This window comes from Eupeodes corollae, chromosome 2 (assembly GCF_945859685.1).
Source record: "Eupeodes corollae chromosome 2, idEupCoro1.1, whole genome shotgun sequence".
NCBI lineage: Eukaryota > Metazoa > Arthropoda > Insecta > Diptera > Syrphidae > Eupeodes > Eupeodes corollae.
In genome coordinates this window covers 152,406,051-152,694,408 of record NC_079148.1, presented here as the reverse complement: position 1 = coordinate 152,694,408, position 288,358 = coordinate 152,406,051, and the positions used below count along the sequence as shown (strand labels likewise).

At 33.2% G+C, this 288,358-nt stretch overlaps 4 protein-coding genes and 1 long non-coding RNA gene across 14 annotated transcripts; 3 read left to right on the top strand and 2 right to left on the bottom strand.

The window, feature by feature from the left end:
• The first annotated feature begins 49,162 nt into the window (after positions 1-49,162).
• On the top strand, positions 49,163-222,161 carry LOC129947560 (trichohyalin). 3 transcript variants are annotated; one of them, XM_056058171.1, is made up of 8 exons: positions 49,163-49,711; positions 171,702-171,741; positions 214,524-214,775; positions 215,158-215,385; positions 215,451-215,562; positions 215,662-215,712; positions 216,438-216,614; positions 219,886-222,161. In XM_056058171.1, the coding sequence occupies exons 3-8, from the start codon at positions 214,730-214,732 to the stop codon at positions 221,423-221,425; spliced, it is 2,154 nt and encodes a 717-aa protein (XP_055914146.1). In that variant the 5' UTR covers positions 49,163-49,711; positions 171,702-171,741; positions 214,524-214,729; the 3' UTR covers positions 221,426-222,161. The 3 variants fall into 3 exon arrangements, with proteins under 3 accessions (XP_055914146.1, XP_055914143.1, XP_055914144.1); XM_056058168.1 differs by having other exon boundaries at positions 215,656-215,712; XM_056058169.1 differs by lacking the exon at positions 49,163-49,711 and adding an exon at positions 129,842-129,858 and having other exon boundaries at positions 215,656-215,712.
• On the bottom strand, positions 218,919-267,929 carry LOC129947559 (uncharacterized). 5 transcript variants are annotated; one of them, XM_056058163.1, is made up of 7 exons: positions 267,793-267,929; positions 230,287-231,611; positions 230,000-230,202; positions 219,668-219,834; positions 219,421-219,607; positions 219,222-219,358; positions 218,919-219,167 (listed from the first exon to the last, which is right to left on the bottom strand). In XM_056058163.1, the coding sequence occupies exons 2-7, from the start codon at positions 231,593-231,595 to the stop codon at positions 218,981-218,983; spliced, it is 2,190 nt and encodes a 729-aa protein (XP_055914138.1). In that variant the 5' UTR covers positions 231,596-231,611; positions 267,793-267,929; the 3' UTR covers positions 218,919-218,980. The 5 variants fall into 5 exon arrangements, with proteins under 5 accessions (XP_055914138.1, XP_055914137.1, XP_055914142.1 ...); XM_056058162.1 differs by lacking the exon at positions 267,793-267,929 and adding an exon at positions 245,899-246,085; XM_056058167.1 differs by lacking the exon at positions 267,793-267,929 and adding an exon at positions 245,661-245,892.
• Positions 246,192-267,787, top strand: LOC129947558 (X-linked retinitis pigmentosa GTPase regulator). Its single transcript, XM_056058161.1, has 6 exons — positions 246,192-246,737; positions 259,854-260,030; positions 260,092-260,307; positions 265,131-266,417; positions 266,475-267,542; positions 267,610-267,787. The coding sequence occupies exons 1-6, from the start codon at positions 246,599-246,601 to the stop codon at positions 267,687-267,689; spliced, it is 2,967 nt and encodes a 988-aa protein (XP_055914136.1). The 5' UTR covers positions 246,192-246,598; the 3' UTR covers positions 267,690-267,787.
• A 3,875-nt stretch (positions 267,930-271,804) lies between the features above and the next one.
• Positions 271,805-284,740, top strand: LOC129944485 (adult enhancer factor 1). 4 transcript variants are annotated; one of them, XM_056053939.1, is made up of 3 exons: positions 271,805-272,106; positions 277,120-278,241; positions 284,058-284,740. In XM_056053939.1, exon 2 carries the CDS (start codon positions 277,365-277,367, stop codon positions 278,007-278,009), a length of 645 nt encoding a protein of 214 aa, XP_055909914.1. In that variant the 5' UTR covers positions 271,805-272,106; positions 277,120-277,364; the 3' UTR covers positions 278,010-278,241; positions 284,058-284,740. The 4 variants fall into 4 exon arrangements, with proteins under 4 accessions (XP_055909914.1, XP_055909916.1, XP_055909915.1 ...); XM_056053941.1 differs by lacking the exon at positions 271,805-272,106 and adding an exon at positions 272,497-272,689; XM_056053940.1 differs by lacking the exon at positions 271,805-272,106 and adding an exon at positions 272,497-272,746.
• LOC129944486 (uncharacterized) lies at positions 272,969-273,412 on the bottom strand. Its single transcript, XR_008781453.1, has 2 exons — positions 273,305-273,412; positions 272,969-273,238 (listed from the first exon to the last, which is right to left on the bottom strand). It is a non-coding gene; the product is annotated as an uncharacterized LOC129944486 (long non-coding RNA).
• Positions 284,741-288,358: the final 3,618 nt, after the last annotated feature.

Here is a 288,358-nt window from a genome sequence, read left to right as displayed (position 1 = left end):
TCTTTGTTCAACGAATTTTAATAAAGGTTCTTCTGCATCATTTTCCGTGAAATGAAGAACATATTTCCTGGTATTTGTTGTTGTTTTTGGATAAAACTTTTAAGATTAAGTGACATTGTTTTATTTTACTTATCTATGTACTTTCATCTTTAGATTTTGTTGACACAATTGAGTGATGCATTAAAAATAAAATTGAAAAGATTAAAGAGAAAGGTTGATTTTTCATCAAGATGCTGGTTGAAGTATAGTTTTAAAAGGTACACCATGAAATTAATTCTGCATCATTACAAATGACACCCAGTCACGAATTTTTACACCGATAATTGACACATTAATGACTTATTTAAGAGGCAAACTTTGTGACTTGATAATCATCCTTTCACCTTTCAGGTCTGATTTTATTGGAAAGATAAACAGGGAACAACAATTTTGAGGTCTTTTAATAAAATTAAAAATAAATGGAGAAAAAACTTTATGAAGAATACTTTGTGTAGTAACTTCTATGTCAGAAACAGTTCTTCAGAACTCTATCCTGATAAAATGAATTTTTGGATAACTTATGGAAGAAGTTTCATATCTTAAAAATAAGAACGTCTTTTAGTTCACAAAGGGAAATATTTGGAGTTTAAGGTCCAAAATAATTGTTTAAATAGACTGGGATGGGACCCGCATTAATAACTTCCTATTGAAGTACATTTTGTACTCAAAAGAGTTGAAAGAATTAACCCCAACCCAAACGGAATAAGAAAGACACAAACCATTAATCTTCAATGGGATGAGTTTTTGTTTCCGGTATGAGGTGCCCCTAAAGTATGGGCTACAAAAACACTCCGCATGGTTCATCCCCAGGTTTACCTGAGACAACTCATAATGTAAGAAAAGAACTCATCCCACAAAATGTAAAATATTTGGGAAATTAACTTATCGAAAGAAATGGTTTGTGCATTCGATTAGTTTTATCAAATACACAAACCATTTCTTTGATATATTATTATTTTACCAGTATTTCATATTTTTTTAATATAATGAAAAGTTGAAGTTTTTCAACAAATTATACCTTCAATAAAAACACAATTCCCAGTGTACAGAGAATTCTCTTTCTTTTGACATTTTATTTGTTAAAAGTGGTTAAGTGTAGGTTAGGTTAGGTTAAAGTGGCTGCAGATTCAGAATCCACGCACTTAGGCCAAAATAAAAGCCCTATTGTGATACCACATGAATCTAGAGAATTACTTCTTACTAGTCGAACCATTTTGAGCTTTTAATAAAGCAAAGAAGATATTTGATATCCGTTTTAGCTAGTTCACTAGGATTATCAAAAAAAAAGTCTCCCAGATTAAGTTTGCGTCTTAGTGAAAGAGCAGGGCAAGTGCAGAGAAAGTGAGAGATTGTTTCCTCTTCTTCCTCGTCCTCCAGAAGTTATTTGAGGCTACACCATGTCGTATTGCGTGTTTGTCTATAAGACAGTGTCCCGTAAGGACACCTATTAAGGAGCTAATATGAAGTCTGCTTTGAGATAACAAGTCTTTAAAGCGCTTTCTTGCAAAGAAAAGAGCTATTGTATAGTAGGGAGTATTCGATAGTTCTTACCAGAGTTTGGAAGGCTGTTTCTACCGATTTCCCTTTGCAGTAAGCTTGCTGAGACATTGATAGTCTCTTATTAATGCTATTACGTACATGGATATCTATCAATCGTTCCAGACTTTTGAGAATGAATGATGATAGGCTAATAGATCTTAGATCTTTATGGTTGACATGCGAGCATTTGCCCGCCTTGAGAATAAGAACTACCATTACTTCTCTCCATCGCTGAGGTATATAGACCAGATCTAGACAACTTTTGTAGATCATCTTAATGATGGCAAAAGTTATATCAATGGTAAGTTGTAGCTCAGCTGGTACGATTTGATCTGCACCTGGAGATTTATAAGGATCGAAACTATACTACTACTACTACTACTACTACTATGGTTAAGTGTAACGAAATAATATACTATTTATATGATTTTTGGTTTGATATTTGTAAGAAAGACTGACCTTAAATTCAAAAGTTAATACTTTTCCGATTTAGATTTGTGTTTTACAGTCAATAGGATATTTCTAAAAGTCTTAAGGTCTCTTGCAAACTCCTTCCACTTGTTGAGTTGAGACCTACTGCTCTTAGATTATAAACAACCTGGTCCCTGTAGCGGAGCTTCGATCTTGTGTCTTGCCAGAGCTTTGATCTTGATGTAGCCATTGTAGTGTGTCATATATTCACACCTTAATACATTTCGGACAATTCGCGATTAAGTAGAATATCTTACTTATCGTTAAGAACTCGGTGCCGTAGAGTAAAACAAGTAAAATAAAAGTTTTGTATAACATGCCCTTTGTTTTTCGAAAAAAGAGTTTTGAACTCATTTGTTTGACCAAACCGCAATAGCAACTGTTAACTAGGGTAATTCTTCGTCTGATTTTTACTAAGGTCTCGTTTGTGAATTGGTATTTGTTCTGAAATAGAAGAACTCTTTCACTACCTCGTCATTACAGCTACCAAAAGTATCATTTTGTCTAAGACTTTTTTTGTATCCTCATTCACTTCAAGACCAACGTGTTTCGCCTTGTTATTCTGTAGCTGTAACTACTCGTTTAGACCAAACGATGATGTCAATTTCGACCGCATAGCCAAGCAGTTGTTAAGACTTCTTAAAGATATTGCTTCCAATGTTATCATCAATTTTGCTCACTATCTGCTTTAGGATTATGTTGAAGAAATCACATGATAGCGCATCTCTTTGCCTGATCCCTGCTCATGTCTGGAAAAGATCGAAGAAGCTGAGCTGGAGAGGAGCTAATAGAAGCCCTTGGGACCTTATGTTTTAGTATCTTCGAACTAGATGAAAAGTTGGTGGGTCACGACTTAATATTCTTTAGTCTTTTTTCTAAAACTTTCTTAAAATAAATATTTGTTCTACCGTTGATTTGCCTGGTTTGAAGCCAATCTGGTTTAACCCTAAAAAGATAACCATATTTCATAGGCCATAAGAGATACACATGATTTGTACGTCCAATAGACGTAGGTTATCTTTCTAGGGTTAAGACACTCACATAGTACGTTTAAAATCATTTCGAAGACAATATTTAGACGGGATATGCCTTGTTTCATGAGCTGGTTCATGCACCCTACCCGGGCATCACCTGGATATTTAAATAGTTCCACAGGTAGGCCATCTAAGTCGGAAGTTGTACTGTTCTTAAGCTTAGGGATGGCTTTTTTTAACCTACTTAATACTGGATAACAGCAATATTTAGCATTAGATAAAATGAGTTTGATATTGATCTTTTATTTCCCAAAAAATTTTAGTTTAAAACCAATTGTTTTGATGGATGATGATAGATGGATAAGTTTATAATAAGTTTTCATTACCAAAAAGTTATCCGGATACCATATTTTTGTGAGATTGAACGCAGTCAATGATATGCCTTAAACAATGACATCTGACAGTTCCAACTGTTATCCTGGCAGTGCCAGAAAATGACGTTCCTGACAATGTTGTCACAAAAAATTGTAAGTTCACTCGACATTTTGTGACAGTTATCTTACCAACAAATTTGACAACTGTCAATAAAATAAAAGTAAACAAATCAACGTATAAATTGCAATAACTGTTACATTAAAAAGCTTTGATAGTTTCAGATAATGATTATTATTATTATAATTTCTTAATTTTTTCAATTTAATTTTGTATAAAGTTCATTAAAGAAAACAGTCTTGGCTATTCTGCCATCTGGTGGAGTTATCAAAAAAATACTAGCTGGTTCCATTCCCTAAAAACCAATATAAATTTATGAAGACTGGTATCACTTCTTCTCATCAGTCTCGCATAGTAGTCTTAAGTAGCCTTTCGGTTTCTTATATAGATTGGTGGTAATCCTGTTTCGATATGAATCGCGTAGGTCGGCGTGGAGTGGAGCAACTCAAACTCTTCGAACGGAGTAATCCCAAATGCTTGTATCCCATAGCACATACAGGTGTTAACTGCAGCATTAAAAACCTTGAATTTTGACGAATGGTCAATATCTGGATTTGCAAAAAAAGTCGGCCACATTGAATTCAATGCTAACTTAGCTTTACTGCTTTTTTCTTGGGGTGCTTGGAAAAGTTTAAGTTATACGTAAACAGAACTCCCAAATACTTAAATTCACGTACACATTCAATCCGTTCACTACCAAGTCTCCAGGCTTCTTCAGGAGCTCTTCTACATTGTTGGTTTTCAAATATCATTGCTATTGTTTTTTGAACGTTAATTATCAGATCCCATGTTTGACAGTACGACTTTTTATTAATTTGAAGTTGTAGTGAAAAAGGATTGTCGGCTAGTAATATCAAATCGTCACCATAGAGCAAAACTGTGATGAGAGTTCCCGCAAAGATTACACCACGCGATAGAATATCAGGAATATCATTAATAAACAGAGCGAATATCAGAGAGCTCAAAATGCGTCATTGTGGAACGCTTAGCGTTGTTTTGAACCACTCTGACAGTTTAGATACATCCCATACAGTTGCGTTTGAAGGTTTCAGAAATTGAAAATACATCATCAAAAACTTTCGTGAAAATCCCATATTTGTGAGCTTATAAAGCAAAGCCTGTCTGTTAACTGTGTCGAATGCAGCTTTGAAATCAAAGAAACAGGCTTAAGGTTTTTTATTTTGTTTTAACCTGATTTCTAGCTAAGCTAGTCAATGCAAATATGTGATCCATAGTGGTACACACAGAGCGGAGGCCAGCTTGAAATATGCTGAGAAGATTAGTTCTTTCAGTCCAGCTAGATAATCTTTCATAAAGAATTCTAGTAAATATCTTTCTAAGCGAGTTGAGAATGGATATTCCCCTGTAGTTCTTCTTTCTTAAATATTGTGAAAATGAGGGCTCTAGTAAAATTTAAAGAAACACAAGCATTGTCGTAGAGGCGGTTGAAGAAATCCAGAAGGTACGTCTTTAAGCTGTTGTTCGAATTTTTGAAAAAAACTCTACTGGTATTCCATCGCTTTCAGGTGCTTTGTTGTTCTTTATTTTCGTGAGAGTTATTTCCAATTCACTTAACGATACTGAGCAGTCCAGGTTGGAAACACACGTGTTCTGTAACGCAAAGCTGAAAGGAGATTCACTTCAGCCGACAACAGAGTTTTAAAATGAGCTAGAGTCTGAGCTTCGAGAGTTATATTCATACTTTGCCGCCACCCCCTAACTTTACGAACGTTTTGCCAAAATTCCTTTGAATTTGTACTGAGCTGTAGCTGATGTGCAAGGTTTTTGTTGTAGCTTATTAACTTCAAATAGGAAGTTATTGTAATGGGTCCGATTTGTCAAATTGAAAATGTTGACATTTCTCAACGTTTCAAGGTCCCTAGAGTCGAAATAAAAGATTTCTAGACAGATGTCTCTGCGTGCGTGTGTACGTACGTTCGCGACGTTTTTTTCGTAGTCCATAGCTTAAGAACCAGAAGAGATATCGATTTCAAATAACTTTTGTTATACAGATAATAAGGCAGAAAGATGCGGAAAGGGCTCTCAAGAAAATTGCGTGAGTGGATTTTTACCAGCAGCAGTTTGAAAAAAATGTGAAAATTTTGGTTAACCCTAAATATCTTACGAACCAAAAATGCTAGAGACTTGAATTAAATTGTATATAATATTTTGTAACGTGATATCAAAGAAGTATATTTTTTGAAAAAATCCATTCAACGGTTTTTTTATAAATCAAAAAAAAACTGAAAAAAAAATTTGTCACCTCCAAAATTTTACGACTACAATATGATTTTATCACCAAAACAGTTTTGTGCAACGAAAAATTATGTTTTTGACATCTGATAAAATTTTGAGAAAAATCGAATTGACAGTTTGTTTATAAAAAATAAAAAACTAATAAAAAATGTATAAAAGTTGGTAAAAATTGAATATCGACTCAAATATCTTTTCAAGACTTTGAGATATTGGCTTTAATTTACTTTTATCTTTCAAAACATATTGTTGTTAACATTCAGTAAAATTTTGAAAAAAATCAAATTGACAGTTTTTTTTCGAAACATTAAAAACCGAAAAAAATAACAAAAGTTAGTAGAAAATGATTTTCGACTCAAATATCTTTTTAAAAATTGTAGACATTGGCCTTAAACTACTTTTATCTTTCAAAAAATACTGTTGTTAACATTAAATACAATTTTGAGAAAAATCGAATTGACAGTTTTTGTACAAAATTTTAAAAACCTAAAGAAAATTTAACAAAAGTTGGTAAAAATTGATTTTCGACTCTAATATCTTTTCAAAAATTGTAGATATTGGCTTTAGACTACTTTTATCTTTCAAAAAATATTGTTGTTAACATTCAGTAAAATTTTGAAAAAAATCGAATTGACAATTTTTGTACACAAAATTAAAAACCTAAAAAAAATTTAACAAAAGTTGGTAAAAATTGATTTTCGACTCAAATATCTTACTTCACAGAAAATATTGTTTTCGGTATTCAGTAATTTTTATATAAAAATCCAACAATCCGTATTTTCATAAAAAAATATAATCTACAAAAAATAGTACGCAAATTTGGTAAAAATTTATAAGAGTACATATGACAAACTTTTAAGCAAAACAAATCGACAGACGAGATGGGAAGTTATCAGTGTGGGCCGCATTCCAGCCTCTTTTTATTATTTTCATTTTCTTCTATATTGGCTGTTGACTGTTGTGGAAGATGATTGAAGCTGTGATTAAGAAGAGCTTTGTACTGATCAGCTTTGTTCTGCATCCATTTCTGTTTCAGGAAAGTGTCTGAAATACTTTGTTTTTCTCGTTCTTTGAAGTCTGTTTCAAGAATAATTGGCAAGCTAGCCGAGAAAATGGCCAGTAGCACCTTAAAATCTCTTATTACACTGCCCCATTCTCCAAACGTTGCACATAGATCAATAACTGATTTTCTTTGGCCGCTGATAAATGTAAATTCACTATATTCAACACCTTCTGCCACCCCATTCAGCACGAATAGTGCAAAGTTTTCGAAAAATTCAGATAGTAGTTTGCCGTTCCTATTAAGCGTTTCATCTTTAGAATTTCTGGTACTTTCGAAAATAAGTTGATTTTGTAAGAAGTGCACAGATGAATTCCGATAGTAACCAATTCGAGCATTAAAATCAGATAAGAGTACAAACTGATATTTCTTTAATCTAAAAATTAGCAGAAATAAAATATCCACTTCTATACACACGTAACCATATTTAGTTTTTTAATTATGTTGTTAATATTCATGTTTATTTTTATTGTTTGTTTGATGCCATCAGAATAACAATAAAATTTAATATTTCAAGGACTACAAGACCTAAAATATTTTCAAAGCAAATCATCCAAACTTAAGATTATTAAGTTTCTTTTTATTTTTCCTAGTCTGAGCTAGAATACAAAAATATATTTTTTTAGGAACACGACAGATCAAATCTTTTTATTGTTTTTACACGAAGATCACGGAGACACAAAAAATGACATCACTTTTATAAAAAAATATTTATGAATTTTACAAATTAATGAACCGCTATTCAGTCATATAAACATACATTTTGTCATTCATAAATTGACATTTTTATTTCACAGAAAAAAATAAAACCAAAAAATAAGCAACAAAGTTGCTCTAAAATTTTGCTATACTCGTACACTTCTTACCAATCAAATGATCTCTGTCATTGATCAATAAAATAACAATTAATCTATTCACATGTGTCTTGAAGCTTGATGTCTCTAAACTCTTCACAATATATTTAATTTTATCTATATGTAGAATGTGAATATAGATATAATTAAGCAATAACAATATTAAATGACGTCTGTCTTTTTCTATTATAGCACAACTTTCATTGACTGCATCATATGTTGTATAGAATATACGACTAAATGTCAAACAAAAAACCTTGAGTCGTTTGTGACAGCTAATTGTCATAGTGACCTACTGTCACCGCAAATAATTTTCCTCTTCAAAAAAGACAACAGTAATTAAAAAATCATGTATGAATTTCTAATTCTCAAATATTTTATTGTAAGGGTGGGTGGATGGATATGATTGACCCTTTCACTCATTGTGTTGCCCCCTTAAACAAAAATATATTATTTTCAAAAACATAACAATAAAAATGATTGTAATATTAAATTTAACGACCCTATATTATGATGGAGTTGGAAATCCTTGAAGATAAATAATATTTTATTAATCCAGAGTCAATGTCAACGCTCGATGTTCCAATCAGTTCCGTAATGGGCCCATTGTGTGTGAAAAACTACATTTTTGTCGCATGCCACAGAAAAATAAATCAATCATCTTTAGGGTAGACATACATACGTAGTATAAAAAATTAATTTTGTAATGATGGGACTTGGTTGGTTGTTGGAGAAATGTGTTGATGCCACCAACCGTCGTCAGGGCGGGCGTCTGAGTCGTAGTTGTCGTTGACAGCATTTCCTATATCACTGGATGAACATAACAGATCGTTTTTAGCAGACCCATAGCGTCATCGGGCTTTTAATCGCTGAGCGGAATTTTAACAAATTTAACCTTCGTTTGGAAAATGTCTGTATCTTATTAATTGCTTTATCGATTGATAGAAAATTTTATACAAAACCGTAGATTCTATCAGTTGAGAACCAAGCGAAGGTTTTTTCGTTGGCGATTTATGAATGTTGTTTCTCTTACCGTCTGACCAGATGCGATCTAAAAAATTGCGACTGTTAATTTGTTAAACAAATCAAAAGCAAATATATTCTTCTAATAGTGTGATGATGAATCAGAAGCACGATTGGCTTATATGAGGAGAACAATACGATATAAACACAGTTTGATTTGTGGGTGTAAACGCAGCGACTGCGCTAGGTATGAATGAGTAGTTCTACTCATGGCCGCATATCGAAGTGCTAACGTAACCCAAGCCAAATAACTGTTATGACTGTCATTGAAAAAAGTCCAACGTCATTTATTGAAAGGTATAAAGTTACACAAAATAAGAAGATATCACGAGAAAAACATGTATGAAGTTGTAATAAGCTTTTTTGATTATTTGTTCGTAATATGTAACTCTACATGTTAGCTGTCAGATTTCACCTGTAACTTGTTAAAATCATGGTTGGATATTCTACTGACATATGTTTTTTTACATTTTTTTCTTGTAAATCATCATGTCGAGCTTTGACTTTTATGTCACTTTTTATCATATTTGACAGATTCATCAAAATTGTTTCAGTTCTTCAACCTTAAATTCCTCAATCAAGGTAATGCGCCATCTATCCTTAAAATCGTTAATTTTCTGGATTACAAAAATTCACAAATTATATTATATTATATGTTTTCGTTTTCACCCGGAAATATTTACTCGTGTTTCATTTTTCATATCAATAAAATCAATTTCTAAATTCATATTTGCACGCAAATATACTCGGATTGAAATGTCATCGGATTATGTCACGTTCAGATGTTGCACTCCCTTTTTTGACAGCTCATCCTCAACTACGTATACATATGTCATAACGTGAACTTATGCTTTCTTTTGTATAATAATATGTATCATGTTGAAGTAGCAAGCAACAACAATATTTTTGTTGCATAAAGGTGCAAACATATTGCCCTGACAAGTGACGACGTTTAAGTATGACATTCAATTTGATAACTAAACTATACACTGTTATTATTTGCATTTGTTTTTATTTTTGTAAAATTATGTACGTTCACACCATGAATGGAAGTGCAATTTGTTGCGAAAGTCTTTAACACATTGTGTGTGTTGCTGCTGCGCCAGCAGTGTATAGTTGATATATTGTCATGGTTAAAAGGAGCGGCGATTTATTATTTTGTAGATGACATTCAATGTCTATATATAACGTATTTTGATTGTTATTGCAAGTATTATTTGCATACTGAATTTTGTTATGCAATAATAATAATAATTATTTTTGAAACTTATTTGGAATTTAAACATGATTATGGTGTTAATAAAAACCGTCCATTTAATCTGTGAACTGAATTTGGCACTTGATTGACCTTGGATTTTGTATTTCGGTTGAAAATATGACATTTATAAACTGTTTATATGACTTAAGGTGTCAATTGAGAATTTAATTTTGGAAGATATAAATATGAAAACATTCTCATCATTAATATTAAAACAAAGTTAAAGGAGTTCTCAAAAACGTGGTTCTGTGTTTCATGTTTGTACGTTGCTATGCTTTTTAAAACATTACGTGTTAGCGTTACGTAATTTTTTGAATTCCATCACAACCAAAAACACAAAAAGTTGACAATAAATTTAGTAGTTAAAAATCAATAAAACAAAAGAATCGCATAAACGTCAGGTAAACGTCAGATTTACCATTGTGGTTGTGACTTTTTTTATTTGTTTGTAAAATATTTAAATCACACAAAAAACTGTGCACATATGAAACTTGCATTTAATGTTAAATGCTTAAGAAACTCTCATAAATTCCGAACTGTCAATTTTGTGGTATGGATGATTGATTGAACGAATCATCCGTAATGATTGACACCAATAAGGATTGACAGTTGTTGTCAGATGGTCTTTATTTTTTTTTTTCGTAGAGTTGTAAGTGGTGTAAATAACACGACTTTATTTTATATACAACGCTTTAGAATTTTGTACCCGTGATGGCTAGTGCATTAAAAGAACGGTCATGGGTACAGCCCCTTTCGAGAAATTGACATATCCTTTAAGACTTGTCAAATTAGTCGTTCGGATTCGGCATATAAACAATATTTTCTCTCCATTGCTGATATGACTGGCACATAGAAATGGTTGAGAGTTGTAAGTCACTAGGCTCTGGATTTCTATGACCTGTTCCGCCACCGAGATGTTCAAATGGTATACATGTGCATTCAAGAGGACACAAGCGTTCACAGGTTTTTCTCAAAACCAACCTCTGTCTATCAACTCCTACTCTCACCTCCCCGTGGTGAACATCGGGTGCCTAGTATCTCAACTGGAGATTGGGTTCCAACCCCAGTGGAAAGTTGTTGGGTGCAGCAAACGAGAGAGGTGGGGAGAGGTGTTTCCACTAAGGCACATCTCCGAATTCCCGAGATAGAATCAACGGTGGCGTCTACAGTTCCAGTAAGGTTGAACTACTTAGTTAACACCTTATAGGGCTTCTTCGACTTATTAGGAGCCCAGGCCTATAAGAAGCGGTTTTATCCGGCTCCGCATCCTTGGAGTTATACCTAGGATCTGCCCCTCCAGGTTGGGCTTTGTGCCGTCGGGGTGACTTCCTAGCCACGTAAAAGCTTTCATAGTTGCGAAGCACCAACAAGCCTCGGATACGGACGGATTTACTGTTGATAACCAACGCAACCAAATTAAGGACAACGAACTTCGGATATGCACGTGGAATGTTAGGTCCCTTAACAGACCACGTGCGGCCGAAGAATATGCGGAGGCCCTTGACTGCTATAAAGCAGACATAACCGCCATCCAGATAACACGATAGGATGGGCCGGGCAAAAAGAGGATTAAAAACTGCGATATTAACTATGGTGACTGTGACAATGGATTCAGGCTCATAGATTTTGCTGCGGGGCGAAACGTCATGGTAGCCAGTACGCGTTTTCCATACTGGCTGGAACTTGGACTTTTCCTGATCAATCTACCGTCAACCAGATTGACCATATTGCGATCGACGCCAGACACGCTTCCAGCATTATGGATGTACGAACTTTCCGAGGCGCTAACATCGACTCGGACCACTACCTCGTTATAGCCAAGGTAGCACTTCGGATTTCCAGACCCAAGGCAAAACAGGGAGTGGCTGGGAGAAGGTACAACGTCGAACGACTACAATCGCCAAATCCTTTTCGACCGAGTTACAAGTAACCTCTCTCGAAGTTCTCTGCAGCCAACAGAATGTATCGAAAACCAGTGGCAACATTGCCAAGATGCAATCAGAGAAGCCGCCTCTGATGTGCTGGGTTTCATGCAGCCACCAACAAGGAAGCCATGGTTTGATGAGGAATGTCGGCAGGCAAATGCAGCCAAATAACAGGCACGCAAAGCGGCGCTGCATAAAAGGACGTGAGCTGCTCATGAGCTCTATGAGCAGAAGAGACGAGAGGAACGCCGACTTCTCAGAAGGAAAAAGAAAGGGGCATTAGAAGCTTGCTGTCGAAGATGTTGAGAGCTTTAAAAGCAGGAATGAAGTTCGAAAGTTTTATGAACGTTTTATGAAAGTTGTATGACACGACATTCACAGGTATATAAGCCTTGAACTGAAGGCTTCAAAGACGAAAGCGGAAACATCACAGTAGAACAGCAGTCAATGCTGAGGATATGGAAGGACCACTTCTGCAGACTGTATAACGGCGACGACGTACTGAATTCCGCTGTCAGGCAGGATGATCCATTCAACATAGACGATGAAAGCCAACAATCCCGTCCTCCCCACTTAGACGAAGTTAAGATTGCCATATCTAAGCTGAAGTCTAATAAAGGCCCTGGAGCGGATGGCTTGAATGTCGAACTCTTTAAAGCAGCTAGGGATAAGTTGATAAGGATCGCGACAGATCCTGGAAAAAACCCAAGAAAACCAAATCGACACCATCTTTTCATCGATTTCATGGCCGCATATGACAGCATCTACAGGAACGAGCTGTATAGAGCCATGTCTAGTTTTGACATCCCAGCCAAATTCGTCCGTTTGTGCAGGATGACATGGCCATAAAGAATTCACGCTGCTCCATAAAGGTTGGAAATAACTTAACAGGTTCTGTTTTGTCAATGTCAAAAAAGGTTTTAGACAAGGTGATGCACTGTCATGTGATTTTTTTAACATCGTGCTTGAAAGAATAGTGCAGAGCTCACAAGTAAACACTAGAGGCACTATCTTTCAAAAGTCTGTCCAATTACTGCCATATGCTGATGACATTGACATAATCGGAAGAACTCATCGTGATGTCAATGGGGCTTTTGTGAGTATTGAGGCAGAGGCGGCAAAAATGGGTTTAACGGTTAATGAGGGCAAAACAAAGTACATGCTGTCGTCAAGAAAGGACTTACAACACCGACGTCTTGGTCAAAACGTCACAATCGACAGGCGTAACTTGAGGTAGTCAAGGACTTCGTCTACCTAGGCTCCCCTGTAAACGTAGAAAACAACACCAGCGCTACGGTCAAACGCAAAATAACTCTTGCTAACCACTGTTTCTTTGGACTAAGAAAGCAATTAAGCGGTAAAGTCCTCTCTCAAGGGACCAAAGTGTTGCTATATAAGACCCTTATCATCCCCGTCCTGCCAAACGGTGCAGAAGCATGGACTATGACAAAAGCGGATGAAAGCACCAAAGTTCTTCGTGTGATCTACAGTCCCGTATACATCCAAGGGGAGTGGGGGAGAAGATGGAACGTCGAGCTGTACGGGCTGTACAGCGACGTAGACTAAGCCAGAAGTGTAAAAGTCCAAGGACTAAGATGGCTGGGTCACGTAGAGCGCATAGAAACCAATGCTCCGGCCCGGAAAGTCTTCGAATCCACACCCACAGAACAGCGCAGTAGAGGAAGACCGCGGATCAGGTGGCGACCTCAACCAACTTGGTGCGCGAAACTGGAGACATCTAGCTAGGAATCGAGCTAGATGGAGAAGTTTGTTGGGTGAGGCCCTAGTTCACACAGGACTGTAGCGTCACCTTAAGTCAGTTAATAAGTAAGATACAACGTACAATTTTGACGTTTGCTCGAGTATTTTCGTAGAGTAAGAGTAGTTTGTTGTCGAAATCATTTTTATAACACAAACGCTGCATTTTGTATCGTGTTGGTGTTTTTGTAAGTTGACTCGACTAAGTTAGTTAAATAGACGGCAAAATGATTGTCTCAACAAATATAGCGCCATCTGTTGCACGCAAAGATTTCTACATGGTAGACCATAATCTACGAACGAACTACTTTTGATCAGTTCTTATTTCATTGAGCTTCAATATACAAAATGAACATTATTGAAAAAAAATGTATTTCACTATTTTTTTACGATTTTGTTATAAATTATTCTGACGTTTGTTTAATTGTATCAATTTTTAATTATATAAACTGTTTCTACGGCGAAATAAAAAAAAAAAACAAAAAATCAATTCACAATTGTGTTCCATTTGCCATAAAAATAATCAATTTTGTTTAGTAGCAATCAGAATCAACCAATTATAACCCCAAAGGAAAGCAGAAGTTATTTTAGTTGGCCATTAAATTTATCTGTTGACAGTTCCACAAAGAAAATCTTTTTGACAGCTTCAAATTTTCATTGAACACCACAACCGCATATTGTGTCAAAATAATTTCCCCTCAAAACACAAATACCACTTTTATAAATGCACAAGTCACAAACATTTAAAATTGATTATCATACTTCTGGGTTAAGTAGTTGGAAATTGCGGTTTGTAGAATTCAACCAAATGCATTCACGAATTTCAACTTAGCAAAACGAACAAACCAGTTCTGTTTCATAAAACCCAAACCAAAAAAATCAATCTTACCACATCAATTGCACTCACGACTTCAATTGATAAATATTCCATTCATGTATTTTTTGAAAATATGTGCATATGAATGCCAGAATTCAAAACCGAATTCCCAATTCCCACGGGCATCTCTGGAATGAATGGAACAAAATAAGATATTGATTGAAACGCTCTTTGATGTGCATATTTCATATTTTTGTTTTGCAAACGAGTCCCAAGTTTCAAGTATGGTTGAAGTTGATATAGAAATAGAAAGTACTGCATACAGTTATGACAGAACCGGAAACTATCACTCATCTTTTCAATTTACAAACAAGATGTGTTGTACTAACTTCTCCCGCTAGTCTTTTTTTTCGCTAATTTTTCTTTTTGCCACAAAAGTGCATTCATCATATAAAGAAGAAACATAACATAACCACACGAGTGTAGAGGTTGGCCTTACCCCTATCTGTCAACTGTCATATTGTTGGCACTTTTCTTTTCTTCTTTTCAATTGGATGCCTTCAGTTATGATTAACCAGCCTATATGACGACGATGAGCCTTGGGCGTGATGCATACAAAAACAAAATGTCGTTGAATTTAAATGACTTTAACGCGTAAGCTGTCACACTCATACTCATGCCCTTAATATTTATGAATTGACAGCTTTGACATTAAGTGTGACATGCTGTTGACATTTCAAGTAGCCCAATGAATCACTTTTTTTTTTTTCGGTGGTGTATTAAAATATTTGACTTCCAGGGATAAGATTTTTGCATGCTTTAAGTCAAGTTCAAGTTTTAAAGTTTCATAAATCAGTGCAGTGCCAACATAAGTAAAAATCAAATCTGTCAAATGCATTTAAAGTGAATTCTTAATTTAAATATTTTTAATGACTCACATAAAAAAACAGTGCAGATAAGAAGCTTATCTTAAAAAGAGTCCTGCACGCAATACTTTTTTCTTCATTTGTCAACAGGGCAGCCGTCATCGTTGCGTCATCGTCGTCGTGTGTATGACATTCGAGTTTTCTAGGTCATGGACATAAATAACTCGTTTACACGATGCAATTCTGTCATTTTCACAAATAATATCGAAATTTCCTTCGAATTGGCATTCAAAACTGTTTTTATTTATTTTTAAAGCCTGCAGTAATTGAAATGTTGTAATTTCTAGTTTAAGTAAGATGGAATTCGAAGAAATATTATTCATTAATTTTATATCTCTAAACTGATGTGCACACAACCTCAATTCCGACAAAAGCTCATCGTCAATACATAATAAAAGATTCAAAATGAATAGAGATTTATTTGTAAGGTCTGATGCATTTCAGAAAATAGAGTTGGCACATGTCACATCTTTCAGTACTTTCAATTTTAGCTGCTTCGTTCGCTTCGTTCAATTTTCGAATATCGGTCCGGAGCGAACCAGACCGGACGTTGCAATGTCATAAAAATGATTGTTTATTTCAATCAGTTGTTGCTCGGAAAATCGCAACAATATAATGATAATGTTGTGATGACTCAAAAAGATTCAACGCCATCATAATAAACTTTATCGCTTGTAGTAGCTTAAACAAAAAATTGTATATTTTTACTGATGATGTGGGTTTATACGAGGACTCATCGTTTTATGTTTTATGTGTGTTTTTTTTTTTGGTTGTGTTGAATCTATTTTGTTTATGGGCTATTTGCTAACGATTGATTTGGTGAAGAACGATTTTATTGATCACTTTGGGGAATTGATTATATGAGGATTATGGTGTGACTTTAGCGATGATGGCTTTCAGCAATGAAATCATCTTACATACAACATTTTCTTTTAGATCTGAACCCATTGGGAGGGAGGTTAATGTTAGACAAGATGATATGTAGTTTTCATCGGATTGACCTTGAGATGTGGCCGACCAGGAAAATGCTTACAAGTATGCTTTTGTTTGTTTTATAAATTTTTCCTATTTTTTAAATTATTATTTTTTGTTTGTTCTAGGGAAAGAGCACATAGTTTTTGAAGTAAGCATATGTTATTTGTTTTCCACTGTTGATGGAGTAGTTCAGCACTATGTAAATATAACTTCTCGATGAAAAACTTGGTTTCCAATATTATTCACATGTAAAAGAAAAAATAGCAAAATATCTTTGAAAATATCAAATGACTAACAGTGATTAATTTGGATTGCTTTAAATATATGACATAACGAATTAAGTGAAAGACATTTGGTGTCAAACAGTTTACACTGATGGACATATTTATCTGTCATTTCGGTGAATGTCCAATGAGTTGTTTAATATTCAATCACACTATATCAATTACAAATGGATTTAAGTTTCAATTTCTTTGCTTGTCAATTTGACATTGACAAGAATGGAAAGAACATTTTTGACATATTGTGTCTAAAATCAGTTCAAATTACAGCATTGCGAATTCCTTTAATTTCTGTCTTGGAATTTTTGTTAATTTATTGGAAGGCGAAATTCTTAAGTTTGCTGTCAGATTCTATACAAAATCGAAGGTTGTGTAAAAATGTTACGTTATGCCTGATAATAGGATCTGTCCGAAGAAATTATTTAAAAATTATAATTAAGATGAAACTTCACCAATTTAAATGCGCACAGTTTGATGAATTCTGAAGCTTGTATCCTAATGTATTTTTATTTGGTACATCTACAATTTATTTTTTGACAGGAGGAAATCTTCAAAAGATACTTGGCAGTATTCGACACGAAGTAGTGTGGGACTCTTAACCACTAAAACCACCTCTTCATCAGGACCAATTTTGAAGGATCTACTTTAGATTTTTCTTTCTAAACTTTGTACAATCACTTTGGGGGAAGTTTCAACTTTTAATACTTTCGCATGTTTTTTAGACCATAATCTCCGAACATGGTTTCTTATATTCAAGACGGACTCCATTTCAAAATTAGTATGACTTTGCAGTCTCTGGTTGTGCTCTGAAACCATTTCTATTTGTAAGGTGCATTAGCTATTCCACGAAGGACTTTGTTTTTCGGTGATTTCGGTGATGATTTCGGTATTTAGTTGTTCTCTTTTCTTTTTGATGTGCTCTTTCCACTTAAGCTTTGCATCCAAAGTCATTCCAAGGTATTTGGCCGTATTGGCGTAAGGTACAGCTTGATTATTAATACATATTTTAATATTGTTTATCTTTTTATTTGTAAAGTTTATATGTGAAGATTTTGTTTCATTGAGTTTGATACGCCATTTTTCGGTCCAAGCTCTTACTGTGTCGACGCCATTTTGTAGTTTTACTGCTGCCTTAGAGACACATTTGTCGGGTACCAAAATTGCGGTATCATCTGCAAAAATAGCCATTGCGTTGTGATTACCAACTAGAATATCCCTTGTGTATAGTAAAAACAGTGCAGGACCTAGGACACTTCCTTGTGGTACACCGGCTTATTTTTTCTTTAATTTCGAATATTCTTGATCGTACCTTACTTTAAACAATCGGTCTGAGATGTACGATTTTAATATTTCAAAGTACTGCCTGGGAAGATCTCTTTGCAGTTTGTACTCAAGTCCCTCATGCCAAACCTTGTCAAAAGCTTGAACAACATCTAAGAAAATAGCTGAACATACTTGTTTTTCTTCTAATGCTTTTTCTATTACATCCGATATTCTATGAACTTGGTCTATCGTAAAATGTTTATTTCTAAAGCCAAACTAATGGTTTGGGATTAACCTTCTTTCTTCTACGATTTTGCTAAGTCTCTTCAGAAGCAGTTTTTCAAAAACTTATGCCATAATTGGTATAAGGGATATTGGTATGCAAGCCGTCACTTCTGTAGGTGGTTTACCTTGCTTTGGTATGATAATTACTTTCAATTTTCCAATGGTGAGGGACATACCGGTGCTTAAGGCATGCATTTATTATACGAGTACATTGGAGTTTTACGAAGGCTTTTAATAGCATTTCTTTCATAACATGATCAGTAATTGAATCGTAACCTGGTGATTTTTTATTTAATAGTTGACTTAAACACATACTTTTTATTTCTTTAAGTCTTACAATTGGTATTTCACTTATTTATCAATAAACTGTAAGTTATTTTTAGCCGCGTTTGATGAATATGGCTTAAAAACATTCGCAAGATGTTCAGCGAAAAGGTTAGCTTTTTCTTTCGGGTTACCGATCCATTTCAAATCTTGAGATTTTAAGGGCGAGTTTTTTAACTGCGTTCTTTTCATTCGGTTGGCTGCTTTCCATAGCGATCGAAATCGGTTGAAGCATCAGTCGTTAAATTCCTTAGGAATGTACTGAGTGAATCATTTTTGAATTTGTAAATTTGTTTTTTGAGATTGTTGCTTATACGGTCAAACGTTGTTTTATCATCTGGAAATCTAGTATTTTTCCATTTTCTTCGAGCTCTTCTTTTCTCTATTATCAACCATCTTATCTCTAAGGGATATTTTTTTTTTCATTTTGTCTTCTTTTAGAAAATTTTGGAGTACTTTCTTCAGCGGCATTTTGCTCGATTGTATCCAGGAAAATCTTAAATTTATAAAACTTAAGAGCCTTTCTCTAAAATAACTCCAGTTTTTTTCTAATTTACAAGCTTTGGATTACTTTTTTCTAATACTTCCGATTCACTTAGTGATAGAATCACTGGAGTATGATCTGATGACAGGTCATAATTACCTTCGACACTAATGTGATTGCGTTTGATTCCTTTAGCTATGAAAAAGTCAATAAGGTCTGGTATTTTGTTAGTATCGGAAGGCTAGTAAGTTGGCGAATTGGAGGAATAGAATTCGCAATTGTATTTACGGCTGCTTGGAAAAGTCTTATGCCTTTTGTTGATATAAGTCTTGAACCCTAATGGGTGTGTTTCGTATTGAAGTCGCCATCAACAAAGAAGTTATGGCCAAGAAGATTAAATAGATCCAATACTAATAGTTGTTACTTGCATATTTTCACTGGTAAACTTGGTTACTTCATAATGTTTTAAGCTTTCTTTTATAAGAATCGCCAATCCACCTCTTGACTTGTCAGCTGGATGTGGAGCGTGGTAACATGAATAGTTTTGTATTACGTTATCTAGACTTTGCCCATTGGAGAAATGAGTTTCGGAAACCAGGCAAATATCGATATGTTTTATATCTAAGAAGATTTTTAATTCGGATGAATGTTGTATAAGACCGTTTGCATTCCATGTAGCGATTTTAAGTGTTCTATCCATCATTGTTTTTTAAGAGTGCCTCTTTCGCTTAGCTGTTGATATTCGAATCCTGTTTATATTCAAATCCTGTTTATCTACAAAATGAATGACAAGTTTTACGTGCCTTAAAACATTTCAAACATGACAAAACGATGGTAGAGAAGTCGAAAAAAGTAATTCGGCGATTCCATCCATTTATTTTTTAACCATTGGGGAACTTGGTTCAAACTTAGAAATTAAGGTTCGAAGCTGATTTGAGTTGGGGAAATTCATATTTTAGTATTTTCTATACGAGCTCTTCGTTTTTTTTTATTTTTAGAAAAGGTATCATTTTTTTCATAATTTGATATCAGTGCTTCTCACTAGCCGAACACAATTCACTTAAAGAAGTGCTTGAGCAGGCCACAGCTAAATTCTTCAGCTTCACGTTTAAAAACGAGAAATTAAATAAGGCCCTACTGAAGGGCAAAAGTTCCTGCACGGAACCGGAGGCGCTCTAAACTGAGATCCGTGAAAAAGCCACTGATGATCTCGATTTTATCGGGGTCAAGCCTTTCACTACGGTGAAGTCCAGGCGAGGGGGTTATAGGTTGCCAATGTTTCTCGTAGCATTATCGCCCCAAAGTAGTTTTGAGAGTTTTGAGAGCCTGAAGGAAATCAAATCCCTCGACTATCAATCCGTACACTGGGATACATTAAAAAGACACGACGACATTTAACAATGTACGAAGTGCCAGAGGTTTGGCCATGCCAGAGCCAACTTCAATATGCAGTTGCGCTGTGTGAGGTGGTCCGAAACCCACATCAAGAGAGAATGCAAGCTGAAGAATGAGCGGGTTGAGGATTTAACCCAGTTCAAGTGTGTCCTTTGTGGAAACCAAGTGCACCCGGCTTAGGGGTTGCCCTTGGGTTCAACAAATGATACAAAAACAGGCCAGTCAAAAAGCCGAAGGAAGTCGTTCGACAGGCTCCAACACAAAAATTCGTGGATCCCAAATTCCATTACTCCCGAATAATGTCAGGGAATGGAAACACGAGACAGGCTCTACCAACCAACGGTTGTTCCAAAAGCACCCGTGCTTAAGGCACCAGAGGTACAGCCTAACATTGTAGTCTTGCTGTTGAGCATTCAAGGTCAACTAGCATGCCTGCAAAGTCATATAAAGGAGAAAGGCAAAAAGGTAGATCATCTCTATTCTTTGTTGCCTGTCCTGGCGCAATTTAGACCGCCGGAGACGGGCCTAAAAGTCCTAGCTATTGAATTTAAATTCACTGATTAGGAGTGAACGATGAGCCAATATGTTCCAATTGTGGAAAGACAACAGTCCCGATGTGTTTACAGCTAGCGAAACGCTCTCTTTATACGGAAAGGCATTAATTATAAAGTCGTATACAACAATGAATTGCGAAAGCTCAAGACGCTAGAAGTTTGCGTTGTATGCATCTCTCTCACTCAAGGGAATCGGATGCAAATGATTGCGGCTTATGTGGCTGGAGCTCTGAGGTTACTTACTTTGCATCAGAGCTCGAGGTTCTTTTAAGGGAAATTAAATTGAGCTTGGAAGAAAACTATTTCATCTTGGCCGGAGATTTGAAAGCCAAACATGAACAATATAGTAATCGCAGAGGTAACCATTTTTTTAATTTGATGAATTTTTACAGCGTTGAATATGGCGTTGACATGCTGGCTGACAGTTACAGACAAAGTGGGTTATCACCCGCGAAAATGCTTACAGACATTCAGTGTTGCTTCAGACCAGGAAAGTCCACTATCGACCGAATATTCACACTACGGCAGATCTTGGAAAAAACCCAGGAGCTTCAAATCGATACCCTCCATATCTTAAACGATTCTAAAGCCGCGTATGACAGCATCCATACGGAAGAGCTATACAGAGCAATGTCTAGTTTTGGCATCCCTGCCAAACTTATCCGTTTGCGCAGAATGTCGAAGGTGAATTTACGCCGCCGCTCTATCAGGGTCGGAAAAGATCTTACCGATGCATTTGATGTCAAAAAAGTTTTCAAACAAGTCGACGCAGTGTCATGCGACTTCTTCAACATAGTTCTGGAAAGAATTGTGCAAAACTCAACCGTCAACACTAGAGGCACAATCTTCCAAAAGACATAATTAGAAGATCAAAGCATCGTTTTTGAACAATGCGACGGAAGCAAAGAAGATGGGTTTAGTGGTCAATGAGGGCAAGACCAAGTATATGCTGTCATCAGAAAAGGACATTGAACAAGAACGTCTTGGACAAAACGTCACCATGGACACCAATAACTTTAAGGAAGTTAAGGACTTCGTCTACCTAGGCACCGCTTTAAACACAGACAACGACACTAGCGCTGAAATCAAACGAAGCATAAGTATTGCAAATCGCTGCTTCTTTGGACTTAGAAGGCAATTGAGAAGGCAATTGAGAAGTAAAGTCCTCTCTCGAGCATCTTAAATCACCATCTATAAGACACTCATCATCATCATTCTTATTTATGGCGCTGAGGCCTGGACTCTGTCAAAAGAGATGAGAGGGCCTTAGGATGCTTCGAGAGAAAAATTCTTCGGGAGATTTTTGGTCCCGTATGATAGATGAAGTATGGAGGAGAAGATATAACGACGAACTGTACGGGCTGTACAGCGACACTGAGCTAGTTAGCAGAATTAAAGTCCAACGGATTAGATAGCTAGGTCATGTAGAGCGAATGGACATCAACGCTCCAGCTCGGAAGGTCTTCGAAGCCACACGGATCAGGTGCCCGTGGCGCGCACAAGTGGAAAGTGACCTCACCCAACTTGGAGCGCAAAACTGGAGACATCTAGCTAGGGACCGAGCTAGATGCAGAAGTTTGTTGAGTGAGGCCCTAGTTCACACAGGACTGTAACGCCACCTTAAGTAAGTAATTAGACATCTAAAAATATAAGCACTATTTTATAACAGACTATTTGGATACATGTGCAAGTTTGGTAGGACCCTGACTTGGGATTAATTTAACTTACAATTTTTCATTTGATTGTGTTAGTTCGATTGTAATTTTAAGTTCAAATCGGAAATTAAGTCCTGCTGAAACATTCTCATTTCAATATAGGAACTGTCACTTTGAAAGAACATTTGACAGTTTGAGAGAAGAACTGTCATTTCGAAAAAAGAACTGTCACGGGAACAGAAGTTGTATTTTTGAAAAAAAATAATTGTTTTATGTCAGCAAAAATTTTAAATCATGAATTTTTTCCCACCGTAAATCTTCAAAAATGATGAATAAGTTATTAATATTAAAATAAATTATTTAAGTGTCATGGGTAAGAAAATTTGTTTAAATATTATCCAATTGATGGTGAAAAACTGCATCATTTTTTATTTAGAACAATTTGTTCAATAATCTATAATAAATTTCTATTGCCGAAGAAAAATTTGATCACATCATTTTTCAAATAAGTGCAGCTGGGCCAAAAACCCCACTCGAATAAAATTTCTTAGTGATTCAAATTGCCACCAAACAACTGCCATCAAGGTTTGTTTGTTTTTAAATTAGTAAGCTCTTTTGAAAAATTTAAATTCGCTTGAAATATGTTTTGTCATCATCTCCTAGTTTCTTTAATAACTACTATTAGTTTATTCTTGTTGTCATAGATGGTATGAAAATGACAGATTATTTAAACAATTGTGAATGAATCATTTCATTTATACGTATGAAATAACTCATTGCTGGTTGCATGATGTGCTATCCTTAATAATTCAGTCTATATTTACACAAATTGTGAGTATGAAACATTTGAATTTATTATCTTTTATTTGAATTGAAATGCAATTAATGTTTTCTTCGGTTGTCACTGACAGCACCTTCATAAATCAAGAACAATTCACAGTACGTTTACACAACAGTATATGTACACATGTAAGTCTTGCAAGTTTTAAGGGATTATAAATAAATAAGTAATTTTGAATTTGGTCACGTAAAAATGCAATAAATGCATCAACTGTCACATTTAAAGAATTTGATAAGATCATACAGTTTTTCTTATAAGACAGTTTTATGATTTCATATTGAACAATTTTATTGATTATCATAACGTATGGTGCTTTGAATCAACTCCGTTCTTAGTACTTAACGGTTTAAAAAACTTAAGAAGGCACAACTAACCCAAATATACCTCAGAATCAGAACTGAAACATTGGTAATACTAAAATAATTTCATAATAAAATCCTCAACTGGTCGCCATTTCATTTCTATTTGAGACCTTTCAACTTTTAAAAAACCGTTCATAACGTGATGGGCTTACAAGCAGGTTTATAAGTAAATCGGATGGTAACTATCCTTTAGAATATGTTTTTGTCAATATTATTTGTTACACTGAGAGTATTTTGGTTGGATCTGTTTACCGACCTTACAACTACATCAGCACCATACCTTTAATAACATCTTTGGAGTCTTTTTCTTGTTTGTTTTCCTATAGCATAGTATGTGGTGATTTTAATTGTAACCTGTTGAATTCCCGTTTAGCCGAAAACTTTCTCAGTGGATTTAGGGCACTCAATTCAAGTCCCGTAAACCATTCCAGCCCTACCCTTTTTACTAAAGAATCTAGTACATTACTGGATCTTTATCTTGCTAGTGACGTTGGTAAGATAATTCTCTACACCCAACTTTTTTCACCTGGTTTCTCTAACCATGATTTGATTTTCGTGTGTTTGGGTGTAGCGTGTCAAGTTAAACAACAAAGGTTTCAAGACTACAAAAATATTAACGCAGCTCAATTCGTGCATGACTTTGAGTGCATAGACTGGGACACGTTGTACCTCATTCAAAACGTAGGTCAATGATTATATGACACTACTTTTCAAAGGTCTTTGACACTGTTAGCCATCCAATTCCGTGTAAAAAGCTGCGACGAAGTTTTGGTTTTTCCTTAGAATCCTGTAAGCTTGTTCATTCGTATCTTAGCGGAGACAACAATGCGTGGTGACAAGTGACGTTCCTCCTCCTTTCTCAATATCTTAGGTGGAGTGCCTTAAGGAACTATCCTCGGACCAATTCTCTTTTCACTATATGTAAAGAGCTTCCACATGTTCTTAAAAATTGTCTGATTCATCTTTCTGCTGATGATGTACAGCTCATTATAAGTCGACCGTTTGTAGCATAAAATAATGCCGTAGATTTAATGAATGTGGACCTGGTCCTCATTCTCCAATGGTTCAAAAAGAACTATATTTGCTTAAATCCTCTAAAACCAACATCTCTTTCGATCTATCGCAAAATTTTTGATTTTTCGATCCTAAATACCTTAAAGCTTGAAGGTGAAGTCATTGACTATGTCAGTACTGCCAGAAATTTAGCGATAATTTTCAATCTTACCCTTATATGGAACGAACACCTTAAAAGTGCCTTTGGCAAAACATTACCCGCTACGTCTATAATCTGCGACGGTATGACCACATATCGAACTTTGCACAACGTATATCTGGCTGTAGTCTTGACAGTTTACTAAACTTCCGATTGGTGAGCTGTCTGCATGAAATTATTCAAACTCAGCAACCGGATTATCTACATAACAGACTGAACTTCCTTAGTTCATCAAGGTCTTTTCTCCTTATACAACCTCGACTTAAATATCTTATTACTGAGCGTCAATTTTGTCCATGTTACACGCCTTTGGAACTCTCTGCCCACCGCGATGAGAAGTATAACAAGCGCGTATAGGTTTAAATCTTTAGTTTTCAATTATTTGGTAAATCGTTGATAATATTTTGTTGGTAAGTCCTCATCTTTCTCCTTTTTTTATTTATATGTGTAGATAAAACCTCTCTTTGTTCTTTTTTTTTATATAAAAATCAAATTCCTAAATTAATTTAAAGCCTGCAAGACTTTGTAAGACTTATGTCCTACTTTGTAAGCGATTTTGAAATAAATAAATACAAATACAGATATCCGAATGTGGGATTTAAAAAAACAACCACCTAAATATTGGAATGATTGCGTAATTTTTCATCAAAAGAATCCCCAATTGTTCGCCACTTTATTTGAACTTAGTTCCATAGTGGCGGCATTGTGTATGTAATTAAACAGAAATCAGTCATTCACGTTAGGTTTTTATAAAATAACTGACAAATTATTCTGATTGTTTCGTGAAAAGAACAGCAAAATTGGGCGCCACTTAATTTTTACTAAGGTCCAGCGTCTTATTTCTGTGTTGTAATGACGTCATACATTTTTGTAAGAAATAACTACTAAGCAATTAACGTACATGCTATAGTGACCATCAATTTCTTTATATTAAATAATAATTCCATAAAAAAAGTCCCCCGTTGGGCGCCACTTTAGATTCAACTTCGTTCCTTAATATTACCAGCGTCTTACTTTGGTGTTTACATGCTAAATTAACTTTCAAAAACTGAGTCATTTGAAATATTAAGCATAGATGCGCTTTCAATTAAACATAAAACAACACCGTTATTCACGTATGGGATTTATAAAGTAACTGCCAAATTATTCTAATGATTTCGTATACACGAAAACTAAACTAAACCAAAAATGCATTCAAAGAGAAAGTAATCATAAAAAATCTAATATGCAGTCAGTATAGACAGTAGCATGGATCTCTAACATGGATATTAATTTAATTCCAATGCTAATCTAATCTTAATATAAAGTTTCAAACAAGAAGACTCGCACAGTCATAACCGTTACGTATAAAATATATACGATCCGCGGTATGGCGGTTTTTGTCAATGAGATAATCTTTAGGTATAGCTTTGGTACGTACCTAACCTATAGTCTCTTGAAAATTCAAATAATGCAACATCTATTGACAGGTGCATTTGAGTACCTCTGCGAAACAAATCTGACAGAGAGTGGTGCTTGTATGCAAATTTGACGTACGTCAGTTGTTAGCAATGCACGGCCGGAGGCGCAATACACTGCACTATGATGCTGACTTCATATTGAAACAAGGTATAATCTCTACAAACTACAGTATACGGTACACCGCATAAAATGAGTTTTAGTGGAGACGCAGAGCACACAATCACTGCTTCACTGTTGTGTTACTGTATGTTCATGTTCGTGATGATGTCATTTTGGGATGTAATTTGTGGTTTTATAGCGCCTAGTTTACACGTCATTGCAGTGGCCAGACTCTGTAAGTGCGTCGTTCGTTGTCGTCCGTCCACCGACCGTTCTTCGTCGTGTTTAAATAAAATGTGAATGCATTGAGTTAGCTTTTTGTAAACAATATTTGGTTTTGGCTTTTGGTTAGCTCTTTTTATACCTAGAAAATATGGGTATAATTTAATACAGCAGCCAACTCAGAACTGTGGTCATTATTATAATTTTACGACCTTAACTCATGTAGTATAAATTATTAATTACAGATTTAGTGTCATGTTGAATCTGCGGTTAAAAGCGATGTGTTTTCCACAAAAACCAATCGAGCGAGCAAGAAGATCAAATGAGTGCCAAATTCCATTGTTAATTTATAAATATGGGATAGTAGCATTTATTCCCCTCAATTAAATTTTATATGAATACTAAAAGAAAATGAGTAAAATAAAATTTAAATTCATGCCTAGTTTGGTCAAGTAACTTATAAGGCTTCTCACTTTAATGAAGTCACTAAAATGGATCTGTCATATTGACAGTTGACATTTGACAGGAAAAATTCTTCTTGAAATAAGACAACAGAGATGTGTAAATACAAAAGAAGGAATGAATAAGCAACCCATGTTTGTGTCAAGGAAACTTATTTTCTTGTCTGAAAATAAGAAAGAGAACTTGTCAAAAAAAGTATTAAATGACAAGTCAAAGTAATTTTGAGTGCTAAGACACAGTAACTGTGAAATTAAAAAGAAGTAGTTTCTGTATTGATTTTGTTTGAAAACATTTAGGGTGTGATATACATATTGGACGTTTCGTAGTTTGTTGAAATATTCGCTAACATTTCTTAAAAAAAGTATTTTTGACGTTTCGTATTTCTTAATTTGTTTGTGACATTTGTGTTAACATATTAGATTTACATATATGGACATTAAAATAGAAACACCAACGGTGTTTTAAAAATTCAATTTTTATTGACTTTTTTATTGGTCTTCATTTTTTATTTTTTTTTGCTTTCTACTTAAAACTACCAATTATTTATGGTTAAATTTTAACGTAAAATATTTTAAATTCATAAATGTTAAAAATGGAACAAATTTCGTGGACATTAAAATAAATACAAAGATTTAATAAAAATTAAATTAAATGCAAACCTTTTCTGGATTTAAAAATTATTTCAATATCTGGTAGCTTTTGAATTATCTGAAATCAATATCAAACTAATCAAATTTCCGAATAAAAAGATTTTACGTTTATAAAATTGAACAAAACTGAGCTTTGCTCAAAAACAAACTTGATTCGAAACTTAAAGTAACAAGTGCAAAAAGAAACAAGTATCAAATTAACATTAACAGAAAACTTGGTTTAAATACTTTCCCTTGTTAATTGATACTTAACATCCTCTAAAAAGTCCCATTTGATTGCATAATAGTTTTAGTTTTGGCAAAGGAATTGGTTTAGTCATTATATCTGCTACTTAATTCTCGGTAGATATTTGCTTGGTTTCGATTTGGCCTTCATTTACTTTTTCTCGGATGAAGAAATATTCGTTGCAATATGCTTTCTTCTACGATGAAACTCTGGGGTTTGAGCAAGATTTACTGCCGCAGAATAATCCATTGAATAATCTGCACAGCCAAATTATTTCCTTTGTTGTTTCGTTCGCCGCTACGATTTCGGCTTCTGTTGTGGATGTTGCAACCATTGCTTGTCTTTGACTAAGCCAGGAAATAGCTCCACCTGCATATTTGATTACAACTCCAGAAGTTGATCTTCCAGTACTTTTGCATCCACCAAAATCTGCATCACTAAAGCATTCTAGAATTCCTTTCTTAAAATCTTTTTGATATTCAATACCTAAGTCCAAAGTTCTAGATATGTAACGAAAAACTCTTTTAACTCTTATTATATCCTCTCTTGTGGGATTTTCTAAGGATCTTGAAAGGAAATCAGGTCTTGTGCCTACCGTAAGATACATCAGAGCACCAACTGCTTGCCTGTTTGGAAATTTACTGGGTTCTTCTTTCCCAGATTGCGAAGTTTCTGAATTCTTCACCATTGGAGTTGAAGTTGATCTACACTGACTGAACTGGAAACGTTCCAAAATTTTTCTTGCGTGCGCTTTTTGGTCTATTTTTAATCCATTTTCTGTTTGCTTTATTTCGAGTCCAAGAAAGTACGATGCATTCTTTGAAGTAATTTTGAACTCGGTTTTCAGTTCTTCAATGAAAATCTTCAACTCTTGTTGACCAGTCGATGCAATAAGTCCATCATCTACGTAGAGAACAAGTACTATTTTCTTTTCAATTCTCTCCCTCATATACAAACAAGGATCAGCATCACTTGCCTGAAACCCTAGTTTGGATATGAAACTTCCAAAACGTATAATCCATCTTCGTATTTTGCTGTTTTATTGTGATCTTCTATTTCACTATTTGGGTGTAGCTAGAATTACTTTCTGTCCCTGTTTCGTACTCATCCGAATATATGCTACTCTCTAAATTAATAGTTCTTTCTTCATCTCTTATTTCTTCAACGTTTTCGGGATCTGAAAGAATTTCTTAACGTTCTGCCTGTTTCGAACTTGTTGGACCGATATTTCGAAAGGGAAGTTTAACTGCATTTTCACATATAATTGGGTTTTCCTGAAACTGCACATCTCTTAAAAGAACTAACTTGTTCTGATCTTGAATAAAGATTCGGTATCTTTCATCACCGTCATATCCCACAAGAAATGCTTTGACTGCTTTCTTGTCCAATTTCTGTCTCTTCTGAATGGGAATGTGGGTGTAACATGTGGATCCAATTATTCTCAAATGCTTTATCCTCGGCTTCTTCCCCATCCACAATTCGTACGGGCTTTTACCATCAACTGAAGACAATAGCAGTGTTTGTCAGCTGCGCCCAAATTGCGTCTGGAAAATTAGCTTCACTGTTCGAATACTTAAAGGTTCTTGTCATTTTAACTATAGTTTGGTTTTCACGTTCACAACTACCGATTTGCTCTGGCGTATATGTTGCTGTAAGTCTCTGTGTGATACCATTTGATCATAGGATTTGCTTAAATTCAGAGTTTCCTTCTTCCCAAATGAGTCACTGAAAGGTCCACAAACGTCTGTAGACATCAGCTCACCAGGTGTTGTCGCTTTTCTTCTTGTTCCGAATAGAAGTCTATGAGCTTTACCGTAGATACAAGGCTCGCAAATCTTTTCGTCAAGCATGACTTTAATTCCAAATTCTTTCTCAATCATTTGTTTGACGTGTCTTTTGTCTTGGTGGCCCCATCGCTCATGGTAAAGTTGAAGTGGTGAGTCTTCTCCAACGGCTACGTTCAACTGCAAATTCTTTTTCGATACTATTGGTTTGATTGCTGCCTTATAAAGAGAACCATTCACTTGACGGTTTCCATATAAAACAATCTCTACATCGATATCAAGCCAACACTCCTTAGTGGTCGACTTGAAAACACTTCTCTGATTTCTGTCTTGAGCAGCTAATATGGAAAGTAAATTACGAGAAATAGAAGGTACATAACAAACATCAGTTAATGTCACTTCTTTGTTATTGTGAGATGAAATAGCTCGGATGGTCACTTTCCCAATAGCACTAAGCATTTCCTTTCCAGCGGCTTAAATTTTGTGTGGAATGTCGACATTTTCAAAATCAACGAACCAGTCTGAACAGTTGGTAACATGCCTTGTTGCACCGTTATCAATCCACCAATCCGTCGTCTTGAAATCAGTAGCAAAAACATCGTTACGTATGGACATGAGAGATGTGTTGGTGTCAGCAAAATTGTGTGTACTTCTGTTAAACATCTTATCTTTGCTTGGTCTTCCTTCAGATATCCCTCGCTTACAATCTCGCACCCAATGTCCTTTTTTCTTACAAAAATTACAAATATCTTTTTTTTTTATTTCTTGATGTTCTTAGTCTTGGTAAATTTTCTTGTTTCCTTGAATCATATTTAACAACTTACGCCTCTTGAGCTTTCGTACATGCACAGCTGTACTGTTAACTCATCGAAAGTCTTTTGTTCATTTGGTAAGAAGCAACCAACTTGATTTGAATGTCTCAAATGAACTTGGCAATATATGTAAAACCTTACATACCAACATCATATCTGGGAGCATATTTTCACTCGTGGCTTTGAGTCCACTATTAAGTTCATTCCAAAAAATGTATCCAATATGCGTGGAAACATCATTGCTTGTGTTCCAGTTAAATGCAAAAAGGTCGGTACATATTTGGAACAGTCGATCCTTGGAAGTTGCTTCGAAATGCAAACGCAACGCTTCCCAAGTATCACGAGCTGTTTCTTGATTCATAATCTTCTGATAGACCTCATCAGTTACTGAGCTTGTGATCATGGACTTTGCATAGCTATTTGCCTTCCAAAAAAAATTGTTGATTTCGCTGTGCTTCTTAACTCCTGCTTCTGAAGCGCCTGCTTCTAAGGCTTCGGGTTTCGTCAATATCCCGTCAATAACGTCTATTACTCCTTCATGGTAATCGAGTAAATCCCTTATCTTCCGTTTCCATATTGGCCAATCTGCTTCACCAGCCAAAGGTTTTATATGTTTCGAAAAATCTATGTTCTCAAACTAAATAAAATGTTCAATTTTAAATAAAATAAATTCAATTCAGAAACCAACTAATTTATGTTGGGGACGGGGCCCATAATCTTTTGAATTATCTGAAATCAATATCAAACTAATCAAATTTCCAAATAAAAAGATTTTACGTTTATAAATTTGAACAATTATCTTTGAGTTTATTTTTCAGACTTTAAAAAATGAAAAAACATAAAAACTGAGCTTTGCTCAAAGTAAACTTGATTTGAAACTTAAAGTAACAAGTGCAAAACGAAACAAATATCAAATTAACATTAACAGAAAACTTGGTTTCAATAGTAGCCTGGCCTTAAACTTCATTTAAAGTGATACAACTGTTGGACATTGAGTCAAATAATCAGCGGCATCTATCAATTTAAATATTGTAACACTCCTATTGAACACACATAGTTCGGCTTTATTTTTTGTTAAGTGTTTCCCAACCGCGCATTTTAAATCTCTCTTCTATGGGATTTAATTCAGGCAATTGGGATTGCCACTCTTGTCTTAAAAGTACTTTCAAGTAGATTTGGATGTGTGTTTAGGGTCGTGGTCCTGCTGTAGGAAACATTTAAGAGGCATGTTCTCGTCCGTATAAGGCAGCATCGTATCCTTCACGATATTCACCTTCATATTTTGATCCATTTTACCCTTAATCAACTGTATTGGTCCATCGCCATACCAAGAAAATTTACCCCAAAGTATGATACTGCCGACAACATTCTTGACCGTTTTCTGGATGTATTTGGGATTTACTTTTTTGAAAGGAAGCCTTCTTACGGTTTCTCTCCCATCACTTCCGAAAAAAATGATCTTTGTTTCTTCCATCCACAAAAAATTCCTCCACTTTTTGCCTCCTTTTGGCCCACTCCAATCAAAATGAAAGTGGTAGAATTTAAACCTCGTTGTTATATATTTTTTCATTAGAAAGGGCGTCATTCTTGCAATTTTCTGAACAAATTAGCTTTAACAAGTCTTCTACGGACAGTTCTGGAAGTTATTGGAAGCTTTAGTTCGTTTTTTAACTCCCTTTTTTGTGACCCAAATATGGTCTTTCAGTCTTATCTTGGGGTTGTTTTGCTTCGTTTTCCCAGCTGATTTTTGGCTCACAGCGTCAAATTGCTCATTATTCTGGCTATTTCCCTCAAAAATTTTTCCTCACTTCGTGGAACTTAAATTATAGCCTAGAAGATAAAGCTAGCGACCCATGTTTTCCTTAGAATTAATTGTAATATGATTAAAATAATTTGAATTTACTTTCTAAATTGAACTTATTGCATTTTAAAAGTAAAACAAAATATTAAATACTAATTTTTTTGATACTAGTTAAATATTAAGGTCAGTTTCCAATGTGTTTCTATTTTAATGTTCACCAAAAACACAGTCTTACCTAAGAAACCGTTTATCTCCAAAGAACCAACAATCAAAAACAAAATAAAACCCATCTTATTTTGCATAAGAAAGTTTAACTTTTCTTTTTAAAAACGGTCAAAACTTTTTCTAATGCATGTTGTTGTTTTAATTTGGTTATAAAGGGTGATTTTTTTGAGGTTAGGATTTTCATGCATTAGTATTTGACAGATCACGCGGGATTTCAGACATGGTGTCAAAAAGAAAGATGCTCAGTATGCTTTGACATTTCATCATGAATAGACTTACTAACGAGCAACGCTTGCAAATCATTGAATTTTATTACCAAAATCAGTGTTCGGTTCGAAATGTGTTTCGCGCTTTACGTCCGATTTATGGTCTACATAATCGACCAAGTGAGCAAACAATTAATGCGATTGTGACCAAGTTTCGCACTCAGTTTACTTTATTGGACATTAAACCAACCACACGAATGCGTACAGTGCGTACAGAAGAGAATATTGCGTCTGTTTCTGAGAGTGTTGCTGAAGACCGTGAAATGTCGATTCGTCGCCGTTCGCAGCAATTGGGTTTGTGTTATTCGACCACATGGAAGATTTTACGCAAAGATCTTGGTGTAAAACCGTATAAAATACAGCTCGTGCAAGAACTAAAGCCGAACGATCTGACACAACGTCGAATTTTCAGTGAATGGGCCCTAGAAAAGTTGGCGGAAAATCCGCTTTTTTATCGACAAATTTTGGCCAGCGATGAGGCTCATTTCTGGTTGAATGGCTACGTAAATAAGCAAAATTGCCGCATTTGGAGTGAAGAGCAACCAGAAGCCGTTCAAGAACTGCCCATGCATCCCGAAAAATGCACTGTTTGGTGTGGTTTGTACGCTGGTGGAATCATTGGACCGTATTTTTTCAAAGATGCTGTTGGACGCAACGTTACGGTGAATGGCGATCGCTATCGTTCAATGCTAACAAACTTTTTGTTGCCAAAAATGGAAGAACTGAACTTGGTTGACATGTGGTTTCAACAAGATGGCGCTACATGCCACACAGCTCGCGATTCTATGGCCATTTTGAGGGAAAACTTCGGAGAACAATTCATCTCAAGGAATGGACCGGTAAGTTGGCCACCAAGATCATGCGATTTGACGCCTTTAGACTATTTTTTGTGGGGCTACGTCAAGTCTAAAGTCTACACAAATAAACCAGCAACTATTCCAGCTTTGGAAGACAACATTTCCGAAGAAATTCGGGCTATTCCGGCCGAAATGCTCGAAAAAGTTACCCAAAATTGGACTTTCCGAATGGACCACCTAAGACGCAGCCGCGGTCAACATTTAAATGAAATTATCTTCAAAAAGTAAATGTCATGGACCAATCTAACGTTTCAAGTAAAGAATCGATGAGTTTTTGCAAATTTTATGCGTTTTTTTTTTTTTTAAAAGTTCTCAAGCTCTTAAAAAATCACCGTTTACATTTAGCAACTGTCTGTGTGTATTTTAATGTCCATGACTGTACATACGTCAAAGTTCAGAATATTTATGAACTTTTTAAATGGCAGCATATGTATCAGCATCCCCGTCAAGAGTGAGGGCTAAAGGGGGGAAAACCCCCGGGTCCGCGCTTTTTTAGGGGCTCGTAAAATTGGAAGCAATGAGGAGAGTGTTTTTTTCAATATACTCTATATTCATCATCAACCTACCATATCAGTAAGGATGAACTTTAAAAAAAATGGTAAATACGCGACGCCCAAGATTTTTCCATCCCGGGCCCAGAATTCCTCTCGACAGCGCTGTGTATGAGGATCTTAATTTTTAAGTTTTTTGAAGATTTTTTTAAGTTTCCATTAAAAATCAGATAAGTTTTAACTAACTGTCAAAACTGTAGACTCTGCAAAATAACAAACTAAAACTGGTTTGTTTTCTTATAAGAAATTGGAAAAATCGAACAAAGTGTCATTTTCCTTCAATATATTTGACAGAACTTTTGACTTTATATCACGATAACAGAAATCTTAAGTAAACCAACAGTTCTAATTTTTCTAACTGACATTTCTCTGTCATTTTTGATTTATTATAAGATTTTAAAGTTACTAATTTTTATACGCCCTATATTTCGCATAGGTACTGTCAAATTCCATCATTTTGTACACACAGTTCAACTTCGTCTTAAAAATAAGATATTTAATAATTTTGTCAAAATAAAATTACACCCAAAAGTCTCTTAATGAGTTCACCACTCCTTGTTAAAATAAACGAATCGTGACCACACGATATTCGAGTAAAATGCGAATTATTTATCTTTTCAACTTTATAAAGGAATGCGTTGAGTTTTTAACGGTAATTGAGAGTAGCTGCGTTATTTTTTTTTCATTTTTTGAACTAAAAGAACAGAATAATTGGCCCAACGCCCAGGGCATGTCCGTCCAGTCCAGTGCAGGGCTAAGATAAAAATAACTAAATTAAATCAGAAGTATCCGCTCTGTTTGTGGGTTTGCAGTTTGTGGACAATTTTAAAGTATACCCATAAGAACATTTGGGCTTGAGTCGAGTCTATATGGTTCTTGCAATTTTAATAAAATTTATTTTTAAAAAACAAAAATAAACGAAGGGGAGAAAAAAATTAACACATAAAGCCTTAAGGGTGATTTACTTGATTGGATTCGAAAGCACGACACTGCAGAAGTATGTAAATCTTCATAAATGATAAGATTTTTAGTTTTCTTAGTTCTCAAAATTAAATTCGAAATTAGCTTCTAGAACTTTTAACATATAATTTGATTAATTATTATTATTGACCATGAGAAGTTTTTTTTGTTTTTGAACAAGATAATTACGTGTTGTTGCTCACGTTATGAACTTTATGCGATTTTTGTTTGCATTAAATAATAAGATTTTTTTGATAAGAAACTAAAAAAAGGTGATAACGCAGTCAGTCAACGGCAAGCTTAGTTTTAAACTTAAAAAATCATTCGTGCATGAGGGTGTTTAATTGCACAGTACAATAATCTTCATACATGGAATCGTTAGTTCAACAAATGTCATGTTTAGAATAATGATTAATTTGACAGTAGTTAAACTTTTTTGCACAGCACTAGATTCTAGGTATTCATCCGGTTTTAAACTTGACGATTTGTCATCCAATAATTCGTTGAGCGTGCAAGTATACCATAAACTATACTCGGATATTCGTGTGTGGTGTTTGACAGCTTTTAACTTTTTATGGTAATCATCTGAATTATTATCAATTAATAATTTTGATATGTCACTGATTTATTTTAGTGACATTTGTATTCGATAATCTTATCTGGGTACTACGTTAGTTTTTTACTCATTCTTGACGATAAGGTTTGTGTTGCACTTGAACTTCAAATAACCAAAAAATTCAATTTTTCAAGTATTGAGTATCCAAGGTATTTCAAGAGATAAATTGAAAGTGCTTGAATTACGTATGCATTCCAAATCCTCTAAAGTGCGATAGTCTAAAAACGCTTAGGGTAAAGGGTGCTTTTTTTAGAGAAATGGAATATTCAATAATTTAAAATCATGGCTGGCTAGTAGACGTATTCTAATTCGGAGATCCAATTGTCTATGACTTTTTCGAGCATTTAGAAATTTAAATCGGCGATAATACGGAAAATGTTGTCCTCTAGATTTTCAATCGTTTCAGGCTTATCAGAGAAGATTAGCGACTTCACATAAATCACCAGGTCTTGAAGGCAAATTTACGAATCCGTAACGTAAAACTATGCGGTTACCAAACGCTTCCTTCTTTAAATGAATTGTGGCACGATCTCTGTGACATGTTTTGCCACAGCCGCTATCTTGTTGAAAGCAGAGTTCCTGTCCATTATGGTTGTTCAATTGATGGACGAAATAGTCAGTAATCATGGCTATATAGCGGTAACATCTATTGTGAACGAAATATTCTGGCCAACATTTATTTGTTGTTCAGACGTGAACCTATCCATTTTTAGCATTGTTTTCTTTTTCGTAGCCAAAACTTTGAAAGAGCTTTGACTGATGCTCTGTCTGACTCTATCCAAAGAATTGTCTCCCTGTATCCTCACACTGAAATCATTATAACGGGCAATTTAAATGTTCACAATTCTTCGTGGCTTTTCCATTCGGGCCAGACAACACCTGATGAAATGTGTGCTGAGATTTTTGCTGAGTTTAACCATCTTACTCAGCTTGTCAATGAGCCTACTCGAATATCAGACGTTAACGGCAGGGCAGAAAATACACTTGACTTGTTTCTTACTTCTTATCCTGATAAGTACACAATCAGTGTATTGACACATCTAGGTACATGGGAACACAGTGTCATATCTACTGATTTCTCGTGTCAAATAAATCCAGTTAAAGAAAGAGCTCCAAAGAGAACCGTTTGGCAGTAAGACAAAAGCCAAATGGGACGGTCTCAATAATTTCTTCAGGATTTGTAACTGGTGTAAGAAATATTTTGCTTCCTCGGTAGTAACGTAGACTCCAGAGCAGATGAGAACTTTTATCCCGAATAGGGTTAAAAGCATCAGACCTAAGGAAAACGCATGGTTCGATTCAAGCTGCAAAGAGGTTATCAAGGAGAAAGAAGTGTGTTTCTGGTGTTTTAGAGCCAACCCAACTAATGAAAACCGGAAAAGGTTTAAACAAGCCAAAGAAGGCCTGCAACGCCCACATTCGAAGGACCAAATGTTTGCATGACCAAAAATTAGGGCAAAAAAAACTGCAATGTCCCAAAGGCAGTAAGAATTTTTGGTCAATTGTAAAAAAGTGAGGAATTCTTCCTCTTTCTCGGTTCCTACGCTTGTTGTCAATGACACTCCTCTATTTAGCTCTATTGATAAAGCTAACTTGTTTGCAAGGCAGTTCGCCGAAAATTCCAGCTTACCAGATAGTGTCATGACTCCCCCAGTTCTTAAACGAGGAAATGATTTTATGGGACCAATATATATATTTCCGTACTGGTACTGTGGCAAGAGTTCTTAAAGATTTTAGAACTCAACATAATCTCATCTCATAAATCCGCTGGTCCGGATGGTATCCCCGCTATTATTCTGATGAGGTGTTCTTTCACGCTAGCAAAACCACTGTGTAAGCTTTTCCATCTATCAGATTTTTCTGGGCTTGTTCCGAGTAGTTGGGAAACTGCATTTTTGCAGCCAGCCAATACCAAAAAAAGGTGAATCTTCTTCCCCCGAAAATTATCGACTGATAGCACTAACGTCCCTTCTTTCTTAGATCATGAACACGCTGATTAATTATCAGCTTAAAAAAAAATCTTGAGGAACAGGAGCTCTTAATGACCGGCAATACGGCTTTCGTAGCAATGGATCCACTGGTGATCTCCTGGTTCATCTCATCGAACAGTGGATTACATCTTTACATCGTTTTGGAGAAAGTAAAATTATTGCACTTGATATTTCAAAGGCATTTGATAAAGTCTGGCATCTTGCTCTTTTATCGAAAATGCGTGTTTTTGGTATTGACGAATCTATTCTTTAGAAATTTTCTTTCGAACCGCTTAATTCAAGTTGTTTTGGGCGGATTCAAGTCTAAAACCCATAAAATAAATGCTGGTGTTCCTTAGGGCTCCATTTTGTTTCCGACCCTAATCCAATACATTGTTTCGTTGACGATAGCACTCTTAGCTTTTCATATTCGTATATTCTTCGGATGTAAAACTGTAACGGCAAAATATGATAAGTCCATTAAATTCCGACCTACACAGCATTGTACAATTGTGAATTTACGTGTGGAATTTAATGCCTGGAAAACACAATGCTGTCTTGTATCGTTAAAGCGAGATTTATCCTTTTTTGCCACTTTCTATGAGTGGCTCTTGCATCCATAAAACGGAAAATCTCAACATCTTTGGAATGGGCATCAGCGACCACCTTTTGTGGAGCGATGTCGCCAAAAACACCGCAATTTGTCTAGGTTTTTTGAGAGGTGGCAAGAAATGTTTTTCTCCGTCTAATCTAGCTACAATCTTCAAAATCTATGTACGCCCGAAACTTGATTATAACTTTTTTATCTGGGCTAGTGCTCCAGTAACTTATTTAAACCTTTTGGCCAGTATTCAAAGAAGAGCTTTTAAATTGATTAGTGACATAAACATCATCAACTCGATTATGTCACTCAAACATCGTCGTAAAGTTTCTTGTCTCACACTTTTTTAACGTTATTTTAACGGACTATGCTCTAGTGAAATAGCCAGTTGATTTCCTTCCCTTAAACAATTTAACTGTAATATCCGCGCTTCTAGGAATGCCCATTAGTTTACTATTAGAGCCCAACTTCGGCCGTATTATGAAGTACAGAGATTCATTTTTTAGCCGCACTCCGCGAATGTGGAATGCCTTGCCACGCTCTATCTTTCTCTATCATTGCAATTTTCAGGAATTTAAAATGTACACCAACACTTCCTATCAAACCCTTCCCTCTTTTTCTAATGCTGACACTGTGTCTTTGGCATATTAAAGGTATACAAAACCCTTTAAGTGTTTGGTAATTAATACAAAAAGCTGCAAAGAACCAAATGTCATCGATGTTTAGCTGACTAATTTTTGGAAACAATAAATCATTCAGCACGTTGCGATAGAACTTGCCAATCTCTATAAAAACAACTTCTTCTGCATTTCGAAAGAAACAAGGACCCATGACACCGCCAGGTGGTAGTCCGCACCAAAAATTAAATTTTAATTGATGTAATGGTAATTCGGTAATAGCTTTAGGTTCATATTCTCTACAGTTACTTAAATTTTGCTAATTAACGTACCCTTTTAACCAAAATTGAGCTTCATCACTGAACATCCAAAAATTGACGAAATGCTCTATAAACTTTGCTGCCATTTTTTCGAAGTAAATTTACACAATTTTTAAGACTTGTTCTTTTATTAAACGATTCATGATGAATTATTAAACCTTTCTGAAATGAAATATCTATTTGACTATGTAAACTGTTAACCCTTGACAACAACCGTTGCAAAATTTCTCAAGAAACAAAAATAAACATCCTTTACTTAAAGTGGCGCTTTTAAGTCTTACTTGGACCTGGACTGTGCCTCGATCAACAGACTTTCGTACAAAAGTGGCTTGACGTCATCATGTACTAGTGTACTACACCTTATTTACGGTCTTCCTCTACTTTAATTTTTTGGAACTACGATAAATCGAAGATTCTCCAGACTGAAATTTTTAGGTCAATTCGGTCTATACAAAAAGTAAAAAATAGTAAGTTTCGAATTATTTCTCACATTCTTTTTTTTTACAAAAAGTTCTAAAAAGCACTTGACCAAATTTCTTAAATATTTAAATCAAAATTACTCCAATTCTTCAATAAATGTTCTAAATTTTCCCTCCATAACAAAAACTTTCCCTTATAAAACTAAAATATATCCCCAACAGGTATTCACGTCATACTTTCAAAGTCCCTCAAAAAGTACTCACATAGCCCCTTTGAGCTACAAACATACATATATATATACATTCCAATTGCTTTTGCAACTTTGCTACGACCTAGATACCAATCGAGAACGCGCAATCAAATCATAATATCTCGTAAGTATTTTATCTACTTATCATGTACTGTACCCAATACCCATTAACTGCACTCTGTTTATTTTGCCCGCCAAGCCCCACTTAAGTCTTTGCTCTTCTAAAGTAAGAAGTATGTAAGTAAGTAGTCAGAACACTCTTATCTTGTTCTCAAATCAGTGGTCCTTAAGCTTACTTGTTATAAGACCAAAAAAAGACTCTGATTCTCGTTCAGACTTTAACATAAGTAACATGTGACTTATCTATCTCTAGTAAAGATAACAACACGCATATCTCGAACTAGGGGCGAAATAATAATTATTATCTCTCTCCAAGAATTGCATAAGCGATAAAATTTATAACTTATTTCTGTTCCCGGCAGCGACAAGTTGTGAGCCATCGCATGCATACCCATTACCCTAACCTACCTCCAGAGGCTTGCTGTTACCACATAATAAATTGATAGTAACAAAAGAACTGTCATAAATGACAATCTTCAAGTGCAACATGTGACTTTAATAGGTCAATCAAATTTGCTCTGGTAACACTCTTCTCAATGAAATATTTGTAACAGGTAAAAGACAATAAGTTCGGCCTCAAGGCATTTTACCTTGGAGGTCTTCCGAGAAAAACATAGATTCGAATTGAAGCCGTCATACTACCGGTAGTAGGTCTAGAGATACCTTTTTTTAAATGAGATATCTTGGAAGCAGGCATAAGCAAAGAAACAACACAAAACAGCTGATTAAATTTATTCAATAAAATTGGGATAGTTACTCTTTTGTTTTGGGAACTCAGAGCAGAGTAGAGAGGAGAGTAAACACGAAGATTACAGCGCGAGAACAATGGAGACTAAACATTAAAGCTTTCCACATTTTCATTGAGAAAACCTAAGCATTGTCAACATATTCAAGAAAAGTCCGATACAAGAATGTTGCTAGCTTTTTACTTGACACACGTACAATTCTTTTCGCAACATTATTTTTGTGTCACGTCAAGTACGTTCATACGTCGCGTCGTACATAATGTAGCTACATGAGACATGACGTGTGATTCTGATGCAAAGTGATGTAATAAAATTTATTTTTGGTGACGATTACAAATCGAAAAGCGGAATAAATTGTGTACATTAAATGAATTGCAAGGAGGGTGGATGTGGTTTTGAGTTTGGGTTTGGTTTAGGTTGATTTGAGGAATCATAGAGAATTTCTAAGAAACTTTGACACGTAATATTATTTGTTTGTATTATTTATAATATGTACTCGTAGTGTTGTCAAACAGAATTATTAATTAGCATTATATTTTCTGGAAGCCCACGTTCTACTCATTTAAATTCCGTTTTTATTCGCGTAAAGCTGAGAAATTAGCATGACACATCTTAGGAGTGAGGGTGAGAATATAATACTAATTTAACTTTTATCATCTAATAATATGTAAATGATATTTTTGTCATAGAGGTCTTACATATTTAAACAGTTAATTAAAGAAAGGGTGGGAAATAAAACAACTTGAAAATCACTTATTTTCTTTATTTAATTACAAAATAATAAAAATGGATATTTCTTTTGGAGGCTGAATGCTTATCTTTATTTTTGAATGCTCTGAATTAGAAAATTTCGTTAATAATGGAATCTGAAAGAGTTCCTATTTTTTTGTTGGTGTTGAAGATTTGTAATGAAATGTACAGGAAAATTCTATTTTTGGACACTAGGGCGTATGCTTAACAAAAGTGATAGCGTTCAAAATAATTCGTGATAGTAAGATCGTTGATTTATTTATTCTGTGATGTCTCATCCATTTTTGACCGATCTAGAGAAAAACCCAGATGCATTTCGTCCTTCAAACATAATACTGCATCTCATTCAATATGCTTGTAACAAGTATACAGAGATGCTTTCTTAAACCGTACTACACGAATCAAAAATAAAATTTGCAACACTTTTTTTTTTAACTAGCCACACTAAAGGGGTTTTATATAACTTTGTTATGCCAAAGACACAGTGTGAGCATTAGGAAAAGAGGGAAGGGTTGGATAGGAAGTTTCGGTGTACATTGATTTTGAATTCCTGAACAATGCAATGACAGGGAAAGATAGAGCGTGGCAATGCATTCCAAATTCGCGGAGTACGGCTCAAAAATTAATCTCTGTACTTCATAGTACGGCCGAAGTTGGGCTCAAGGGTAAACTGATGGGCATTCTTAGAAGCGCGGGTATTACGGTTAAATTGTTTAAGGGAAGAAATGCAACTGGCTATTTCACTAGAGCATAGTCCATTAAAATAACGGTAAAAAAGTGTGAGACAAGAAACTTTAAGACGATGTTTGAGTGACATAATCGAGTTGATGATGTTAATGTTACCAATCATTTTAAAAGCTCTTCTTTGAATACTGTCCAAGAGGATTAAATAAGTTACTGGAGCAACGGCCCAGAGATGAGATTGTAGCCAGATTAGAAAATTGCGGCGTTTTTGGCGACATCGCATATGTGATCGCTCCACAAAAGGTGGTTGCCGATGCACATTACTAGGATTCGAGATTTTCCATTTCGTAGATTCAAGTACCACTCATAGATAGTGGCAAAGAGGGTTTATCTCGCTTTAACGATACACGGTTTTTTATTCCCCATTGTAAATGTACAATGCTGTGTAGGTCGGAATTTAATGAACTCTTCATATTTTTCTGTGCATTTCCACGTCCGAAGAGGAGGGTTGTGAGTTTGGAACTGAATACGAAAAGCTAAGAGTTCTATCGTCAGCGAAACAATGTATCGGATTATACGTTGCAGACAGGAGATCATTAAAAAAAATGAGGAAAATGGTCGGAGAGAAAACGGAGCCTTGGGGCACACCAGAATTTATTTTATGGATTTCAGAATTGAATCCGTCCAAAACAACTTGATTTGATCGGTTTGAAAGGACAAAAAAGAACAGGCTGAACAAATGGAGTTTTCCATCCATTTGGAAAGAGACCAGTAGAATAGGACAGATGGAAGAGCTTATGCAGTGGTTTCGGCAGCGGCAATATCTCAAGAACCACTGGAGATTTTACTACTTAATAAATAAATTAAATTTGTTTTACAGATAATAATATAGAAATATAAAAAAAGAGGCTTCAAAAATATATGATTTTATTCCTTCTATTACTGAGTGAAATGCAGCGATTATTAGCAGTGATTTCAATTAAATGTTGACGTGGTACCAAGTTTGTGTTAATCAAAAAAATGTACAACAAATTTCATGTAGAAAATGATGTTCTTAGGAAATAAAAACTTTCAAATAATTGCTCCTAAAATTTATAAAAAAATGGTCTTAGAACCAAGTTTCATGAGAACAAAGAAAAATGTTATTTTTAAACTTCTTTGTATCTAACAAAAAATGTTGTGTCAGTATTTTTTAAAACTTTAGAAAAACTTGACACATCAACACCAAGAGGAAGTTACAAGTGTAACTCGTGTACCAGTTTAACTTGTTAATATTTATTGTGTAAAAATGTCATTTCCATTATAAGCGTTTAACATTCCCATAAATAGGTAAGCATTTGTATGTTATTAGTCTCTTTTTCCTCTATGGCGTTTCAATACTGTTAGATTAATGGTCACAGAAAGGTTTCTTATAATGTTACCACATGAAAAACGAAATTTGTTCTTATTGAAGTCATTAAAGGCCTTAGGTCATTCTAGAATCTTAGAATATTCCATTTGTTTACTATCTGTGCCAAAAAATATATTTTTTAAAAATTTTCTTAGCACTTGGATTTCTAATTTTAGTATCAAAGGTATTGCAATATATTTAATAATTCTATATTTTTTAAAACACAAAAGGCCTTTATTTCAACACTGCATTTTCAAATTTGCCAAAGTTACTGCTAAGACAATTTTCAACCGACCGACTTTAAATGTTGATTGTATCTTCGAAAATACACTCTCTTTTATTAATTTTTTCTTTCATTTTTTATTTTATAAAGGATGCCGTGACTATTTTTAAGGCAAGTTTTTTACTTTCCTTTTAAGAATTGCGCTATTTTCTCCAAAATCTAACATAGCGTATAAAGTCATACGTACTTTAAAATTGATTGGTTATGGAAAAACAGTAGCTTTAGGTCGGACCGAGGACTGCATTTTAATAATATTATAATTAGCAGTCACTGATATGTATATTAAAGGGTGATTTTTTAGCTAATAACTTTTTGGCAACACTGGTTTAAACAGCTGACACACGTTTCGTGTTTTGTTTCACTGCCAAACATCTTCAGTTTGGTCTAAAATTTAACCATGAGCCATCTTACAAACGAACAACGCTTGCAAATTATTAAATTTTCTTATTATTTATTATACATCCAGAAAAAGTCAAAGTTTGGTGCGGTTTATGGGCTGGTGGCATTATTGGACCGTTTAGTTTACAAAAAAGGGAAACATTTAGATTTTGAGGTCCTAAATAATGGTAATTGATACAAATTTCAAATGGTATGTCTTTAAGGGAATTGCAAAAATATAACTCAAAACCCAAACAAATAAAGTATGTGCTGCGTTCAAACCGCCCACAGAAACATTTCGCATGGTTCATCCCTAGGCTAAGCTCATCTTGAGACAACTCACAATGTAAGAAAAGAACTCATCCCAAAAAAAGGAAATATTGGGAAATCAACTTATCTAAAGAAATGGTTTGTGCATTCGATTAATTCTTTCAAGTGCACTAACCATTTCTTTTGATATATGATTTTCCAGTTTTTCATATCATTAATATAATGAAACGTTAAGTTTTACAGAAGATTCGAATAATCGTGGTATGATGTTTAGTGCGTTGGACTGTCATGCAAGGGGTCTTGGGTTCAATCCCTGCCTGTACCACCTTAATTTAAAAAAAAAAAAATAATTTCCGCGGGTACTGCCTCTTGCGAGGAATTGACAAATTCTCCAAGAGTAATTCTTGTCATGAAAAAAGTGCTTTCTCAAAAACTAGCCGTTCGGATTCAGCCTAAATTGAATTTTATTACCAAAATGTGTGCTCTGTTAAGAAAGTTCATCGCGGGATTCTTTTTTTTATGATTAGTTTACTCGACCCACTGAAGCGGCTACTAGGGCAATTGTGAATAAATGTCGCACCAAATTTACATTGTTGGACATTGAACCTCCAACAAGCTTACGTAGAGTGCGATCTGAAGAAAATATCGCAGCTGAATCGGCCAGTGTTTATGATGACCATCAATTATCGATTCGTTGCCGTTCCCAGCAATTGGAACTCTGTTACGCAACAACGTGGAGGATTTAGGTGTGATGCCTTTTAAAATACAGCTGGTGCAAGAATTGAAGCCGAACCACCTACTGCAACGTACAATTTTTGGTGAATGGGCTCTTGGAAAGTTGACCGAAGATCCACTTTTTTACAGAAAAATTGTGCTCAGCGACGAAGCTCGTTTTTTTCTCAATAAGTACTTAAACAAGCCGAATTGTTGATATTACAGTAAATATCAGTCAGAAGCATTGCAAGAGCTACCAATGCATCCAGAAAAAGTCATAGTTTGGTGCTATTTATACGCTGTTGGCATCATTAGACCGTACTTCTTCGAAGATGATGCTAATCGTAATGTAAGTTGTGAGTGCTACCCATCCTTTTTTTGCCCAAAATCCAAGCGCTTGACTTGCATTACATGTGCTTTCAACAAGATGGTGCCACATGCCACACAGCACGGCAACAAAGGACTTATTGAGAGGCAAGTTCGGTGAACATTTCACGTTCGGGAACTGTCAACTGGCCACCTAGATCGTAAGGTTTAACGCCTTTAGACTATTTTTGTTTGGGTCTATGTTTAAGCTCATGTCTATACAGATAACCCCGCTTCACTTGACGCATTGGAAAACAACATTGCAGCATTTATTCGTGAGATACCGGCCGCAATGTTGGAAACAGTATAATTAAATTTAAATAAGCGGATGGGCCATTTGAGGAGCAGTCAAGGTCAAAATTTGCATTAAGTAATCTCCAAACGTTAAATAATCTGGACCGTACTATCGATTCAAATAAAGATTTAATGCATTTTTCTGGATTGTATGTGTTTTTTTGAAAGACTTTCCTATAGCTTTTAAAAAATCACCTTTTATAATTCCGTTTCTGTAACTCCGACCAAATATTCACACTACGGCAGATCTTGGAAAAAACCAAGGAGCTTCAAATCGATACCCACCATCTCTTTATCGATTTTAAAGCCGCGTATGACTGCATCTATAGGGAAGAGCTCTACCGAGCAATGTCTAGTTTTGGCATCCCTGTCAAACTTATCCGTTTGGGCAGAATGACGATGGAGAATGCACGCTGCTCTATCAAGGTCGGGAAAGATCTCACCGAGGCATATGATGTGAAAAAAGGTATTAGAGAAGGCGATGCACTGTCATGCGACTTCTTCAACATCGTTCTGGAAAGAATTGTGCAAACTCAACCGTCAACACTAGAGGCACAATCTTCCAAAGGTCCATCCAATTACTCGGATACGCAGATGATTTTGACATAGTTGGAAGATCAAAGCGTGATGTCAGGGGAGCGGTTTTGAGCATTGCGACGGAAGCGAAGAAGATGGGTTTAGTGGTCAATGAGGGCAAGACCAAGTATATGTTGTCATCAAAAAAGGACGAACAACGGCGTGTTGGACAAAACGTCACCATGGACAGCTATAACTTTGAGTTGGTTAAGGACTTTTTCTACCTAGGCACCGCTATTAACACAGACATCGACTCCAGCGCTGAAATCAAACGAAGAATAACTTTTGCAAATCGCTGCTTCTTTGGACTTAGAAGGCAATTGAGAAGTAAAGTCCTCTCTCGAGCATCTAAAATCACCATCTATAAGACACTCATCATCCCGGTTCTCATTTATGGCGCTGAGGCTTGGACCCTGTCAAAGAAAGATGAGAGCGTCTTAGGATGCTTCGAGAGAAAAATTCTTCGGGTGATTTTTGGCCACGTATGCATAGATGGAGAATGGAGGAGAAGATATAACGACGAACTGTATGGGCTGTACAGCGACACTGACCTAGTTAGCAGAATCAAAGTCCAACGGCTTAGATGGCTAGGTCATGTAGAGCGGATGGACATCAACGCTCCAGCCCGGAAGGTCTTCGAATCCAATCCCGAGGGACGGCGCAGTAGAGGAAGACCGCGACTCAGGTGGCGCACCCAGGTGGGAGAGGACCTCAACCAACTTGGCGTGCGAAACTGGAGACAGCTAGCTAGGGACCGAGCTGGCTGGAGACGCATGTTGGTTGAGGCCCAGGTCCGCCCCGGACTGTAGCGCCACCTTAAGTAAGTAAGTAACTCCGATGTTTTTTTTGTAGCATTTCCAGAAAATAAATTCCTCAGAAAGCTATTTTCTTTTCATTTTCTAGTGTAAAATAAAGCCTTATATTTATGAACTAAATACACAATTTAAATATATCCAGTTTTGTAAAATTTATTCCATTATCATTCTTCATCAAAATTACCTTAACCAAACAAAAAATGTACCATAACTAACTAAATGAATGAAACAATGTTTTTCATGTGTTTTTGTTACGTATACGCCAGAGAGTCTAATTCAAATATTTTGCAAAAACTTTAAACTTTAAATTTAAGACTTATTTAAGCATTTAAATTTTGTATAGTGCTACTATTCATCTGAAAAATAGTAATTCTACTATTAATACAAAATCAACACATTCGAGAAGTTTTGAACACCTAAGCGATCAAAAAATTGTGATTCGGGTTTAAAATTCGTTAAGAATATTCGGATACATAGATATTAAAAGTAATTATGAGTTTCTATTTTGACCTGATCATAAATCTAATCAATTGGAACTTCGAATTTCAGAAAAACATAAAATAAAGAGCTTTAAAAAAAAAACCTTTTGAAAATCGGTTTTTTACTTCAATACTCAACAAAAAAAGAAAAAAAAATTGAAAAATTCATCCCGACATTTAATTATGTGTGTAGGTATACTTAAACACAATCATCTTAATAATATTTCTGACCCGTTTTTCTAAATTAACTAAATGTTTCATCTGCGAGAATAAAAATTAAATTTTATCCCCCACATAAATTCACTATTGAGTTCTTTATTATCTTTAAAATTGTATATTTTTGTTGTTGTTGTTTTTGCATCATAGCATTTTTATAAGCTATAATAATCTTTTTTAGATTCGACTGTGCATCTAATAAATCCTCGCTATAAACAACAACAACCCACCGACGAAATGGACAAAAACAAATAAACTACATGAATTTGCCAAAAGGAATCACAATCGAAATCGAGAACTCAACCAAACCGACAGAACCGAAAAACTCATCCATGATGAGCTGGCTTTGCAATAAAACGTCCGCGCATCCATAGTCGCAGTTCGCTATCTACAGTCCGCGATCCGCTCATCATCATGAGCGTTTCACACATATCCAGACAGTGATCTCATCAAGTTTGCCCAAAAAATACAAAAAGCTTCCCCCATGATCCCTCCTGCCCCAACGTATCCCATTGTCGCACGTTTTATTTGCAAAACCGGTACAATATTATTTTCTGCAACATCAAAAATGTATCTGTATCTAGACTAACAATGTATCTGTATCTGCAATGTTGCCAACTCTTTGTCACATAAAATAACCCTCTCAATTTATATCTCACATCTCTCTTTTTCAATTGCGATGTTTTGTTGGTGTACGAGTATGTTGCGCGAACTTTTGATATCTTTTAGCTCTTGTGGATGTATTTCAGAGATTTTTCGCAGCAACCATCAGCAGCGTTAGCAGCAGCAGCAGCAACAACAATAACAACAACCGGCACGCGTCCGTTAAGTTTAGCCAGCCCGTATCCAAATCCATATCTATGTCGTTTTTCGTCTAGTTAGTTATTAGAGATACATTTTGGATTGGTGTAGCTGTTGAGCTTGACGCTTGTGACTTGCGACTCTGCAATCAGTTTAGTTTTTAGTTGCGATTTTACCCTCGTTGCGAGTGAACGTGTATGTTTTTGAATGTCTTATTGGTACGAAAAAAAGCCAAAGCCTTTTAAGTAAATTATATCGTCGATATACTACAGTTTAAAGTATCTCAGAGTCTAAACGAAAAAGTATCTTTTAGACTTTATCGCAGTAACTTCTGGTATTGTGTTGTATTGTGCGGGAGTTTAAGAAAATAAATTCATCAAATCATCATCGATAACTTATCTACTAATTCGTCAGTGAGAGTGAATGGTGTGAAGTTATTCGTCCGTCAAAAAGAAAAATTGAAAAATAAAAGTGGGAGTTCAAAGTAGAAAATAAAAGATAAATTAAGTTAAATCTTGGGATACATTTAAATTTCCATCAACTTTTCTTCATCTTTCTTTACTTTTTTGTGTGCTGTGCGCTGAAAGGTCCTTCAAGTTCTTGAACCACGAGGGATAAATCACAAGAAAAAAAATAAGGTGCGTGTTTTTGATACCTAGAGTTTTATTTTTCGTCTATCAAGGGCCATGAAAAGAGTCAGTTTGATGATGTGAACTTTTGAAGCAAAAACAAAGTACAGCTTCATCCCTTGAGAAATTAATTTTTACAAAGGATACTTTAGAATAAAAAAAAATATCTTTTAAAAAAAGGAAGCTTGAAGTAACTTTTACAAAGTTAAATTTTGAAATTTCATTGTCATTCGATTCGCATTCGCCAATGCCGCGCCACGGCCACCTCGTAGGTACCACTTTGGATATCCAGACACGTTCGAGAGAAGGACTTCGTTAGAAAACGGAGGACTTTGTTGAAAGTTTTTTTTTTTTTCTTTTTTGAAACTGCCGCTTGGCTAAATCGCCTAACTGCCTCAAAAGAATATATTCTATGTTGTTTTGCTAACTGCTCCTTGCTCAGTTTATATTCGGAAAAGATGCCGGGGGAAAGGGGAGTGAAGCTTCCTTCTTTCTGCATTATTTTGATGCTCTTTTTTGGATTTTTTTTGGATCTTGTTTTGTGCTGGAAAGGAAGTGTATTTTGGGAATCGCAGACGATGCGATGATGATTTGGAACAACAATAAAAGAACCGAATCACATTCACGTCGTTCGTCGTTCGTCGTCGTCGTCATCGTCGTCGCATTCCCAGTTGGTAGCCAAACCTTGAAGTTATTCGGAAGAAAAGGGAATCTGGCATTCTGTGTGGCTGGCTCCGGCTGTGGCTCGTTCTCTGGCTGGATTTTGGTGTTTTTTTTGGGTCTTCTAGAAAAACAAAACAAAAACAAGAAGAAGTCTATACTTGTGAATTTGGTCGGACGTCGAATGGGTTTGGATTTTTATAGCTTTTTGTTTTCTTGGTCCTTTATTTTGTAAAGTGTTTTGTTTTCCTTCTTTTTTTTTGGATTTAACCTTGGTTTGAATGTTTTGGCGGCATGCAAAAGTTACGAGTGCTCTATACACTCTTTAGGCATATACCTGAGTGAGCTAAAGAACAACTTACATATATCATGGGGCGAACCACCAAAGACAGGGCAGTAGAGAGGCGTGTTGATGATTTTTTGTTTTTTGAATCAGTTAAGCAAATTACGATGGCTTGGTTTTGAGAAGCATTTTTTTCCTGAAAGTAAAAGATATGTTTTTTCTTATGCTTTTTTGTAGATACTTTTTTTTTATTTTAAGCAAGTGGAGGTTTTTATGACGTGCTCTCTCGGCATTTGGTTTAATTAAATTTCAAGTTGAAATTTTAAGCTCTTTCGTTTTTTGTTTGTTTTCTATTCTAATTTAGTTAAGGCGGGAAGAGTTGTTGTTTTTTTTTTTTAAGCAAGCTGAGTTAATGTTATTTAAGTTTTACGATATAGCAACCTATCTTATCTTGTTTTGATGTTTTATTCATAAAAATCTATCATAGGTTCGGATAATGGGTATGTTAAATAAGTAGTCTTCTTCTCCCTTATGTGAATCTTGTTTATCGGTGTTTCTGGTAGGTTAATCTTAGATGAATAGATAGGTTTATCCTTTGGGAGGATGATTTCGAGGAAGGTATATCTCGTTGTAGGGAAGTTCCGTGCTTATAAAAGAAAGAAAATTTAGGAATAAGTTTGATGGTTATGATGATCTAAGAAAGAATACGAGGAATACTTTCAAAAACTAGACTTTTGGACATTTGCCCTTAAAAATAATCACTTTAAGCGTAAAAGGGCCGAAGGTAATTTAAAATGGCAAATAGGGAATTTTTATAGTAAGATAAAATAGAAGTTCAATTTGAAACCTAAAGACATAAAAACAGCATAAAATCAGAACCAAACATTTATAAGAAAATGGAAGCGGAAAAGTTCTGATAACAATAATAATTAATCACGTTTCGCTAAATTTGTTGCTCCTTAAAAGTTGCTGCAAAATTCTGTAGTTAAATATCTTACCTTAAAGTGGAAAGTTTTATAAATAAAAAGTAAGTTTTTTTTTTAAATGAAATTCATACCACGTCAACAAAAAGTTCTTACTTTTCTGGAAGACAAAATTTGTTAGTTTTATAATCAATGGTTGTGTTTTTTTGAGATTTTATATGCAGCACAGTGAAAAATTGACACAAAAATTATCCGCAGTGGTCCAGTTTTAATATTTCAAAGTTGATACTGTTGAATATTTGTCTGAATAATTTATTACAAAATGGTTAAAATTACTTATCAAACTCTGCGAACATTTTTTCGAGATACACAAGAGTTGTCAATTGTACCAACATTAAGTCTCGAAAACATCAAAATTCTATCCGCAGTAGGATCCTACTTCGACTCTATCCGCAGTAGGAACCTACTTCGACTTTTGTTTCAATTATAATATGGTTTTTGTATTTGTAACAAGTGGAAAATATTCTTTAATAACAGATATTTTTGCCAAAGAAACGCTTCTAAAATCTTAAGAAACAAAGAACTGATTTTAAAGTTATTAATATTGGTAATACTGTTTTAATTAACAACCAGCTGTCAAGTGATTGAATTTTAGTTTGGTAAGACATTTAGAGTAGTACCCGTGGCGTGACAGTTTGTGCGTTGGACTGTCATGTCAGAGGTCTTGGGTTCTGTTAGTGCCATATAAAGTTTTCTTCACAGGTACTGCTTCTTGCGAAGAATTGACAAATCCTCCAAGAGTAATTCTTGTCATGAAAAGTGCTTTCTGAATGTTCCGATTTGTCTTAAAACTGAAGGTCCCCTCCATTCCTGACAACATTACTCGCACACAGGAATGGTTGAGAGTTGTAAGTCATTAGGTTCTAGTTCTTAACGGACTGTTATGCCACCAAATTTATTTAAGACATTTAGGCATAAAAAGACTGACATCTGAACAAAGCTGTTTGACTGTCCAAATTTATATAGAAATCTCTGTTCAAGATACGTATCGCCCGAATTTTGTTTAGCGACGAAAGCCAATTTTGATTGAATGGTTAATAAACAAAACTGACATATTTAATGATATGATAGTGCTAGTAAAACACCCTTTATTTTTAATTTTTAGCTTTGGAGCAATTTATATGTTCTTATCGATATAAAATTCATCTCAATTTTGTGTTTAAGTCTGTTTCCTTATTATTTGAAGTTTTTTTTTTTTGAAGGCAAAACTTTTATAAAACTGTACAGATTATAAATCGTGACAAGCAGATATTCCAATTTATCATCAAAACTTATTTGAATAACATCTAAACTTACAGCTACTTCATTTCGGTATAAAAAAGCAATCAGGAATTAAAATACACATGTTAAAATTTAATCTGATACGCGTCTTAAAAAAAGTTCCGCTATCGTTGTCATCTCATTGTGAGAGATAAACATTAACTTGAGGTTTAATCATACAAAATATTATTATAGTACGAGTATATTTTCTTGTTGATAACCTTCAGCTTTATCTGACAAAAATAAGGTGATATATAATAAGATTAACATTATTAGTATACCTACGTAAGTTTTTAAACTTTGCAATAATTGATCTCATGCACATTTAGCATTCTTTAAAAATAAACAAATTGATATTTGCAATAAGACACTCGGATTTGTTGAATAAGAGTATTTATTTATATTCCCTGTATCATATGAATTAGCTCATTAATTAAAATTATAAATGACATTGATAAGGATGTTTTTCTTACAACTCATGTTTGCAATCTATAATTATTTTTAATTCAGAACAAAGTTTAAGGAAAACCAAATGCAACCCTTACACTTTACTAACAAGAAATTTTCTTAATAGTAAGAAATTTCGTAGTTAAATATATTACATTTTGATTCTCCCAAAATTAAAATACTAATCCTTTTTTTAAATTGTGCGTATGAACACGTCCAGCAAGTGACACTCCACAAAAAAAAATAAACAAAACAAACACACCTAAATCTAGGAAACGGAGATATTGTTTTGAAATGTCAGAAGCTCATAAGACTTTAATTTACCAAATTATTAAAAGTTAAAACCTTCTAGTGACACTGAACTCTTATTTTTTGACTTTAACATAACTTATCTTCGACTGAAAACTAGAAAATGTCAGAAAATTTATTTTTAGTTTTATTTCTGTTTGAAACCTCAAACAGTCAAAAATGCGTAAGGAAATTCAGCTTATCACACTTCAAACTTATAATTTTAGCTAAATTTTATATTTTTTCGTTAGGCCACCTCAGAATGTCGGAATTTTTTTTAAATATGCCCTAGAAAAACGTTTGATTGTTGGGTTTAGATTCTTAAACGGTAAGCTTCTTTGTTTAACTACTGCAATTCTTAAGCTGGGAAGACTAAGACAATTTCTCTTTCGAAGTACATATGTACATACATACGTGGAAATTTTGTTTACATTGCATACCTTGTTCATTTGTTATTTACAATGATCTGACAGTTTATATGCAAATTTTTCAATTTTCACTTTATTTATTTAAAACTAATCAACGATTAAAGAAAAATACAGTCGATTCTCTCTAATTCGAAACTCCCTAATTTGAGAATGTTGTATCACCCCCTTTAAAATTGCACAAAATAATCGTTTTAAAAGAGGAAACAAAATTGCATCTCTATAACTCTAATGTACCCAAAACTCTCTCTAACTCGGACAATTTTTGGTTTTTCTTGAAAATTTGATCAAGGGGGAGTCGACTGTATACCAACAAAAATACTAGCTACCACAATTAAAGCTACGTTTCTTATGTTGTTTTCAAGCTCGACCAGATTTTACCACACAAATTACAACTTAATTTTTGGTAATATGTAGGTAACTCCAAATGATGAATACAACTGCCTTTTCTAACATTTTCTATTCACGGTTTTTGGGTCTCATAGTTTCCCAGACGAAAAATTGGGTTTAATAGATAGGAACTGTTAAATGTTCGCTTTTTTAAACAAAATTGCTAATTTAGATTCTCTTGGACAGTACTGAACGAAAAGTATTCAAATTGATTGGTGATGATATCATCATTGACACGTCGTTTAGATTCTTGTCTCAACCTCTTTTACCAATATTTTAACGGATTATAATCTGTTGGATTTTCTACCTCCTCCCCCCTTTAACATTATAATCCAAACATTTGTGTCTCAAGGAAGCTCGAGCTCAACTTCAAACCTACTTTCAAGTACAGAGCTTCGTTCCTTAGCCGTACTTTGCGAATATGGAATACTTAACCACACTTTCCTCTTTTTAACTTCCGATGTGAAGTTATTGTAATGGGCCCGATTTGTTAAATTGAAAATAATGACATTTCTCGACGTTTAAATGTCCCTAGAGTCGAAATATTTTTTTTTTAGAAAGATGTCAAGTTGAAAGAAGAAAGTTGGTAAAAATTGAATTTCGACTCAAATATCTTTTCAAAACTTCTTAATATCTCTCAAATTAATTTTATTCATGTAATTAGTACTCAATTAAATTGTTAAAAATTTGTTTTCGACTAAAAATTTAACAAAACCAGATTTTTAAACTAAACTATTTCTTTATATGAAAAATATTGTTAGTAATTTTAAAACTTGTAAGAATAATTTAATTGACAACTTTTTTAACCCAACACGAAAACCTAAAAACTTTTAAGCAAGACAAATCGACAGACGGGGTGTGAAGTTATCAGTATGGGTTGCATCCCAGACTCTTTTTTGTTTTATTTTCAACTGCTATAGAAATTTAAACGGTTTAAACCGATTATGGATTAACACGCTTATCTGAAACATTTTTCTCATCCCCCAATATATGAGCCGTTTATTTTAAAAGTGGCATAAGGCACTTTTTCAAAAAAATCGAGTTAATGGCAACACTGAATTCAATTGAACGGTATCTTTTCACTTTTAAAAAATTTGCACTCAATAAGTTGAGAACTATTAAAATTTCTTCTAGAGAAGTGTTGGTAATTAACGGTATAACAAATATCTTAAATATCTCGACTTAAAACAAAAGTGACTTATGCCACTTTCAAAATAAACGGCTCATATATCGATCGATTTATTATCTTAAGCGAAACTTGCTAAAGTGAGAATTTTTGCATTTAAGCATATTTTTAATTAAATCTTATATTTTTTCCTTGAAAAAAATCTCTAAGGGTTTAGACTACCCTAGAAGGCCTTAGAAAAGATTGCCCCAAAATACGCCCAAAGAAAATCCCTCAATTACCCGGTGTTAATTCTTAAACGTTAGACTTGTTTGTTTCAGAAGTACCCTTTTTTTTACGGTACTGATTCTTGTGAGGAATTGATATTTTTTCCAAGAGTAATTCTTGTTATGAAAAGTGCTTTCTAAAGCCGTTCGGATCCGGCCTAAAACTGTAGGTCCCCTCCATTCCTGACAATAGTACTCGCACACGGACTGTTGAGCCATCCAATTTATTTTTACACTTGTTAATTTAGCCGGAGTTAGCAACTCTTAATGGATTGAATAAACTTTCAAATGTATCTTTAAAAATACAGTCTCTTTAGAATTACGTCTATTTTTTTTTTAAATATTGCACTTTTTATTTGTTATTCACTCTACTTGATTTATTTGAAAATAATTAACAATTTAAGAAAAACACAGTCAGCTCTCTCTAATTCGAAACTTCTTAATTTGAGTATTTTTATCATTCCCTTTAGTTTTCCGTAAGAAAAAAAACCATTCACTTTGTGGTTCTTTCTCTATGTCCAATATCTATTTAACTCAGAACATTTTATTTCACTTCTGCACCAAATAAACACTTAAAAAATGGAAACAAAAATGCATTTCAATAAACTCTATAAGTCGAACAATTTCTCGTTTCTCCCTGAGAACTTGATATACAATCAACCCCGTTTATCGACATAAATACTAAGTACCGTACTTAAGACCTGTAATATTTCTTAAAAAATCCCCTAAAAGACTATTCACAACAATTTGATGAACGCTTTCATTTCTTCTGTTTTTTCAAACTTCAACTCCAAAAGATAAATACAATCATCTTAAGTAACGATTTCTGTTTACTTCTTTGATTTCCGGGTTTTACTGTAAGTATATCATCGTTGATACTTTTACGTGCCACGCTTAAACACAGTCGTAATGTATTTTGTATCTCACCCTCTTTTACTATTATTTTAACGGATTACGCCAGCTCCAATCCACTCCCCTTGAGCAATCCGTAAACCGTAAAATATGAGAAATTGAAATGCTTATCCGAATACCTTTAAGACTAACTTCGGATGTATTGTCAAGTAAAGAGATTTGTTCTTTAGCCGCACCTCGTGAATGTGGAATACTTTGCCACACTATATCGTTCTCAGTAATTGTAATATTCAAAACCAATGTGCACCGAAACCTACTTCAAACTCTCTCTCAGTTTCCTAATGCTCACATTTTATCTTTGGCATAAAAAGGGTACTAAGAACCCCTTGGCATAGCTCAGAAGAAAAATTTTTCAACTAAGTTGAACTTAGGTTTGCATTTTAAACGAAAGTGTATCACATGCAAGAAACGTAAAGAAAAGTATTGTAAAATGAGCCCTGGTGCTATGTTTGAGCTTCGTAAAATTGCAAGTCAAAGTTTTTAAATGCTTGTTCTAATTTACTTCCTTTTAAAAAGTTGGTTTGGTGAGCTAATAAGTTCAGCATTTCAACTCACGATAAACCATCAAAACACGCTATTTTTCTTTTATTGCAACCAATTGCATAAGTTCCACCGTATCAAAACACATAAATTATAAATTCTGCTAATTTTACCTTCGATTTCGATCGAATCTATACCAGAAATCATAAATATCATGCGAGTGCGTTATCAAAACCTCTTATCAATCACTTAACACACTCATTTTGACTAAAAATAAAAAACGAACAAAAACACTTACCTATCGCAAATATTTCATCACTAATCTAAGGTACTTATAATTTTATCAAGACTTATTTTCTATACACGATTACAGAACAATATACTCCTAATTACCATCAGAACTGACCAATCCTCAATTTTTCGCAAAATCTAATACATAACTACAAACATACCTCCACGTGCCATCATATCTGTTCTCTTTTAAGTCTCATTTGAACTTTTTTATATACATAGGTATACAAAGCCTTTTCGAGTTGCAACAAAGTATCTATAAATATATCAACTTAATTTATAAATTTATAAACAGCTAAATATATATTTATAAGTGTATGGAAGTATCTCAAGACTATACAAGGTGACGGTAAATATATTCAGGGGTATATTGTGCTAAAAAAAAAACAACTGCAGATACAATATTTTTCCTAACAAACCCATTTTCCCATTTATCTCATAAGACGATTGTGATTTTTCTCTCAAGTGCGCGCAGCGCCCAACTCCCCCTTAAGTGCAGATTAGGTAACCTGGTTTTGTTTTCGTTGTTTTTCTTTTCCTACGTTTTTGAAGACTTCCCACTTTTGTTGAGTCACTTTGCTGCCAATGTTATTCTCTTCATTGGCTCTGGGCGAATTTTTGTTGCTTTACGAGTAGGTATGTATAGATACATTGCGATATGGAGCTCTGGTTAAATTGAACTTGAGGTTTAATAACCCTGAAATTGGATATTTGAGCTCGATGAGGCGCACAAACCCGCCTACACGTACAACAAAAACCACCTTCATAATATAACGTAATGTCTGTACCACAGTCTCCCCCACAGGGTGTGTGGTTGTGGTACAAAAATGTTCTGTCGTTCAAGTTGTGGATGTGGATTTTGTCCCAAGTTCAAAGCTAGAAATGACCTTTCCACTTTTCCCCCATCTCAACTCAACCGGGGCAACGGACAACGGATACGTCGACGCTAACATTTTCTTCGTTCTGATTTCGAATTTGTTTGTGATTTTGAAATCGAAACGAACCGAAATGCCGGTTCAACAATTTTTGGTTTTTTATGTTTTACAAATCAATCAATTGCTTTGCTGTATGAGCGATTTATTATAACTTTGGACATTCCTAGAGAGTGCATATATCTATCCACAAGTCGTCGTTGTCGGTTGATACGTACGTCCATATTTGGGCGGGATTAAAGTCCAAACAAAGTTGATTAAGTGAATGACTTTAGGGTCAGAATTGTTATTTCTCATGTTGTATTCGACTGTGGGGAAGTTTTGTGAACGTAATCAGATTTCTTCTTATTTTTTTGATAGGGTTTTGATATGGATAATTTATTCATAGAAATTCTCTCTTTTTTTATTTGTTGTTGTGTTGTTGGTTTTGATGCTTGGTTAGTTTGATTTGATGGATCTTTGTCGATTTCTTTGATCTTTTGCTCTTTTGGTCAAATGGAAAAAAAACCAACGACAAAAATAAGAAAAATAAATTGAAATTTTGGGGACATAAACATGACGTGTAGATCTATGTTCTGGAGGACGATAAAAAGAATATGTATGCAAATGTACCGTTTACAGCTCGGTTATGCTTTATTGACTTATTGATTTTCACTTTTGTTTGATGTTTCGGTAGCAGATTGTATTTTTATGACTACACATAGCTACGGTTCGATGATATGTTGATTTGATTTGACGATGATTGCCGTGGAAAATTTGATATCAAATAAAAAGTGTGAGCTGAATCTGTTGGAATTGAATTCTTCTGGATGTTGATAAGTTGCAAAGGGGTTGAATTTTAGAGCTTTTAGGGGCTTAAATGCTGATTCGAAATAGGTTAAAATGCATAGTTTGGTCAATTGATTTATAATTTTGTATCTTTTATCGTGATTGGTATTGGAGCATTGAACTTCACAGCTTCCTTTAGACCTAAGTGGTTCAGTCCTTTGTTCAATATTCATGATATAAAGCTTGATACCACACCAAGTCGTGGTACCCCTATTTTCAAGAAAAAAGGAAGTAGCGAAGGCTACAAATTACTTACAGAAAACTGCATTGAATCCTTTAAAAACAGAGTACTTCATTATTACTGACTATCAAGAAGGCTTAGAGCAAACTCTTACATCGGGTTTTACTTACTAAATTAAGAATGCTTGGTTTTAATGAACATTTCGTATAATAGCTTCAATCTCATTCATTCGGTAGATCATGTAGATGTGTGTATTTTTCAATAATGGTTGCGAATCAAATTAGTTCAAAGTAAACTATGGCGTTCCACAAGGTAGTCATTTATGTCCTATTCTCTTCATTTTATTTATAAACAATTTATTCTCTGCGTTGAAGTATTCGAAGTACTTTATTTATACTGATGGCTTCGGAAGCAGACGGTTATGTTAATTGTTACAAAAATGAAGGTTGGATTCTGACTCCCACTGATAACCTCCTATCTGTGGTCGCGTATGTTGATTTTTCCAAAGCTTTTATAAAATATCCATAACAATATTTTGTGTGAGATAGACATTTTGAATGAATGTCTTTAATCTCCTTATAATTGAGTCGAAAACCATTTCTTATCAACGTTTTGTTTTTGTTTGTAAGTTTTCGTGTTTTTTGTAAAAAAAAGTTGTCTGTTGGATTTAAAAAAAAGCTATATTTTGAATATGATATTTAAAAAAACGTATATATATGCCGCATAATTAACGTACCTTATAGATAATTGTGCTGTCTTTGTATTGTTCTAAGATTATTTTGATGGTAGACAGACACAATTCCGAAATTTTGAATTCAGAAAACTCAGAGTTCTGAAATGCAGAATGCTGAAAACTCAGAATCTCAAAAACTCAACATCTAGAAAGGCCAAAATCCCAAAAATAAAATAGAATATTTCCTTAAGGTAAAAATTCTTGAATTTCTAGAAATTATAAAATTTATAAATTGAAAATTGAAATTTGTGCAAATTTTTGATTTGTGCAAATTTTTGATTTGCTGGATTTTGGGTTAAAAAAGTTGGGCAAAAAATAAACACACAACCTAAAATTACTACTCAAAGATTATGCACAACACCCCAATACTTTTAAATGTTTTTCTTTTAATCTATCAACTATACGAAAAAAGTCTCATGATCTTTTTAGTGTAGAATAACATAAAATCCAAAGTCTGCTAACAATTTTTTTCAATATTATTAAATTTTGATATTTTTACCCCCCTTAGATTTACTCCAGACGAAAGTAAGAGGAATTTTTTTTTAGAAGCTATCCACTAAAATTCAGCTTTATCAGAATTTTTCGAAGTCAAAATTGTCTGTACCATTTTTTTAAAGTTGCCTCATTGCACCCGAAGTATTTTTCTTATCCAAGCTCATAATATGTCATAACAGCTGATGTAAGATTTTATCTTCTAAGTTTTTGTTTTCCAAACCGTGTCTCAATTCAATAAAATGCTTTTTTTCTGCCTTGTTCTCTCTCTTCCCTTATTTCTTTGAATGATTTTCAAATTATGTCAGAAAGAAAAGAATTTTTCACTCTAAGATTCTGATTAAAAATACTCATTTTTCCAGTTTTCAGTCTCAACTTAGTGTTTCTACCTTACAAATATCCAGTTCGAAGGACCAAATTTATATAAAATAACTAAAATAGCCACCTGTCAAACTATTCTTATTATGTTCCAGTTATTGAATTTAATACTTATCTTACTTACATATTGGATGGAATTTAATGCTTAATGTTCAAGACTTTATTTTAGCTTGGTCCTTACCTCTCATCTTATTTCCTTAAATGATTTTTTAATCAGTTGTAAATTTTTGTGCATAGGTAAATCTACATATTTCCCTAACACTGAAAAAGATTTTCTTTATTATGTGATTCTTAATTTAATTACTCAGTTTTCCACGCGAAGTCTTAAACCAATTTTTACCTAATAAACATCCAGCTCGAAGGACCAAATTCATACCAAATAAGTAAAGAATCTAAAAGAGTTCTATTGTGCCTAAGACACCACCTGTCACATCATTCTTCTATTGCGCCATCTGTTGAATTTTGTTCTTTCCCCCTACAATCACTAAGAAATACTTATTACACACCAATTGACCTATTTTTACACTTTCGTGATAGAATTTCAACAATGCTTAATGTTCAACCACTTATTCTGTCACCATTTTGACATATAAATTTATAACTCAACTGTCATCTGTCAATAACAATATTTAAATATCTGTCAACATTTTACAAACAAACAGATTTACATCATACCATATTAAAAGTTTTGAATTATTCTTCATGCAAATTACTTTCCAAATAAGCGTCTCATCGCGTCGTCAAGAGCTTAGGTATGCAAAAACCAAAAAAAAGTCAACAAGTTGTTGCTATTTCTGTTGATTCTATAAAACTACCGTATTCAAAGAACAACTTAAATCCAACTAATACTATGGACATGGACAATCCCAATTTAACGCATCATTTGACATAAGCTTAATGAATTCATGCTTTGGTGAGGGCATTTATGTGGTTTGACAATAACAACAAAAGACCAACCACTATGTGTCTCTTTTATTCTTCCTTTATAAAGTTAAGGCAAGAGTGAGTGGACAAAATCCACACATAATCTTTGCAACTTTAAGCTGACAAAGACTATTTAGACATAATTAACTCAAGAACTCACAGCATGCCGCCGTTAAATTAATTCAACCACCCTCTCTCTTAAATCGCTCTGTTCTGTCATATCTTTCAAGATGTCCGAAATATAAGCAAGAAATTATAGCTCTTCGAACAATAATAATTCATTCATCCACATTAAGCAGATACCCCTGGGCTCATAAAATGGTCACTTTCAGTTCCAACGAAAACAAATCAAAATGACAACAAAAGCAAAAGCAAAGGCAAAATCAAACTGAACTAAAAAAAAAACAAAATGGCAAACTCCATTATCCGATTGAATAAGCTAAAGCTGGTGCGGCATCAGGCATAACCATGACGGGCTCGACCTACGGGTGAGGTAGGTATTAACTTTCAAAAGAAAAGAAAAGATAACCTAACAGAGCAACCATAAAAACAACAACAACAACAACAACACCAACAAGAGGCAATTTTGCTTGGCCTTGGTTTTGGGATTGAATCTGAAGCCAATGACCGATGTCACCATCATCATCATCAATGGCTACGTAAATACATATTTATGCGAGAACGAAAAGTATATGAGCAGCATAGAAACAAGTTTTTGTGTTTGGTTTCCACCCACGATATCCAGAGGGAGCCTCAAACTCGAACTCCAACAACGGATTTCTGTGGATTTAATTGGAAAATGTTATCACCCACTCCCACAAGCAGAGGGCGACAAAAACGAAAACGATATAAAGAAGTCAGTCTAAACAACGATATCAGCCCTTGGTTATAATAATTCATTTGTGCTCACTTGCTCACCTTAACCCTATGGTCCTTTGTTAAAAAATGACAGCAGGCGTCAGATATACGAATATATCTCTCTATGGATACATAACGTCATATCCATCATATCAGTGTAAGTTTTGAGGTTAGGTATTGAGTCTTTTGTGGTTTTGTTTATTTTGTCAGCGTTGTTTTTTGTTTTTTTGTTATGTGCGGTTGACATTTTTGTTGTGTTTAATATTCTGCCTGTTTGGGCGAAGTGTAAACACTGCATAAGGAGTCAACACATTTTCAATACAAACAGATCCAAGAGCTTATCCATTTGTTATTGGTTCCAACTTTTTCTTTTTTCTTTTGTTTTGTACCCTTGTCATGTGTTTTTTGAAGTACCGTGACAAAATAATAGGGAACCGTTACAGTTTAGTGAAATATGATTCCGACGACGATTCATCCTGAAACAGGACGATACTTTTTTCCTTTTTTGTGGTTCTGTTTGTTTTTCTAAGGTTTATCCATGCTGTTGACAGGAGAGAGTGTTATATATGCTCAAGACCAGTCCAATTGATTTCATTTCAAATCTCAGTGTCAAGAACTCTTTATCTCTCTCTCTCTTTCTCTTTGCGATGATGATGGTCCTGATGCTGATGGATGGTTTTGAACTCATTTAAATTTTTAATTTTTCAATTTGAAGATGTTTTCTTTTTGTTTTTGTTTTGTTGTTGTTTTTTGTTTACTTAAGATAAGAAAATAATGTTGACTCTTTAGGTATTAATTATATGGGCTTAAGAGGAATTGTTGTTTGTTTAGAATATGATATGTATTTAAATTTTCAGAAATGTTGATGTGGTTTTTGTATCAAAAAATAAAATAAAAGAATTTTAGAGGAAGAGTAAAATAATATGGAATTTAAATCAGACAACCGGCTTTTTTTTATTAGAAAAGTGATAAGATTGTGAGACATCATATTTTGAAATTTCAATATTTAACCTGAAGAATACGAGTATTCAGTGGTTATTAAATAAGAATGAATTTTATTTATTTATTTGTTAAAATTTTGCGTCAAACACGTGCGTTTTTATTAAGCGGCTAAACAAGATTTTAAATAACTTGAATGGCAAAAATTGAGGAAGGTCGAATAGATAACTGTTGTTGTGTATGTTTTCGTATTTCTAGGAATGGTAAATGTTCTCTAAAATTTAAGAAGTACAAATTTAAGACCTCAAATTTGTAGATGATTTGTATTTAGACTCCCGTAAAAATTAAAGTGGGTTATGGCTGAATCACAAACACTCTTTAGCTTCGGCTTCGTCTGCGTTACGGTGGGCTTGCTTAGAGGTTGCTTTGAATGACATTTCCATTATTTCATCCCTCTAAAGAGCAAATATTTTGTTTGTTGACATTTTTTACAGCTGTTGAGCTGTCAGACAAATCAAATGTTCAGTTAATTGAACTAGAGCTTCCGTTTGGTGTCACATTACGTTACATTACGTTCTTTTCCTTACGATTGTCAAACAAAACGTGAGGTCGAAGGTCCATTGTGATAGCATGCAATTCCTATGGCTGAACTCGTAAACGTCAGGTGAAGGCGAAGCTGAAGGGTGTTTGTGATTCAGCCATTAAGTTGTGTTCTGTGATCAGACGTTTCTGTTTTTTTTTTTTTTAATAAGGCGTGTTCATGTTCATATTTCCGGTTATTATCGAATGGAGAAGTTGTCTAAAATATAAAATTTTAGATGTCAATTAACTTTGATGCGATATTTTCAGAATTTTTGTTTTGAACGAGTGATTTCTTAAAAGTTATTAACAATTTAAAAAACAGATGCATTAAAAAAAAGGACTTTATAGTTATTCGTTCGGCTTCATGAGCAATGAATTTTCTTAACAGAACATAAATTTTGAATATAAGATTAAATTAGTTGTTCGTTTTTAAAAATGTTTGACAGTGACATAAAACGAAACGTATGTTAGCTGTCAAAACCAATATTGCTAAAAATAAAATTAAGAGAAATATCCTATTAGTTCTCTGAGATATCATTTAATGTATACAAAATATTTAATACTCTCATGAATCGAAACGACTGACGTATAATCTGAGCAGCTGTCAAGAAACTAATTCTGCTTGAGTTGATAATAGGGTAAATCACCAGCGCCTCCTGTACATCAGTCAATGTATTAACATTTCATGTTCAATGAAGGTTTATATTATAGATTTTATACACAATGTATCATATGCACATTTCTGAACATGCCCCATTTTAAATGTCACAATGACGTTTGGATCAGTTCAATTAAATAAATTTGTCAATTTTCCACATCACAAATTTAGATATTTTTTTACAATTTGAACTTTTTTCCATATCTGGTATTTTAGTACATTGTATGACGAATGAACACATTTAATAAAATTCTAATATCTTGTATTCCATCAGCTGTCAAATTTGTTGTCACTAGAAACAATATTGTAAATTTTAATTTATATCTAAAATAAGGTTTATTAATTACTGACATTTAGTTTGACAGTTCATTAATTGGACAACAATAATTAAGGTTGATTTTCTTCAACTGACCGTCAACTGTCAAATTGGGCAAATGACAAACCCAGAATGAGATACCAAATCAAATCAACTGATGCTTTGTTTTTGGCTCAACTGTCAAACCATGCTCTAAGGATTGTTCGTTTGCTTAGCTTATTCAGTCTTATTTTTAATAATTGTTTAAACAAATTGCTATTAAGTCATTATTATTTCACCTGATGATGATCTCAATCAAACAAGACACCACAATAAGAACAAATACCAGAACGTATAGAAAAGCAAAGGAAAAAACAATGCCAAGTGCATTAAAGAATTCTTATAAATTCCCCAGATGCTATAAGCGATAGCAATTTAATTAAGTACTCATACTTCAAGTGACATCATTTTGTCTAAACTAAGCAAAACACAGAATAATTTGCCCTGTTTACACGTTACCTTTATTATAAAGTACATAGCGTTGCATGAGTTAATATAAAAATGTTTCACCTCTAAACAATTTCCTTTATGGCTATTTTATGGTGAAAAAAATGCATTATTCATGCGCCTACACCTGTACCAACATTAAAAAAAGAAAAAAAGAAATTGCCATTTGTTTAAACAAATGTCAGACATTGTAAACATTTTTGCAAACATTTGTGGGTTTTTCAATTCTTAATATGATGTATTTTGAATGTAATTTTTTCTGTGGCGAAAATTTGACGCGCATATGAATTAGGATTTAATTCCAACTAACCTCGAATCTGTTTTATTTAAAACTTTCAACGTAAACGTCAGACACAAAAAAAAGATGGCGATGAGATGACATTTGTTGTTAGTTCTCTTTGATTTGCAAAAGTATCAACATCACGTACACCGCAAAGTTAATTTAAGCAAATCCACACAAATGCATTAAGTAAATTATTTCTGTTATCATTCTACTCGTAAATTATAGATTCTGGAACTTTCCTAACCTCTATCATTAGCAAAATTTATATAGAGCTATCTAATATGTGCATTGTGATGCATCTGCTGTTCATCAACACGCTCCAATTAGAGTGAAAATAGAATTAAAAGAAACACACCTACTCGCTTGGCTTCTATCGTCGACGAGGTACTCTGTACAAAATGCAAGCCTTCAAGTTTGTAGATCGAGAACTAGACAAAATGTTCAAGCTGATAGACTATTCATCTTTTGTGAACATAATAATTAGCACTAGACAACAACAACTGACAGGACAGTTTGGCAGACATGGATATGGAGTGAAGAATCGATTCTGGCTGACATCGAGTCACATTATAAACAAACAAACCTGTCAAAGTGTTCCGAAATGCCCGACCAACTGACTAACTAACTATCTGGGACTGGGATGGGAAGTAAAAATGGACATGGGTTGAGCTGTGAATGGCTTTGGCTTTCTTGAAAAAGGTTTTTATTCATTTTGCAACACTGTTCGTATTTGCACTACGCGATGAAGATGATGATGGAGAGATAAGATGCCGGAGATGGGATGAGTGAGAAATATTTTTAAATTTCCATTGGGGTTACTCTGGGGTTATTTTTAGAGAATCAGATATAATTTTCTATATAGCGGTATCAACATCAACAACAGACAAACTAAACTATCGTAGTCGTCGTGTCGCTGTCGTCGTAAAGAAGAATGTTTCTGGATCGAGGATGAATCGGTGTCTTCATAGTCGCCGCGTGTTTATGCCACACCGCATCGCTGCTGCCGGTGGTAATTCTACATCTACTCTATATAGTTGTTGTTGTCATTCCTTAGGATGATGCTATTTTGCGAAAGTATTTTCATCTTCGTCGACGGAGAGTATAACTTTTATAGAAAAACACATAATTCCTCGTTGCCGCATAGACGTGACGGACTCGACCGGCACAGACACTGGGGAATCAGTGCAATCTTGTTAAACTGGTTGTCTGCAGGTTCGTAGCTAGGAATTTTTCTTAAGGGAAGGAATTGTTTTTTTTTTTTTTTAATTCAGGCAAAATCGGTTTATTTGTAGAATTGCAACACATATTTAAACGACTTCATTGAACAAGTTGTAGATTAGACAAAGGTTCGATTTTTGATGAAATCAGTCGGTGGCGTTAAATCGCATAACATAGAAGGCCAGTTAATAAACTTGAAACTATGCCATTACCTAACGTTTATTTAAATAAATCCAACGTCCTGTTGAATTTAAAATATATGTGAGGGCAAAACCCCAATGTATTCAGCTCGATTCAAGCTTAAAAGTTAATTTAAAACGAAGCAACATGTAGCAAAGTATGAGGCTGGTAATAAGGACAGTAATTAGGACAGTTAATAGAGCAAGAAAGCAGAAAATGGTTTTCCAAAATGTCGGATATCTGTCTTATTTCTTCCAGCGTCTTAAGATAAATTAATTAAAGCGGAGCTTGATATAGAGGAATGGTCAGGGAATCATGCCAAGGAAGGCCTCGATTTCAATTTTTGAAATATGTACGTCTTAGTAAAGGGACCATACTTATTGAAAGCGTATTTAAGGAGCGGACGGACAAAGGTTATGTAGACAAATCGAGTAACCTAGTGGTTGGAAAATTGCTTTAACGCACGTTTTACAAACCCGAGTGCTGAGTTGGCTTTGAGTCAAAAACTCTCGAAGGTTAAGTTGCGAATCATACATTGTCGTCATGGAATTGAAATATTCTGTTTCATCAACGTAAAAGGAGTTTTGAGAATATTTATAAATCAATGTTTGTATTATTAATGGTGAAGATAAAAAGAAGAGGACCTAAGTGGCAACCTTGTGGTAAGCCAGAGGTAGCAAGAAATAGGGTAGAAAAGAGCGCATCCAAAGTGAAAATTGTATATGTGGAAGAAATGCATTTCTTAAAAAAACGGTTCTATGTCTAGAGTAGGAAGCTTAAAGAGAAGTAAAAGTAGTCGTCTCTTTTTTCAAGCGCTGAAAGAGTACAAAAGTCACAGTTTGGTGCGGTTTATGGGCTGGTGGAATCATTGGACCATTAAGTTTACAAAAAAGGGAAACATTTAGATTTTGAGGTCCAAAATAATGATAATTGATACAAATTTCAAATGGTATGTCTTTAAAGGAATTGCAAAAATTAAACTCAAAACCCAAACAAATGAAGTCTAAGCTGCGTTCATACCGCCCACAAAAACATGTCGCATGGCTCATCCCTAGGCTAAGCTCATCCTGAGACAACTCACAATGTAAGAAAAGAACTCATCCCAAAAAATTAAATACTGGGAATTCAACTTATCCAAAGAAATGGTTTGTGCATTCGATTAGTTCTTTCAAATACACTAACCTTTCTTTTGATATATTATTTTCCCAGTTTTTCATATTTTTAATATAATGAAACGTTAAGTTTTAAAGTAAATAACGAAATAATATGAAGGGTAATTACCTTTTTGAAAACACTGGTTTAAACAGCTGACGCACGTTTCGTGTTTTGCTGTTCAGAAAGTTTATCGCGCGCTTCTTCCATTTTATGGTTAGTTTAATCGACCCACTGATGCGGCTATTCGGGCTGTAGTGACTAAATTTCGCACCAAATTTACATAGTTTGACATTAAAGCATCAACACGCTTACGTAGAGTACAAACTGAAGAAAATATCACAGCTGAATCGGCCAGTGTTAATGATGACCATGAGCAGGGGAAAATTTTACAGAAGGATTTAGGTGTGATGCCTTTTAAAATACAGCAGGTGTAAGAATTGAAGCCGAACAACCTACTGCAACTCAAAATTGTTGGTGATAAGATCTTGGAAGAACTACCAAAAATTTTGTTCAGCGACGAAGCTCATTTTTGGCTCAATGGTACGTAAATAAGAGGAATTGTCGATTTAGGAGTGAATATCAGTCAGAAGCATTACAAGAGCTACTAATGCATCCAGAAAAAGTCAAATTTTGGGGTGGTTTATGGGCTGGTGGCATCATTGGAGAGTACTTCTTCAAAGATGATGCGAATCGCAACATAACTGTGAATGGTGAGCGCTACCGTGAGATGATATGATCGTTCAATTGGCGACCTAGATCGTGCGGTGTAACGCCTTCACACCTTTGTTTTGTGGGGCTATGTTAAATCTCATGCTTTTGAAAAATCACCCTTCATAATTGATCTTCATTACGAATCATATAAATATTGGTGAAAAGAAATTTACAGAAAACTGGTACGACAATTAAAATAGATAAGAAAATATAGAAAATTAAATAATTACAGAAACTGTCAAAGTCAAAGATCTCTATTACTCGTATTCCAAATCAGTCATCCGTTTTATTCAAAGATTGACAACACGGAAAAATGTACGATAAACTGTCAAAACATAATAGTGGCGCTACCTGTCTTTACTCTGTATTAACCATGAGTCATGAAAGTCGCTTTTAAAAAATATAAAAATCATCTCCCAATTAACTTCACAACAGAAATACGATAACATAAAAATGACACACTGGGCGTATACGCATTTTTTTTTATTCATTGAAATTTAAAGAAAATATCCTTATTTCGTGATGTTTTGTGTTTTTTTTTTGAACCGAAATGAATTGAATAAATTAGTTCATAAGCAAATTATCACAGAGTCAAGTTGGAAATCAGGTGCAACGTAAACAAACACCCTCAATTCTCATCTAAATGAATTTTAAACCTTTTTTTTTAATATTGCAACATTGTGTCGATTACCGACAAATTGAAAAAATAGATAAGCAGTCAATTAAAACTAACAAATCTTAAAGTAAACATCCATCTCTTTGATGTTTGAAATACTCGCTATCCCATTTCGACTTTATGAAAACTTTAATAAAATGTTAGTATCACGAGGGATTTTAGCACTCTAGTGGACTTCTAAATAAAAACGTACGTTCCTGTGGCGATCTCTGGTCTAGCTAGAGCTTGTATGAAATATTAGACATTTGTTTATTTGCATCTCAATTTTATTTTTTTGAATTTTTGTTATTTTTGTTGTTGTTTCAAAGAATATAATCTTCGCGAATCTCATAACTTTTGATTGGCGTGGGTGTGCAGTAAAAAAGATACAATAAAAATGATACGCGGCGACGACGACTGATGCAGTCTTTGGTGTAGTTATAGTTACGTTTATAATGCAGATGTATCTATAAAATGTACCTGAGCTTGATATAGATTCTAGCAGTTAAATTTACTTATAAAAGCAACCCGCTGTGTGGCTTGCTGCTGCCACTACCGCCGCCGCTCGCTGCTGCTGCTGCTGCTACTCTCTGCACCACATGTGGTGAGATTTTCAAATTGATGTCGTTAATTTATTTTGACATTAGAACTTATTTTCGCATATGTACTGTACTCTATGAACACACGTACAGTACAGTGAGTGAGTTTATTTTTGATAGGAGAGCAGAGTAAAATCTAGATAAAAATTTGGTATTTATAAAAATAAAATAGAAAATACTTGGAAATTGATGATGATGACAACATGCGTAAAATGGGGTGTGGCAGAATATAAAAATTCGTATTTTGAATTGAAAACAAAAATGTTGTGTTTTTTGTTTGTTTTATTTTTAAAATTTTCAGTCTGTTTTTTAAAGATATGTATGTTTGTATAAAAACCATCAGTAGACTGTATTATTGTCATGGTGATTAATTTTGTATTATAAATAATGTAGAACTTCTTATGATTAATCATCATTTATCGATGGAAGAATAAGTAACATCACTTTATTATTTTAAGTTTTATATTTTTGTCTTTTGTGTCGACATGTGCGTTATCTGGTTTAAAAAAATTGTTTATCTATCTGTTATGTTTATTATTATTTTATATATATATATATTTTTTTAATATACTAAAAAGCTAGTTCTGAGTTATAGTGAGATCATCGTTATTTTGATTTTGATACATGGTCATATAGAATGTGATAAAGTTTTTGCTTTTTTTATTTTTAAGAACTTGTTACCTTGATGATAGTCAAATAGGTATAGCTTAAGTTCGGAATATCTATCCCCATAGATTTTGTTAGGTAGGTATACTTTTATAGCTTAATTTATGATTGTGGCATGGGATAGCTCTTTTGTAGGTATAATGCGGTCGAAGAGTTTTTCTTGGATTAAATACAACGTGATGGAAGGCTACTTTTTTGGTTTAGTTTTGATATTTTTATTGGTTAAAAAGTTCATTCTAAAATCCATTTAATCAAAACTTTAGATCATTGTTTGTTTCTAATAAACACATCTGTATTTAACATGCAAGCAATGGGGTGAAGGTTATTGACGTATCGTAAACTATTAACCCGAAAATAAATGACGAATAGTTTTTACCAGAATATTGATTTTTTTTCAAAATTCTATATCTCAAAAACGGTTCAACTTTTTTATGAAATTCAAATGTAGAGCGTTTATTTACAATCACTAAAAAACTGCATACAAACAATATTTTAAGAACAAAATTAAATTGTGCATGAGCCCGAAAGAGCGCATTATTTTGAAAACATTTTGATTACATTCCTATCTTTTATCCAAATTAATGCATTTGGTGCATATTAATTTATTTTTATAACTAAAACTATTGTAAATACCAACGATGGCTATGTAGCACCACTGCATCGGATTAACGAATATGATATGATTAATCAGCAATCTATTTTAAAGTTTCTATCAAGAAGTAATATCTTGGTACCTTTGTATATATAATATTAAAATATTATTCTTTTTCTTGAATTTGCCTTAATAAAAGAATAAATACTTAGTACAAGTTAAAGAAACGGGCCAGAAAAAATATGTTATTTTCTATTAGAATCAATTTTTCAATGTATACACATTATACCTTTAAGTACAACCTCTACAACTATTGCTTACGTGTCACTTCATAACTAAAATCTAAAGCGCACAAGAGCCTGACTGTAAAAAACACATGAATAGCAATTTCTTGTACCTGTTCGTATGCCTTTTTTTAAACTTTAACAAAACAAATAATCTGAATGTAATAACTCCATGTTTACGCTAGAAACTTGTTGGAAAGAAGGAATTTGATTGTATAGTAGTAAGTACCTTCTACCTATAAATAACATTTCTTCATTATCATCATAAACATGGCTGAGCACGCCAATGAACTATTCTTTATTCTTTTTACACACCTACTTAACTACAGAACCAATAGGCGATCGCTTTACAATTTAAAAATACATGTTCTGCCTCTTTCTAATCTTCAGATAATTTATTTTCCATCCTGGTTCTTCTAATATAAAATTAAAATAAAGCTATCAACGGGAAAAAGCTTTGAACGAACTTGTTGAATAAACAAACAATTGTTTTCGTTAAGTATGCTTACAAGTATTTTTCATTTCGGGATGAGTTGTGCCTTGGGATGAAACTAGCTTACCGACAAAAATAGTGTGTATTGGATAAGTTCATTTAAATACACAAACCATTTCTATTAATATAATATTTTCCCAGTATTTCATATTTTTTTATAATAAAAAGTTAAGTTTTGTTCAACAAATTATAAATTGATATTCAATAAAATGCATTTCAAATAGTTTAGGGGAATGTCTGTTTGTTTCGACACCTTATTTGTTGAAATGTGTTCCGTATGAGAGTCGAAAAAGGGAGACAGGCTAACGAAATTATATATATGATGATGATTGGTCCTGAATAAATTTCTATTCAATCGCTAAACAACTGCAAAGCAAAAATATTGTGAAGAAAAAATAGAAAATTTGTATATATAAAAAAATGAAACCAGTCTAACGGTTTTCAAACAACAAAATGGAAAAATTGAGGCTTTTTTGACAAATGAAATGGCATTTATATCTTTGAAGACAAACTTATTTTACAAGTATATTTTTAAATCTTATGTAGGTAGGTACTTTTTTAAAAAGACTCTTTATATACAGGAGCAAGTTCGTGCAACCCAGTCGTGCATTTTATACTTAACGGCATGCTATTCATGATTTTGATTCTGAAAGGTTTGTCGTCCTTCAATTAGACAAGACTTTTATTTTTCTTGTTTTAAATAATTTCCTTTTGTCGGGCGCCATTTAAGGAAATTCATATATATTAATCGAATTCAATGTAATTCTTAAAATTCCTAATTCCCAACCAAGTTGAAACCTTTTTAAAGTTTTTTTGTTTCTTAGCTTTGATAAAAAAAATTCTATCGTTGGGCGCCATTTAATAAAATTTATAATTTCGCCACTTGAGTATTCTTTTAATCCAAATCAACGCTTCAAAGTTGGAATCATTAAGTTTAAAAATACAATCACTTTGTCCATTTGACAGTGTTTTTAATGACGAACCTCATTTCTGATAAAATGGCTTCGTCACAAATTCCTTTCCAACCCTGTAAAATCAAAAAATATCTTGTAATAAAAATGTGTACCTTCTCAATGTACTTATTTCTTTCAATGCACTTTGAAACTTAAGCCCTCTTTTGGTGTTCGCTTTCTTGACATAACTTAACACAACTTACACACGAAAAGGTATAATGTTTCTTATTTGTTCTCTCGTTTCAAGCACAAGTCATAACTGTCTTAAAAATTTTAGAATGCACTTTTTAACATGCCATTGGCAGTGAATGCATTTTTTAAACACCAACGGTATCAAGTGTCATTGAAAATTAAAAATCAATTCTTAAATGACATTGTTTATTGAACTTGTTCCTAAAGATACAAAAAAAAACACACTTAAGACCTTTTTCGAAACGAGTGGAGCTTGTTTCAATTTCTTTCTACCTTCCATTTAGATTAATGTTAAACGATTTATTTTATATATTTGTCATTCTCATTTCAAAATCTATTTATTTTCTTACCCTTTTATCAATGATAAATGAAAGAAAGAATTATTTCTCATGACATCGTTTATCCTTCAATATAGAAATCAATAAACTTAATGAATTTATATAAATTTAAAAAAAAAAACTAAAACTGTACAGATACACATGTGTAAATTTCAATTAGACCTTTAATTTGTAATTCCTCTTTCCCATCAGTAGCAAAGTTAAATAGAATACAATAATATAAAATCGTAAAATTAACAATCAAAATAAATACACTGTCTAATTAATTACAACAAAGTCAAATAAGCATATATTTTTTTGGTATTTGGTATTTTAATTCAAATAGCAGTCGATTTGCATAATCTAGGCGCCTTACATTGGGATGTTTGATAGGAAAAGATGGCAAAAAAAAACAAGTTGGTGTTTTAATGAGACCATATACAAATTTGTCTGTTTCTCTTTTTAAAGTCGAGTGAGTAAATATATTTTGCAACAAATTTCGGGAGCTGTCAAAACTTAAAGTTTTTTTTTTTTTTTTTGAAAATTTCAATTCAATTTGTTTTGTATTTCAAAGCTTTTACATTATTTTGGTCTCTGCAAAGCCTTATGGACTTGTCTGCAGAAGACAGGTAAGTTGAGGCGCCCTTCCCCACGCAAGTATACCATATCTAAGGTGAGATCCAAAGTAGATTTGCCGCAAGACCTTTGGTGGGCAATGATAACTAATCTGATAACGCTCTGATGTGGGAACTCCATTTAAGATTGTTGTCGACTATAACCACAAGGTATTTATAAGTCGAAACATTTTCTATCAAAGCCAGGCAGCTGTCTTCCTTTAGTAGATCAAGGTGATTCATTGTTCTATGCAAACATTGAAATTCGTGTAGTTTTATTTTTATTTTATGTTTTAAAATGTGTGGTGGATGAATATTGAATATGCATGACTTTAGTTTTTGGTGCATTAATTATCAACCCATGATCATGGCACCATGTAGTGACAGCATCAAATTCCTTTTGCATTATTTCCTCTGCCATTTCAACGTTTCGGTGGCTGACTACAATCGCAGTATCATCGGCGTATGCCTATCCCGTACCATGTGTTTAAACTGAGCGCAAGTCATTTATGTATGTTATAAATATCAGTGACCCTAACTTTGATCCTTGTGGGACTCCATACGCAATTTCTTCTTCTGTGCTATATTTTCCCATGATTTTAACTTTGAACTTTCTTTCTTCAAGATAGTTTTCGAACCAATTCAGCAAGGAACTTAATATATCGAAAGCTTTTTTAAAGTCAATAAATACCACTATTGAGTTCTGGTTTTATCCAGACTTGTATATAACTTATTTGTAAAGTCCCCAAGCAGTCTGTTGATACTCTTGTTTTTTCGGAATCCAAACTGGTTCTTTTCTAGAAGCTTATACTTCTCTAATTAATTGTATAATCTTTTCAAAACCACTTCTTCAAGAACCTTATCTTTCGATGAAAGATATTTTATTCATGAGACGTCAAAACGGGTTGTCTGTAAAGAGTCCACCGTCCATTTAAAAATGACAGCTGTATACTAAATAGAAATTAACATTTTACAGGTCCTCTATTTTGTTTTGGTTATAAGAGAGATAAGTATATAAAAACCAATCCCTTACAGTACAATTTCTATATGAGTGCTCTAGTACAATTAGCCCCTTAATTTTTGGACTTCAGTTTAGTTTATTCATCAAACAGATATTACATTAATCATCTTAGAGACCACTAAAAATTAAAATTAAATTAATATTTAAGCAAAGCAAAAAATAAATAAATTTCAATTAATATTTAGGAATTGGAACACAAGTTTATTTTTTAAGTGACTCTATTAAAATGGAAGTCATAGTTTATTACATTAGAGACTGAATTGGTTTCCTCAACACAGCGAGTTATAGGTTCATAAACTGCGTAGTTAACCCTATGGTAACTTACGTGGAAACGATCATAATCTCTAAGTTGACGAGAAGGTATATTTAACTCAATTAAAGATAGAAGGTATGTGGAGTTGATATGATGCGACAGAATATCACGAATTAATAAAACAGAGAAGATTTTTGTCGATTTTCAAGTGATTCTAAACCGATAAGTTTGCATCTCGTAGCATATGAAGGAATTTCCATATCCATCCAAGTTTCCATATAACGAACCTAGTGAAATTCTTTTCCACTCTTTCAATGCTCAATGAATGAATTCTATAGTATAAGTTCCAAACCACACAACAATATTCTAAAATAGATCTTACGTATGCACAACAAAGAGATTTAATAGTAAAAGGGTCTAAAAAGTCTGGTGAAATTCTTTTAATAAAACCAAGCATGGAGTTAGCTTTGGCAGCAATATATTCAACGTGTTTGATAAAATTGAGTTTAAGGCCAAAAACAACACTAAGATCTTTCTTTTCATTGACTCTTTCAAGAACACTAATTCCAATTTTATATTCCAATAAAATAGGATAGTAAGAACGATAGAATGAAAAACATTGACATTTTGAAACGTTTAAAGATAATTGATTTTTCGTGCACCATTCGATAAACATGTAAAGGTCATCTTACAAGCAAAAGCAGTCATCTGTTTGTTTTATGCATCTATAAAATTTAAGATCGTCAGCAAATAAAAGCCTAAAAGAATTATGAAAAATATCTGGCATGTCATTAATAAAAATAAGAAAAAGTAAGGGTCCCAGGTGACTGCCTTGAGGGACTCCTGATGACACAAGTACAGCTGTACTGAGAGAACATTAGTAATGGAAACAAATTGAATGCGTCCTATAACATAAGATTTCAACCATTGCAAAATATTTGAATGAAAACCAATTCTTGATAGTTTGTTCAGTAGAATAGTGTGGCTGTCTCTATCCTAGGTCTTTGCATAGTCAGTATAGACGACGTCAACCTGATACCCTTCCTCAAATTTATTGAGAACGTAGTTTGTGAGAATAGAAAGGTTAGTAGTTGTCGACCTGCCCGATACAAAGCCATGCTGGAAAGGCGATATTACTTCCTTAAGCAAAAACGAAAACTTATCACACACAAGTTTTACAAAAAGTTTTGGAATGGTGGACAGTTTGCAAATTAGACGGTAGTTAGATATTTCCTGTTTGGATCCTGCTTTATGAGTAGGAATTATGAAAGATTTTTTGCATTAACAAGGAAATTCACTTTAAGAAAAAGTTTTAAGAAGGGTATTGCAACACATATTTTTAAGACAACTGGAGCCACTGCATCTGGACCCGATCGATTGACATTACCACATTTAAAAGTGCTTCTTCAACTTTAGACTTGCTTCTAACATTAATCACGGTCACCGGATTGTCGTTTCCATAATCAGATTGGTGGTACTTGTATAGTTTGATTGATTTGTCAAACAATTTGAAAGCTGCTGTCAATTTCTTACATCAAAAAACTTATTATAAACATTGTATAATGTTGATAGCCAAATATTTCGAAGGTGAATTTAAATCAGAAAACTTAGAAATAAATTCTGTGTCAAATTCCTGTACCAAATGCCCCAATGTTAATTTCTACCTACAATTTGTTTAAATTCACTGCATATTGATTAAGAGTTTATTTCAGCCTTTTAATTAATGCTTTCAGCATTGGTTTTTAGTTCAGTATTGATTCAACAATCCAAACACACATGAACACATTCTACTATACAGTTTTTGGGCGTCCGTCGCTCGTCGTCATTTGCCGTGTCGTCATCACCGCCCGCCGCCGCCGTGTGAAATTATTTTAATTACACTTTGTGTGAATCCGTATTTCGTTTAAGCGTACTCATTCATTTATTGTTGGAATGAATTAGTCAACGCTAAGATGAGTTTGTAATTGCTTTTGCTTTTTTGAATCAATCCAAAAGTCTCGAGATATACACATTCCTCCCTGACAAATCAAAATCCCCTGAGGGAATTCCATACCATTTATAAGTCTGTTATTTAACTTTAATGAATTTTAGCAACAATATAAAGACTATTAGAAAAACGTGACTTTTCGACTTGCGTCGTCGTCATCGTCGGCGGGCGTAACCGTTACCGTCACTGCCATCGTCATCGTCGTCATAGTGGAGGTGTCAAAAACAATTTTAGCCGGCAAAACATCATTAAGTTTATAGGTAGGTAGGTATAGCCGCTCGACAATGTGCGCTACCGCCATCCACAGCCACCGGTACTATGCCAGTCGTTCCATACTTGGCTACAAACAGTATAAGTTTATTGAGATCAAGGTTTTTGGATATTTGTTTATGTTTATTTATATTTTTCGTGGTGTATATTGTTTTTGGCTGATTTCTTTCTAAACTTTGAACTGAGAGGTGTAAAATTGATTTTTAATGTAAATTTGTTGTAATTCAGCTCCGACCAAAAAGTCGTGAATTAATTTGAAATATTTTTGTATCTAAGTTTTTTCTTGTCTTTCTTTTTTTGAATTGTTCTTAAAGAATTCAAAGCTTGAAAAGCTATGATCTAAGTTCTTTGGAATTAAAAGTGTGGTGTTAAAATAAACACCAAACCTATATGGAAGTTAGGTATAAAAGATAAATGACTTGCTAATAAGCCCTTGAGCTGTAGTGCTACTGTTTAATTTAACGTTTATATAAAAGTTTATAATTGAACGTTTGTGTAATAAAATAGCATAGAATTTTATATGTAATGTTGATTAAAGTTTAATAGACATTGTGGAAGCTTGGAAGTTTTTCTGTTGTTTCTTTGGAGAATTTTTTAATTGGTTTTAATAAAGTTGTTGTAAAATTGAGTCACCAATTTTGCCTGCGCTGCTGATATTATAGAAAAGGTGATGTAATAAGGGTGACAGATCATTTGGGATTGTGTCATTTTATTATTTAGTAGCAATTTAACGTCAATCTTAGTTGATACAATGTAAGGTCTCCTTATATTCATAAAAATGTTTTTTAATAAAAATATTTGTAAAAAACTTTAATTTAAAGTGAAACTTAACAATTTCTTTGTAATTTCCAAAAAAAAGAGTTTATTTATAAGGATTGACATTAGAATGACACTTGTTAATCTTATTCCGTGTGTCAAATATCAAGTGATAGTTAATAAATATCAAAGTTAAATATAGTGCCAAGACATTGATAGTGGTTTTAAGAATAGAGAATGCCGGTTACAAGAAAATGTACAATTATCAATTAGAAGCCAAGTTATTTTGTAGTAAATTAAGTTTTAAAAGGTAAGGAATGTAAATTGTTATCAACTATCAATTGATATTTGACACTCGAAATACGATTGTCAGTGTAATGTAAATTTAATGAAACATTCATGTGAAATATTCGATAGAATCGGATAACAGAGAGAATCTGGCAATTTAATTTCAGAGTTGGTCTTTTTGACAGCTGTCACTTGATTAATGCTTAATTTGGTTTGCGATTTCCTGGAAAATTTTTACAAACCGTGCACATTTATTACCAAAATAATGGCTCGGTTCAAGTGACGTATCGAAACAATCAATTTATTGAAAACAAAACTTTTGATGAGCGCATCATCTCGTGTGGACAGAAGAACGTGTCATCCAACATCATACCATTTAATACCGCTTAGCTATTTGAATTCTCTTATCTATGCAGATAAGTCCAAGACGATTGACGCTTTGAAAGAGAATATTTGGGGTGTTATTGCTGACGTACCAATAAAGGTATTGCTATAAAAAGGTGCTATAATGGTGAACCTTAATCTTTATAATGAAGCTAAATTATTGACAGTGACATTGAATTACACATGTTTAAATTTATTCAAAAAAAAATATTCCTTAAAAAAACTACACTTTTTTTTAAAATATTTATTTCTCTCGTTATAAATACATTCTTCTCGTTGGGCGTCATTTAAGTAATATTTTTTTTTTCATAAAAAACTTAAGACAGTTCTTAAAATTCATAATTTTCCAAATATTTCTGACTTTTGTGGACCCTCATTTTAAGCAACTTTTTAACTTGAGTGCTATTTAAGGATACTCATATTTTGCATGGAATGCCTATATAAGTTATTATAAGGCTTATAGAATCAGGCATTATTGAAGTTGTTTTGTTTACTTCCTAGAAGAAGAATTCTTTTGTTGGGAGCCATTTATTTAAATTAATATTTTTACAGTATGGAACATATAATTATATTTTTTAAATTGATTCTCAAAATTGATTTGAGTTTTTTGAAGTTTTTTGGCCTAACTTTTGTTTTTAAAAAATGTCTTTCGTTAAGATTAATTTATGAAGATTTTTTTTTTTTTTTCATTGAACACCTTTTGTTGGGCGCCATTTACGAAAATTCATTTTTATTTATAGATTATTATGATTTTTAATTCTCTAAATATATGAAACGTTATGAAGCTTTTTTCTTAACATCTTTCAATAAAATTCTTTCATGGGGTGCCATTCAGATACATTCCTTTTTGTTTCATTTAAAATTTGCACTTATGAGTCAATTAAGAAAAAATCAACTTTTATTATTTTTTTAATATTATATGAAAATTGGTGAGTTTGAATATTTTTTGTTTTCCTTTCGTTGTAAATAAACTCCTTTTTTTGGAATACATTTTTTTAATATTGTGCCATTTAGAAACAATTTAAAATGCTCACTCTTTTAATTTGATTCAACAAAACCTTTTAGAATTATTTTGTTTACTCTAGTTTAAAAAATATATTTCGTTGGGCGCCATTTACTGAAATTCATATTTTTGTCATTTAATATTTTACCTTTTTTATGAAAAATTAAGGAGAGAAAATTGTATTATTTAATCTAATATTAAATATATTCCATTACATTTAGGTATAAATAAATTCTTTCTATTGGGCGCCATTTAACAAAAATTCATAGATGCGTTTACTCTAGCTATACAAAAATTCCTTCCATTAGGGGCTATTTAAAGAAATTCATATTTTTTCATAAAAATGCATTCCTATTCTTAAGACTCCGTATTTTTCAAACACATAAGACTTTTTTTAAGTTTATTTTTTATAAACCTCGTTTTAACAAATTTTCTTTCGTTGGGCGCCATTTAAGAACATTTCATATGACTAGTCTTAACCTGCAGAGACACTGTTTATAGTTCATAAAACGTATAATACCCCTTATAGATAAAATTGATTCTAAAATATATTAGGAACCCTTTTTAATTTCTTAAAATTTTCCGTTGGGCGCCACTTAAAAAAGTGCTTTCTTTGGGTGCCATTTAATTTTACGCAAATGAATTTTTTTTATCCATTATTATTCAAGTTGTTCGTAGATTTGTTCCACTTAAAACATCTTAATCCAGTCCAAATCCAGCTTGGTTTAATAAGAGACTTATTTATTCAAAAAATAGAAAAAATAAAGTATTTAAACTTTTAAAAAAGAATCACGAAAGTATTGAACTTCGGTAGAGATATTTAAATTGCCAAAAGAAATTTAATACACTCAATAAATTTTTGTATCGATCTCATATGTTTGCTATAGAATCTAATATAAAAAATAATAGTAAAAGCTTTTGGAATTTTATTAACTCTAAACGTAAATCAAACGGTTATCCAAGCTGTATGAAGTTCTTAAATACATTAACAAGTGACTTGAATGAGATTTTCAATCTTTTAGCTGTCTCCTTTTAGTCCGTATATTCGCCAAACTCACCTTCCAATCTCGAATTTTCACAGATCCCACTATCTCTTTATATTAGTTCAATAATATTACAGGTTTTAGAAGTTATGACAGCCCTGCTTAACTTAGGTACAACCAAAAAAGGAGGTGCTGAAGGGATTCCACCCATTTATCATTTAAATGCGCATCTTTCTTAGCCAGGCCTTTGACGACCATCTTTAATTTGTCTCTTTCTCAGAGTCAGTGCTTAGAGTGTTGGAAATTGTCTTACATAACACCTGTATTCAAGTCAGGATCTAAACAGGATGTTACTAATTATAGATCAATCTGTAAAATTTCAGCTTTGCCAAAGTTATTTGAAAAGATAGTCTTTGATTACCTATCATTTCAAACAAAAGACATTGTTTCAGTACATCAACATGGTTTTATATCTGGAAGATCTACGGTAACTAATCTATCATTAATGGGTAGTAACACTTTTGAATCAAATTTCCAAACGGATATTATATTTACTGATTTCGCCAAAGCTTTCGATGGCGCAAATCACCAGGTTTTTTTGAATAAACTTTTGCAGTTTGGTTTTCACTCTAACCTTTTCGATTGGTTAAATCCCATTTAACTCGGAGGGTTCAAATTATTTAAATTGATGATAATTTTTCGGAACGGATCTTAGTGCCATCTGGTGTCCCTCAGGGCAGTCATTTGGGACCACTATTATTCCTATTATTTATCAATGACATTCCTGATATATTAAAAAATTCATCATGTCTCCTATTTACGGATGATCTTTGTTGAATGATGATTTAAATAGATTGGCTGATTGGTGTGACAAAAATGTTTTACACTTAAATGTCTCCAAGTGTCAAGTTATGTTCTGTTTTCGTATCAGTTCACCTATATACTTCAACTACACTATTAACGATTCAGAACTAGAACGGGTGGTTCAGAAAAAAGATCTAGGAGTTTTACTAGATACAAAACTTTCCTTCTTACCTTGATTACATAATCAATAAATCCAATCAAATGCTAGTTTTCATTAATAGAAACACTAAAGAATTTAATGACCAATACACACTTAATTCTCTTTTTAATTCTTTGGTTAGATCAGCGCTTGAGTACTTGAGTACGGTTTGGAAACCAACTTATAATAACTCGTGTGAGCGAATCGAAAAAGTACAAAGTAAATTTATAAAACCAGGTGGAAGTTATTTGGAATACAAAGTCTGGAGAGTCGTCGTACATATTTTGGAATTATGTTTATCAGGGACATAGCCTCACACCATATTAAATGTCCTCCATTACTTTCTTCAATATGTATACGCGTTCCTAGAAGTAATTCTCATGATTTCATTTTGTTTCATGAGCGTTTACATAGAACGAACTATGGTCATAATGAACCAATCTCGTTGCATCAGGGAAGCTTATTTGGTTTGAAACAGATTAGACTTTTTTGGTAGTTGCAATAGAGATACTTTTAAGCTATATGTATCTAACTTATTAAATCTTCCTTAATTTAAATAATGAAATTTTATAATTATTTATATGTAACATAAAATGATAACTTTATTTTATTACTAGTTTAGTTGTTAAGAACTAATGTATTAGTCTATGAGGGAAAATGTTCTCTGATTGATGAAATAAATAAATAGAGTTTATTTTTCAAAAAATGCCTTACATGATTCTTAAAAGTCCTAATTCTCCAAAAATAGATTATTTTAAGTTTCTTTTTACCTTTGTTTTATTAAAAAAACACTCTTCCGTTGGGCGCCATTTAAGGAAAATGTTTGTTTTTTCATAGAATACCTAATTTACTTCCAAAAATCCACAGAAAAACCCCAATCCACAACAAATTAGACGTCAAAGAAAATACACTCAGTATTATGAGACATTTTATTTGCCATTCATTGAAGGAAAACCAAATTTTATCACATTCAAAATGATGTTCGACTCCCGTGAGAAATTGAATTATGAAACAACATCCAACCTTATAGTGATTTAATCAAGCTCTCTACGAGTGTTTACTTAAGTATTTTAAAAATTCATATAAGTCTTTTCTTATTCCTCCTTCTTTCGTGATTCACTTAGGCCAATAAAATAAAAATCATATACAAAACAATACACAATTTCCTAAGGCTGCAGAAGAAACCTCTCTGCGTTGCGTTTTACGTGTAACAACAACGAAACAAAAATTACATAAACAATTTACACAAACCACAATCGAGAAATTGACATTCAAGAAACGAATCCCAGAGAATAATTCTGTGAATTTCATTTTATATTATTATTACCGATGTACAAAAGCTGCAACCGTATTCGTCCCCTTTCCAGATTCTTACGCAAGTACAAGTATACCCATAACTTGACCCACTTGAACACGTTGAATAATCCAAATCCCATTCCGAAATCATTCATTGGAAATCACTAACGTAAACCAGTGCCATTCAGGAAAAATAAGGAAAATTATTTTCGAGGTGTATCTGATTTTATATCTACGAGTAGCTATGTACGTTACGAATAAATATGTATGAATAAAAAAGGACTCGAAGTCATCTTCTTGTTATATATTTAGTTTAGTGAGATATCGATTTCACATCTCAATAACGAAATTGAAGGAAATCCCAGATAAGCGGAACGAAAAACCACTAAATCTATAAACAGCACTACCGTATCGACACCAGTGACGAAAACAACAACAACAACAATAAATGAATAACCAAAAATGTCCTCGTCGTCGGTCGTCGTCATTCTTCCTTCAAGAAAATAAGGTACTATAAAAGTAATACCTTTTTTCGAAGATATGGAAATATATACAAAACTGAAACATCCAACCAAAGCCAAAGGCAGTAGAGGAAGCAGCAGTAGTACCAGCAGTTGTGTAACTGTCACTAAGGGACTGGAAACACTGAGGGTTTGATGATTGCGGATGCGTATATTTCCTGAAATAAACGAAGCAAATATCAATTTTATCATCGTTTCTGTCTCGTCCTGCAGATATATAAGCTTCTGGTGAAATAGATGGCAATCTTTTATCCTTTAGTCAAATTAAATTGAACTCCAAATCGTGGGTTGGTGGGTGGTTGGTTGTTTTATATTCATTCGATTTTTTTTTCTTGTTGAACGAAAAGGTGTGTATAAGAACTTCCCGGACAGACGTTGTCTTTCCAAAGGACAAACCTTATAGATATATTAATAAGTGGATTATAGGTTTGCGATAATAATTCTGTGGTATAGAATTATCAATGTATATCTCGAATATTTGGATGAAGTCTAAGTTTAATCATTGTTCCGGTTCTGAATTTTGTGAATTACTTTAACTAATTTTGAAGTCTTTTCTTGTGGAAAGATTATTTTTGTCTTGATCATTTAAGGGCAAAGTTATTGAAATTTTATGGTTTTTTAAACTGGAAGCAGAAGAAGTGACATTTTTAGAGATTAAGAACTGATAAATTCTCCAGCTGTTCTTTGTGGAAAAGTCTTCTAAAAGTTGACTTTGCAATTCTTGTACCAAACGTAAAAGCTAAGGAAAGACCTTTTGTTATTGCTCATCCAGGTAAAAGCCTTTTAATTTTCTTTTAAAAAGAGAATTGAGAGACTTAAGTCAATGCACAATGATGTCGCTTAGAAGTCTGCTAGGCAAAATTATTTGATTTTCTTTCCTTGAGTTGTGAAGAAAGTCAATGTTCTAAGCTCTGCCGGAAAATCGTTCAATCTTGAATAGGCAGAAGACGGGAGCTAGACAATCTCAATCTACTTTGAATTGGGAACAAAGGGTTTATTTAAGAACTGTATTGTGTTCCTTTTTAGCGGCATAAGAAGTTTCAATAATTGTTGTTTTCTGTTCGGAAAGATTTAAAGTCCTTTAAACTGATGTTATATTTATATTCTCGTTAAAAATAAATTCCCTTCGTTGGGCGCCATTTAAGGTAATATATACCTTTTTATTAAACACTTAATTTGATCATTAGAGTTTTTATGTCTTCAAATATATGAAACCTTTTCTTCTTAACCTTTTTTTTTTAAATTATATTGTTGGGCGCCACTTAAGATAGTTCATATTTTTGACAGTTAAGCATGTAACTGAAAATACGTCATGAAGCGTTCAATGCCTGAACAACATTTTTATATTTTTAAAATGTACTTTAAACAAAAGAAATCTGTTTTGCGAAGTTCATAGAGCATTTTTTTTTGAGGAATTGTGTTAAGTAATGAAGCTCGGTAGACATATTTCGAAAAAAATGTTTCAAAATGAATGCCATGAAATTATCTAATAAAAATAAATAAATTGGGTGGTGTAACTGTCCGTGGACAACTAGGGCCTAGTAACTTACAACTCTCAACCAATCCTGTGTGCGAGTAATTTTGTCAGGGATGGAGGGGACCTACAGTTTTAAGCCCAATCCGAATGGATAATTTAAGAAAGCACTTTTTCATGACAAGAATTACTCTTGGAGAATTTGTCAATTCCTCGCAAGAGGCAGTACCCGTAAAAAAAACATTAGATGGCATAGGCAGATATTGAACCCAAGACCTCTGGCATGACAGCCCAACGCACTTTTTTTTAAAATAAATTTTTATTAATTCAATCTTAAATGGGTTTATCTTCAAGCTTGATAAAAGCAACGCACCATCATGCCACGGGTACTCATGAAATTATCTACCAGAATGTAATAATAAATTATTTAATCCAATAATTTTACTGTTTTTTATTATAATTCGAAGTTCTTTTTACAAAAAAAAAACACCCTATAGAACTGAGTTGTTTCGGTAAGATACCCTTCAATTGACGGAGCCATAAAAATTTAGCTTTGTACAAAAGTTGTAAAGATTGAAAAAAGCTTCTTTAAATTATTTTAAAATAAAGTCCAATCGAAACTAGACAATAGTTTATTGTCTTTCAAATGGCGCCCAACGCGGAGAAATATAATAAAATAGTATTTTCATCGAAGAAAATAATAGATAAATAGATATCATCGTGAAATGATGTATAAAGCTTCTATACATTTGTTTAAATATACGTCCAATCAAATTCATATTTTTTTTGTTCAGTTTTAAATGGCGCCCAACGCAGGGAAATAAAACAAAATGGTATTTTAATTTATAAAATAATACATTAACTTAATTATTGTTAAAGGATGAACACATATTCTATAAGTTATGTAACAATAAGTTCAAAGAAATCTATATCATAGTTCTAGTTTTTTAAATGGCGCCCAATGTGAGGAAAACAAATATATCAACTTAAAATATTATAAATAATCGTAAAAGTCGTAAAAGGATTTACAAATCCTCTATAAATTCTTTTGAGATAAAATCCAATTAAATATTAGCTTTTGATAGTAGTTCTTTGTTTTTAAGTGGCGCCCAACGTGGAAAAGTAAAAGAAAAAGTTGTTTCAATTAAAAATAAAACATAACACATAAAATGTGTAGTCTTAAAAGGATGAATATTGACACAACTTTTATAAATTGGTTTAAGAGTATGTCCAATTCAGTAGTTCTTTGTGTTTAGCTGGCGCCCAACTCTGACAAATGGTTTATACTTCCTTTTAACGTTGGCTAAGAGTTTAAAATTATTAACTTATGTAATAAGTCTCTGTAAGGAAAATACGTTACACGGAATGTTGCTAGATTGGCAAATATTTCAATACCTTCAATATATTCGAAAAACCGTGGGAATAGTCGAATCTATGAATTTTGACCAAATACAATAGAACGTAGACCAAGAAGAAACGTAAACGGAATGGATGCAACAAGAACATGCAACAAGAACGGAATGGATGCAACAAGAACATGGTTTTCAACCATGTAAGAATAGTGACTTGGTCAATTATAATACTTTGTCCCTCTCGAAAGTTTCTTGAAAATAAGAGTAGAGTTTTTATGTGAAGCTTATTCACTTGACACTTGTTTTATAAAATTTCAAAAAAAGCAAACACTGAAAATCTAAGTGAGAAGTTTTTATATTTCTTTACCTTTTTTCCATTTCGTCTTAAGACCCGATAACACTTTTGACTTTACCCTCTGCCTGGGACTTCCCAAAAAACATTTTAAAATTTGTTTATGAAACAAAAAAACAACAAATTTTAGGATTTAATTAAAATTTAAAATTCATTTAACTTAAGGACTCTCCATCTAAGATTTTTTTTCTTGTTGTCAAAATCCTTACAAGTAGGTGTAATCTAACCTGACCTGCTCTTTGAACTTTGATATTGTAGGATGTAGGACATAGGTAAGTAAATATACACGAAAATTCTTATTCAACAGTTTCGTTTTCATAAGATAACACAAAGTTAATTTGAATATTTGCTTCTTCTTCGACTACAAGAATTCGAATAAAAGTTTTGTTCAAGGATTTTATATGAAATAAGAAACCTTCTCTAAATTTGTGTGTGTGTGGGTATGAAACTTTGGTTGTTTGTCTTTAAACAAACAAAAAAAACTAAAAGGAAAAGCAAAAGCAGCTCCTACAAAGTGTACCTATTTGAATCTTCAAAAGTCTCTAACAACAACAAACAAAAAGTTCATCCATGTAGTTTCTTTACAAAATGTTCATGTTCTTCAGTTCTTATTGCCTTTCTTGAAAAAATAAAATATAGAGTGTTAACTCACTTAAGTTTGTTCTTTCCTTTATGAAGACCTAATTTCTATTTTGCCAAAACTCGACCCCATTATGGAAGTGATGGAGTTCCTTGAATCCAATAAACAAGAAATTAACAACCATGAGTTAAAAGATGATGAGCAAATTCACAGAACTACATAGATTGAAAGTTTTATTCATTTTAAACTTTCATCCGTGTAGACCGAAACCACCTGAACCAGGAACCATCACCCGAAACCAGGGATCAAGACAGAGCTCATACCACACCACCCGTTGTCAATCATGATCATGATTAAATCTAAGCTAACTAGAGGTATAAACAATTTGTTGATGATGGTTTTGTTGTTTTTGGACAATTTGCACAAATAAGAGGCCCATAAAATTATCTTGATGGGAACGAACTAAGTATTCTGTGTGCATTCTAATCAGAGATCGTGCCTTGAAAGTTGACATAAATTTAATGTTCATCATCATCAGGAAAGCTTTGAGAGGTATATAAGTTATGATGTTTGTGAAACTCATATACCGCCTCTGTCTGTAGACCTTCGTGGTATGTCGTAGTCATTTCAAGTTTTGGTGAATTTGAATTGTGGCCCATGTTACTCTACCCCATCTTATGGGTAGGTACATAAATTATTAAGTCGGATGAACGAACTCCTAAAATTAAACTATCTGTAGGTAGGTAGGTATCTCCTCGTCTTCCTATCCGTAGTTGGTATACGTGTGTGTTTTGTACATCTCGAATGAATATATTGGTCTTTTCCCGTTTTAATGATTTATTTTGCAGTTTAAATTATTCAAAGCACGCATTCAAAACAAAATAATTGTATTTGTATTAGAAAGGATGTAAGTATAATACTCACGCTGCTGATACCTACCTAAGGCGAGAGGGTGTTTATTTGGGATGATTGTATATTTAAGAACGTGTCTGGGGATTGTTTGTTCCGCTATGAATATTGGGTTTCTTTGTGTGCTATGAACTGAGATGAATAGAATAGAACATACCTTAATAATTGAATTGGGTATTATTGTATACCTAGAACCAACCTATTTCTTATTTGAATATTATGTTTTATTTAAATGTCAGATAGAAACCGATCAGAATAATAAAAAGTTGTTTTATGTGTTCATTATATGCAAAGGTATTTAAAAAAAAAAGAAATAAGTCGTAAAAGGATGAACATAAACAAAACTTATGTAAGTTGTTTTTTTAGTAAAAGTCAAACGAAATCTTATCTGATGACTATGGCTTAGGTAAAGAACTATAAATAAATTGTGTAGTCGTAAAAAGATGGACAAAGCTTATATAAATTACTTTAGGAATAAATCCAATCAAATTTAGATTAAAGTTGTTTGTTCTTAAATGGCGCCCAACGCGAGGAAATAAAACAAATTGGTATTTAAATTTTAAGAATGTCAAAAAAAAAACACTTTTTAGTTGTAAAAGGATCTACACAGCTTCTATAAATTGTCTAAACAATAAGTTCAATCGACTGTAGATAGTCATTATTTTAAATGGCGCACAACGCGTGGAAATATAACAGAATGGCATTTTACTTTAAAAATAATCATTACGCTTTGGAACCCGTAAAATTATGATGAACATGCTAAAGTTTCATCAATTCTTAGTTGACGAATAAAGTTAGATTAAAGTTCTTTATTTTTAAAACGGCGTCAAAGGCAGAGGAATTAAATAAAATGGCATTTTAATAAAAGAAGTAAATAATAAATAAACTTTATGATCGTAGAAAGATGTACACTTCTCTTAAAATTATTTTAAGAATAAGTTCAATCGAATCTAAATAATAGTCTTTTGCTTTCAAATGGCGCCCAACGCGAGGAAATAAAACAAAATGGTATTTAAATCTTAACAATGTTAAAAAATACTTTTTAGTGGTTAAAGGATCTACAAAACTTTTAAAAATTGTCTAAGCAATAAGTTCAATCGATTGGAGACAGTCATTTTTTTAAATGGCGCCCAACGTGGGAAATATAAAAAATGACATTTTACTTTAAAAACAATTATTACACTTTGAAGCCGTAAAATTATGATAAACATGCATAAGTTTCTTCAAATTGGTTTAAGAATACGTCTTATCGAATCTTAGTTCATGATTTAAGTTCTATGTTTTTAATGTTTTTTAAAATGGCGTCAAAGGCAGAAATTGAATAAAATGATATTTTAATGAAAAACAAACAAATTTTATGGTCTTAGATAGATGTACATTACTCCTTAAAATTATTTAAAGAATAAGTCCAATCAAATCTTAAAAGTAGTCCTTTGTTTTTAAATGGCACCCAACTGAGATAAATTTAAATAAAACAGTAAGTAGAAACTTGTACAAGGTTTCTTTTAAGAACAAATCCAACAGAATTAAGCAAGGTGTTTATATGGCGCTCAATGCGGGAAATCATAAAACGTTTATATTTTACTTAAAAAATAAAAACTAAGCATTAGAGCCGTAAAATAAAAGTAAACATGTCAAAGCTTCTATAAATTGGGTATTAAAAGAAGTTTTTAATTTTTTAAATGGCGCCCAATGCAGAGGATTTGAATAAAATGGTATTTCAATTAAAAAAGTAATAAACAATTTTTTAGTCGTAGAAGGATGAACAATACTTCTATGAATATTTTTGAGAATGAGTTAAATTAAATCTAAATAAAAGCGCTTTGTTTCCAAATGGCGCCCAACGCGAAGAAATAGAATATAATGCTTTTATAATTTATATAATTAATAAAGTAACTAGCCTTATAGTCGTATAAACAAAGAGCATGTACAAAGATTCTATAAAATCTTTTAAGAATAAATCCAACTAAATCTCTGCTATTAGTGGAACTTCTTTTTTTTAAATGGCGCCCAACTCGGAAAAAATATATTGATTATTATTTAAATTTACAAAAAAAAATTTAGAATCCTTACCAAGGTAATAGGTAAAATTAGTTTTAAGGTGCGTCCATTTAAATAAGAGCTAATGACAGTTGTTCTTTGTTCCTAATTGGCGCCCAACGTGTAGAAATGGAATAATCGAATTTTTAAACAAAGAATAAGGATTAACATTTACAAAGCTTCTTTTGAACCTTTTTAGAATAAAACCAACTAAATTTTGCTATTGGTATTTATTTTTAACTGGTGGCCAACGCGGAGAAGGGGAATAAAATGTTATTTATTTTTTTTAGATGAATACTTAACTTTATAGTCTTAAAAGAATGATCATTGACACGGCTTTTTTTAAATTAGCTTATGAGAACGTATAATTGAGAGGTTCTTTATTTTTAACTGGCGCCCAATGCGAGGAAATAGAAAGATGGAAACAAATGGTATTTAATTGCTTTTAACTTTGGGTTGGTTTGGTCAAACTAATTAGCTATCACGTTTTGACGATCTGTCTTAAAATATCTTAATAAACAAAACTTTTTCATAAAATCAATCTATGAAACATTTTTTCCGCATGTAGTAAGTTTTACATTTGGTCTGTTGAAATGATGTTCACTATTCTGACATTTAAAACTATTTCGATTCCATGACACTTGAGACACTTAATAATAAAGACAATTTCCTGGATATTTTTGCTTGAGGAATGTTGAACTTCAGAAATGAATAAATTGTTGGACATTTAATTTGGCAGTGAAACTATTTTTCTTTATTAAAAAAAAGAAAATATCCAGAAACAGATAGATAATCGATTAAAGAAAATTTTCAAGATATTTTGTATTCAAGGCCATGATTTAGTTGGGCTTTTGACCTCGTTTTGCAAATTTCAAATACTCGTGCCAGTGATTTATTTATCTTTTTTTGTTTTTAATTTGAAACTTTTGTTATTCTCTAAGATTTTAAGAGCATATCATTGCTTTCTAAATGTACTAATTTAAGAAAAAAACATTTCCAGAAAGTTCAATCATTATGAACATGTTTCAATGTTTTCGTTAAATACTCAATAAACAAACTAAATTCGTATTCATGTGTTTCCAAATTTCTTAATTTGAAATACACATTTTGTTGATTTGCATTGAACATTGATCGTAGTTTTTATATTCTTCCAATATTATGCACAAGTACATCGCACATGCTTTTCATGCAATTTCGATATTTTTATTTTTGCAAATCAAAAGTATAATAATCTAAAAATAAGCTCTGACGCAATTTGAAATGCGTACACATACATTTATGTACATTTGTAATGAAAATAAGATTTATTACTTTTGGAAAAACTATTGATTATATGACTTGACTTGACTTGACTATAGTGTGCTGTACTGTGCAATTGCAATGTTTCAAATAGTACACCCTCAATTATTTAACAACAACTGGCTCTTGTTCCAAAATCAATAATTCACATTTTATACAAAGTTTTCAGGCGCCAGACGATTGTGGATTGTGGTCGGTGGCGGCGAGTTGGCGAACCGACAGTAATTATATCTATATAATAGGTATACAATAACGCTCACGCTGTCGGTTGGTCGACCAACAAACGAATACCGCTTCTGATGACCTGCACTTGTCACTTGATGCATTATCTTTATATCTATCTTAGAATTTGATTCTATAACCAAGGCAGTGCTGTCTTTTATCGAATTTTATCAAATGACTTGGAAATTAAACTGTCAAATGAACTGATTGCAATAATTGTCGGAAATAAATAAATAATCAGTTCGTTTCTAAAATTAGTTGATAACGAGGAAATAGAGTCCGATATATTGGCGAGATATTTTAAATAGACTGGTTGAGGTTATTTGCTATTTTGCTAACTTAAGAGAACTTTACTTATGCCAAAACCTAGAGTTTTCAAAACTAGGCGTCCATTTTTTAGATAAAAGTTGGCCATTTTTAATAATATTTTGATAGCAAATATTTCTGAAAAGCGAGGCTTCCTAAAAAATAGATCTACCACCAAAAACCTTATATAATTCGTTTTGTTCCCTCTTAGAGACCTAGAAAATGTTTAGGAAGTTGAATAAAGTCCTCAGTGTCTTCCTTCTAATTTTGTAGTTTTTAAACTCTCCTCATTGGGTTTTAAAAACCTTTTCCTTAAATGAATTACTTTTAACCTTGAGAATCGTGAATATTACGTCCGTTTTACTAGATCCGCATGTTTCAATCCTATTCTAGCAACTTCTGGTGTCCCCCAAGGTTGTCATTTAGGCCCACTGCTCTTTTTCCTTACAATTAATTACAAAACTATATCAATGCAGCACATTGATATAGTAATTTAACAACTTCCCTTTACGCTGCACCACATGAAGCCATATCTCTCATCCCAACAGATTTCGACAATTTCTCAATCTTGTGTACCAACAATTATTTAGAGCTCAAAATTAGTAAATTTAAGACAATAGCTTATCCACGTAATGAAATTAAAACAGTCCCATACGATAGTAGAAAACGTAAAAAATAAACATTGATAAAATAATTCATAAGGCCAACTCTGCATTAAGGTTTTTAAAAAGGTTTAATTAATTTTGTAACCCTTACGTGGCCCCATCGATTATCACGATTACTTCAATATACCTTCCCCGAAAAAATCTTCATCGTGACCATCTTTATATCTTAAGCGTCAACTTTTTACAGGAACGTTGAGAATTTTACTGATAAACTTTTCACACATAGGCTTCCTTTTTTTCAGTTAAACTCTCCTCCCTTTATACCTCGATTTATTTCAAGAAAAATAAATAAGGTGACCTAACAGTCCGTAGAGAACCAGGTGTAACATCTCCAACCATTAATGTTCACGAGTCAGGGATGGGGGGGGGGGGGGTAGGTACCAAAAGTTTTTATTCTGAATAAAAATGGCTTTTTTGAGAAAGCACCTTTCTCACTTCCTCACAAGAGAGAGTACCAGTGCAAAAACAGCCTTCAGGTGGCACTAACAGAGTTTGAACATAAGATATCTATCACTACAGTTTTACGCACTACTATTATCAATTTATTTTGTAGTTTCTCACAATTCCACATTCGTAAAGTTTGGCTATAGAACGAATCTTTGTACTGAATACGACTGAAATTGGTCTAGAAATTGTAACTGGCTTTGTCGATAGACCATAATCACCTAAAAAAACTAGAACAAATCATATTCTAGCAATTTATGGTGTCCCCCAAGGTTGTCATTTAGGGCCCCTGCTCTTTTTCTTTACAATAATTGACATTGGCATGGCAATTTAACAACTTTCCCTTACGCTGAAGATACAATTTTTTTACAATGTCAGATTTCAAAAATTTCTCAGTCTCTGGTACCAAAAATTACTTAGATCTTAACACTATCAAATGTCAGACAGAAGTTTGGCTAAAGAACGAATTTATTTACTGAATACGACTGAAGCTGGTCTAGAGATATACTTCTGAGCATTGCTGAAGATGTGACTGTTACGGTTGAATTGTTTGATTTAAGAATGTAACCAACTTTTTCAAAAGATCATAATCACCTAACAAAATAGTAGAAAAAGGTTAAAACTATAACCTTTACGACGAAAGTGTTTAAGCGATGTAAATGATTCAGCGACAATATTATCAACATATTTAAACTTTGGCGTGACTCACTTCAAAAGTTCTTATATTATTTTTATTTTTATAGCATATTTATTCTTTTAAAAAAATGTAAGAACTTGTAATTTAAATATCTACTACTTTTGACAGCTCTGATTCATGCAAGATGTCTATCTCAAAATTACATCATTTCCTTTAGATTTTTTGTTCTAATGGTATATTTCTCTTTTATTTTCAGGTGGGTACATTTAGCTTTTCATGAGCGGTTGTAAATCAGATCTAAGATAAAAAAGGTAAAAACAAAACATCAACAAAAATACAAACAAATTAACCTCTAAAGTTGTAATTTCCTTATGAAACAATATTCCATTCAAATGGAAGCGAAGACGTTATTAGAAAAAGTCTTCGTCGTCTCATATAAATTAATATTAAAATGCTACAATGTATCTTCATATGTATGTTCAAATCCAATGATGGTAATAATACAACTGAAAACAATCTCACTCGGATGTGAGACGACAACGATGATGATGATGGTTGTTGTACTCGTAATTAAATTATTACTACCTATAACAATAAATTCAAACTGACTTCATTTCGAATTGTAATTATGCAAATAATGATGTAATATTCTATTCTTTATTTGCATGAGCCTTGAATAGAGTGTGTCGTTAATAATTCAAATTTTGTTTCAATTTAAATAACCAACTAATAAAAATATTTACATGCATATTTAAAAAGCTCTACAATAAATTTTCATATTTCTGGTTAAGGGAAAAATTACCAAAATTCACAGAACTAATAAACTTATTTATGTTAAAAATATGTTAAGTAGGTTTAAATTTTAATTTTTATAGTATTTTATTAATATCATTTACGATACAGATGATATTAAGTGAAAAATCGTTAAACTTTAAACTTATGAACATTAAAATATTCTCAGAATTCTTCTATATTTTTATGAATGATGATTCTCTAGAAGATGCGCTAAATAAGGTGTGGAGAAATACATACTAGTATTTGCATATCAAAAAGATATGTGCGTGGGATGACACACAAATAAGATAATATTGACTTTATTATTTGTCGTTTTTGTTGTTGTTTTTGTTGCGTAGGTGAATGTAACAGATAAGCTTTGTATTCCAGATACAGATACAAAAAGAAAATATAATAATGTAATAAAATATTTAAACTAAACATCAACAAGTAAAAAGGGCACTTCAAGGTCTTATAAACAACAGAAGCAGCAGAAATATTGTCTCCAAGTTTGTTCTTGGTTTAAATGATCTTTGACCTGCTAAGATACACATTTTTATTTTTGTATTTTCTTTGAAGATGAACGCATTTGACTTAAAAGAAAGAGTCATTGCAGCGACCTTCAGTGAAAACTTATAATTGGTGCCCTTAAAAACTTGCAGCTGATAATTTGTTTTAAAAACCAAAGAAGTTTGAAAAGTATGCAATTTTTTATTGAAATTTAAGCTGGTTTCGATATCTTCGAACCGCTGTTAAAATGTAAAAAGTCGAAAAAAAAATTTAACGGTTTTTGTTTAGAAAATTGTGAATTGGATTTTTGTGTAAATGTTACCAAATATTAAGACATTTTTTTCTATGTGATAAAATAAAGTTTGAAGTCAAAACCTTTATTTTTTCAAGACAATTGAGTTTAAAACAAATTTTAATAGTATTTTCAGATTTTGATTTTTTCAAAGAAAAAATTCGTCAAAACAATTTTTCTAAATATTTTGTTAAATATTCGATTTAATATTCTAGAACGGTCAAATTGTAAAAGCTGCTGTAGCACATAAGTTCACAATTTCGAAGAAGTGGGTGCCCTTTTGTTTGTCTGTCCTCGCCCCTACAACCAAAGCCTTTGGGTTGATTGAGTTTAAACTTCGAAATTTAGTTTTCAAACAGATTAGCGTTGGGCATTTTTTTTTAACAAACATTTTAAGCCACACACACTTTTTGGTCAAAAGTTGAAAATTGGAATTTTCTCAAAAACGACCGGATACATTTTTATGAAATGTTTTTCCTTAAGTTCCTTGATAAGGTTTTTATTTTTAAATTTAAAAAATGCTTATTTTGTATTGTATTCAAAACTTTGATATTTCAAAAAACGGGTCATCATTTTCCAACGCAATTTAAATTTAAAAATATATATTTATAAGCACAAAATAACTGTAACATATTTCTTAACAAATGAAATGATTTTATATAAACAAAATTAATTTGAAAAATCATCACCAACGATTTTCAAAAACAAATTCATAAATTAATGATCTTTTTGAGAAATAATCCATTAAACGTCGAAAAATATCAAAATTTTCAATTTTATAAATTGGACAGAATACAATAACTTTCAATGGAAAATTAAAATAAAATTTAGGACAAGCAAGTCCTTCACAACTGGGGTCTATAGCTTTACCATCCTCAGACAAATTTCAGAATTAAAAAGGATGAACAATTTTTTGGAGAAATTCAATAGTTCATTTTAAAAGCACTTTTTCATAATTAGAGTTACTAGAGTTACTTTTGATATATTTGTAAATTTCTTTAAGAGCTCCCAAAACTCCATGCAACAAACTTTTTGGTGATCCAGGCAGGGTTTGAATCGCATGCTGAAGTTGTTGTTTATTGGAAAGATTAGGATAATTTAGGCCAAAGATTGATAACGATTTTAAAAGAAGGTTCAAAAACTAGAATTTATTTCTTTTGAAAAAGGGTCCCTAGAATAATAGAACATAGTCCTTTATTGCTTTGCATACAAAATTTGAGTTTTTATGTGAACTTATCAAAACTTGTTGACGTAGATAATTAAATATAAATTAATTTAAATTAAAAGAAGCACATTGCAGGCTTTCAAAAAGGGTAAAATAATGAATAGTGGTTTCGGTGCCTAAAAAAATACTTGTTTTTAACCCCTATACAAAAATCATCTATTAATATTTGACACCTAAGTTATCTTACACTACACACTCTATTGAAATCAGTATTACAACGGGCAAATTTTATTCCTTAAAATTTGATTCTATAATAAAGCTTTTGATTCTCTTAAGAACTACGATAATTCTGTAATAGAAATTTAGGGTTCTAGACGTTTTAAATAAAAGACGTTGGAAAAATTTGAACTAGAACCAGATTTGAACCGTTTAAACAGTCAATGGTTCTACAAATAGACTTTAAAAAGCGAAACTCGGTAGGTTAATATAAATCGAAAACAAATTTTTGGGCTTCTTCTATTAAGAGGTTTGAGTTGATATTACCCGTGTTTTGTTGAAAAATCTAAATTTATACCAATCTCCAATGGATCTTATGTGGTTTCGTTGTCAAATGTTGGTACGATTGAATTTGTATCTCGATGGCTGTGTTCGTTGAGTAGTTGTGCATTTGGAATCATGTGTTTTCCATTGGGGATCAAATTAATCTGTTACTGTTGATATTATTTAGTTTTGTTAATGAAAATGGGCTTATTTTGCAAAGAAAAGAAAAGAAAAGAAAAGAAAAGAAAAGATAATTAAGTTTTGCTATATTTCCACCTAAGGCTTATCTCAGTTTAAAATTCTATTAAAACAGAACTATATTTTTTGAACACGAACATGCAAATAAACAGACCATAATGCGTTATCTGTAAAACCAACTCCTCCACACAGGTTTTTCTTCGAAAATTTTGACTTGGCTCCGATCCCCGACCGGAATATAGTCGAATCATGGTCATTTCAACTCGATTCAGGTATATACAAAATTGAGCCGAGCTTGAAGCTTGTTTCAACACCAAATGTTAATGTAGTAGTCAACGAACAAACCTTTTGCTAGAGGCAATTGTTAAGTGAACTTTATTTATAGAATATCAATTTCCAGATGTTTGCTTCACATTTCTTCCTGAAAATTTTCGTTATTATTAGTTGTTTTTTTTTGCTGAAGTTAATTTTAACTTTTGATTTTCACAAAACTTTCTGATATTTGTGTTCTTTTATTATTATTCTGACAGATTTTCTTTCAGTTGTAACAATGTTTAAACACAAAAATCTGGCTACTGCAGATGTGTTTTTTTGGGAATGTTCTGCTATGCTATTTATAAAATGCCGAAAAACACGTTTATTAAATAAGTGCTATTTTACTTTAGTGGAATGCCGATAACAATCAAAAATGGTATCAGAATTCAATGAAATGGCCCTTTTAATTTTTATTTTTCATTACCTTAAATAGAAAAGTTAGTTTAACAAAACAATACTTCTAAACCATGAAGTTTCCCGTCACCCATTTGCACACTTGTGGATGAAAGCACTAAAGCTACTGAATTGATTAATTCTTTGAGAAATAACACGGTAAGGAAAATAAGTTTGAGAAGTTTTCAAAATTTTCACTATTGTTGTAGTGAATTTCAACACTTTAAGCGAGTGTTAAAGTATTTAGTGGCGTATTTTTCTACTTGTTAGGTCAAAAAAATGACACCTTAAAAAGTAACAACTTGATATTTCAAAAGCCTTTGATAGGGTTTGGCATCAGGCTCTCTTATCGAAAATGCATGATTTCGGTTTTCATGAATCTCTTATTCATAGGATTAGTAATTACCTTTTGAACCATTCAATACAAGTTGTATTGGATGAATTCAAGTCTAAAACCCATAAAATAAGTGCTGGTGTGCCCCAGGGCTCTGTTCTATTTCCAACACTCTTTTTCATTTTTATTAATGATTTCCTGTCTGTAACTTCTAATCCAATGCATTGTTTCGCTGACGATAGTACTCTTAGCTTTTCAGATTCACACCCCTTTTCTACGCATGTGGAACTGCAACGACAATTTATGATAACCTCATTAAATTCCGACCTAAACGGAATTGTATAATGGGGAGTGAAATTTAATGCTTTGAAAACCCAATGCTGTCTTGTACCAACCACCTTTTTTGGAACAATCTCATACCGCTAAGTCACCAAAAATGCCGCAAAATGTTTGATTTTTCTAAGGCAATGCAAGAAGTTTTTCTCCCCCCAGATCCAGCTGTTATCCACAAGACTTATATACGTCCAAAGCTTGAGTATAACTCCCATGTCTGGGCTGGTGCTCCTGCAACTTACTTAAGCCATTTGGACAGTAATGAACGTAGGGCATTTAGATTAATTGGTGAAATTACCATGATAAGATCATTTACGTCGCTTAACATCCTCGAAATGTTTCTTGTCTCACCCTTTTTTACCGTTATTTTAACGGTTTATGCTCTAGGGAAATAGCCAGTTGCATTTATCCCCATAAAATAATTCAACCGTAATTATCTCTCTTCACGGAATACTCGTCAATGTACCCTCTAGCCCAACTTCGGTCGTACGCCTCCTTTCAGCCCCTCTCTCTCTTTTCTAGTGCACACACTGTGTCTATATTAAAAAAAAACTACTGTCCAAACAGCGAGCTATTCAAAATAAAAACCTCTTATTGGAAAACCTTTCGTGTGACCATTAAAATATTCTCAGCAATTTTCAAGATAAAATTCCACACAAATGCAAAAATTTGTGAGAATTTTCTAGCTGTTAGGTCTGGAAGCTTGAGTTTACTCGTTCAAAATATTTACATTTTTTTTCTATTTGAAGTTAGAGCTTGAAACTCAAGTCAAATTGACTGTTGCTGAAATGAACTAAGTTTGTCACAATAGCATTCTGTGAAAACTCAATTGATCACAAAAACCTGGATCTTTTAAATTAAATGTTAATTTTTTAACATAAATATTTGTTAGTTTTACCATTAATAGGTAATGAATTTGAAAAATTCCATATAACTGTTGTAGAACCTTATTGTTCATTAAAACTTCTAGAAAAAACTTCGATATTTCAATGATTTAAATTTTTTAGGAAATATTTATTTTGAATATCAGTAGTTTTAAGAAATTTAAAAGCCCAAAAGATGATATCTTCTCAAGGAAAAATAATTAAATGTATTTTCACTGATGAACGTCAAGTATCAACCTTTAAGATTCTAAATACTTCAAGTAACACATTAAAAAAAGTACCGATTTTTAGTTAGTTGCGAGACCTGTTTTTTGACTGTTTCCATCAAAAATAGAAAACGAAATCAAAGTTGGAACCGTTTTCTTTTCGAAATTTTCCATGACCAATTGCTAAGTTCCGTATGTCTTCGGAACTCTATGTTCAAGGTCCAGATGTGCTTTTGGAGCTTTGGAAAAATTGTATAAGATCTTGATGGCCAACTGCTTTTAGAAATAACACGGTCAAGAAATTTTTTTTGAAAAATTTCAAACTGTGACTGTGAGACAATTTCAAAAAGTTTTGAAGCGTGTATCAATCAATTTTAAGTGATGCCATAGTTGTAACTTGTCAACTGTCAAAATATGACAGTTTTAAAAGTGACAGTTGCTCAGTGAAAAATGAAACTTCTTATTGGAAAATCTAAAATTTTCTGACTAAAACCTCTATTTTTTTGAATCCATAAAATTAGCTAAAATGTAACAATGTGAACAATTTTTTTTTTTTTGAAACCTTTAAGCTTTAAGCCTTAAAGTTCATAAATTAATAGTTTTTTTTCGAACTAATCCCAGGACTTGTACCTTATAACTCAACGGAGACGCACAAAATTAAAACGTTAGAAAGAAAATCTCTCTATACATCGATAGCTTATAGTTCCTATTTATTATATATATGTAACAATCTATTCAAGCCATTTAGACAAATTAATCCCAAAAACACCCAACACGCTATAATAAACACAACATTGATCCTTTTGGTAGGGATTTTATACTTAAAAGGGAAGTAAGTCCTAGCTCAACATAAAACTAAATACAAATAACATCAAGTTTAACTTATTGCTATATATTGGATTTTGAATAAGGGATGTATCTACAACACAACTAACAACTTGTGTGTGAGACCTTCTCAATCCAATATGATGTTTAGCGTGAGAAGCCTTTAATTTGGCTATTTCATATAGTCGTATGCGTGTACTCGTATATTTGGCAATTCTAATCATGGATTGGATATGTTAGCTCCAGGATGAATTTTATGGGCAAAATTGTGTACCTTCCTTTTTTCCCATCACCCATCACTAAAGATCCTTACTATTCTTCGATTCCTTTATCCTTTATAGAATACATTTGATAGAGTCAAAGAAAGATGGCGCAGCACAAATCGGTGTGAGTGGGTGGCATTGTCGGCAACAAGTTTTTGACTTCAGTTTTATTGCCTTGGAGCCTATTTCAAGAGTTTAGAAATTTACTACTTTTTGTGTATACACACGGTATTCTAATGCCTTTTGAGGAGTTAGGTCACGTTGGAACGTTATGTTCCTCTTCTTCCTTTATTATGTACCTACGTTGAATATTTATGGATTGAAGTATTTAAGGATCAATGTAACGTAAGTCCCATCGGGAATGTTAAATAGGTACTGAACTATAAAACTGATAACTTATATACGTTTGGTAAATTATCATATACGAGAGTAGTTTCAAAATTTAAGGATACCCACACATAAGCATACAAAAATACGAGAAAGAGGAAAAAGTTAGAACATTCCCAAAGAGTTTATAGACCTATGTATCTATTGCGAAGGTTTGTGCGTTTGTTTAAGTAATCAACATAAAAGGTCCTGTTTTCATTTTATTTATTGGGGTCTATTTTTTGATAAATTATATGATACACCATTTTCGAATGTAATATTTTTTCGGGAGATATCGGTTTTGGTATGAATTTTTAAATAACCTGATGGAATTGTTGTGTTTTTTTATTACGTTTTGAATTTGAAAAGTTATGATTTAGAGAGATGTCAAATGCGTTTAGTCATTTAATCATCTAGAGTGGAAAGATATGTTGTGTATCTAATGGATATTTATTGTCTTTATAAAGGATATTGACAAAAAGTCCTAAATAATCTTACTCTTACCTAACTTTAGGAAAGTAAAGAAGCATCATTTTATTGAAGAATGTTTTGACTTCGTTTCGTCTTGAGATCACGTTAAAGTAATTAAAAGTTTAATGTGTGCTCTGCTCATATTTCATGATCATCATTTTGGTTATGGCCTAAAAACGCATATTTAATGAATGTCTGGAGTGTCATATACGTTATTCATAGCAATAACAATTTTGTTGTATTTTAATTTGGAGGGAATTTTTAATTGCCTTTGCAAAAATAAAAGAGTTCGTTGACATATTTTATTTTAGGTATTGGTTTCAAGTCCAATTGAAATGTCTTCGTTTTTAGCATTCAAATTATGTTTGTTTGTTTCGAAAGATGTCATAAATCTTTTTAATGAGAATAGCAATAAAAATTATTGTCGATTTTTATGGGTTGTACATACATTATAGGGTGGTCGTTATATCTTTTTTGGTATTTCTTTATGTTTATCGGGTGTTTTTTTAGAGGTGGAGAAGTTTAAATTGAAATAGATAATTCAATGGCATTTGTTATTTAAAAACCAATTTTAAATTGACGAAGTGCTCTATGAAATTCGCGAACAGATTTATTATTCTTTTCAAAGTTCTACAATTTTGAAACATTGTTCTGGCATTGAACAATATATAATAAAATATGAAATATAACTAAAGGGAAATGTCAACATAGTTTGACACTCAAAAGACACCCTTTACAATAAGTACATTTTCTAAGATCCCATTTTCATAAATTTGCTAGGAATGAGTTAGAGAAGTTAAATTAAATTGGTATTATTTTTGGTAGAACTTTAATTTTTGGAAAAAAAAACGTTGTCAAATGTCAACAATTGTATCGACAAATTTTTGTGCAAGAACTGGATCGATACTATCAACTTATTATTTGGCGTGAAAATCCAAAGCAACCCATCAATGTCTTTAAACTGAAGACGGTCACTTTTGGCACGGCTTGTGCGCCTTACTTGGCTTGTGCCCTGCTTTACACAGAGCCGCTGATGATGAGTCTGAAAGGTATGCAAAGGGAGCTCTTGCGGTAAAAGATAATATAAATACACAGGTATACATCTTTATAATAATGTTAAACATTCACGGTGAATGATGTTCGCATATTAACGCCTTGATGTAAGTGTCCGATCCGGCTCGAAGGACCAATGTTTCTTTTCGCCAGTTAAATAATCTGGTTAGATTTCCAATTAATGAAAAAAAAAATCAATTTCTTTTATACGTTATAATTACTTTAATTCGCAAACAAAATTCGTAGGTATTTCACAAAATGGTGTCGTGTTGAATATAATAAGAATCAGAATAAGAATGAACTTCTTTTAATTCAAGAAGGTTTAAAGAAAACTTGTATAATTATAACAATAATCATTATATTGAGAAGAAATGCCACATTGAGCTAATACTCGTTAGTTCACAATGGTTTTATACATAGTTAATTTACTTTGTATTTAATAAAATAAATATAAATACATATTCATCTTTTAAAATAATATAAATACATATACATCTTTAAAAAAATGTCAAGCAACAACGATGTCTTGCATGAGATAAAATAAGTTTAAAATCAATCTCTTTCTTTGAACTCAAACAATTCGAGCCGAAAATTAATTTTTATTTATTTTTGAGGGGTCAGAGTTGGTAGTTTTGACAGCTGTCACTTGATTTATGCTCAGTTTTGTTTGCCATTTTATATACTTTAATCCGAACAACGCAACGTTTAGAAATTGTACAAATTTATTACCAATGTAAAGCTTCCGTTCGCGCAGCGCATCGAAAAAAATCAATTTATTGAAGAAAACTTTTGATTAGCTTGTGTTAAGTCGCTTGTCTACTAAGAAAAGTTCGAGACGATTGACACCTTGGAAGAGAATATTTGAGGGCTATTGCTGACATTACGCCGCAATTACCATGAAAGGTGTGTCAAAATTTGGGCTTCTTGACTGGAATATATTTGATCCAGCGGGGGAAACCACTTGCACGATGTTATTTCGAATATATAAGGGCTCAAAAAAAGGAATTGTAGTTTAAGATTAAAATCTTCATTTAAAATTTGATGTCTATATTTAAGTGCTGTTTTGCAATATGCATATAACTTTGTGACATCCATTTCCTGTAGAAGACTTGTGATATCAGAATTTGAAAGAAAGTCACTGCCTAGGATAAGTCTTCTTATTTCTCTAAATATCGCACATCGTCCAACAAAGTGAAAAACATCCTCGCGCTCCTTTAAGCTCCACAGGTTACATAAAATCGGTAGGCCCTCAAGGTGAGGAATGTACTTCATATTAAGGAGTTCTCCTCTTAGCTGGAACATGCACGAAATTTCGTCGTTGGTATATTTGTCGTGGAAGTAGTTTCTTTCCAGGAGATCGTAGTCTAGTATTCTCTAAATCGTGCGTTGCAGTGAGCTTTTGATTGCTCTGGAATTGTGTTCTTGAGGCTTCATCCAAACGAGCTATTAGGTGATATAAAGTTGGCTTCCAAGATTCTAAGTTACTTTAGTTTAGGTCAACATCCACCTGCTCGGCTAGCTCTATCCAGTTTTTAAACCATCTACTTCGAGATTGGATTGTTTGAAGAACTACTTTCTTTAGGAGACGATAACTTTACATATATAGAACTTTGTAATCGGCCTGCAGCTCGAGATTATTTATAAATAAACCCGATACACCCGTTTCCAGCATGATCATGTAGTTTGGCGTACTCGGAAGAAGGTGGAAAATCCGTTTTATGTAAAATCTAAGCAGTTTTTCCACTTGCTCATATTTCCGACCTCCCCAAGCTTATGCTGGATAAAACATAATTGATTTCGATGCAGCTTCGAAGACCCTGAATTAACTGGTGTTCGTAATTTCCTTATTATTAAAACATTGCTTCCATGCTACGTTTATAGCTGTTTTTGCCTTACCAAGTTTGTCAGTGAGATGTTTTTCCATGCTCAAGTTCTTAGTAAAGCAGACTCCTAGATATTTGGATTTTTTCACCAACTCTTGTCTTTCACCATTATAGTACCATTGCTCACTTGAACCCGATCTTCCACCGCCATACTTGAAAACCATCACTTTGGATTTATTTAAATTTACCAGTAGGTTTCACCTTTTACAATATTCAGCAAGCTTATTCATCATTAGCTGAAGGAACTGCGGAGTATACGCGAGCAGAACAATGTCGTCAGCGAAAAGAAGAGCTGCGTACTCCATTCCTGCAGGCAATGCTTCGACTATATCATTAATGAAGAGTGCAAACAAGCTTGGACTGAGTGCACAGCCCTGTCTAATTCCTGATTTCGTTTAGAACCATTCCGATAAGCATTGGCTATTCCACACTGATGCTTTGGTAGTCTTGTATAAATTGTACAATACTTTACCGAACTTAAAATAAAATACTAAATTGTATTCGCTTTATTTCTTCTTGAAAAGCGCACCTCTAAAAAAACATCCTTTATTTTTTTTTATTTTTTGAATTAAAATCAGTTGCTAAGAACGTAAGAGTTTTTTGTTGTATGAATTTAATGGACATACACCACTATATATAAGTTCGAGGTCAATATCTTTCCTTTGTCTCAAACAATTTAAGACTTACATTAATTTTTACCAATTTTTTAGCAGTATTCTATTTAGAAATTTAATTTGTTGATGTCAAAAATCTAATTTTCCGGTACAATAAATTATTCTGGAAGTAATATCAATTTTGTGTTTACTGTTGACATATAAAATATTCAAGGTGACAATTATTTTGTTCAGTTTTTGATTTATCTGAAACTGTCAATTGAAATGAAAATTCAACCAAATTTTTCAATTTTCTTAAAAATTGATCTAATAAAAAACACCCTCTGATTTATTGGAAAGTTCTTTACGCAGATTTTGATATAATTATATGTATAACAAAACTTAACAAAACTTAATTGAAGTCGATATCTTTGCTGGCTCTTACGGGCGTTTGAATCCATTTAGATTCTTGAACCATCAACAAATGTCAAAATTTTTAATTCAAACGGACCGATTACAATAACATCCTATTGGGAGTTAAAAAATTGTTTTTATTTGTTCTATTAAATTATTTTGGACATAATACCAATTCCTATTTCAAAAATTTTCGAATCGACAATTTTCTAATTTATTAAAAAAACTGTCAGTTCATTTATTTTAAGTACATACCACATTCAAATTAAGGATCAACCAAACTGTTCACTTTCCTTTAACATTTCTTTTGTCAAAAAACTGCTGACTTTTTAAAAATTCCTTTTTGAATATCCTGATATAATTTTCTGCATCAGAAAGCATTTTTGAATTTCATGTTTTTACTGGTTCTTGAGATATGGCCGTCAAAACAAGTATCCTTAAAGTACAATACAAGATTTTAAGGACCTTGAAACATCAACAAATGCCAACATTTTCAATTCGAGAAAACTCAAATTGTTCATCTTCAAAACGGACCGACAATAACTTCTAATGAAAATTTAAAAATTGTTTTTACAGGTATTCACATTAAACTTTTTTTTTTTAAGAGTGAAAGCTCGGTTAAATGATGAAATGTCAAAATGATTCGCCTCAAAAGAATCTAAACACCTTCTATGAATGTTTCATTGAAAAAGTTTTATGATTTATTTGCCAATAAATTTGAAACTTCTTCAACTTACTTTCTATTCAAGAAAAATATTTAAAATGTAATAAATCTTTTTTATGACTTTCAAATACACTTAGTTGAATAGTTTATTAAAACCTTTTATGGGCAGATACTGTTTAGGTCAGTGTCCTCATTTGTCTACCTTAGGAATGATGTACATAGTTACAGAAATATGATAGAATCTCACACTTTGCGGGAACTTCAGTCAATTTAAGTCCTTCGACCATAAACTACGCTCGCAGTCTTTCAGTCTAAAGGTGTGCAATTTTTACATTTTTATAGACAAATATTTTTGTTCATTTAACACCAGGTATTCTATTATAATGTCTTTAACTTCAGTTCATTGATCAGCTACCAGTTATCTTCCATATTTTATAACGTTGTTTGAATTTGAGTAGTGAATAATTACATTTATATCTTTTAAAATAATCTCATATTAAAATAACATTTTAATCAACCACAATTTCAGATGAATTTCAAAATGCATCAGGTTCGTTTAGCGTATAATTGTGTTTCTTATTTAACTTAGTACAACGCTAAAAATTTCAATTAAGTGAATTGTGGAAAACTATTTACAAACAAAAATTCGAGTTATAAAAACGCATCTCAAATGAAATTTGAATTTTATTTGACATTTTCATTCAAACTGAATTAATCTACCGAACTAAGTCGCAGGATCTTACTTCATTTTGTTAATAAACAGACCTAAATTCAAATTCACCAAAAAGCAGTTGTTTTGCTATTTATTTTGACATTACAAAAACGTAGTTTAATCAAAATCATGGAAGTTATTGTCACTTTTTAAACTAGCTTCAACGAACATCAGTTGTAAAAAAAAACACTAAAAACTTAAGACAATATATTTCATAAATATAAATGTCATTTACGTGGTGTGGTGAATATGGTGAAGGTTAAAAATAAACAAGAAATGAAAGCATTCAGCAAAATCTTTTACATCAATTGTTTTCTTCATTTAAGAAAGTTTTCTTTAGCAAAAATTAAAAAAAAGAAGACTATTTGAAAAAAATCTAAGCTCTCAGTTTGTTGCATCAGTTGCTTCCGGCTTTTCCTTAAATAAAATTTAATTATCCATATTATGTTTAGGTATTTCCAAAAAGCAAATCACAGGCTTTGAATTACTTAAATTCTACATTTAAATGTTAATTTGTGAATGTTAATTCCTTCGTTACATTTCTATGAATTTATAAAGGCATAATATTGTGTGTTCCGGAATGTTTCTTAATTTCTAAGACATTTTCCTTATATTAACCACTCCAAAAAACCAAAAATTTAACCGACATTTAAAGTTATTCAAATGCCTAAAAAACAAACTACATCTTCATACATATTTATGTACCTACTTAACATACATACTAGGTATCTTATACCTCCTTCAAAATATTATAATCGGTTCACTGAATTCATGAGAGAGTTTTCTTCCAAAGAACTATATACCTACCAAATAAGGCTTTTCCAAAAATCTGCATGTGATAGAATGTTATATTTTGTGTGCTGTGTTTCTGTTTATATTTACGTTTCAATAAATACACTTTGATCTATATTATAAATTTTCCACTCTCTCTCTCTAGAAATTGCCAAATCCTATTCTATACAATTGTCGAATAATATTGAACTATAAAAGTATATGTAGTGACACATAAATTGTATAGGAAAATGATTGCCTATCCTATGGTAGGGTTGCCATGTCTATCATGAAATAATTCAATTTTAAAAAATTTGTAGCTCAAAATTAGAGAAGAAAAAGTAGACCAAATGTAGCCCATTTTCAATAAAAACATCTGGTTGCTTCACAAGAATTAATGTATAAAACCAGCTCAATAGCTCAATTTAAAAATACTCGTACTTGTAGCCCAAAATCAAAGTCAAAAAATTGGCCCAAAAATAGCTCAGTTTCAATTTAAAAACAAAAGCAGCTTCAATTGAATTTTATTTCTATTTTAAAATAACTCAGGTTTTGTATTCGTAGAAATAGATGATAGAAGTTTCATAACTCTACACAAAATGTTTTATTTATAAAATTTTAGCCCAATAATAGATTTGGGCTACTTCAAAATTAATACCGATTGAACTGTCATACTTCATTTTTAATCAGCAAATTTGAAGAGCAAAAAATAGCTCAATTTGGCAAGCCTAATCCCATCAACAAAACATAGATTCACATTCATCGAATTCATCACACATTCACACTGGTGTAGCAATTAGAGCGCGTGAGATAGACAAACAAAAAATGAAAATGAAAAGACCTAGGCATCCGGTTCCGGATTTGAACAAAAGCAACAACAACACACGGAAAAAGAAGAAATAACATTTTCCAATTTTGCACACAAGGACACAAATCAAAAGGACATTCAATTGGCTTTTTGTGTCGTTGTCGTTGTCATCGTCATAGTCATCGTCGACGTTTTCGTTGTCGTCTGTTGTTTTATTATTGTCGTTTTGTCGTATGTTATAGTATATGTATTTAGTATCTATGGCACTTGGCTGATTCATTGCTGACATCAATAGAATTCTCTTGAAAGAATCTGCTGAATATGTGGGCTTCCAGCTGGGTAATCCAATCCTTTCTTGAAAGCACATACATTCATCCATTTGTGCAGTTAAATTATAAAGAGTGGATCTGGATATATAGTATAGAGGCGAGGCACAACCAATAGGCTTGCCATATTGGTCTATTTGTTAACTGTGACAGCTGAATAGCAAATGGGCTTTAAGTAGCCCAAATATAATGTTTGGCGATATATTTCTCCGGAAAATTAAAACGTATGTTTCCGTTCATAAACTTAAATATAATCTCATTTTATAGCCCAAATTATTATTGAGCTACTTATGACAAAATTATTATTGGGCTTCTTAGAGTCCACTTATTTTTGAGCTACTTGTGTATATCCCAGTTATAATGGTTACTGCGTGTTTATTCATAGAAATCGATGACTCATCATTCGATCACGATAATTCGACTATTATTGGGCTACTTAGAGGAAAATTATTGTTGGGATAATTATTTTTAGGCTAATTAAACCAAATCAAATTACAACTTTAAATATGTTTTTGTTCATAGACAAATCTGATTTATCAATAACCTACCATAGTTTTATATTCTATTATTATTGGGCTAATTATAGCCCAATTAAAACGTTAACTTTGTTATCAACTATTTTAAGGAGTAAGAAATGATGTTCTATTTTATATGTACATATAATTTTGTAATAATAACAAATTCCAACTGAAGCTTCCACATTTTTTTGAAATTGGGCTATTTGGGCTACTTTTTCCGCTTTTATATTGGGCTACAAATATTTTAATAAAACAAGCTATGGCAACCTTGGGCACCACGAGACATGTTGTATAGAAGTTGATATATTGTTCTTATATTCTAAAAGCCTATTTTTAGTATCTTGACTGTTGTATAGTACTACACACACTCATCCTAACAAAACTAATTTGTTGTTCCACTTAGCCCTCCTCACTACACTCTACAACTCACGAGGGTATATGGATTCACTCTTATTCAATTGTCAGTCAGCTCTTTTGCCGCTTCTGCTTTATTGCTCTAATTGCTGGATAAATAATGAAACTGGATACTATTTTCTTTTAGATTGGAACACTGCGTTTTTATTTTTTATTGTTTAGAAGTAGAATTCAAGTTCTGGAGCGACTAGTTCATCAGCGTTTGTGTCCTCAAAAAATGAAAGTCAAACAAACCTTTTATGCGTTTTGGGAATCTAATCAGAAGATAGATATTTGACAGTTTGACTCTTTTGTCGGACACAAATGATAGAAAATATAATTTAATCTGCTTTTTTCCTTCTGAGTGACACTAATGTGAATAAAATAGTATGCAAATAGGGTTTTGATTTCAGAAGGTCGTAAGCATTTTTTTGACGTTTTCTTCTTTGATCCATTTAAAATGCTCACTTCCAAAATTCTTAGGTAAATGTTATTTAACAAAAAATAATTAATAGTGTCGAGATTCAGAGAAGGAAAATTGCCCTTCTTACCCCACTCCCCTCAGCAAGCCTATGGTAGGTAGCGAGAAAGGTGTGGAAATGTTTTATTTAAAAAAATATTTAGCATTTTTTTATATTTCAAATGTTTTGCTAAGTTTTTTAAAGTTTGTTATTGATTTTTTTGATTCAACCCTACATTGTTGTGGTTTAAGAGGTTTGCGTGATTGACCTCGATAAAAGAATAGAATTTTATTGTTTTATCAGACCCTTAAAAAAGGTTGCCTGTTGAACGATATGTTATTAAGTGGTATCAAGATAAGTCAAGAAAGACAAACCTTTTTTTTTATTTGTTGATATTATCTAGTTAAGGTTTTTTGTGGTGTTATTGATTTTTGCACTTGGCTGAATAATTAAAGATGATGGCTGATGTCTTATGGATGTTTGGGATATAACGTGAAAAGATCATCACACACAGTTTTCGAAGAAAAATGTAGATAAGAGAAATTTCTCACACTATAAATGTCAAATCTTTTCAAAACGTAGGTCATTTCTCAGAAAACCAAAAAGTAACTATAAATATGCCTTTCAAAAATCAAATACCTAATTTTAACTGAACAGAAATGTCAACCCAGTTTGATATTATCAAATGTCAAATCATAGACAACATTTTTAGAATCTCAACTAAATGAGCAACACTGCAGTATGTTGACACATTGACATTCAAAATGACATTTGCTCTCTTGATATGAAAAGGGAACAGTTCTACATTGTTCTTTTGAGCTGACAGTTCTGTACCAAGTCCGAGATCCAATCTCAAAAATAAATGTTTAAACATTTTTAAAATGCTTTTATAATCATTTTATCAAAGTTTAAATCAGAAAAAATTATAATTTTTTGTATAGTATCTGTAAATAATACAGATGACACTTTGACGTTTATAAATGTCATAAAAGGCTCGTTTATGAAATGTTTTAGGCGCGTTTAGTTGATGTTGTAATATTTTTTAAGTACACTACTAAAATGATTTAAAATAAATGGCTTATCCAATCACTAACAAATCTAGGTAAGGTTTGCCAAACTCAGCAATCTACTTGATAAAAAGTAAATTTATCAAGCTTTACAAAATTGTTTTTGACAGTTTCTTCAGACAGTGATGTGATCAGCAAAAAGATAATTAAAGTAAAATACTTTTAAATTAGTGCCACTTTATAGGTGACAGCTGTCAAAAGGACCAACTTCAAAAAAAGTATTGTCAAATTGAAAAAAAACAGGTGAAATAATAAATAAAATTAATTAATGTTATTTGATTTATGAAATTAGTAAACAGGCGTATTGAAATAGTAAATTATTTTAGGGATATTATTTGAACTTAACTGGAAGCTGTGGATAATTTAAAAATATGTATCAATGAATGAATGAATGAATGTCAAAACCAGCAAAGTAAATTAATTTCTGTATATTACAACACAGCAGCCTTAAGGCTGAGTTGAAAAACGAGGCTTTAAAATGAGTTCTGTAATATGAATTCTTAGGTAAATGAGTTTTTGACATCCCCAAGTTATTATTCAAAAATACAAATAAATACTTCAAAATTGAAAGTCGATCTGTTTGTTTGTGAATTTTTTTATTGGAATTGTGGATCGAAGAGTTCTTCCGAATTTTCAATTAAAAATGTCATGATTGGCGTTTCAACTGTCAGATTCTTAATTAAACAAAAAAAAAACTTGGCTTTTAATTAAATTGTAAAAATAATAACATTTGAGCTTTTGAGCTTCATAACATTGCAATGAATTCCTGAGAAAAAAAAATGATGCCCCAAGTACCAAGGACCGTTTTATGGAATTACATTCTGAATTAATCAGTTTAAAGGATACTTTTTTGACATTTGGTCACGTTTTGTATTGATATAAAAACATTTAAAAAAGAATATCTTATTTTCATCGTAAAATGCCCTCAAATGAAATATACTAACAATATTATTTCTGTTTTTATTTACATTTTGACGTAACGCTCGTTGGTATACTTAATCTGTCAGCTCAGCTTTATCCATATGCACGTAATTGAGCTACTTTTGTTTATTTATACACAGAAACATCATCAGCTAATTGAAAAAAATTCTTGTTTATTGCATTTTCATATTTCCTGGTAAATATCCTGCAATGCTATCAAAATAGAATTACACACACCCCCCGACATACTATCCTACATTTAATCAAGGGCTTTTTATTTTTGTGAAGGTTACTTTTAATTAAAAAGCTGTTTCCAATGAAAAAGAATTCTTCTTTTTTTTTATTGTTCCTTTAGTATTATTATGATACTTTATTTTATTTTTTAATAAGTCAACAAAAATGTCGACGGGGTGTAATAATATGCATGTGTGGCATTTTAATGCTCGCATGCAAAATGTTAAACGTAAAATGCCCAAATGAATTCTCTAAAATATGGTGCAGTGTTATTTTTCAACAGATGAAGTTCTTTTTCATGGTCAACAAGTAATTTACCATAAGTACCACATTTTTCAACTGTGGTTTATTTCTAAACCTTTTGTGTCCGTTTTTGTTTTAAATGAGATAATATTGTAGTTTTTCTTTTTGATTTTGAAAAACTCATTGTAATGAAAGGAAACATTGTTTTTGTAATTAAATTTTTAATTAAATAACAAAACAAACTTTCATATCACGAGAACTTATATGCAAAACCCTTTTTGAATGAATGGTTAATAAATGCGGGATATGGATATGAGTGGCATAATGTAGTGGATGTGACTTTATAAGAGCGTTATCCGTTAATGGGGATGGCGATCACCATTAATATTTAAAATTGATTGTGATGTTGAAAGGCATTTCAAAATATTATCATTAATATATTATGTGTGGAGTATAAATGCAATGAAAATTGTTGAGGAGGATTTTAACTGAATGACATCCCAATGATCCGAAGGATGGAAATACGGGTCAGTGTGTTGAAAAATGAACGAGTTGTGGACAGCTGGCGTTTTAATATAACGCATGATGTGTTGTCAATAAACTTCGTCGCAAACATTCATCCTGCAAAAAATGTTTCATTTTTGTAATATCAAGAAATTGGATTAATGCGAGCCTTAATTTTGAAAGTATTGGACGATTTTTAATTTCATAAACCCGTTTTTATTAATTATATGAGGTCGGGTATTTACACATCGGGGTTAAGCAAAATCATTATTCATAAAAATATAAGTCGCAAAGTTTTAGGTTTAAGATTTTGAGCAAAAAGTTTTGAAAGTTTTAGAATACGCTATAAAGTATTTACTTCTTATAGCATTTTGACATCTATACTTAATATTTTAACAAAAGATTTTAAATTCAACACTCCAAGTATTAAATTAAAAGTCGCCTTCACTGATAAGTTCCCTCTGGTGCCCGTACAAATCTTATCGAAATACACCTAACTTTCATTAAAAAAACTTCTAAACAACAGAACAAAAACAAACTTATCTGGTTTCGAGTTGAATTTTAAACTGCTTTTATAGAGATTTTGAGACATATTTACAAGGATTTTAATATTTTGTTTGACACGACGACGTTATTGATGTTTTTCTTCAACTTTTACCAAATGTTGAAAATAATTTTTTATATTAACTTCCCATAGGAAGTTATTGTAATGGGTCCGATTTGTCAAAATGTTGAATTTCTCTACATTTTTAAGGTCCCTAGAGCTAGATTCGAAATAAAAGATTTTTAGAAAGATGTCTTTGCGTGCGTGTGTACGTACTTTCGTACGTCCGTACTTTCGCGAAGTTTTTTTCGTTGTGCATAGCTCAAGAACCAGAAGAGATATCGACTTCAAATGAATCTTTTTATACCGATAATAAGGCAGAAAGATGAAGAAAGGCTCAACCATAGCAGTTTAAAAAAAAGGTGAAAATTTTGGTCAACCCTTAATATCTTACGAACCAAAAACGCTAGAGATTTGAATTAAATTTTAAATAATAAATTGTAACGTGATATCAAAAATCAAAAATCCATTTAACTGTTTTTTTATATAAATCAAAAAAACTGAAAAAAATTTGTCACCTTCAAAATTTTACGACTTAAATTTAATTTATCTCCAAAACAATTTTGTACAACGGAGAATATTGTTTTTGACATCTGATAAAATTTTGGGAAAATTCGAATTGACAGTTTTTTATAAAAAATAAAAATCTAAAAAAAACATTACTCAAAGTTGGTAAAAATTGAATATCGATTCAAATATCTTTTCAAAAACTTGAAATTTAGGCTTCAAACTTATTTTATCTTATAAGAAATATTGTTTTCAACATTCTGAAAAATGTTGAGAAAAATCGAATTAACAGTTTTTTTACAAAAAATAAAAACCTAAAAAAAAAATTAATAAAAGTTGGTAAAAATTGATTTTCGACTCAAATATCTTTTCAAAACTTTGAGATATTGGCTTTAATTTACTTCAATCTTTCAAAAAATATTGTTTTCAACATTTGATAAAATTTTGAAAAAAAAAATCGAATTGACAGTTTTTTGTTAGAAAAAATAAAACTGTAAATAAATACAATACTAAAACTTGGTAAAAATGTACTTTCAACTCAAATAGCTTTTCAAAAATTAAAAATATTTGCTTCAAACTTATGTTATTTCACAGAAAATATTGTTTTCGATATTCAGTAATTTTTATATAAAAATTCAACAGTCTGTTTTTTCATACAAAATAAAATCTACAAAAAATAGTACGCAAATTTGGTAAAAATTGATACGAGTACATATAGACAAACTTTTAATCAAGATCTGGTACCGATTCTCAAACACGAATTTGCCATTTAAAAAAAAAGTTTTAGGACAGCCAATTCACAGAATTTCAGCATAAGTAGTTTCTGAGATACAGCACTTTAAAAATCTCTCAAACCGTCATAAACTTACTGATCGATCATCAAAATTATAAAGTACTTCCCGAGATCATAGATCCTTATAATTTCGCTCGGAAGTACATCTGGTAGTTCAATGAAAAAAAAGAAGACAAACTTCAGTATTTGATGTGGTAGTGGGCGTGGTAGGCACCCATTTTTTAAACAAGATATGAATTCAAATTACTATTAAATTACCACTGTAAAAAGTTGTAGAATAATGACAAGTTAAGTATAGTGGTACGTGTATTTTTGTGCACAGCAACACAAATCTAGGCACTTACATTTCCAGGGGCGTAGTACCCACCCTTTTTTCATGAATGTGATATTTTTATATGAAGTATTTCATATTTTTTACTCGTACAACAATTAAATTTAATATAGTGAAATGGATTGGTATGTATATGTGACGAATATAACATTGCTCTTGTCCATCACAATTACACCAACACTCGAGTTTCGAGACTGCCTGTAGAAGCTGCCTGTAGAAACTGTATAGAAAGTTCGAGAACAGCATTTAACCACCGGCATCCAGTGAAGCAACACCGGCTCCTATAATTAACGACAAAATATACTATTACGAAAAAAATCAAGAATCTGAGAATTTATTAATTAAAATTCTGTATCCGTGTATCAATAGAAAGTCTCGTCTAAGCATACATAATAAAATATTAATTTATAAAAGTATTTTTTTTAAGCCAGTCCTCACTTATGGAGCACCAGTGTGGTTCGATTGTGCTGAGACTTACATTGAAAAATTGAAGACATGTCAAAATAAAGTCCTTAAACTAATACTTAGTTTGCCTCGTTGCAAATGTCAACCTTTTTAAATATACTCTTTACAAATTACAAAACAACTTTTTCTAGAGATGTTTTTTTTTCAGATAATGACCTCATTCAAAACTTACAATAAAAAGTCTAGTTTTTAAGTTTAATATGAGGGTTTTTTTCTTAGAGTGTTTTCCCTTAAATAAATAAATTTATTTATCATAGTTTCCTAAAATCTCGTTATACATTTTTATTTATGTTAAAGTTGTAAAGAAATTTTGTTTTTTCTTAATCTCTTAAATTTGTTTGTCAAAATTTAAAATAATGTAAAAATTGTGCTACAAATAAAACGAAACTGCACTGAACTGAGAATCTGAAACATTGGAGTCAGTTCATATATTTGATATCTTTTATCATAATTAATGACACAATTTTGAAGTTGAAACAAACATAGAAAACTTAATATGTAATTTTAATAGGAATCATTTCCTTCTCAAAATGTTAAGCTCAATCACACCAAAAACTTGAATGTTAAGTAACGAGTCAAAATCTGCAGAATACAAAACAAAAACCTGCCGTAAAAAGTAGTAAAGGTCTAAAAATATGGCAAGTTCTTATTAAACTAGGTTTATTCTCAATAAATAACAAATATTTTCGATTAAATATCTACTGTCAGTAGTTTAGAACTTGACAATTTTTTGTTAGCTACCATTTAATTAAAGTCGATATCTTTATTGATTCATCGAAACATCTTGTGTCAAGTAAATTACTTTTTAAAATTATTGTAATAAAAAAACACCCTCTGAATTTTTTAAAGTCATTTTTGCACATCTTCAACAAAACAAAAAATGTGTCTTAAAATCCCTTTTCTCATCACTTAAGCAAGTATTTAAAACCTTACCCACGTGCTTATTAAATATTTATACATTTTACATAAAATTAAAAATAAATCTCTGTCGTTGGCGAAAGTTAAAGTTTCTCCACTCTCACAGTATATTGAAAAAGGAAATTGTTTCTTCAAAAGTTTTTTTTATTTCTATTCACTGATTCTCGTCTCATTAAATATTTTGTATTTAAATTCAGATTCATGGTCATTGCTGACGAAACGCTGCGATATTTAAAATTAAACTGATTCACTTTTAAACAGCTTCCTTTGGGGGATCCTTGTACCTTAAATAGAAGCATTTTCGTTTGCATAATTTATATTAAATAATTTAGTAGTTTAAATTCTTGAAATATTAAAGTCTTCTCTGTTCTCAAAAACAAAAATCCATTTTCCAGTATATATCATACTTCATTGATTTATATTTTCCGTTTTCTCTTTACAATATTTTCATGGATATATTTTTTTAAATTCACTTACGTTCTTAACTTTATTGGTAGAATGGATTACAAAATAATAAAATAAAACCAAGAGGAATAAAGTATAAAATATTGGACTACGTTTTTAACACAATCAATATTTGTTTCCTGGAAATATGTATGCAACAAATATAAGCCTATTTTTTTATATTGTGCTTGCAGGGATTTTCGACTATCCTTAAAAATTATCAAGGACGTGCTTGCGAAAAAAATATTGCATAAATTCAATTTACAGTCAGGAGAAAATTTTAAACCGAATCGAAGCCCAATTCTCCAAAGAACTCAAGTGGATTGCATTAATTATACATTCATTTATTGAAATGCTGTAAAATGTTACAAAATTAAAGAAGCCAAACATACAAAATTTCAAAATTCATTACTAACTTATGAATGGTGAATGAGTTTATTTGTATTTTTCTTATCCTTGAATATTTTTGTCTAAAGTCAAGCTTTTTAAGAAAAAATAAAAAAAAAATGAAATACCCAGAAGCATCAAATTTTACCTTAGAGATTTAATTTTCCATGTTGAAATAAGGGCCAAAGTCACTTAAAAATCTAATTTCCCATACAAATAAATTTGAACTTTCAACACCATTTAAGTTTCCAAATTTTGAACAAATTCCGGCAGATTAGAGTTGGTTTTCCTGTCGCTCAAACAACACAATACTTTATTTTAAAGAATTAAGTTGTCATGGATTCGAATCTCGTTCTTTAATTTTTCTACCACATCAGACAACCAAAAACGGTATTTTTTAAGGCAAGGGTAAAACAGACCACAGTTCTTAACAATTAACAGTGGGACGATTTTTCATAGGACAAATCTTTGTCTTCTTTAAAAATTTTAAATAATTTTAGTATCATACTTAGTTCTTGTTAATTCTCATTATTTATAAGTATTCCCTTGAATTTATCTGAAGCATTGAAGGACGTTTGGTACTGCTCACACCATTAGCTACTGATCATCATTAAAAACTAATTAAACTTATAATGTTAGCCTCAGATATAATATTTAAAAAAAATATACTTTAAAACTTAACTAAATACCTAAGCAGAGCCCCTTCTATGCTCGCAAATTCTTATCAATGTCATAGCTCGTTTCTCCAAATTGTACAAAATATACATAATTATCTTTGAGCTTATAATAAATACCACTAGATGTGTGAAGCATTGAGAACCTTGAATTTGATGTCTCCGTGGTTTTGAAAAATACGTTTTGTAGTAGGCTTTCAGTTTCAAATATGGAAAATAGCCGTTTTTTAAATTATTTGTATATGTTTTCAATGAATGTAGGTATTTCAAAAACCGAAACTAATAGCCATTGACAAAATTTGACGGTAAGAAATTAGTCGTGTTTGTGTTCGACTTTAATTTGTTTTGTCAGCTTATTAACATTATGGTATTTTCACAATTTAGGTTCGTTCCAGTTGGTGTGAGTTATGCGTTTCGGTGTTCTACGTTCTGAGCTTTTTTTTTTTCAAAACAGAAGTTCTGTTGTCCAATTAAAAAATATTAAAGATTTTACATTTGAGTTTTTATTGGATGATATAATTATTTTTAACATCTTGTTTCCCACAGAGTTTGAATTGAAAGGATATAAGAAAAGTATGAGAACAAAACATAAACTTTTCAATTTGTTTAATTGAAAAAAGCTTCAAACTGAGAAGCTACAGACTTAAGAGAATAAATATGTATTTACAAGAAGAACATACAAATTGTAAAAAATTCTTTAAAAACATATTATCAGCTCGTCATGTGGGCTATTGTTAAGGTTTTTCGTTTAAAGTTGAAAATTTGTACCTGACATCATCACTCTCCTTATTCGACCTAAAAAGTTTGTCCTCTCTTATTGAAGTCGTATTGCTTTATTCATCTCATAAGTTCCTCCAAAATCCGCCTACGCTTAAATTACAGCTCAGCTAATTTTCCGCTCTAAATGAAAACAATGGCGTACCTTTACCACCCATACGATGCGATGGTGTATAAAGTCAAGGTATTCGCAGATTAGGTAAACCAATTTCGATTACCCAGAAAATATCAGTCCCCAACACAAAAGTCCCCCATTTACGAGTAATGGGAACAAAATATTGGCTAAAAGGAATTTCTCACTTTCGGTTTTTCTAAGCATTTAATTTTTTCATGAAGTCGCTCAGCGTCACCTTCATCGCCGTTCTTTCGATTTCTTCACAAGACCAACAAACAAAAAAAAAAAAAAACAACACCAACCCAAGGACCTTATTCATAAAAGTGACGACACTTAACGTGGAAATTGAATTAGGCTGGTTAATTGAACATTCCGTCCGTATCAAAAATCGAGCACAATATTCTTGAAAATTTGAAAATTGTTTTCCAGCATAAGGCTCAAGGATCTGACTAGAGTTGAGTTGAGTTGAGTTGAGTTGTTTGGAGCTCCACACTCTGTATACAGCAATCGATCCACAGCTTTTTCCCTTTTCTTCTTGCTGGGGAACCCGAACAAAAGCCCAAACCCAAACCTATAGTAAAATGAGCATACTGGATACGCGAGGAAAGTGTGAGGTCGTATTTTAAAAGCATCAAGGATAAAAAGGAGATCCTTGCTGCCTGCTGCTTGCCGACGACTGCCGCCTGCTGTTATGCCTCTATGATTTTCCTGCCAAAGAGGATTAGGATTTTGAAGATGATACCATTATAAAGCGAAGAAGGTAAATGAAGTGAAGGTTGATGGCGTTATTGTGTGTGTCCTGAACCTGCTGGTGCTGATGCTGTTCGTGCTGGAGTAAAAAAAAATAAAAGACCTGAAATAACTCCTTTAGGTAAAATTAGTTTATGAAAACATTCATTTTTTTTTGCTCATTTTCATTTTCTTTTCTTTGGATTATAAAGTTTAAATTGAAAATAGTTTGAAGAAAAATTTAACTAAGTTTTCTAAAGACTTATCTATAACAAAGATATAGGAGCGAGCTATTGTTGGGGTTTGGTAAAAAGCTTTACCCACCTATTTCATAATATCAAAAGTAGTAATACAAAGCACTATAAAAGGCTTGACAAATTTCTCTATGAAAAAAAGAGAGATATAAATTTAATAACATAGTTGTGTGGTATAAAACTTTGCCTGCAATTTATTTAGCTAAATCTATTAACAATAACGGTATTTGTCTTCTTTAAAGGTTATAACTTTTTATATCAATATTACTTTTTTTTCTATTTTGTTAATAAAACATAATCAGCTTAGCTGCTATATATTTTATAAACTTCTATGATGATGACCCGCATCCATATATTGTAACGGGTCTTTTTAATTTAGAGGTATAGAACTTTAAGTTGGTAACACGGTTAAAAAACTGGTGGCCGTTTTGACAGCTGGCAAGCGATTTATTTTAAGTTTGGTTTGACTTTTAAACATGAATTAACTGACGCTTGCACGACGCCTTCAAATTGAGAAGTTTTGTTTTGAAAGTGATGGTACTGTTGGAAATACGTATTTAGCCGCTACCGTTACATCCAAAAAAAGCTGACTGTTTGGTGTGCCTTAGGGGTTTGTGGAATAATTATTGCGTTCTTCTTTGAAAACGATGCTGACCAGAAGCTCTAAGAAACACACCCTTTAATATATTCCCCAAGAAGAAATTTAAATTCTACTTTTTCTTATAATCCTCGTAGTGGACAAAGGACATTGAATTTGTGATAAAAAGGTCATAGTGTCTGTCTACATAAATTTTCTGCTTTTCCCTGATGATGAAGATGTTGATAATGGCTAAAGGTTTTTACCATCAGGAAAAAAAGACTAAAATAAATATCAATAGAATGTCGTTAGCTTGAAAGGATAAATATTGAAATTGATTGCAGTTTCTTCTTTTTTTCTTTGTTATCTAGTATTTCTAAGGAAAAAGACTAGACTCTCTTTTTCCAAATGGAAATTTATTCGAAATTCACAGAAAATCAATACCTCCTCGAAAAGGTTGGTGCTTATAGGTATAAGATGAATCTTTTTATGAAACTAACAAGAAACGGAAGTTGTTGTTTGAAATTAAACTGAAATATAGAATTTTGTAGCTGGAAATTGAACTTATTTAAAGCTGATTTGAGTATCAATAAATAGTTTAACATCAATAAGTGTGATAAATCTATAATTTGTTTATATTAATTTCTCTAATAGATAATTGCAGGTTTATTTGATTCATTGGTAAATAAGATTTTTCTCCCAAATTGTATTTTTTCAATGGGTTCTGATAGCATTAATTCAAATCTCAATAGGAAATCACCTTATGTCAGGTTTTTGAGATGTCACTTCTTAAAATTGGGAAAAGAACACAAACCCACATAAACCTTTAAAAATTTGTCTAAATTTTTGAAGTAGAATTTTGTATTTTTTCTTTGATTTTCAGTTTAAACATTTTCAGTATTTTATGAAATCTTCATAAGTCGTTAGATTTTACTTGTCTTATGAAATCAAAGTTGGGATTCGAAATCAGCACTACAAATTACCTGCAAAAAGTATTTTTCAAAACTTTGGAAGTTATAAGTTCAAGCTTTCTTAAAACTTCATACAGAATCAAATAAATGAAGAGATATGTTGCGATTTACCTTCTCCTCAAAAACAGCGTTTTTAGTTGTCATAACTTTTGTAAAGGAGAATATACAAATAACCTGATACGAAGAAAAGGCGAGATTCGAATAGAAGACGTCACAATTCTTTAAAAAAAAGAATTGTTTTGTTTGTAAGATAGAAAAACAACTTACCAATGTTATCTGACTTTAACGATTTTACAGATGGTAGGAGGTCAATCATTGCTATTATTGAAATCCTTCCAGGAACATTTTTGAATGGATCCTTTACTGTATTTATTTTTGATTATAAATCAAGACTTTTGGACATCTTTCTTCTTTTTTTATATTAAATGCACTATTTTTTCTAAAAACGTTTTTTATTTTCTATTTTACTGGGCGGAATTCATTTTCCAGAACAGCTGATACTTTTTTTCGTTGAAATGAATTGTTTCACTGCTATGTTCTTTAATGTTTTTACAATTCCAATGAAGTAAACATTTTCCAAAAGATTTTAATATCATATTTTGTTTGTCAATGAACGCTATTAACGAGCTATCAAAAAAATTGCTAAAAAACTCTAGTTTTTGAGATGTGAATGGTATAACTCAGCCGATTTTGATTCCTTTATAAAAAATTGTGGAGCCTGTTACAACAATCATTCCTTTTTATAGGAACTTTTTGACAGGTTGGCTAAAGCGATCATTGAAAATGTCTGTGATTCAAACGAATTTTCCTTATTGGAATTATGCAGTCAGCGACCAGTTAAAGCGATCAACGGATTCTATCATTAAAAATTTCGTTTCGAGATTTAGGTTAGGTTAGGTTAAAGTGGCTGTCCATGATGGAAAACGGACACACTTACGCCAGTTTAATGGCCCATTGTGATACCACATAAATCTTGAGGCTTCCTCCAACGGAACCAGTTTGAGTCGTTTACGGCTGATTATGATGATGTGATTTAGATTGTTTAGATCGTTAAAGAAGAATTCTCTTAGGCAATTCTTGCGTTTTTGAGCTAGGGCAGAAGATAAAGAACTATTTCTTTCTCTTCCTCGTCCATACAGCTTCTGAAAAAGTCATTTGAGAATACGCCGTCTAGTGCATTCCTATTAGACAGTGCCCGGTTATGACACCTATTATCGAACTTGTATGCGATCTGCTTAGAGATAGCAAGCACCTTGAACGTTGTAAATCTAGTGTTTGCTAGATGGTTTTTGTGACTTGACACGTTGTAATGTTTTTCCACCTGGTGTTTGCCCTCTTCATAGCGTCTAGCATTAGCAACAGTTTACAAGTAGCGATTGTTATACCAGCATTTGCCAAACGTGTTAGAATGGGTTGTACTGTATGGTTCCTGCAAAGTTCATCTGCCTTCAGTTAACTGGAATGTTTCTATGGCCCGGAACCCAGCAAAAGTGCATATTAAATTGTTGTGCCATCTCCATTAGAGATGATCGACAGTTATGGACTCTTATAGAAATTGTAGAGACAGAGTCCAGAGATTTGAAAGCGGCCTGAGAAGATACAGATATCAGATATTGATTACACGTTTTCTTCAGACCAGGACAAGACTTCTTTCATTGCCAAGAGTTCCGCCTGGAACACGCTACAATGATTGGGAAGGCAGAATGAGAGACCTAATTTCAGTCGTTCAGAGTGCACACCTCCACCAACCCCTACTTTTATTTTTGAACCATCTGAATAAAAATAGATTGATTCGTCTTCCTGGATGACCTTTTCCTCCCAGAAAGATCTGGAAGGTATAGAAATCTGTAAGTTTCTGTCGAATTGCAGTTGGGGGATGGTGTAGTCTGTGTGCTTTAAAATTGATTCTAAATACCTCAGAATTATGGAGTGGCCAATGTTGTTTATAATCCACTGCGACGAAGCTTAGGCTAAAAGCAGAGCTTGCAGCTATTTGTTTTCCAAATATATAAAGGGGTGTTAGGAAGAGTAAGGTGTCCAGTGCCGCAGATGGGGTCATGCAAAGAAATCCGTTTATACATAGGCAAGCTGAACCTTGGACTTTATCTAATTTATCCCGGTTTTTAGCTTTCTCTAAAGAAGTCCACCTTACTGCCACACCGTACATCAAAATCGGTCTGATTACCAATGCGTGATTCTGGGTTGTAAGCCCCATCTATTATCAATAACTTTTTTGCAAGAAAAGAGAGCTATAGTAGCTTTTTTGACTCTTTCCTTTTCGTTCAGTTTCCAATTTAGTTTTTTATCTAAGACAAGACCCAGGTGTTTGGCCTCGTCTGAGAATTTTAATTGGATTCCTTGAATATAGGGAGGGTTTACAAATGGAATTTTGTATCTCCTCGAAAATAAGACTAAATCAGTTTTGTGTGGGTTAAAACCCATTCCATTCCAATCAGCTCAAAGTATTAGTCTGTCCAAGACATTTTGTAAGAGTTCTTTTAGGATGTTAAGATACTTTCCTGAAACTTCTATAGCATTGTCGTCGTCCGCATAGGCTATCACCCTGAAACCCACTGTATCCAGACTAGTTAGGATTTCATTTACCACTAGGTTCCAGAGGAGAGGGAATAGAACACCACCTTGCGGTGTCCCTCTACTAACAAATCGTGTGCCAGAAGACGTGCTCAGTTTTGAGTCAATTATTCTGCTAGTCAGCATTAAATGAATTAACTCCCAAAGCGAACTCTCTACGTTTAGAGATGTTAGTGCAGATGTGGTTCCAGATGTGTCCAAGTTGTCAAAGGCACCTTTGATGTCAAGGAAAGCAACCATAGTGAACTCCTTATGATGGAGGGAATATTCGACGGTGCCTACTAAAGTGTGTAACGCTGTTTCCACCGATTTACCTTTACAGTAGGCACGTTGAGTCGAAGACATAAGTCATATCAATACTTGCCCTTAAATGGATATTAATTAATCTTTCCAAGGTCTTAAGAAGTATAATAAACTTATAGGTCGCAGATCTTTATGATTGACTTAACTTCTCTCCTTGCCAAGGGAACACGGACCAAGTAACGACAGCTGGTAAAAATTGCCTCAAGGATTGGTGCAATTATGTCAGAAGTCTTTTGTAGCTCGGCTCTTATTATTCCATCTGGTCCTGCAGATTTAATTGGTTTGAAGCTGTTGAGATCCTATTGCTTGTGCCTTGTAATCAGACCTTCTGGATATGTTGTATCGGGAAATGAACGTATATAACTGTTGCAAGCTTCGCGACTTGAATTAAATTAAAAAAATAAAAGTAAAGTAATATTTGTTTTTTTAGATGAAACAGAATTTTGTATTTAAAAAAGCTATGAAATTGATTTCAATGATCAGCAGAATATTTTTTCCTGTGATAAAAATGTTTAATGAGGGTTCTAACAAACCTGGTTTCACGGATAAAAACCAAGGATAACTTTAACTTGGCCCTAAATGGACCTTATTAATTATGAGCTTCTTTGGCAAATAAATGTGGAAAATGGCGGTTTTTCAATTCCAATTTATGTACACTTTATTATTTCCGTAATATGTTTGTTCTAATTCCATTATTCAAGTCAAAAATCAGCAAATTACTATTTGCTAAAATCGGTTTAGCCCTTTTTGAGATATGAATTGAGTAAGGGGGCATTGATATAGCTATCATTGGTTTTAATCACTGAAATCAATAACTGGGTTTTTTTTGACAGGTCGTGTGACAAAAGTTTATTGATTGATATTCCCCGCAAATTTGTTTGCTGATAGGAACTACAATTGTCCAATTACACTTTTTTCTCAAGATCTTTCCAATCAATCAATTTATAATTTGTGTGTCTTATCAAAGGAAACACAGTTAAATATACATTCAAACATTTTTTCGGATTAATTTCAATGAAACCTGTAACTGGCTCCTTTGATTCAGTTCTCATTTAGGTCATGCTCTGATTGTCTATCTTTGATCAGCAGAAATCGTGTTAATTTAAGTAAAATCTTATTGATCCAAACAGAATACAACACAAAATAGGTCAACAATCATGTAAAGCTCCTGAATTTCCAATTATTTTAAAACTTCTAACTTCTACATTAAACATGAACAAAATCTCTCATCCCCTCGAATAAATTACCATTCAAAACTGACCTGAATAAGCAAAGTACATTCATATGCCTTGAGTATATATTTTCTTATTTTTATTTCGTTAAACAATTCTCAAAAATTAAAGTTTGTCTAACTTTATTTCCCACAACCATTTTCTCCGACTTTCCGTCATAAACTCGTACTTGTATTTTAGAACCACACGGAGATTCCTGTACCCGAGTCGAAAACGTAAGAAAAAATAAAATATGCAAAATTTCTCACTGCTCTGCGTGCTTCTAGAAAATAAGAAAAACTGAAAATATAAGCAGAAAAGCCACTGTTTCTTTTTCATATTTCTTCCTCTAATATTACGAAATTATTTTGAATTATACAAGAATAAGAGAAGAATAAAAATGAAAATACAACATGAAATGCAAATTCTATCTGATATAGCAGCTATCACTTCAATGTGGCCTGACACAAAGACAGATATATTCTACCACCACAGCCACCACCACCAGGTGGCGCTATCAAGGCACAAAACACCGCCTGGTGCTCATTATTTATCAATTCAGTTTTCACTTGTGTTGTTTTTGTTGTAAATAGTCGTATAAATGTACACATAAATAATAATATGAGAAGCCTATATTTTTTGAAATTCTGGAAAAGGATTTGTTCTTTTTCTTCTTCTTTATCTACTGACACTGGTACGAGGGTTGCCATGTTCTCAAATAGTTTGATAATCCAATTTAAAAATATTTGAAGCCTAATATAAGATCCGAAAAATTAGCCCAAATAATAGCCCAAATTAAAAAAATATATTCTGTTTATATCATTTATTCGTGCGGAGAAAAATATCCTCCGAGAGTAGATTTGGGCTACTTGTAGCCCAATTATTGATGTGCCACTTTAATCCAATTATTACTGACCTAATTATTGCTCAGTTACAATTGGGCTACTTATATCACTTCATTTATAGTACTCATAGCCCACTTGTTTTCGGACTACTTATAGCAAATTTGTTTTTGAGCTACTTCAGGGAAACTTAATTTTGGGCTACTTGTAGCTCAAATATTATTATTTAATTTAAAGCCCAATTAATTTTGATCTATGTACGAGTATAATTTAGATCAATCATTATTGGGCTAATTATGTCGAAGTATTTTTGAGCTACTTAAGTCCAATTTATTTTTGGGCTACTTTTATCCCACTTCCTTTTGGGCTACTTATAGCCTATTATTGAGCTGTCAAACTGTCATATTTTTTTCGACAATTTTCGAAAAGTAAAAGTAGCCCAATTTCCTATAAATAGCCCACTCTGGCAAGCCCGACTCTCACTGGAACTGGTACTTATTTATTCATTCACTCTCGAGGAATCACTTTCCATTCGCTAATCCTTTTTGGTTCTTATTATTTTTTTTCTTGCTTAATTCAATGGGAAACCCAGAGAAGCTACTTTAGTTAATGGAACTTTATGGTGAATAAGTAACACCACTTCAAATGCGCTCTCACTATTATGTAGGTAGATTTATCTATATATGCATGTGATTGGCAGGGAAAGGTATATAGAGTAGTTCATCATGAGAACCTCAAGCTAAAGCATTGTGGGCAATGCTATCCATAAACTATGGCATGCAACATGAAGAAGGACCTACTTTTATATAACTAACACCATATCTGGGATCTGGCACTCAATAGTGGTTATGGAAGAAGAAGTTGGATTGAGCTATAATGTGGTTTTGCTTAGAGGTTCTCAATTGGTTTGGAGATTTGGATTCTATTGAAATACGTTGAAATATACGAAGTAGTCAGCAGGTTGTTTTAAAAAGTACCTAGATGTGTAGATGTGTATATGGAAGAATAAATCTTATGGAAATCCAGGTTGGTCGGTTTAAGAATTTAATTTTATAGAAAAAAAGTGATGTCCTTGACATTATATTAAGAGTAGGACTGGTGGTAACGCTTTGCTTATGCATTTATTTAAATTTAAAAAAAATCATTAAATGAGGTACGTTTATTCTTATAGGAGGTAATTTATTTTAATTTTTGTTCTATTTCGTTACGTCAATCTATTTTGTACGATGACTTTCCTACTTTACGTCACAAAACAGACGTCTACCTATAGCTGAAATTGTATTCCAATCTCTTAAACTTATAAGCCTTAACTGTTCTCCCAAAACTGGTGACGATTTTGAAAATATATTATACGAGTTATTGTTAAGGACTAAGCATTTTTCTAGTAACCAAAACAGTGCATCTGAACACACCGAAAAATTGACAGTTCCTTAAAATAAATAGTAAACAGATCTTAAAGAAAACTTAGAAAGCAGACCTTAATGTGCGAATCAGATCTATAAATTTAAAAATGTAAAATTTTGAAGTTCGTAGTATTTAAATTTTTTATTAAACTGCTTTGTCAAGACTTGATCTTCAGCGACGTTCAAAAATTATACAATTACAAAATATGTTTCTTATATAATTAGCCCATAATCAAAGTGTTCTGAATAGCTTTGATATACCAAAGACACAGTCTGAACAGTAGGAAAAAAAGGGGGGGGGATTAGAAAAGCATTGTAGGTGCACATCAGTTTTGAATTCTTAAATTTTGCAATGCCTGGGAAAGACAGAGCATGGTAAGACATTCCACATTCGTGTAGTACGGCTAAAGAACGAATTTTTGTACATAATAGTACTTTCAAAGTGGGCTCAAGTGCGAATAATTTTTAAAGGTGCTTCTATTTCGGTATACATATGTACATTTTTAAGGGGCGATTCCAGTTGACTATTTAACTAGAGCATAGTTCGTTAAATACTAATATTTATCTAAATATACTTCTTTTATTAAGAAATACATATTTTATTTATTCCATATACACAAATAAAGTTTTATCCTATATTTACTTATTTTAATTTTCTTTTTCTTCCAGGTAATTTTTACTTAAAAAGCAAAACTCAACCCAGAAATTTTATTTTGAATTCCGTTTAATATTTGAACATGGAATTCTAAGGTAATTTGATATGTAATATATTTAAAATACACAAGTATTTTTTTTGGTTAAATAAATCAGAGCTTAGTTTAGACTTTTAAATTTGGTTTGAAATTTTTTAAATTACTAAATTTTAAAATATAACTATCATATAATACTTAAGGTGGCGCTACAGTCCTGTGTGAACTAGGGCCTCAACTATCAGAAATGTAACAGCATTTCAAAAGAGCCTAAAACTTTGTTGAAAAATTCCATTACATACTTTCAAATCTTTAAAAAAATGAGAAATCCACTGTAATAATGTTTTAAATTATGATATTTCGCTAAACGGTAAAACCCGCTTAAGAGAAAAAACAAAATGTCATAGTGTTTCCTTCAACTAGGTGAGGTTTTCACCTCAATCCCAAATGAGCGGAAATGTTACTTGAGCAATTAGAACAAGAATTAAAATAAATTTCACTTGACTCAAAGTGCAAGTAAAAAAAAAATGTTGCATGACCAGAAATTACGGCAAAAAATACTGCAAAGTCAAAAAAGTAGTACAAATTTCTGGTCATTTTTAAAAAATTAGCGCAACACTACTTTATCGTTGGTTCCTACGTTCGTTTCCGAATGACACTCCTTTTGTAAGCTCGATGGTCAATTTGTCAATTTGCTTGCAGCACAGTTTGCTGTTAATTCGATTCTGCCAACGAGTGACATGACTCCTCCTGTACTTGAAAGCGCAAACTATTCCATGCGTCGAATCTTCTTTCGCACTCGTACAGTTGCTAGAGTACTAAAAGATCTTTACATTCTAAATCCGCTAGCCCAGATAGGATCCCCGATATTGTTCTGAAGTGTTGTTCTTCAACGCTCTCTATTCGTCTGGTCTCTTTACGAGTGGATGGAATACTGGTGAATCCTCCATCCTCTCTAGCTATCGTCAAATCGCACTAATGTCCCTTCTTTCCAAAGGCATGGAAACGCTGATCAATTTTCAGCTTAAGAAATATCTTTGAGAACAGAAGCTTCTTAATGACCGGCAGTATGGCTTTCGTTGCAAAAGGTCCACTGGTGATCTCATGGTTTATTAAACAGTGGAACAAATCCTTATATCGATTTTGAGAAAGTCGAAGGCATTTGATAGAGTTTGGCATCAAGCTCTCTTACTGAAAATGGTGCTTTTGGTATTGATAAATCTCTTCTTCGTTGGGTTAGAAATTACCTTTCGAATCGTTCAATTCAAGTATTATTGGACGAGTTTAAATCTGATATCCACAAAATAAACGCTGGTGTACCCCAGGGCTCCGTCTTGTCTTCTAATCTCTTCCTTATATTCACAAATGATCTTTTGTCTGAAACCCCCTATTCACTACATTGTTTCGCCGATGACAGTACCCTCTGCTTCTCATATCCGTTTTTAGATTCTCATCCTTGTTCTTCGGATGTGTACTACGGCAACGTATGATGACCTCATCAAATTCTGATCTTGACAGCATTAATCAATGGGGATTCAAAAACCGTGTAGAATTTAATGCGTCGAAAACTCAATGCTGTCTACTGGCACAAAAGCGTAACCCTCCCAAAATGGCACTATCCATGGGTGGTACTTGCATCAAAAAGATTGAACAACTATCAGTCTTATTTATGTGCATCATAAACCACTTGTTGTGGAGTGATCACATATTTGACATGGCCAAAAATGCTGCTAAGTGTTGAGGCTTTCCGCGACGATGCAAGAAGTTTTTTACACCTTCTGATCTGGCTATAATTTACAAATGTTTTATTCGTCCTAACCTCGAGTATAATGGCTGAATCACAAACACGTTCAGCTTTGGCTTTACGATAGGCCTGCTTTGAGGTTCCTTTGAATGACTTTTCTATTATTTCATCCCTTCGAAGAGCAAATATTTTGTTTGTGAACATTTTTTTACAGCTGTTGAGCTCTCAGACAAAGAAAATGTTCAGATAATTGAACTAGGGCTTCCGTTTGGAGTCACATTACGTTACCTTACGTTCTTTTCCTTACGTTTGTCAAAAGAAACGTGAGGTCGCAGCTCCATTGCGATAGCATGCATTGAATTCCTATGGTTGAACTCGTAAACGTCAGGCGAAGCCGAAGCTGAAGCGTGTGTGTGTTCCAGCCATAACTCTCATATTCAGACTGGAGCCCCAATAACGTACCTTAGTCTTCTGGATAGAATCGAAAAAAGAACTTATAAATTAATGGGAGATCGTTCTCTTTTCCATTCCTGTCATTGTTGTAATGTAATAATTGTACAGCTAGGAATGCCCATCAGTTTACCGTTGAGTCCAATTTCTGATGTACTGTTAAGTACAGAGATTCTTTCTTTAGCCGCACTACGTGAATGTGGAATGTTTTATCAAACTCAATATTTCCTACTCGTTATAATTTGCAGGCATTCAAAACCAATGTGCATCGGTTTCCCCTTTCAAATTATATCTTCCTTTCCCAATTTCTCGCACTGTGTTTAATTATAATAAGGGTATTGATAACCCCTTAAGTAAGCTCAGAATTGAAGCTTAAAATAGTATAATGTATGTATGTCTTGAAGTAGCCCAAAAATTACAAATTAAAACGGTATGTTTTTGATGCAAAACAAAATGCAAAGAACTGAACACAATTAGCAATCTTTTTGGTTTGTTCCATTCCCTTAAAAAGTCTGGGATGCGATCCATACTGATATTTTGTCAATCGTGCCTGTGTGTTAATTTTACTTAAAGTTAAATAAATATTAATACCAACATTATCTGAATGTTATTATCTATATAAAATATAATTTATTTGATATCTTAGCTAGTTCTTGAGATATTATGGCTGACGAATAGATATCTTCTTAAAAGCCTTTTTATTAAGGCCTTGAAGTTCTTAAAAAACAATAATGACAATAAGCTAAACTGTGAGCTTGAATAAATAGCATGCTGTAAGACAACCAATAACATAATACAATGCTTTCTAACAACAAAATGTCAGTGTCAAAAGTATAGAAATAGAAGAAAACTTCTAGATATTCTAAATGCCATCAATCCAATCCAATACCCAGTACAAATCTTTCGCAATTTAATGCGACATATAATTTATTATAAATCAACGACATTTATTACTTCAATTAATTCACTAAACATGTTTTGACAACCTCATATTAATATGAAGTTCTAAGAATAGACAACCTAATACCGATTTATTTTTAGCTAAAGAAGATAGTGTAACTTAACTTTGTCGCGTGAATGTAATTAAATATTACGTGCAAAGATAATTAGTTTTTGAAACTTCTGAAATATAGAATTTATTTTTGTTTTAATCACAAAACATGGTAATTTTCTATCCACGTGTCTTAACTCACAAGTAGTTAATTTTTGCCAAAGAATTATACCCAAATAAAAAGACTCAAAACGCAACTCCGATGGGCGATGTAATTACGATGCCTTTAATTTTATTCAAAGACAAGAACATAATACAAACAATCATCAAAATTGGCCAATTCTCCTACTTAAAGTATTATCATTTTAAGTGTTGTTTGTCTAACACCTAAGGCGTCCCATTACTCAATCTGTAATTTTCTTCTTTGAATAATTTTAAGGAAAATTTATAAACGGAGAAAAGGAACACAGTGTTTTTTGGACTTCAAATGCTGTCCATAATAAGCGACGACGAGCAAACTCAAGACTCAAACAACGACAGAGAACGTCCGAACATAATTTACAATGTAAACATTTGTTTATGAGTTACACATTTTTTCAACATCACAAGCCCCCTCCGCGCCGCCTTTCCCTTGGCACTAAACTCAATTTAATTAGAATCGAACCCGAGGGCTCCCTGTCAAGAATATGAAGTAGGATACTCTACGAACGTACCCATGGCAAATGTGCAAAATTTTAAATAGACTTAAGAATAATATAAACAAATTAAAGTCGACGAAAATTCCCATTTCAACAGTCGAGTCGGTTTTTAAGCTTCGAAGTCAAAGAGTCCGAAGAATCGAAGAAAATAAAAAAAAAACATTAGATAAACAAAATGGGTGTGTTTTGAAATCGATGCCATATTTTCACTCAACGCTTCATTTATTTGTCTGTAGGCGAAAATAAACCACAGTAGACGACAGGTCTGTGAAATTTGTGAGTTTTTGTTTATCGAGTGCGAATGCGAACAAATGTTTAGAAGATGCGAATAAATTCCTTGGAAATTTGGAGGTAGATCATTTTTTGAAATAAATTTAAAAATACAATATTTTATTGTTCCTCTGATGATGATGATTTTATTTTTTTATTTCTAATTTATTTGAAGCATTTCAACCCTTAGTGTGTGATGAAAATAAATTAATTATAAATTTGCAACATTTTTTTAAATTTAATCGCTAAAATGAAAGGAAAAAGAAAAGTGATTTTATATCGAATTGACAATCATGTGGGTGTTTTAATGGATTAAAAACATTAAAAGAGATAAATAAAATATTAAAAGGATTTTATCATACAAATATAATTAATTTTTTCAACACACTTTCCGTTTTATAGAGCTAATGAGGTTTCTATTTAGTGTGTTAATTATGGTTAATAATATTAAAAATTAAGTCATGACTCGAAATATTTTTGTATGATTCAAATACAGTAGAAGTCACTTATTTGAAATATTTTTTGTTTTAATTTCCGAGTATATGTTGACTAATAACCTTTTAACCAAATAATACCGAAGCACGGAACATGCTTGTTTAAAAATAGTACATATAATTTAGCGTTTTAAAATTTATCTGGAAATAAGTTTACCTTAAAAATTTAAATGCCATTTCATCTCTCCAAAAAAACTTAATTTAAGTTTGTTTTCAAAAACCGTTGCAGTTTTTTGAAGTTTGTTTTTGAAAACCTTTGCAGACCTATTACGAAAACGAATCAATGGGAAATAGATTTGGAAGATCTAATAGTTAAAAGCTCTCGAAAGGTGATGCTATTAACTTAATATGATTTTATTAAATCTACAAAGTGTGTGAAATTGAAGCTTAATAACAAAAAAGCTAATTTCTAAGGTGTAGCGAGTTACTTGGTGCATATTCAGTTGCGGGGAGTATTTTTGTTCTATGGATTTATTACATTTTAATGACTTTTTTATTGATAACCTAAAATTGGCAATTATGATATTTATGTTCCCAAAGTTGAAATTAAAGCAAATTTCAAGCCTCTTTTGTACAATAAAAAGCTTTAGCAGTAAAAAAAACAAGGTTTATAAATGTTTACGGATCGAGAAAAATAAAGATGAACCACATAATATTTAAATTCAATTGGAATTGCAATTCGATATTTTTACCAATTTTTTATTTTAAAATGATATTTTATCTTTTGAATCTAACCTACAAAAAAAGTAATTCCCAGGTGTATAAATTACCTTGGTTCAACATTTTCAAATTTATCAAGTATTTGCGATTCCTTTGCACACTATTTTAAATCTAGTTACGCTTATTCGAATGTAAGTTCAGCATGGACAGTCTTTTGAATGTAAAGCAGATATTGGAATTAAATATTTCCAAAATTGAAAATGGTCGCTTGAGTTTAAATAATTATAATAAACCAGGTCCAGACGAAATTCCACCTATTGTTCTTCAAAAATGAATCTGAATGAAGCTAAATCGCATTTCCTAATTTTTAATAGCTCTTTAAAAAACGTCGAACTGCTTTCAGCATGGAAGAAACGATTTTTAAACCCTATTCACAAATCAGGGTCTTAACAATTGTCGTATATTCCAAAACTTTTCGAGAAAAAACGATTTTTCAAAAAAGAGTAAGTCACTCTATTTTAATGAAGAATTTAAAAACTTTGGTTTTCATTTTAAGTTTTTGAAATAGTTGGAATCCTATTTTAAGGGTCGAGTTTAATTTATTTACATTGACAAAGTTCATTTTTTTGGTTTTATTTGGTGTGCCCTAAGGTAGCCATCTTGGACCCCTTCTTTTTTAATTTTTATAAATGACTTACCTATTATTTTCCTCAATTCTAGTCAACTTATTTTCGTCGATGACTTAAAGTTTTTTTGTTGCATAAAATCTATTAATGACTGTCATCTCTTGCAAGACTATATTTCGAAATTATACCAATGGTGCACGAAAAACCAATTATTTGTAAATGTCACTAAATATCAATGTTTTTCATTTTGCCGACATTTTTCTGACATCATTTTTGACTACAAAATTGAGAATCAAGTTTTAGAAAGGGGGAAGAAATATCTTGGTGCAGTTTTTGACCCTAGACTTAACTTTCAAATTCCATGCTCGGTTTAATCAAACGCAATAGCATACACTTTAAAGACCCTTTTTTCTCTCAAATGGCTTTTTACACCGATGTAAGAAAAATCTTGGAATACTGTTGTGTAATCTGGAACCTTTTTTATAACATTCAATCTAAGAGAATTGAAATGGTCCAACAAAAGTTTAAAAGGTTCACGATTCAAAAATTTCGGTGGAACATCGAAACTCAATCATAGAAAACTAGTTGCCAACTTCTAGCTATTCAATCACTTGAAAATAGACGCAGTGATAATTTATCATATCATATCAAAAGCAATTTTTTGTTGACTTTAACAAATTTGTATACTCCATCGCGACAACTTCGAATACGTTGTTTGTTTCGAGAAGATGTACACAGAGCTCTTCACTTCCGAAATCAAAATAGTGGGTGGACCATATAATTTGCTCCTTATTGTCCTGCCATTTCAAGTTGGTTATTGGGGGATTGAAAAATATATGCGAAATCTGAACACGTTGCCACCAGGTACCTGTTTCATAAAAATTGACAGGTGACAATTCTACAAATGGTGTGACACTTGTCAGACAAATCTGTATTTCATAAAATAAGTCCCTTCGCGTATCTTTTTTAAACAGTCCAATTTTACGAAAAATTACGAAATTTAACTAAATCCTGTTCGCGTACTCAAAAATGTCGTACTTTTTCGTAAAAGAGAGCTCTCACGAGAGACTAACATATTTCCCTAACCTACGAATTTTAGCCCAAGAAATTTCTCTGGGTTGATTTGTGTAAAGTGTCAAATTTGGTAATACTTCAAATAAATTAAAATAATTGATCGCTAAAAATTCTTTTCCAAATAACAGCGACAAGATTGCAATTTTCAATTTAATAAAATTTTTTCCTAAACAAAATAAAATGGACCAGCATGATGTTGCTTGAAGTTCAGGTTGTCTTAATTTATCCATTTACAAAAAAAAATGAATTCCAAACATGAAATGAAACGATGATGATTCAAATTTATATTTTTTTGACAGTCAAATTGTGGGAAAATATTGTTGTTTTTCCGTTCGCTTACTTTTTGTAGTTTTGTGAGAGAATTTTTCCACCCCTCTTTAAAATATGTCGTTTTACGAATTTTAGTGCACCCACTACGCAAACGGACCTATTATATATTGATAGGTGACATTAGTGATTTGTCATGACAAAATTAAAATTTGACAGTTTGCAAAATCGTTTTTAATTATTAAAAAGTGAAGTGCATAAAACATAATAAAAATCGACAGTTTTAAAATAAATAATTTTATCAAAATAAGTGTTTTAAAAATGTTTCCTTACATTGTAGCCCAATTAACGATTCAAAATATTTTGTTATTCTTTATTTAAAATTTCGAGCGAATCGGCAATTGAGAATCGTCATCATATTCACTTTCACTAACACTTGGAAATATGTATTTAGGTCTTTTCACTGTCAACATTTGGCAGTTGCTGAGTTTCCTGTCACAATTGTCAATCAAATACTGACATTTTGTTTTCATTTCTTAAAAGAATTGTCAGTACAAATTTGTAGGAAATTTCTTGACAATTATGGAAAAATACTTGGCAGTTCATTGTCATGATAATTTCCTTATGAAACGAAAAAATGAAAAGTATGTATATTGTCCAATAGTTTCTGGAACAGATTTTGACAAGTGTCAAGTTGTAAATTTAAAAGTTTCACAATTGTCAATGTTTATGAAATAGGCACTAGAATTTCTGCAAATTACCATGACACATAAAATTCAAGATTAGATTCAAAAACTCTTTCAGATTATTTCAAACTTTCCTGGTGATTTTGTGGCCATTTACTAATGTTCTGCAGACTTTCCAATAATGCCTTCAAACTATATTTTGTAATTAGATTCTGTACTATTTTTTTTTAAAAAATGAATTCAAAGAAGTATCATAATTTCACTGTTTTTTAACATTTTTTAAAAATCATCAAAAGAATTTCCAATTTCGTTTACCATGAAAATCACAGAAGTGTCTGTAGAACTTACTTACCCGGAAAGCCTTCCATCAGTTGATGATTAAACATGTAATCCATTATAACATCATACATATACATAATTTAATTTTAGTGATTATACCTCAGTTACAAGAAAATGTATTATATCAAAAGCAAAGCAAACACATTTGTATATTATAGTTAATTGTCTGATTACTTAAATGTTCTCATCTAAACTAACCACTTATTCATGTGGTCTGTGCCATTAACCTTAGAAAGACAATGTACCCTACTTGCAGAGCATAAGGCAGAGAAAAAAAAGATTCACAAAAGTACAGAAGGTATGAAAATTTTGTAAAGCTTTTATCCAAGACTTGACTTATAAAATTTTAACTGATTTAAAATTAAAACAAAAAAGATTGGTTCTTTGTAAAGATATTTTTTTCACTTCAGTTCACTTACCCAACTTGTGTGGAAAAAGTGTCAACAAGATATGAAAACTAAAACTAAAGTAGTTCTAAAAATGTTCCCAGTTACAAGATTGATACATTTGATAAATTGAATTTATTGATATCAAGAAAATGTTAAATTTTTGAAAACAAGAACTTAAAACCTCTTTAGAACTGACTTAGAAAATTAGTTTTCAATACCCATAAGTTTAACCTAGAATTTAATTTCAAATATACTCGCAAGTGTAGAGATTCCTTTTCTTATCGCACTTTAGGAATGTTTAATGATTTACACAACCCTTTTTTAATTCTTATTTTGACATTCAAAACTTTAGGAATCATTTCTTTTTTGTCGGAACGTTCGCAAGGTGCTTAAAATTAAAACGTGTTGAGTGTAGTAATAACCCTCCAGTTTGTGCAAATCAGAAATTGAAAAGTCTTTAATTTTGTAGTGTTTTCGCTCTGTGTAGCCTGCTAACAGAATATAGATACTACATATTCGGAATTTATAATTTGCGATTGCAGAACGTCACAAACGATTTTCCCATTTTCCAATCAATATATGTTAGGTATAGTAACAATTTATAACATCTAATGTATCTCTATCTATAACTACGTGATGTGTTGTGCATTCTATGCGAACCACTTCCTGCCTCATTTATCCATTGTACTCGTATCGTCGTAGGTAAGGTAGTTCCAGATACCAGATACTATATCTAATTGTACACTCCTCCTGTTGCTTCTGATGATGATGCTTACGAGTATACATTTTTTTTTGGTGCACCACATAAAAGATACCAATCTGTGATGTACATTTCAGTAAACCACAGGCGCAGTCAGAGTCTAACTTAGAAACAACAACAGTCAACACCGCACCGCACAAATAGCGTATCAACCTCACACAGAAAAAGTAGAGGACAGAGGAGGCTCCCTTGCAGTGTACAATCGATACAAATATCTACCGAGTGAGGGTGATTTTTCAATTTTTGATTTGAATCTTGGAAGCCTTTATTATTATTCTATGACGGCTATAGGAAGACTTTGCGAAGACTGTGGCGACGACGACTGTGACGGACGAACGATAGCGGAAAATTCAGAAGCCTTTTGGGTGCATTTAGCTTCGTTATCTGAATCACAGATATCGCGTCTACTTCATAAGAGCGAATAAACGAGGTACCTAGTTATTTTTTCTTTATCGCTGACTCTGGTTCCATGACTTTTTGATGAGTAAGTGGGAGCGGGATTGGGGTACCTAGGGTAAGCAGCGTGAAATCTCAGTAAGACGAAAAACAGTGCGGATCCGTTGACTTCTCCTGGACTAAAGTACTGTTAATTGTGCTTAACCGCAAGAACTACGAGCATCAAGTTATCCAGTTGAAAAGAGTTCACCTCCTGCTGGAAAATTGTCTTAATTTATGGTCCTAAGATTGGCAAACTGACTCCGCGTGTAAACAACCAGTGAAGAAGGAGATCCCATAAGCTATATAAGCATTTAAGTGGATATTTTCAAGTTATAAGAAAAGTTCAATGGCATTATAAGATCTTACGTCAAGAATGGAATACTATACAAATATTTTTGAAATTTTATTTTGAGAAAAAACAAACACATGGTTATTATAAAAGTAGACTTTGGAGTACAATAATAAAGCGTGCCCTGTGTTTGTTTTTTTTTTATAGGTACATAGGCTACGTGATGGAGGGTACTTGAAAATGTTTGTGAAAGATATTTAAAAATATATTAATAATAATAATGATTAAGCTAGAAAAACATGAACGTGCAATGTGGGGGATATTTTGTTCATAGGCTGTAAATCACTTGTTCCATTCAAAACAGTGGAACAAAATTTGATAACATTTTGTAAGATTTTAAAGTCACTTCAAAAAGTTACTAATCTTAAAAGATGAGAGCTTATAATGCTAACTAAAACGGACAAAAAGTCAACAACATAAGTAGTTTTTTATATCCATATATCTTTTGAGTTACTAAAAACTGACATTTCAAACTTATAGGTTCGTTCTTCATATTTAGGTTTGTTTACTATGTCTTTTTTACCCGAACTGTAACTATTAAAGATAACTTTAACTTTAAAATTTTACTTTAATCCAGAAAATGACAACCATAACTTTAAGTTACTTGTTAAATTCATATGAATTTTATGATTCTGACATCACCAGATTTAAGTTTGTTCGCTTTTTTTTTGTTCATGAATTGCCACTGTAAAAGATTACTTTCCTTATTTTAAATAATTTACACACTACGTATCGCTTTTTTACACACTTTACTTTTAAACACAAAATGAACACTTTAACTTTTTGCAATGTTAAAAATTTATGATAACCCAGAGTTCCTGACATTTCAAATTATTAGGTGCGTTCGCGGGATTTTTGTTTGCTTGCGTTCCTTTTTCAAGAACTGTCATTGTTAAGACGTGTTCAGATACATGGTTTTTAATAAAAGTTGCTTTCCACTTTTAAAGTGTAGAAAATTACAAAAGTAAAATAAGTTTAAGTAACTTTTTTATGATGACATCTGTCAAACACAAATATAGGGTGTTCTTATAGAATAGTTATTTTTTAAAACAAATATCCTTTATTCCTTTATTCAAAGGGAGGTATAGCTTAATCAGAGGCTATTTTTTGTATATAACATACTTCATCCGAAGCTTAGACAGCATCTAATACCTTATGACATTTTAGTCAGCTACTGATATTAGAAGGTGACGTTTAAAATTTTGAATGATTTACACATGTCATTATCTCTAAACATTTTACTTAAATTTGACTTTTAGTTTCTGACACTTCAAATTAATAGCTTTGTTCGATTTTATTTTTCACGGACTGCCACTCTTAAGACCAGTTCAGATGCACCGTTTTTAATAAAAGACAAATTAAATCATGTGGCACTTAAAAATCATCTAATTATTTATGACATTTTAATTAGTTACTGATTTTAGAAGTTACCTTCTTGAATTTTAATGTCATTATCTGTAAACATTTTATTGAAGTTAAAACATATAAAAAAGTCTACTTTAACTTTTAGTTTCTGACATTTTAAATTAAAAGGTTTGTTCGCTTTCATTTTTCACGAACTGTCACTATTAAGACGTGTTTAGATGTAGATTTTTAAATAACTTGTAAATAGCTAAATGTTTAGAAGATTGCTAAAATCAAATGTTAAACCATAAAACCTTTTCAAAGACATCTGTCAATCATTAAGACTTGTTTAGATGTAGATAAAGGGTGTTTTTGTAAGAGTAATTTTTCCAAATATAAATCATATATCATTCTCAATTTGAAGCACGGATTTAGTCACATCAAATGTTAAACCCTCAATGAATGTCCTTTTTCCTTTTTTCAGTAAATCATAATAAAATAAAGGGTGTTTTTGTAAGAGTTACTTTGGGAAATATTAATCATATTCAATTCTTAATTTTAAGCACGAATTTCAGTGCTTGCCAAAAGTCACATCAATTCTTTAAGTTTACTATCAAAATATTTCCTTGGCATAAATAATGCTGATATATTTTAAACCATTAAAAAAGTGAAACACACTTCTCTTATTTTTTTTCTTTTTGGTAAAAATAAACCACGACCTACTTATCTAAAATGATAATTTATTACATTTTATAAACAGTCAAATAAATCAATAAAAATTCCTCGAAATGTTTTTGTTGTATAGAATTCATTGTACACGTGTACGTAGTACTGTGTTCATGTGTAGGGGGTATAAAGTGAGATAAAATTATTCGTATACGTCAACGAACTTACCAAAAATTGTGACAGTAAGAGTCTTTGAATTTTCATTCAATTCTATTTTAAAATTTGCGAGATAAGATATTCGCTGAGTGAGTGGCATCGTCATTGAGCGGTTTATTTCAAAAGGTAATGCGACTTGAAGTGCAAAGCTTTTAACACCCAACTCTTAGTTGTCACCGTTCAAAATACTAACACTTTAAACGTGCTACTTTCTGTTGCTTTTGTTTTCTTCTTTGTAATTTGCAATGCATCAAACATAATAGTGTGAAAGCTGAAAAATTATGCAAATCACTAGCCATGAAGGCTTAAAAATTAATGACCCTTTAAAAGGTGTTCAAAATTAGTACTTAAAAGTCTTGTTTTTGAATAATGTTTAATTAACTGAAAGACTATAGGTCGTTAAAAATGTTTATAGTGAACTTTAAAATTCAATAAATTAAATATTTGATTAACTTGTCAGAAGAAATGACATTTGACATGTTGACATAAGAGTTTGTTGACCGTCCATCATTTCACATTTGGCAAGTTTTTATTTCTAAGAATTCACAAGATTTCTTCTGTCACTTTGAGAGAAATCGGTGAGGGTAAAATACTAACAGAACTTTCATCTAGATGTCAAATATGATTATTTTGTTGCTTGAGAGATAAGAAAGAAATTAATCGGACACATTTTATTTATAATTCTCTTTCGGAAATTTAAAAAAGAAAGTTCAGAATGGATTTAGATTTAAATCTCATAAGAAGATAAAGAATTAAAATAAAATTTAGATTGCAATACTTAAATTGGAGCCTTTAAAAAAGTTCTTAATAGTTTTTTAAGAAAAGATAAGGCAGCTCTCCTTAGGTTTCAACTTGTAATCTTTTATTTGTGTGGACAAAAAAAATGGGGAATAGGAACGTAAGAAAATTGATTCCAATATTTAAATAAAACCTACATTTACTAGTCCACAAGTTTCCTGTACATTTCTGTAATTTAAAGTAATTTTTTGTAGAATTTTTCATTCCGATTGAAAGTTATTGTACTCAGTCCTAATTTTCAAATTGAAAATTTTGACATTTGTCAACATTTTAAGTCGAACAGTAAGTTAATACATTATATGCTGATAAACAGTATTATTATCAAATCAAAGCCGGACGATTTTACTGCCAAAAGAACAGTCGGTAGATGCACACCACAGGGTGGTGTTCTTGTTCCAATACTTTGGAACTTAGTAGAACTAATGACAATTCAAAAGAAAGGAGAGGTTTAGAGTGATTTTGGTATCTGGAAAATATCTTAACACACTGAAACCACATTTGACAACACTAAAAGACAAGCTTTATTTCACTAACTTATAAAACTAATTTTACTAAGTAAAATAATTGGAATTGTGAAATTACTATATTGGGAAACGTTTGCAGTAAACTGGGATAAAACCAGTATCTCTGATTTTTTCCGTAAAAGGAAAGGTGTTAAGCAAGGTTACGCGTTATTTGCCCTCCTATTTGTTTTATTTTCCAACGGTAGAAGAGCGGACAGAAAAATAGTATTTTAATGATGCAGAAATAAAAATAACAAACCTATTTAGATAAAAAAAAGCTAGTTACAATGCTTTAAACGTGACTTGGTCTAACTTCGTAAAAAATAAATATGTTCCTCAATCAATTAAGTCTGAAGTAAATGACGAAGCAGCTCGATCAATAATGTATTATACCGTCGGTCGTAGGTGTGCACAGAATAAAAAGACTGAAAACAGGTTTGAAAGCCCCAAAACTTCTTTGTCAATAGATGTTTCAACTTGCCTAAAAAGACAAAAGTAGCACATATTGAAACTGATCCGCAGAAGCATTTTCCAAAGAGTCAAAGACTCCCTCGTATTCTCGCTTTAGTAGTATTTCAAAAATATTTATTAAGCTAAGGAGTTTCCAGGCCTGTTCCAAGAAACAAGAATTAATTTTACCCCTGGACAACTACGACCACTAAATCAATTCCAAGATGAATGACACTCATGCCCTCCCCATATAGACAGTGTAAAGCCCCCTCTTAGTAGTATAATAACAATATTGACCACTCCACTATTTTGAACTCCGAAACTGTTAAACAGTCGATTCTCCTAATTGGGGACATTTCAGGAAAGAGCAAAGCTAACGAACTTGCAAAAAATCCTTTAACTACTGTTGATCTTTGGCTACTTGTAAATTTATGCTTAAGCATGATACCATAAAGAAAACAAACCACATATGGACTACTTCCATAATTTGTCTGTCAACTAAACTAATTTAGCCAATGCTTTATGCTAAGCGTTCAAAGCAAATCATTTCTGTTGAAAATTTGCACAAGACACTGCTTATTATTAGACAAGATTTTCAACTTGCAGCTCCTGCTAATAATGTTTTCAGAAGATGAAGAATCCATTTAGAAGACTTCTACTACAACGATACAACTGATCTGAGAAATACAATAGTTTAGTGTCTCAAACGCTGCAAAGCTAGCACCAATTGTTTTGAACGAACAAGGTAGACCTTTAAATCCTTGTAATATCACAACGGTCCAACTATTGATCCCAGTGAGTTGACTTTTCCTGTCAGAAGACACCTTAACCTGACTTAACCTAAGGTCCCTAGATTCTAGAAAGTACGTCAGTATTTCCGGGAAAGTTCATTCGTCGTTCATATCTCAAGAACCCACAGAGACATGGACTTTAAATAGAGTTAAAAATAATTGAAAAATTTGGTCAAACTCATTAATAATCTCGAATAATCAATTGACTGCTTTCTCACAATCAAAAATGTAACCCTACCGAATACGCCAAATCTAATTACTCGTTTTTTAAGGTCCGCAATAAATCGACAAATAACAGCTAATCTTCAATTTTAATAGTGTACTTTTTAGATCTCCTAATATAATAATTGACATATTGTTAAGAAAAAAGGTTAATTTAATGACCACTGAAGGCCAGCATTTTCAATCAACTTCACAGAACTTAAAAATGAATAACACAGGAAGCTTAGAGTAAAGGAACAGATCTAATACAAGAATTTATAACAGTCAAATGTCAAATACTCGACATTTTTCTCAGATTGAACAGAGAGATCTGTTTGTTTTTGACAGATTCCTAAGAAAACTGCACAATTTTAAATTTCAAGGAGATTTTTTGATATCCCTTAAAACTATACTAATTCTATAATGTAAGTCCATAAGTTTATTAGTTTTTCGATAAAAAAAGTTCTCAAGCAAATGTTTGCGAAATATTTTTTCCTACAAGATGAAATCTAAAGCTTATATCAACTTGAACTACAAAACTTACCTATAAATTCTTGTTAACTTAACTTAGCTTTTCAAAAGAGTAAACAAACATTAGGTACCTAATTTCAGTCAAAGAATTCTTCTTAAAAAAACAAAAATCCGACAAAGTAAGTAAAGTATATACTAATTTTCCAAAGTAGCTAAGGTACCTTATACCTCGATTAACGTCAATGGCAAAAGTCATTAGTTAAAGTTATACCTATTCAAAAAAGATATCTAGACTAAACTATAGTTTAAAGCGTTATTTTTTCTCTTGTAGCTTGTGGGCAAAAATACCTTAACTAAACTTTAAAATAAGAAAAACTGCAAAGTATATAAAAGAGATATATTTTTCTATTCAAAAGTTGAAAGGCAGGGAGCTATAAACTCCCTCTAAGCTGAAATTATATAAAAACAAAAATTTGCTATAATGAAAAGCACCTGTTCCTTGCAAAAAGGATAAAAATGAGGAAATTCAAAACAAAATCAACACAAAAATATAGTAAAATGCTTAAAAATACTCAAAACCTTTCATATCATCGAGAGAAAGTGAAATGTTCCGCATCAGCGTAAAACTTTTCATTTGGTTCTTGGCTTTAAAAAATTACTACAGAGATTACACAAATTAATTTCGTACTCAAATAACATTTAAGCAACCAATTTTATTTCAACGATGAAGTCGAAAATTTGACCTGAAAACTTGTACAAACAAAAATAAATAAAAAGAACCTTGTTTCAAGGGCTTCACCGAGTTTCCTATCCTACTACTTACTATAGCCCCATGTCCCATCGTCATGGTCCATTCGACCAACGACGTTGTTGGGAGGGTGGAAGCGACAGCTGAGGAAACGTTTATATTTCCCTAGAGAGTAGGTGCAGGCAAATTCAGTAGCAGAGCAGCTTAAAACTGAGGGTCTGTATACATCGACCTACCTATAGTTTATAGTGTAGTCCTTTTTCAGTGACGCTTTACAGAACTTGGTTTATATTTTTTTAAATATTTTATTCTTTATTCATGATGATCCAGAAAAGGAATGCTTCTATGGTGATATGGCGAACATAAAACTCATACAACAACGAACGTTTATCCGCGTCGCATGGTATCTCGAGCGTGGAATTCAAAATGATCCCATCCCTTCTCATTCCAACTCCATTCCACTCCACTCCTCCCCAGAGTTTCGTGTTGCAGTCGTTACTTTATTTGAGAAAAAAAACATCGTTTGGATAGCCACATTAATTTATTAAATTGTGAATGGAAAAGATGCTGCTCTAGCACGTCCACCGAATCCGAATCACGGTCCGGTTTCACGGTCGGATTAAAAGTTATTTCTCTTCATACGAGTATGGCACTTTGTGGCAGAGTAGGGTTGCCATGCCTTGAACTACCTCAATTCACACAAGATTAAAAATACTTGTAGCCTAAAAGTGGATTCAAAATAGTAGCCCAAATGATGGCTCAAAAATAGCCCAATTTCAGTACAAACAAATCAGGTAGTTTTTATTGGAATTTGTAAAAAAATGTAGTTTTATATAATTTATTTTTTAGAAGAAAGATTAGATTTGGGCTACTTTTGGCGCAATTAATATTGAGCTACTTATATTCGAATTATTGTATTGCTACTTATAGCCCAGTTTTTATTATTAAACTTAAAGCCTTCTTCATTTAAGAACATCATACTAAATTTACCGTTGACTGTAATGGAGAAAAATAGCTCAATTTACGATAAATATCCCTAAGTGGCAAATTACTATTTGGCTACTTGTAGCCCAGTTATTACATCGATACTTATAGCTCAAAAATTGTTGGGCTATTAATAGCCCAATTATAACTCCGGTCTCATGCTAATATTTTTGTCACCAATTTTTAACCATAAACATATTTGCTATAATTAGCTCAATCCGCCAAGCCAATCCAAGGAAAAATGTCGTCAAAAATTAGATTTGGTCTACTTATAACCAAATTACTATTGAGCTACGTATAGCCTAAGAAATATTGAGCTACTTATGGCCCCATTATTACTGCAATATTTATAGCTCAATTATTTGTTTTTACTTATACTTTTATGTCTGCAGTTATGGACACAAATAGCCCATTTTCAATAAGTAGCCCAATTTGGCATGTCTGCTTGTTGTTTATCATTTATAGGTGCGAAGAAAAATATAGCCAAGCACTAGATTTAGATTTAGAATAACAAACTACGGGTATTAATGGGGTTCTTATTGTCTACTTAATTTTGGGCTACTTGTGTCTCAGTTTTGATTGGGCTACTTATAGTCCAATTTATCTTAGGGGGGCTAATAGCTCAATTATTATTGGACTTAATATCAATATATCTGTCATCAATCGTAAAGAAACATAGCCCAAGTTCTTACTGATAAATAGCCTGTAAGCCTGAAGGTATTATTGGGTATCAATATTGAGCTACTTATAGCCCAGTTATTAATGCTCAATTTTTATTTTGCTTCAACTTTAGCTTTTATATTATTGTGCTGTTATACTAAATTAATTTAGGAAACCAAATTCCTCAGTTTCTCAGAAATAGGCCACTTTGGCAAGCCTGCTTGGTCTTTACTGTAAAGTGTACACTGTTGAACACGGAACATGGAAGCACTGTTTTGGTGGTGTTCTGTGTACATATGACATGTAGAATTCCGCATGTATCATATTTTTGTTTTCATTTTTTTTTGCTTGATGGTCGTGTTCATATAATGGAGCTTTTCATATTCTTGTGTGATTCGTGAATTATGTAGATCTGGGGTTTGCTTTTTCAAAAACTTTCCAAATTGATTTTTACTGCGCTGCAGTGGTGATTTTTCCTTTTTCTTGTTGTCCTCTTCTAAAACTGGATTAGCAGATTTTGACATTTTAGGTTTGTGGAACTAAATTACAAAAAAAAAAAAAGAATCTGACACTTTATGGTTAGAGGGATTGACGTCATACACTTTGTCGGAAGATGCACTATAAAAGCTCTCTAATTGAATAATATTGCAAAACAAGTCTTTGTTACATGTTAACTATTTACAAGGTTTATTCTCTGTGTGTTAACTTTATATCATTTTTACAATCTTTTATTTGAATCTTTTTGTAGTTAAAATTAAATTTAATTGTTCTGCTTTTCTTCCAATCTTCCAACCGTAAAACTTTACCTGCATAGCATGAAAATAAATTATAAAATCAAAGAGTAAACATTTCTAAAGTTTCACATTCATAAAATTGCAACAAAATAAGGCCTTGAAGACAATATTCAAACAAATATAAAAATCAAACAGAGCCAAGTGTGGTACCGTTTATGTACCCGACCTATGTCATTCCGTGCTGCGCTGCAATGCCGACGGGTGATGATAACTCTTAAGGCATATTTATCGTCTGTTTATGATGTCATGTTGTGTGTAAATGATGTAGGTAAACCTACATATAGATGTCTCTGATGGCGGACAAACATCAATTTTCTGTGTCAGTTGCATTTAAATGCATTGAAGTTTTGCCGACTGATTGGCCTGGTCTGGCCGGATGGACGGATGGATGGGGGCAGTTTTATGGATGTACTCATTTGTACTACCTAGACGTAATATTTGCGTAGCTTGAGGGCGTATAAAGTGTGCTTTATATCTCAATAGGTCAGTGTATCTATCTGCCTTAGATAGTAATTTTCGTCGTCGTTCGTTTGACGTTGCGTCCGTCGTTGAGGATGCATTCCCAGGGTGAGCCGGTATGCAGTGCGTGTGGTGGACGACCGACGACGTTGAATTGATTAGGCACAAAGGAATGTTGGCAAAGCGGATTCAATCCAGATGTGCTGTGCCGGTGATATAAATGAGATAAACTGCATTGCATACCGAAAATGTATGCCAACATCCGTCAAGTCAAGTCATCAAATTGAAGAGATGCGTTCGCTCCATGGGTGATCCAGATAACTTAGGGAGCATTTATTCTTTCTATCTTTTTTTTTGTTTGATAACTAAATTCGAAGCGAATGATTTACGTTTTTATTTTTGAAGAACGTCATGCCAAGGAAATTGAATTTTCTCACCGTGAAACGAACGACGTGACGTACGAAATTAGTAAAAATTGAAGCACAGCAGCAGCGTTTTTCATGTTTCAATTGTAAAAGATAGAAAATGAGACAGTTTGATGGATTTTTTCCCGTTTACGAGAATATTTAAGTACAAGGTGAAAATTGTTAAATGAAATAGTTTTCCCTTCAAACTCAAGTTCTTTGGCTCGTACTCGTAATGTAAGTCTTCATTATTTTGAATTTTATAAAATGACGGAATGAGTTGTTGGAAATGTATGCTAAATACAAATTAGGGAAAAGTACTTTTCTATAAAGAAAGGAAGAAAGAAAAATTAATTTACTAAAAGGTTTACTGTTGTTTGCGTTGTTTACTGTAAAAGAAAGAAAATGATATTGAGTAGTTGATAAATTAATTAAAAATTAGACAACTACAAAATTCTAATTCTAATCAAAATTCGGTTTGAGCGGTGCCAATGCTTGTATTATTCAGTACGCACTTTTGTCCTCAAACTTATCTTTAGTTTGATTTTTAAAATTATGTATCGTTTTTTGCGTTGAAAAACTAAAAATTGAATAAACCGTCGTGAACAACAACTTCTCAAAAACGGTTAAAATAAATTTAAATTGAAAAATTGAATATGTAATCAAAAGTCGTGAACAGATGTAAATTTGGTTGCTTATTTCCCAAAATTTTTCATTTTAGCTTAAAAAAACCAAATAGATCTTATTGATTCTAAAGCCTTTGTATAAGTGTACTTTTGCATAACACATTTTCGGCTCTCGACTCTATCAGTTTCCTCTGAGTCTGGTCTCTGAAGCTTCAAATAATTGTCGTTCAAGGAATTTCAAGTAATATATAATCAAAATAGTAATTGGTGTTTGAACTTTTATTTTTCCAAAAAAAATTCAGGACGTTAAAACAATTTTGGGTTTAATTTGTTTGAAAAATGCAGATAATACATTTTTTTCTCAATTGTTACCAAAATTTAACAACATTACTTTCATAAAATATGAAATAAGTTGGAAGACAATGGCTCACAATTTTAAAGGATTTTGTAAACTGTTAAAGCTGTTTTTAGAAAATTACTAAACTTAAAAGATGATTTAGCTGTAATTTTAAACGATTTTAACATCTTAATATTTATTTAACATTTTGCTTAAGTTTAAGTTACAAAATTGCTACTTTGACTTCTCGCAATTTGCTAAATCTATATGACATCTGTCACTAAATAAATAAATAAATTTCGTGCCAATTTAATTTGAAAGAGTTGAATTGTTAGTTTTTTTTTTTAGTTCGTGAACTAAGAAAATGTTTTCAGAAGACAAATGTTTTGAAATTTTGGAAGACACGGCTTTTTACAGATGATGGAGAATTTTACTCTAGGTATAAGTTTGACAAGGTTGGGTTTATTGTTAAGTAAGCTTTCTAATAGACCACGAGATTGTCGTATAAGTTCTGGATGAAGTGATACAGTCTTCAGTTGGGTATTTCAATTAAAAGGTCCGTTTAACTTTTTTGTCTTGTTTATTTTAATGAATTGTTACTGTTCAGAAAGCTTTGGATACCCATTGTTGCAATAAAAGGGAATTCGCAATTTTATAGTTAAAAAAAAATGAAAAGAAAGGTTTACAATTTTGGATTAGCTAGTAAGAAAATTTCTACTTAGTAAAATGATTTGTCCACAACAATATGTTGTTTAAAAACTTTGAACCAATGTGTTTCTTTAACGTAAAGATAGAAAATTTGGAAAAACCAAAATCATTTTTCAATCAATTTATGGAATTATTTGAAAAAAGAGGCTGGGATGCGACCCACACTGATAACTTCCCATCCCGTCTGTCGATTTGTCTTGCTTAAAAGTTTGTCTATATGTACTCGTATCAACTTTAACCAAATTTGTGTCCTATTTATTGTAGATTTTATTTTTTATAAAAAAACATACTGTTGGATTTTTATACAAAAATTACTGGATATCGAAAACAATATTTTCTGTGAAATAAAATCAGTTTGAAGCTTTTTGAAAACCTATTTGAGTCGAAAGTAAATTTTTACCAAGTTTTATTATTGTTTGTCAATTTGATTTTTTTCAAAATTTTATCGAATGTTGAAAACAATATTTGTTATAAGACGAAATTTGTTTGAAGCTATTATCTCAAATTTTAAAAAGATATTTGAGTCGAAAATAATTTTTTAACAACTTTTTTAATTTTTTTTTTCGGTTTTTAGTTTTTTTGTACAAAAACTGTCAATTCGATTTTTCTCAAAATGTGTCCTAATGTTGAAAACAATAATTCTTATAAGTAAAAATAAGTAAGAATCTATTATCTCAAAATTTTGAAAAGATATTTGAGTCGAAAATCATTTTTTACCAACTTTTGTTAATTTTGTTTCGGTTTTTAATTTTTGTAAAAAAAACTGTAGATTCGATTTTTTTTTAAATTTTACTGAATGTTGAAAACAATATTTTTTGAAAGATAAAAGTAAATCAAAGCTAATATCTAAAAAATTTTAGAAGATATTTGAGTCGAAAATCAATTTTTACCAACTTTTATACATTTTTTTTAGGTTTTTACTTTTTGTAAGAAAACTGTCAATTTGATTTTTCTCAAAATTTGTCCTAATGTTGAAAACAATATTTCTTATAAGATAAAATAAGTTTGAAGCCTAAATTTCAAGTTTTTGAAAAGATATTTAGATCGATATTCCACTTTACCAACTTTGAGTAATGTTTTTTTTGGATTTTTATTTTTATAAAAAAAAACTGTCAATTTGATTTTTCTCAAAATTTTATCAGATGTCAAAAACATTATTCTTCGTTGCACAATTTTTTTTTTAGATGAAATCATATTTTAGTCGTAAAATTTTGGAGGTGAAAAAATTTTGTTTTCAGTTTTTTTGATTTATAAAAAAAAACGTTAAATGGATTTTTTTCAAAAAACATATTTCTTAGATATCACGTTACAATATATTATATAAAATTTAATTCAAGTTTGAAGCGTTTTGGGTTCGTAAGATATATTTAGGGTTTACCAAAATTTTTTTTAAACTGCTTTGGTAAAAAAAACCACCCACGCAATTTTCTTGAGAGCCCTTTCTGCATCGTTCTGCCTTATTATCTGTATAACAAAATTTATTTGAAGTCCATATCTCTTCTGGTTCTTGAGCTATGGACGACGAAAAAAACGTGTCGAACGTACGGACGTACGAACGTACGTACACACGCACGCAAAGACATCTTTCTAAAAATCTTTTATTTCGACTCTAGGGACCTTGAAACGTCGAGAAATATCAAAATTTTCAATTTGACAAATCGGACCCATTACAATAACTTCCTATGGAAAGTTAAAAATAATAATTTCTGGGTCAGAATAAAAAAAGAACAAATCATTCATCAAATCTCTCTCAACAAATTTAATTTAGTTCAGTATTTACGTATCATTCACTGAATGCATTCATTTGAAATTGAACTTTAGGTTTGTTTGTTTACCTATCAAAAATGTTTACGACTATTCTTTAACTCCCGGATATTCGTTCTTTTAATTAAGCTTCTATTTTCTTTAAAGGAATCGTATTTCTCACAAATAAAGAGTCTGACTTAATACTCATTATGAAAGGTGTTGTGGACAGCCCAGTTTCCTAACGTAAGCTTGCTAATCACAAAACAAATTAGTTTGACCAATAAATCTGTGAATGAAATACTCAAATGATTAATATCTCTCTACTTCATTTTATGTTGACAAGCAATTAAATGCAGGTCAAGTTTTGACATCCATATGACAAATATGACAAAATTGTTTATTAAATTATAATATCTGGCATGTCTTTATTTTTGAAAATATATTTAGCCACGGAATGTGTCACAATGTGCAGCTATTAATAATGCATTCAAATTTTGATTGATGGCCATACTTTGCACTACTTAAATCTATTTGAATTTTGAATATTCTAAATTTTGTTGGTATATTAAAAGTGTTGGTGAAAAATACCTCTAGTTCTACTCCTGTCAAAAATTAAAACTTAAAATAAATTAACATGCATATTTATTAGCTTCAAAAGTATCTCTCTACTATATTTCTATATTTTTAGAAAGCATTACCGATGACATCAATGCATAAACATTCGCTCACACTTCGCACAGACAAAGTGTTTTTTTTTTATTTTTTTGCTTTTATGATTACACTACAAATTTTACGAATTGTTATTTTATTAACACTGAAAGAAATACATAAGTTTCAATGGAAATTACCAAATAAACACAACACTCCCTCGCATAGAGCAAATTTTTGCCTTACAATGCAATCTATATGTATAATGTATATGTACTGTAGAGTCAGTCAGTTTTCTAAAGACATAGTTTGAGGCCAATTCAAATAAACTTAATTTGCAAATAGCACATAATTGTTATTGGTATCGACTAAAGATAGCTCCTCATAGATACTTTATTGTTTTGTTCTTCTTTTTGAATAAACAAAAAATTGATTGTGAATTCAGTTCAAGAAGTTTTGTTTGAAATATCAGTTTTCATAATATCATGATACTAAAAAAAATAAAGCTTCAATTGTATAAGCTATTAGGAAACCGCAAAAGAGATATTATCAATGGTGCGGCGCGGCGTCTATAGTGGGAATAAAATAATTGAATGAGTTGCATGAAATTGTTCCTTAAAATACAGGCCTTCATTTTTAAATGTGAAATATTTCTAAGACATTTTGTTCAAAAGATGGTTTTTAAAATCATATACGGTCTTAGCATCAAACTATCTCTTAACATTAGAGTAAAGTTGAAATCGGAAAATGGCTACTCCAATTTCTGGAGATCAACTAAATTTATATGACTCCCAGGATTTTGACAGCCCGGTTATTTCCTGAAATTTGGATCTCTTTGTTTTTTTTTTTCACGAACTGTCACTGTTTTGTGTTTTTAATGAAATGGTAATATTTTATTTCATTAGGATTTTAAGGCCTATAATTTTGGAATAGTTAGAAAACTGCTTAATATTTCGAAATTGATGAGCATTCAGTTTTTTTAAATGCAACAAAAAAGAAATATAACCATAAAAACGCAAAATTTTAAACGATTAAGTAAAATATTAAAACCATTTTTATCAGTTTACTAAGTTTCAAATATGATAATCCTAATTACAATTTTACATCTTGATATATCTTAAGATTTAGCTAAAGTTAAAACCACTAGAGATCAACTCAATGCTTATGGACTTTTTAATAGTTAAAATTCATAGGTGCGTTCCTGATATTTCTGTTTGTTTTGTTCTTTCACGAACTGTCAGTGTTGTTAGGATGAGTTCCGATGCACGGTTTTTAGTGAAAGTGAAATTATTTTATTTTAACTACTTTAACAAAATTTCATAGGATTACAATTCTTCAATATCTAAAAAACTAGTACATATTTATAAAATAGGTAATTACTAAAATGTTAAGCCTTAATTGTTAATTTGTTTAAAATGTTAACCCTAGAATGTTGCTTTTATAAAATTCCACTTAAAACTTAAGCTTTTAGACAAACACTTAAAGTTTAGAATAATTCAAGATTTGTAACGGGTGATTTTTGAGAGCTGTAGAAGTTTAATTTGGCAACACTATGGCAGCCATTTTGACGGCTGACAAGTTATTTATTTGCTATAGGGTTTGGTATTTCAACATAAATAGACTGACGACTGAAAAAAGCTTTCAATTTTTTCCAAAGCCTCTTGACTTGACTACACCTTTAAGCCCGAAACGATTGACTAGGAGGCCAACATTCGCTGCGTTTCTACGGTCAAAAATAGTGGAAAAAGTCATTGAAAATTGAACCTTTTGGTCATATGCCAAAATCCATTTTATTTTAATAGACCCGTTCCCTAGATTTAGGTTTGTTTGCTTTGTTTTTCTTTCCTTTTCACGAACTGTCAATGTAGCAAAGCGTCTAGCCATTTTAGAAAGTTACTAAGTCAAATAATATAACTTTTAGTAATTTTCTCAATCCATTTGAAATATAAGTTTCTGACATTTAAAATTCAGTGTCCCGTTTCTCAGATTTGGGTTTGTTTGTTTTTTTCTTCTTTTCACGAACTGTCAATGTTTCGATGTGTTCAGATGTATCGTTATTTGGATTGTTTCAAAAACTTGTTATTTGCTCATAATGAATTCCGATTTGTGTTCATGTTTCGAAAAGAAGCTGAAAACCAATATTTACCCCTTGGACCCAATATAAGATATAGAAAACTCATTAAATAATATCTGCCACGTTCAAAGGGGGATTTTGTGTCTGTCTGAACTGTATTCCTATAGATTTGTGGCTTTTTAAACTCTGTGTATTAAAGCGTTTAATTTATTTGCACAGAAATTATTAAATTTCTAACTTAAATGATGAACATGTGATCAAACAAAAAATAAGGAAACGTTTTATTTTTGTTTTGTTTTTATTTGTTAACCCAATTTAATAAATTTAAAAGTATTTATCGTATTCTTCGACTTTCAAACATTTAATTTCACATTTGAAGCCTTATAAGCTCTTTATCGTTATTTCTAAAAGAAAAAAATATAATTTTGCCATTTTCATGGTTTTATTGTTATGGTTTTGTTATTGGCCGCCTCGAGTATCCATTCATTTATAAACAAATTACTTTGTGAGGTTTAAAAACACTTAGACCGATGTAAATTAAATTCTATTAGTTGAGTTAAAGATTGTTAAACAGATGTTTTGCAGATTAAATCATTTGAAAAGTTATAAATTCCCAAAGTATCTGACACTTACTCAATTTGCTATAAAGCTAAACAAATATTTAGTTTATGAAATTCATGATTTTAAAAGGGCGAGTTTAACAAGAAAAAACAATTCTTAAATTAATATTTGACGTTTAGATCTGTTCCTTTTTTATTTTTAGGTTTTCTGTGCAATGTTGTTTTGCAATGTTCTGTCAAGTTTATACAAAAAAAATTTGACAAAAATGAGACGTATAATGACATAAAATCTCAGAAACTTATGGCTGAATCACAAACACGCTTTAGTTTCAGCTTCGTCTGCGTTACGGTGGCCTTGTTCGAGGTTGCTTTGAATGACATTTCTATTTTTTCATCCCTCCAAAGAGCAAATATTTTGTTTGTTGACATTTATTTACAGCTGTTGAGCTGTCAGACAAAGCAAATACTCAGATAATTGACCTAGAGCTTCCGTTTGGTGTCACATTACGTTACGTAACGTTCTTTTCCTTACGATTGTCAAACGAAACGTGAGATCGAAGCTCCATTGTGATAGCATGCATTGAATTCCTATGGCTGAACTCGTAAACGTCAGGCAAAGCCGAAGCTGAAGCGTGTTTGTGTGTCAGCTATTAGACTGAAGGAGTTTATAAGGTTTTCAAATAAGAGGTTCTATTTTTTTAGGTTAAATCAATGATTGTTTATTTCATTGTAAAAAGAAAGGTTCGTTATTAAAAATAACCAACAACCATAACCATAACCAATTCGACCAATGGCTGCTATATTTCCTTCATAACTTCACGAATTCAACCTTCAAGGTCTAAAATCGATAGTGGGGTTCGCTTAGACCTCATTTTGTATGTATCTTCAAAGAAAAAAGTCTAATATGTTTAAAGTTCTCAGTGCTAATTATATCTTCCGCAAGTGAAATTTTGTTTTATTCCATTTTTAATAAAGGCGCAGTTTGAACTGTCAAGTGTCAAAAGATGATAGCTTCAATAATGACAGCTGCTAAAATATACTGCTAATAAAAGGAGTGGTCCATAGACTTGAAACTAATGCAAAGACTTCCAAAGAATGCAAAGACTTCAAGTTGAAATGAATGAATGTAATCTTTAAGTTCAATTCATGAAATTATTTGTAGTGATTGCATTCCTCCACAAGATTGGATTATTTTAGACGTTTAACTAGTGTATCCTGTGTAAGAAGCCTCAGCAAATCTTCTGTTTCTATCGTGAGTTTTCAAAAGTCAAAGGTGTAAAAATCGACCTGTTCGCAATCTTCTTCGTTAAAATTCGAGCTTCAGTGTTTCACATTCACTACCAAAGTGTCAAGCGCACGCTATGTGACGTTTTTTGTCTTCAAGATATTTTAAAAAGCTAAGTCGCTTTCGACATACAAAATTTTTCAAATTATTTTACTGAGATATTTTCTAGTTTTTAATATTTCTCAAAAAATTTCGAAAACTGTAAAAAAAACATAAAATAAATAAGTTCACATATGTGATTTTATTAAATTCTGAATTAAATGGACTTAAAGCATAAGCTAAGGTTGTTAACCTTTCTGTCTATAAAACATCGATTGTCTTCAACTTTAGACAAGTCAATCCTGATTTAGTGAGAAAAAAATCGTTATTTTTGTTTTTCACGTCTCAAATACATTTATCCCTATTACTCCTGCTCATTTCTTCCAAGACAAATTTATTGAAGTCGTTTGGAATTATTTTCAATTATATTCTTGACAGTTCTTGGGATTCCTTCCAAAAATAAAACGAACACAAATTCTTCAAAAAGAAAAGATAAACCAAAAACACCATCTGCGACTTCTCAGTCACGGCATCATTTTCACACTTTTTCTCCCATTTTAAGCCATTAATCAGCTTAAAAGTGGTGTTTTTGTTTTCGCCAAATCCTCTCTATTGCCAACATTACCATCATCATCATCTTCGCAATCTCTCTTTTGAAACAAAGCAAAAAAAAAACAAATCACATTTAAGTTGTGAACGAAGACTAAAACTGTCGCAAAAATACAAGTCGTTCTCGTTACTGATAAACTCTCATTCCCATCCCAGATTCAGGCTTTAATTAAAGCCCTGATCAAACGTACCATCAAAACGAGGAGAAATTCTTAAACTTAAGTGTTTTCTGCTGCTGTTAACTATGTTGTACTCTAAACGACGACGACGACTGATACTGAAATAGGTGGATGTTATAATCATCTTGAGAAGAGTTTATCACCGGACCGACCGACCGACCGACTGGACCGAAAGAAAAGGGCCCCGCAAAAGATGATATCATTAAGACAGATTACGGTGTAGATTTTCGTGACGGTTCCATTGCGTCTTTTTGCGTCCAACCGACCATGGAGATGGAGTTTCTTCCTGGCTGCCTCTAATGCCTGGACTGGCTCACGTGAATTCATCACCCATTCCCTCTTCCATTTGATATTTGGTTCTTCTTCGTTTTTGAAGTACTTGTCAACTTATTTCTCAAGAGAATATTATATGGGATAAAGTTGATCAAGGTAGCTGCTGTATGAGGCCGGTGGGGCTTACAGGGCGTATGAGTGAGTTGTGATTCTTTTTCTTTCATAATAGGATACGTGATAGCTTTAGAAAACTCACTCAACATTTGTATAAAAGGTTTCAACTTGGTAAACAGCTTAGCTCGGGTAAGTTTGATGTCTGTTTGTCTGTCTATCTGTCTGTCAGCGGATTGTTACATTGTTCGAAGGTGAGATAAATGTTCTCAAGGTGTGACAAATTCGTAAACAATGATGCAAATAAAAAAAAATATTTGTTAACACATGTTTTTGTCGAAAAACCTTTGTGTAGGGGTTTTTATGAGATGAAACTTACACGGGAAAACAGAGGTCTGTTGTTAATGTTCAAACAGGCATAAAATACCAAGAAGTCGTTTTGGAAGAAAAGCATTAAAAAAACTAACATAAAATCGATTGTGTCTGTGGTTTGAAATATTTTATTCAAATAAAATTAAGTTTGTCAAGATAATCTTGTTTAATTCAAAGTACGAGTATATATTTTATTGAATGGCTTTTTAAGTCTCAATGGTTGTCAATCAGGATTAGAAACATTTACATAATTCAATTTTTTGATAGAATTGTTTTATTTCATAAAAAATGTGACACACGAAATGACTTCTAGCAATAACCAGAAACAAGTGTCAAATTAATTCTATTAATCGGCTTTAATGTTGCTGCTAATTTAATGCAGTTGTGGACGGAGATTATTAAAAATAGCAGACATTCAACTTCTATCACGTATAAATACAAAAAGTAGGAAATTATTCGACTAGTTAGAGAAAACTGCAGAAAATTGCATAAATAAAAAATGGAAGAAATGCAAATTTCCGGAATTTAAGAACCTCGAAAGAAAAAACTTCAGCTGTTGGCTTTCACACACTGGTATTATAAAGAATGTTCAGAATGTACAAAGATCTTGTTATTTAATTTACTTTAGTGAAAGAAAAGACCAGTACAAGGCAATGTTAGTCCCTGAAACGGTGACAGATGAGTTGGGGACTACCACCCTAATTATGGAGTCTGGAAGTGGATGAGTTATAAAAAAGTCTTACTTTTTAAGGTATAAAATTTATTTGATTTACTAATGACTTTGTTTAAACATCTCAAAACTGAGAATAACCAGAAAATGGTGTCTTTTCGTAGGATTAAGCTTTCAGCTATGTTATAAACTTCAATTTTACTCGAAATGATATCGATTTCTTTTTTTCCGAACTTTAAATGAAGAGTATTTCCATGATGTATATTTCGATTTTAAGATTTTCAAGAAATTTATATTCGGCTAGATTAAGTTGGTGGAATTTAAATAGATAAGATTTCGTAGTTTTAAAATAGAAATATTTTTAATATAAAAAATAAAACTCAACTAATTTTTGGTATATGCTTGATTCCTAAAAAGTTTTAGCTTCTACTTCATATTTGAGGAAACGGACAAAGCTTTTATCATGATAAATTTCTTCCCTATATTGAGTAAAATAATATTTATCAAAAACTTTTGAGACATACTTTTAACTGTGCATTGGCATATAGAAATATCAACGTCTTTTCCGCCGGGTCTATGAAAACTGCTTTTTGAAACGAAAAGCAGTTCTGAACAAAAAAGAAATAGATTTTGTAGTTATTTATTTAAATTGCCATGAAAAGAAGTTGAAAATTACAGGTTCTAAGGATAACCGATTTGTAAGACCTCATAAATAAATTTTCTAGACATTCCAAGAGATGAAAAAGCGCACTACAAACTTAAATTAAACCCCATTAAGTGGTATACTGATGGGTAGCAAAAATATAAAGGGACTGATGGAACAGTCTTCTATTTCTAGAACCAAACTCTCAAGAAACCGATGGAACACTCCACTAGAATGTAATTTAAAAAAAAACTCTGCAGAAACCTAAATATTGCCATCATGTGAAATAGCTCCTGCATTAAATTACCTTAAACTGTTGTAAGAACGGGCTGGTGGGCTTAATGAGCTTGAGAAGTACAATAAAAAATAAATAATCGAAGACACACTTAACGAAACTAGAACCTTGTTGCGGGATATGAGAGAAAGTGTGATCAAATCAGAAGAAGAAGCCGAAAAGCCCAAGCTCATAATGAGCTTCCTAGACTAATTAATGAAACTATAAAACAAAAAATTAGGCGGCGCAACAGTCCTTTGAGAACTAGGGCCTTGTGACTTACAAGTCTCAACCATTCATATGTGCCAGTACTGTTGACAGGGAATGAAGGGACCTACAGTTTTTTAAGCCGAATCCGAACGGCTAATTTAAGAAAGCTCTTTTCATTACAAGAATTACTCTTAGAGGATTTTTCAATTCCTCGAAGGAGGCAGTACCCATGAAAAAAAAAACCTAAAATGGCACAGGCAGGGACCGAATCCAAGACCTCTGGCTGGCATGACAGTCCAACGTACTAACCATCATGCTACGGGTACTAAAAACTATTACTTTTTAATATTTGAGGGTCTCAATTGCTGTATCTAAATAATATAACAAATTTTCGAAATTTATTAACAGCATAACTTTTAGAACACCTTTATAGTCAAATCACTTTTAGGTACAGGGCTAATTTCTCACATAGTAAATTAGCGGAATTACCGTCACAACCGTCACAAGACTCTTAAAACTGGTTTGAAACCCTGAAAAACTTATTGATTTATGTAGTTTGAAGGCATGAAAGACCCATTTATTTAAAACCCGAAACTAATAACTGATTGGTGGTTTTGTTATTTCTCAATTTTTCGGAGAGAAATGGTTTCTATAAGACGGTGCAACTATAACTTTCTTAAGCCATTGACCAAATGATCTTAAAAACTGGACCTTAAAATGGTCATTTCGTTCTTTTAATTTAATATTTTTGAACTACTTTTTTTGGTTGCTTTCTGCTGATAAACTAATTGTGACTGATAATTTAGAAGACCGCATTTTAAGCATTTTTGACGAAATGTTTTCGTAGCATGTGTCTGAAAACCGCATTCTCAGGTCATATGGTAGAAATTAATTTTAAATGCCTTTACAATATTTTGTTGAATTTCTTGTATTTAAATTATAAAAAAGTTCTATGTCCGAAAAACGTCACCTCATAGACTTATTTTCGATGGTGGATTGAGCCTTTAATTTTTATATAAAATCGATAATCTGGTTTAATTTCCAGATCTAGTAAAAAAATGTAACGCTAATTGCTTCTATAATATTTAAAAACTTGTCGAGAAATCCTTCCTCTTCAAAGTAAACTCAAAATAAAAAGAGAATATTACAAATAAAAAAGTACTTATACGCCCCACATACCACAATTAACAAATCAAGAGACAATTCCACCACAACAAAAGTCAAGTTGATCTCAACTTAAAGGAATAAGAAAAACAAGTCCAATTGGTATTTTATAACATCCTTATTTTTTCTTGGAATCACTTATGAGATGTTTATTTATTTTTATTCAAGTCTTCCACCAAACAAAATGAAATTAACTCCATAAACAACAGAAACTCGAAATGGATTCCAATAAAAAAGAGATACCCACGTTCTTAATTTACTGCTGCTAAAGCTGCACTGACCTCAACTACACTTTAATCGCAACAAAACTATATACTTCCCGTTTCTTGATTTGATTAATCAAAACCTCCAAAGAAGTCATTGAGAATATAAAACTGCCTTCTCTCATAGTAATTCCGACTTACTCTTGCTGTCCGAGTCGAGGGTTGACTTTAATACCATACCAGAAAAATTTGTTGTCACGACTTCAACGACGTCGACAGAGCTTAAAAGAAAATTGAATCCGCCTAAAATCGGCAGTACGGTGGCGTACTCGACGCACTCCTACTCACAACTTCATTGCAAATATCGCTCGCTTAAATCTTAATGGCCACACTTCGTTGGTCAATTACTTAAGCCACACCATAAGTTGCACTTGGGGTTACTGTGTTACCCGAACAACGTTGAAAAATGCTTTCAGATTATTTCCAGTAGACATAAAACAACAAAAAACAACTGCATCAAAAGATCTTCTCTTTCCCGAAGAAGTTCAGAAGTGCAAACGGCAGCGGCAGTGTATACTCTCTCCTCAAGCGAAATAATCGTCACATTGTCCCGCATAGACCATCAGCATTGACCAAATTCTCCATACTCCATGGTAACCTATTCCGAATGCTTCTCAGATTAATCATAGAAATTTCTCCCATTTAATAAGACTCAGACACTCCTTTCGGACTTTAATTTAGTCATAGAGGCTCAGCTAGCCTCTGGGGCACGACCATAACTCGATGACGACGACAACGACAGCGATAGAACGGACGACTTCAACCATGCAAGATGATCCGCGCATTCGATTAATTCAATAATAAGCGAACATCTTTATCTTGCGTCCATGTCGCATAATCTGGAAGCACGTCAAGTATGCTTCCAGCTGTAAATTGCATAACATGAAACTAGTACATCGCATTGATGACGCGACGGACGGAGGCACGGCAGAGGCGTTGCACATCGTTTGGACGCAAATACCCAGCTGGTAGCGCAATGATTGACAGAAGGATCACTGACACCGAATGAGCATGTTGCAAACATAATTGATTAAACTGCACGCGCACAGCGCAGCCTAGCGTACACACGACGCGCTCACGACTCACGAGTCAACGACGAATGACGCGAATTGATCTCTAAGCGCGCGAACTACATTTCTTTCCCTCTCTCTCTATCTCTTTCTTTTTGATCGTCGTTTTTGGTTGGGCTGTCAGAACTTGCGGCTCAGTCGTGCGTGCGTGAGCCTGTCATCAGTCGCTGCTGAAACTGACACACAAGGAGATTTATTTATTGCATGGCGCACATATAAGTTATCGCGTGTACTGCCACACGATTTAAAAAAAACACAATTTGTTTCGTGGTTGACTAAAAAGTGAAGCTTTATTTTATTTCTCTCCTATATTTATAATAATACAATATTTCCAATAATTGCTTAATTAACAAAATATAAATTATTGCTTAATTAACAAAAAACAAATAATTTCTTGGTTTCCAAGAAATGTAAAGTATTTTACTTATTGGTTTTATATTTGCTAAATTGACAAAATTATAATACAATAATTGATTAGTAATATTATTTTAAGTTAACAAAATAGAGGTAATTGCTTAATTAACAAAAATAGAAATAATATTTTGCTTTCAACAATTCTTGGAATTGGATTGGGAATAGGTGGGCGATAAGGTGCAAGGTGTCGTGTTAACTCCCCCTTTCTTAAGTATCTGCGTCTCGCAGATTAGGTTTTAATTTTTAACTGGTTCTAGTGTTGGAATTTGGGTGGAAATTGAGTTGAGTGAGTCAAAATTGAGTCTTACTGGATTAAATTGAGGAATAATGAGTTTTTTCTTATGTTTTAATTGTCGTCTTATGAAAATGAACAAAACTAAGTTAATTACCACACTGATTAAAAGAATAGTTAAATCTGAACCTAAGAATAATCCAGTGTTTGAAGATATATACGAAAGTTTCTCTACATTATCTAAATGTAGCTTATGCAAATATTGTAGGTCGAGTCTTATTTGACCTTCCGTAAGGTTATCTTGAAGCAGTGGAGGAATTATGTGATATACTTTATTTTCCCTATTTATATATTTAACATTATTAACTTCTATAGATTCGTTAAAGAAATTAATTATATAAGTACCGTTGAGGTTTCGAAAATGTCGACTGTATGTAATGTTGCCAATAAAATTAGTAAGAAATAATGTACTTTCATTAATTAATTCTATTATTGGTCTATTTTCAAAGTTAACATCGCATTTTGCTTGTTCACCATTAAAGAGTTTTAGTCCACAATCGTCTGAAGCTAATTTTTGAAGTTGAGATCTACTGCAAAGCGTGGTTTCTTCGATTTCTTTGCACTTTCCTGTTATACCATATTTAATGTGTTGTGAAATGAATAGATTTAAAAAACTAAGATGTACCTTTTTATTATTTTTTACTGTTGGTCTAACAATAATGTTATTAAAAATTGTATCTTCAGTTTGAGGCAAGCAAATAACGTAAAGTAGAATAGAATTTTTAACAAGCATCATAGGTTCAGCATATTCTATAGCCTGAAGCTCATTTTTAAATGGAAGTGTCTCTATTTTCGAAAGAATATCTGCAATTTCGACTTTGTTGAATAAATTCGAATTTACAATTCCTTTTTTTGCAAATTGCGCTGCCAAAACTATTTCTCCTACTTCATCTTTTAGAAGGCTAAGTTTGTTATAGACAATTTGTTCGTATTTCTCGGTATGATTCACATTAATCTTGTCAATTATTTTATTATATTTATCAATAAGAGTATCAGTTACTTCACTTAAATATTGATTTAAGTGGTACTGCTTATTGCTGTTGTTAGCTAGTTTGTTATTTTGAGAAACAATAGTATCCCAGTCCGTTGCATCTGGATTACCAGCCAGCCATTTCCACGCGGATCCTATCCAGTTTATTGATCGTTTTTCTCTCTTTGATCTCGTACTTTGGAGTTGTTCTAAAAACATTTCTATTTTTGATTGTTGGAGTTCTAGCTGTGGTAGGTATGCGCTTGTTGTGGGTACATAATGTTTTATGTCCATTCTGATGTCACTTAGGATTCCTTCATAAGTAGTTAAATTTATAAGATGAATGATTTTATAACTTCCATTTATAATTCTTCCATTTCCTTGCTTAATTGCTACTAAAGGACTCTGATATTCATAAATGTTTACAAGAGCGTCCGCACACAGCAAGGAGTTTAATCTGTAACAGAAGGTATATTTTTTAGATGTGATTTGTGAATTCTTTTACCGTTGGTTGTTGTTATGGTAACTTTATTATCTAATCCTACTGTTTCCTTTTGAAACATTGGTTTGTCTTTACCTTTTATTTGTTTATCTTTCTTATAAACGATTTCACCAGAATTGTAGTTTTTAGGTGGTGATCTTTTCTTATTACATCTCCTTAATTGATTTGCTTGGTTGCGTTTGATCTCATGTTTAAGGTCTGTATTGACAATATCTTTGAAATTTAATAAACCCTGATAATTTATTCTTTGAGATCTTCCAAAAAAGATATCAGCAGGCTTTTTCTTGGTTACCGAATGGATTGAGTTGTTATACCTATCGGTAGCAATATTGACAATTTCCTTAATAGATAAATCACTGTATTCTTCCTGGAGGCATCTTATTATTTCGATTATAGTGGAATGTACTCTTTCTATTGTTCCATTTACTTCGCTTTTCTGTGGGGGTGCCAAATAGACGCTAATACCAAGACCTTCGATATAATTTAGTACGATGGGACTAATGAAACTGCTTTCATTATCCGTTACTAAAATTCTTGGGACGGAATAGAAATGGATCATTTTAATTATTTTATCTCGGATGTGTAAGGCTGATTTGTTTTTGATACGGAAAAATTTTGTGAACTTAGAGAATTTATCCACGCAAGTAATAAATTTTTCTTTTTTGATTTCTATAATGTCCATGTGTAAGATTTCAGTGGGATATGAAGGGATTGGAGTAGGTTGAAGGTGAGGCTTTAGAGGGTGACGGTCATACTTATTTGTACGACAAACATCACAGGCAGTTGCAATTTTTTTTACTAAACTTGTCATTTTTGGAAAGTAGTATTTTTCCATAATTTGGTTCTTATTTTCAATATAGTTTCTATGAGCGCGCCTGTGCTCATCTTGAATTATTTTAAATTTATTTTCTTCATTATTAATGTCTGTTACTAATCTTTGGGTGATTCTTATTTTATATTTACTAAAAGTGGATTTGTAAATGTCTTGTAATAGTTGGATATATTTTTCTGGAATCTTTATACCGTTTAAAATATTTGGGTTGAGTTTTTCCTTTAATAATCGAATTAATGTATTACTGTCATAATTTTGCATCTTTATATAATGTCTTTGGTATTTGGGATGTGGTTCTTCATAGCAAGTCATATCATTGCCTTCGGAGAAAATAATTTGGTTTTTGAAAACGTTTAGTGGTGCTTCACAGTGTGGAATGAGATCACTACTGTCTTCTTCAGCACTGTGTTGAGTTGCAGTTGAAGATGAAGATAAAATATTAAGTGCAGGGAGTCGTGAAAGAGCGTCTGCCACGACATTTGATCGTCCTGGTTTATATACGAGTGTATAATTAAATTCTTCTATTCTAGCCTTCCACCTTTTTAACTTCGCGTTATTATTGCGGTTGCTTAATGCATAGGTTAAAGGTTGATGGTCGGTAAAGATTTTAATGTTTTTCGCACCATAAAGATATGTTCTTAGCTTATCCAGTGCCCACACAATTGCAAGCATTTCTTTCTCAATTGTTGAAAAATGTTCTTCGGTTTCGTTCAGGGATCTAGAAATGAAGGTGATAGGTCTGTCTTTGCCTAAGTCTCCTTGTGACAAGACAGCTCCAATGGCATAATTGGATGCATCTGTTGTCAAAATGAACGGCTTTTCAAAATCGGGAAATATTAAAATATCAGAAGAAATAAGCATATCTTTAAGATCTTTAAAAGCTTTTAAAGCTTGGTCGTCAAGATTAACTACAACCTTTTTTGACTGGTTTGCTTTTATTTGTGCATTTGCACCTCTTGTGAGATTTGTCAGTGGCTTTGCTACTTTTGCAAAATCTTTGATGAATTTCCGATAGTACGATGCAAGACCAAGAAAGCTTTTGAGTTCTTTCAGATTCGTTGGTGGTGGAATTTTTTGAATTGCAGCTATTTTTGCGGGATCAGCGCGAATTCCTTCTTGGGTAATGATGTATCCTAAAAAGTCAACTTGGGTTTTCAAAAACTTCGACTTTTCTAGATTTACCTTTAAATTTGCTCTTTTCAAATATGATAAAACTTCGTCGAGATTCTTTAAGTGGTCAAATTCGTTTTTCCCAAAGACGATGATATCGTCTATGTAGACATAACAAGTTTTACCAATTAGAGGGCTCAAGACATCGTTTATCATCCGCTGAAATATAGCGGGCGCATTTTTCAGACCGAATGGTAATCGAGTGAACTCATATTTACCATTAGCTGTTGAAAAGGCGGTTTTGGGAATATCGCTATCTTTCATTTTTATCTGGTGAAAGCCAGATGTCAGGTCAAGTGTTGTGAACAATTTGGATTCACCTAAGCTTGCTAAAGTGTTGGTTATGTCAGGAATGGGATAGGCGTCTGGGATGGTTATTGCGTTCAATCTTTTAAAGTCGATTACTAGCCTGTATTGTTTTTCACCTGCTGCATTTGGTTTTTTTGGAACAATCCAAAGAGGGGAATTATAAGGGCTTTTAGATGGTCTTATAACACCATCGGCTAGCATTTTATTAATTTGGGATTCGACTTCGGTTCGAAGGTTAGCTGGATAAGGGTATGATTTGGTATAAATTGGATCGGAAGTAGTGGTTCTTATTTCTGCACGAACACTTGTGTCTACAGTACCACTGTCAGAAATCGGTCCAAATAGTGATTCATGTTTTCTTAATAGGTTCTCAATTTTATCTTGTTCATCAGAATTGGTTTGGATATTGTTCACTTGTTTAGAAACTTTTTCTTTAAGGTCAATTTTAATGTTTGAAATTGTAAGAGTATTATTTTTCCTATCTATTATAGCTTCTAACTCTTTCAGCGTATCATCACCTATGATACCATCAAAAGAGGTTAGACCGGGAAGAACAAAAAAATCGAGGAGGGTGTTGTTGTTTATGGGTTTGAAAAATGGGGCTCTGATTTTTTCAGTTATTTCTAACTGTCCAGTTGCAGATTGGATTTTAAATGGCTTAGAGACTGGTTTAGTATTAAGCGCAATTCTTTCAGATATGAAGTTTTTGTTTGCTCCAGTATCTATTAAGAATTTTAACACTTCGCCATCTCTTGTAACATACTCTAGGTATGGTACGCTAGAGAGGCTCCCGTCGTAAAATTTAGTTCTGTGTAATCAGTTTCATCGTTGTCCTCATAGTTTTCGCCTTCTTTAGAATAGAAATAGTCCTGTAAGAGTTCTTCTGAATCTTCTTGATCTTCTATTGTGTTGGTAGCGAAAATACGTTGTTGCTTCCTGGGTAAGTTGTCAGATCCGTTTGTTCTCTTGTTTTGATCTTCGTTGCTGGTCGGTCGATTCATGTAGTTTATTCTACGCGATTGAATTGACTGATCAATCTCCATTGGTTGCGGAGGCTTTGGGTTGGATGGCCTAGGAGGTGGTGGATTTGCCAACCGTGCTTTTTGATCTATGGATCGTTGATTATATAGCTGGATTTTTTCTGCTGGTGTTAATTGAGGAGATATGTATTTTGCTTGATGTGTTGGAGGGAACATCTGGTTATTTGGAGAAGTGATTCTATTATTTAGATTCCTATTGTGAATTTGAAAACTTCTAAAATTAAGATTTTGAAACTCCAAACAAGAGGTATAAGCCTCTGGTAGTGTTTGAGGTTTCTGAATCATTAACATTTTAGAGACATCTCCGTTGAGACCTCTTACAAATATATCTAAGGCTCTGTTTCGGTAATTTGCCGTCAAAGCGTTTACCGTCTCTTGGCAATAATCTTCAGCTTTAATTTTATTAATTAAAAGGGATAATTGATGGTTAACCCTGGCGTAAAATTCGTCAATTGTTCTGCGGCCTTGTGTTAGCAAATTGAGCTCGTGCTCCAAGGTGCGAACGTCACGTTTGTCTGCATAGTGCAGTGACAAACATTTTTTTATTGTTGCCCAATCTTCATCAAAAATATTATACGAAACGAGGGCAGCATCGGCTGGACCTCTTATTTTATGTCGTATGTGTTGTAAGATGGCTCTATATATTGGTTTTGTTTTTACAATCTCATAGTCTTTTAATATGGACTCCACACTGTGGACCCATGAAATATATTGGACGGCATTGCCATCGAAGACTTGGAGATCCCTAACGCAGTCCGGAAGTTTCCTTATTTCGATAAGGTCTTGTTCCGTTCTTGGAAGAGAAAGGTTATTGTTTAAGTTTTGAGGTGGTGTTACCCTACTCTCCACTTGACTCAGTCTATTATTTATTAATTTAATTTGTTCGATTTGGGCATTAACAGCCCCTGTTAGTTGCCTAACAAGTTCATTTAAATGTTCAATTTCAGACATGATAGTTGGAGGAATGTGGGAATGGGAAAAGATGACAGATATGTGATCCTACACAATTTTAATTTATATTTTTTCGTTTAAATGACTTTTTTTGTTTTTGATTTTGGCACAAATATCTATTTGCCTAATAGCTTTAAAGAATTCGATATGATTTTTTTATTTTAAATTTTTCTTTTTTTTATAAAGTATATTTTTGTTTTTTAATTTGTTTGAAGTTTATATAAAATATAATGATATAATTATTATGAAATATAATATAGTTTTTGTATAAAGTATATTTGTTTTAATTTGGTTGGAGTTTATAAATGATAAAATTATTATAAAATATAATATAGTATGATAATATATTTTTTATAAAATATAGGAAATATTTTTAATTCCTTACAAAAATAGCAGCATCGCCGGGATTCCGTTTAGTCCTTTTTTCGTTGGATACTCGGGAACGGGTTCTTCCACTGTTTGATGCAATCTTGGAAAGTTTCTTTAAATCTTCCTTCTTTGTGTAAGAGACACGAACTAATTTTGTAGTTTTCGGGCTGTTTTTTAAAAGTTTCTGAATGGTGTTTCTTATGTTTACACTTTTCACAGAGTTCTTTGTAAAAATACAGTTTGTTAGGTGGTTCTTAAGTTAGCACCTTTCACAAAATTTAAGTTCTTGCGCGAAGCACTATAGGTTTGTAGTTTTCCGGCAGTTTTAATGTTGCGCTTACACTGATTTAATTATAATTTTCTGTACGGCGGTTCTTACGTTTACACCTTTCACAGAGTTATTTGTAATTATTGCGTAAAAATACAGTTTGTTAGGTGGTTCTTAAGTTTACACCTTTCACAAAAATTAAGTTTTTACGCGAAGCACTAATTTGTAGGTCAATTTGAATATTGCACCTTTCACTGATTCCTTTCAAATTAACTTTATAGTAATTTCTTAAAAATCACTTTTTAACCGTAGGTGGTTCTTGTGTTGCACCTTATTTTCACAGTCACTATTAATCAGGAATCTTAGCACTTTAATTCGGGTATTGGTTGCTCGGGCGCCAGTTATCGCGTGTACTGCCACACGATTTAAAAAAAACACAATTTGTTTCGTGGTTGACTAAAAAGTGAAGCTTTATTTTATTTCTCTCCTATATTTATAATAATACAATATTTCCAATAATTGCTTAATTAACAAAATATAAATTATTGCTTAATTAACAAAAAACAAATAATTTCTTGGTTTCCAAGAAATGTAAAGTATTTTACTTATTGGTTTTATATTTGCTAAATTGACAAAATTATAATACAATAATTGATTAGTAATATTATTTTAAGTTAACAAAATAGAGGTAATTGCTTAATTAACAAAAATAGAAATAATATTTTGCTTTCAACAATTCTTGGAATTGGATTGGGAATAGGTGGGCGATAAGGTGCAAGGTGTCGTGTTAACTTATATGTCAATTTGTATAAATTAAGTTCTATGTTTGAGGCCCGTCAAAGTACTACGAGTACATTATATCCATTAAGTCCGACCGGGACGGCTTTTCGAAAGTAGATTTTCGCATTCTCATTCTCTGGATGAAGATTGGCCAGATCGCACTACTGCACCGACACGACGACACGATTTTGTCGGAACTTTTGATACTTTCAAGTAAAGTAGATCAACATTAATTACGTACTGTGTTGAGAGTGCATCTAGGGAATTGAGAGATGTTTAAATTTATGTTTCTGTGACTTAACATCAAGAAGTGTCCTAATTTATGTTTTTAATTTTGTAATTATTTTAATTGTATCTCAAAATGTATCGTACTTCTTTGAGTATTCGATATTAACTTGTTTTTTTTGTTTGTTTTGTTTCAGAACGCATTTACGGGAATACTGATTTTGACGAAAATTTAAAGTGAGTATTTTTGAATTTTTATTCTTTTAGAATAAGCTAATCAATGAATAAAATTAAATTCAGTCGAATTTTAAACAACTTTAATCAAAGAAAAAAATGTCAAATCATACGATTCTTGAACAGAAAAAAGAGGTTGGGATGCCACCCACACTGAATGATTGCCTTTAATCTTCTTTGAAATAATTTTGTTTTGCAATAATCCTCACTGATATTTAAGGAAACCCAAAAACTATACTATAAGTAATTAAAGTTTAAGCTGTTTTTTGGCAAGGTGTTCGGGAAGTTAAACCAATTTACTATCGGTATAATTAAAACTTTTTAAAAAACATTAATTGAATTTTGTCTGAATTTTATTGAAAGTTACCAACAATATTTTGTATACTTTAAGAGTTTTCGATACTAAAAATAAAATTAAATGTTAAAAACGTTACGTGACAAACATTTTTTTCCGAATTTTCCGAGAAATGGTTTTTTATGAAATGTCATCTTATTTATTTTTAACTTGGCTATAATTGATTCATAAAAACCTTGGTTGATAATTTTTTTCTATACTTCAGCGCCGTGCGAACAAATTTGGACAACACTGTCCAGTTTTCACCATTGAGAATTAAAATGATAGCATCATTATTATGAACGTTTTTTCAGCAGAAAGCGCGTCGGATTGTCTGAAGGATAAGGCATCATCCTAGGAAATGCGTTACATTTTCGGCTTCTTGGCGATTACATAATGTACACCGAGTGCTGTCGTTGGAGCCGTATCAAAATCAAATGGGCTGGCGCAACAGTCTGTTGTGAACCAGGGCCTAGTGACTTACAACTCTCAACCATTCTTGTGTGCGAGTACTGTTGTCAGGAATGGAAGGGACCTACAATTTTAGGCCGAATCCGAACGCCTAGTTTGAGAAAGCACTTTTTTATGACAAGAATTTTTTTTTTTTTAAATTAAGGTGGCACAGGCAGGGATTGAACCCAAGACCCCTTGCATGACAGTCCAACGCACTAACCATCATGCCACGGGTACTACCGTTGGAGCCGTATAGTTGGTTAATTAAACCCACCAAATCCCCTCTGGTTTTGAAAATTAAGGATATTGTACTGATAGGATATTGATCGTCGAAATAATTGTTCACACCCATGTCGTAATTTTATTGTCCATATAACACTTTGTTGATCCGACTCTCCAAATTTTGCAAAAAAGGATGCTTCAGTTTTCCCAAGCAATAGTGGGCATACAGTTTTCCAATCCTCTTTCCTGATTCTAGCAACTGGATGTCATGTTCAAAACCAAGCTAAGTCCACTCTTCAATGAATTGGGAATTCCTAGAATGCAGATGTCTAACGAGGATTGGGGTCGAAATACTGTAGGGATCAAAATACTGTATTAAATAATACTGTATTTCAAGATACTGTATTTAAAAACACTGTATGTACAAAATACTCCATGATTAAAAGGGTGTATCTCAAAATTCTGTATTTCAAAATTCTTTATATCAAAATTCTGTATTTAAAAATGCTACAAATAAGGTTAAAAAATAAAAATCGTTTTGTTAAGGTAGAAAAGTGCGTACTTTTTTACATTAACGTAATTGTAACGATCTTTATTTTTTACCCTTATTTACAGCATTTTGATAGCCGATGGTTTGGTAGCTCTGTAACTTTTAATATATAGTGCAAATGCATCTACAATGTAAAGATATAGGTAGGTGTGTTTTCTGGGAGTCAGAACATTTTTTTATTAAAGCATCTTAAAGGTTTTTCTACCTCCACATACTGCTAAAATTCCGATGCCTGGCCAGCATAGTATAATATCGATCGCATTACGGCCTCAAATAGTTTAAACTTTGTGCTTTGGTTAATATGCTTCTTGCTTAAGACTACTTTAAAGTTGCAGTTGATAGCTTTTTTTCCTTCGATTAGCCTTGCCTTCAAATTTTTTCTATAGATAGTGATTTCGTTATAATTACTCCCAAATATTTATACTCCCTCACCACCTCAAGATCTACATTTTCTCATTTCATGTCCTGATCCTGTTTTTTTTTAACAAGCTCTTATATTGGGAGTGTTTTATTTTTTTTGAAAAGCTATCTGTAGTACAGCAGAAATGTATATGATTTTATATTTGAGTCCTTATCATCATCTCGTCAACTGAGTTTGGGACCTGGCTTCATTTGACAAATATCTCTATTTATCCCGATCGTTACTCGTAGCAGACGCCATCCAGTTGCGCATAACAAGGGTTCGGGGGTCCTGGTCTAAACAATCCTTCCACACTTTCGCATTAGTACCATTAAATCTACTAAAAAAGACTTTCCGAGCTATTTCCTCTTCGTTCACGTCAACCACTTGTACAGCCAATCGGTGTCTACTGAGCTTAAATTTTGTGACATTATCTACTTCGAAGTAGATTGTATACAGTTCATGGTAGTAGCGTCTGCTGAATTTTCCTTTATCGCATAAGGGGCAAAAATTCTATGTAAGACTTTTCTCTCGAACGCGCCTACGAGGTGCCTTTTGCTAAGCACCAAAGTCTCGGATTCATATGTGAGTACTGGCAATTTCAAAGCTTCAGCTTAGAAGTTATGGTAAGATTTCTAAATTGTATTTTACCATTGAAATCACTTTCCGAGTTGTTTAACTTTTTTTACTTAATTGAGCTTCGACTTATGTGTTTGTAGAGTAGTGTCCAACATACAAATCACTATTTCGTGATTTCAAAACTCAATATGAACTCTAAAATGTCGACATAATTTCTCATCAATGTATCTCAGAAAAATGTTTTGTTTATTTAATTACTTATTCTCCGTTCCAATGATAATCCAGTCAATGAACGAAAAAAAGTGCCTCCACCTCAAAAAAAAATCCAACGGTTTTGAAACTTGGCACATACTAAAGGATGTCTTGTGATGACCCAAAAAAAAGTCCCCAAGAATCCAACGTGAGCTCTAGCGGCAGTTTAGAAAAACATGGAGTTTGTTTCAGTTTTTCACGTTTATCTCAAAAACTATTTGTCGTATCAAACATTTTGTTCCACAAATTTAAAGCTCATTAAATTTTATAAAAAAACCTTTTTTAATTTTTTTCGTATCTACAGTGAAGGGAAACATACGGTTTTTTCGGGTTTATCTTAAAAATTATTTGTCGTATCAAAAACACGTTGTGACGATTGTGTACCTAGAACCCTAAAAACGTTTCTGGAAACTCTTATAATAAAGAAAACGAACATTGAAAATAAAAAAAGGAAGTGAATCTCAAAAGGGCATAACAATATAACAGTTGTGCGTCCCAGATAATTCATGTCTGCAATACTAAGCAGTCTTGCCTCATTTATATACAGAAAGCTTGGTTGTAAGAAGTTGGTAAACCTTATATCAACCTTAGGGTTTTGTTCTTCAATGAAGCTCAGTTGTTTAAGATATCAGCTGTTTGCCACAATTAAACAGATTCCAGCGGTTCATCTAACCAATTTGTGTTTTATAATGGGGACTTTAATGTCAGAACGTTAGATGAACTAAATACATTAAATTCTTTGTGGCGGAATAAGAAGCATCACTGCATCTACATCCATAGGAAAAGAAACCGACACACTAAGGCAAAAGCTGAAACAACTACCTTGTGCTAAATCAACTGGAAAACAGGTGGCGGATTAAAAAATTTAGTTTTTGAGAATGTAATGCGTGTTCCGAAGAAATGTTACAGCCAAACCATATGACACTCTTTGGTTGAAATCAAAGTGTATTGGCATTTACTAGGATAGGTTACGTTAATTTAAAGTGGCTGTTGGTTGGAAAGTCCAACACACTTAGAGCAAAGTATGGTCCGTTGTGATACCACATGAAAACACATGGATCAGTTAATCAGCTTAACTCGTCGAACCAATTGAAGCTCCGAATGAAGCGTAGAAGACAAATAAGGTCGGAATTTTTTAGATCGCTGGTATCGTTGAAGTAGTAGTCTCCAAGGTGGATTCTACTTCTTTGTGATAGGGCGGGGCATGTGCACAGAAAATGGGAGATTGTCTCCTCCTCCTCCTCGTCCATGCAACTCCTACAAAAATCATTTGGAGGGGCTCCGAGTCGAATAGCATGCCTTCCTATTAAGCAGTGCCCAGTCAGGACACCTATAACGTAGCTAATGTGTAATTTACTCAGAGAGATTAATTGTTTTGAGCGCCTGGCGCTAAGATTAGGCGAAACTAGTTTTGTCTACTAGGATAGAAAGGGTACATGCACTAAATAACAAAAGGCTTGTTTAGTTAAAACAAGTTCATAAACTCAACACCGTCCGAATAAAATATACTCTACACTGCATTGCACTATGCTGGCATTTTGTTTTTGCAAAGGCCTGGTGGTTTGATAAGCCTCTTTATATACAAAGTAAAGAAATCATTGCCACAGCTTCATCAGATTCCCGTCAAAATGCGTAGTCAGATTGGGTGGTTTTCACCTGTTAATGTCCTATATTGTTACAATAGGTTTTCTGCTGAGTGGAAGTGGCCTCCAAGAGTTAATGAGCACTATATAAATCCCGGTATCGTTGAAAAGATGCTGGAAGAAAAAACTTTCGCTAGAGCAGTTCATGCTTTAATAGAGGATATCCAAAATCTCATGAAAAATTTACTTGATGAGTCTCCTTCGTTATGTGAACTAAAACAAAACCCTCATTTAATCCAGTAGAGAGAAACTTAAAACAAATCTTAGCAAGCTCAAATCTCATAGGTTAACAGCAGCCCTATGGATTAGTTGTTTAATATGATTACATTGCTTAAAGATTTTATTCACAATTAGTAGTCTGGAGATTGGAATGCCCACCTTAACTGTGTGAAGAATATGATTCCATATTTCCATGTCGCCAGACACTTCTCGTACGCCAAATCATGTCACCTGTATTTGAAGGACATGTAAAACTGCCTTTTGTGATGAACCCAGATGAATTTAAAAACTTTGTGCAAGAAGGAAACTTTACTATGAGAAAAACTGGCTTTTTTTGGGTCATCACCAGACATCCCTTATTAAGTGTGCCATGTTTCAAAACTGTTAGTTTTTTTTTGAGGTGAAAACCTTTATTAAAAGGATTATGATATGATGAATTGACAAATTTTAATTGATTTTTGTTTTAATTTTTCAAAAGTTCTACAAAATTTTGTAGCTATACTCCAACTGTAGTATGACTCCCTATGAGAGCAAAATCTAAAAAGTATGTTAGCAAGTCTTCAAAAAAAAGTGAAGATAAGAAAACTCATATCCTACTTCTCATACTAGTTATCAACTTTTGCTTAGTATCAAATCGATATTCTATCTGCACCGTCAATTTAATTTGAGTCCATAGAATTATAAGCTTGGGCTCAACCAAATTGTACACTTTTTAAGAAAATTACTTTTGTAAAAAAACGCCCACTTAATGTTTTGAAAGTCCTCTCTGTTGTATCTTGATAATATAATCTGTACAAATATCATTTCAATGAAAAAGAAAATAATTCAATTTTAATTTTAAAAAAAGAACGTATACGACCACGTGTACCTTTTGAAAATTCAAAAACCTCTCCCCCACAATCGATTTTTGTTGATTAGAGCTCTAATTAGTAAGAACTTGTGAAATTCAAACTACCTTTACATTCAACCATCTGTTAATATTGACATAATTAAGAAGAAAGTGTGAACAGAAATGTATGTGGTTTAAAAGTAGGTCTAGGTAGGTACCCTCCAATTGATTTGAGTTCGTCTTTCCGTATCGTTATCTACTTGTACAACGACGTTAAGGTAATGATATATCAAATTGATGCTAATTCTAATTGAAGTTATGTCTAAGGTTAACATTTCTTGCACACAAAAAAATCAATAAAGCCTTCAATAAAAAGAAAAAGAAAAATCTCTCACCATCTTATAGAATATAAGGTAAACTTAAACAAGTAGTCATAAATCATTTTTTAACCATCATCTTCAAAGACGAGACTAATACCTACCTTATAGTCGGAATGTTTTGTTTCATCCATCATACAAGTAAATACACACATACAAACGTATGTTTGTATCTTTAAGTCCTAATATTGAAACAGTAAATTTCTCTTTTAACTGCAAAAGAAAAAACCCAGAACAGAGATAAAACCCAAGTCACGAGGCAAGAAAAGAAACATTTACCTTTACCTCATATGTATACAATTTCTACCTCATAACATCCCTCAGTTTCTCAAAGTTTTATAAGTTCAATGCCTAACCTCTCTACCATCGTTTTGACAAGGACATCTTGAAAACAAGGATCAGTTTTCACCCATATGTATGTATGTATGTTTCTATGTCTGTAGTTACATGTTCATAAAATTTTATGTTTCTCAGAGTATGTACAAACATCCAATCCAAAACGTACTCAAAAATAAAAGAACAAAATCGTTTCCACTTTCCGTACACTTCCATTGCCTGATGTACTGTATATACAATTTCTGAAGTACGATATATAACCACACTCTACTCAAAATCGTAACATCCTAGCCTTCAACTCGTACCTTGCACAAAATGGAATGTCATCGTGTATCTAACATATCCTTTTAGCCAGACCGAAATATACAAACACATATACGAGATTCTAGACTTAGTTATTCTGTGGTGTCACGCGCAAAGCATAATGTTGACACAAAAATGAACGAGTAACTGAGTCGCGTTTTGTTTATTAATGAAGTAGAAACCGTAAGCAACAACAAAACAAAGAAACAAAATAAACAACAAAAAAAATATCAACAAATTAGTCTCATGTATGTATAGAATAATTTTTGTAAAACGAATTCTATCGTAACTTGTATAACCATTCTTTTGTGTATGGAAGTTTTAAATCCTTCAAAAATTGTAATGACATATAAAAGGCAAATTTATACGGAGGCATTATTCTAGGTCGTACAGACATGATCATGTGGAAAACTAAAAAAAGAGTTAAACATCAATGATTTGAGTTTATTATTAAGAATTGTTTGGTATTTTGCTTCTAATTTGATTTTTGAGTGGTTTAAGGGAACTTAAAACACTTGTGTAACTTATTAAGAACAAACTACAGACTTATTATCATGTACATCAGCGTGAAGTAGCTCACATTTAATATGACTATAGACCAATTAAAGAACATTTTTGTCTTGTTTACCATTTGTAGTTATTGATCTTTCTCCAGTCATCTTCTTGAACATTAAAAGACTTTGATCAAAGTCGGTTTTCCAATAGCGACGGGTTAACATGGACAGCTCGTGGCGAGCATACTTTTTTTTGTACCCTCTGTCAAAAAATATCATCTTGAAAATCAGTCACTTAAGATAAATCATCGTGGCAAGTAACAACAACTTTATTATCAAAATGGCTGTTCTCTTGTAGCAACGGGGAATATTATCGTCCCTCCAAGTCGACTATTCGATCCTTATTGAACAATAACCGATCACCCGTACGTCAACATCCAAAAAATGTTACAGTTTTGTGTGGATCTTAAGTTGGAGGCGTTACCGGTCTGTGTTACTTCGAAATAAAAATATATATCGCTAAAAACTCGATGATCACCAACTTCTTGTAACCTTAGTTGGATGAAATAGACACCGAAGATATGTGGTTTCAATAAATTGGGGCTCTGTGCCATACAGCTCAAGACACAATCTAAATTTAGACCGAGTGTTATGGTTATTTTGAGCTGAAACAATGTACATTGGACACCAGGATGGTGTGTCTTAACATCCTTATACTTTTTCTTGTGAGGCTTTCTTATGTCGTATGTCTAAGCTAATAAGCAACAAACCACAGCGGCTCTTGAAGACAACATTATTGATATTGGTCAAACTCAGTCTAATTGATGTGCTAAAATCATCGAACCTTTTTGGAAAAGGACTAACCCTTTTAAATGTGCTCCACCCAGTGAAGTCAAATCCAACCATGCCTAGTTGTCTTAAAAACTAAGATTGTACATGGACCAACTAACTAACTCTTGCGAAGAAACGCTAAACCTGCTACTAGACACCCACTTCCCGGATAGCTCCAAATCCGTTAATACAACATACCGTCCTGGGTCGGGTATTAACTTAACGTTTCCTCAGGGTCTGGTTACAAAAGAAAAAGTAACATGAGCTCTGAATAGTTTCAAACCTTATAAATCTCCAGATCCAGATCAAATCGTACCTGCTGAGCTACAACTTACCATTGATACAACTTTGCCCATAATTGAGATGATCTTTAAAAGTTGTCTAAATCTGGTATATATACCTCACCGATGGAGAGATAAAAAGGTAGTTTTCATTTCCAAGTCGGGCAAATGCTCGCATGTCAACATTAAAGACCTAAGACCTATTAGCCTATTATCATTTATTCTCAAAACTCTGGAACGATTGATTGATATCCATGTACGTAATAGCAATGATAAAAGGCTATCGATGTCTCAGCATGCTTACTGAAAAGGGAAATCGATAGAAACAGTCTTGCACACTCTGGTAAGAACTATCGAATACTCCCTAGAGCAAAAGGAATATACTATGGTGGCCTTCCTGGATATTGAGGGCGCTTTCAACAACCTTGACACATCCGCTATCACTTGTGCTATGACGACCCTAAACGTCGAATACTCAATCTAAAATCAAAATAAATCAAATGGGGTGGCGCAACAGTCCGTTGTGAACCAGGGCCTAGTGACTTACAACTCTCAACCATTCCTGTGTGCGAGTACTGTTGTCAGGAATGGAAGGGACCTACAATTTTAGGCCGGATCCGAACGGCTAGTTTTGAGAAAGCACTTTTTCATGACAAGAATTACTCTTGAAGGATTTGTCAATTCCTCGCAAGAGGCAGTACCCGCGAAAATTAATTTGGTGGCACAGGCAGGGATTGAACCCAAGACCCCTTGCATGACGGAATACTCAATCTGGGAGTTGATTAATCTAATGCTAAAAACAAGGATCATCAATTTTAAGTTTGGCGATTTTTGCACAAAAAGGTCTGTCAGTAGTGGTACTCCGCAAGGTGGTGTTCTGTCCCCTCTCCTGTGGAACATAGTGGTTAACGAAATACTAATATCCCTTGAGAGGAAAGGCTGCAGAGTGATTGCATATGTCGATGATGTTGCTATCCCCGTCACAGGAGAACATCCTAATACAATGAGAGACCTCCTCCAAAACGCACTCAATATGCTCACTTGATGGGCTGATCACTGCGGACTTAGTATTAATCCTCAAAAAACAGACCTAGTCCTTTTTACACGGAAATACAAGACCCCAATAATTTTACCTCCTTCAATAAAAGGTGTACCACTAATTTTTACCAATGAAGCCAAATATCTTGGTCTGATTTTGGACAAAAAATTATGTTGGAAACCTAATATTTAGGAAAGAGTTAAAAAAGCTACACTAGCTCTTTTTCTTTGCAAGAAAGCCATGGGATGCAAATGGGGTTTTCAACCTCTCATAACCTACTGGCTATACACATCGGTCATCCGACCAATACTTATGTAAGGTGTTGCAGTATGGTGGACTGTACTACTACGACAAACTCAGCAAAGTCCAACGCACTCCATGTCTCTGAATTAGCGGGGCATTGAGAACCACACCCTCAGCAGCGTTAGACACTCTCTTCCATCTGACACCCCTCCACATCTTCAGTAAACAAGTGACAGCGAGTACAGCTATAAGACTCAACGCCTAATCTCAATGGACCAACAACAATATGGGACACTCTACCATTTTGAACCTCTTTGGTTCTATACCAAAGTACATAGACTACACTATTCCTAAACCCCTATTTGGAAAAAAAACATCGAGGTATCCATTTTATCCAGAGATGAATGGGAAGACATAAAACTCCTGTATAACAAAAGTATTCATTTTTATACAGATGGATCCAAGACAAATTAAGGAGTTGATAGTGGTGTGTACTCAGAAAAGCTTAATCCTAGCATCTTATTCCGCCTCCCTAATCATTGTAGTAAAGAGGTTTTCTCCTGGCTAAGACAAAACGTGATATCAACTTCTGATATCCACATATTCTCTGACAGTCAGGCTGCTATTAAATCTCTTGACGGTGTCTCAACCAAATCTCAACCGGCCCTCGATTGTCGATCGTCTCTTATGGAAATGGCGCAGCAATTAAACATTCACCTAGATGATGAACTCGCTTAAAATGGAACCGTCATGCCTATTTTACCTGAAAGGGAGGACATAGGTATACCGATAGGTACATGTAAACTCATGCTTAAAGAAACAGTTTTTGCAATAGCAAATTCTATGTGGTACAATTTACCAACATGCGCACCCACAAAACTCATATGGCCTTGACTGGACCTAAAGCGCTCTAAAGACTTGTTATCTCAAAGCACACTTCATATTAGCTCCCTAATCGGCGTCCTCATTTGACACTGTCTTATAGGCAGACACGCAATACGACTTGGTGTAGCCTCTGCAGGAGCTGTATGGATGAAGAAGAAGAGGAAACAATCTCTCACCTTCTCTGCACTTGCCCTGCTCTTTCACTAAGACGCAACTTCATCTGGGAGACTACTCTTTTGATAATCCCAGTGAACTAGCCAAAAAGGATATCAAATATCAGCAGCGTTAGACACTCTCTTCCATCTGACACCCCTCCACATCTTCAGTAAACAAGTGACAGCGAGTACAGCTATAAGACTCAACGCCTAATCTCAATGGACCAACAACAATATGGGACACTCTACCATTTTGAACCTCTTTGGTTCTATACCAAAGTACATAGACTACACTATTCCTAAACCCCTATTTGGAAAAAAAACATCGAGGTATCCATTTTATCCAGAGATGAATGGGAAGACATAAAACTCCTGTATAACAAAAGTATTCATTTTTATACAGATGGATCCAAGACAAATTAAGGAGTTGATAGTGGTGTGTACTCAGAAAAGCTTAATCCTAGCATCTTATTCCGCCTCCCTAATCATTGTAGTAAAGAGGTTTTCTCCTGGCTAAGACAAAACGTGATATCAACTTCTGATATCCACATATTCTCTGACAGTCAGGCTGCTATTAAATCTCTTGACGGTGTCTCAACCAAATCTCAACCGGCCCTCGATTGTCGATCGTCTCTTATGGAAATGGCGCAGCAATTAAACATTCACCTAGATGATGAACTCGCTTAAAATGGAACCGTCATGCCTATTTTACCTGAAAGGGAGGACATAGGTATACCGATATGTACATGTAAACTCATGCTTAAAGAAACAGTTTTTGCAATAGCAAATTCTATGTGGTACAATTTACCAACATGCGCACCCACAAAACTCATATGGCCTTGACTGGACCTAAAGCGCTCTAAAGACTTGTTATCTCAAAGCACACTTCATATTAGCTCCCTAATCGGCGTCCTCATTTGACACTGTCTTATAGGCAGACACGCAATACGACTTGGTGTAGCCTCTGCAGGAGCTGTATGGATGAAGAAGAAGAGGAAACAATCTCTCACCTTCTCTGCACTTGCCCTGCTCTTTCACTAAGACGCAACTTCATCTGGGAGACTACTCTTTTGATAATCCCAGTGAACTAGCCAAAAAGGATATCAAATATCTTCTTTGCTTTATAAAAAGCTCAACATTTTTTTACTTGTAGGAAGTAATTCTCTGGATTCATGTGGTATCCCAATGGGCCTTTTTTTTGGCCCAAATGTGTGGATTCTAAATCCGCAGCCACGTTAATCTAACCTAACCTAACCAGTGAAGTCACAGAGGCCATTTAAACGATGTTATATTTGTATCCATAATTTTATTAAAAGGCTCGAAAATGAAGATAAAACCTTATTTAAATTTCATATACAACTTGTTTCATTTAATTTTAAAATCAACTCGCCTTTAATGGAAAGCCCTATAAAAGAAAAATATACTAAGGCACTATTTTTAAATCGTACAAACTTGTTACTGTTACAAATAATAAATTAAGTTTAACATCAACTATAATATTGCTATGATTTACCTGTAAAAAGATAATTAAGGCCTTATTTTGATTAATTAGTAAGAAAATGTGTGTATTTTACTTGCTGATAAAAATCACAAACAATACTTATTGAAGAAACTCTATAGATGCATTTTCTTAAAAGTTAGTCTGAAATAGCTTAAATCTTATATGACTAGTTATATTGTGATGTGAGAATGCCCCTTTTTGTGCCCCACAAACTTGTGGTAAAGTTGAAAATTCGCAAATTTTAAGGCAACTTGTAGTTTTGATAGAAAGTTGTCTCGTAAGTTTGGGAAGTACAAGAGCTTCTAATCCGAGACTAAATTCTAAGGTAAATTGAGGATTTATTGTGACATCGACCTTTTTTTTGCAGTTCAAAACAATGTAAGAATATTTCAGTGCCTAAATACGTGTCATTGTCATTCTAGAGAAGGAACTAATGAGCAAACCTTACTCGTAAATGCTTACACGGCCCCTATCTCCAGACAGCATTAGTCTGTTGTCTGTCCGTAAACATGGGCGAAATTTGCAAATCCAGCTCGAAGAACCAATGTAAAGTTATGAATTAAAAATGTATTACCACTGGTTGGGGAAAGGAAAAAATAACGAACTGGTAGGTGGCCGTTTTAAAAGCAAGAGAAGTTTATTATTAAAAATGTCCTACTTTTATACAAAACAAATGCTTACAGAAATATTGGATGGAATATTGCTGTTGTTACATCGCAGTGCTGTTTGTGGGTGGTGTCATCTTTGTTAGATTATTTCTGGATTATTTTTTGTTTTTGTCACAACACTTGTATACCTACTTAAGGTGGCACTACAGTCCTGTGTAAATAAGGGTCTCACCCAAAGATCTTCTTTATCTAGCTCGGTCCCTAGCTGCCACCAGTTTCAAACTCTTAGTTGGCTGAGGTCACTTTCAACTTGTTCGCGTCACCTGATCCGTGGTCTTTCTCTACTGCGCTGACACTGTGGCTGTGGATGGAATTCTTAGTGGTTATTATTGTTTAAAATAAAGTAGCTACCTCGATTAAAAACACACTGCAGATGAATTATTGTATTTGTTTGCGAAAAAAAGCTCTCCACAAATTTTAAGCAAATCCATCTTCTTGAATTAAAAGATTCTGATTGAACAGGAAACGCATTCATATAAACCTCTTTTTTTTAAATTTATATCTTCGCATTTGTATTCCCTTCCGTGTGTAATTTTTATGTTTCCATCGAATTGCTTCAAATTTAAAAAAGGGAATGTTCTACGAAACTCATATCTTATCCTTTTTGTTTGGTTTTTTGTTTTTGTTTTATATTTAATAAAACAAAAACAAAAAACCAAACATTTGTCTCTAGCACACATAACAAGGACTAAACGATGAAAAGACATAACCGATTCACTTGAAATCCCTAGACTCTGATGCCCTCCACTCCCACTCACTTGCGCTCGCTCATTCGGCATGCTTTCACTTAAGCTGCTGAGTGTTATAAATCAACGGATTCAAGAAGCACTTCCACTAAAAGTCTCATACTACGACCGCACCACCCCCTCAATCCCATCGGCGCCTTTCCATTTAACCTTGAAATTGGGAAAGATACAAATAAGATACACGCTAACGCAACCAAAAACAACAACAATCAGCATTAAAAGGAAAGATACAACAAAAAAGATACAAAAAAAGATACAAAAACTTAAAGATATTCCTACTAACCCACATAAATTTTATTCTTACGTGTTCAATGTTTACGTGTTTTTGTTGCAGGAATGGAATTGTGTTGTTTTTTAAATATTTTTGTTGGTATTTTTCTCGTGTCGGTTTTTCTTATACATTTTATAGTAGCTTTTATTTTGAGTTTCCTCCTGTTAAAGTTTATAGATAATGCGTATCCCCGTCGTTCGTCCGTCCGTACTTAACAACAAAGTTTATATTGTTCACGATGATCTTTTTGTTGTTTGAAATTTATATGTTTTTATTTACCTTGTTTTGTTTAAGAATGCGTGAAACATTTAGTGAAACAGTAAAAAATCTTTATGTAGCTAATATACATATGGCTTGTCTTGTCTTTTTTTTCTTTTGGAATTTCAAGATGTTCTGATGTTAAAAATATAATAAAAGATATGATTCAGTTTTTTCTTGTATTTTTATGAAGATGTGTATTTTGTTTTTTATTTGATTAATTTTTATGATTTCTTTTACTGGGGGTGTTTAAGGTTTAAAAATTAGACACTCATGTCAAAACGACACTTGGATGCATTAAGAAATGTCATTTGAATTTATGTTCGCTATTAATTTAATAAAATCAAGAAGATGTTTATTTAATTTTTGGTTTACTTAGTGAGGATTAACATACATACAATTTTGAATATTAATTAAAGTGGAAATATTTTGAGGAAGAATCAGAGCTTGCATTTAAAAAAGTCATAAGCGAAATACTCTCTACTACGCCTACGCGCCTGTTTGGTTTCCGAAGATATGTTTCATCTCCTTCCAACCCTTGCGTAGTTACTTTTTTGAAGCTTACTTTCCATTTACGCCTTTGTTTAATAGAGTCTATTGGTTTGAGAGCTCCTTCCATAAAGGACTAGATATTCGGTTTCGCCAAAAAATCCCAAGGATGTTGTGAAGACATCTACTCAAGATAGTTTGCATCTTCCTTGTAATGGCTGAAGTACACTTCCAGATGCTGCATCCCTAAAGAAGTACACATTCGACATTTGTGCGAAACCCGTCGTAACTTTGGATTAATCCTATGTTGCTTTCATAATAGCAATTAGTTTTTCTGGGATACCTCTCTTCTGCAAAGCTAACCAGATGTACTCCCTGTTGATGCTATCAAAGACCATCTCGAAGTCAATGTACATCAGGTGTAGTGGTGCTCAATATTCAACGCACTGCTCTATACAGGAAAATCCAGCACGGAATCGTGCTTTTTCGGCATCGAGTGTTCGCACCTTGTTAGATATTCTTTTTTTGAGAACTTGACGATCATTCCTTTCTTCTACTTATCGGCGAAGCTTTGGGTGATCCAGGCTTCGTTTATGAGCAGTAGAAGCAGTTCGCTTAGTGACGTTGGCGCTGCTTGTTAAAGCTCTACAGTCTTGTTATAAATTTAAATATTACTTTTCTTGAAATCAAAATTTTGTGTACAAATATTTACTTTGTTTTTTCTAGGTCGCCAAATTAGGAAAAAAAATTAAATTATTTTGGCGATATTTCAGGGTAAATAGCTTGGAAATTGGCCCATTCTAAGCTGGCACAATCAAAAAATTTGCAAACAATATTTTGTGTAAGCCGAATTATCATTTAAATATCTTCAAAAATTATGAGATCAAAATTAAACTGACCTTTCCAAAATAACGTATGAACAAAATACTGTATGACCAAAATACTGTAACTGAAAATTCTGTTTTTCAAAACTCTGCATAAATTACATTAATTATTTTGATCATCAACAATTGCACCAAACTAATTGGTCAGTCAAAACTTTCACACCTTTATAAACTCATACATCATTTTGAGATAAAGAATTTTAAAATAAAGTATTATGAGATACAGTATTTTAAATTGACTGTAGTGACTGTACAGAATGTTGACCATACAGTATTTTAAAATACATTTTGAGACATGAAATCAATTTTGTAGGATTTTAAATTATGTAAAAAACAAAAAGACAATTGAAGTTTTTAAGAAAGAACAAATTTTAAAAATAATATCTTGATGAAATGAGTTCACAGCAATGTTTTCCTTTGTTCTGAAAATGTTTAAATCAATTTTTTTAATTGAAAAATTTTGAGTTCTTACCAATTTGCTACAAAACGTCGTAATATAAAATGTATTTAAAGGCAATAGCATTATTTGGTCATGAGATAGTTGTTTAAGGAAACAAAACACACGTTGAATTGCTTTATGCATACATACTAGCTGACCCGGTGAACTTCGTATCATCTTCTTACACTCTTTGATTGGCGATAAAAATATATATTCACATATAAAATACAAATGTTTTAGTTATTTACTAAACATTTCGAACATAACTGAATCATGATTAAAAAATTTTAGTAGTTTTTTAATACATCTTATAACTTTTATTGGTTGAAAAATACATTTTATTTAAAGCGATGTCGATAAACTATATATTTTTTATTTGCGTTCTTTTGAGCTTAAGTTGATGGTGTTCTCAAAAGCGAAAAACAGGGATATTTCAATTTTATTTCGATAACTTCCAACGATTGTCCTTGCAATTTGTTTATAGTCAAAGCCAGTGCCAAGCGGACCGGGAACTTTATTTGATTTGAAATCATACAGCAAGTCCGTCAAAATCATCAGGATACTTGGTATTAAAATTTAATTGTTGCTTCAATGACTTTATTCATGAGCTTGTACAGAGTTGACCTCACTTCATAGCATAATACACAACATGATGATACCAAAAACAATTTTTACTTGTAAATTATGTGGTGGAAATCCAGGTAATTCCAGAGAATTGAGAAATTCCTTAGAATAATAACCCATATCATCTTAATTTTAAACAGTATCGATGACTTAAAGGAATAAACCGGGATAATATTTTGAGTTCTCATGTTGAGGTCATCGATGATGTCTCTGTTATTTGGTAACAATATTGCTCTTTCACTCAACTAATTATGGTTGTCAAATCGCCAGGAAAAAAATTGTGGAATAACCGGAAGAGTCTAATGAAATTCAACGGACAACAAAATCATGGTTCCACCAAAAATGTTTTGATTATCATGAAGATCTTTTAAAGTTTTATCTAGCGCATTTAGTGACGTTACATCCATATATCTGAACAAAAAAAAAACTAGATTTAGATTCTACAGACCTTAAAACGTCGAGAAATGTCAAAAATTTCCAATTTGGCTGATTACAATAACTTCCAATGAAAAGTTAAAATAAAATCGAAAAAAGTACGCATACGCCATAGTGACCCAAAATGATTTTTAAAACTATTTTCAATTTTTTTAAGGAATTAAAACAATTCCGTGATATTCTTTGTCAGTTTTAAGTAAATATTGAACGTATTTAATTTGAGGTGGTGCAAAGTATTCGTGGTATGTTTTTATTACATCAAACACCCAGAAGCTTCCGCGATCCGATTCCATGTGAATATGATGATGATGATGGAAAATGTAATGCTATGGCTATGGTATGCTTTTTTGGTTGGAAAAGCAACTCTCAAAGGGATATAAAGAATGCTTTATGTCTTCACTGAATGTTTTTGCGTTTAAAATACACGAAAACCATCGCTTATCATATATGCACACATTACATATGTATAGTAAAGCGCCTTCTCTGACTCAAATTTGTATTTTAATTAAAAAAAGAAAATTAAGAAAAACTTTCTCTTAACAAAACTAAAATAAACATGTGAAAAACTAAAGTTCCAGTAATTTGTAATAAAGTTTTCTGTTTGGGTTTTTTTAATGTTCGAAAACATTGAATAAACAAATTCCTTATTTCGTTACTTTTTAATTATTTACACAACATAGCGATTTTTATACTTACAGAAAGTTGCTTTGGATTTAAATGAAAATTGTAATGTCCTTATTTAATGAATGTGACTTAATAATACTTGAACCTCTTTTTGTATTTCCTTTTGTCAACGACACACATTGACACCAGCTACTTTTTCATTATGAACAAATTAATAACATAAATTGACTCGCACAATTACACTTAAATCATTTCAAACCGAATTAATTTAATGAAATCAATTTTATATTTTTTCTACTGCTGCGCGCTGTCACTGCGTTAATTATGAAGGTTCATACATATACAATTTCCTTAATGAAATTAAAATATTGTGTAAATAAAAGAAATCAATCATTATTCAATCAACTTTTCAATATATTTCAATGTTATGTCGAATTACTATAATCGAATAAATATGTATTTTATTATTTGTTCATTCTCAAATAAAAACAACAAAAGGAAAAGAAAAACATTGCAATTTGTTCGAGTGCATTGCTGAGTTTTATTTCCTATTTGAATTTAAATTATAAAAATATGTGCATAAAAATTACATACTCATATGTTTATAAATTATTATGGTGTCCACTTCATTAAGATAATTGTTGGCCATGTATGGAGATTTAAAATTAAATCCGAACACATAAAACATAAAACAAAAACTTTTGATTCATTTCCACCAAATGACCTACATCAATATGGATTTCGAGAATAAAATTAAAATAGTATCATTATTTTGGTGGGACTTAATTTTTCTGGACTTATTTGAATTATAATGGGAAAAATTATTAACCTGATTGATTTGCTAAAAATACAATCCACACTTCAAAATATGGTCATGAAAAAGTGCGAGATCCTTAATTAATTTACAGCAAAACTCATAGAATTCAGGAACGTAAGTTTGAATGTGGTTCTGTGTCTGTCCATAATTTTGTTTAAATGATTTAGTGCTATAAAACGTTTATTAACACTTCAAGACCACAAAATTAATGTCTTTTTTCCATAATTCCTTTTTAATGGATTTATTTATTTCTTATTATGAGTAGATAGGTAAAAAAGAATAAAAATTGAAAAATATGCTGAGCTTCTGAAAGATTTGTATCCAATTTATTCCAATGCAATTAACATTATCTGTCTACTAAAACATCATAGTATAGGGTGTTTTTTTTAAAGATTGAGAACTTTAAATATAATTTAATTTAATTTTCATACGTACAAAATTTCAAACGCCTCGACGAGTGAGAAATTACGTGGCCAGGAAATGTCTTTTGCAATAAAGCCATATTATCGCGAGTTGAGTGGCAATTTGCACCGTTTTGTTAAAACCACATATTCTTCAAGTTGCAATCTTCAATAGCAGGCAAAAAAAGTCGGTTAAAGTCGGTTGGTTTAAAATTGTTGCATCGTCGTTTTTGAAGAAGTAAGTTCCAATCAAAACTCCGGACGAAAGAGCGCACAAAACAGTGACTTTTCGTGGATGAAATGGCCTCCCTTCAATTATATGAGGATTCTCATAACCCCAAATACCCCCCGAGTGAGAAATGGGCATTGTCGCTAAAATTTTTCTTACGAACAATCGCCGTCCACCGCTTGTTGATCAAGCACCCATTTGACGTATCTACGCCGCCGTTGTGAACGGTCAGTTGTTGTGTGAGCTGGGCTTTTTAATGGACGTAGATATACACTGCGGGTCATAAGGTTAGAAGCAGGATTTTTTGAGAAGTAAAATCGATATTTCTCCCGTTACATAATGAATTAAAAAAAAAAACTATAGTTAATGAAAGACTATTTCGTTAACAACACAACATACATTTTGGGTATAGTAGAAATTAAGCGAACTGAACTTCTAAGACAAATTGTTAATTAAGTCAAGAATATGTGAAAATAAATCGGGTCATTAGATTAGAAGCACATAAAATAAATGAAAATAAAATGCAACCATTCATATTTTGTTTAAGTTTTTTGTTTTTTATTAAATATTTAATAATGTGTGTTGCCGCCAGCCTTTAAAATAACTTCAAAAATTCTATCTTTTAGGGATTTATAAAGAGATTCCAAGTAGTCCAGTGAAATCTCACTCCAGACCAATTTGATACCATGAATAAGCGCTTCCTTGTCATCGTATTGCTTCCCTTCCTCATACACCTTACGTGTAAGCTACAAATTTTAAATTATGTTAAGGTCCGGGAAATATGGTGGCCAAGGCAGCAAGTAGATGTTTTGGTTTGCAATGAAGGATTTTACCTCTCGGGCTGTGTGTATCGGAGCGTTATCCTGCTGAAAAATCCATGAAATTGGTCCAAAAAGCTCGGTTATTTTGGGGAATACTGATTCCAACAAGGCTTTGTAGGTTTTTCCAGTCATTTTACTATCTTGGACTACCAAGTCTATAGTGCCATAGAACAAAATTGATCCCCAGACCATAACGCCTCCTTCTCTGCTATGGTGACGGTTTAAAAACCGCTCCTCTTTCCTCATGTCATGGAAATAATAATTATAACCATCTGGCCCATCTAGTTTAAATTTTTTTTCGTAGGAAAAAATAACCTTCCGCCAATCATTTGTAGTCATTGAATTCTGCACATCCCAGCTCATGTGATCTTTCGCAAAACACAAGCGTTGTTTCTTCCTTGCGTCATTAAGTGCTGGTTTTTTTTAAGCTTCAGGCTCTTTATGTGTTAAGTCGATAAGCTGGCCATAACATTAGCTTTATCCCTAATTTTAGCTGCCGATAAAGATGAATTTAACGCTATTCTAAGTACATTTCGCGTTTCGCGAAGTGTTAAGGCAGAGGAAGTGTTTCCTTTATAATTTTTTAGATACGACGATGGATTTTCTAAATAGGTGCTGACACAATGATCACTTCGATTTGTTTTTCGGGCTATAGCACGGCATGAAAGACCTTCAGAGTAATAAAACATCGATTTTACTTCTCAAAAATGCCTGCTTATAACCTTATGACCCGCAGTGTATGTAGATCCAAATGCAATATACGCTCTAATTTGCCGTAAGACAGTCCTAATTCCTGAGAACGGCTAGTAATCGACACATTCCAGTCTTCATCAACACTCTCAATGGCACGAGCAAAGCGATGATGCACAGGTCTTACAATATCTGTAATCAATCCAGTCTCATCAAAATTTCTTCACAATGTATGCGTTGTGCGATCCATTGTCAAAAATATCAGACTTTCAACTAAAAACAAAATAGGTTTAATAGCTTTGTTTGACAGAAGTCGAATTCCAGCCCTGTACTTTTAAAACCGCAAAATGGGTAATCTATTAGTTTCATGCGTCAAGGAATAACCTTTTTACTTTAACACTCATTTTCAACTTGAAATGCTTCGCTTTAAGAAATGCCAATGGACAGTTTTTTATTAAAATAATTTAAAATCTACAAAAATACTAAACAAAAACAAAAAACTGATATTCGACTCAAATATCTCAAAAAAATGCATTTTCGAATTCAATCCGGAATTTGTTAAGAAATAAAATCTTTCAAAAAACGCTACTTAAATTGGTAAAATTTTGTTTTCGACTAAAATATTTCGAGAGCAAAAACTTATATTGAAATCAAACTTATTTTATCATATACAAAATATTGTTATTAACTTAAATTTACTTTTTTAGAAAAATTCAATTATGACTTGAAACTTCTTTTATCTTACACAAAATGTTGTTATCAAAATTTTTTTAAGCTTTTAGAAATATCGACAGACGGTCAAAAAACAAAAATTCGAACTATCTCAAAAACGGCCGGATAGATTTTTATGAAACTTCCTCTAATATTTTTTTAATTTGATTTCTTCTAAAATACAAAATATATGTTTGTATTGCTCCAGAAAGTTACCCTCATGATTGTCTTAGAAACTAATTAAGCGATTTAAATAATTTTTTTTGAGCTAAAAGGTCTAATTTTTGTTTGAAATTTTAAGAAATATTCTCTTTTTTTTATCAAAGCTTGATATTTCAAACATTTTTGAATGAAATTTGAATGTAAAATGTATATTTGCAAGCACTTAAAAAATGCATACCAAACATCTTTCTAAAAAACTAACAAATTTTGTATATATACAAAATTAATTTTGAAAAAGGCTCTAACGATCTAAGAAAATAAAAAAGTAAATTAAGTTTAAATTATTAAAGATAGAGTTAGTTTGCTGGCATATTTTTAAATCTCCCAATATACATCCTTTTTTTTAAATAAACATTTTTCGATACAGGAGCAAGGATAAGATATCGGCTTTTCAGTATATGTTCTCAGCGGCTACAAGATACATAGTCAATTCAATAAGTCTAATTTTTATACTACTTTTTCCAATATTGACTTCTCTTACTTTAGGAGTTGCTTCTTTGTTGACAAAAACCGATAGCCCTGAGAACACTAATCGAGATGGTTTAAGTCGAAAGAAAAAAGGGGCCAGTTAAGAGAACCACTTCTGAAAATAAAATTGTTACTAACTTGGTTTTTAAATAAATTGAAAAATGTCGTCGATATAGTACTGATCCAATTTTAGAAATAAAAAATCAGTTAGCTTTATGGGTCTTGTTTCATTTCGTAATAAAGAATTGCCAATGATTTCGCCAAGAGTATAAGATTATTTTTTATTGCCACATACGGCATTTTTGTTTTTTTGACGACCTGAAATTAGCTTTATCACTGAACACCATAAAATGGACGAAATGTTCTTAGCAGATTTGTTTTGTTCAAAGTATTTTTTTTTAATTTGGAAGCGTTAATCTTGCGCTAAGCAATTCATGGTTAAATGTCAAACCCTACTTAACAATAATGTCCATACAATATCAGCCGTTAAACCATAGACAACAACCGTCGAAACTTTGCATGCAACTAAAAACAAACACCCTCTTTCTTCAGAATAGATCATTTTTACAAACCATACAATACTGAATAAAATGTACGTTGGATCAAAATCACTTAATTTGTTCTGAAGTTCGTATTCTACGATTGCCCTTTCCAATAAAACAAAGTGTTTTCTTATATTTAAATAATTCTCTCACGCCACCCAAATTGTTGAAATATTTTAAATTCTTAATTTCGATGAGAATTCCTAGAAATAAAATTCACTCTATTTCTTGAAAAAAATGCGTTACAGAAATTTTTTCATGAATCAAGGTTGCTTTGGTCTGATAGAGGTCTATAAATTATAAACGTAATTTTTAGTGTCAAGTTTTTTTGGGGGGTAATAAAACATTTTTCCCTTTTTTTATTCTCATATCATTATACATAAACTTGAAGGTATTAAATATAAATGTTATATACGCATAAATAATCAAAACGTATAAGTAAATTTTATTTCCACATCAATTTCAAACGCTGTCAACCTTAACCCAGACAGCTTATAAAGTTCGAAAAGTCCCTTTTTTCAAAACAAATAAAAATAATTTAGTATGAATCTCTATCAGAAGATAAGAATAGAATTATTTATTACCTAATTTCTGGAACAAAATCAAAAACTTCTTAAGCCAACCATAAACTTCCTGCCTCACCAAAATCACCAGCAACTCAAAGCAACACAAAGCGTATACAAGTTGTATTTTAATTTTATAATAATCTATAGTAGAAGCCAAATTCTTGTGTCGCCATCGCCATCGCCACAATATCGTCTCTGGGCTTAAATACTTGGGATAATAAATTTTCCATCATTCACATTTACTAAAATAGAATGACAGACAAATTATGAATTCAAGGTGAATCCATTTCTTTAGATACATTCCACACTCGACTGGAATTGGAAATGGAAAGGCTTCAGGCTGGCATTGCTTTTGGCATCATGGTTGACACAATATCCAGCTGGAGGATTCCCAAAATAAAAGCAGAAATAGAAACAAAAATAAAACACACAAACTGTCATTATTTGGAATGCAAAATTAAATAACCATCGTCATTGACTAATCTCACAATAAGTGGATTTACGACGTCGACGCGACGACGACTTCGACTATGATGGCGACGATGACGGTCTTCAGAATGATGATGATGCCACCATGTCCCTGACCTTAGTTCAGTTGAATTCGATTGATCTCACTCAACTGCCTACATCCATAACCACCAAACCAACTTTTGAACATCAGATGGGAGGCATCAGACTCTGAGGCATTCAAGTCAGAAAACCAGAGACCAGCTGGAGTATAAATGCCAATTGGATTGGTCATACTTTACCGCAGAGATGCAGCAAAAGATTTATCTGCGGGTTCTTTTTTTGACGAAGACATTTACAACACTACGACTCAAGACTCCAAGTGTGTACCTACACTTGTCATTCTCTGATGTTGGCAGGATCGATGTCTGAGTCTGAGTCGGAGTGTGCCTCCACTAGAGTAGGTACATGAGTCATTCAAAATTCCCTATGGCAATAATTTATGTCTCAAGTACCTGTCAGCTATAGTTGGAGGAGGGTGTTGGCGATGGTGATGGTTATGGTTATGGTGATGGTGATGCTGATGCAATCAGCCTTAAATAGTGCAGCCCATATACCCACTCTCCTTCTGTACTCCCTTTGGATGCATCGGAAAATTGTATTCCAGAGGTTGTTCATTGGATATGAGGAAGAGGAGGCTTTATAGCTCGCACAAAGATAACGCCATCAGAAGAGGCATCAAGTTGATGGCTCATTTACTTAATTAGAACAGCGAATATATAATTTGATGTTAAATGTATAATACCCGATATAATAGAGTGACTATAACACGGGTGACGATAAAGATGCGGATGATGATGATGAGATGACGATACTCTCTGGAGACTTGATTGGGAGGAAATTGAATTGTGAAAACGGAAGATATTCTTAGACATCGTCACGTGTCTCACTGTGAGTAGGTGTGAAAGTTATTTCAGATTGAAATTGAAAAACTGATAATTAGATGCAAATGGTCTTTTTTTGTCAGGTTTATTCCCCACCGATCTCCTGAAAAAGGTGTTTCTTTTTTGTATACCATTTAATTTCTATTTAAAACTTCTTTTTTATAGAACCTGATTAAAGGGGACAAGACACTGCTGTTGCTTAAGAAAATAATTGCATTTTAAATTAATCTAGTTCACACATATTACCATAAACGAGATTTTAATCGATTTCGTTATCCAAAAAGAAAAAAATAACTACCATTTAATAAACATTAAAATTTAACTTTGAAATTGTCATGATGGGGGCATAATATAATGGGTGTGTCATTTTATGACTTTAAGAAACGGTATTTTTTATTTTAATTTATTTTATATGGTATTCATATAATAATAAGATGATAGTTTTTGTTTTAGGAGGTTTTAATTTCAAATAGGGTGAAAGTGGGTTTAATTGACCAAAAGCGGATGGATGATTTTCATGGTAAAAATATTAAGACTCGTTCTTGCTCTTAGTCAATAGATGCTTTTATATAATAAACGCTTATTCAAAAGATTTTTAATATGCCAGAGACACAGAATGATCATTGGAAAAAGAGAAAAGAGTTGGAAAGGAAATGATGATGTACATTGGTTTTGAATTCTTTCCACATTCGCGAAGTTCAGCTGAAAAAAAATATCTGTACTTCGTAGTACAACTGAAGTTAGAATCAAAGGTAAACTGATTCTAAATTTCAAGCACTACCAGTTGAACCGTTTAAGTTGAAGAGCATAGTTCGTTACAATAATGAAGGAACTTTACGACGGTGTTCGATTGACGTAATCGAGTTATTATGATGCTACCAATCATTTTAAAGGTTCAAATTTGAATAATGTCCAAAATCTTTGATTACATCACTGGAGCACCACCCTAAAGATGTGAGAGAAACTCAAGTGTAACACGCCTATGGACAAATTTCTTGAATAGTTAAATTTTAACATCTTGTTGCATTTTTGGTGACATCGCATATATTATCGCTCCACAAGAGATCGAAATGTTCAGTTTTATTGATCCAAGGGCCATTCAAGGATAGTGGCAACAGTCGCAGCAAATATTTCAACGACATTGGATTGGAAAGATCATTAATACAAATAGAAAAAAAAGAGGAGACAAAACAGAGCCCTGTGGAACACCACTTTTTTCGGTGATGGTTTTCAGACTTAGACCCATCCAATACTATAGATAATGTTCTTATCCTACGACGGCAGATATTCTCGATATTAAATGCTTTTGAAACCACGCAGTAATTGTTAATTGGAAAAATCCAAAATGAACCCCATAGAAAAAAAACTGTTTTGAATCAGGAACAAATTTCCAATAAGAGGTTCCATATTTAATAGCCCATTGTTTGTGCAGTGGTTACTTTTAAAATTGTTACATTTTGACATTTAACAAGTCAAAACTTAGCTATTACTAGAAATGGAATTATACTTGCTTGACTATAAAAATAGCAATACATCTCGTTAACCCGACATCGTTATTTATTGAATTGGCAATCAAAATTTTCCAACGATATCTTGTGATTTAGAAGTTTTAGCTTGTATGGTCTTTGAAGTCACTTATAAGATAGGTTCTACGCCAATGATTTACATTCGATTGAAGATTTTACAAAATAAAATAAAAATTAAAAGAGAAAAGATTGCATGTGGTTGTTTTATAAATTGACGCCAAGGGGTGTATTTAGAATTATCCTTCTGGAATTATTACTGTGAAAGTTATCAACATCAATTGATTCGATTGAATTGAAAACTGCTTGAAAAACGATCCACAATACCAGCAGAAGCAGAATAAAGACATTCTATAGCCCCATGTTGTAAAATCGTTTAAACTTATTTCGAAATACTCAAATTTACATTCCATAAAAAGATAGACACTTTAACTTTTACAGTATTCAAACTATACCACAAAAATGGGACAAAGTTGCAACTAATGATAGAAAATACTTAGACCCTGTGCACACTTGCGTTCTTTTGACTCGCAGAGACGCCTCGGTGTCATAATAGTTCAATGCACGCATTGGCGTTTTTTTTCGGAAGAATCAATTCCGATTCTCAAATGTTTATAAAAAGACAAGTAATTTTTTGTACAAAAAAAATGTTTTTAAATAGAAGTGACTGATAGACTTTTTTCTACGAGAATGAAGCCCGATTTCGCACTTTAAACGCAGATGTGTGTCTGTCACTCAAGTGTGCACTGGAACTTATGTAGTTGCACACCATGTTCGCTTTCTAGGTTAACAATTGTTCATAAAAATTCTTTCCATTTTAATCTCAAGTTCCATCCATTTAATTTTGCATACAAACTTTGAATACAAACGTATTCAAAACTACAAACATTCAGAGTAAACGAACAGAACTAAATTTATGCACGGCTCTTAACTCCATTATGGTGTCATCTTTTTAATACCCCATTTAAGACTTGAATTAAGTCCTCAGTGACTGTTTGAATCGTAGTTAAATAAGAAATAAGTGGTTCTGATTATGCGATGTTAAAATGTTCATGTGCGTTAAAAAAAGATTGTCAAAAATCGATTTAAAATTTAAAATACAGTACACGAGTATTTTCTTCTTGTCTCTGTGTTTCCGGTTACCATATTGGATATCAAAATCAAAACATTAAATTCTCTTTCACTGACATTCTATAGTGGGATGTTTTAAATATCACATTAAAACAAACGACAGAAGGGAATTTCGAGCGAGGCGTGTGGGTTGGGTAGTAAGCCAAGAGGAGAAATATTTATTGTAGTTTAAAAAGCAAAGAGTTAAGCTCCTCCGTGTCAGGATGTTTGAGTGGGTGGCAAAGCAGGCAAGTTCTCATTCCTTTCAAATAACACATGTTTTAAATTCCTTAAATTTGTATTTCAATAAAGTGCTCTGTTATTGATTTTTTACTCCAGCACGTTTTGCACAGACATATAGTTATGTTTGTGTTTACATATAGAAAGGAGGAAAACATGAAACAAGCTTATTTATAAAACTGCACGCATAAACCTTTTTAATGCGTATATTAGAGGACACTATATAGATGTCAGTTTACATTTTCTTTCTATGGCATCCCCTAGTTGAATGGTGTATGTGCCATATAGATGCAGGCTTGCCAGATTGGGCTATTTATCTGAAATGGGGCTATCTTTTTCCAAAATGTCCGACAACAGTTTCAGTATGCCAGATTAAATCGTATATTCGTATTGGGCTGAAATAGCCCAAAAATAATCATGGGCTACAATATCACACATCTAATCTTTAGCTAAAATAGCCTAAATCTTGTCTTGGACAAGATATAATTTTGGCCAGAACAGCACAAATCTTATTTTGAGCTAAACCTTGGGATAAAATAGCCTAAATATAAAATTAAGATAAAATAGCTCAAACATAATCTTGGGTTAAAGTAGCCTAAATCTTATCTTGGATTAAAATAGCCTATATCATATCTTGAAATAGCCCATATATAAATTTGGGTTAAAATTGTCAAAATAAGTAAAATCTTGATTTAAAATAGCCCAAATCTAATCTTGGGATAAAATAATCGGAATATAGTTTTGAGAAAAAATAGTCCAAACATAATATTGAGCTAAAATTGTCCAAATCTATTCTTGGGCTAAAAAAAGCTGGAATTTAGTGTACTAATAAATTAGCCCAAACACAATTTTGAGCTAAAATAGCCCACATCTAATTTTGTGTATTATAAAATATCCCATATCGAATCTTCACTTATAATAACCCAAATCTTATCTTAGGACAATAGAGCCCAAACATGATATTGAGCTAAAATAGTCCAAATCTAATCTTGGGCTAAAATAGCCAAAATATAATCTTGAGCTTAAATAGCCCAAATGTAATCTTGGGATAAAATAGTAAAAATATGTTAGTGTCCCAAAATCTATTATTGGGATAAAATAGCCGGAATTTAGCATAACGATAAAATAGCCCAAACATAATCTTGAGCTAAAATAGCCCAAATCTAATGGTATGCTAAAATGTTCAAAATAGTACAATCTTGAACTATAATATCGCATACCTAATCTTCGGCTAAAAAACTCAAATCTAATCTTGGGATAAAATAGTCGGAACATAGTCAAGGGACAAAATAGCACAAACAAAATATTGATCTAAAATAGTCCAAATCTGATCTTGTGCTAAAATATCTCACATCTTATCTCGCGTTAAAATAGCCTTAATTTAATTTTGGGCGATGTTTTTTCTCGAGTATTTGAATATAACAAAGGCGTAATAACAATTTGCAGACTTATTTTAATAAAAGTAAGTGATTGTGATTAAAGTTTTCCGAAAGATTGATTGGTATTACGTTTCTTTTGGGCTACTTTTTGGGCTACTGTCAAATGGCTCCGATTTTGGGCTACAAATATTTTTAAATTGGGCTCATTTAGTAGTTCAAGATATGGTAACCCTGTATAGATGTGGATAGCGTATGGGTTAAGTTGCGCCACTTATTTGCAAATTTTACGCTCAAGCAACGCCTCTACCTCCGCTGCCGATACCGCTGATGATGATGATGGTGGTATGTACAGAGTAATAGAAATGTGGTAGCGCTTGTGTAAATCTCAGAAATTAAAATGCCATTAAAGCTAGGGAGATGAAAAGTAGTGGGGGTCGAGGGAGGAGTGTAAGCCGTGAGTTAACGCGCTTTTCTAAAAGGTTCAAGTTCAAATTCAATGTATGTATGTATGTTTATAAAACACCATAGGAATCTACGTTAAACATTTACAACATCGTTTTGGTGGTGAGAAAAATTTAATTATGTATTTACTTTATGGCTTTATGAACGTAATTTAGCGGTTTACTTATGAAGGAGAGCAGGTTGGCTGATCCTTGATGTTTTTTTGAGTCACGGTAATTTTTTGTTCTTCTATTTTTTCCTCCTGCTGTGGCTTGTCAAAGTAACAAAAAGAGTCTTTTGTGGGCTATTTGTTGGATTAGTTTATCGTTTTTTTTTGGGGAGTTTGTTTATATTTTTGGTTTTTGAAATGTTTATACATATATTTTTAGGAACTAAGCTGTTTTTGAATGAAAAAATAGGATTATATTTTTATAAGCTTATTAAGTCAATTTTTATAGCACATCAGAAGTGGATGTGATAAATTTACATTGTAAGTATTTATTTTTGGAACACGTTCCCATAAAGTGAGAGTGTTTTCTGTGGAAAAAGAGAACGATTTATTTAAACAAAGGTTCATTTAGATAGTTGCAATGAATCCTTGAATATCTGCAATTTCTAGGAACTTTGAAATTCGTATCCGTTTTATTTTTTAAAGTACATTCCATTAAAATTGTGGTTATATCATTCATCAGTGACTGTGTTTCATTTTATTAAATGTTTTCTATTTTATTTAACTTCTTTTAAACTGAAAAAAAAAAACAAAGTTGACACTTTCAATGATACGTTTCTTAGGAATGTCTCTGTTATTCATTATATTTAGGGTAGGTACCTTTGTATCAGTAAAGTTTTCTAATTAAAATATTCACATGCACTTAAAAGGTTTTACTCTTCTATTGTATATTAATTGTGTCTTAATATGTAAACTAGACAAACATTTGCAGTTTAAATTGTTTGATGTGTTTTGAATGTGTTTTGAAATTTCTCAAAAAAACCCTATTTCTCATTTTATACCTTTAAATAAACCTTAATGAAAAGGTTTCACTTGAAATTGTAATAACAATCAGTAATTTCGGAAATAGATTCAAAAATCTAAACTAAATATGAAATGTGCTTTGGAATATCCAAAAATGGGTCATGGTCGATGGAAAATGAAATAGTTTCATAATAGCCGTTTAGTCGAAAAATAGTTGGACAAACCGACGAAGGCTGGGACGAAGATTAACAGACTTAGATTAAAAACGCTTTCAGAGTTTAAGGCATGTATTTGTTAAAATTTTCATTTTCCTTAATGAAAAATCAAGGGATTTAAGAAACATTTAAAAATCTGTTAGTTTTGGTTGAAAAAAAAGTGGAGAGCTTTCAATGCCTTGGAAGCATTAATTCCATCGAAGGCGGAACCGAACAAGACGGCATCTGCCGCATCGGTAAAGCAAAAGCGGCGTTCAGTATTTTGTCGAAAATTTGAAGGAATAACTCTATCAGCTTAAGAACAAATCTACGACTGTTTCCTACAAATGTCGAATCTGTGCTTCTTTATGGGTGCAGCACTTGGAAGGTTACTTCAGCTATAACAAGAAGGGTGCAAACCTTAGTAAATAGATGTCTTCGTAACATCCTAAGGATTTTATGGCCAAACCGTTCTTCATAGAAGGACAGGTCAGGAACCTATAGATTCTATAATACGAAGACGTTAGTGGGAATGGATTGGACATACGCTTCGAAAAGGTAACGACTGGATTGCAGGCCAAGCAATGCAGTGGAATCTGCTCACACAAGAAGAAAGAAGAGCTGGACGACCGAGAAGCACATGGCGCAGGACAGTAGAGGCAGAATCAGCGTCATTAGACAAAAGTTGGAGGGATCTGAAACACATCTCCGGTGGCGCGTAGGCGTTGTAAAGGACCTATGCCCCCAAGGCGTTCCCAACGGACTTTACAGGTCTGAGAACCTAAGTAAAGTAGTTTTCCTCTAGAAATGCAAATTACAATAGGTCGTTTTCGCCTTAAACTCTGAACTGTGTTAGCATTCGCCTTGAATCATTAAAAGTGTTAATTATTCAGTATGCCCGCAAAACTGCTATTTTTGTGTATTAAATAATTCACTCTGAGAAAAACAGAGTGTATTAAGGCATTCAACATTCTCATAGTACGGCTAGAAAACGAATCTCTGCACTTGACAGTAAGACTGAAGTTGGGCTCGAAGGTATACTGATGAGCATTCCTAGAAGCGCGAGTATTACGGTTAATATTTTTAACCATAATACTGATGAGCCGTACCCGTGGCATGATGGTTAGTGCGTTGGACTGTCATGCAAGGGGTCTTGGGTTCAATCCCTGCCTGTGCCAGCTTAATTTAAAAAAATAATTTTCGCGGGTACTGCCTCTTGCGAGGAATTGACAAATCCTTCAAGAGTAATTCTTGTCATGAAAAAGTGCTTTAAATGCTCTAAGTTCAATGCTGTCAAAGAGGCTTAAGAAATTTGCAGGAGCACTAGCCCAGAATTCTAAACATACATTGTGTTAAATAAATACCAGAAAATATCCTAGAAAAATGTTGTGGAATTGTATAAGGATGTCGCTTCCTGTATGTTTATGCATCTGGTGTTTCTATCTCCATTTGGCTTTACTAGAAATGCCCTTATGCATCATCTCTAATCAAATAAAAGGTTAAAGTCTATTTATTGCAAGCAAGCCTAATCTTTGAATAATTCAACAAAACAACAATATGTAACAGCTTACTGTACGAAGCACAGAAGTTTCTATCTTGGATAAAATATGCTAACGTTTCCAATAAACTTCTCTTAAAGCCTCAAATTAGTTTTATGAAAAACTGTGTTAGTAAATGGATTTAAAATCCGTCCAGCTTCATATCACCACCAAACCTCCTCATCAAACCTACAGAAATGTAAGTATACTCGTATGCATTTCGTCACTTACCATTTCACATATAGAAATCCATTTGGAAATAATTTAAAAGCTCTAAACCTGATACTCTCTCTCTATTTCTGACTCTACGCCCACCCGCTTCCTAGAATAGAAGACTATTAGCAGATGTTGAATTATTTTTACTTCACAGCAGAAACTTCCTGGTTTTAATACTATACAAGCTACAAAAAGAGGATGGGGATGGTCCCAAAAGCAAAACAACAACGGAATTTAACTATACGAACCGGATCCAAATGTTATAGCTAACTTTCTGCAACAATGAAGATAGCACTTCAATTTATTCTCTCTCCTTCCAATTCCAAGTCCCCCAACTATATAAAAGACCACCACCTACCTACCTAATGGAAATTGAATTTTCTTGATTTTATTTAATGACGTTTGACTTTTAGGATTTCCTTCATTGTGCTATCATCAGCAAAGTAAAAAAAAGAAAAACAACGAAACATAAAATGGAAGGCGTCACAGTTGTTCCAACACACATTATTTTATCTCATTCTAGGACAGACATTAGCGTCGCGTCGTCGTCGACGTATGTGATCTGCGCGCTAAACGGAAGAAAAACGACGGAACATCATTATCTTCGAAGCACAAGGCGGAAGCAATGACAAACCATGCACTGCACACCCTCTTAATTCTAGAGTTTGTGCTCTACAATCGTGAGCCAAAGGAACCTCCAAAGCAAGGAGCTCTTTCCTCCAACTCCAGCACATCTGTAGAATCCTCCCATTGTACAATACCTATCTGACACCGAACATACTCGTATAACCAACTCCTCCATTGTTTAAAAGTTATCTGGGTGTTTCCACCTTTTTCATGTTCATAGCTCCTTGTGGACACCTAGATTCCAGAACAACACAACAGAATTCTTGTGTTTCGTGTCAATATATGAAAAGGAACCTTATTACTGAACCAAAACAGATTGGTTCTACATAAATTTTAACACTACAGGTTGTACATAGTTTGGAACGTATATCAACCTATATAGGGTTTCACAGAAGACGGAAGTAATATTTTTCCAGCGATAGAATGAATCTACAACGTGACCTGGTCAAGTTGAGTCACAGAACAGGGACAACAACGACGATGAGACGGTGGTGGTGGTGTGTTCAACTTAGTTTGCTCTTTCATCGAACCACCATTCGTCTGCCCGTCCGGCCGTCAGACTTGACCAACCAACCTACCGAGATCTCTGAATCACGAGGACGAAGCAACGATGACTCTTCTTTGAAACACTAAATCCAGAGCAGGAGAGTAGAATTGCCTATAGGCGTGATTACCGTTATTCACATTGTTCCCCCTGAATGATGGTGCATATCTCTTGTATTTGGATAGCTATACCTCAATGACATGAGATTCATCGTTGATGTAGCGACATCTTTATGACGAACGATATATGAAGTGCAATAATTTGATTTCATTGCATTTGTCCAGACTCTAGACTCTAGACTCCAAGCTCCAGAGTGAACATAAACCAGCTTATTCCTTCGTCGTCGTTGTCGACATCGTCGCCGTTCGTCACAAAACATAAATCAAAACCTTGATAGAAGATGATTTCTGATGTGTAAATATATGAATGCCTTTTGTAGGGGGGTATAAAGTGTGTGTCTCTGTCAGTGGCTTTTAGTCAAGTGTGATGAATGATTTCACTCTGTGAAGTTTCTGGGATATAGATGGCGGTATATACGAGTTATGAAAGTTCTTTGACTGTGACTATGAATGCATTTGACTTGAAAAAGAATTGTGTAGATATTTTTCCTTCTTGTTATTTTTGTGTGGAATTGAATCACGTAGGAGTGGCACGTGGAGATTACAATTTAAAGCTTATAACTTACTTTTGTGAAGTGTTCTCTCCGAGATATGTGTCTTACAATATTTACACATGTTTGAATTTTTATTAAATTTGTAAAAGTGTTAAGTGTTTGCTTTAAATCGTTAGAAGTCCATTCTATTTTTAAAGGTTAAGTAAAGAAAGATAAAATGTGAAGTTCACCAAGGTTAGGGAAATGTATTTATACAACTTTGCAAGTTTCTGAGGTCAACATATGTAAGGTTAGTTACAACTTTAGTTAACGGTAAGATGTTAAAGTTTATTTAGTTCTTAGTGGATTTATTTCCCTGTTCCAATGAAAGATGCTAAACAATCCCACAAATTCACTTTTGTCGCACAAATGTCCCGCTGGGAAGTAATGTCCCGCAACTTGATTAAATGTCATGCCAAGCGCGACCAAAATGTTGTCAAAAGGTCAAGTTTTGTATAAATCTGTGGCGAACCCTAGTTTCTAATTTCTAAACTAAAAACAATTTTGTTTTATTCAACTGAATATAAAAGATATGTACTGGAATATCACATGCCGGAAGGGTGATAGAGATTTTAAAATGTTACGATTTTATTTAGCCTTCTTCTCTTTGCTGGCCAAGTGTGGTACACACGTCTTATAAGAATCCTAAATTATATTATCATAATATTCATCTTTAACTAAGAAATACTTTATTTTAAATAAAGTGTACTTTAGTATTTTAACTATAATCTTTTATTTCGAAGTCGTCTAAAGGTACTCCACTAATATTCTCCACCAATCCAACGTGTTCTAAGCTTTAAATTATTATTTAGACGATTTTGCCTTTTTTTGTATCCAAACAAAGACTTAACAGTCAAACTCAAAATTCAGATTCTTCTTCCGTTCATTGTGTTCAGAGCTTCAAAGTTCTATTATTATTATATTTTTTGTTCAGAGGACTCATTCAGAAAGTTCGGAGCTCTGGCTTGACAACGCTGAACACAAGATATTTCAAGCGTAAATACAAATGCTGGAAACAATTAAAATTGCGTAGGAAGTAGGTTGTTCTGACAATGGAGGCAGTCTTTTTGCTGCAAATATAAGGCTTATCATTTACATATCTCCACAAGAAATAGTCTAAAGGTGTTAAATCGCTTGATCTAGGCCGCAAATTGACCGACCTAAATGCGAAAGAAACTGTTCACCGCACTTTCCTCTCAATGGATCTAGTGTTACGTGTGCTACGTGGCATGTAGCACCGTCTTCTTGAAACCACAATGTCATGCAAGTCAAACTCTTGTTTTTTTGCGCAAAGAGTTTTGGTATCATCGCACGGAAGCGCTTACTACTTTTCAATTAACGTTGTGATTTCCATCATCTTTAAAGAAACAATGAACAGCCGCGTTAAGAATTGCAAGGTCTAGAATTGCAAGAATTCTCCCGGTTGCTGTTCACTCAAAATACGTCAATTTTACTTGTTCCATGCAACCATAAATGAGCTTTGACACTGAACACACAATGTTTCGATTAAAAAAAAATGGTTCTTCAGCCAAATTTTGAACAGCTCAAAATTCTGTTGTTCGGCATCAATTCTTGCAGCAGCTGTATTTTGAAAGGCTTCACACTCAAATCCTTTCGCGAAATTTGTCACGAAGTGGAGTAACAGAGGGCCAAGGGCTCCGAATCGATTCGAGGTCATAGCTTATACTGGCCTATACAGACTCGAATTTCTCCTTAAACTACACTCTATTTAAGCGTGTTGGTAGTTGAATGTCCAACAATATAAATTTGGTGGGAAACTAAGCAGCGTGGGTAAACTGACCATAAAATTAAAGAAGCGAGTGATAAACTTTTTTAACAGAGTACGCATTTTGATAATAAAATTCAATAATTTAAAAGCGTTCATATGAAGACGATTCTTGGATAAATTATAGATGAAACTGAAGATGTTTGACAGTAAAACAAAAAAAACATAAGCTGATAAAAACCAATATTTGCAAAAAGAAAATACCAACAAAATTCACCCATTGTACTAATAATTGAAAAAACAAAAAATTTTAGACTTCAAACGAAAAAAATCTTTCACTATTTTCATAATTTTAAAATAGTTTATTAATAAAATTAGTTTATCCATCATACAGAACTGTTAATTTGCAACTTGACTAAAAAGTTCGTTTAAATTGTCAAAAATAAATAAATTAGGTGGCGCAATAATCCTTTGAGAACTAGGGCCTAGTGACTTACAACTCTCAACCATTCCTCTGTGCAAGTACTGTTATCAGGGATGGAGGGGACCTACAGCTTAAAGCCGAATCTGAACGGCAAATTTGAGAAATCACTTTTCATGACAAGAACTACTCTTGGAGAATTTGTCAACTCCTCGCAAGAGGCAGCACCCGTCAAGAAAAAACTTTAGAAGGCAGGGATTGAACCCAAGACTTCTGGCATGACAGCCCAACGCACTAACCATCATGCCACGGGTACTACCGTTTAAATTGTCACCTCCAAAAATTCGAAATTTCCAATTCCTGCATTTTGAATACTCAATTGCATTTCGAATAGAAACCTTACTATTTAGAAAAGTTTCCAGTTTATATTTCAAAAATGTTGAGAACTTTCTCAGATAACGGATTAACAGAGCAATAGAATGTCATATAAACACAATTCACTATTCAATTTCACCTGGAAATCAAAATAGCTTTCTATTTCGTTTAATTCTTCAAGAATTGTGCAGTAGAGAATTCTTGAGAAAACTAATCATAAAAGTTCTATTATCAGATTTCTCACAGCAAGTGAGAAATCTTGTCAATATATAAATTTTTCTGAAAATTCAGAAATCTCTGAAATATAAGAAATATTACTTTAACTGGCTTAAAGTTCAGGGCATTGTTCTGATCGTGCTCCAGGAGACTATTTTTAGAGTTCAAAGCAAAATAAGGAAAAACCGGTATTAAAATACTTCAATTTCCATTACGCAATAAAGTTACCAAATTTAAGGACAAAAAATAACCAATTACCTTCTTTGTATTACCACCTGTCAAAACGCTGCTGGGCTTTTCACTTTACGGTGTTATAACAGATTAAAATGAAATGTCAACCTAACTTAAGTGATCACTCATCGCTTTCATTCACCATTACTTACCGTAAGCAATCAACAATTTCAACCTTCAACGAAATACACAAATGGTCAAAACAATAAACTATAAGTCAAAATGAATTTAAAAGAAAACATAACATTATTAAGTCACATATGATCAATTTAAAATGTATACATAAGAAAGACTTGAAAAACTAATAGGGTCGATCGATTCGAACTGAACTGAAACTCTAAGGAATTCAAGTGCACTTCAAGTTCCACATAGCACAGAAATCATATACAAACGAATTATTTGCTTTTACCTTTATTTTATTGATTTCCATCTAAAACAAAAGCAATGCAATTAATTCTGCACCAAGGCACACTTCAAAGCCAATTAAAAAATACCTTTCATTTAAATTGAATTGGATAGACAGTCAATCCGCCAGTCGTCGTGTGTCGAGTCGGTCGTCGTTGTAGACTTTAAGTCGTACAAATGAACTAAAAGATTTCTTTATTATTTTTATTGCATTGATCTTTTCTTTAAAGATACAGATAGATAGCTTAGGTATGTACATAAGTACCTTACTAAAAGTTTGTATTTACAAATACAAGATGGTGCACTTGAATTCTGATTGAGTGACTGAGTGCCACCGATAATGATCTTTTTGTGCAGACATGCGGTCTGCAGCATTGAAACACTACTGCAACACCACAAAACACCAATTTATAACAGACTTTGTGGATCCACGCAAAAGACATTAATACCATGCACCTACTTTGAATGTGTATTCAAAACCGAATGCGAATCCGTATCCGAACAGAGCCTTAGAAACTTGTTTTGACGTCTGTCATGCATAAAACTCGAAACGATTCCGGACAGAAATTAATATGAATAGTTTAAGTGTAGTTTTGAATGGGAATGGAGAATGGGGGAATGGAATTCCATACGCACTGCAGCGCGTAACCAAAGCCCATTATCTTTCGATGGTTTTCAATTATTTGTCACATTTGACGTTGACGTTGAATTCGAAACTTCAAAGTCGTTTTGTAATTACAATCAATTATATATCCGAGAGATACATATCGAATTGACTACTGCAGGGTGTTTGGCCACTTCTTTGACATTGCGGTGCGGTAGGAAAAAAAAAACAAGACACCATCAACTTACGAGTGTTATGGTTTGGTTGCAGCCACAAGACGCGACGTTCGTATACCTCATCATGATTGGTTTTCTTAATTAAATGTTAAACATGCATTAGATATAGGTTTATTGGTTAATGATAATCTATTAACAGTAAAACGTAATCAAAATAAACCAATAATTAAAATGAGAAACACTTTTTATTGGACTGACATTAAGGACAGAAAATGACTAAATTATCGACTTTCAAACAGGCTCTAGCTTCGATTCAAGATCAAACCATGTTTTGAATTCCAACTCAAAAAAAATACACAAAAAAGAAAAAATATATTTACAAGTTTAGACATTCACATTTGAATCTTATGCATGATTTTCAAAGAGTCTTACATTAAAAAGACTTAAAAGCTAAATGGATTCAAATTAATAAACATATGAGGGTTCGCGATTAAAAGTTAAAACATAACCATTACACCAACCCTATATTTGAATTCAAGAACTAATTCACGTTTTACAAGAACAAGTAGTTGAAAGCTAACATTCAAATTGATTTACTGCTTGTCACTTCAGCTGTCATTTTAATCCAAAACAAAATTAAGCCGGTTTTTACATATTAAGGCGTTTTCAAAACCAAAGCGGTATACCTTAGATTTTTGTACTGTCAATTTAAATAAAAAACTACAAAGTACTTGTTTGACAAGAGTTTTTAATTTTAAATAAAAGCTTTTAAAATATTGCACAAGCCCAATGGAAAAGTTATGTTTTCTTTTTGTACTTTTTTAAATGTACTTGATTTATTTAAAACCATAGAAGAATTTTGCAGAGGTAATGGTCTGAGGTGACGAAGTAAAATATCTTAAAAACCAATCACTTTTGTTTAGAATTTATCATTTACTTGTTGACAACACTTTTAGAGTAATTAATCGAAATTGGTTTGAAGAAAACTGAATTAAAAATCACAATTCCGTTGAATTTGATTGAAAGGAGATCAATATGCAAAACAATTAATCAGATAGACATGACTATAAGTACCTCTGACTTGTCGAAATTAGCATACTTAAAGGTAGTGTAATACCCTTGTACATTATGTAGTTGTCAGAGAAGGTAAATTCAAGTGACTTTCACAAGAAACAAGCAGAATGTCATTTGCTTATTAAGTAATGTGTCACATTAAGAAGTGGTAAAGGCTTTAAATTATAAATGTAAGAGATTTATGAAGAATTTTGTTACGAACACTGAGTAAACAAGAAATTTCCCTTGAATTCCATTGACAGAAACTGGAAATGGCATTAATTTTCCATTATTTTTTCTGACCTCGAATTGTCTCTATTGAATCAAGGTCAAACATAAACTTATTTTTCGACATTGACGAGTTCAAGTCTAATATCCACCAAATAAACGCTGGTGAGCCACAGCGGTCCGTTTTCGAAAAAATCGTGGACTAACCGCTTGCCTAAAAAACAGCCCACGATATTTTCGAAAAAAAAAACTAAATCTAATAATTTCTCGAGATATACATATATATATACATCGTTGGGGGTTATGTTCATGTTTTATAAGGCGGTAAAAACCGCATGCTGCTTCAAGACTTGGTTGCTAAATTTTCGTAATGAACACAAGAAATCTGTTGTTATTTCGGAAACTAGAGCTTGCAGAAATTTTTGGTTTGCAGTTGTGGATAGAGCTTGACAATACATTTCTTTTGATGTGCATTTCGGCGGGATCGGGAATAATGTTGAAAAAAATGTTTTTTTTTAGCCAAGTGGTTAGCCCACGATTTTTCGAAAAAAAAAACTAAATGTAATTATTTTTCGAGATATATACATCGTTGGAAAGGTACGTTCATGCTCTATAAGGCAGTAAAAGCCGCACGTTGTTTCAAGGCTTGGTTGGGAAATTTTCGCAATCAACACAAAAAATCTGCTGTGTGTTGCGTGCAACTTCTGTAAGTTTACATAATTCTCATTATTTCGAAAACTAGAGCTCGCAGAAACTTTTGGTTTGCAGTTGTAGATAAAGCCGGACAATACCTTTCTTTTTATGTGCATCTCGACGGGATCGGGAACAATGTTAAAAATAATGTTTTTTTTAGCAAAGGGGTTAGTTAGTCCACGATTTATTAAAAAAAAATCTCTGCTACTTCTTTCTATTTTTTATAAATAACTAGCTTATCCATGCAGCAATGGTGGATCCAGATTTTTAATGAGGGGAGGGGGGATCATAGACGAGTTTTTACTTACCGCATAAAAATGTTCTTTAAAGAAGGCTAACAAAATTTAAATAACATACGAGTTATGTGCATATTAACCTTAAATGTACACATTTCAAGGGCTAAAGTGAAAACTTTAGTAATTAAATTATTTAAGAACGCTATTGTCTATCAAGGTATAGTCTTACTATCTAATTTAGTAGACTTTCTTAATATGAAAGCATTACAGGATTCTAACAGTTTTAAGAGCAAACACAATAGTTTAGAGGGTTTTATTGCTTTCATGGAGAAATTGTTTTGAAACTTACTTTCTTCCAAAAAAAAATATATGCTTTTTTGTTGCCATTTAAATTAAAAAACTCAGAAAATGAGAACGAATCTGATATCAATAATTTTCTGTTTTTTTTACCGCAGTTTTTTTCGGACTAAATTTTCCGGAGTCTTTTATTACTATCTGCTTACTCGTAGATTGGAGCTGATGCTTCATCTTAAAGGAGCCAACAAAACTTTGAAATTGATTCTTGAATTTAAGGAAAAAAATGCATTTTAGTGCATAATTTCTCTGACTAAAAAATCAAAACAAAATAAGGTTAACAAATAAGATGGGAAGAAACTTTTGTGTGGCAAAGCACAAATTGCACGTTTTAGAATCTCTTTTCACTTTAGTTCGTAAAAGATTTAAAGCTTTTATATTAAGAGATATGCAATAAGACATTAGCCTAAATCTTAGTTTAAATCTCAATTTTAGAACATCTAAAGAAAATTCCCTTCAAAATGTAGATTTCTTAAATTTGTTAAATGTTTTATTTACCAGAAGATCAATTTTGAAAGAAATATATTGACCGGCTGCAATGCCTGCAAAAAAAATTCTCAAAAATTTAAATGCCAATAAAAAAAAACACATTTTCGATCATCAAAAATCATCATCAATTTTAAAATTTGAACATCGACAAGAGCTTGCATTGAAAGACAAGATTATTGAAATCTAATTAAGTTCTTGAGAAAACTTGAAAACAAAATAACGGCTTTATGAGGGGTACCCAACTGGAGCAATACCAAAATATGTTTTTCTTGTAAAATGAAACCGAAAAAATTAGAGAAATTTCTTTAAGTTCATTTCCGCAAAAAAAAATCAAATTTACACCAAAAAATTTCTTCAATGTTCACTATTTATGTGCATACAAAAAATAAGATATAATTGAAGTCTAGTTTCAGGAATTTAAATGGAACTTAATATAAAATTGAAGATCTCTTATTCAAGGTTTCTTCTTAAACCCCTGAATCTTTGCTTTTTTTCTTGGAAACAAGTTTTATGAAAATAATTTCAAGCATTACTCAAGTTGCAAAAATTTTAAATGTCTTTGACAATAAACCACTTTTTAGTGAATGTCGTTAAATTACTAGCAAATCTTTGCATACACAACTTAACTGCATAAGCGTTATGGCTCATATGACCCCCTGGCTGAGCTCATTCTAAAACCGCCTCATAATTTTAAGAAGAACTTATCCAAAAAAGTGTAAAAAACCGGGTAACTAACTTATCGAAAGAAATGGTTTGTGTATTCGATTCGTTCGTCCAAATACACAAACGATTTCTATTTACATATATAATATTACAGTATTTCATATTTTTATTATAACACAAATTTAAGTTTTTCAACATATTATAAATTTATATTCAATAAATAATAAATTCGCAAAGTTTACAGAATTTGACAGCTTATTTGTAAAAATTAGCTTAGTGTTTAAAAAGGAAGCTTACTGATCTTGCTTCTAAGATTCACGTCCTTGTCCATCAGAGGTGGACTATGGTAGCATTTGACAAGCTCAATTCTGATTTTGCCAGCATTGTACAATGTATAATCGAAAACCAATTTAATACTTTGAAAACTCAATGCTGTCTAATATCGCCAAAGAATAACCTTTCCCTTTTGCCACTTGCATTGAAGAGATTGAACTGCTTTCAGTTCTAGGATTTCTAAGTTCACATACCACAAAATTTCAATTAGACAAAAACGCTGCTAAGAGCTTAGGGTTTATCTAACTTCACCGCCCCCTGATATGGCTATAATTTGTAGAGCCTTTACGATTCCAATATTTGGGCAGGTGCTCAAACACTTGAGTCTTTTGTACAGAATTCAAAACAGAGCTCTAAAAATGTCTTATTGAAACATCTGTCCCTTTGATCTTCGTCCCAAGCTGTCTTGTTTATCATTTTATTTTATTTATATTATTTTATCTTACCTAAAAATGCCCATCACTTAACCGGGAGCTTAATTTCTTGCTAATTATTACGTACAGCTGTTCTTTTTTAGCAGTACTTCACGAATGATTTATGCTTATGAAGTAAATGCCTACGGTCATCAACATCGTTTAAACAATGACATCTCAAACATCGTAAATAAATTTACCATCGAAAAAAAAATGGAGATGCCAAATAATTTTTAACAGAGCTTTTCTCCATTGTAATAGGAGCCCAGGTCCATTAGAAACTAAACTTCCATACATGAATTCAATTTATAAATTATTCACAATAACAATTTTGAAGGTACGAATTTCGAGGGGAATTTTATTTAAATGACGTTTAAAATGTCACTTTTCACACAGTGTTAACTACCAGAATACAATTAAGATATCACAATGTTTTAAAATAATTTCTAAGTTTAAGAAAATAAAAATGTGTTCCCAATTAATAATTATTTATTTTTCTTTTACTTGCAGATAATTTACTTCACTATCATGGGCTCATGTAGTCTAGCTCCCTGCGGAAAGCGCACATTTTTCTAAATTTCTTTGATTAAAAAAATTCAGATATCAATAAAATATCGGTTCGTCAAAGAAACGAGTCAACATTCAAATTAATACACAAGAGGAAATTCAACTTTAAATTTTAAACACCAAACAGAAAATAAAACTAAAACTACAAAATGGGTTTTTCAACAAAAGCATTAACTTTAATCACATTGACAGTGTGTAAGTAATTTCTTTTAATTTTGTCTCTTGAAATTTAATGAATTGTAGAAACAAACAAAGCTAAAAATACAACTAAGGCGTTGATTATTTTATTTCCCTCATTTTAAAACAAATTCAAAATGTCTACCTCAATTTCTTGTTCCTTTTCTACTGTCCCATTAGAAGGAAATGAAATTATGTCTAAGACGGTGTTCACATTGGACTCTTTTTCGATGTCTCGTTTTGACATTTCATCTCATTCTCAATGTCCATCAACCGAGATGGAAAAATGAGACGTCAAAATATGTGTCCTCAAATAAGTTCAATGCGAACAACGCCTAAAAACTTTATATTCGAAAAACCTTAATAATAACAACTAATTGTAATTATTTAACTATTTCAGTATTCACTGTTATTCAATCAAAAGAAAACATTCGCAATAAACGTCGTATGTACGCGATGTGCCCACCAAAATTTCAACGAATCGGTTCCGAATGTTACGCAATCTCAGATCAACCAGCCAATTGGCTTGAGGCTCATTTTCAATGCAAGGACAAAAACAGTAAGCTCGCAGAACCAAATAATAGATCAGATCGAAAGCTGAGAGCTTTCTTCCAAAAAATGGATCACGGTTGGTTTTAAACATTTTCTATAAAAATCAAATGTCAAAAATATATCCTTTTCTGTTTTTTTTAGATACTGATGAAATCTGGATTGGTGCAACTTACGATTGGCACATAAATGTCTGGCAATGGAGTATTAGTGGCAAGAATTTAAGCTACGATGCTTTTAGCCGACTGGATCCCGAGTAATGTTTATTTTTATTATATTTTATTTTATTTAAGAACCAAAAGATAAAAAAGCCATTTTTGGAATAGTTTCTTATGAGCATTTTTTGCAGGAGCAGACAGAGTCTGGAATATACTTGTGCCGTGCTTAATCCATCCCTAAAATACAGGTAAGCCATTCAAATTACACTTAATGTCTTATTAAATTCACCTATCTACATCATTCAATTCATATAAATATACAAAACACAAAAAAACACCAACGATTATGTTAAATAAAACAGCAAACAAAACAAAAAAGATACTGACGTTAAAGTGGAACCATGTGGTATCCCACTCAAACGTCCAAAAATGCAACACCCAGGTTTGTAAATACGTAGTTATTTTTGTTTCTAGTTGTCACAGTGACACCCTTTCATTTTCTGCATGTACACACAATTAATTTCTATATTAGTTATGCACCATGAGGTTTGACAATAAGAATCTCACACTCTTCTTCGACACTCCTTTGCTTTGATTGACATTTGTGTCTAATTTAAAAACGATCCAATACAAGTTGATGAGCGTTTTGGCCATCAAAATAAAGTCACGACGTATGTAACTTATTTGTAGCTGTTAAGCACGCACAAGGGAAAGTCGCTTCCCTTTTCATTTCAAATGCACATAGCATACTTAATTCAATAAAAATTAAAAACCAGTAGATTTTTGAAAAAAAAAAAACATCTTGTACACAGTTTACACTCAGCAACAAACAATATACTGCTTTTATTTTATTCATACATATTTATATGTCCATTCACCATTCAACAAATCAATTTATCAATTCCAATCAATAGTTGAATTAATTGTTTTGGTTTTCTTTTCGTCTTTATTTTTTCAACTTCTCAACTTATAGATGGTCAGCACGTTCCTGCGTTGACAAGCATCGTTACATATGCCAACATAAAATGCCAAAAGTTAGTGAAAAGAATCGGTTTAAGGTCTACAGCCGCTGGAATCAAACTTATCCCAATCAATTGGCCAATGAAGTGGAAATGGTAGTTGTCGATACGGAAACTAAAGATGGTAAAAGGTAAGTGATAGAGATGTTTATAATTTATATTATGGACGGCTTGAAGCTGGATGAGGTTTTAAATCTAAGATTTGACACTTCTCGAAGATATGTCCTAAACTGATCTAGAAGCTTGAAAGATCAAGGACTTAGGTGTAGAATGGCGAACACAAATTCAGTGTTTCTTTTTATGGCCGTTAATTTTGTAGCTTTTAAAATTAGGAAGCTCTTGCTTAGAAACTAATTTAAATAAGACTTTTAAGAAAATAGTTTCAGTGAAACTTAAGATGTTATGCGTGACAAAAGTTGCAGTGAATCTCGGAAGAAGAATGGCGATTCTTGAATAAAGGCCGTCTAGTTGCTTATTCTTCCACAAACTATCGTTCCACAACAATAACGTCCATATTGGCTTTAAGAAATTTGAAAAACTAAAGCTCCTAACTGACCGATAGTAAGGCTTTCAAAGCAATAGGTATAATAGTGATCTCATGGTTCATTTTACCTAACAGTGGAAGAAATCTTTACATCTTTTTGGAAAACGTAAGATTATTACACTTGATATTTCAAAAACATTTAATGAATTCTGACATCCTTCTCTCATATTCGTAATGATGATGGTTAGTGCGTTGGGCTGTCATGCCAAAGGTCTTGGGTTCGATCCCTGCCTATGCCATCTAAAGTTTTTCACGGGTACTGCCTCTTGCGAGGAATTGACAAATTCTCCAAGAGTAATTCTTGTCATGATCAACAACAGTACTCGCACACAGGAATGGTTGAGAGTCTCAACGGACTGTTGCACCACCCAATTTATATATTTGTATTTCTCTCATATCACAAATGAGTCCTTTCGGTATGGAGAAATCACTTCGTCAATTGATCAGGATTTTTGGACGGATTAAAGCCTAAAACCGACAATATAAAAGCTGGTGTGCCTCAGGGCTCTGTTTTGTCCCCTACACTCTTCCTCGATTTTATAAATAATCTTCTGTCTGCAACTTCTAGTCTGACTAATTGTTTCGATAGTACTCTTAGTGTTCCCTCATCTCTACGGATGTGGAACTCCAATTAAGAAATGTAATAAGTTCCTTAAATTGCAACGGCGTGACTTATAATGTCTTGAAAACCCAACGCTGTCGTGTATCCTTAAAACGAGTTATCGGAACTATCTCTGATTTGGGACTTGCATCAAGAGAACTGAATATCCGCAACCACCTCTTGGAATGTGGAATGTCTTCTTAGATGTTTTGGTTTTCTAAAACTCTAAAAGAAATGTTTCTTTTCTTCTAGTCTAGCTACAAAACCTATTTATGTATTTCCAAATCTTCACATCCCTGGGCTGGTACTCTAGGAACTTACTGCAATCACTTGAACAGTATTCAACAAAGTCTGATGACTATATCGTCATTAACTAAATTGTGTCACTCGAACATCGTCGTAAATTTGCTTGCCTCAACTTTTGCATCGTTATTTTAACGGACTATGAAGTAGTGAGCTCTGAATCTGCCGTACTATGTAGCTCAAAGGTTACTTCTTTTGCCGTACTGCGCGAATGTGGAATACCTTACCACGAGTTTTTGTCTGTCTTTGCCATGTTCAAGATTTTAAAACAATTGTACACTGACTCCTCCTTTATAAACCTTCATTTTAACGGTGTCTTGTATCGTTAAAATGAGTTATACACCACTCGCCACTGTCTAGAAGTGGCACGAGGAAACGGAGTATCAACAACCACCTCTTGTGGAATGATAACATATCGAAAAATGCCGTAAGATGTTTTGGTTTTCTGAGACGGAATGAGAAATATTTCTCTGCTACAGAACCCATTTATGTACGCTAAAATCTTGAGTATAATTTACATCTCTGAGCTGGTGCTCCAGAAACTTATTGAAGTCTCTTGGTCAGTATTCTATTCAACGGCCTCATTTATTTTTATCATAATTTTAACGGACTATGCTAAAGTGAGCCTTGAGCCAGTTGCATTCTTCCCTTTAAACAGTTTGACTGTAATACTATCGTTTCTAAAAATGCCAATCTGTTCACGTTTGAGTCCAACTCCTATTGTACTGAAAAGTTCAGAGGTTACTTCTTAAACCGTACTGCGCGAATGTGGAATGTCTTACCACGTTCTATTTTCTCTGTCTTTGCAATTTTCAAGATTTTAAAACGGTTGTACACTGACACCTCCTTTATAACCCTTTTCTTAATTCCTAATGATCAAAAGATATACAAAAATCTTTCGCTAAAGCCTCTTGCTGAACTTATAAATTCCTGCCTTACCCCCCACATTTCTGGAATCAAAAAAAAAACATTTTAAAAATAAGTTAGAAAACGTTTTTATAGAATATCATCACTTTATTTTTCTATCTCAGATCCGCGTTAAAAATCTTTCACGCTGTTGCCACAGGTGCAACTTTTTCCTTTTCATCAGTTTTAATTTTAGTTGATTCATTTGCGCTCTCATCGTCTTCTGTTTCGTCATCGTCATCATCATCTTTTTCATTAGCTTCACCTTTTTCTAAGTACTTATCCCACTTATTGATTCGGGCTTGGATTTCTTCTTCCGTTTCCGCAACCCTAAATGAAATTGCTCGTCAGATTTTTCTCATCATATTGATCTAAAGGACTTACTTGTATTTTGTTTTTCCATCCCATGTTTCCGCTGTCAATTTTCGTTGACCAAAGAAGCGACCATTCATCATTTGAATGACCAAATCAGCTTGTTCAGGATCAGCCATATTGACTTGAGCAACGCCTTCAGCATGTCTCTGTAAAAGTAAGATCCAAATTATTATTTCTATCCCAAGAACTGTTTTCTCTCAAGACTCACATCATATATCACAACTTTCCTAACAGTTCCACATTTCGAGCATTCTTCTCTCAAATCATTCTGATACTCAATTATCAATTGCACTTCCTTGTCGAAGAGTTCCGGCGTGAATAAGTTCTTGATGATGACAGTTCGTTCGTGCTTTGAGCGTTCTCCTCTCATTTTTTCTGGGCGCCAGTCAAACAGCCTTTTGAAAAATTATAATTATTACGGAATGAATTGTTTTGGAACACATTTGATGACTTACTTTTCTTTCATTTTGATCAGCTTCTCTTTGTCCTTCTTTTTCCGTTTCGGCTTTAACGATGGATTGTATTCTCCACGCATCTGGAACTTAGCACGTTGAACTTTGATTTTGTTTCCTCGAACTATGCTCTCATCCAGCAGCTTCAAAGCTAAATCCACAGATTCTACCTGAAAATAAAATATTGAATTAATGTATTTTAATTTTCTCCATAATTCTAGAATAACTCGAAGATTGAAGCCATTGGACAGCAGTGAGAACTACCCAATGCCTCCTAGACGCTCAACCGATCCATCTAAGCAACGTCGCCGACCTCATGCACCAGCACCACCACCACCAAAAGAATCCAATAATGACATCAATGTGCAGTTCATTCCCAATTACTTCACCAACGAGATCAATGAAGGCGTGAATTATCGCAAACCTACTCCGGCTACAATGTTCCCCATCACAATGGACTTTATACCCGCTGATATGGCTATAGACAATAGCAATGTACAAGCCGCCCAAGCTTACATGGACACAACGACCAAGCGACCACGAAACCCTACGAACGCCCCATCAAGCGATAACGAAACGGTCACCCAGACGAAGCCAAGGACAAGACCTCAAGGTAAACGAGTTAAAACGAAGTTTGATGAACTTATCGAAGAGAAACGCAAGATTGAGAGGAATCAGAAACGCGCTGAACACCGTCGCCGCAAGCAAGAGCGCTTGAGGAGAAAGCAGGAGGAGGAAGAACGTAAGAAGCAAGAGGAGGAACGTAAGCAAGAGGATGAACGAAAGAAACAGGAGGAGGAGCGAAGACAACAGGAAGAGGAACGCAAGAAGCAGGAACAAATCGAAATTACCAACTTGAAACAAAAACAAGCCGAAGAAGAGAAACTCATTGAGGAACAGAATAAGGCAGCTTTACTTGAACGCCAAAAACTCGAGGCCAAATTGAATATGTCCAAAAAAGAACAAGAACGCCAGGAGCAAGAGGAGCAACTCTTGAAGGAACAACGTGAAGAAGAAGAGCAACGTATTCAAAAAGAACGTCTCCACGAACAAACCCGTCTGCAATTGGAGTACGAAGAGAGACTCAAGCAACAACAAACCGAGCGGGAGCGAAGACTTGAGGAAGAAAAACAAACAGCCGAAGAGAATCGCCGTCGCGCCGAAGAGGAAGAACTCAAACGTCAAGAGGAACTCAAGCGTCTCCAAGAGGAGGACGAAAAACGTCTTGAACTTCAGCGAATGGAAATCGAACGAAAGAGACAAGAAAAAGAACTTGCTCGCCTGGAAGAAGAAAACCGCAAGCGCATAGCTGCTCAAAAAGCTCGCGAAGAAGAAATCCGACGTCGTGAAGAAGCCTTGAAAGCTGAATTAGCCGAAGAAAAACGTCTCCAAGAAGAACTAAGACAGCAAGAGGAGAAGGATCGTTTAATTCACGAACAAGAGCTTCAAAGTGATATCGAAGAGAAGAAACGAAAAGAAGAAGCCGAAAAACAAGAACTAGAACGAAGGGAAGAACTCCGAAGAAAGAAGATGGAGAAATTCCAAGAAAAACTCGCTAAAGAGACAAAGAAGTTAGAACAAATCGAAGAAGCAGCGAAATTGGAAGAAGAAAAGAAGAAACAAAACAGAGAGAAGATGCGAAAGTACGCCGAACGTATTTCCCGACTATCTCCAGAAATGCAGGCATTATTCCTCAAAGCTCGAAAAGATCGCAAGAGGAATAAACAGAATAATGAAGCGTCCATTCCAGAGCGAAAGTAAACTTACTATACTATTATTAACAAGTCATAAGCGAGTGTTATTATTTTAGTTATTCGTTAAGATTAAAAAACAAAATTATCATTCTTAATAATATATAAAATATCTCTCTTTCTCTCTCTCGGTTTTGAATGAGAACCATTTTCATTTATGTACTCTTCTTCGTTTTGATTGCCAATAACCGTTAAGCTGCTGAAATTGATATTTTTCGTTATTCGTTCTTTCGTTCAGTTTTGTATTGTTTTTCGTCAAATCATACATAAATCTTTTTGGATTTACTTTTTCTTTCATGCATCAGTAAGTTATTTTATTATAATTAGAATAAGATGAAAAAACAGAAAACAAATAAAACACGAGAATCTAACTTAACAAAAATTTAAATTTATTAATTAAAAATTAAATATTTTGTATCGATTAACAACTTCTCCAATTGACAAAAAGGAAAGATTTAGAAGAACAAATTCAAATTTCAAATCATTCAAAAGTTCCTGAATCACATTTACAGGTGGAAAAGAAATGATTTATTTATCCTCCAGTATTTCGAAAATTTAAATTTAATAAAAAACAAAAGTAAAAAAATCTTCATGTCATGTCGTAGACTGTAAACATCTGCCTTAGCTGTCAGGATAACATCAGAGTTCATTCAGAAGTTCCTTGCTCAATTATTCCACCACCTTTTTGATCCATTTTTTATTTTATTTTTCTCTTAATAATGTTATTTATTTTTATTTTTTGTTTATTATTATAAAGAAAAAAGAAAACATGTGTCCTCGCTCAAGTCGTATTTTTATTTAAAAATATAATTCAAGAGAAATTAAAAAAAAAACAAAAATATTATGTTTAAAAATATGTAAATATAATATTAAACAAAATAGAAGTAGGTTTTTTTTATTTAAAAATTAAGTTGTATTTCAATCTGAATGCTTGTATTTTTTAAAATATAAATAAGAATAATAAAAAAATAAAATATTACTAAACAAAAAAAAGTAAATTGTATATTTTTGTATTACTTTCTTGTGAATAGAAGCCAAACGAAATTGTTTTTGAAACACTCTAAAAACGTATTATATCCAAAAGTGCACATAAGGAAATTCTATTAGAAAAACAAAAACAATAAAAAAAATGTCTAAGTGTTTCCATCGTTTTGTTTTTTCTTATGTAAAGTTTTATTTATATAATGTAATTTGAATAATACATATTTGTTTTCTTAGAACTCACACTTCAGCTAATAATGCTTATTTTGTGTTTTATATAGAATAAATAATAAATAAATATAAAACAAGCTTCTCAAGCACCATACACTTCGAAATATCATATCACATGCAATCGATTATAAATTGTTAATAATATAATAATAATTGAACAAGTTAAAACAAAAAACAAGTAAATCAAAAAAACTTTTAAAAATATAACCAGCATATAAGCAATATATAAATATTATAATAAATAAAAAAATTAAACAAAAATTATAAGAATTTAGAAATAACACTAAAATAAAAAATGTAATTAATTACCTCAATTGTGAGTTCACTCATAAGTGACAATGAATTAAAATGTAATAAAGATGACAAAACAAAGAAGAAAAATAAAACAAAATAATTAACACAAAGTATTTGTTTTAAAAACAAAAATTGCCTTTCACTTCAAAAGCAGTTCCAATATAGAACTTATAGGTATTAAATAAGACAAGAGAATTAAGTCAGTATTTATTTTTAAAAAAAAGAGTCTGGGTTACAATTGCTCAAATGTTAATGTAGGGCATTTTGCAATTTCATGTCCTCATCCCAAACGAGAAAAGGTTCATATTTTCGTTGTGATTCTAAAGATAAATTTTTAAAGGACTGTCCAAAAAAAACTTACTAAACGATAACTTCCCATCCCGTCTATCGATTTGTCTTGCTTAAAAGTTTGTCTATATGTACTCGTATCAATTTTTACCAAATTTGCGTACTATTTTTTGCAGATTTTTAATTTTTGAAAAGCTATTTGAGCCGAAAGTAAATTTTTACCAAATTTTAGTATTGTTTTTTTAGACTTTTATTTTTTGTAAAAAAAAACTGTCAGTTCGATTTTTTTTTCAAAATTTTACTGAATGTTAACAACAATATTTTTTAAAAGATAAAAGTAAATTAAAGCAAATATCTCAAAGTTTTGAAAAGATATTTGAGTCAAAAATCATTTTTTAGGTTTTTATTTTTTGTAGAAAAACTGTCAATTCGATTTTTCTCAACATTTTTAAGAATGTTGAAAACAATATTTCTTATAAGATAAAATAAGTTTGAAGCCCAAATTTCAAGTTTTTGGAAAGATATCTGAATCGATATTCAATTTTCACCAACTTTGAGTAATGTTTTTTTTTAGATTTTTATTTTTTATAAAAAAAACTGTTAATTCCATTTTTATCAAATTTTTATCAGATGTTAAAAACATTATTTTTCGTTGCACAAAACTGTTTTGGAAATGAAATCATATTTTGGTCTTAAAATTTTGGAGGTGACAAATTTTCAATTTTTTTGATTTATAAAAAAACCCTTAAATGGATTTTTTTTAAATATACGGCACGAGTACGATAACTTTGGCGACAAGATATAATAACGGTTTTTGGTAGAGGGGCTTAATACAATACTTCTCCCCCCGTTTAGGCGGTAGGGACAATTTAAAAAAATATGTACATTAAATGGAAAAAAAAAATAATGTTGATATTGAAGGAAACGAACTCGCTGACAAGTCTGCGAATCCAGCCCACAACTCCCTAACATTTCTATTTGAATCTTTCACTAGAAAAGATTTTAATGGATTAATAATAAATAAAATAAGAAATTCTGGTCTCGTTATATACACCATTACCAAGAAATTAACCCCAACAGAATAAAACCAATTTTCCCTTACAATACAAAAAAAGCTTAAAATAACCAATTTCATTCGGCTGCGTATTGGGCACACCCACATTACTCATCAACACCTTTTAAAAAAGGAGCCTCCCCCGATATGCCCAAAATGCAACAACTCCATCACATTAAGTCATCTATTGGGCTCATGCTATCTTTCCGAAGATCCTCAAGGAACCAACCAGCACCAATATAACATCCTTCAACTTCTTCAAGATCCAAATAAAAACAATATTGAATTAATAGATAAATTTCTTCTCAAACACAAAATAAAAATATAATTACATACATATATAACCATAAATACATCAAACATACATGCAACATATTATTTTTATTATACATTTATATTATACATATATTATAAAACTATCAAACATAACTTATGGGTTTTTTACCCTTTTTATTAGAGCCGAAAGTAATTTGATGCTAGCGCTCTTAAGAAAATTGTTAACAATAGATTATTGTCAATATTTATAAATAAATAAATAAAAATAATTAAAAAATAACGGTAATACTTACAATTAAGTTTTATACCTTTTCTTAAAGCCAACATTTTTGTTTATTAGCTTGTTTTTACAAAATTTGTGCAAAAAAAAGTAAAAAAAAAGGGTTAAAGTGTAATTTTTCAATAGTTCAAGATTAATTTATTGCTTTTATTTGTTTTTGATCAAAAACTGAAAACTAGATGATTTTATGTCTTTTAGTTCTTGAGAAAATTGAAAATAACCACAACTACTATTTTAATTTAATTCTGTTTTTTTGCTTGACTGGTCTTGTTTTTATAGTAACAATGGTAGGTGCGAGTTTGGTGGTATGCAACAGTGGGATCTGTAAAATGGGGGCATGCTGTCCCCCTGCTTCGATACACTATAGGATTTTCACCTTTTTTTCAAACTGCTATGATAAAAAAAAACCACCCACGCAATTTTCTTGAGAGCCCTTTCTGTATCTTTCTGCTTTATTATCTGTATAACAAAATTTTTTTGAAATCGATATCTCTTCTGGTTCTTGAGCTATGGACAACGAAAAAAACGTCGCGAACGTTCTAAAAATCTAAAAATATTTTATTTCGACTCTAGGACTCTAGGGACCTTGAAACGTCGAGAAATGTCAACATTTTCAATTTGACAAATCGGACCCATTACAATAACTTCCTATGGGAAGTTAAAAAAAAAAGACATCGCATAGATTGTTAAGACCAAAAATCAAACAATTTTGGGGTTAAATATATTTTGAAAAGGGTTTAAAAACAAATTTTGTAATGCTGTACGAGGAAAAATTTGGAGTCTTATTCAAGAGCCAAGCTTTTCTATTACATTGTATGAGATAATTAACACTTAATTCAATGTGTCTAAAACGAGTGTCTTTAAAATAAAGTTCATCTCAAAATTGGTAAATCATATTTCCAAAAATTTTGTTTTGAGGGGTCATTCCGTAAAACGATCATTGATAGACGATAGCATTCGACGAGAGTCTCACTACAAGTAAGACTATAATTGTCAAAGTGATATCGTCAAAACGATAGTGTTTTCTTAGCTTAGCTTAGATAGGTATTGTCTATTATTAATTTCCATTGATATTTCATTTATTTGACAATGATTAGATAAAGGGTGATTTTTTTGAGGTTAGGATTTTCATGTTTTAGTATTTGACAGATAACGGGGGATTTCAGACATGGTGTCAAAGAGAAAGATGCTCAGTATGCTTTGACATTTCATCATGAATAGACTTACTAACGAGCAACGCTTGCAAATCATTGAATTTTATTACCAAAATCAGTGTTCGGTTCGAAATGTGTTTCGCGCTTTACGTCCGATTTATGGTCTACATAATCGACCAAGTGAGCAAACAATTAATGCGATTGTGACCAAGTTTCGCACTCAGTTTACTTTATTGGACATTAAACCAACCACACGAAGCGTACAGTGCGTACAGAAGAGAATATTGCGTCTGTTTCTGAGAGTGATGCTGAAGACCGTGAAATGTCGATTCGTCGCCGTTCGCAGCAATTGGGTTTGTGTTATTCGACCACATGGAAGATTTTACGCAAAGATCTTGGTGTAAAACCGTATAAAATACAGCTCGTGCAAGAACTGAAGCCGAACGATCTGCCACAACGTCGAATTTTCAGTGAATGGGCCCTAAAAAAGTTGGCAGAAAATCCGCTTTTTTATCGACAAATTTTGTTCAGCGATGAGGCTCATTTCTGGTTGAATGGCTACGTAAATAAGCAAAATTGCCGCATTTGGAGTGAAGAGCAACCAGAAGCCGTTCAAGAACTGCCCATGCATCCCGAAAAATGCACTGTTTGGTGTGGTTTGTACGCTGGTGGAATCATTGGACCGTATTTTTTCAAAGATGCTGTTGGACGCAACGTTACGGTGAATGGCGATCGCTATCGTTCAATGCTAACAAACTTTTTGTTGCCAAAAATGGAAGAACTGAACTTGGTTGACATGTGGTTTCAACAAGATGGCGCTACATGCAACACAGCTCGCGATTCTATGGCCATTTTGAGGGAAAACTTCGGACAACAATTCATCTCAAGGAATGGACGAATGGCGATTTGACGCCTTTAGACTATTTTTTGTCTGGCTACGTCAAGTCTAAAGTCTACACAAATAAGCCAGCAACTATTCCAGCTTTGGAAGACAACATTTCCAAAGAAATTCGGGCTATTCCGGCCGAAATGCTCGAAAAAGTTACATAAAATTGGACTTTCCGAATGGACCACCTAAGACGCAGCCGCGGTCAACATTTAAATGAAATTATCTTCAAAAAGTAAATGTCATGGACCAATCTAACGTTTCAAATAAAGAATCGATGAGATTTTTCAAATTTTATGCGTTTTTTTTTAAAAAAAAAGTTCTCAAGCTCTTAAAAAATCACCGTTTATGAATTAATTTATGTAAAAATAAACAGTTTCTTGCGTTTATGTATTGCTGCAGTGTGATTTTTAGAAAATTCCGAAACATGGTCATATCTACGTAGCCCATAGACGTAACGAACAGCATCATTGAAAGCAACTTGCAGTTTTTGTTTGGATAGTGAATCAAGATCACTGTACACTATTTCCGCATATGATACGAGGGGAACTACTAAAGCAATTATTAGTTTACGTCGAGTTTCAACCGGGGTAAAGTATGCTGAGGGCCAAAGTTTACGTAAGCATCCATAAATGCGACCAATGACATAATTGGTGTGTCTATAGCTTGACAGATGACGATCAATAGTATATCCAAGGCTGGTGCACTGATCCACTACTTTAATTAAACGATCACTTAGCCAAATATTAGGCAGAGTATAGAGATTGAACTTTTTCTTCGAAATTGGAATGACTAAGGTCTTGGACGGATTTAAAAATAAGCCATTTGCAATGGACAACGCATTAATTTGGTTAAGATCCTCGTTGATGGAGAGGGACAGTTCATTGAGCTGATGAAAAGGCCTCGCAAGTTAGAGTTGAACATCATCAGCATACAGGTGTACCGAAGAATGCGAAAAACACGCAGGCAGATCATTGATGAACATACAAAAGAGTATTGGACCAAGAATCGAACCCAGTGGGACTCCTTGCGTAACAGGTCTGAGAGCTGAGGATTTCCCCCCAGAAAAAAACCCTTTGTGATTTGTCAGATACATAGTCACCAAGAAGTTTTCAAGATTAGAATACTGTATTTCACTTTGTCAAAGTCCTTTGTAAAGTCAAGTAAGCAGAAGAGATTTATTTCACCCTAACATCTTCAAGAAGATTAACCATTGCAGTAGAGCAGCAATGATTTGCTCTGAAACCCGATTGTTTTTCAAACAGCGAATTGTTAAGTGAAATATGACTTAAGATCTGCTGCTCAATGATCTTCTCAAAGATCTTAGAGGGGCAAAGTAGGATGCTTATCGGTCTAACATCAGTTGGAGAATTAGTCACGCTTCTTAACCGTTGGAAGAACTCTCGCTATTTTCCAACAGCGAGGAAAAGTAAAAGTGACAAAGCACCAGTTTATAATATGAGTTAGCTGGGTTATCATTAGTGGAAGTATGAGTTTAACGAAAGGAATATTTACTCCATCATCACCAACAGAGTCAGACTTGATAGCCTTCACACATTTTAGAATATCATCTTCACTAACAACTTCAAAATTCTCCAGCCTAGGCACATTGTTCAAGGAGTATTTGCTTCAAAATCAGCAACAGAAATCGACTCTCCAAGGAGATAATCATTGATCTCATATTGATAACTAAACTAATTGAAGTAAAAATGTTTCGGCGTGGTTTAGTTTTATTAAAAAATTAAATAAATACTCAACAATGATACTGGAAACAATAAATTTCAAGACTGTTTGTCTACATATAATTAACTGTTGAATGCTTCCAATATTGTTGAAATGTACTTTATTCACAGTACCATTTCGACAAATATCCAAATTCCGAAGCCATCCCCTATCAATAATCATTACATCCATCAAAATTGTCTGCGCTACACACATTCGGATAGTACGGCTAAAGAACACATTTTTGTACTTGAAAATAGAACCCATGTTTGGTTCTAGGGTATACTGATGACCATTTCTCTTCTTCCCTTTCAAAAGGTGATTTAAGGTTTTCAGTCTCTTTGATACAATGGCTAGTGGCAAAGGTAGTCTATTTTGTTACAGCGACGAGTTAAATTGTAGTCGATTCTTGATTTCCCAGCAGGGTTATAAATCTAAAAACGCGAAGCAAATATGTGGGTAAGAAGTTTCAGTCAGGAGATTATTTATACAAATGAAAAAGAGTTTCGGAGACAGGACAGAGCCCTGGGGCAAACCACTATTTATTTTGTGTTTTCAGACGTGAACCTATCCAATACTACTTGAACTGAACGGTCTGCCACTCTGCCAGTTGATTTCCAATCCGACGAAGGAGGGATTCTTTAAAAGATAAAAGAGCTTGATGCCAAATGCCCCTCAAATACCATTGAAATGCCCGGTGTAAAAGTCTTACTTTCTCCGACCCGTTGAAAAGATATGTTGCCCTGTGGGCTGAGGTAAACCATGAGGTCCCGAGGTTGTCAATTGCTACGAAATCCGTGCTACCGACCATTAAGCAAAATTTTGTAGTCGATATCCATATTATTTAAAAAAGTAGTGAAGAATTAGGCTAATCTAATGCATCACGTAACTCGTAGCCACGCAGCCATAAGTCGAAAACCCATATTTAAAAAATAAATGCCATATAATTATTTACCAGATTAATATAATGAAAATTCATACCAATATGATTTCTGATCTAGATCCTCAAACTATTTAAAAAATACCCGACACAAAAAAAGAAAATCACTTCTTTTTTTCTAAATTATCGATGGAAAAAAATCTCACTTTTTAAAACAAAAATTTCCTTTAAATAAAAATAAACATACGCTAGAATTACTCGAAAAGATTGATTCTTAGAGAGTTCTGAAAGATGAGCATCATAATCTTTCATATTCTGTTTATTGTTCGTCTAAGAGCCTTTAAATCAAAATCTGGAAAAGACTTAAAAAGACAAAGCAAGCATTTTATCAATCTTAAAAAATAACGTATTAACGAAAAAGTGTCCCGTGCAAAGTCGACAGATTTTGCCTTTATGTCCTTTAGTTTGTCAATTTCACAATTTGTCCAATTTATTGTAAATAATAAAGAAAAATCATGATGACAGAGTGGAAACTCACCTTAATATAATCACACAATCCATCTCCTTTTAGTTGTCCATCGGGTTCTGCGTACAATTTAAGCTTTTGCTTTTGAGTTTGTGGATCTTTCATTATCATCCCACATTTGGACATAATCTCTGAAAACTCCTCCATTGTTATGTCCAATGGTAAATTGGACACATAAACTTTCGTATTTTGTGTTGCATCCACTTCAAACCATTCTTTTGAAAGAGAATCAAAATAAAGAAATAAAAATAAGTAATCTTCGAAAAAGAAACACATCTCAGCAAATAATATTTACTCACTTGGTGGTTCTGGTGGTGCTTTTCTTTTTACACCTCCTGCAGCAGCATCATTCTTTTTCAATTGTTCTGCTTTCTTTTCCAAATCGATTTTGTTATCCTCCTCTTCAGCTGCACCAGTAGCACCAGCATCTGTTGCAGATCCAGGTGCAGTTGCATTTGCAATTGCAGGTGCTGAAGTATTATCAATAAACCCATAGCTCATCTGGTATTTGGCCAAGAAATCATCATCGATTTTTGGAAACCATGCTTTTTTCTCGTCATCCCAAAAGAATACCATTCCATCTTTGTCCGTGTATATTCGCACTCCGTCCTCGTAACCATAGGTAACATCGTCCAGCGACGGTACCTGGGTTTTCATAATCCATTCGTTCTTTTGGGCATCCCAGCGATAGTGTTCGGTTTCTGTTAGACTAGACATTTGTTGTGTATTCTTTGGAATCCATTGATTGCTTTCACTGCACCAACGGTAATGTTCGTTTTCGTAGGGATTAGAATTTTTGTTGTTTTCATTGTCACTTGCAGTGGCAGTGGCAATGGCAGAGGGATTTGAATCTTGTTCATCGAAAGCAATCCAATCGTTTTTTTCCAAACTCCATTTATATTTGTGCTGTGTTTTAGGATCGACATAGATAGCCGTACCGTCCTCGGTGTAGGTTACATTTTCAGCATATTGCTCGCTTGATTGGGTGTTGTGTGTGTCGTCAGGTGAGGAGCTTTTAATTTCTTGTTGGGATTCCTCCTTGCAATTAGCATCAAGTTTTGGAGCTTCAATTTCAGATCTCTCAGCTGAACGTTTTTTCTCCTCTGCAACTTTTTCGGGCTCCATCAATTTGTTTGTGGAGTTTATGAGTACTTTAATTTTGGGGGTTGGTTTTGAGTCGGCTTTTATTGATTGTAACTCCTTCCTAGGAACTTTTATACTGCCAGTGTCGCATGGAGGACTTTCTGCATCTTTGTTTTTTGATGAATTTGTATTGTCACTGGACGTCCGACTGTCATTAGGATCAGATGACAGAACTGGTTCTTCAAGGACTTTTTCGGAAGTAATCGATTCAGCATTTCTTGCTGGTATCTCCGTGATTCCTGGAGATGAGGTAAATGCAGAATTCTCGGTTCTTGTTTCAAGATTTTTAGTTTCATTGTCTACGAGTTGCAGGGAAGGACTTGGATCTCGATCTAAAGACTCAGTTTTTGCAATGGGATCATCTTCCGAAATTTTCTCAGAGGGTTTTACGGCTTCATCACTTTGGTTTACATCTATTGGTGTAGATATGTCCTGGATTTGAGTTGTTGTTTCTTCTTCGCTCATCTTGGTGCTGACATATCTGTAAAATAGTAAAAGGACATTGTTGATTATAAAGTTCATTTTTGAATAGACACATTATTTAATAAGCAGTTAAATTGGGATACTAGTAAAAGGCTCTAAGAGTTAGGCTTTACAACTCATTTGCAGAACATTATTTAACTATGATAGATTTCATCTATAAGTAGAGACATTTTTGAATCATTTAAATTTGTGTGGCGACCTTGAAACCCCAATAGACTAAACCCAATTCAAGCAACTTGCCTATTTATAAAACCTAAAACGAACTCAATGTCAGCAGAATTCCCTAAAATGATAGAAAAATAAAAATTCGCAATACTATCCTGGCGCTGGCGAGGAGCCTTTTTATCTTACTTATGTCTTTATCAGTTTTTATTTTGAACGTTTCATTTTTCATTGCTCAGCTCAACAGCTTTTTTAACGTCTGAAAAAAAAGGAGCAGGTGAGTTGAAGTGAAGTTGTTTTTTTTATTTTCTATCCTGACTCCTGACATTTAACAATGATATATAAAAAAGAAGAAGAGGGAAATTCCTAAGTTCAAAATAAATTCAAATCACCCACTTGGTGTGCTTTGTCATCCAATCACTTAAATCAAATTCCTTTAAGAAGCTTCTTTTTCAAGGTGTCAATTTAGGGAATTTTTAGCTTTTTTGTTTGTATAGAAAATAAAGAGGGAAAGAAGAAAATAAGACATGAACATGAACATGAACAGTTTGATGGAAACACTTAAATTTAATGTTTTCGTCACAGAGAGATGTCAATGAAAATGTTAGAAAAAGGTGTATTATTTAAATGTTCAAGTTATGTCCTTTTTAACGTCTTTTTTTATTCTTTAAAGAAAACTGGGGAGTACTTAAGTGGAAAATATATTTGAATTTATATAGGTTTTTGGACTCGTAACGTACCTACCAATAATTGTTTTAACAATGAATAATAATTTTAATAAAGCAATTTTACGACTTGATAGAAAATAATGGGCATTTTCGTTTTTTAGGCTTTAGAATATTATAATATAAGGTACAGTATTTAAAACAAGGGATTTATTCAAAATAGAATGAAATAGCTTCGGTCAGTTGTAAAAATAAAGCCAGTTTCACACTGTACGTTTACTGAAATAAATAGTATCCTAGTGGTTTATATTAAGGAATGTTACGGAATACGTGAACTTGGACTACGTGACGGTCGTTTAAGTCGTTATGACCTACATTTTCACCGCTCTTTGTAGATAGTTTGATTTAAAATTGTACCTAATAAGCTCAAAAATGATATCCTAAAAGGATATGACTGAGAACAACAGTACTCACTTTTGATTTTTTACAACTCAAAACTTTAAACGCGTTTATCTCAATACTGATACGTCTACCTTCGCGGTTTGGAAAATCATTTTTTTTATTTCTAATGTACAGTGTACACATAACTAAAACATGCTCTGTGAAAGATTTGATCGAAAGCATGATGGTTTACGAAATTTCGAGCATCGAACCCGGACCCCCACTGCCTATTTACGTCGCTAAGAGGCGGAATCGCGGTCGGCTTTTATTTCGAATGAAATGACGAGAGGAATGGGTCTATGGCCGTTTTCCCCAAAGGTAGTGTAAATCGGCAAAAATCGTACGAATGTATTTCTATACCAGTTTATTTCAAAAATAGCTCATTTTAAAATTATAGCGGTAGTAAGTTCGGTTGAGAACTTGCGACATTGCAAAACACCATACTATTGAATGGATTCTCGGATTTATTTTGTAGTTTAGGGGTACTTCAATTCGGTTTTAAACGTAATTAGAGCAAGTTTACAAATGTTGGCAGTTCTGTTAGAGAACAAAAGATGGACATTTGATGAAAAATTGATGTTTTTTGTGTGCGAATGGAGTTAAGTTATACATTTTAGAAGTCCTTTGTTGTCGCTGTAATTTTGGTGGGCTTGGTGCACTTCAAAAACACGAATTCGATTTATATCAACATATTAAATAGAAAATCCTTGCGTACTTAGTTTTTACCAATTTTAGTAGCATTTAAAAAAAATGTATTTCTTATAAAGGGTGTCCCATTAACGCAAGATTTGAATTAAATAGAAAACGCCGTTTTTAGTCTTTTGATAGTTATATTTTTATTGACTCGTAAAGTACATAGGATGGTTATGTATGGAATAACACATCGGACAAATGGCCTCCACGGCTTTGCATGCACATGCGCACTCTTTTGTTGAAATTTCCCATGACCATTCTGCATAAATGTGGCTGAATTTCCTTGATGCAGCGTTGAATCTCCTCCTTTAATGCACGGGTGGGTGTGGGCTTGTTAACATAGACTTGTGATTTCAAATAACCCCATAAAAAGAAGTCTAATGCTGTTAAATCACACGATCTAGGAGGCCAATTTTGATCACCGAAACGAGAGAGTACACGATCTGGAAATGTCTCAGGCAGTAATTGAATTGTTTCACGAGCTGTATGACATGTGGCGCCGTCTTGTTGAAACCACATATTGGACACATCAATATCGTCCAATTTTGGCAGAAAGAACTGTGTAATCATGTCGCGATATCGAGCACCATTTTCAAAAAAATATGACCCAATTATGCCTCCAACCCAAAATCCAAAAATACAGTCACGCGTTGTGGATGCATTTGTTTTTCGACAATCACATGTGGGTTCTCCGAACCCCAAATGCGGCAATTTTGGCGATTGACAAAGCCATCAAGATGAAAATGTGTTTCATCGCTTAGGATGATTTTGCTCGAAAAATCAGGGTCCATTTGTTGATGTTCAATAATCCATTCAACGAACTCTCTTCTCTGTCCATGGTCATTAGGCTTCAATTGTTGTGTTAATTGAATTTTGTAAGCATGAAGACACAGATCTTTGGTAAGTATACGCTGTAGAGAGGTTCTTGAAATTTGCAATTCTTGTCCACGACGTCGAATTGAGGTTCCTGGATTGTCAGCAACACTCTCACGCACTGCTTCGACATTCACATTTGAACGGCTTGTTTTAGGACGACCAGTGTGTTTAGCGTCTTAAACGGATATAGTCTCCATGAATTTTTCAATTAATCTCTTCACAGTTGACGAAGTTAAAACACTATTCCGACCATATTTTGTATGAAATTTTCGAACTTCAGCCGCCAAGCTTTCACTATTTTTGAAATATTCTTTAATAATGAAGACACGTTGTTCTATCGTGTAACGCTCCATTTTTAATAACCCTATACTGTTAGCTGTCAAATTGCTTTTTTTTCAGGGTTGCCAACACTTCACTGCACAAATGGCGGCAAATTCAAATCTTGCGTTAATTTTGGGACACCCTTTATAAACAAATACAAGTTGGATGAATGATTGAAGTCAATATCTTCTATTGTTCACGAGATATCGAGAACCGAACATCAATTTTAATTTTGTATAAAAAACTGGCTGTTACATTAAAAAAAAAAACTAACCGAATGTTTCAACATTAACAACAACAGTTTTTATAAAATAAAATTAGTTTAAAGCAATAGATAAATAAATAAGTATATTAGAAAGTCATTGTGAAGCTAGGTTTGAAGTCAAGGTAAACGGTGATTTTTTAAGAGCTTGAGAACTTTAAAAAAAAAAAAAAAACGCATAAAATTTGCAAAATCTCATCGATTTTTTATTTAAAACGTTAGATTGGTCCATGACATTTACTTTTTAAAGATAATTTCATTTAAATGTTGACCGCGGCTGCGTCTTAGGTGGTCCATTCCGAAAGTCCAATTTTGGGTAACTTTTTCGAGCATTTCGGCCGGAATAGCCCGAATTTCTTCGGAAATGTTGTCTTCCAAAGCTGGAATAGTTACTGGTTTATTTGTGTAGACTTTAGACTTGACGTAGCCCCACAAAAAATAGTCTAAAGGCGTCAAATCGCATGATCTTGGTAGCCAACTTACCGGTCCATTCCTTGAGATGAATTGTTCTCCTAAGTTTTCCCTCAAAATGGCCATAGAATCGCGAGCTGTGTGGCATGTAGCGCCATCTTGTTGAAACCACATGTCAACCAAGTTCAGTTCTTAAATTTTTGGCAACAAAAAGTTTGTTAGCATTGAACGATAGCGATCGCCATTCACCGTAACGTTGCGTCCAACAGCATCTTTGAAAAAATACGGTCCAATGATTCCACCAGCGTACAAACCACACCAAACAGTGCATTTTTCGGGATGCATGGGCAGTTCTTGAACGGCTTCTGGTTGCTCTTCACTCCAAATGCGGCAATTTTGCTTATTTACGTAGCCATTCAACCAGAAATGAGCCTCATCGCTGAACAAAATTTGTCGATAAAAAAGCGGATTTTCTGCCAACTTTTCTAGGCCCCATTCACTGAAAATTCGACGTTGTGGCAGATCGTTCGGCTTCAGTTCTTGCACGAGCTGTATTTTATACGGTTTTACACCAAGATCTTTGCGTAAAATCTTCCATGTGGTCGAATAACACAAACCCAATTGCTGCGAACGGCGACGAATCGACATTTCACGGTCTTCAGCAACACTCTCAGAAACAGACGCAATATTCTCTTCTGTACGCACTGTACGCTTCGTGTGGTTGGTTTAATGTCCAATAAAGTAAACTGAGTGCGAAACTTGGTCACAATCGCATTAATTGTTTGCTCACTTGGTCGATTATGTAGACCATAAATCGGACTTAAAGCGCAAAACACATTTCGAACCGAACACTGATTTTGGTAATAAAATTCAATGATTTGCAAGCGTTGCTCGTTAGTAAGTCTATTCATGATGAAATGTCAAAGCATACTCAGCATCTTTCTCTTTGACACCATGTCTGAAATCCCGCGTGATCTGTCAAATACTAATGCATGAAAATCCTAACCTCAAAAAAATCACCCTTTATTATCAGACATAGTACAAGATGCAAGGTATCGCTCATTAAGTTTGGCAATTCTTCCTGATACCATATCCATAGCTTAAATATTTTGAGCTATCTGCAGCCGTCGTATATTAGAGATTGTACAATTACTCCATACTGGGGAACCGTAGTACAAGATAGCTGGAAAACAACTTTGTTTATTAGAAGCTTATTATCGGTGCTAAGCATTGATGAGCGATTAATGAAAGGATAAAGAATTTTAACTGTATGATTTATTTTCTGAATCGTTTTTTGTATATGTAAGCCAAATGTTAATGTTCCATTCTATACTTGTGCCATCCATTAGAAGATTATATTGCTTGGTAAAAAGCAGGCTTTTCTTTTTCGAGTGAAAAAGATTGACTGCGTTTTTGAAGCATTGATTATTATTTTCCAGTCATGGAAGTAGCTTTGTATATCATTGAGACTAGATTGCGGATTAGTTTCGATTATGAAACCAACTGAATCCGAAGAGAAAATTCAAGTATCATCAGCGAAAATTGCTGTTTTATAAAAAGGAAGTAATGGAAAATCAGAAGTAAATATTGAATATAGAATAGGGCCTAAAACTGATCCTTGTGGTACACCGGCCGTTATATCATATATTTTAGAAAACCAGTTGTTGACTGAAACCTTAAATTTTCTCTAAAGTAAAAATGATTGAATTATTTTTATTACAAACACTTCTTCGTCTACTATAGTGCATCAAGCGAACACAGAATGAAAATTAAATTTTCATAATCAATTTTACCGAATGGAATGCATACAAGAGGAAAATTAAGTAGGGATTTTCATAAATTAAAATTTAAAAACAATGAATTGATTTCTCTCGAGATCGAAACCCTATGAGTTGTTAATTTCGTGATTAAAATTTTCCATATGATATCATGAAAGTTGTGAACTGTCAAAAATATATTCGTCCTTATTGGAATGTCTTTTCTTAAGACTGCATTTCTTTGAGAATTCTTATTTTGACGTCTCATAATTTAACCTTGTTCTTACACATTTTTCTTTGAATTGAAAAACCGTCTATAACCGCTAAATAAAATTTGACTTTAATTCAAGAGCTGCTCTTCTATCACCTATACAGTCTAGTCGCTCAGGGTGCTTTGTCTCTACTCTGTACATTTATGTACATTGTACATATGTGGGTAAACTATACCCCCAGATGCTCATTCTGAAACCAGATAAGTTGCTAGATTATTCCAGCACTTTTATCGAAGAATTGTTTTATTTTTAAGAGTAACATCATGTTTCGAAGTTCTTCTTTCGATGGTGAGCATGTGTTTCAAGACATTCACATGCACTTTCATAATAACTTCTACAGGCTTTAAGCTTCTAGGACCCTTAGACGTAAAATAACCCCGACAAATATTCAAATGCCAAATTCAATATACTCGTATCATTTGTTTGTCCCATTTTATTTCTACCAGACTATATTATGTGTAATTGAATTTCCTAAGCACAATTCAAATCTAGTTCTAAACCAGCTCAAAACTAATTTGATTTTTAAGGTATGTACCATATAGTTTCAATGTATTATTAGCAAATCAATTTGAATTTTTAACTAAGGGAATGTACAAATTGAGCCTAATAATTTAAACAATTTTCTAAAGTGAAAACCAAACCAAATTAAACGAAAAGAAAACTACCTTAAAATTACATGTATCATAAAATTAAATGAAGTCAACATTGTTCCACAAAAACCCTCCCTCACCTCAACCTGCAGTTGTAAAAACCAGTGCACTCGGAGTCAAAAGAAAAAAGGATACTAACTCTGTCTATTTAGACCATCAACCAATTGGTTATTCCTCCTTTATCCTTGTTTGAATATTTGCATAATAATTTTTGTAGTTTTTTTTCAGTTTCCATTTTTATAGCTTACTGCGGTCATGTCATGAATTTAAAACCTAAACTAGGACAATGGCCTAACGTGACCACTTCCATATAACCTAACAAGACTTTACCAACTTCGAACTAAATACAACACGGTCAGAGTCTAAAGGACTAAAGGAGAACCATGTTCTATAACAACCACAGTAAAATGCACATCGTCTGTTTGAAGTTAGCAAGGTGCAAGTAACATGTTAAAATATACACAAAACAAGAGGGGGCTTGAGGCAAAGGTACAACAAGTTGTGAAACATGAGAAAGTGGGGGAAAACAGTGTATTTTTAACACTCCTCGATACAACAGAAAATTACTCTTTTATCCCTTTTTTGGTTGAAGTTTGATGGAGTGGAACGTATGTGGAACATACAGAAAAATTATGAAAGGACGAACGAAGACGAATGGTCTCGTTTATTATTCTAATCGATTGGGGACGTAGAAGTTATTAGTAGAGTTACGAACGGACAGAGGGCGGCTAATACACCCTTTCTCTAATAGCTGCTATTTTATTAACTACATACATGCAATTATTATTATTACTCATTGTCCTGTCTGGGCAGCAGAACCAGGACACGACGGCGTAGATTTCTATCTTTCAGAACACAAAAATAAACCTTTCAATAAATCCATAAAATGAGGGGGTAAGTACCACCTAACTCCTGACCATAAAGTATGTAATTCTTTTTGTCTTCCTTCAAGAAATGAAGGGAGCAATTTTTGATATTTGTGTCACTTAAACCCTCGGGACTGAAGTGTTCTTACTTACTTCTTGGGGTTATATCGTTCTTAAAATAGGAGGAGAAAGATTTGAATTATAAATCAGGTCAAAAACCTTTTGAACTTATATTCAACTCCCTCATTCTTCTTTAAGTTCTTGCTTGGACAACCGATTTGAAGTTTAAAATAGTATTGGAGGAAATTGTGGCATTTCATACAGTTTATTTTTATATTAACCTCTTAGAAAGGACATTTTTCTTAGAAGTCTCTTTCTATGAGGGGGCATTTACGTTTTGTTGAAAGATTAATATCATCAACACAGTACTGAGAGAATTTCCATACACCCGGTATTGACTTTTCCGTAAAAAAGGAAAAATATATAATTCCGTGAGTACAGGGAAAGCAGGCTATGAAATGTCGCAATGTCATGGTCAAAGAAAAGTCAAGTTATTTTTATTTTTAATACGAGATACGTTAAATAAAATTTTTATGTTTAGTTTAGGTTTTAAAAAATAACATAAATAAATAAAATCACGCAAAAGAAATAAAGTTTAATACGCTTAGGATTTCCGTTTTGATAGAGTCTCGATGGTTTTATTGACCTTTCCTTCGAATTATAGTCTCAAGGACGGACGTTAAGAAATATATATATATGTTTTTCGAAAGAGGGAAGCAGATTGCAAAAGTGTCAAAATTCTTGCGTGTTTAAAAGTCAAAGTTTATATAGAAACCGATATGGATGAAATTTGCATTTTTATACCATATTTATTTGAGTTGAGGTTTTAAGTTATTGTTGACAAGGGCAAAGGTTCCATTACGTTAATTTGTAAGATAAGTAGCCTTAAATTAATGTACAACACTTAATTATAGGGAAACTTAATAGGAATAGGAGGTTTTGAGAGGTGTGAGCAAGGTGTTAGATAATGAAATAAATCTTTTAAACCTTTCAAAAACTTAAGCCAAACTTAATGATACAAACATTTTGATCTTAATCTGGAATAAATCTTGTTTTTAATAGATTGAAGAAAATAAAGGTAATGTTAGGAGATGACTTTCAGAAATTCCTTCTAAAAATAGGCTATTACATCCTAATATAGGGTGTCCCAAAATTAACGCAAGATTTGAATTAAATAGAAAACAACGTTTTTAGTCTTTTGATAGTTATATTTTTATTGACTCGTAAAGTACATAGGATAGGGTTATGTATGGAATAACACATCGGACCCTATACTGTTAGCTGTCAAATTGCTTTTTTTCAGGGTTGCCAACACTTCACTGCACAAATGGCGGCAAATTCAAATCTTGCGTCAATTTTGCGACACCCTTTATATTGCAGACTGTGCGTTATTAAGACGGCTTTTCTTTCATTCTTGGAAACTGATTGCTATTTTTTGGAGGAATGGAACACTATTAAAGATTAATTTTTTTTGAAATTCGGTTGTGTGCATAAAGATGAGATTTTAAAAACTTTCAGAAGGTGGGATGAGATCGATTTCTCTCCATGAAATCGAGCTCGTTTTCATATGCAAAATGGTTAGAAAACATTTCGTTACATGAGATCGATCTCACAAATTGCTAAGCATGGTATTACTTGGACTCAGTTCTCATAAGACCGTACGGATGGCCGAGTTTATTGTATATTATGTCAGACAAAGAATTTATAAAGAAATAAGGTGTATCGATTTAGTGAAGAAGGTGTTCTGTTATTGACGGGAAAACTTTTGGGGAAGAGCTCAGAAACATGTGGCGGTACTTTAACAAGACAAGACAAAATAAGAATCTTTCTGCGATATGTAGGAAACCCCGGGTTCCAAATTAGAATTGGAGTTTTTAAGGACATTGGAATTAACAACAATTTATAGAGTGCGCAGCAAGTTTCTGCAGAAATAGGAAGCCATACACAGAATCGGTCGCATTCCCTAATACTGCGAAATGGGTTCGCAAAGGTTATGCAGCAGTAAGTAAGAGGTTCCTTATGCAATTGGTGCTCTAGATTGCACACATATCCGTAAAGAAAACCTTTAACCTATCATAAGGAGTACATTTATAAACTTAGTCACGAAAAAAGCTTTGAGGTCGACCTCAATTTTAACGAGTAATAGGTGTTGAGCCTGAACTCGTTTTTGTGCATGCAAAACTCGATATGAGTTCCGCTTTGCTCGATCGATCTCATGGGTGAGTTTAAGCTCATCAGTTCAGACTCTGAGCTCTTTTTTATCTCTTATATAAGTTTTGTAGTGGTGTTACAAATCCTGGTGTATTTTAAGAGATGTATAATAAGATGGTCTTGAAGTATTAATGAACAGGTTCAGGTAACATAAGGGAATTCATTTGCATTCAACTGCATTCTTTGAAATTTTGACCAAGGCAACTAGTTAGTTTTTCAAGTGTCATACATTTTAAACTCTGAACTTTACTTCACTAACTTCTAGTTTCAGTTCGTCATACAAAAACTACCAAAGACCTTATTGTTTACAAAATAGTCTTCGGACATACTAAAAGTCCATAATTATTTGTATTTTAAAGTAAATTTACTTATTTTGTATCTAATTTGAATGGAATAGTGCAGAAATAAATAATTAATAGAGAAATAAAGTTCAGCTTTCAGTAAGGGAGGGTTCAGTTGATAGTAAGTTAGATTTTTCTTGACCAACTTTCCAGACAACTTTCCATTAAAGATGTCTTAATTGGAACGTAAGTTTTTGGCAACTGGACAACCAGATATTTGAAACTTTCCTTACTTTCAAGTCTCTTAAGTGGTCTGAACCTAACCAGTGGGTTTATTTCAAAGCCTTTCCATATTTGAATCTTTAAGCCGGTAACTAGACTGTGTGTTATGCTTTTAGTTCTGATTTTTTGGTGAGTTGTTTATCATGTGTTTTTTGATATTTCTTGATTTGATACTTGTAGGACAATCTTACAATGAATGCAGTTACATTCGTCGACTCCAAGGCATCTAGAACTGTGGATGTTAGCATATTTTGACTTTTTTCACATGAGCTTTATTTCTATTTGCAGACAGCGACGAACTGTCAATCTATAATTAGCCTTTTCAACAAACAAAGCAAAAGTGGTATAAATTTGAGGTTAAGTTGAGCGCGAGCCATTTATTTGTTGCAGTGTGGGTGGTATGTGGAACGCGAATATAGTTTGACAGTTCGTAGCAACCACACTGCAATTAGTTATTACCAAATTGTTTTTACAAAATTGTCTTGTTTTATAGATCAAAATGCAAATTTTGTTATCCTAACATTAGGTCAATTGGTTTTTTATAATTTAAATGTGTTTTTGTTTGAAATTGACTTTTTTAATGTGTAAAATCACGTTTGTTCGTCCATTCATTGTTTGCTCTCATGTGCAAGGCTCTTAAGGCTACTAAATTTGCATTTATTTGAGGGGAGCGCCGAAATACTGCTTTTCATAATTCGGTGTAATCAAGATTCAGTGTAATACCGTTCGGTTTTGGTTTTATTGCTGTATGTCTAAAATTGTGTATTTAAGACACTGTAAACTTAAAATACGGTACACTAAAATGCTGTCTGAACAAAACACTGTAAGTCCAAATTTTTCAACATAAAATACTGTATTCTGTTTTTAGAATTCTTTACTTCAAAATGTTATTAATATTCTTAAAAGGAAAAATCCTGTTGAGAACGTAAAAAAGTGAACACTGCTGTATTTTGAAGTACAGAACTTTTTCCTGCAGTATTTTCAACGAACAGACTTTTACAAAGCAGAATTTTGACATAAAGTATAAACAATATAGTATTTTGATTCCAACCAAATTTGAGGCTGAGATTTTGTCTATAAATCTAAGGGCTACCAAGTTACCAGCTACAAAAATTAGCTAAATTAAGTTCTTCTTTAAAGGAATAGCAAATTTGTCATAAGGTGTAACAGGATACTGTGCACTGCAGTTCGTGAAAATTCTATGTCACCGGTGAAAAAACAATGACAAAACAAATGGAAACACAACTTTTCTTAAAGTTAGACATGATGGAATCCGAAGTGGAGTCAGACAGGGCTGTATTCTGACGCCAATATTGTTTTTGTTGGTGATAAGCGATGTACTGCGCGCAGCTTTGTCAGGGTAGCGGAGGGATCCAATGGACTTTGACACCCTTTGACTTGGATTATGCGGACAATGTTTGCTTACTTGATTTTGAAATCCGTAGCGGAGTCAGACAAGGCTGTATTCTGTCGCCCATACTGTTTTTGTTGGTGATAAGGATCATGGATCTCCATCAAATGACAACAAGTTTGGAGAGGGAAGTAGAACTTGTGGGGCTGAAGAATAATTCCGGTAAAACAAAAATGATCAGCCTCGGAACCCGACCATCCTCTCAAATAAATATTTCCTCGAAACCGGTGGAAAAAGTGGAGAGCTTTCAGTACCTTGGAAGTATCGTCTCTATCGAGGGCGGAACCGAACAAGACGTCATCTACCGCATTGGCAAAGCAAAATCGGAGTTCGGTATGTTGTTAAAAATTTGGAGGAATAACTCTATCAGCTTAAGGCGAAATGTCGAATCAGTGCTTCTTTATCGGTGCAGCACTTGGAAGATCACTTCAGCCTTTACAAGAAAGCTGCAAACATTTTCGAATAGATGTCTTAGTAACATCCTAAGGATTTTCTAGCCAAACCCTATATCAAATGAGGTCCTTCATAGAAGGACATGCCAGGAACCTAGACTCTATAATACGAAGGCGTAAGTGGCAATGGATTGGGCATACGCTTCGAAAAAGCAACGACTGCATTGCAGGCCAAGCTATGCACTGGAATCCGCTCTTCAAGGAAGAAGAGCTGGAAGACCGAGAAGCACATGGCGCAGGACAGTCGAGGCGGAATCAGAGTCACTAAGCAAAAGTTGGAAAAAGCTGAAACACATCCCCGGAAACCGTACACAATGGCGCGTAGGCTTAGTAGAGGCCCTATGCCCCTTAAGGGGTTCCCAACGGACTTAACAGGTCTGAGGACCTAAGTTTAAGTTAATCAAATCAAATTTTGATGGAATAAGAAACAAAAACAACGCAACATGACCAAAATTTGTCAAAATATTCATAAGCAATTCATCAATAAATCAGAACCACCTGATTTAACGCAATGTTTTCTTGTATTTAAATGACAAATTTACTGTACTAATTTTCAACACTCAAATTATTTAAATTAAAAACATCATAAACCCCCTTACGCCAATATTGTTTTTGTTGGTGATACTGAACTGGCAGATGAAAATTGTGTTTGTATTGGTGGGATGGGTTACAAAACTATAATTTAAAATTTAAAAAAATCGCCCAATGTAACGTAAAAAGAGGAAACATTTTAAATAAATGAAGTAAATTGATTTATTTTACCAATGGAAAATCAATGACATTTGGAGTGAATAGTAATATAAAATGAGACAAGAGATGAGAGTGAAAGTGACAACTACTTTTTGTTTATTTCTGACGTTAGGCACCTACTGTCATCCTGAGTTTACAAAACTGAGAAAATTCGGAACGATATTCAAACTTTTTTTTGCATTTTACACAATTTCACCGCCGGCATTGCTTGAACAGAAAAGAATAGAATGTCCTGAGTCTGCCTGTTTATTTATGGGAACCATTGACTTAAGATATGTTTTATAATAACCGTGGACTCAATGAGTTTTGGGTACCATTTGTATGCCAAAGACAAAGTGCCTGCCTAAAAATTTGGAAAGACAGATAAAGACAGAGTGAGTTTAAGCGTTTCACATTCTTGTAGTTTGGGTAAGGAACAAATCTCTACACTTGACCGTTCGATCAAAGTTGAGTTCTAGGACATACATATGAGCATTCCTTTAAGTGGATGACTAAACAATCTTGGAACTTTTGGCTAAGGTAATTTTCTAGAGAGGAAATCAATTTTTGTCTACCCTTAAATGCAAGTTTTACTAAGTGTCAAGTACTCTGACGAATAATTTTATCCTTCATAATTCTTTGAAGTATATCCAATGTTATAATTGTAATGGCTAAGAAACCTTCCCTTGTTTACCAAAATGATGACCAATTTGTACTTAATTTCTAAATATTAAGTATTTCTAAGAAAACATAAAAGTCAAACCATTAAGAACCAAATCTAAATGCAAATCCATCTAAAACGTCAATAGATTTTATGGCAAAAGCTATTTATATAAATATCCTACCACCGCATTTCCATAACCCCAACTTTCAATCTTAGTTATGAATAAATTAACTCAACCAAAAAATACTATTATTATGCTCGATAAAACAAAGCTATTAAAATAAAAACAAAATAGTTCGCTATCGCTCTAGAAAATAATCCAACCAACAATCGATCCCTGATGTCAAACAAAACCAACAGTATATTAATAAATCACCAAATTACAACAAATGACACCCATCAACGACTCACCTTGGACTTCAGTCACATCATATTATGACGTATGCCAGAGGTGAATTGAAAGCTTGTCAACTTCAGCCTTTGATAACATTTCTCATAAAACCCATGTGCCCATATACATATTAATTCAAAGGATTACGTAGGAGGTCCTTCTTAATTAGAAACAAACCAAAAATACATACTTAACTCTTATAGGTCGATATAATTTATTTTGTGGAACTAATTAACGTAGGTTTACAGCTGCCTCCAGGCTTCAAATGAAGCATTAAATTTGTCGAACTTGAAAGTTAACAAAACTAAATCAATCTCCCTTCAAAATAAAAACCAACAAAATTGCACAAAGAATATTTCACTACTGCTCCTCTAAGCGAATCAAATTGTGAGGTTTTGTCGTTTCTTGATCGAAGTCTAAACACGCACCTCATCCACCCCACAAGCTCTAGACATAAAGCTGACTTGACTGAAAATCCCTTTCTGTGCACTTGAGGTTAGCTTGGCGGCGCGGATTTCTTTTGAATTGTATTGAAATTGAAATTCCTATAAATCGTTCCTCGACACGGCTACTCGACTCGACTCGGCGGCGCGGCTCTCTGCCCTCGACCAACAACGAGTACTGCTGCGGAATTGGAACTATACCATAATGCACCCTCTTGGATGGATGAATGACTGAGTGAGTGAATGGAGAGCCTCAATGGTCAGCTCAGCACCTGCTGTGGCAATTGTTTGACCAGTATTCAAGTAACCGGGTAACTGACCACAAGTCCTCGCGACAACGGACCTCAAGTTCTATCCAAGCAGTGAAATTGGAAAAGACTTTTATCCACAACCATTTAAAATCGATCGAATATACAATTGAACGGTTTTCCAAAGGATTCTCGTCAACGTCGTCCTCGTCGCCATTGTCCCTATCGCTTGTCCTGGCTCGTCCACCCATCGTCGTCGGTCGTTTGCTTCAAAGTGGAATAATGTAGACTGTGTTGCTCTTAGTTTCGTTGGCATAGATATTTGGTGTGAAAAACACAAAGTGAAAACGAAAACAGGATATTTTATATTTTTCTTTTAGCAAAAATATAGAAAACATATAAATCAACAAAGAGATTTCAACAAAAAGGATAACACTATGGATATACCCAATACAGGAGCCATATTCACTCTGGGGAAATCCCATTTAGCTGAGAATACACAAAGCTACTTCTATATAAAGAATGACCCGGTTAGGAGGTTAACTTCCGGTGCCAACCAGAGTGCAGTTATTTGTGGTAAACAATGAGATTATTTTTTTTAAATTAAAAGAAAAATACAAAAAGAAAAGAAGCGGAGTTGGAAATACTTTAAGGCGTTGGAACTTTTGTGGAACTATTTATTTAATGGGATTAAAGAATTCTGATGGAGTGATAGTGCTGACTTTGTTCTCTTTTGCACATTAAGAGTTTCCTGTTGAAATTTTTCAATCTTGAATAATTACTTTAGAACAAGGATTTTTTTTAATATTGTTATTTTGGATTTCTGCAAAACTTTAAGGAATTTTAAGGGGAAATGGAATTATATCAACCCAGGTCTTTAAATTTTACAAAAAGGAGTGTTTTTGTTATTAACTTTCGGGACGAACTTTTTTTTTGTATCATTCTTGGGAGAAGTCGACGAAATAGAAAAAAAAATATTTCAGAAAATAGGTACTTTTATAAACATTGAAGTTTACGAATCTTCGAAATATTGTAGACATTTTAGTACAGTTTAATAAGGCGGGATTTTACTATATCCAGAAAGAAAATGTTGAAAAATGATTTTTTTAAGTGACGTCAAAGTACTATTAGTTTTCGGAAATCAAAGACAAAATAATTGTAGATAGAGTCAGCCAATTTTCTGATAACGCGAAAGTAAGTGCTTCAGTTTTTCAATTTTGAAAAGTTACCCGATCTTGGTTTTTTAAACTTCAAATAGAAAGTTATTCTAATGAGTCCGATTTGTCGAATTGAAAATTTTGACATATCTCGACGTTTCAAGGCCCCTAGAGTCGAATTAAAAGGTTTTTAGAATTATGTCTCTACGTACGTGTGAACGTACGTTCGTACGTCCGTTCTTCCGTACGTTCGCGACGTTTTTTCGTCATCCATAGCTCAAAATCCAGTTGAGATATGACTTCAAATAAATTTTGTTATACAGATAATAAGGCAGATAGATGCAGAAAGGGCTCTCAAAGAAATTGCTAGCATTTTTTTAACATAGCAGTTAAAAAAAAAGTGAACAATTTAGTTAACCCTAAATATCTCACGGACTAATAACGCTAGAGAATTGAATTAAATTTTATATTATATTATGTTATAACGATTTTTTTATGAATAAAAAAAACTGAAACAAAAATGTATCACTTCAAAAATGGTTTTATCTCCAAAACTATTTTGTTCAGCAAAGAATAACGTTTTCAACATTTGGTAAAATTTTTGACAATATAATACAGCGTCTTAAACACTGCCGCTCGAACACCCGAAACTTCTCCATCTGGGAAGGGGCAACGTTGAACCACACAGGACAACCATTGTTCTAAAGCCGAACCGGTTCTTCTCATATGCTCACAACAGATAATCTTCTTATGTTGGCTCTTTCTTATCCACTCTCCTGGTCGTGTTGTAAACTTTTTAAGCAAGACAAATCGACAGACGGGATGGGAATTTATCAGTGTGGGTCGCATCCCAGCCTCTTTTTTTTAATTATGAAGGGCTGAGTGGTGTCTCAGATTTTTATTCAGAGAAATTGTCTTTTAAAAATTCTATTTATTGAGTTAAAATTTCTTGTTGTAACTAATCTCAAACATATTTTTGTCTCTATTTTTTAATATGTTCAAAATTAGGGATGTCGGTGGTTTGGTGGAAAACGGACTACAGGTATGAGCTTATCGCCAACCGTGATTGTAAAAAACCTTATTCGCTTTATTTTTAAGACTGCTTCTTAAAAATAATTGGAAAATTGTAAATTTTAATTCTGAAGCAAAATTTTAAAATGCTTTATTTTTGAATATTGTATTCCTCTTTGAAAAAAAAAATAAGCTTTCGAAAGAGAGTATGGTTAAGCATTCCACATCCGCGTAGTACGGCTAAAAAACGCATCTCTGTATTATTATGATTATTATTATTTTTTATTTTCATCTTATCTGAAAAATAATATACAATTTGTAGTAAGATTACGGACTTGGCATATTTGCCGTCTCCAGGTATTAATCTCTATACATGACCATACCAACAAAGATTTTAGCTTAAACTTTTGCAACAAAAATGATTAAACTGTTTCATATTAATTAATTAAAATAAATTATTTACGAGAAGGAATAAAATTTAGCATAGAACTCATATTTTTTATTAATGTCGTTTATATTTGACGGTTCGGAATCTCTGAACTTTCTTTTTTTGTAGTTCTTACGATTCTGAAGTTTAGTGTGATTTGAAGATTTGAAATTTTAAAATTAGAAAATAGTAAGGGCAGTTTTTAAGAACCTGATTGACAAGCTGTATAAAAATTTCCTTTCAATGTATGTAACTTGGAGATCGACTAAAGAAATAGTCTTCTACCATTAAGTCAAGTCTACTTGTGTCAAAATATCGGCTGACAAAAAATAATTTACGTGGCGCTGCTGCTTGTACAATCAGTTCGGAGTCATTTTCTAAATTGACGATTGATTTTACCCTCAGCCTCTCATCAGATTTTGTAATTTTTAAAGTGAGTATTATTTTAGTATTTTTCGTGCGAAAAATTAACGTAAAATGAAGTTCAAATTTTAAATTAACTAAAAACTTAAAAACGAACTAATTCCCTTGGTCTAAATTTCGATCATCGGAACTTGTCTATTTTTTAAATGGAAGAAAAATCACTTCGCACTCTAAGGATACAAAAAATGTTTAGTTTCACTTTTAAGTATAGAAAGGTTTTTAAGTTTTTTCTGACTTTGATTTCGTCTTCAAATCCAGAAGCAAATGTCTCTAGTTTTCATAGTCCGAACAGTAATACTAAGTAAAAGTGCAATTGTTAAGAAGAATCGAGAAAGCTTACATATTGTCATATAACCATGACATTAATGTCCATGTTCTGCATTTCACTTATTGTAAATACAATTTGCGAAAACGAATTTTCGAAAATGCAAATGGAGGTTCTGTATTTCGATTTGTTCCATTTTTTGAGCGCTTTCAAATAAAATTTGTATTTATGTGAATTGATCTTTGATAGCATCGTTTTGCTAGGAATCGGAGGGTTGCAGCAAGTTTTTGAATTGAAAGAATCGATGAAGGTATTATAAAAAGTTCTATTTCCCTTAGAACTTACTCAATCTAAAATTACAATGAAAGCTTAAAAAAGAAAATCAAGATTTTTTTTTATTTATCAGAACAATTCTACATAATCTTTACACACTTACATTTTGTCAGGTAAATCCAATATATTTTATTTGTCTGACAAAATTCGTCTTCTTATTTGTTCCCTTAAAATCTACTTCCTTTTTTCACTTAATAATAATATTGCCAATAATATTGCTTCCATCTTCAAACAACATTTTACTTCAGAAACAAAATAAAAATGGATGATCCTTCAGTTCTGATCTGATAGTTCGAAGCAATTTCAGAGTTTTCGAAATCTATCGAATTGACGTTTTTTTCATCGTCAATGCAATTTCATTTCACGTGAAATTGAAACCTGATTTCAATTCACTTTCGATCAAAATTCGGAACATGGGCATAAGTATATTTTGACGTTTGCTTAAGGTTGCCGCATTAAATATTCTTTTTAAATCAAACATTCTAAATTTTGTGGATAGACGACATACATATATAGCAATAAAAAATGTATATAGGTCGCGAGGATAAATCAAATATAACTTTAATACATTTCATCTCAAAAATCAAATGCTTTTGATAGTTTTTTTAAATTTGTTTAAAGAACAGTGTAAACATCAAAACAACCGAATTGTGAATACAATTCTAAACTCGAACTTTTTTAACGCGGCGTTTCAAAAAAAAAACGGTGGTATTTCTAAAAAGGGCTAAATTAAAGTTTTATGTTTTTAATTTTTATATGAGCATTAAAAAGCTCAAATTCGAAAATAGTTAAAAAGAAAACTATCGGCAACTAATTTTCCAAGTTGCTTTAAATCTTTAATTTGCCGTTTAGAGAAGTTCTGCACGAAGATTTGTTGCGTATTAATCATTCAGAAAAAATAAAATTTGTTTTTTTCTCCGGTTTTTTAAATAACTATTTTGTTTTTGAACGAATAAATGAAAATTATTTCTCTAATCAAAAAATCTTGTTATTGAAAAAATGCAACAGAATGACCCAATTTATCAAATTAATCATTTTTACCAAAACAATAATTTTGAAGCTTTACGGCACTTGGAAGAAAAACACAGAGCTATGGAATTTTCAGAGTTTTTAGGAATAAATTAAGGTTGAAAGATTAAAAAAAATTGTTCAAATATTTGTACATTCTCGAACTTGTATTGTTTGTATTGAAATTATCGTAGTCCGTTTGAAAGTTTTCTTTGAACTACTTCAAGAAACCGTATTTGATGAAGCTTTACACTTAAAGCTACAACTAAAGATTTTTTAATTACGTCCATTTTTTAGAGTTACAAATCTTGAAATAACCTATAAATGGAAATTTTGTTGCTGTTCTTTAAGCAGTTTCATAATTTTGTTTTCAGTAAAAATTTCAAATTTCTAACCCCTTGAGCTAAGCTAAAGCATTTTTATAGTATTGTTGGAGTAACAACTTGATTGTTTCGTTGTTTTTCAAAGATTCGTATACCTTGTCCGTCTCATTCTGATGAATTAAAATAGTTTTTATCCTTTATTTAGTCCTTGTGTCAGTACAATTTTCAATTTCATTATTTGAAATACGTTTACCAAAAGAAGAGTGATTTTTTATTGAAAAGTCTATGAGAATTGCGCAACATTCCAATCTTAAAAAACCTACAAACTACTCAAGTTCTTTACGTCTTCAAATTGAATACAATTCTTTTTCTTTTAATTAACTGTTTACGAAGTCCCTGAGAAAAAGGAATAAACAAAAAATCTTATTGCCTTTGAATTACAATTAAAGGCTTTTCAATTTATGTCCTTCCTTTAAAAAGCTTTAAAGCCTAAGATCAAATAAAAGACCAATTTGGTTCTTGTAAATTACATGAAAACATCAATTAACGCTGCTTCTTCGTTACTTATTGTCCTTAGGCTACTTCAATTCTAATTACAACATTACAAATGGAACACACACAAAATTGAAGCGAATAAAAAGGACACAAAAGGAACTTCTTTTCAATCATTTAGCTTAGCTATGAATGTTTTGTTTCAATTCATTTAATTTTTCATTTTCTCTCAAGTTTTCAGTTTTCTACTCTTTTTTTTGTCGATTAAAAATTGTAATTTCTTTTAATGGAAAATGGAAGAAGGTCCTTTTTAGAACCGGCGACCACTTCATTTTAAAGAATCGAGAGGAAAAGAAAAAGAAAACTGAAATAAGGTCACACAGTAAAATGAAAAATCAAAAAAAAACAAAACATCCAAAAAGAATTCCCATCGAACGCAAAAGCTAAGACGAATGCAATTTAAGAACGACACAAGAAAAAAATGAAAGTTTAATGAACACGAAGTGCAAATGGCTATCCAAAGACTCCTTAAAGGAAACGAAGGTATACGCCGTACGCTTCTCACGTGCGCCCAGTGGGCGATTCCTTAAAGAAAAGTGAAAGCCAAAGCGATAAAAACACAAGAAAAACAAGTCCTAAAAGCTTTTCAAGGGTCAGACGTTGTGTTTGTTCGTGATTAAGTTAGATTAAATATTTAGACCTACAAAATTGTGTAAGTCTTCAAAAAAAAAAGAAAAACATTTCTATTTTTCTTAACGTACCTGTCTTTAAGGCTATAATAGTTTTTCTTTTGTATTTTCATTTTCCAAGAATTGTTTAATATGAACAAAAATGAACACAGTTAAAGCATTATCAATTTTTTATTTGCAGTTATAGAAAATAGAAGCCATAGTGGTCGTCGTGTCAGTTTGAAAAACAGGACAATTTGGCTCTGAAAAGGTTAACAAGGGAATTATTAGTCTGTCTGAAAAACTATTAGGGTGCTGTTTTTTTTAAGTTTTGGGTTTACATAGAGACGCGATAATCGAAAATAAACCATTGGTGGCAAAGGACTGTTTACATTTAAGTCTAAATAGAATGTTAGGATACAACTCGAAAGTTCACGTGGTAAATTGTTAATTGTCCTGGCAAGTGTTACCTTAAATAACTCAAAACTTAGGAGATACGTAAAGTAAGCTATTTGGCCTACCTACTGACTTAACCTAGATTCATATCGAATGTTTTTGTTAAAAGCTTATGAAATTTCAATAATAATAAGATAATAAATAATTTCACGGTATTTATTTTTGAAATATGACTTCCGTTATGAGTTAAATAGTCCAATTTTTCACAGTACCGTAAAATGGATTAAGTGCTGCATGAAATTCGTAATTTTTTTTCAGTTTGGAAGCGTTATCCTAGCGTTAAGCAATTCACGATGAATTGTCAAATCTTACAGAAATTTATAAGTGTCAAACCATAGACAACAATCATCGAAACTTTTCATGCAACTAAAAAAAACGCTACATTACGTCGATTGAAAGCAAAGACTTCATAAATACAAATCAATTTGTTCAACAAAATTAGTTAAACAGATTATATTTTAGTATAAAAAATTGTGTTTTCTAAAATATTCTTTCAGATATTGTTTTTTTTTGCCTATTTTAAAAATTTACTTTTTCGATCCATTTTCTTCACTCGAAGTTGAAGGATTATTTTTTCACTCGAAGTTGTCATTTTCAAATCAGATTTTAAACTCTAGGGCTTATAAACTTCAGTTTATCTGAACTTCCAAGGAATAAGAACATGTGTTTTTTTCACTTTTTAATAAAATACTTTGAGAGGTATTCGAAATATTTGCGGTATCGGAGTGATTTTTTAATTATATTAACTAATTGACTTACTAATAAAGTAAAATCTTTAATTAATTTAAAATAAATAAATTAGGTGGCGCAACTGTCCCTTGAAAACTAGAGCCTAGTGACTAACAACTCTCAACCATTCTTGTGTGCGAGTACTGTTGTCAGGGATGGAACTGACCTACAGTTTTAAGCCGAATCCGAACGGCTAATTTAAGAAAGCACTTTTTATGACAAGAATTACTCTTGAAGAATTTTTCAATTTCTCGCAAGAGGCAGTCCCTGTGAAAAAAAAACTTTAGATGGCATAGACGGGATTGAACCCAAGACCTCTGGTATGACAGTCCAACGCACTAAATATCACACCACCGGGTCAGCCATTTTCTTATCTATGGCCCAGAAATGGTCAAGTGAATTTCAAAGAGTTAGAGAAAGCATTGATGTTGAGAAAGCATACATGTTGAACCTCGCTCAGGTTCAGGTCGAGAAACTTTTACTGGAGTGCCCGACAACTTTGTCTTTACAAATCTGTAATGAAAAATCCTTCTGAATTCTTAGTAAAAATGTTATTGTTGAAGAAATGCGGGTCTATCATTATGACCCTAAAAGCAAACAGAGCTCTATGAGTGGTATAAAAATTGTACAGACCTTCGAAGATAAAGAAGTTACTCCTTCTTCTGAAAACCTTATGGCTATAAATTTTTAGGGCTCAGCATAATTTTGCATATTGAATGAAGAAAATGTAAAACCATAAACTAAAATTACGCATTTACTTTCTACCATTTAAGGGAAGAAATTAAGAGAAAAAGGTGCAAACTCAACGCCGCCAGTCTGTTGCCATTATTGCACACAGCAATAATTTTAAGGTTTTGAGTTCGCCATTGTGGTTTAGAAGAAATTCAACAATCCTGGATTTAGTCCCAAGTAACTATTATTTATTTCCTTATTAAAAAAAATCGTGGAAAGTGAATTTTGGATGATGAAGACCTCAAGCATTCAATAAACGCAAATTTTGTGGAGAAGGGGAGGAGGTTAAATTTCGAAGTGATAAAAAATGTATCTCTAGTATGTTCTGAAGAAGAAGATTTTCGATCAACATCAAAAAATGGAAAGCAAAATGATTCTACGTACGTATTGGACTTGGAAAAAGGACACACGATGTTTAAATGGGTCTAGTTCTGTTCTTTAAAAAACAGTATGTGTTTGTTTAATCACAAACTTAAATAGACAAAATCACTATGCTTTTTGTGAGAAATCACGAGGTGCATTTTCATCTTGGCATCCACGTTAACAATAAAAAATTGGGTCTACCACGATATCTAGAAATTAATTATCTAGAAAGTAAAAATCTCGAATATGAAAATCTCGAAAACAAAAATCTAGAATGGAAAAAATCTCGAAAACAAAAATCTAGAAAATAAAACCTCGAAATGCCAAAATCTAGAAAAAAAATATCTCGAATGCAAAAATTCAAACATACATTCTGGATAACTTACTTCTCCTTATCAAACTTTAAGTTGACAAGTAGAGTTTGTTATCAATCATACAATTGCACATTGCTACACATGCACCTTTCTTATTGTTTGCAATTTTTTTTTCTCGCTTAGAAAATAAAATATTGGGTAAACTGATGTATTTGTGTTTTATTGACTTTTAACTGTTAAAAATACAAAAAAAAAATCTCGAATTTATATTTTTTTTCGAGATATTTTTCTAGATAGAGTCTTTCGAGATTTTTGTTAATTCTGGATTTTTGTGGATTCGAGATTTTTGAGTTCTATATAATTTTTTTTTATTTTCGAGATTTTCGGCATTCGAGATTTTTGGCATTATAGATTTCGTCATGATCCCTAAAAAATTACCACATCTGGGGCTCGGGAAACCCGAACTTTTTTATCGAAAAAAAAATGAATTTACAAAGAGCGACAGTGTGTTTCGGATTGTTGAGTGGACCATTTTTGTTCGAAAGAGAAAATAGGAACAAAAACGTTTCACTCAACTAGCGTTGAGCTTTACAAAGCCATTTTAGCCGATTTTGTTTTACTGAAATTGAAGATATGGATTTGGACGACCAATGGTTCTGGCAGAATGCAAATCGTGTTACCACTCATATTGGCGATGCAAATTGGCTGCAATTTAAAATTTGTTGACTTCTTTTGGGGAGAATTTCAAAGGTTCGATGGTAAGGCCAATATTATCCAAGCAATTCGTGAGCTATAGTCTGAAAGGCTTAACAATCTCTTAGAAAATTAAAGTAAAAGAATGTTCTACTGGGAAAAAGCCATTCTATAACTAATTAGAATATTTATTTTTACAAATAAAGCCACCATACGTTTAATTGCATTTTAAAAAACAAATTTGTATGTGAACAACCCTTTATTTGGTTAAGTATTTTTAATTCAGACAAGAAATATTTGAATTATGGAAATTAATAATTTATAATTTTTACAAAATAATTTCAATCTGTCATAAATTTTACAAGAAATTTTATAAGGGGCCAGTTATAGCTTTCATTAAAATCGATCCGGAATAGTTTTTGAATCAATATTTACCGGGTTTTCCTTTTGGTTAGAAATAAAAATTATAAACTGATCGATCGGAAATCACACAAACAATTTTCTTTTTTTAAAAAAAAGTTTAATTGCTCATTTATTTTTCTCTAAAATTGTATTTTTCTATTTTTCGTAAGAAAATTCATTTTCCTGAACAGCTAATACTTTTATGTTGAGAAGTGAAACGAATCGTTGCACTGATGTGTGTTCCAATTTCACATAATCCCAAAGACAGATTCTGTCAGTAAACATTTTTCGGTGGATTTTAGGAAGGAACTTTTTTTTCAATGACAGACATCTAATGATAGCTGTAAACGACCTGCCAGAAAAATTATTGGTTTTGATTGGTTTCGATAATAAAAACGGTTTGGGCTCAAAATACTGTTTGGACCATAATGCTGTATTTAAATACTGTATCTCAAAACACTGTATTTAAAAATAGTGTATGTACAAAATACTACAGTATTTTAAAATACCAGCATTTCGACCCTCTCCCGATAAAATAAATTTTCAGCTTTGAATAAAAAGAAAATAAAATTCAAGATTTCAAGTCAATAGGTTAAAAATAGTTTGAATTATAAATCCGTTCAACTCAAAAACCAGAGCATTAAGAAAAAACTCGTTTCAAGTTTTAAGTTGTAATAAAATCAGGAATAGTTTTGTAATACCTTTAATACTAAAATTCGAAAACCAAGGACATAATATTAGAAATACATAGAAATAATAGTTATCATCCTTTAGCTTTGAAGGATCAAATCAAATTCATCAAATTAAAAACTGATGTGGGTGACAATCAGTGCTGCAATAATACTAAATTATTTAAGCCAAGTGCTCAGATAAGTTTTTTTAGATGTTACATACAAAGAAGAAAAAGAGTGCGAGTTCCTACTTGGAATGTTACAATTTTTCTTTGTAAAGGTATCTCAAAATTAGAATTCCCAAATCCTTGAATAAGGGCCACTTTCGGTTAATCGATTTTAGTTGCACATGATTCTAATTATGTACAGTTGTGTTCATAACAATAGCAGTGCTCTCCAAATAAAACAAAAAGGGCCTTCAATATCAACGTTATAATATATTTCATTAAACTTCTAATAACAAACTTAAATATTTTATTCATAATAACAGAAAATAAGTATTATCGAGTTTTTACTGTTAGCTTTATCACAGTAAAAACCGCTTTTTAAATATATGGCTGTTCATAAAAATAGCAGTGCATGACGAAGTACTGGATCTATTACGTAAGAAGTAAGAAAAACTGTAATAACTTATATAAAAGTATACCAATAAATTTTAGCTTACAATTAGTACTTTGTTGCATAACCATTGTTTTTGTTATCGGCATCGAGTCCACTAAAAAGCTGATACCTCTCGACTGGTATTGCGTTCCACGCATCACGCACTGCTTCCCACAATTCTTTCGAATTCTTGGGTTGTGCTTTATGAACTGCGTTCTTATCATCCCCCACAAATATGCGATGGGGTTAAGGTCGGGGGATTGAGCGGGCCACTCCATTGCGGATAAATTCTTCTGCGCAACCATGATTCTGCCTTTTTTGACGTATGCTTTGGGTCATAGTTTTGTTGGTATACCCAAACCAACGGCATTTTGTCTTCAGCATAGGGTAACATAACCTCCTCGAGAATTTCCACATAGTTCGGTTTCATCCCTTATACCCCCCATGGGATAAATAGGCCCGACCCCGTAATATGAAAAACAAGCTCATATCATAATTATTCCTCCACCATGCTTCACTGTTTTTATAGTGTACCGTGGATCGTATGCTGCATTTTAGGGTCTTCTCATATATTCTCAACGACCCTTGGACCCAAAAAGGAAGACTTTGTTTTCATCGCTCTACAGAACATTCCTCCATTTCTCTTTTGCCCAATCTCTATGCGCTTTAACAAACTCCATTCTCATTCTTGCCTTTTCGTCAAGAATGATACCTTGCGTGTTCTTTGGGCTGGTAACTTCGCTTACAAAAGACGTCTTCGTATTGTAACAGCACTAACAGACAGTTGAAGTCCATTTCTTATTTTCCTTGAGCATATGGAAGGGTTCTGTTTTGCTAACTGAACAATTTTTCTGTCAGTTCTTTCAGTAGCCATCCTTTTTGGGAATCGCGTTTTCGGTTTATTTTGACATTTTAAGGCATTACTGACCATTTTTGCTGAGCAGCCTAGGATGTCTTGAATATTTTGGTAGGTTTTTCCCTCCAAACGCAGTTTTCAAATAAGTTTTCGAATTTCTTCGGTGCAGTGTCTTGACCGTCCGATTTTTTATTTTTGAGCTTACATTTATTAAAAGTTGTTAAAAATACTTAAAACTTTATATAGTAAAATATTTACTTACCGAAAAATGAAAAAAAAATAATTTTTAAAACTTTTTAATTATAAAATCAAAAGCACTGCTATTTTAATGAACACTCTATATCCAGAGAGTTTGAAATAATGGGTGTTCACCGGGAAAAGTAGGGTATAACTTCAAGCTAAAAGTCTCTAATATGAAAACGAAAGACCGTTAGATGCTAGTAACATGGTAATTTTTTTTTTTTTGTAAGAATTTCCGTTAGTTAAATAATTGACAATCTAATTAAATGTAACCAGCACTGCTATTTTTATGAACACAACTGTAGATGTTTTTGAGCAATCAACAAGGGTCTTAAAGTAGAAGCATATAATCCACCCCAGCCAGATAAACTTTATTGAATTTTAGAGCCCGTTATAAATTAAAGTTAAAACTCGTTTTAAAGCAAAATGGTATTAACCGATACATTTTTTTAGTAATGAGCATCAAATAATTTTTAATTTTGAAAATATGATCTTTTCAGTTAAGATTAAAATCAATTGTAACTCCTAGATATTTAAAACTGTACACTGAATCAATTTTTAAACAAGAATCGGAAAAAGAACCAGTCGCTTGAAAATTAGGTCTACCTAAACTATGTAAAGGAAAGGTGAATTGTCTACAATTCGAACCGTGAAATATAAAATTGTAATTGCAAAGCTGATAAAAAAAAAGTTTGGATTACATTATTTTAGTATTTTTTTTTTTTATTAACTTATGAACCGAGAACCAAGTCCTTAAAATTTCGAGATCTCCTTCAATTTGAATGTTACAATTATGTTCTGAGTTTGACTGGTAGGTAAACTATATATCATCTGCAAAAGCAATCCAAAGAGACAGGTTATACTAACCAGAAACAACTAGGGCCCGAGTGCGGAGCCCTGAGGTAATCCAGATTTTATATATCGAGCTTCACACATTACACCATTAACTACTACTTTTTGAACTCTTTCTATTAAATATGACTTCAGCCATTGAAAAAGAACTCCTCTAAATCCTGTTGTAAATCATGATCAACTATGTCAGAGACTTAAGTCATACCAATAAAAAGAGACATAGTCGGTTTATTATGATTCAAGCTGACACAGAAATGACGGCAAAGTCAAAAAATTGCGATTTCGGTTGACTTTCTAGTTTGGGATTTCGAGACAACATTTATTAAGTCCCAATGGACTGTTTAAAAACAAAAAATAACGATTCATCGAGAGTAACCAGGTGGCCTAGTCCTTTAAATGACCCATACTGACTTTTACCTCTTACAGAAAATTTTACTTCAAACCTAGGTTTTTATGCATCAAGTTCAATTCGGGACAATTTTATTTACTATTACTATAACAATCAAGCACTTGCGACCTAGTTTCAGACTTGTTTCTATTTCATTATTCATAAGCTAACAAAACATAGAAGACCATTAAGTCCAAAAATATTGAGTGTTAACTTCGATAATTGACATTAAAAAAAAATATTGATTTCTCTTTCTCAAACTGCGGAACTATATTTTTTTCATCGACAGAATCAGGACGTTTATTTGTTTGGGGTGAAAACTATTTCGGTCAATTGGGAGTCGGAACAAATAACAATAACACCAACAACATAATAACTAAACCCACATGCGTAAAGTCCTTGAAGACACTTGGTCTCAAAATTGCCGACATTGCATTTGGACACGGTTGGGCAGTTATTCTCACCCGTAAGTGTGACACTGAAAATTCTCTTCTTTATTTCTTCTAATTTACTCATTTTCTTCTTAGATTCCAATGAAATCTTCTTCACGGGAAGGAACATATTCCCATCGGACACAAAGGTTTCTGAAAACTTCACCACGACAACCATTGGCACAGAGAAGTATTCCATCATAAGAAAACCATTCCGTCTCGAGGAACTTGATAATTGCCTCCAAAACAGTGAAGATCCAGAAAACTTCGTTAGCATTTCAGCTGGAAATGACCATTTCGTCATGTTGACGTGTGAGTAGTTCTATCAATTTAACAAACAAACCAATAATAATGCACTTCTGGGGAAATACAGAGACGAATGTAGGAATGTAAATAACTGAATCACCTCCTGGGACAATAGCGTGCTTCATTTAAACCTATCTTGTCAGGATAGAAACACCACAGGTTGAAATTCTAGGTAACGACAATTTGGGGTGATGTGATGGAACTTAACTCCAAAGAGTTTGTCTGTCGCAACATCGCGTGAGGAATATTAGCAATTGATAGGACAGGACAATGTGATTTAATAGAACTTGCATGTCCTGTCTCGACTTGAGTAAAAGGACATTTTAGGACACGAATAAAAATACATAATAAAAAACCCGAACGACAATTATCGGCCAACGGCTAACATTTCATAAACCCATTGTTTTGAAAAAATCCATTCAAAAATCATCCACCAAGTGAATGTAGAGCATTTTAAACTAAGGGTGCAACTTTCGTGTTGATATTATTTTAATGTGTTTTTGTGAGGCGGAAAAGTTTGATTTATTCGGAGGCAGTAATTACACAACCCACGTTCCACCTCTTACTTCGTTATGTCCCACACCACGTACTTCCGTGCACCGGATGTATGCAAAATCTAAAAGTAAACATTCTTCTTATCATAACCTACATATTTTTTGTTATATTGACAATTTATGGTTTTTAAACGCAATTTAAATCAATGAATGTTTTTTAATGTGTTTTGTGCTGGAAAATTTAGGTTATATAATGTTGCCCGGCTGCAAGTAAAGCAGCGCTTTAACTCCTCCTGGAGCATAGGGCAGCAAATAGATCCTTCCACCTATCCCGATTCACGCGCAACTGACCTCAGCTGTGACCACGATTGAATACCTTGAGACTGAGCCTCCTTCAAAACTGATGACCTCCAAGTTGTCTTTGGTCTTCCAACGCGTCTATTACCCTGGGGATTCCATTGCACGGATTGTATTCATATCTTAGAATAGAGAATTTCCATGTTTTAGAACCATATAACAGCACTGATTTGACGTTGGATTCGAAGAGTTTCAACTGGTTGCGTAGCGATATTTTGCTAGAGTTCTACACAGCAGCAAAATGCACTACGGGCATTGTTTATTCTACTGTTAATATCCAGGTCCGTTCCGCTATGGAGAGCTATAAAACTTCCCAGATAATTAAACTGCTTGACCTCCTCTATGGTCCCCTGCTTTAGAATAACTTGTGTGCTTTGGCCCGCGGTCGTTACTTTGGTCTTATTTGTGTTAATCCTTAAGCCAGCCACCTCTCCATTCAATTACAGCGAATTACACATCTGATTTAAGCCTGCCGTGTTCTTTGCCATGAGACATATATCGTCAGCATAATGTGACTAAACTTGTCAAACAGACTCCATTGGATACCGTGTCTTTTATTTGTACCCACTGTGGCAGTCATCACATCGTCAATCGCCAAATTGGTGACAAGACATCTCCTTGTCTCACTCCTTGACGCACATGGAAGGAGTCGCAAGGCTGTCCATTGTGCAACACAAAACACTTTGTTGTACGATTAATAACAGCAACAATTTTCTCAGGGATTCCTCGCCAATAAGCGATCTCCAGATGAATTCACGATTGACCCGATCAAACGCCTTCTTAAAATCTACAAACATTAGTTACAGCGGTGATTGGTACTCAGCTGATTGTTCGAGTTTGATTCGTAAGGTGTGGATTTGGTCGACGCACGATCGGCCACTGCGAAACCCCGCTTGGTGCCTATTGAGGGTAGACTCGATCCTGGACTTAATCCTCTCGAGAATAATAGTTGTTATTAACTTCGGAAAAACGGACAGAACTGTGATACTGCGCCAATTATTACAGTTTTTGAGGTTTTCTTTCCTTGGTAACTTTACAATAACTCCATCCTTCTAGTCTCTTGGGTAATTTTCGATCTCCCAAACAGCCTGTACGAGTTTAAGCAAAATACAGGAAGCTGCCTCAGGGTCTGCTTTTAGGAATTCTGCGGGAATACTATCAAGTCCACCTGCTTTGTTTTTTTTTAGAAGATGTATCGCATTACTTGTCTCTGCACTTGTTGGGGGACTGGTGCCAACACCCCTAGAAGATCTGCTCATGTTGTTCAATTGTGGATTCAATTGTGCATTGTGGTCATCATTTAGCAGCGCCCAAAAGTGCTCCTTCCATCTTTGTAGCTGATCTCTATCGTTACTAAAAGGTTGCCATTCTAATCTAACACGGGATGGTTAGTGTTAGTGCTACTACGCTGTCCGACAATTTCCTTAGTGATTTTAAACAGCTCCCTTGCGTCCCAAGTTTGTCCACTCTTGCCCTCTTGTCACGCCACTGGACTGCCTTATGAGATGCTCTATACTCGTTTCGTAGAATCAATTTCCGCTGAGCATCACTTTCTGAATTGATTCTAATTTTAAGTGTTCTTCGATATGTGATTTTATCCCAGGTGTCTTGGGATATCCAGGAATCTCTAGCTCTTGTCTATCTGGATATAGTTTCAGTTCCAGCTTCCATGTAAGCACTTTTAATTTTGCCCCACAAAGCATCTAACGATAAGTCAGCATTTAGTATGTTCGATGCTTTGTCGCCAAGTGTGGTGACGAAATTAGGGTCACTTAGAACTCTTGTGTTGAATCTTGGTCTCCTCACTATACCCTCTGAGCGACGCTGTACAGCAGCTGTTCGTAAGCGAAGCAAACCCAGTAGCAAGTGATAGTCACTACCTGCATCAGCATTTCGTTACGAACATCGCACAGTGACTTCCTCCATTTCGACCATTAGGAGATTCCTAGGTGATTTTGTGGCAGGTCTTGTGCGGAAATAAAGAACCTGCAATCACAAGTTGACGAGTGTTACAGAAGTCGACAAGCATTTCACCATTTTCGTTACGTTGACCTAGGCCATGCTTATTATTGTTATCAGAACCAATTCAGGCATTAAAAGTCCCCCATAATGATAATGATATCGTCCTCTGGAACACCGTTGTACACCGAATTCAGATGAGTATAAAAAGAGGTCTTCTTTCCCTCTGCTGAAGCCTCATTCGTTGGAGCGTTGCATTGAATAATGGTGACTTTTCTGATTTTTGAGCTAAACCTCACCGTCGTAAGCCTTGCAGAAATCGGTTTCCAGGATATAAGACTTTTGGTAGCTTCTTTATTTTGTATATCTTCTTTTTTTACACAGGCTACATAATGTTGATGTGTTGCCTCCACGCTTATTTCAGTTGAGTGAGATAAGATCACATCTCGCTTTGCAAATCCATGATATTTTGTAAGGCTCTAATTCATCTGTTATGTATTGCGGTCCTATTGAATAATCCAATATCTTAAAAATTCGTGTTCTGCTTCTAGCACTCTCTGCTCTGCTTCTTGATTTGCATGCGATTTCAGTTGATCAATAATTTGTGAGTTACATGTTCTCATCCCAGTGCAAGCCGAACCTGTTTCCGATCATTTTAATCTCATTAACCCAAAAAAGTTGTTTTGCTAAGATGATTTTGGTAAGTTGCTTAGGTAGTCTCGTGTCACTGTATTCAAATATAGTCTTTTGTACATATGTAAGGTGTAAGTCCTGTGTGTAGTAGTGCCCGTCTTCAGCTGCAGTTTCAATCGGTAATGCAAAGTTTGGAGTGCATGCTGGTAACTTTAAAACTCTTTTCAAAAAGTATCGTTGTAGCTTATCCACTTTATAAAAAGTTCCAAAACCCCAGACTTGTTTGAATAGCTCTGCATACTGCCAAAAAGAGTTTCCATTTTGATATTAGTCTGCTTTCTCAAAAAACAATGCCATATCTCGTTAATACTGTTCTTTGCTGCTGCATTTCTTTCTCTACATGCTTAAAAAAGTTCATCTTTGGAGTGAGAAGAACACCAAGATATGTGTACTGAGGTACTATTCGAATTTCTTCTCCGTTGAAAATCCACTTTTCCCTATTTGATAGCCTGCCACCATTTCGGAAGACAATAATTTCCGATTTTGAGAGATTCACTTCGAGATTCCAATTGGGGCAGTACTCTTCAAAAAGTTTTATCATGCATTGCAAAACCTCCACATTCTCTGCTAAGATCACCATGTCGTCAGCATACAGCAACAACCTTATATTGAAACTTTCGATATTAAGAGCTCCTTCAATAATCGCATGAAGATCATTTATATATGAAGCAAAAAGTAAAGGTGATAAAAGGCATCCCTGTTTCAACCCATATATTGTTTCGAAGTACTCCGATAACTCCCTTCCTGACCACACTGCTGATTGAGTATCAGAGTATATGCACTCTAGCAGGTTTACAAATTTAGTTGAGACTCCCATTTCACGTAACTTGAGCATTAATAGTTGTCTGGAGATTTTATCAAGAGCCGCCTTTAAGTCCACAAAAAAGCATAGACTTTCTTTTTTTCAGCCAGCTTAATGGGTACAATAGACGCCAAGTTATAGAATATTTCTTTTTAATGCCATCCTGATATTCTGTTAATATATTATTTTGTTCCTACCAATTATACAACCTTTCGTTAAGAATTCCCATCATGATTTTTGCTATACAATTCATGGACGAAATTCCCCTGTAATTGCTTGGATCATGTGTCGCCCCTTTTGAAAATTGGAAAAATCACAGATTTAGTGAAAGTTTCTTCTACTTTGCATTCTACCCTACTATGAGTACAGACCCTGCTTGCTGTTGCCGTTGGCCTTACAGGAAAGGCTCGTACGCCACCAGACTTGACCAGCAATGCTGGTTGGTTGCTTATTCCGGCAGCCAATAGGTCCCTTTGGTTAGGTTAGGTTGACTTTATTTATAATTCAAAAAACTCTACTTTCAGCTGTTGGTCGTCTTATCGCTTGGGGTTCGAATTCAAATCACCAACTTGGCTCAGATGATCCTGACCTCAGAGAACCCTACGAAGTTCAGCTAGACTTCAAAGTGAAGCAATTTGTTTGTGGTCCTTCGTCGACTTTGATTCTAACCGAGAATGGGAATCTTTATCTCACAGGAAAGTTGAGTGAATTCACTTTCCAACAATTTACAGAACTTCAAAAGAATCTTTCAGCTCAAGAGGAGATCCTCTTCATGCATATTTCACAAGCGAGTGAAATTTACATAGTCACCACCGAGGGAGGAATTTATCGGAGTATGGAATCCACACGACATAATAGTTTGATCTTTCAGAGGTTTTACGATTATGATAGTGAGGAAAATGGCCAAATTGTCAAGCTTCTGCGTGGAACTTCATTTTTTGCCGCCCTCACAAAGGCCAATAAGTTCTATACGACTTTTTCAGAGAGTGGTCATCATTTGAAGACATTTCGAGAGATATCCAAATTTAAGAATCTTCGAACTCTCGATATGGTTGTGGGGGATCAACATATTTTGGTGCATGGAATTCCAAGGTCGGCCGCAAATAAGTTGCTCAATAAGACTTTTGTGGTTCGTCCGGATTTGAATGGGAATATAAACCAAATTGGAGAAGTAGTTCGCGTTGTGGAACAGAACATCCCAGAAGAATCTGAAGAACCCGAGGAGAATGGAAATCAAGCAGAAACTATAAAACCCAACACACCAGTGAAGGAAAAAGTCGAAGTCGAGGAAGATCACATCGAAGTGAAGGAAATTTCTGTAGAATCAAATGAAAACAAAAAAGAAGACGTTTCAAAAGATGAAGAGGTTAAGGAAGTTAAGGAAGAAAAACCACAAGAAAAACGTCCACCATCATCATCGTCTTCGAAAGATCTCGACATCTTTGAGGACACATCACCGACAAATTCGATGAAGTCAGCCAGATACCGTCGATTGGATGATTCCGAATGGGATAGCAATAATTCCACACCGTCCAAGAAGACTATTCTCACAGCAAACGCCGGCGATAGCTCATCCCCAACATCTCCTGTGAAATCTCGCAAGAGTTCTTCTCGATCGATTAGTTTTGATGAGAAGGCTCTAGCGCAGCAGGTGACGACTTCTGCTGAGCGTAAAACAAGACCCAAAACACCCTATCCAGATGGAACTCCTCTTAAACCAAACAAATTGAATGTCAAGGAAGAGGAAACGCTTGAGAAAACAAGCCCAGAACTTCATGATAGTCTGGAGAACATCCCAGGATCAGTGGCTGGTAAGTTAAAGAGTCTTCCATTTCAAACTTTTTCAATCTTTTGTTTTCTTATTTAAGATAACCAACAACAAGAAAATGGAACCACAAATAAAAAGACATCTGCGAAGAAACGAGCCTTGACTCCGATTGTCCGGACAAATGAGCCAATGATGTCCAGCGATGAAGACGAGCAACTGGCTGTGGAGATCAGTTCCACAGAACTTTTGGGAAAAACGGTAGTGAATGAGATAAGATTCATCAACAATGGAGTTGATGTCACAGACATCTCGAAAAGAGCCTTGGAAGAAGAAACCCCTGTCAAGGAGAAGCCTAAACAAATTCTGGAGCAGGCTGGTGAATCAATTCACAAAGCTACAGATGCAGCGAAGAATTTAGTTGAGGAGAAGCCTAAGCAGATTCTAGATCAAGCTGGAGAAGCCATCCACAAAGCTACAGATGCGGCGAAACACTCCGCAATCACCGCAGCTGAAGTCACTGTCCAAACTTTGTCAAAAGAGAAAGATAAAGCAATTGAAAAAGTCTCAGAGGAAGCCGAGAATATAGGTGGAAAGATTACGAGCACATTGAGTGCGGCTGCGGGAAAAGTGTCTTCAGAAGTTGACAGTGCGGTGGGCAAGGTTTCTGAGAAATTCGATTCCACGGTGTCGGCAGTTTCCGAAGGTGTTGATAACACAGTTTCGTCGGTTTCGCAAAAGGTCAACACAACAACGAACAAGATTTCATCAAAGGTCGAAGACGCAAAGCAAAGTTTGTCGAATTTCTTTACCGGCGGCGGCGGTGGTAGTACCAGCGCCAGTGCCGGAGGTCATAAGGAGGCTAGTCCAAATCTAAGTTCTAATGTCAGTACAGCTGTGACAACCGAGGAGACGTACACACCAAAGGATGAGTCAAAGATTGATGATGACGAAAGGACAACGGCGTCAGTAAACTCCAACCTCAACGGAGTGGGCAACACCTTCGAGAATGAGCGCGATAAGGACTTTGAGCCTGCGAAACGGACATTAGGCGATGAAATTCGGACAACCGGCGAGAATGGAAAGGGACGAGTGATGCAGTTCATCAGTGACTTGAAGGCGAAAGGAAAGGGCATTTCCTGTAGGGATCAGAAGTCGGTTCGAGTTGCAGGTGAGTATTTCTCTCGTCGCACCAAGAAATTCCTTAAAAAAATATGCCTGTTGTTTTGTTTTTGTAGATGAACCGCCAAAATATACCCCAGTAGATGAATTGGCCGACCAAACAGACAACAAATCGAAAGTTTGCACAATTTTGTAAAATAAAATGCATTTAAATTTTGCAAAAATTAATAAAATTCCATTTTTTGATTGAAATGTAAAAGAAAAGAAAAATATATTAAAAAGTTTGTATGTCAACTTACCTCTAGAAAAGGAAAATATGTTGTTTTTCTTGTTTGTTTCAAATAAAAATAACTTTTAAAAAATGTGTTTTTATAAATTTAATTTTGGAAAATAAACAAAACACAAATTTGTCACTACTTTTTTTAGCACTTGTGAATTCAGAAACGTCAAAGTGACACATCATCAGAACAGAAAACTTGACGGAGAGAAATGAAGTGCACAGCGGTTACCCCAGTATAGGTCATCTACTACTTATTAAGGTGACTTGTGTACCTGGTTGTATAACAGTTTTAGTTTTATCAGCATTTGTAAGAGTACGTTTGCACTGAGTATGAAATTGGACAATATTTCAGGCAGGAAGAATAAATAAATTAAATTTGGTAGCGCTGCAGCCCATAGACAACCAGCGTTTAGTGATTAACAAACCATTCATATGTCTGAAAGTAATGTCAATAACACAAGGTTCCTATAATTTTTATGCCAAATCCAAACGCCCAATCTGAGGTACACTTTTCACAAAAGTTCGATTAATTTGATTTGTCGTGATCTTTGAAAAGGCATTTCAAAAATAGAAAATCACTCCTCTTTAATTGGTTTTAGCCTTCATGCCATTTAGAGGTATAGAACTTTAAAATAATATGCAACAAAATATTTTTTTTAAATAACAATTAGATTAAATTTATTCATAATATTTTAAATATGATTTCCGACTGGCTGTCTCGGACGTTGTTTAATCTGGAGTTTCGATGAGTTTAAAGAACATTTGTGGCTGTATATCGGTAAAAACGTTATGAATATTGTCCTACAAATGGAAAATCATTGCAGGGGTTTACCGGCTTAGAATAGCGACTTCACATATTTCCACTCACCTTTTATGCATGGATCGTAGATAACGTGAAGAACCTTTTTCTTGAAACGACCCAAGGTGCTTTCATCTGCATGTTTTCAACTGTAGTTTTCAGCATTCATAGCGGAGCCCAGGTAGACAAAATACTTAAGTAAAAGTTAAGTTAAACCGCTTGAAACCACAGAGCTAAACGATGTTCATGTGGAGCAAGCCAATTCCGTTATAACTAGAGAAAATATTTTGTGGGTCATCAATACTTTTTCTCCATATAAATCCCCAGGTATGGATGGCACACTGCCAGTTATGCTTTAAAAGTTGCATGGTGTGGCAGCTCCATGGCTGGAACAAATTTTGTTTCCTTCTCAAACATGTGCCCATGTCGTGGAGACAGGTCAAAGTAGTTTTTATCCCGAAAGTGGGTAGGCGAGGTCAAGAATCCGCGAATGATTTCAGACCAATAAGCTTAACATCTTTTGTGCTTAAAACCTTGGAGTGCATTCTTGATTACTATATTAGAGAAATCCTAGTTGGACGACCTCTCGAAAGCTCTCAGTATGCTTATCTTAAGGGCAAATCTACGGAGACTGCCCTCCATGAGGTATTGCGTACTGTAGAACAAACAATCCTTTATAAAGAATTTACTCTTGCCACCTTCCTAGACATTACAGCGTCCTTACCGAATCCATAGAAGAATCGCTCGTTAAGTTCGGTGTAGAAGACTTCATTCGAGAATGGATTATTTCCATGCTCAGTGGCAGGAAGATTCGAGCCACTTTAGGCAATACAATCGCAACAAAACACTTGAGTAGGGGAACGGTGTCCTTTCGCCTCTTCTATGGCTTCTGGTCATGGATACAATTCTCGGTAAATTAGAGATATGTTGAATAAAGGCGGTAGCCTATGTGGATGATTTGGTGCTATTGGTGTCAGGAAAGTACACCTCTGTGATTAGTGATATCACTGGGCCACGAGTTGTGGACTAGGAGTAAACCAAAGTAAAACTGAACTGTTGCTCTTTACCACCAAAACTAAAGTACCGCCCTTCACGCTACCTCGCCTCAACAGTCAAATCCTATCATTGTCTTCCAGTGCAAAATATTTGGGAGTTATACTCGACCCTAAACTAAACTGGAAACTAAATATTGAAGTACGGGTTAAGAAAGCCTGTGTTGCCTTCTACGCCTGCAGCAAAACTTTCGGCAAAAATTGGGGACTTCAGATGATTTTATGGACGTACACAGCCGTAGTACGTCCAATCTTAACATATGGGTCCTGCTCTGAGCAAAGCCTAAAATATTGATAAGCTAAAGAAGGTTCAGAGAACAGCTTGCGTGGGCACCACAGGAGCCATGTGTACTTGCCAAACGGACGCCTTAAACGTTATTTTGGATTTTCTACCAATCGACCTTTTTATTAAATACATAGTTTCCTGCAGCGCTATTAGGCTGAAGGAATCAAACAGCTGGTTGTCAAAACCTTATGGTCACAGCAACATAACGAAATTGATTCCCTCAGATATTATCTCGGTAGACACTGATTACTGCACTCCTACTTTGAGCCTTAGTAAGGGTTTTAAGGTTATTTTCCCATCCAGAGAAGATTGGGAGGATGCCATCGTGTCTATAGGTTTCGACACAACCATCTTTACTGAAGGCTCAAAGATGGAGTGCGGAGTTGGTTCTGGGATCTTTTCTGAGTCCCTAAATGTAGCTAAATCCTTTAGGCTTCCTGACTTTGCTAGCGTTTTTCAGGCTGAACAGCTGGCAATAAAGGAAGCATGTAAGTTACTTAAACAAAGCCCAAACCAAAACCGAAAAGTGGCTATCTTTATAGACAGTCAGGCAGCTGTCAAAGCCATTAACTTGGCCACATCCTCATCTAAATTGGTCCAGCAATGTCGCGATGAGTTTGCGAGCCTGAATATTAACCTCGGTGTCACCCTTGGTTGTTGTTGATGGGCTTTAGACGTTCACATATTATGGCCGAGAAGATTTTGTATGTGATGTTAAGATGACCGATTCCTCTATAGTTGGTGCAGGTTAGAGGGTCGTCTTTTTTCAGTATCGGGCAAAGAATATTGTAGGCTCACTTTCTTCCGGGGGTTACCAAACATTTCTTTCAATGCATCAATTGCTGCATTGTGGTAAGTTGCTCTACGCCGTTTTGCTCAAACCATAGCTCTTAAACATCATGGTTCTTGAATTGATGAACTAAAACAAAATCATGGATCTATGGTGATCACCCATGTCTGTAACGTCTTGGCCAGCATCTTTTTCAATGAAACACATCCCAAATATTCTACCAACTCAAGAAGCATATTCAAAAGTGAGCTTTTAAAAATAATTCACAATTCTCAACACTATAATAATAATACAATAATAAATCAATACTGCATTTTTTTTAATTTGGCCAGACGCATGACTCAAACAGTTTTTAACCTAATAACTTGAAATTTTGAATATATCTTCGAAAGAACATTTGCTTTGAAAGAGTGTCCGATTTTTGTTAATTACATATTTATTAGTTGTAAACAATTAATTCAAGTTTTTAAATGCAAATTTTTCGCCTTTAATTTAATAAATGCACTAAATTTAGCTAATATGTATACAAATAAAATAAATTACGCAACAGTCTATGAAGAACCAGGGCCTAGTTACTTACAACTCTCAACCATTCCTGTGTGCGTGTAATGTTGTCAGAGATGGAAGGGTCCTACAGTTTATATGCCAAATCCGAACGGATAATTTAAGAAAGTACCCGTAAAAAAAATTGGGTGGCACAGGCAGGGATTGAACCCAAGACCCCTTGCATGACAGTCCAACGCACTAACGAATACGCTACGGGTACTACAATGAAAAACACAACATTTCGTCCACACGTCGTGGACCCAGACATCATCGCAAACAAAAATTACTTCAACAAATTTGAAGCAAGCAATCCCTGACATTTATAATAAAAATCCCACTTTTGACTTCTCGATTTATTTCGTAATATTTCTGAGAACAAACAACAAAAGAATAAGATGTGAAAAGACCTTAAAATAAAGCAACTCCAACCACCGCCCAACACATCCCCCAACAAATTTAGCACAACAACCGCTGTACAGCACTCATTTTGCGCACACAAAAATACAATTTTCTGTTTCTGCACAAATCTACTCCATTCCACCAACCATATTCCATCTTTCTTTTCCGCATGCAGCACTTTTCTGTTACAGGCGTTAAACAAACAACAACTGTCAAAAGTCGTGTTCTCAAAAAATAAAATAAAAAGAAAACTCTTAAAAAAATTCATTTTGATTTTTCACGAAAAATTCTCACTTTTTTACTTTCAACTCAATAATTCGCACACATTTGGAATTTATTGTTTATTAAAACCGCACTCAAACGAAACGTGAATATTTAAGCTTTAAATTGGACACAAATTGGCTGGGCCACGCATCGAACGAAAAAAGATGGAAATGGAAATAACCAAAGGGATGCCTTAGGTAGGTCAAAGGTGAAAAGTGCTAACTAGCAACTCAAACTCAACTCTTCGCGAATAAGGACACACACAAAATTGTTTACTCAGTGATATTTTTATGTAATTCTTTTTGATCCGTCGTCGAAGTTGTCGTCGTCGTAGTCGTCGTGGTCGCCCTCACGCTTCTCGCTCCCATCACATCTCCTTCCAAAGCTTCTAAAGCCCCAAACCTAAACCAAAACTGAAAGCCGAGTGTGCGATTTTATCTCTGACGTTGCACACGGTGATTTTTTTTTCGTCTTGCTCGTTTCATTTTTGATCGAATGAGATAGACACGAAGTTTGTTGGCTGTTCGCGTTCGCTTCGCATTTCTCGCACTCGCCCAGGCACGGCAAGGTAAAGAGGCAACCTAACCTCATTGGGGCGGATGCGGATCGAATAAGATCGAGAATCGGAAGCACCGAGCGCAGCATGATGCTCCAAAAAGCAGTCTTAAGTCTATTTTTCTTTGGTCAAATGCGACGTCGAAAGTGATATTTTCTTCTTAAATAAACATCCAGAGTGGATTGTATGTGTAGGAAGACGCGTCATGAAGTGAAAACACGAAGGTGAAGTGTGAGAGACATGCTCGAGGAATGAGTTGAGTTATCGATGCGGACAATATGGTTAGGAAGTCGCTATTTATTTGTGTATTTCCGGGTTCTTCTTTAGATTTTTTAATATGGGCTTTAAAGTTGCACATGAATGGGTTTCAAATTTATAGAGGGGTGGGAGGAATGGTTCTTCTTTTTTTTTGTTACCTATGTGAAATCAGAGAAATTGTCCAAAAATAAGATTTTACTAAGTTTAAGCTCCCAAAAATTCATTGGTTTCTATATTTGTAAAGCTTACCTAAGCATGTTTTTTTACGAAGGGTGCAACCGGTCTTCATTTCAGTTCCAACCTCGTGTACGCAGTTCACTAAACCTGGTGACATTATTGCTCTCGATCTAAGGTTTTTATTATGTTGTTAAGTCGATGTAATTGATGTTATGAGCTAAGAACAACTTAACAAATGTCTGAAAGTCATGTTTCTTACGTCTCGACCTTTGCACAACTTACGTAACATAGACGACCTATGCGAGTCAAGTTCCGGCTTTATAATCTTTTAATCTATCCTAAAAGTTAGTACCTATTAGTTAAAGATTGTGTTTTAATCGATGAAGAAAAAACCTATTACGTACCTTCCTATTTCTTAAATCAATTAAAATGCTTTAAATACCTACAAGGTTTTGATCTTTAGAGAATAACTGGTCTTATTAAAATATTTAATAAATAATGACTGCTAAGATGTGGTTTTGCCATTTATAGGCGTCTAATAATATGATTATTAAGTTCAATTTAATTTAGCTGTTATTTGTTTTCCATCGTCAAAATAGACTTAAGTTTTCTTACCTCGTCTCGGGTTTCTGTTTTTTCTAAAATTGCAACTGATGCAAATTGTATGTGTCTTGAGTTTTGTATATGTTTCTTTTTTAGTGATTCATTATTTTCCACCAAAAAATTGGAATTTATACGTTAAAAGTTGTTTGTGTTTTTCTTAGGAGGTTGAAAACTTTATTGTATTATTTTTTTTATAATTTTGTCATTTATATTTGAAATTTGATTTCGGAATTATGACCGCCGTTGCTACGAGTTACGCAGTCTAGTCTATCATTGGCAAATGCATCAAAAGCTGCTGGTTTGTTGCATAAAGCAATGATTTGACATTGTCCCATAAAGTAATCGAAAGGCAATAAATCGCCACAACTAGGGAACCAGGTAACAGGGTTATTTTTGGAAATAAAGTTGTCACCAAATTGATTTTGCTAAAAATGTATGGTTAAACTTCGAATTATAGATGTTTGATTTTTAGAAAGAAAGAAATCATTAAGCAATAGCCCTCACCTCTCCATAACGGCGGCTCCTTCCTAATTCCAAAGACATAAGGACCGCGGTAGGTGCCAGGAGCCAGCGTGTTAACTGCAAAAAACTGAATTCTAATGAAGATAAGTTAAACTTAAAATGAGTTTCGTCATAAAACGATATTTCGCTTTCAATATCGGCTCTGAGCTCATCCGACTTGTTGACATAAACCAATGACTTTACGTAGGTATTGTAAGCTGCGGCGTATGCCACTAATCTGTTAAAATCTAGATTCTGATTGTTTGCTACGGACGCTTGAACGGCAACGATATTTTTAACACTTCGACACACCCTCCTTGTATCCCTGACACTGTAACAAGACAACGAACATGTCAAATAGTTGCTCTAAATTTGTTATTGTATTTTCTACTAGGATGAAAATCACGACCGAAAATTAGAGTTACCAATCTTGAAGTTACGGGCACCGACTTTAACAAATTTCGGTAGAGACAAAACCAACCCTCATTTCTGAAATTTTCACCATGAAAACGACCCAATCTTCCCAAAAATAATTAGAACGAAATATTATTTGTACACAACTTCAGTCCGTTTTATTTTGTAAACTTAAATTTTATAATGGTTCTATAAAATCTGTTTTGACATTTAGTGAAAAAATACAAGTTTTCCCTCTAAACTTCAACTACAGCAAGTAAGAGTGTGGTCGACTTTACCAGCATTTTCAACAAAAGTTTAGATATATCCTACGAAACTATCCGAACCCTTCTTCATTCTCATGATCTGAAATGGCGCAACATAATAAAGAAACCTCTGTTGACTGAAAAACATGCGACAAAGGGACTCGCTTGGGCGCATGATTATATTGAAAGAGATTTTGAAAATGTCGTTTTTACTGATGAATGTTCTATATGGGCACGTTCTGTCCTCACGCAAGCCTGGTTAACTTCCATCAAAAGGCTTGTTCAGCGGACCGTAAAACATGGAATAAAGGTGCATCTTTGGGACTGCTTCTCAAAGCAGGGATTCGGTACTTTGAACCTTTGACAACCTAAATGCCGAAAAAATGATAAAAATCTACAAAAAGGCTTTACTGCCAAACAATGATTCATCACAAAAAATGAAGATTGGATTCTGAAGGAGGACAATGATCCTAAATACCACAGCAAGCTCTGTACTCAGTGGAAGACTCAATGTGGCATCGTTACATTGGATTGGCCGTCGCAGTCGCCTGATGCAAACCCTATCGAAAATGTTAAGTGGATCAACTCGAGACTTTTAAAATTTAAAATTAAAACCTTGGTTGGTCCTAAGACCTGTTAAGTCTGCTGGGTACCCCTTAAGAGGCATAGCGCCTCTACTACGCCTACGCGCCATCGTGTACGGTTTCCGGAGATGTGTTTCAGCTCTCTCCAACTTTTGCCTAGTGACGCTGATTCCGCCTCGACTGTCCTGCGCCATGTACTTCTCGGTCGTCCAGCTCTGCTTTCTTCTTGTTTAAGCAGATTCCACTGCATTGCTTGGCCTGCAATGCAGTCGTTGCTTTTTCGAAGCGTATGTCCAATCGATTGCCACACACGCCTTTGTATTATAGAGTCTATAGGTTCCTGGCCTGTCCTTTTATGAAGGACCTCATTTGATATACGGTTTGGCCAGACAATTCTTAGGATGTTACGAGGACATCTATTCACGACATTTGTACGAAAAAGTCATAGCTTTATTCTTAAGCTGATAGAGTTATTCCTCCAAATTTTCGACAACATACCAAACGCCGCCCACAACTTTTGCTTCTTTCTCCACACTTGTTGTCATTTGATGGCTCAGCAAAGATCGTTAAAGATTATGTCAAAATTCATTGGATCCAACCAACAACAACAATATTGGCTACAGAATACAGCCCTGTCTGACTCCGCTACGGAATTCAAAATAATCTGACAACCTTCCATCGTGTAGAACATGAAACTTAGATCTATCATATGTTCTTTAAGAATAGCAATTAGTTTTTCTGAGATGCCTCTCCTCCGTAAAGCTAACCAAATATACTCTCCGTAAATGCTATCAAAGGCTTTTTTGAAGTCGATGAACAGCAAGTGTAGTGGTGATCGATATTTAAAGCACTGTTCAATAATGATCCGCTGGGTGTTGATATGGTCAATACAGGATGATCCATCACGGAATCCTGCCTTTTCGGCATCGAGTGTGACCTCAAGGTGTTCTCTGATGCGTTCCAGTATGACTTGCTACTATTTTGGCAACTGCTGATAGAACGCAAATTCATCTCCAATTTCCTCACTTTGTTAAATCTCCTTTTTTTGGGAGCTTGACGATAATTCTCTTCTTCCACTCATCGTTCAAAAGTTAAAAATAATAATCCCCAAGTTGAATTCAATTTTAAGCAAACGAAATCGCCCTAGAGGTCTTAAGATAAAATTGGCTCTATTCAACTGTACATAAGTTTTGTATATAACTTATTACTTAAAGTGGTGCTACAATCCGGGGTGGACATGGACCCCAATTAACATGCGTCTCCAGCCAGCTCGGTCCCTAGCTAGCTGTCTCCAGTTTCGCACGCCAAGTTGGTTGAACCCTTTACCCACCTGCATGCGCCACCTAAGACGATTGAAATAACATGATCAACTGTCAGTTTGATAGAAGTGGACTTGACTTGAATTGTTAAGGAAATTTTTCTTGACTAACTTTTCAGTCAACTTTCCATTAAAGTTGCCTTAATTACAAGGTAATTTTTTGGCAGCTGGCCAATCAGATCCTTGAAACGTGCCTAACTTTCAAGTCCCTAATGTCGTCTGAACCTACCCAATGAGTATGGAGAATAAGTGACGCCTTTGATTGCATAGAAAGAATTTGGAATAATACAATTCAAAGAAATGTCCCTTTTACATAAATTATTCCTTCTATTGGTCTAACGTATCTTATCGTTTTGTTTTACCATATTTTAAGCTTACTTTTGTCCCAGAATGAAGTTTTCCTCTTGAATCTTCACAAGGCAACTTCAAAACTTACATAACTTCGCCAATATCAGGTCATTTAAAAAAACTTGTGTCCGAACAAAAACCTTTTATTTAACTGAGGAATTTCATTTTATTATAAAAATAAAAATATATATACTTTCTCATTTCAGGCATCACGACAGAATGCTTGCCATTACCAAACGCTGCGGCTGTTGCCTTACAAATTAAACGAAATACGAATCCAAACTTCATATTTTTCTGAAGCTTCTCAAAAACTAAAAAAAACTCTCTTAGAACTTCCGGGAAATTTCTTGAGACGTTAAAATTAACATAAAGAAAAAAAATAAAATAACCCTCATTTAACCACTATCTCCTATTTCCACCTCCTCCTCTTCCTTCTCCTCTTTTCTGCACAATGACTAATTGTGAAATTGTTATCGTTGCAACAACTGATGAACCAGCAACGGACATACAACTCCCATTCAACGTGATAACCTCAGCGGCAACAGTTTCAGCAGCTGGTGTCACCACTACCACTCATCACCTCGCGCCACTGCAACAAAGTTCGGAACAGCAAGTGCTGCAATTGCAAACCGACGACATTCAGCAGCAAGTGCAAACGGCGGCGGGCACATTGCCGCCGCAATTGGATCGTTATCCAGCCAACAGTCAGGAGAAGCCATTCCAATGCAGCATTTGTGAGCGACGGTTTCGACAGTTAAGCACATTAACGAACCACGTCAAAATCCACACCGGCGAGAAACCCTACAAATGCACGATATGCGACAAAACCTTTCGACAATCGAGCACCCTCACGAATCACATGAAAATCCACACCGGCGAGAAACCTTTCATTTGTTCGTTCTGTCCCAAACAGTTCCGCCAATTGAGCACGCTTACAAATCACCTCAAAATTCACACCGGCGAGAAACCTTTCGAATGTGCCGTCTGCAAAAAACAATTCCGCCAATCGAGTACGCTCAACAATCACATAAAGATCCACGTGATGGACAAGGTGTATATACCCGTGAAGATCAAGACCGAAGAGGAAGAGGGATGACTGGAGATGGTGGCCGATGGTCAGACACCGGTCACCACGCCCAATCACCAGACACAACTCCAACAGCTTCCGCTCCAGCTCCAACAGCAACAACAGCAGCAGCAGCAACAGCAGCAGCAGCAAACGCACCAGGTTGTTTTGGACGCAACGCAATTAGCCGAAGGAATAATCTCTGCAGCTGACGTGGTGAAGATCGAGGTGAACAGCGTACAATCGGACTGCGACTATCCAGGTGAAGGATGAATCTAAATATATATAATTTAAGTTCTGATTTTTCACGAATCAGTTCTCTTCTCCTACTTAAATACCTATTTACTATTTATATATATGTATGTTTATAGTTATATAGTATATTTGGAAAATAGTTAGTTTTTTCTGTTTTTGTTCCCATATTAAACAAATATTATTGTTTTCTTTTTGGCTTCACTCCTTAAGATTTTGTTTTTCTTTTTGAAGAAAGACTTGAAAAAAAACTATGTGTTGTGTATGGAAATTGAAAGAAAAAGATTGTTGAAGAAAAACAAAAACAAATAATTAAAGTCAAAGCAAGCAAAAATAATTAAACTATTCTTTTTTTATTTTACTAAATTTTGTGGGTTTTCTTCTTTTCATTAAATTTTATTTATTGGTCGGAAGATTTTGTAGTCCATGCTTTTATGTTTTTAAATAAGTCCCTGCACTCGAGGTTCTGTACTTGTCAGTTTTTGATTTTTTGTTTTAATACAATTCGACAGCAAAAATGGAGATATTTTTTCGTATTTTAAATTGAGAGCTTAATTTGTTGAACTTTAGTCAGTTTTGGCCACGGTTTTCTTGACAATTCCCAGTATCGTTAAACAGCCTCCGATTGTGTTGTTGACATCAAACAAAAATAATAAAATATATATTTTAACTTATTCCAATTTTTTGTTTCCGTTGCTTGAGTATTATTAAATTTCTATTGCAAAGTATCCATAGGGTAAAGTATTTGTTGTTACTGTTTCTTAACAGGGATTGACAAATTCTTAACGAGTAATTCTTTAAGCAAAATGTACTTCCCAAATTAGCCGGTATAAAAAATAAACGTTTCCCCTATCCCAGACCTTACGCGCTCGAAGGTATGGTTTGGCCTTGATTTTGCACGACTTGCAACGATACAAAATAGATTTATTTTATTTCAAAAATGATAATATCTTTCTGGGATTAAATTTTCACAAACTCACTCTTCCTGAATTGCTTTTTACTTTTTGCCTTATTTACTTATTTAGCCAACAACGTTTCAGCAACTATTTTTCAAGAACAGCAACAAAGAAGTAAGGTCGTGCTGTTTTTATCTGTTAAGTGTTTGCAGTTTTATTGTTGTGCGACATTAATCAAACTCAAAAATGCTTGTCTTAAAATGTTCTTCACAAAAATATGCACGAGGGAGAGATACTAATTACAAAATTATTGGTTCCAAAAAGAAATGTATATAGTGGTTGAAATAAATGTTGATAAGTTGTCAGAGGTATCAGATAGCTGAAGGACTTTAACATATTACCTAGAATAGTCAAATAAATAAATATGGTACCCCTAATTAGCGAAGAAGCAAAATAATATCCAAAACGATATACAGCGACAAGCAAAAGTGGTCAAATATTTTCAATTATTTGAATAATTTACTAAAACTAAGCGTTTGAAACAAAATGTAAATATTTTTATTATTAAGATTATGAATCTTAGGTTTATTATTTATAATATTTAAAAAAAAAAGGATATATTTTTCAAAACAAAAATTATTTAATTAATTTATCGACTTGTCCAAAAATTGTTTTTTTAAATGTGTTTCAGAGCAACGATTAGGCCACCAAATTATTAAGTAATTCTTCTGGAGTATGACCCTATTCCAACTCCAAGCGTTGCCAAAGCTCCTGAATATTCGATGGGTGATCTTGGTACTGCACCAGCCGTCGTTTGACAATTGACCACAAATTTTCAATTGGGTTGAGGTTAGGGCTTTTTGCTGACCACGTCATCGTCAGAAACTGTTGATTTCTCAACCATTCTGTGACAATTTTCAAAGTGTGTTTGAAGTTTCCGTACTGCTGAAAAGTTATTTCACACTCATTGTAGCCCGTTGATGTAGTAAAAGGTGGTAAATTTGTCTTCAAAATATCCAAATAATTTTCTTTCTTAATGAAACCCTCGATTTTTACTAAGGTTGAAGTCCTTCTCCAGGACGTGACCAATAAATAGCTCTTCTATCGGTTCCTATTCTATTGACCTTCGTCTCGTCGGACCAAATTAATTTTTTCCATTAGTCTATGGTCCATTGTCTGTGCTTTTTAGCAAAAGCTAACCTGGCCTTAAAATTTTTCGCTGAAAGCAGTCTTCTCTGGTTTCTCTTTAGCGGCTAATCTAATTCTTTTGAGTGCCCGGCTTGCAGTCCATTCTCTAACTGACTTGTCTATGTTTTTGGCTGCCTGCTAAGGTGTTTTGGATCCACAACTTCTCAACTCCCTTTCCATTCTTCTAGCATACAAGTCAGTAAGTAGTCGTTTCCGTCCTTAAAAGACGTTGTTTAATCTCTTGAAACTTAAATGTGCATTATTTATTTTGTTCGTAAAATATATTCTTTTTTTTAAATCTTATTATGCATAATAATTGCTAGGTGGATAACCAAAATAAGAAAAATAAAAAAAATATTAATGTTATTCAAAACTCTTACTTTTGAACAATTTTTTAAACAGTCGATATCATTTGACGACTTTTGCTCGTCACTGTATATATGGGTATCACGATTCGGATTTAGGCTGTCTTTTGAATTTTTTTTTTCAGCCCTACGGTGTAACATTTTTTAAAAACCTCGATGTAAACCAAAAATTTTAAAAGTTGTACATCGATGAAAACTTGCAACTTATCAATAAACAATATTTAAAGGAGTATGTGTCAGAAAGTTCGAATAGTTTTTTTAAATATCTCTTCGGCAGTTAAAAATTCAATTTTTCAAAATTGTTATAGATTTTTGTCTGCCACACAAACTATTGTATTGTTGTTGGAAAATGATCTCGATACGTTTGGAACAATAAATCTCTAATTCGTAAAACAAAAGTTCTGGACATATGTTCGGATATGCATTTAGAAAATAATATAATTCTTTAAAAATGCAAAAACGAATAAAATACTGCAATTTTTAGAGCTAGGGTAGAATACAAGATAGTTCCTATCAACAAATTTTTTGTCATCATTTTGAAAAGTATCTCACTTTGTTTAGCAAAAATTCTCATTCGTTAAGGGATGACTTATGAGTCTTCATTTGATTTTTTAACAACTTTGAATCTTGTGCTTTCAAGTTATGAAAAGCACGTTTTAGAGTTCCGAACTCCGATTTAAGGCCTTGTTTGTTTAAACAGATTTGTTATATAAAAAAACTAAAAATTACTTTTAAAAAATGTTGCCTGCCTCAACGTTTCATTAAGATCTATGTAGGGCATGTCAAATCTTGCAACTAATTTTTCAGCTATTGATTTGACAAAAAAAAAAACGACATCAGGAATTTTCATGACCTCAAAAAGCTTAAAATAAATTGTTTCGGATTTTTAAAGTTTAAATCGAAAAACCTGACGTATTACATTCATTTGCTTGAAGTTGCTTTCGAAGTTCAAACTAAAGCCATTAACAACATTAGAAAATGTACATATAATAATTTTGTTATAGAACCTTGTTGAAGCCAGTGCAATATGACTGTCACTTTGTGAAGAAATATATATAAAGCTATTTTTCTGAGCCGAAAGCCTTTGATGCTATTTATACCAATTTTAATTGTAAATTGATATTTTATATTTTTTTTTGGTAGAATTAACTTGTGCTGGTGAAAAAAAATCATATACGCCCTTAAATTGTGGATAAAGGATCCAAGTCAAATTTCTTGAATTGAATTTTTCAACTAAATTAAGATACACATTATTTAATTCGATTTTCCCGATATACCAAAAAAATTATAAAGCTATTGTTTTGAAGCTTTTTTCCCTATCAATTTTAGAGTAGTAAAATATAACTTAGAAAATAATGGGCAAGTTTCTAGTGTCTGATTGGCCAGCTGCCAAAAAATTACCTTCCAATTAAGGCAATTTAATGGAAAGTTGACTAGAAAGTAAGCCAAGAAAAATCTCCCTAACTACCAAGTCAAGTCTTCTTATGAGTAGAAGTTTGTGAAGTAATGTTCTTAATTTGAAATTCATGACACTTGAAACACTAACTAGTCAAGCTTTGGTCAAAATTCTCGTTCAAAGAATGGATTTGACTGCAAATGAAGACCCTTATGTTGTCTGAACCTGCCCAATGTTGAATGGTTAAAATAACTTAGCATACAGGGGCCTAATAATGAGGTTCGCTGTGGATCGTTTTTAATTTGACCTTTCAAATTCGACTCGCGTCTTATTTCCTTATTAACGAATTCGCGGCGAAGCGAAATTAGTTCTTTCTATATTCCAGTGATTTGACACTTTTGGTTTGAATTTTTCTTCCTATATTCCAGTGATTTTAGACTTTTGATTTGATAGCTTTCCACAAATTTTGTTTTGTTTTAATTGAATTTGTGAAATTTGTGTGGTGCCGAATTACGTCTGCGTCTGCATCTGCAGCCTGCGTTCGTGTTGATGTATGTCCGGATGTAGTCGTTAAAGTAGTTGGAAGTAAATTGGGCTGGGATACACCAATTGGACTTCCATTTGGGTTTATCCACTGTTTGCATTTAAACAAATTTGCTACAGAATCTTCCAGCAGAGATAAAATTTGCAATTGGACCTCCTCCAGTTTGCCTTTTAAATTGTTTTACCTGATTAAAGCAAACATTAAAATATGTTTTACATTAATAAAATAAGCGATTCAAACCTTTTGCCAACCATCTCCATTTCTGGCGAATGGCAAAAGTTGAAAATGACTTATGGAATGCAGATTCTGTCGTGTCGTATATTTTGCTGTCGTTTACGACATCGGTAATAGGGGTGATTGTCGCATTCAAAAGAGATCCCTGTGATTCATGTTTCTAGTCTTCCTACGTGATCTTTATTTTTGTGGTTTTTAAGCAAGGGCTTTAAATTTAAACTATGATTCCAACCACATTAGAATTTTTGTAAAATTGTCATCATTTTTAAACATTGGCAAACATATTATTTTGAGGAGTGAAAACTTAAGCCGAATACACTAATTAATCTGTCTCCTTATCAATGACTAACTCAGATTAGATTGAGAAATTGCAATCTCAAAATTCGATTAATAAATACACTTAGCTACAAAAAAATTGGTGCACTCTAAAACATTGTATTAACTTAAAACAAATTCGGGAAAAACAAATAAATTAAAGGATATTTTAATGAATTAAACATAATTTAAAAAAATAACATTTTAAAATTGTGTTTCTTTTCTTGCAAATACTCAATTCCATAAATAGCGAAGTTGGGTCTAATAGTTTCGTGCATCAGTTTCTCCAATGAACGGATACAAAAAGGAAACATATTTTTAGAATGTTTTTGATGTAATTCTGATACTTCCACGATGTTTAGCTCATTTTGGTGGCGAATGGAAATTCCTCCAAAGGTCGTAATAGTCATTAAGCTACCGAAAAGAATATCTCACCAGGTTGGCACATATCCTTTTACGCCTGTATGGACTCTTGAACACAATCAAGAATACAACGGGACCACTTTTTTGTAGCTCAGTGTATTTGCTAAAGGATTTTTATATTTATTTATCTATGTGCTAAGAAGACTCACTTTCTTCCCTAGGTTTACTGCAAACACTCCAATGCTTTATTCAAATTTAATTGCTTGCAATATAATAAGCTTAACCCTGCCGTACCTCCTAACATTTCCACCCTAAAAAAATAATAATAATTTAAATTATTGAACACAAATTCAATTCCACTAGTAGTATAGTTAGTACTTCACCCTAACCTTTATTAACCAAAATATCATATTTTAAGTCATTGTCCAGTCAAAAAAACAAATTTAACTTTTAGACTAAGTCTTAATGCTTTAATCAACGACAAAACATAACAACAAAACTGCTTCGTGTGTTCTTTAATTACAGCTTATAAAGTTACTTACACCACCTGAATGAAGTTGATCGCCAGCATGAAGCATAAGCAAAATCAAAGCATGAACTTGTCCAACGCTCTCACACACAAAACAAACAATTCAAAAGTCCGCGACGACCAAACACTTGGATTCCAAGCAATGACTGTTTTATTTCCGATTTCCGATTCCGATTACGATTCCCCTCGAAAACCACCTTCGAAAACTTATTCTAATGTTCTAAGATGTCTTATGCCAAAACAAATAAAAACAGCAACAACAAAACAAAAATCAATTTTCTTAACACTTCTAATCTTCTGAATATCTCAAAAAAAATAAAAACAAAACTTGGACTGCTTCAAAACAAAACAAAAAGAATCATTTGTGTTTTACCAAAATAAATAAAAATAATAACAAAACAAAAAACAGACGAGAAAAGAAAACTTAAACCAAGAAAAACATCAAAACACGAAAACAGCTACTAATCCTTAATGATAATGTGTGCCATTAGAATAATTAATAAAAGAAGTTCCTATAAGAATTACATACTTAATAATTTTGTTTTGCCATAAATAAAAAGAGAGACGAAAACACATAAATGGTAGACACATTTTTTTCTTATTTCTGTTTAATTAAATGTATATTTTAATGTTCTTATGTCCCACGAAAACATTCGTTTAATTTTTCAAAAAACAAAAATACAACAAAAACTATTACTTTGCTTGCTTTTGTCTAAAAACAACAAACATTAATTTTAAAAACAAAAATATTTAAGTATACGAACTGAAGTTTTCTAAACAAACAAACAAAAAAAGAGAGAGACGCATAAATAAGTGGAAAATAATTCAAAACCATTTCAGCCAAGCTGAATTTTTTGAGATTATTTCCTTTTGCAATAAAATCGAACTAAAAAACACAAAAATCGAGATAAACAAATAAAACAAAACAAGAAAAAATATAGCTTCAAAAAATTAATAAAAACAGTTGTGCAAGTTAAACAAAAAAAAAAAACATTAAAACATTTTTAAAAAAACAATACAAAAAAAAAATGTATAGCTCACGTAAACTTTTCACAGTAAAAAGAATAAATATACTGCTCCGCCCGGCGCTAATTTGTAAAATTTTTTATTAGATGGATTAGAAATCATTGTATAGAAAAAATAATTAAACAAAAACAAACAGAAATAAATAAAAATAACAAAAACAAAAACTTAAAATCAAAGGATAAAGGTGGAAAAACCTTTAAAAAGAAAAGCATAGCTCGTAAGACATTAAACTATTGTTTTGTTTCCTTCGATTTTTTTTATAAATATTTAAAATATAAAATATATATATTTATATATGAATATACAATTAAAAGTTTAGCGTATGAAAATGAAAATAAACTTAAAAAGAAAAAACATAATAATTACAGGGCGTCACATGTGCGGCAAAATACAAGAAAACAAAAATTTAACAAATAAATAAAATATTGTTTTATTTTTTAGTAAAATAGAAGTTAAGTTTAGTAGAATTAAAATATAAAAATAAAAAAAAAATAGAACACAAAAATAGAAAACAAAAAGTTCTGTGAACCATTTCCTTTTCGTTTTAATTTTTAATTGTAATTGTAATTAATTTTATTTGTTAAAAAGAGCATAAATTACATAACACACAAATTTAAAAAAATAAAACTTGCTTCTTTAGTCTTAAAACAAAACAAAAAATTAACGACGGTAAATTATAAATTATATATGGAAATTAAAACAATGAACAAAATTAAAAATAAAAAAAAAACAAAGAAAGAAAGAAGAAAAAATGATTAAATTAAATTAATAAAAATACTTAAAGCGAAAATAACAAGTGATGTGTATAAAAGTAAAACAAACAAAAAAAGTTAAATGCGCTTTTTAGGAGAGCAAGCTAATCTTAATCTATATATAAACAACATTATTATATAAAAATATATATATACAAAGAAAAGGAGAAATGTTTTTAACAAACAATAAACTATTATTAATTAATTGATTAATATAAACGAACAACAAAATAATACAAAAAAAACTCAAAAAAAAAACAAACAAGAAACGTTACACATAATTTTTTTATTTATGAAACTGATGATTATGATGATGTAAAATGGAGATTTAACTATTAATAATATTTAAAAACAAAAAACAAAAATAAAATTATTATTATTATTATTTGTAATATTATTATCAGAAAATAATATAATATGTTTGTAAGAAAAATGTCAATTGGTTGTTTTTATTCTTTTCTATTTTTATCGATATTTTTTCTAAAAACTTTTTTCAATATATAAACAAAAGTTAGAGTTTAAATTTTTTACATTGGAATTTTAGACTAATCATTGGATTGATACTCCAACTAGGTTCTGCTTCTATATTTCACTTCAGACGCAGACGAAGAAACATTTAATAAAACTCAATGTTGAGCAATGGAATCATTATCATTTTTAAATACTGGCTATTGCTTTGGATTGAATGCGATTGGTTGAAGTTTTCAAAATCAGTTTGAATGTGAAACACTGACAATAAAGGTGAAATAGATTAAAAAATATCGCACCAAGCCTACCTAGTGCCCAGAAACAAGATCTATACAAATTATAAGGAGTTCACCAACGTACAAGGGCGGATACAGACTTTTAATAATGTGGGGGTTGGGTTACACACTTAAAATAAAGATGAGTTTTTGAGTACCGCTTGAAAATGTTCTTTAACGGTTTAGTTAGGAATGTGACAAAATTTACATTTACATATTTCAGGGGCTAAAGTGACAAATTTAGAAATTGTGTTGAAACGTAGCTTTTTTGCAAAAATAATATATTTTGTACTTTTGGAATTCCTATTAGTTGGAGGAACGCTACAAAAATAAAGATGGAAGAACCCAGAATTTAGAAACTTTGCCAGAAAAATGAGATTTTTTTACGTAGGATAATAAAACAGAATCTTACATAAAGAATTTTCTGGCTTTTTTCGAAATAATTTTAGAACTCAGGATTCTGTTAAGAAAGTATGTATGTAAGTACTTCATTTCTAAATTTTTTTTTAAATAAATACATAATACATTTGTTTTTGAACTTAAAATCATTGGACTACTTTGTTTTAAATTTCAGTTTTAATTATAAATTGATTTTTACATACATACATATATATGTATCCAATAGTTAAATCATATTCTCTCATAATCAGTTTTCTAAATCTGCAAATTTCCTTGAGATAGTTGACAAGATTTGTTCAATCTGGTCCATCCAATATTAGAATTGTCTCTTGTAGAGTGAGAGAGAATTTTTAAAACTATGAACATCGATTGTATATTGTATAAAATTGGACATACGCTTATAAAATGGAAGCAGTCTTCATTGGATTTATAATTGCATAGTGTACGGAACTGGTTAAAACTCCCATGGTATGGTCTACCGTTAAGACATAAGACTTCGCGTCTTACTTTGAAAATTAAACAAATATCTTTGTAGCGTAAAGAATCGTTGAAATAGTTATTGTTACTCGTATTAAATTGTAACTGGCTATATAATATTGGACTTTCTTATTCAATATTCAATAGTTGTTTTTACAAGTTGATTCCGAACCGAGTCTTCATTTTGTTGGATAATTTTATACATTTTTGCCTTTACATCAAGAATGTTACTTATATCAATTTGCATATCTTCACCAGATGAACTGGCATTTAGTTGCCATTAATCATACAACCAATTCTTGTTCCTTATTTCGTATAGCAGCATTATTTTGCTCAACCGCTCATCTGGGTAGCCTTAGACTTTAATAATATTCGGCGTGTTGATTGGTAGGTTGAAGATTTTTTTGATGAAACTGCTCTGAAATTTTTCAATTTCCTCATACTCTTCCATTCCTCAAACTTGAGCTGCATTACATAAAGTGGACTTTAGAACTGAATTAAACATTTGGTATTTATTAGACAAATAAATAAGATTTTTCGTGAAAATCTTTCTCCATGTTAAGTTTATTAGACTTTGTGATGTTTTTGCTTTAATGTCAAGGTGCCTACTAAAATTCAATAGTGAACATAAAAGTGCACTAAGCGCACAACCTTGTTTGGCACCAGAATTAGTACTAAACCATTCAGAATATTGCGTTCCATCCCAGACGTTAGCTTTTGTGTTTGTATACATATTCTTGATGACATGTTCAAATCTTATTGAAATACTCGTCTGCGAAAGTTTGTATATTAAAGCATTGCGATTTACCAAATTAAAACCTTAAAACCTTTTTATTTCTTGCCTCAAATGCTTTGACTATCGATGACAGAGTAAAAATTTGGTAAACAGTGGAATAATTT

What these genes read in the sequence shown, in the direction of transcription:
- LOC129947560 (XM_056058168.1), top strand. Translation starts at nt 214,730, where the DNA reads ATGGGTTTTTCAACAAAAGCATTAACTTTAATCACATTGACAGTGT. An exon ending in CTTCCAAAAAATGGATCACG is followed by an intron (nt 215,386 to 215,450) that starts GTTGGTTTTAAA and finishes TGTTTTTTTTAG; the next exon opens with ATACTGATGAAATCTGGATT. An exon ending in GAAACTAAAGATGGTAAAAG is followed by an intron (nt 216,615 to 219,885) that starts GTAAGTGATAGA and finishes CCATAATTCTAG; the next exon opens with AATAACTCGAAGATTGAAGC.
- LOC129947559 (XM_056058162.1), bottom strand. An exon ending in CTGATCAAAATGAAAGAAAA is followed by an intron (nt 219,608 to 219,667) that starts GTAAGTCATCAA and finishes ATTTTTCAAAAG; the next exon opens with GCTGTTTGACTGGCGCCCAG. An exon ending in GGAAAGTTGTGATATATGAT is followed by an intron (nt 219,359 to 219,420) that starts GTGAGTCTTGAG and finishes TTACTTTTACAG; the next exon opens with AGACATGCTGAAGGCGTTGC.
- LOC129947558 (XM_056058161.1), top strand. Translation starts at nt 246,599, where the DNA reads ATGGATATACCCAATACAGGAGCCATATTCACTCTGGGGAAATCCCAT. An exon ending in CCAGAGTGCAGTTATTTGTG is followed by an intron (nt 246,738 to 259,853) that starts GTAAACAATGAG and finishes TTTCATCGACAG; the next exon opens with AATCAGGACGTTTATTTGTT. An exon ending in TTGGGCAGTTATTCTCACCC is followed by an intron (nt 260,031 to 260,091) that starts GTAAGTGTGACA and finishes TTTTCTTCTTAG; the next exon opens with ATTCCAATGAAATCTTCTTC.
- LOC129944485 (XM_056053939.1), top strand. Translation starts at nt 277,365, where the DNA reads ATGACTAATTGTGAAATTGTTATCGTTGCAACAACTGATGAACCAGCA.